We start from the raw sequence: 223,825 nt of genomic DNA on the forward strand, positions 1-223,825 counted from the left end.
CTAACCTAACCTAACCTAACCTAACCTAACCTAACCTAACCTAACCTAACCTAACCTAACCTAACCTAACCTAACCTAACCTAACCTAACCTAACCTAACCTAACCTAACCTAACCTAACCTAACCTAACCTAACCTAACCTAACCTAAGACTGCACGACGTCTGAGACGTCCCCCCCTCGTCTGTGGTGAAAACAAGGTGTCTCTGACGATGGCCAGATGTCTGAGACGTTGCGTTTCGTCTAGGACGCAGGCAGGACGTCTGTGACGGCTGCGCAATGTCTGAGACGACTGCACGACATCTGAGACGTCGCGTCTCGTCTAGGACGCAGGCAGGACGTCTGTGACGACTGCATGATGTCTGAGACGTCGCGTCTCGTCTAGGACGCAGGCAGGACGTCTGTGACGACTGCACGACGTCTGAGACGTCCCCCCCTCGTCTGTGGTGAAAACAAGGTGTCTCTGACGACGGCCAGATGTCTGAGACGTTGCGTTTCATCTAGAATGCAGGCAGGACGTCTGTGACGACTGCCTGACGTCTAAGACGTCGCATCTCGTCTCAGACGACTGCTGAGACGTTGCGTCTCGTCTAGGACGCAGGCAGGACGTCTGTGACGACTGCCTGACGTCTCAGATGACCGCTGAGACGTTGCGTCTCGTCTAGGACGCAGGCAGGACGTCTGTGACGACTGCCTGACGTCTGAGACGTCGCGTCTCGTCTTAGACAACTGCTGAGACGTTGCGTCTCGTCTAGGACGCAGGCAGGACGTCTGTGACGACTGCCTGACGTCTCAGATGACCGCTGAGACGTTGCGTCTCGTCTAGGACGCAGGCAGGACGTCTGTGACGACTGCATGATGTCTGAGACGTCGCGTCTCGTCTAGGACGCAGGCAGGACGTCTGTGACGACTGCACGACGTCTGAGACGTCCCCCCCTCGTCTGTGGTGAAAACAAGGTGTCTCTGACGACGGCCAGATGTCTGAGACGTTGCGTTTCATCTAGGATGCAGGCAGGACGTCTGTGACGACTGCCTGACGTCTAAGACGTCGCATCTCGTCTCAGACGACTGCTGAGACGTTGCGTCTCGTCTAGGACGCAGGCAGGACGTCTGTGACGACTGCCTGACGTCTGAGACGTCGCGTCTCGTCTTAGACAACTGCTGAGACGTTGCGTCTCGTCTAGGACGCAGGCAGGACGTCTGTGACGACTGCCTGACGTCTCAGATGACCGCTGAGACGTTGCGTCTCGTCTAGGACGCAGGCAGGACGTCTGTGACGACTGCCTGACGTCTCAGACGTCGCGTCTCGTCTTAGACAACTGCTGAGACGTCGCGTCTCGTCTAGGACACAGGCAGGACGTCTGTGACGACTGCTGAGACGTCGCGTCTCGTCTAGGACACAGGCAGGACGTCTGTGACGACTGCACGACATCTGAGACGTCGCGTCTCGTCTAGGACGCAGGCAGGACGTCTGTGACGACTGCACGACGTCTGAGATGTCGCGTCTCGTCTAGGATGCAGGCAGGACGTCTGTGACAACTGCACAACATCTGAGACGTTGCGTCTCGTCTAGGACGCAGGCAGGACGTCTGTGACGACTGCACGACGTCTGAGACGTCGCATCTTGTCTCAGACGACTGCTGAGACATTGCGTCTCGTCTGGGATGCAGGCAAGATATCTGTGACGACTACACAACATCTGAGACATTGTGTCTCGTCTCAGACAACTGCTAGTTGTCAGGGACATCCTCATGTCACCAGCACTGGCTGTACTCTCTCACCTAGCCTCTCACCTGACTCCTCACCTGCCTCCTCACCTGCCTCCTTACCTGCCTCCTCACCTTCCTCCTCACCTGCCTTCTCACATGTCTCCTCACCTGACTCCTCACCTGGCCCCTCACCTAGCCTCTCACCTGCCTCCTCACCTGGCCTCTCACCTGGCCTTTCACCTTGCCTCTCACCTGGCTCCTCACCTGCCCAACATCTTGGATTTTTTTCATCTCACCTACCATCTGCCTACCACCTCTTATAACCTAACCTTCTAGCTTTTCAGGTTAGAATGTTGAGTGCTTTAGATATGAGGATGTCGTCGGATGACGTGGAAGGGGAGAACGACGAGAATGACGAGAAAGAAAGGGAGAGGAGGGTGGAGGGGGAGATACGGACGCGATAGGTAGGAGACTTATCAAGGACAAGTTTGCGTTGTTTATCCATATCGGACATATCGATGGGATGGCGAAGGGGAGGATGGCGGCGGGGCGTTGGTTGGTTGCTCTTTCAAACAACTGACTCGGCTGTCTGTGGGAGCCTGCCTACTTTTACACTCCGCGGCCCCATAGTGCCGGCATCCAGCCGCCGATGGGCAGGCTTGGCACCGCCATTATCATCCCCCTACTCCCATTCCACCATGGTAGAGTCTGTGCTCGACAATTTCGCGGTGCTCGACGAAGTCGTGCAGCTCGTCTATCGGGGAAGCTCCAGGTTCATTGTCCTATCGCACGTCAAGGACGACGCTTGGCTCTTGCACGTGGGACTCACCCAGGAGGGCCGGTGGTGGCAAGGGAGATGGCTTGAAAACGACGTGCTCCACTTCGTGGTACGCCGCTCACTATCGCGCGACACGACTACGCGCGCTCAATTCGTCACATCTCCAGGGTGAGAAGGCGGCGCCCGAGCTTCTTGAAAGGTTTTCGGATCGATTGCTATCAGCCTTCACCAAGAAGGAGCTCAGCATCGATAACTGGGACCCGCTCTCCGAACACTCCCAGGACCTGAAGGTCAGCCAGCGCTAGCGTCCTTCCATTTCGTCGCCCATTTTTTTTTTCTCCCCCGCTAGCTGATCCTAGGCCCTGGCGCGAAAAGGCCTGTTCACATCACCCTGACGGAGATGACCCCACGCGAGGCAGCCACGTTTGCCGCAGGAGAGTTCGCCTCCGTGAGTCCCACCCCGACCCGAAAATACTGACAAATCCTCAAGCCTCGCCAGATCGCACTGCAAGCTCAATCGCACCAGTGCCGTCTTTATCCCCCCGCATGTCCTCAAACCCGTACGTTCTCTCGCCATCGGCAGATTTACTGATCGATTGATTTCTGTTTCGAATCTTTCAGCCGAAACCCACGACTATCTAAAGCGCTTGCCTACTCGCAGCCCCCGGCGCGGATCGTCACCAGCCCCCTTCAAAGTTCCCGAAAGACCGAAAGACCGATCCCGCGAAGCCACGCCTCTTTCATCTTTACCGCGCGCGCAGAAGAAGCGCCGGCACTCTTCTTCAAGCCCTCCGCCGCCAATCCGTCAACCCAAGCCCTCAACCTCAACTTCGACTTCGCCTTCACAGGCCACAAGATCAGCGCAAGACCAAGACGCCGGGAAAGGGAAACGCAAGGCAAAGCCACTCGCGAGTGAACCGATCCAATTTGAGCTGCTCGCGCGTGAAGAGATCCGGGTTCTACGTCAAGAGCTCTCCAAGGCGCGCGGCATGAACATCACAAGCCAGGGCGGCAGCTTCGGCCTCGGCGGGAGCACGAGCGCTCTGCAAAGCCGTAAGCACCCGTTGCTCTTCCTGTCCCTTTGCTTCCTTCCATCGATCGATCGATTGATCGCTGAGCGTGGTGGTGTCTAGGCTCGGTCATGCCCGCGCAGACGGCTAGGAGGGGCGCATCCCTTGCGAACCCGAACAAGAAAGCAAGACGGTACCAGGCTGTCGAGTTTGCGAGCGACAGCGGAGAAGAATAGGCCTTTCTCCTAAGCTCCAGCGCGTGGAGGATTTGTATCTCTTGAGCCGGCCGTAAGTTGGCGGTTCTGTGCTTTGTTGGAATCCGACCGATCGCAAGGTTGGTGATAGTGTATTGCCGTCGTTGTAGCCGTAGCACTTGTGTGCGTACTGAGTTTAGTTTTAGCTATGCATGGCGAGCAGGTGTGTGCTCTGCTTTTTTCTGTAGCCCAATGGAAGAGTTTGCGGAATGTATAACGTATGCATGGAGGGAGATACGAGTATATCTCCTCGGCGGGAGGCATATGTAATGTCGTATCAACAATTGCTGCTCAAGGTCGGTCCGTACCTCGCTTTGCAGCACGCTGACCTGGACATTGTTGGCAAATTCATGATCAGATGGTCAGCCAGTCAGTCGTTGATATGGAACATGCCATCTTCTAGCTCGCCGATGTCGCATGATAGGCGGCATTCAATATACAACTTCAACATTGGGCTATGAATTGCCCATTCAAATTGTATTCCGTATGCGCCACGTTCTCCGAGGGTCAGTCAATACCCACAGTCATCAAGACACGCACCGCAGGATGCATGAGGCGAGAAACAACCCCGACCATTCCTCGAGCGACATACACCATCTTCGGAGCACGCACGACATTCTCGCGAAGAGCCCGATCGAAAGCTCCCGCGCGGCTGCACACGCGATTCGAGAGGGGGAGCTGGAGCATGCGATAGAGCTGCTGGAGCATGGCCGGTCCGTCGTTTGGCAGCAGACGCTACGGCTTCGGCCGTCGATGGACAAGTTGTACCAGGTTTCGCCTGCCCTCGCGGGTCGACTGTCCAAGACGATAGGTGAACTCGACGGCATCATGCGCACACAATCTATGACCTACACGTTTGCCACAATCGACAGCATCGGGGATCCTGGTCGCACGGAGCGGCACCACCGCGAGCTCGCGGAGAGGTACGAGGACTTGCTTGCTGAAGTGAGAAGGCTGGACGGGCTCGGCGAGTTCATGCGATTGATGAGATTTGCGGACCTGGAGGGGATCGCGCGCGATGGGCCGGCCGTGGTCGTGAACCTATGCGAAAACCGCTGCGACGCGCTCGTGCTGACAGCCGCTTATGACATCCACCACGTCCCTCTGTCCGACGCAGACTTTCGGCAGCTCAAATGCGCGCAAGAAGAGTTGGCGTTCGCTGCGGGGTCTCTGGAGGAAGAACCCGCTGCGGACACCATGCGCACCATGGACTCTGTGCTTTTGAATACCTTGCGACTTCTCTGGAAGACGATCGCCAAGCCCGTAATCGAAGAGCTACGTGCGCTCGATCCCATCGCGGAGTGTCTGTTCTGGTGCATGGCTGGGGCGGCAGACATGCCCATACACGCGGCGGGAGCATACGAAGACGGGTGCTTGAATTTGCCCGACATCGTCGTGTCGTCGTACACGCCTACACTCGCGGCCCTCCTCCGCGCGAGGAAGTTCGCAGGAGCTGAGTCTGCCAGGATCCTAGCCGTGGCCCAGAGCGAAACGGCCGGGTTTTGTGATCTGCCTTGCGCAAAGACAGAGATCGAGGTTCTGCAAGAATATGCGTCTCTTCCTGTGACCGCGCTCGTCGACGGTGCGGTCTCGTCAGCCGCTGTGCTAGGCGACCTGCGGGCGCACAGCTGGGTGCACCTCTGCTGCCACGGGACCATCGACGCTCAACAGCCGTTGCTGAGCACGTTTCACCTGGGCCACGTCGGGCATCTGTACATCGAGGCCCTGATGCAGGCGCAGCTGCCGCAGGTGGACTTTGCATACCTGAGCGCGTGCCACACGGTGGTGGGATCTGTCGCGCGGAGCGAGTCGATGAGCCTGGCGGCGGCGCTGCAGGTGACGGGGTTCAGGTCGATCATGGCGATGATGTATTCTATCGGGAGCGATGACGGGCCTGTTGTGGCGAGGGAGGTGTACAAGTACATGTTCCGAGACGGCACCCGGGCTGCACGGTCGTCTGACGCGGCCGTTGGGGTGCACCGGGCGGCGCGCACGCTGCAGCGGTCGGGGGCGCAGCTGTTCCGCTGGGTAAGCGATCCGCGATGTTGGGTGGGAAAGTGACTGACATTTGAGCGCAGGTTCCGTTCGTTCATATCGGGCTGTAACGTATGTACCGGGCTGGAATGAATCATTTTGCGATGCCGACTGGAGGAGCGTGGAGGTGAACGCGCGTGAAACAAGCGTGGTAAGAAAGAGGAATGCGTACATACACACACGTTTTCGGACGGCGGGTCAATGACGGTGTCTTATTTATCGGAGACAGATGGCTGTGTGGGAGTATGAGCGTGCGATGACGAACGGGGGCGTGTGAAGGACGGGTGGCGGGGGAGAGAGGGCGCCACTTGCGTGCGTGGGCTGCGCGTGTGGACGATTGCGATTGCGAGGCGGCAAGTGGGTAACCTAGCTTAACCTAAGAGAGATGACAGCGCACCTTCATGACGCTCGTCCTGCTCAGCGAGTGTGCATGCGTCGCGGACGGACGTCCCCATCGTCCATGCCCACCCCTCTTCCTAGCCCACCTCTCCGCCGCTGCCGCTGTTTCCTCTTTCTCTTGCTCTGCCGCCAGCCAGTTAGACTAGGTCGAGGGCGGGACGGTTGACGAAAGAGAGGTCGAGCGTGCGCGGGGTGGAGTGTGAGGTCTTGGCAACGAGGCAGGACGATGGAGGAATGAATGAGGGTCGACGAGAGGAGGGGCCGAGAGGTCGTGTATGCGGGGCTGGAAGAGACGTGTGGGCGCAGATGTTGGTCGCAGGCGAGGATAAATGCGTGGGCCCAAGTGGTCGAGGGGGTTAAAGGCACTCGGCGGCGGGCGGGCATGTGTTAGAGGAGACGGGTGTGGGATCGATAGGACGCGTGCGGGCGGATGTGGGTCGCAGGCGAAGGCGGGTGCGTGGCGTTGAGGGGTCGCATGTGCACGCATCAGAGGCGGGATTGACTATCGAAGAGGTCGAGTGAGCGAGCGGGCATGGCATCAAGGAGGCCGCAGAGGTTGCGAGCAAAGGGCGGGCCAAAAGGACGAGAGCGGGTTGTACGGACCTTGATAATGCCCTGCCTTCGTCTTCCTAGCTCATCTCTCTGCTGCCTCACCCTCCTCGTCGACGCACTGAAGCGTGCGTGGCATTCTCTTCGCGATAATTTGTGTGCGGGCGCTGAGCACAAGTGCGACGAGAGCGGGGCAGCGTGGAGGGTCCAGGCGACGCACGAGCATGGGCTGGAGGTGATAAGCAGGAGGGTACTGAGTGGCGCAGGTATAACGTGGAGAGGAAGACACGCGTGCGCACATGGACTCGAAGGCAGGAGCGTGAATGTCAACATCAACGGTGTAGAGATTCGAGGGTACTAAGTAGGCGGCGGGCGTGGGCTCGAGGAGATGGGCGTGGGCTCGAGGGGACGAGGGAACGTACGCACGCGGCTTCGGATCGCAGGCGCAGGCGGGTGCGTGCACTGAGGGGGGACAAGGGCGGGGAGGGGCGAGGCATGGAGAGGCTCATGGTGGAACGATAGGGCGGGCAAGAGTGGCGTCGAGCATGCACAGGGTCTTGGCGGTGACACGGTCTGGTACGTCTAGACGAGCGACTCAGGCGAGGAAAACTTCGACTTCAACATGGAGATGGTGCTTTACGCGGCAGCCTATCGGGCGTGGAGCTTGCGCGAGGGCTCGAGCAGAGATTCGAGCCAGGAGGCAATACCATTAATACGCTCCTCAGACATGGAAAGCGTTAAAGGCTGAACTGCTTAGAGTTGAACAGCCTGGAATTCTGACGCGTGTATACATCGTTAATCTCCTCACTAATTCTCATGTCTGCTTAGCAACGCAAAGAGAACTAAGCCACAGTCTGAGTGCTCAGCAAATTTAGTGGAACATCAGGCGAGTTTGCTAGTGCAGTTGCACGGGATCCACATGCGCACGCAGCCGCTCATCCAGAGCGTGACGTCGGCGTCGCGCTCAAGCATCCAGCTTGTCACTAGGCACTGAGCAGTCGGTTATGCGACTGGAAAAGGGCGGAGGACGGCGACGGGGGCATGATCACAGGCAGAGACAACTCGCCGTATCACTGCGAGGACGCGGACGTGCTGAGCAGCCGAAAGAACTTAGCGCTGGAGCAGTCGTTCGACAGCGGCACTGGACTTGTGAGGTGTGCAGTCGGCGGTAGGCCGACAGCGAGCGTGGCTTCCAGATGGACGACGAGAAGACAGATGGAGAGATGAGCATGGGCATAGAGATGGGGATAGGGATGGGAATGGCTTCCGAACTCGACGTCGAAAATGCCGCCACGCGGAGTCAACCCTGTCCGAGGTTGTCGCGCATGGCCTGGACCTCGCTGAGCTTGTTCGCGTGGTTGCTGAGCTCGCGCAGGATGTCGTTCCCCTGCTGCGCCGACGCGGGCGGAAGGTTGTCGTGGCAGACGGCGACGATGCTGGACACGATCGTGATAGTCTGCGTGAGGTTCTCGTTGACAGTCGGCGAGGGCATCGGTGAGGGCGTCGGCGAGCGGACACCGGACAGCACGCTCTGGATGGTGTAGACGATTGATTCAGTCTGCGCTTCGAGAGAGGGCTGTGAAAAAGCGTGAGTGCGGGGTAAATGAACCATCAGAAGACAAGTATTATCTTAAGCTCTGTGCAGGCATCCTCGGAGCCCTCCGCAACCGCCGAGTCGTTGCTGAGCATGCCCGCTGTGCTCCCCGTGGGCACCTAACCAAAGATTGGCGGCGGCAAGCAGCCCGCGGAGCTTAAGCACTCTGACGACGCTTTGCGGAAGCGGCTGTCGCCCGACGAGCGCCCTGACAATGGCAGACGCCTCGACGGCGACTCGGCCGAGTAGGGCGGCTGCTGGCGGAGCAGATTGGGCTGCAGCGGGTAGTGGTCCTCTGGGTGGTCCACGCGCCTGTTCGAGGCCGACGATGAGCTCGCGCGCTGCACAGGCGCCGCCGGCTTTGCCTCCTCGACCGAGTACAGGGTGGGCGAGAACTCGTTCGATGCTGATGCTGGGGCGGGCGTGTACTGCCCTAGCTCCTGTTTGATCGCCCTGCGGATGGACACCGTGCGCCCGATCTCCGTGATCACAGCCGAGACGTGGCTCACGGCGTGCGCCCCCAATCAACTAACTACCCTCCAAAAATGAACCACACAATCCATGTCGTCGCACGAGCACTTATCACGAGCACAAAGAGCTGTGAACGTACCTTCAAGAGGAACCGCCACCCTGCACATCGTGCACATCTGCTCCCGCACCTCTCAACAGTTTGTGTAGACCAACCAACATAGGCGGAACCCATATGCCCACATCGGCTCTCACGCGGGCGCGCCGACCACGACTTCGGAATGTGCGATGACGGCCCTCAGGACGGAGAATATCAAGAGATCGAGAGCGTGCTCGTGGAGGCTGTATAAGCGGCGAGGAGGGTGTCCGTGTTGGCAGTGCTAGGGTAGGCAGTCAAAGATTTGGTGATAATGTTGATAAGGTAGAGGCGGCGGGATCCTACTTAGACAGAAAGACGCCGCGCGACTGGGGAGTGACGGTGGATACGTTGAAGCAGTGTTTGAGGGAGGAATATAAGAATCGCCTGCACTGATACATGTTCTCGTCTGGCGGGTCTGCGACATCGCGCGCCCATAGTGTCTTCAGCGTGCGGTTCTGCGAGACGTCGCATCCAAAGCCCACACTCGCAATAACCTGACCGAAGCGCGTCGCCGGGGGGAGTGAGACAAGGCGGGTGTCGAAGAGTAAGAGTGCAAGGTAGACCGCGAAAAAGAACGCGAGGAGAGGAGGAATAGGACGTGGCTGACATGACGAGCCTCACTGCGGCTGGAGAGGCTCATCATGTCAGCCACGTATTGGCAGGGCTGAGTCCTGATACGCGGCTGACATGACGAGCCTCTCCAGCCATAGTGAGGCTCGTCATGTCAGGCGCGTATCAGGACTCAGCCCCGTCAATACGCGGCTGACATGACAAGCCTCTCCAGCCGCAGTGAGGCTCGTCATGTCAGGCGTGTATCGGGACTCAGCCCTGTCAATACGCGGCTGACATGACGAGCCTCTCCAGTGGCAGTGAGGCTCGTCATGTCAGCCACGTATCAGGACTTAGCCCTGCCAATACGCGGCTGACATGACGAGCCTCTCCAGCCACGGACAGGCTCGTCATGTCAGCCGTGTATTGGCATGGATGCCTTCTTCACCTCTTAATGGCCTTTTTAGCCCTGCCATACCCCTGTCCTACCCTGAACCTTCTAGCTTTTCAGGTTAGAATACTACTAGCCGCGGACAGGCTCGTCATGTCAGTGGTGTATCAAGACTCAGCCAAGCTGATACGCGGCTGACATGACGAGCCTCTCCAGCCGCAGCGAGGCTCGTCATGTCAGCCGCGTATTGGGACTCATCCCTGTCAATACGCGGCTGACATGACGAGCCTCTCCAGCCGCGGACAGGCTCGTCATGTCAGTGGTGTATCAAGACTCAGCCAAGCTGATACGCGGCTGACATGACGAGCCTCTCCAGCCGCAGCGAGGCTCGTCATGTCAGCCGCGTATCGGGACTCATCCCTGTCAATACGCAGCTGACATGACGAGCCTCTCCAGCCGCAGCGAGGCTCGTCATGTCAGCCACGTATCGGGACTCAGCCCTGTCAACACGCGGCTGACATGACGAGCCTCTCCAGCCGCGGACAGGCTCATCATGTCAGCCGTGTATTGGCATGGGTAGCTTCTTCACCTCTTAATGGCCTCTTTAGCCCTGCCATACCCCTGTCCTACCCTGAACCTTCTAGCTTTTCAGGTTAGAATGCGTGCATGGGCTTGACGAGACGCACGAGTGCGGATGTAGGTCGCAGGCGAAGACGGGTGCGTGGGCCCAAGGGGTTGATGCAGTCGAAGGCACTCGGTGGCGAGCGAGCGTGGACTAGAGGAGACAGGTGTGGGATCAAGGGGACGCGCGGGCGGTTGTGGGTCGCAGGCGAAGGCAGGTTCCTGTCGTCGAGGGGTCGCACGTGCATGCATCAGGGTGGGATTGTCTAACGAGGAGGTCAAGTGAGCGAGCAGCCATAACGACAAGGAGGCTGCAGAGGTTGCGGGGCACATGTTGAGCAAAGGGCGGGTGGAAAGGGCGAGAGCGAGAGGTACGAACCTTGGTAACGCTCAGCCTTCCTCTGCCTAGCTCATTTCTCCGCCACCAGCTGCTCCGAACCTTCCTAGTCCACACGCTCAACCCCGAGTCCCCTGACCTTCGCAATTCTCCGTGCCCGAGCATGCAGTCTAAGTCCAACGCAATCTTCCCTTCATCGAACGACAACGACGACGGAGGGACGTCGGAATCTTAGTGGTGTTCGCTTTGCGTCGAGAACACGCGTGCGCTCGAAGGAGAATTTCATCCTCGACCTCCTTGACGACACAGCGTGGTCGTGGTCCAGACCCTCGACGGAGCGAGCAACCAACCATCCGTGCGTCCTTGCCATTGAGCCGCTTGATGGACCTCGACACTCGGACCTACGTACCGGACGAGTCTGGCCTGAGGAAACGAACCCTGAGTGTCGGGGGGGTTGTGGCTATGGTCGTCAACGAGAACAAGGGCGTACTGTCCGAGCCCATCGAGCAGCCTGCCTGCCGTCCCGGAGAACGGGTCAGCGGGCATGGCACATTCACAACACGAGCGCGGCGGATACCCATCTCCGGGAGAGGGCGAAACTCCCCTGAGAGACGACACAGCCAGGAAGAGATCGACCTTCAAACCACGACGTACCGGCTTGCTCAATGAGTTCCCATCCATCGTGCATGTCCTCGTTGTCCGTTTCAACCCTCTTCCCACCTCGTATCTTCCTTCCAGCCATTCCTTGTCCTCGACGAGGCGCCGCGTCCGATCTGCAGGCAGTCGACAGTTGGGGGTTCGAGGGACTGAACGTCGAGGCGTTTGAGAAGACGAGTAGGCGGCCGTGAGTGGTGTCGAGGAGACGAGCGTGGGGGCGGATATCAGTCCCAGGCGAAAGCGCCCGCGTGGACCTGAGGGGACGATCCCGGATCCCGGATCACCACTTGACCGAGCCGAGCACACGAGTGCCCATGACCTCGAGCACGCAGTCCGGCCGTGTTGAGTGGCGTCCGGGCAATGCAGACGATGTGCGGAGGGGACGTAGAGGACACGAGCAAGTGGCCGTGGTGCCGAGTGGGTCGAGCACGAGAGCGAGCGAGCGGGTTGAGAGCGTCGGGCAAGCAGGTCGACAGGGTCGAGCAGGAGTGGATGAGAGGAAGACCGGACGAGGGTACAACGGGAGTAAGAGATGACGATGTACCACCAGCTGGGTCTCATCCTCCTCGTCCACACTCGAACGGCCGCGATCCTTTGCGTGTCGTCAGGCAGCGTGCGCTCCGGGGGTGCAGACGGCAGTGAATGTGGGCGTAGGTGTGGACGAGGACAGGGGTCGCCGTCAGTGGAGGGACAGTGCGTGGCGGCGGTGCGTGAGGTCGAAGGACGGGACGTCGGCCTTGAGACAGTGAAGCAGCGCGGTCCAAGGTGCGTAGGCTTCAAGGCTGTTGAGAGGAGAGAGGACGCATGTGCATGAGTTCGAGGGGATGCGTGCGTGCGGCGGAAATGTTAAGGGAGGGGCAAGAAGAAACACGAGAGGAGGCACATACCCTCGTAACAATCAGCCCTCCCTTTCCCGTCTTGTCTCTCCGCCGCCAGCTTGCCCTTGTCCTCCTTGTTGACACATTCGAACGCATGTAGCGCGTCTGAGCAGAGCGCAGGGTGCATCTTGAGTCGTCGCGCTCGGGGTCACCTAGCGACGGTAGCGGCGAGTCGGTGGAGGAGGGGTCGTGCGAGGGTGAGGAGCCGCTCTCCTGCATGGACGCCGAGTCGGGGTGCAGGGGCAGGATGAACTTGCTGAGCGCGTGCGCAAAGGCAAGGCATGTCGCCGCTCAAGAACGCGCGCGCGGAAGGCCTCGGCGACGCGGGCGAGGAGTGCAGGGTAGACGATGGGGGCGCGTCAGCCGCCGCGTCTCCTCCTTGCCGATCTTCTGCGTCGCACGTCGTGCGAGAAGCTTCCCCGTCCTATACCGCTCATACAGCAGCCAAGGGTGGAGGGGGGCGTGACGCCGGGGGAAGGCAAGGCCGGCCAGTGCGCGAGGATGCGGATGCGGATGCGGATGCGGCAGCGGCGGCCTGGTCGAGGAGGGCGGCATGTATGTGACCGGTGCTCGCCGCGGACATCGACTTGGAGCAGTCCTGCGAGGTCCGGTCGCGGTCGCGGCGGTTGGCGCTGGGCATGGTGCGCAAGGACTCGGAGGAGCGGCGTGAGGAGGTGGAGGAGGAGGTGGTGGTGGTGGTGGTGATGTGGGTGGTGGTGGTGGTGACGGCGGACGAGGCGTCGGAGGCAGAGGTGTTGACGAAGGTGGAGGAGGAGGAGGATATGCTAGGATGGTGGGTGGTGTCGAGCTGTAGCGAGCAGGCGAGCGCGACGTCGAGTGGGAGATGCGGGTGAGTCGAGCGTGGGTCCGGGTAACGCATGCGATGCGCGAGGCGATACGGACGATGCGGGCGAGCCGGCCGGTGGGCCAGTGGGCATGAGATCGTGCGAGGAGAGCGGGGAGGGCAGTACAGCGAGCGATGGGGTCGAGAGGGCCGGACGGGAGAGAGGGTCGGACGGGAGAGCGGGTCGAACGGGAGAGCGGGTCGGACGGGAGAGCGGGTCGGACGTGAGAGAGGTTGAGCGGACGAGAGGAGGGGGCGGGTAGAGTCGAGGGGTAGATTGTTGAAGGCGACATGGAGAGTTAGGTAGAAGGCGGGAGGTGTACGCGTACGGGAGAGGAACTGGGGCGAGTGGCGACGTACCTTTGTAGATGTCCTCGTCGACCGTAACCTTCCCTCTTCTACTCCTCCTCGTCCTCCTCTTCGTTGTCGTGGTTGTCCGCGTCGTCGAGCCGCGCAAGTACGCAGGCGCTGGTGGAGCGGGACGCCACCGCTGTGGAAACCGTGGAACACACCGAACGAGACAGTCATTGGCGCAGGCGTGGGGTCGAAGGGATTCGTGTGCACGACGCCGAGGGAACGAGTGAGGGGTTGAGGCGGACGAGAGTCACGAGCTTAATTAAGTGGTCGCGTGCGCGCGACGCGTAGTTGAGTCCTTCGCACCCGTCTCTAACTCAACTCTGTCCGCACGCAAGCCTCAACCTTCGTCCCCTCGCCCTCGCCTCGACACCATGCACACCCACCACCCACTTCTTTCGCCTTCGTCCTCTCATCCTCTCGGCCCCATGCACACGCGTCCACTCGGCCACAACAACCCCTTCGACCGCTCCCTCACGAGCCCCTGCCGCCGCCGCACCCGCGCTTCGCCCTTGCGCACAGCGTGTCGCAATCGTCACGCTACCCGTGCTTCAGCGCATCGACGGCGAGGGTGAGGAGCGTTGTTAATGAGAAGAGGAGGTGCGAAGAGGAATGCCATTAAAAAGGTCCGTATCACTTACTTTTGCTAGCCCTCCCCCAGCCCTAATCCTGCCCCTCCCTGCTCAGCCCTGCCTGTCCCGCGCACCTGCGCACACCCGGAAGCGGCTCCTCACGCCGCATCTCTTCCCCTGCTCCCTCCTAGGAGGCGAGGGCACGACCACGCTCCCCGGTGCCCTACCGCCCGACGCCTTGTTCTCCAAACACGCCCACTCGACGCTGCGCACCGCCGCACACGCATCGCACGAGCGAACCCCATCCTCCCCCTCCGGCTACGCGCACCACCATGCGGCTGGCGCTGTCGAGAGCACCACCTCGCCCGCGAAGCAGCGCTACGTCGCGGACGCGCACGGCCTCGAGATCGTCAAGAAGATCCGGCAGGGCGAGGTCGAGCTGCGCGATCGCACCATCGTCCTGTGCGACATCAAAGCCAACGTCGATCCAGCTCGCTTTGCGAAGCGGAGGGCCATCACGGACGCGAAGAAGCCAGGCAAAGCCCCCACCGCGATCCCCGCTGTCTCAGGTTCGCCCCGCTTCCCACCACTTCGTCTGCCTCCTTCACTGACACGCCTTGCATGACACGCTCCAGACGCAAATTGCTCGTGCGCAGAAAAAGCAAGTGTCGCTTTCCCCGCGCAGTCTTTGCCATATAGAAACGGCCCCGACGCTGACCTCGTGCACACAGAAACCTACTACCCCATCATCATGATATCTTCCTCCCCGACCATCCTCATCACCATGCACAAGGTCAAGTGCTTTCTCGAAGACGCCCTGTATGCCCGCCCTCCCTCTTCCTTCATACGCGTGCGCACGCAGCCGCCGAGGGCAACACGCGCCCAGAGGACCTGATTCCTGTGTATCGCCGGCGGACGACGATCGACCCTCGGGGCGGGAGACGACGACCAGAGTTACTACGTCGTGGACAGCGTCGACGCGCTGAACAAGTTCGGCGCGGATGCGTGGGACCGTGTCGTGTGCGTGATGACGACAGGCTAGGCATGGCAGTTCCGGTGGTACATGTGGAAGGAGCCGCTGAGCCTGTTCCATCATGGTGAGTCTCGCGCTTAGCACGATGGCTTGGCTTGGTTTATTTTTATTCTTGTTTGCACAGTGCTATTGCATTGAAGGGCGTGTACATGTCGTGGACGAACGATCCGTCTAACCCCGGGGTCGAAGACTGGAATGTTACCGAGATCAAGGTACTGCGCTTGCTTGCGGGTCCGTCTCTCCGACTCGTGCTCATAGCTCTGACGTAGATTGACCCCAATCGGGGACGCATCGACAAGTCGACCGTGGCGCACTCCTGGAAGATGCCCGACATGTGGACAACGCAGAACAAGCCGTCGCTGATGATGGCCTGAGCGCTTCGCTCACCCGGCGGCTGGGCATGCTACGCTGCTGCCGATGACGCCCTGTGCACCATGTGTACAGGTCTTGTCAGATTGCAAGGACGCTGTGTTCCTATTCTATCGAGTTGCGGTTATGCGATGTGTGCTTGTGTGTTGGCTCCAGTGTAGCCCACCCTCTCGTTTCTTGTGCTCTCGTCTGTGCGGGTGTGGGTCTGGCTACTACAGACGTCTCTGTCCTCTCTGCGTCGTCGTAACCCGGTGACGACCCCCTGCTGCTCGCCGCCAGATGTGCAGGCACGAGCCCTTTCGCAACGTGTGCGTGCCGCTGGTGCAGATGCTGTATAGGTACAAAATGAAGCTGTGCACGAACCTCCTCGGCGAACCCGCCAAGCACGTCCGCCCGCTTTCCGGAGCACGGTGCACATCTTTCCTTTCCCTTTCGCTCTGTTCGTCTTCCTTCGATCCTCAGGCCCTTTCTCGAGACAACGCCCGCTCAACCTGCTCGATGCTACGCCTGCTCTCTGCCTCGCACACTCCCCACTCACCTGTTCGACCAGCTCGACCAGCTCGACGCTACGCCTTCTCTCCCGCTCTCCCGTCAAACTGCGCTCGAACTCGTGCATGTCTCACCGGCGCCACGCACCCACATTTGGCAGGATCTACACGCACGCGCACCCTGGCCTGTAGCCAACGCTCGCCCGTTGTGCGTCCCACCGGCACCACGCACCCGCCTTTGCGTGGATCTACATGTGTGCTCGTCTTCGCCTGTAGCTCACGCCCGCCCGTGCACATCCCTTCGACATCACGCCCGTCCCCTTGGCCCATCAAACGCATCCACTCGGCCTCCATGACCCCTTCGACCGATTCTGCCTCGGTGCCGTTCCTTCACGCGCCCCCGCCCCGCCACACTTGCGCTCTGCGCCTGCGCTTGAACGCGTCGAGAAGGAGCGAGGAGCAGCTGCTGGCGGGGAGGTGAGCTAGGAAGGACGCGGCTGAGTGGTGCGAAGGTACATACCTTCCGCCCTCGTCCTGTCCGCCCTCGCCACCACTCCCACTCTCCTGCTTCCCCCTCCCAACCCATTCGACACCACTCCCACTCTGCCTGTTCGGCCATCTTAACTTCCTCGACTCTCGACCATAGACTTCGTATGTTACCGCCGTCAATGCAACACATGCCTGCCCTCTGTCTCAACCTGGTTGGCGCCACGCCTGCTCTCCCGCTCGACTCGCTCTCCGCCATTCCCGCTTTCCTGTTCGACCCACGCAGATATCTCGACTGTGGCATCCCGATGATCACATACTCAGCCCTCGATGTTTCCGCCCTCGATGCTAAGCCTGGTCACCCCTCGTTGTTTTTCTTCTTTAGCACACACCACTCAGACGATGCAGATGATGCGGATGATTCATGCACAGCACTCTAGACATGCCAGATGTACCGATGAGTCCGACCTGGGCACTGAGGGAAGATGGCTGTCGAACTGCATACACATATTGTCTGTATTATCTGTGTTGTTTAAGTATTGTCTATCCAACTAGATTGCTTGCCCGTTGTCCACATTGCCTGCTAATCATCTATATCCTCATGTGTGGTTTCTGTTACCGGTATGTTTCCCTGGTCCCTCTTAGTATCTATTGTCTAGGACATCTGCTGTTGCCTGAGATGGCTGTATGCTGTCGGAGATACCTCGTATTGTCAATGCCGACTGTATGTAACCTCACCTCACCTCACCTAATCTGACCTGACTTTGTCTGAGGGACCTGCTGTTATCTAGAAGGCTGCACGACGTCTGAGATGTCGCATCTTGTCTAGGACACAGGCAGGATGTCTGTGATGACTGCACGACATCTGAGATGTCGCATCTCGTCTAGGACGCAGGCAGGACGTCTGTGACGACTGCCTGATGTCTGAGACGTCGCGTCTCGTCTTAGACGACTGCTAGTCGTCAGGGACGTCCTCATGTCACCAGCACTGGCTGCACGACGTCTGAGATGTCGCGTCTCGTCTAGGACGCAGGCAGGACGTCTGTGACGGCTGCGCAATGTCTGAGACGACTGCACGACATCTGAGACGTCGCGTCTCGTCTAGGACGCAGGCAGGACGTCTGTGACGACTGCACAATGTCTGAGACGTCGCGTCTCGTCTAGGACGCAGGCAGGACGTCTGTGACGACTGCCTGACGTCTGAGACGTTGCGTCTCGTCTCAGACGACTGCTAGTCGTCAGGGACGTCCTCATGTCACTAGCACTGGCTGCACAACGTCTGAGACGTCGCGTCTCGTCTAGGACGCAGGCAGGACGTCTGTGACGACTGCCTGACGTCTCAGACGTCGCGTCTCGTCTCAGACGACTGCTGAGACATCTCGTCTCGTCTAGGATGCAGGCAGGACATCTGTGACGGCTGCGCAATGTCTGAGACGACTGCACGACATCTGAGACGTCGCGTCTCGTCTAGGACGCCGGCAGGACATCTGTGACGACTGCATGATGTCTGAGACGTCGCGTCTCGTCTAGGACGCAGGCAGGACGTCTGTGACGACTGCCTGACGTCTCAGACGTCGCGTCTCGTCTCAGACGACTGCTGAGACGTTGCGTCTCGTCTAGGACGCAGGCAGGACGTCTGTGACGACTGCCTGACGTCTCAGACGTCGCGTCTCGTCTCAGACGACTGCTGAGACATCTCGTCTCGTCTAGGATGCAGGCAGGACGTCTGTGACGACTGCACGACGTCTGAGACGTCCCCCCCTCGTCTGTGGTGAAAACAAGGTGTCTCTGATGATGGCCAGATGTCTGAGACGTTGCGTTTCGTCTAGGACGCAGGCAGGACGTCTGTGACGGCTGCGCAATGTCTGAGACGACTGCACGACATCTGAGACGTCGCGTCTCGTCTAGGACGCAGGCAGGACGTCTATGACGACTGCATGATGTCTGAGACGTCGCGTCTCGTCTAGGACGCAGGCAGGACGTCTGTGACGACTGCACGACGTCTGAGACGTCCCCCCCTCGTCTGTGGTGAAAACAAGGTGTCTCTGACGACGGCCAGATGTCTGAGACGTTGCGTTTCGTCTAGGATGCAGGCAGGACGTCTGTGACGACTGCCTGACGTCTAAGACGTCGCATCTCGTCTCAGACGACTGCTGAGACGTTGCGTCTCGTCTAGGACGCAGGCAGGACGTCCGTGACGACTGCTTGACGTCTCAGACGTCGCGTCTCGTCTTAGACAACTGCTGAGACGTTGCGTCTCGTCTAGGACGCAGGCAGGACGTCCGTGACGACTGCCTGACGTCTCAGACGTCGCGTCTCGTCTTAGACAACTGCTGAGACGTTGCGTCTCGTCTAGGACACAGGCAGGACGTCTGTGACGACTGCTGAGACGTCGCGTCTCGTCTAGGACACAGGCAGGACGTCTGTGACGACTGCACGACATCTGAGACGTCGCGTCTCGTCTAGGACGCAGGCAGGACGTCTGTGACGACTGCACGACGTCTGAGATGTCGCGTCTCGTCTAGGACACAGGCAGGACGTCTGTGACAACTGCACGACGTCTGAGACGTCGCGTCTTGTCTCAGACAACTGCTGAGACATTGCGTCTCGTCTGGGATGCAGGCAAGATATCTGTGACGACTACACAACATCTGAGACATTGTGTCTCGTCTCAGACAACTGCTAGTTGTCAGGGACATCCTCATGTCACCAGCACTGGCTGTACTCTCTCACCTAGCCTCTCACCTGACTCCTCACCTGCCTCCTCACCTGCCTCCTCACCTGCCTCCTCACCTGCCTCCTCACCTGCCTTCTCACATGTCTCCTCACCTGACTCCTCACCTGGCCCCTCACCTAGCCTCTCACCTGCCTCCTCACCTGGCCTCTCACCTGGCCTTTCACCTAGCCTCTCACCTGGCTCCTCACCTGCCCAACATCTTGGATTTTTTTCGTCTCGCCTACCATCCGCCTACCACCTCTTATAACTGCTTCTCCGACATGGTCAGCTTGACGAGGGTATCCTCAAGTGTCCGCTTATCATTCGCCCACGACTCCCACTCCTTGTCAAACGTGCGCTTCGTCTCCGCCATCGCCTCCCGAGACGCCGTCAGCTCCTGCTGGACGATGTGCAAGTTCTCCGACAGAGCAATATAGTCAGACTACAACCCAAGTCAGCCATCAACGCAAATGTCCAGCATCCAACGAAACATACCTTGTGCTTCACAAGCTGCGACTCCGTGGATGACTTGTAGTTATCATAAGTCGCATTCAAGCTCGCTAGCACTACTTCATTCGCCTGGCTGATATCTTGGAACTGCTGCACATGGCCTCGTGCATTCGCCAGGTCGAGTTCGGCAACCTTCAACGCAGCGCTGCGTTCATGAGTCAGTTAGCACCATAAGCCTCGCATTGGATATTAAAGGGCACAAAACACACCGAAGTTCTGCCACCTCAGCCTCGAGGTGCTGCTCCTTGCTCAGATGATCAGTGCCAGAGACCTCTGGCTGCGCGTCATTGTTCGCCAGAGCGCTGGCAGGCCTTCGCCGCTCGTACATGGCCAGCTTCTCCTCGTTGCCCTGGAGCTGGCGTGAAAGTTCTGCGACGCATTCCTCAAGATGCGGTTCGCTCATTTGAGTGCCGATCAACGACTCGTGGGTATGCGATAATTCCTACGCCTATAATTTGGTGCGCACCGATGAGTGAGGACACAGGGAAACGGGATGGGAACCAAGTGATAGCGACATGCACCTGCTAATCAACGCGCGGCTGCAGTTCTTTGACCTCAATCTCTTTCTTCAGTGTCAGATGCCTAACACTATCGCGTTCCTGGCTAAGTTGGCTCCTAAGATCCTGGCTGAAGCAACGAAATCAGATGGTAGTCGGCGCAGTCGAGATCTGGACCAGCATCTGCGCTGGTTTTGCAACCGATCGTCCCGTAGAAGAAGAGGATGTGGCTGATGGCCTGTCGAGAAGTCTCTGGCTTGCAGGCTAGCAGAGGATGTCGACATTGGCACGGACAGGGTGTGGACGAGGGATTGCGGAGACGGAAGAGGTACTGAGAGACGAGCATAGACCGAAGAGTTGGATTGAGAGCTGTTCATTACGATCGAGGTAGAGTGGTGCTCCTTCCACTTCGGGCGAAAAATTTCGCCCACAAATCGTGTGGGTGAACGGGCCTGAGTTCAAAATATAAATCTAAATACAACAAGAAAAATAATACAGGCTGTAGCTACAGAGGAGCACCTAAGAAAGTAGCTTCGAGGGAGGTGTATATGCACGCAAAGTACATGGAACGAGTCGCGCGGACTACATGCATATGCTATTGGCCGACAAATAGAAGATACAAGGGGAGAATGAGGCTGCAAGCCTGGGCATGTTGCGCGACTGTACTCTTGAGACTGCTGGAACAGTAAGAGCGCGTGTTCTGCTGCCATCGTACACTCGACTAGCTCGCTTGAGGCCCTCTAGCGTCATGTGTCCGACAACGTTCTGCCGAGAAGGCTGTTCGTGATGTCAAATGTCAGCATCAAGAGCACGAGAGAGGAGGAGAGGGAGAGGAGGAAAGAAGGAAATGAGGCCGGCGAAGGCGGCGGCCGCGTGCTGTCTGCGGCAGCCAGGCTCCCCACCAAGCCCAAATTCACCTTCGGCGAATTTGGGCTGTGGGGAGCCTGGCTGCCGCAGACAGCACGCGGCCGTTTCTGCAACATGACTTGTCCACCGGCACTTTTACGCCGCGTGGAGCGACTGGGCGCCCTGGACAGCGCGCCGCCAATTCTCGTCCTGCTTTGTCCTGCAACCAAGTGTCGACATTGAGCTGATCCGGCATTGTTTCAAGCGAGTCGTGGGTGGATGGAGAAGTGGGATGGTCCACAGGGCTAAGCGTGGTGGAGGACTGGGAAGGCGAAGGGTATAAGCGCGGAGGTGTGGGAGCGCGCGAGAGGCGAATTTGGGCCTCTTGTCGTGGTGCAACAGGTGGCGGTTGAGCGCACTGGGTGGCGGGAGTGCGTGGCATCGAGGGCGGGAGTGCGAACAGTCGAGGGTACGCAAGTCGAGGGAGGGGCGGGCGGATGGGAGGAGTAGTTGGTCCACACATGCGAGGAGGAGCCAGGGGGCTGAGAAGACGAATGCGTGGGGGTTCGAGGCGTGGATGTCGAGGGAGGGGCAGGCGGAAAGGACGATAACAGGAGGTACGTACCGTCGTACCGCTCTGCCTGCTCGATGAGCGTGTGTCCGTCACCATCGTCCCGTCGCTCCACCCTCGTCTCTCGACAGCCGCTGTCCCTCCTCTGCCTCTATCACCATCTGCTCCTTGTTCTTCTCTTCAACGTGCTCAACCTCGCATGATAAGATAGTCGCTTTGCTCCATGCGCCGTGAGACAGGATGGGCGCAGAGCAGTCGTTTAAAGAGAATGGCACTGACACGGATGTCGTGGATGTTGATGAGAAAAGAGAAAGCCGTGGAGATGGAAGAGGGTGTGGAAAGAGCGTGGAGTGGGTGCCCGGAGTATTGCAGCTGCAAACTGTAAGAAAAAACGCTATCAGCAGTGCGCACTTTCTCTGAGCATCTGTTGTCTGCTGGCGTCGTCGAGAGCATGCAGAGGAAGGGTTCAGAAGAAGAAAAAGCTCACTAATGAAATCCAAAATGTCCTGAGAGAGCAAAGAGACCTCGGCCGAGGAAGCATGTTGTGCTCGATGTTCAAATGTGCCGGGAGGATCGACGCGACGCGACGTGGCGGCGTGCTTGATCACGAGACGTTGGAGGGCACTGTGTGCCGACACAGTCGGAGGGAAAACTCCGACTGTGTTCCGACACAGTCGGACTGTGTGCCGACACAGTCGGACTGTGTGCCGACACAGTCGGACTGTGTGGCGCGACAATCAACGGACTGTGTGCGGCACGGCCGGACTGTGTGGCACAGATTCACCGCCAAATCTCGGACTGTCACCGAGAATCCGGACTGTGTGGCGCTGAACCAGCGCCAAAATCCGGACTGTGTGCGGTCTCGGCCGGACTGTGTGGCGCAACAGAGAGACTGTGCACAGTGTGACAACAGTGTGACGACTGTGCGCCCGCAATCTCCCGACTGTGTGCCGCCCTTTCCCGATGCTGACTAAACTGTGTCTCCCGGTTGCAGAATACCCTCAACATCACAAACAATTACATATCTCTCGATCCCCTCATCCAAATAATAAAATTAGGGTATAATCTGAAAGGTAGTGTATGTAGGAGCATTTTATTAGTTTTGTAATGGAAATAAAAGGAAAATCGTGGACTGGAGACTCGGTTTTTTGAGGTTTTCCCTCAATTCTGTATTCTGCCTATAACATCTTCAGTACTCCATGTCTACTAATGAAAATATTAGGGTACCATGACAAATACATTTTAAGCCTATTGAATCAGACAGAACTGTGTGCAACTTCAGATTTGGTTCCCAAAACCCAGACTGTGCTTCACACAGTCTGGTTTTAGGGGGTAGACTGTTTAAATCCATATCTATTGAACCCCTGATTCAATCTCACTGCTTCTGGGCCTCAAAGTTGGAGCAGGGTATGAAAATTACAGAAAGGATTTTTTGATATTTATACTTACATTTAATTGGCAACACAGTAGTTTCGGATATCGGTGGACTCAAAAGTGTCGGTAATACTACTAGCCACAGCGAGGCTCGTCATGTCAGCCGCGTATCAAGACTCAGCCAAGCTGATACGCGCCTGACATGACGAGCCTCTCCAGCCACAGCGAGGCTCGTCATGTCAGCCGCGTATCAAGACTCAGCCAAGCTAATACGCGGCTGACATGACAAGCCTCTCCAGCCGCAGCAAGGCTCATCATGTCAGCCGCGTATCGGGACTCATCCCTGTCAATACGCGGCTGACATGACGAGCCTCTCCAGCCGCAGTGAGGCTCGTCATGTCAGCCACATATCAGGACTCAGCCCTGCCAATACACGGCTGACATGACGAGCCTCTCCAGCCGCGGACAGGCTCGTCATGTCAGCCATGTATATTGGCATGGGTGGCTTCTTCACCTCTTAATGGCCTCTTTAGCCCTGCCATACCCCTGTCCTACCCTGAACCTTCTAGCTTTTCAGGTTAGAATAGCAGGTGCGTCGTCTTCTCCTTCCAAATCAACCGCGCGGTTTCCTCTCCCTGTCGTACCCAGGCGTCTTTTCGAGTTTCCTCGAACTGGGCGAACGCCTCTACGTGGCGACCAACAGTTAGCACTAGCGTGCCCTGGCTTTCCGCAGTTAGAACAGGAGGTGGTTTGCTTGCCGTCAAATTTTCTCTTTTGACTTTCGGCGTTACGCTTCCTGGTAGTATCAATGTCCATGTCAACCACCTGGTTGTTCATTCTGCGAGGGGCAGTTGTGGAGTTATAACGGACGGCTGGTTGGGTGTGGAAACGATTCAGGTAATCGCTGCGAAAGGAGGTGGAGTTGGCAAGGATGGCTTTTTGAGCGGATCTGGCTCTGAGTCGTCCGTCTATTTCGCAGGCTGTGTTAATCCAATCTTGGATGGTGTCCTTTGGTTGAACTTCTTTGTCATATATTTTGTCCATGACACGCGGGTCTAACCCGCGTTGGAAGTAAGGGACTTGTTCCTTGTCGGAGATGTCGGCATCGGTGGCGATGAGAATGAATTGGTTGGAGTATTCGTCAACCGTCATTCGTCCTTGGGAGAAGGCCATGAGGGCGCTTCGCGCTTTGTCTGTCTTGCCCGTTTCCCTAAATTGGAGCTTGAACTTTGTTAAAAAGTCCCTCCAGGTTCCTAGATCAGTGGGAGGGTCCGCTCCTACTGATTTGAGGAGGAAGTTCTCGGCCCAAGCTCCTGCCGTGCCATATCTCATGCATGAGAGTACCAAGGATATCTTGTCTTGATCGGTCTTGTACCGATCGGATTCTGCTGCGAAAAGAAGGAGGCATTGGAGCATGAATTTCTGGGATTCAATGCGGTTGCCTGTATAGTTGTCTAGGAGTTTGACCTTCCCTCTTCCGGGTTGTACTGTCGCGGAAGGGGGGTCTGTAGAAGTCGAAGCTTGTCCCGACATGTTGGCGAGCGGTTCGTTTCGGGTGTTGATCGGTGTTTGGTCTGGTGAGTCGGAGTCTGATTCCGAGGTTGTTTCCTCTTGCTCCGAGTCTTCGGGGATTACCGGCGCCGGTTCCCTGTATTGTGGGGCTAGTTCCCACTGAGCTTCTGTTTCGTTCCAAATATCCTCTTCTTCTGTTCCGTCTTCAAGGGTGAAGTAATAACGCCCGTTTCGGTATGAGCAGTTATCGTAATTCGGAGGGGCAGTTCCGTTATTGTCTTCGTAGACCCAGAAGTCCCCTTCGCGCCGGATAGGGCGATTGTTGTGACGGAGTTGGTTATTGATAAGTCTAGTGCCGGGTGGGTATTCCTGGCCTAGGTCTTGCTCCAGAGTGTATGCGGTAACGCTTTCTCGATGGGGGTCTATGTCCCCACTGAGCAAGGTTATGAGAGAGAGTGTGGCAGCAAGCTAGTGCGAGCAAGGTAGGGGCAGAAGAGTCTATTCTAGTGTTACGACTGCTCGTCGGTAACCCCAAGAGTAGGAGGTTCTTCCCTAGGTCACTCGTGGAGGATGTGTGGAACGGTGGTCTCGACTGTACGTGTAGCACAGGAGCCAGAAGTGTATTGCGATATAGCAATGAAGACTGTAGTAGGAAGACTACAGTGGATGAGGGTGCTGCGGTAGGAAGACCGCAGTGAACGAAGGGTACTGTAGGAAGACAGTACTGAACGAAGAGAATAGACTGAAGATCGTCAGCCTATTCTATGGGCCTTTTATACTACTTTGGGAAGTAGGGCGTGAGAATATCGAATATGTATCTGTAGGTATTCTCTAAGTCGTCTCTCTCAATAACGACTACTCTTGTGCTTCTCCGTTGGTCTCCTTCCGGCCAGGAGAGACTAGGAGGTTCATGCCCTGCGTGTGAGTAATTTATAAGGCGGCGTTCCATGCCTGCTAATACAAGGCCCGTGATACTCGACCAATGAGGGATGATCCATTGGGAGTGGATGACCAGGGTTAACATCTGTACCTTGGTGTACGCCTCAACCTGTGAGGCCGCGTGATATTTGTGATGATCGTATCGGAATAGACCGCCGTGTAGGCCCGATAGAATGTGATCATAACAGCGCCCATGGACAAGTAGGTTGATCGCTTTACGAAGGCTTAGGCCTACTTCTCCAGGCTACCAGTCATGACGCCCCAAGCAGTATCGCTCCCATACGGTGAGCTCATCTCCGGTGAGGTTGCAGCCAAATCCCAAGCAGTATTGTCCCCATACGGTGGACTCATCTCCGGTGAGGCAGTTTACGGCGTCCAGAGTTTGTTTTTCACAAATGTGGGCCTATGGTGGGGAATACCACGTGTAGTGTTGGGTTCGAGGCAAGGATGTGAAGAGAATTAGACTTGAAGGGTGCAGCGAGGAATAAGGAAGAGTCTGACTCCTTTCCCAAGTCTGTCCGTTCGCTTACACGAGTAGACATCAAGACCACAGCTGATATATTAGTCGGGTTGCGAGATATATCCACGACTGGCAGTTTTAAACGTCATGCGGGACGGTCCGTAGTTTATCGTCGTTTCGGACGATCCGTAGTTTAACGTCTTTGCGGACGTCAGTAGTTTTACATCGTTTCGGATGCGCTTCATCATCAACATGGAGTATCTGTGGGGAAAGATGTTTCTGCACGCCGGAATTTCCATCGGTTGTGTGCATAGGGCCATAGACCAGACTTTACCCGCTCCAGATTCCACTGAGGCATGATGGACGGTTTATACTATATCAAACCGGATAACTTGTAACGCCTCAAGGTTATGAGACCGCTCAGTTTAACACCGTGAGGTAGGCGGACCTGCAGTTTAACGCCGTGCATTAGGCGGGCTATCGTCTGACTATGTCCCTCGAGTCACGATAGGCTTTTCCTCCGAGGATGAGGGTAGTTTAATGTCATTTCGGACATTGTCGACATATTCTCGTCAAGAATGATGTCGACCGATGATCCCTATACTAAAAGGGACGAGTAGTTTAACGTCATCTCGGACGGTTGATGACCATGGTCTTGGTCAACAACCACAACTCCTATTCGGTAAGGAGCACGTAGTTTAATGTCATTGCGGACCGATTGACACCATGGCGGTCAATCCACAACTCCTATGCGGTAAGGAGCAAATAGTTTTGTGTCATTGCGGACGATTCAGCACCAGAGTGATGAATCACAACTCCCATGCGATCGGGAGCAAGTAGTTTAACGTCATTGCGGACGCATTGGTGTCCAGGGGATTGGACGTCAATGACAACCCCTAGGTTCAGGGGCACTAGTTTAACGTCGTTTCGGACGCGCGGTATCTTGTCAAGATCGCCACGCACAATCCCTAGAACGAAGGGACGGTAGTTTTACATCGTTGCGGATGCCCGTAGTTTACCGTCATTGCGGACGTCGATGCCATTGGCCTCGAACAATCCCTATGTGGAAAGGGACAATAGTTTAGCGTCATCGCGGACGCTGTTTCGCCACAAATATTGTGGAAAAACAATGCTTAGTTTAACGTCATCCCGGACGCATCGTAGTTTACCGTCGTTGCGGACGAGTGACGGCGGAATAGACTTCGGATGAGTGGCCCGCTCTTGTCGTTCTTCCGCTATGTGGGCCAGATGAGAGTCGCGTGATCTAGTCCCTTCCTACTAGATTTTCGACTCGAGGCACGTGTCCTAGTTGCCTCCTGACTAGGTCTTGGAGCGGAATTTCTTGTACTTCGACTCCAGGACTAGACTGAGCGCTCCATGAAGAGATGCTTGCTCTTCCATGTCCCCAGACCCCTCGCTTGGATTTGAACCAAGACGACCCGATATTCTTTTACCGAAAAGCGAGTGAATATCGGAAGCGCTTCGACCTTTTATAGGCAGGGTTCTGTGACGCGAGTCCTTCCGCGCTTCGCCAGAATGCAACCACGCTCCTTTGGTCAATGGTAGTTTAACGTCATCTCGGACGGGGATAGTTTTCCGTCATTTCGGACGAGGGTAGTTTTCCGTCATTTCGGACGAAGACTAGTTTAACGTCATTGCGGACCCTAGTAGTTTATAGTCATTGCGGACCAAGCCTTTGGTAGTTTTACATCGTTCCGGATGTGATTTGTGGCCTCGCATCATTAGGAAGACTTGTGAGGTAGAGGCGGCCCGCTCTCTACATCATCTCATGCGCCAGCTGTAGGATCCCCTAATGCGGAAACGATCCTGTAAAACGGGAGATCCAAAGTGGGACGTCCCAAAACACCAGTCAGACCTTGACTGTGAGGGTTCACGATACGAGTTATGCATCATAATTTCTTGACTCGGACTTGCAACCGGTTATGTATGGGCACTTCGCTGTACCAAGGCGAAGGGCCTGCTTGTCGACACCTACGAGTAGAGTATATGTCATGTAGAGGGTTCCCTAATGCGGAAAAAACCCTGTAAAACTGAGGATCCAAATGGGACGCTCGATGCATCTGTCAGATTAACTCCTTGACAGCGAGGATGTGAAAGGTTCCGCCGTAGGTCGTACGTGGAATTATGCCCGCTGTTGTCCTTGATTCGTACCATCATTTGAACCTAGGACTAATGGTCAGGTACTTCCCCTGCCTTCTTATCTTTTCACAGTTTTAAGACATGCAGGTCCGATAGTTTAGACGTCATTCCGGACGCGCGGTAGTTTAACGTCTCTTTCGGACGAGGTCGTACAGTTTAACGTCTTGAGGGACGATCTTAGTTTTACGTCGTTGCGGACGATTGTAGTTTTACATCGTTTCGGATGTGACGTCGTGTCGGGGGAAGGAGTTCCTCAACTTCCTTACCCCCTTTCTTCTTCCTATGCCCTGTTATTAGTCCGTTTAATAATCAAAAGGTCCTTGATAATCCCCGCCCCCTTCGTCAGGTCGGTAGTAGGGGTCCGCCTCGTCGTAATTTCCCGGATCGTCTAGAGCATCCCATGCATCGAGCTCGGATCTAGTCCAAGAGCTATTTCTTCAAGCCTCCGAATCAATGCGGCGAGTTCTGCGGCTACTTCGGTTATCCTCTCTTTCGTTCGTATGAAATCGAGCACTAGGAGGAGGCGATCTAGGCCGGTGTCGAACACTCCGGCCAGCAGTTGTTCCGCGTTCGAGGGTTGCCTGGCTTCCCCGACTCCGCCTTCCCTCATTTCTTCGATAGACGGGCGGTTCCTCCTCGTCGGTATTTCCTTGGGATAGGGGAAAACCTCGTATCCGGTGAGAGGGGGGAGTCGCGGTATGGCTATGCGCTGTAGGAACCTCTCGTTGTCTCGGTGGAGGGCGCTCCACGATCGTACGCGGAATCCTCCTTGGATTTGGTACAGGCGTGGGATGTTCTCCGGGACGTGGTACGTTCCAAGTGACAACTCGGAAAGGGTCGGTTCTGCTTGGCTGGACGTTTCCCAGTTCTCCTCCGAAGAGGAGAGCTGGAAGGAGCTCTCGGTTGACGTATTGGGAGAACTCGTCAGGGTGGATGAGGAGGGCTCGGGGTCGCCCGTTATTGTGGGTGTACCAGGAGGCTGTGTCCGGGTCGGTTTGGAGGGCGAGCGTTCTAATCTGGAGACTGGCACTAGCCAGTCGTCGAGGTACGTCGCTATGTTCATTCCCGGGTTGTCCTGCCGAGAAGTTAGCGAGTCTTTGGAGGGCCATGGCTGTGGCCATTTGTATTACCGTGGAGATGGTGTTCCGCTGGAGGAGCGCGTCCGCGTGTCGCTCCAGTTCTCCGGCGTGAGGATCTGTACGAGGGGTAGGTCCTCCCATGGAGCTGGGAATCGGTCCACTAGTTGGTACTGGCGGAAGTGCAGTTTCTGATAGAACTGGTATTGGTTCAGCTTCTCCATGGCTTGGGAGTTGAGCTGTCGTTCTTGCTCGAAATCCCGAGGGACCTGCAACTCCACTATTTGGCGTGCCTTCACTAGGAGGTGGAACTCCCACTGGTAATTGGCCAAGGCTCGACTGGTTTCGGTCATCAGGGTTCTCATGCCGTGGTGCATCTCGTGAGGCCCTCTCCGGTGAGGGTCTTCGGGTTCTTTCCCTTTCTTTGAACTTGGCATAGTCTTCGGCGTCGTCGTCGGAGAAGTTGTTGAGATGAGGGGTGAGGAGGACGCCGGTAGATCCTGGTTGTTGAGGACTTGTTCCTCTATCAATTCGTCCAGCATCTGGTCGGTGAGGACTTGTTCCTCTTTCCACTCGTTCGACATCTGGATTGGCGACCATAAGGACGACATCGGGGGAGGAGTTTCTGGATGGAGACGAAGCATCGTGGTCGTCGTGGAGGAGCATTCGAAATGGGGGATGTGTTTGAGAGGGAAGAAGGTGAGAAGATGTTCTTGTTGGAGTCCTCTTGTCACTCCTTTTATAATCTTTCGTCCCTCCTCTCAGGCTGTTCCCGGACGGGGTTTGTCTGGGTATTGGTCATGGAAATCTTTCATGGCTTCTTCCGCTGTTCCCTTTAGGAGAGTGTAGGGCTCCCAGGTGTTGTCTGCTTCGGGATATCCCATCCATTTGACCAAGTATTTGGTTCCCCGTCCTTGCCGTTTTGAATCCACGATCATTTCTACTTCGTAATGTTCTTCATCGTTCAATACCTCCGGTATTGGTCGCGCGAAGTTTTCTCCGTGGGCTTCGGTTTCTCTATATTTGGTGAGCACGGCGGCGTGGAACACCGGGTGGATTTTCCACTGCGGAGGAATTTGGAGCTTGTACGCCAGGGTTCCTACTTTTCCCAGTATCTTGAAGGGGCCATATCGCCTAGGGGCGAGCTTGAACTTAGGATGGGTTGTCCGAATATGGGTTCCTTCTAACCATACTTGGTCTCCTTCCTCCCATTGGGGAAGTTTCCTGTGAAGATCCCGGTCTTTGGCGTAATTGCTGGCTATTTGTAAGCTAGCAGCGGCTTCTTCCTGAACTTCTGTGATCGTCCTAATGCGTTCAGCTACCGCAGGTACTTTTGTCTCCAGCGCCGTGTCAGCTGAATAGGGGGGGTTGAAACCGTATAGCACTTCGAAAGGGGATTTCCCGGTGGCCGAGTGTTTCCGTGTGTTGTGTGAGAATTCGGCGAACGGCAAAAGGTCTACCCAATTGTCCTGATGGTAGTTGCAGAACGTTCTCAGGAATTGCTCGATCTCCTAGTTTACCCGTTCCGTCTCTCCATCTGTTTGGGGATGATACGCCGTGCTGAGAGCGGCGGTGATTCCTAGCCGTTTCCAGAGTTCTCGGGTGAATTTGGCCGCAAATTGAGGGCCCCGATCGGACACTATTTTGGTCGGCAGTCCATGTCGATTGAAAACGTTGTTTTGGAAAAGCACGGTTGTTTCTTCTGCCGTGATCGTTTTCTTGCATGGGGTGATGACTATGCCTTTTGACAGACCTTGATCCACTACCACGTTAATTGAGTCGAAACCTTTGCTTTCGGGTAGGTCCGTGACGAAATCTGTCGAGATGAATCGCCAAGGAACGTTGGTGGTTTCCAGAGGGTGGATAGGTGGGTGTGTCTTGTGTGTCAAATTCTTCGTAGACTGGCATATGGCACATCCATCCACATATTCGTGGACGAATTTAGTCATGTTTTGCCACCAGTAGTGTCGTTGCACCATTTCCAATGTTTTTGCTCTACCCGGGTGTCCTACCGCGGGTGCGTCGTGATGTGTTTTGACGATGAGTCTTCGGATGACGTTGTCTTTGGGGACGCATATGTGGCCGTTGCGTCTGGTGATTCCGTCTTCATATGTCCAATGTCCCAGTAATCCTCTCATCCCTTGTGGTCCTACTCATAAGAGCTTTGCGAGGGCTACTCTCGTTAAGGCATCATGTTCCGATTTCGAGTGTCGGATGAGGGAAATGAGGTTTGAGGAGGCGATTTCCGTGGACTTTATATGTCGTGTCGGGGGTGGTTTTACCAATGTTTCGTCGGATTTGTTGAAAAGCTTGGCCGGGAGTAAAATTTGAGATTTGTTGTCAGATTCTACCCCCTCACTTAGATCTGGACGCCTGGACAGAGCATCGGAGTGATTTGTTGATCCTGCTTTATAGCTGAGTGTAAAGTCGAATCTGCTCAAATAAAGGCTCCAACGGGCGTGTCGTCGTGATAGGTCTCGCGCCGTTTGGAAATGTTCCAGGTTTTTATGATCTGTCCAAATCTCGAAGGGGTGTCGCGCGCCTTCGAGGTAGTGATTCCAGTGTTCCAATGCTTTTATTATAGCCAAGAGTTCCCGGTCGTGAACATCGTAATTCCGCTCTGCTGGTGAAAACGATCCAGAGAGGAAAGCGACTGGGTGCCAGTCGCCATCTTTTCCTTCTTGTAGGAGGGTGGCTCCATAGGCGATTAGTGATGCGTCCGTTACTAATCGATATGGGTGCATGGGATCTGGATAGTTCAAGACGGGTTTACTGATAAAAGCTTTCTTTAACCGTTCGAAAGCCTCTTGGCATTTTGCAGTCCAGTTCCATTTCTCGTCCTTTTTGGTAAGGTCATGTAGGGGGCGCGCGATGAGTGAGAACTTGTCAATGAAACGCCTGTAAAAATTTCCTAGGCCCAGGAAGGAGCGAATGTCGCGGACTGTGCGTGGGGTTGGCCAATCTTTTATTGCGTCCACCTTTGAGTCCTCCATGGCGACATGGTCTTTTGAAATTGTATATCCCAGATATTGGAGCTTTTCCTTGTAAAACTCACATTTTTCGGGTTTCAAGTATAGATCGTTGTCGCGTAGGATTTGGAAAACTTGGTTTAGGATTTTAACGTGTTCCGCCATGTTTTTGGAGAAAACGAGGATGTCGTCCATATATACGGTTATCTTCCGGGCTGTGATGAGCTCCCTGAAGATCATGTTCATCATAGCTTGGAAGGTGGCTGGTGAGTTGGTTAGGCCGAAGAACATCACCGTAGGTTCGTAAGAACCTAACGGAGTGATGAAGCTCGCCTTCCACTCATCTCCCTCTTTGATGCGTATATTGTTGTATCCCCATCGCACATCCAATTTGCTAAAAATGATGGCCCCTTTTATCACGTCCAGTAGTTCTTGGATTAGTGGAAGGGGGCACACATTCGGGATGGTGTGCGAATTCAAGTGGCGATAGTCCTGTACCGGGCGTAGTTTTCCATCCTTTTTTCCTATAAAGAAAAATGGGGCTGCTGTTTGCGAGGTGGATCGATGGATAGTTCCTCTTTCCAGATGTTCCTTGATGAATTTTCCTAATTCGTCGTGTTTTTCTGGGCTCAGGGCGTAGATTTTGGGCATTTGAGGTTTGAAGGTTGGTTTCAAGTCAATGGCATGATCCCAGTAAGTGTGTTCTGGGAGTCGCTGTGACTTTCGTTCGCTAAAGATGTCCAAAAATTCGTGATGCGCCTTGGGAACTCTTTCCTTTAGATTGGTGATGATGATTTCGTCTTCCAGGTCTTGGTCGAAGCTGGCAAATCCTGACGGTTCGGGGGCCAGTTTCCGAATAACTGGGTCCCGGGTGGCCTGTTTTCCTGAGGGTTTGTCTGGGAGATCAGGTTCTCCCTCGTTTGGTGAAAGAGATGGCTTGTCTTGAGCCTTTCGTTTCTCTTCTGCGTATTTCCTTATGTCCTTTAGGAGCCATTTCCTTTTGAGGTATGCTCGTAGTCGGTCACCAAACGTTCCGCTGTGATCGCGGAGTCCTACATCCTCCGATAACCTTCGGAGGTGTTCTAGGCGCTGTTTTTCGCGCTCGTTAATGCGTGGTTTGTGCCGTGGTTCCACGTCTGATAACCGCCTGCTATATGGCGGTTCTTCCCTTGCCCTAGTGAACCCATGTGGTTGCTGGCATTTCTGGGGGCACCGATCAAAGTGCACTTCACGTCGCCTCCACTCGATGGAGGGATCATGGTATTTCAGCCAATCTGTTCCTAGGATAAGGTCGTCTTTCCCTAGATTGGAGATAAACATCTGGACGCGCTCAGTATGCGTTCGTCCGTTAATGTCCCAAATGGTGAGGTTCACATCCAAGGCGGATCGGATGAGACCTGCTTTATTGATGGTGTCATCGACATTCCGGACGCGAATGGGGTTGTTGAGTGTGTAGGTGGGGAAACGATGTCTTTTGACCCAAGTTTCGTTTACTATAACCCCTTCGCATGCCGAGTCGATGGTTGCCTTTGCTCCAGCGTTTTGACTCCTGTTTGATACTTTCACATTCAGGCGTATGGGGGTGATGATACGGTCGTTCATTGCTCCGATACGAATACAAGTGCGGGCATCAAACTCGGGTCGTCCTTGACCTCTCTCCTTTGCTGGTGAGGGAGAGGTCAGGAAAAATGCTCCGCGTGTCCCAAGATCACTTCTCTTGCTTCATCTTCCCCTAGTTCTCCGAGCACTGCTCCGATTCGAGCAGAATGACTGACGCTTCCGTCTCTCTGTCGTCCGTTAGGTAACATAGCGCGTTGCCCATGGTTCGTTTGGGGTCGTCCGGATGAGGTAGAGTGAGGACGTTCCATCGAAGGACCAGGTTGTGGTACCCGCTGGTCGTTGCGAGGGACATCCTCTGTCTCCATTCCTCGATATATTCCCGCTTGGTTTCCCATAGCGGGTGCGTCGTCTTCTCCTTCCAAATCAACCGCGCGGCTTCTTCTCCCTGTCGTACCCATACGTCTCTTCGAGTTTCCTCGAGTCGGTTGAACGCCTCTGCATCGTGACGGGCAGTCAGTATTCCAGTGTCCTGTTTTTCCGCAATGGTAACAGGTGCTTGGAGGCTTGCCGTCATATTTCCGTTTTTGGCTATGGGCATTGCGCTTGCGTGTCGCGTCAATGTCCATGTCAACGACTTGGTTGTTCATTCTACGAGGGGCGTTTGTGGAATTGTAGCGGGGAGAGATTTGGTTATGAAAACGATTTAGATAATCGCTTCGAAAGGAGGTGGAGTTGGCGAGGATGGCTTTTTGAGCTGTTCTGGCTCGCAGCCGTCCATCTATTTCGCAGGCTGTATTGATCCAGTCCTGAATGGTATCCTTTGGCTGGACTTCCTTGTCGTATATTTTGTCCATGACGCGCGGGTCTAACCTGCGTTGGAAGTAAGGGACTTGCTCTTTATCGGAGATGTCGGCATCGGCGGCGATGAGAATGAATTGGTTGGAGTATTCATCAACCGTCATTCGTCCTTGGGAGAAGGCCATAAGTGCGCTTCGCGCCTTGTCGGTCTTGCCCGTCTCCCTGAACTGTAATTTGAACTTGGCTAAAAAGTCCTTCCAGGTGCCTAGATCGGTAGGTGGATCTGCTCCTACTGATTTGAGGAGGAAGTTCTCCGCCCAAGCTCCCGCCGTGCCGTATCTCATGCATGAGAGTACAAGGGATATTTTGTCTTGATCGGTCTTGTACCGATCGGATTCTGCTGCGAAAAGAAGGAGGCATTGGAGCATGAATTTCTGGGATTCAATGCGGTCGCCTGTGTAATTGTCTGGGAGTTTGACTTTTCCTCTTCCGGGTTGTACTGTCGCGGAAGGGGTATTTGTAGAAGTCGAAGCTTGTCCCGACATTTCGGCGAGTGGTTTGTTTCGGGTGTTGATCGGTGTTTGGTCTGGTGAGTCGGAGTCTGATTCCGAGGTTGTTTCCTCTTGCTCCGAGTCTTCGGGGATTACCGGCGCCGGTTCCCTGTATTGTGGGGCTAGTTCCCACTGAGCTTCTGTTTCGTTCCAAATATCCTCTTCTTCTGTTCCGTCTTCAAGGGTGAAGTAATAACGCCCGTTTCGGTATGAGCAGTTATCGTAATTCGGAGGGGCAGTTCCGTTATTGTCTTCGTAGACCCAGAAGTCCCCTTCGCGCCGGATAGGGCGATTGTTGTGACGGAGTTGGTTATTGATAAGTCTAGTGCCGGGTGGGTATTCCTGGCCTAGGTCTTGCTCCAGAGTGTATGCGGTAACGCTTTCTTGATGGGGGTCTATTATCCTCACCGAGGAAGGTTATGAGAGAGAGTGTGGCAGCAAGCTAGTGCGAGCAAGGTAGGGGCAGAAGAGTCTATTCTAGTGTTACGACTGCTCGTCGGTAACCCCAAGAGTAGGAGGTTCTTCCCTAGGTCACTCGTGGAGGATGTGTGGAACGGTGGTCTCGACTGTACGTGTAGCACAGGAGCCAGAAGTGTATTGCGATATAGCAATGAAGACTGTAGTAGGAAGACTACAGTGGATGAGGGTGCTGTGGTAGGAGGACCACAGTGAACGAAGGAGTACTGTAGGAAGACAGTACTGAACGAAGAGAATAGACTGAAGATCGTCAGCCTATTCTATGGGCCTTTTATACTACTTTGGGAAGTAGGGCATGAGAATACCGAATATGTATCTGTAGGTATTCTCTAAGTCGTCTCTCTCAATAACGACTACTCTTGTGCTTCTCCATTGGTCTCCTTCCGGCCAGGAGAGACTAGGAGGTTCATGCCCTGCGTGTGAGTAATTTATAAGGCGGCGTTCCATGCCCGCTAATACAAGGCCCGTGATACTCGACCAATGATGGATGATCCATTGGGAGTGGATGACCAGGGTTAACATCTGTACCTTGGTGTACGCCTCAACCTGTGAGGCCGCGTGATATTTGTGATGATCGTATCGGAATAGACCGCCGTGTAGGCCCGATAGAATGTGATCATAACAGCATCGGGGAGTAATCTGATGGAACCGACTGTGAGGCCGGTTTCGGTGCCGAAGCCCCGGCGGGTACCTTCGCGTGTCGTGAATTCTCCGCAACGGAGCAGGGCGGAGTAGGCGAGGCAGCAGGCGGCGCGGAGGTGGAGTTGCTGAGGGGAATCTGGCATGTGGTTGAGGATGTCGCGAAGGATGGGGAGGGTGATTGGTTGCTTGGGTTTGCGGCCGGCCTCGCCGTGGTATCTCTTGATGCCCCGAATAAGGCGTTGGACGACCGGCGCTTCGATTGCCGAGAAAGGAAGGTCCGTGTCGACATGGAGGGATCGGAGATGCGTGAGGTAAGCTTTGATGGTTTTGGGCTGGACTCGGCCGCCGAGCCAGGCCACCCATGCCATGACAGCATTTTGATTGGCCGGGAGGAGGGCTCCATCCGGGTTGAAGTGCCCGCTAATAGTGGCGAAATTGATGAAGGATTTCTGGCCGACGCTGTAAGTGGCGCGCGTACTAGACGCGATCCCGTGCCATAGGTAAAAAGCGACTTGGGGTGCGACGTGTCGGAAGCGTTGATACCACCAAAACGGAGGCGCCGGTAGGAGGGCTGTCGATCGAGATTGGGGGCGAGATCAAATAGTTGAGTATAATTAAAACGAGAAGCAGCGTCAGCGAGCGCGTTCTGATTGGAAGAGAGCCAAACCGCGGAAAAGGTTAGGTCGAGGCGGCATGTTAAATTAAGGAAGCGGCGCAGAAGCTCCGCGACTGGAGTGGAGCGATTTGACAGCGTGAGAAGCGCTTGGACGACAGCTTGGTTGTCAACATGAAAGATGACATGCCGGCCGGTGAGGTCTGGGCCCCAGCAAAGGAGGGCATGAAGGACAGCGTATAGTTCTTTGTACTGAATGTCCCGGCCCCGGAGCTGGCGGGGAAGACGAGAAGAGAACCATTGTGAGCCTGTGGTTCCGCCGATTCCTTTTGCACCGCTGGCATCTGTGTAGATGTGGACCTCGGCGCGGCTTGGCGTCAGAAGCCGGATCCCGTTCCATGTGGTAGCGACATCCTGCCACCAATCGAGATCACAACGGAGTGCGCGAGGCACGCGCCGATGCGAGCGATCGGTGCGGAATGATGCCATGAATCGGAAAACATGGTGTAAGAATGCCCGTGAAAGGGGGACTACCTGTGATACAAATTGTAGGTAGCCTGCAAGTTCCTGTAGTTGCAGGAGTGTACAGGAGGACCGCGCAGACCATTCTGCGAGGAGATCGCGCAGGATGTCAAGCTTCAGAGCAGGGAGCCTAGCTTCCATTGCGACAGAGTCAAGTTCTAGACCCAGGTACTCCAGGCACGTCACTGGACCTAGAGTTTTTTCAGGCTGAAAGCGGAGACCGAGGGTATGGCCAAGTTCCATAATCCAGTCCTTCGCAGCAAGGACGTCTGGAGGCACCATGTTGGGGGAAAAGATTGCAAGGAAGTCGTCGAGATAGTGTCGAAGTCGGCTGGGGATGTGACGCGAGATGATCCAGTGAAGTGCTTCGGCAAATAGGTTAAAAATATATGGGGCGGAGCGCAGGCCGAATCCGAAGACGATGTCATAATAAAATTGATCCATCCAGGTGAAACCGAGCAGGTGCCAATCTGCCGGTCGGACGGGGATTTGCCGGAAGGCTTGTTCGAGATCGAGTTTGATCATGTGCGATCCGGCGCCGGAAGCGATCAGATCTTCAACGGCTCGATGGAATGTGTCATATGTGATGGCGGCTTCGTCATCAGGGATGCCGTCATTTACCGAGGTCCCATCAGGCCATGAGAGGTGATGGATGCGACAGACTTTTGTAGCCCGTTTACGCGTGACAGCTCCGAGCGGAGAGCTTCGAAAGTGTACGAGGGGTGGCGCGTCGAAAGGGCCGCACGTACAGCCTTTTGCAACTTGGGCTGCGATGTCGGCGGTAATGGCATCGGGGTGCAGTAGTGCGGATTTTAAGTTTTCGCTGGACTGCGCGCGCGCGTGATCGTGATGGTAGCCTACATTGGCACCGTGTTTAATAATATCCATGACTGTATCTACGAACAAGGGGTCTGGGTACTCAGAAAGAAATTGGGCCCAAGCGGGGGCGTGAAGGCGCGAGGCAACGAGCGGACGGTGCGGGGGTTGGAGGGCGGGATGATTGGCGCGCGGAGCTGAGTTGGGGCGAGGCGGGGGGATGTGGATGGGAGGGAACGAGTTGAGGAGCGAGGGGCCGGTGGACTTGGGGGCGAGAAAACGAGCAGGGCCTGGGCGGAGCGCGTAAGCGTCTGCCGGCCCGAGTCCCTACTTGTGCTCGGTTACCGGGTGCCCTTGGCCGCATGTGGAGCATGTGTGTGGGCGACCCCAGGGGCAAGGGCTCGTCGTGCAGTGTCCGGTATTGTACTTGATGCAATAGCCGGTGCCGCCTGCCTTTCTCGTCTTTGTGCCACTGGGCGCGGGAGCATTGGGGCGCGCCGCTTTGTTGTGGCCGAACAAGCGGCGGGTCTGGATGTCCAGATCTATGCGGCCCCATTTGCTGTAGTCGCCCGTCTGCATCTCTCGTCGCCGAGCTGTAAAGAAGTCGGCGTGGTAGGCGTGCACCGCGGCCCAGTTGTATTCCGAGGCGAATTGCATCAGCGATGCTGTGTAAGCCCAGAAGCCCGAGATGACCAATCCTATGGATGGGGTCATGGGGGCAATTGCCGATCCGAAGATGGAAAAATAAGTGGAAAGGGGGATGATAACTGAGTTTAGGGACCGGTACTCCTTGGCGGAGGAGTCACCGGTCTGGAGCTCCAGCGTGTCGCCGTTGAGGGCTAGGATGCGCCGGTCGGCCTTGTCTCGGTACTGGGGGTCCAGCTTGTAGAGATCCGAGGACCGAAATTCATGGGTCACAATGGCCGTGATGACTGCCGCCTCGACCAAGGGGAATTGGGAGAGAAGGGAAGGGGACGCACCAGCGGCAGGATTGGTGGATGCGGGTGGCACGAAGCCGGGGACGTGCGATGAAAGCACGTCGGCAGCTGTGGGCGCCACGGCGGATGGTGCCGGTGCCGGAGCCGGGGCGGCTGCCGCTTCGGGAGGAAGGTTGGCGGCCGCCTGGAGGGCTGTTTGTAGCAGGAGCTGCAGGTTGGCCATCCCTGTTGTCAGGCTCGAGACCTCGGTTGCGAGACCATGGAATTGAGCTTGGGTGACGGTGTCGGACACTGGAGTCTCGGGGTTTGGGTTGGTTGAGGTGGACATGTCGAGAGGTGGGGAAGCGGGGCGGTTACGTGGCAGGAATCGTCCGTTAGCGTCTCGGCGCGGGGGCATGCAATGCCTGGCGAAAAACTAGATGTACGTAGCGCGTGCTGCGAGTGCGCGGCAGTGAGTTCAGAATGAGGAACTGCCTTCGCGCTCGCGAGGTATATATATTGAGAGAGGATAAAGCGAACACAGGCGGCGGACAAGGCAAGGTGGCGGACAACGCTAGCGCTAGCGAGGGACCCTGATCAAGGCGTGGCGCTTTGTGAGAAAAGGTCCCATTGACCCCGAGCAACTCACCCCTTCCATCTGCTCGATCCAACAGTCGGACTGTGTGGCGCGACAATCATCGGACTGTGTGCGGCACGGCCGGACTGTGTGGCGCAGATTCACCGCCAAATCTCGGAATGTCACCGAGAATCCGGACTGTGTGGCGCTGAACCAGCGCCAAAATCCGGACTGTGTGCGGTCTCGGCCGGACTGTGTGGCGCAACAGAGAGACTGTGCGTGGTGTGACAACAGTGTGACGACTGTGCGCCCGCAATCTCCCGACTGTGTGCCGCCCTTTCCCGATGCTGACTAAACTGTGTCTCCGGGTTGCAGAATACCCTCAACATCACAAACAATTACATATCTCTCGATCCCCTAATCCAAATAATATAATTATGGCATAGTTTGAAAGGAAATGTATGTAGGAGCATTTTATTAGTTTTGCAATGGAAATCCAAGGACAATTGTGGACTGGAGACTCGGTTTTTTGAGCTTTTCCCTCAATTCTGTATTTTGCCTGTAACATCTTCAGTACTCCATGTCTACTAATGAAAATATTAGGGTACCATGAAAAATACATTTTAAGCCTATTGAATCAGACAGAATTGCGTGCAACTTCGGATTTGGTTCCCAAAACCCAGACTGTGCTTCACACAGTCTGGTTTTAGGGGGTAGACTGTTTAAATCCATATCTATTGAGCCCCTGATTCAATTTCACTGCTTCTGGGCCTCAAAGTTGAAGCAGGGTATGAAGATTCCAGGAAGGATTTTTTCATATTTATATTTACATTTAATTGGCAACACAGTAGTTTCGGATATCGGTGGACTCAAAAGTGTCGGTAATACTACTAGTGTGGGCGCGGGATTGTTGTCGGAGCAGATGCCGCTGCCGCGGGGACCATGGATGGTCATGGGTATGGGTGTGGGTGTGGGTGTGGGTGTGGGTGTGGGTGTGGTACAGGCGGGAAGAGAACGGGCAGTCGTGGTGTTGAGGGCAGAAGAGGTCCATCCAATTGATCGCCGGTGATGTGGGACCGCAGAAAACATCGCATGTTATGAGAGAAAGACTATGCATACAGAACGAGTACATGCACTGGAAGCACCGAAAGCGTTGAAAGCACTGAAACCAAAACAGATGCGGAACAGATATAGGAAACAAAACAAAGTCTACACTGCCCTATTGGATGGGCCAGCATAGCCCTGCGCCGCCAGTTGCTGTCGGAGGAAGGCATTCTCATCCTCCACCCTCCTCCTCGCCGCGTCGGCCTGTACCCTCGCCGCGTCGGCCTGTACCCTCGCCGCTGCCTCCTTCCTCGCCGTTGCCTCCGCCGCGTGTACTGCCGCGTTTGCTGCCGCAATAGCCTGTACCCTCGCCGCTGCCTCCTCCCTCGCCCTCGCATCGGCCTGTACCCTCGCCGCTGCCTCCTCCCTCGCCCTCGCGTCGGCCTGTACCCTCGCCGCTGCCTCCTTCCTCGCCGTTGCCTCCGCCGCGTTTACTGCCGCGTTTGCTGCCGCAATAGCCTGTACCCTCGCCGCTGCCTCCTCCCTCGCCGTTGCCTCCGCCGCGTTTACTGCCGCGTTTGCTGCCGCAACAGCCTGTGCCCTCTCCGCTGCCTCCTTCCTCGCCCTTGCTTCCGCTGCCTGTAACCTCGCATTATTTGGATTAGTCCTCACCTTTTCCACAACTCTCGTGAAATGGTGATTGTAACCTGGCAGAATGTGGTCCAGCGGTGGGTCTTTGGGCTGGATGGTGAAAATTGTGAGGAAGCGCCCGGCACGGAGAGGGCCATGGAGTGCATGATCAACTGATCTGCCACCGTGGCGGACGCAGAAGACGTCGTAGATGACGGCCGCATACCAGTAACATTGTCGTGAGACAACGTTGTAAATAGGCGAGTGCTCATGCACCGCAACCAGCAGGGCGGCAAGGTTATGATCCGTCACACGCGAGGTGAACGTGAGCTCGCGGCAGACCTGGTACGGGCTGCCTGCTCCTTCGTCAATGCTGTCGATAGACGCGCCATTTTGCGGGACGTGGATGTAGTCGAGCGCGTGCGCCCCCATAGGGGGTATCGAGGAGGATCCGATGTTGGCGTAGGTAGAAGAGGTCATGGACGAGTCGACCGAGGTGTAGGACGAGCTGTGGAACCAGGCGGGCTCGGACCTGACATTCATTTGGCCAGTCTGAGCGGAAAGGTCGACCCCTGGCCGGATCATCTCATGGGGGATCTGGCCGGTCTCGATCGTACGCTCAACGATGACGGGAACGATGCGGGTGGCACTGGCTGAAATGGGGTAGATAAACTCGATGATAAGGAACTCATGCCAGACTCCGCCCTCCCGCTTGCAGTGCTTAATTTTGGCAATGTACGGGCGGTAGTAGGGAATGGTATCTGCACAGACGTGCTGCGCCCAGTCGAGCACGTGACGCTTGATGCCTTGTGGGCAATCAGGGAAGTAGGTAGGGTCGACGGGGAAAGACATGTTTGAACGCCAGAGGAAGCGGAAGGGGAATGCACTGGAGAAGAGGTTGTGCAGAGAATATAATAAATGCATGGTGACATAGGGCAAAGAACGGCTGAACGTGATGCGAGGGCTATGGGCAAGGCCGTGGGACCGGCAAGGACACATATACATACAGACGATTGCGGCATCCTCTGTCCGGCTAGTACATACTTCCTCCGCGTGGCCTCCAGCATCCTGCCTAACTCACCGTGTATCAACTAGCATCCCCGTCTCTGTGCTCGGATCGATCCTATCTCTATGCCTACATGCGAACCGCTCGTCACACCGTCGAGCCCAATCCCGCACTCGTCTAGATGTGGTGCACCATGTGTCTCCTTGTACCGCATGGTCCAGTCGTCGACGTGGGTGGCCTCGGCGAACAGCAAAGTGAGCGCCCGCAGATGGAGTGTCGACGAGTCATGGATAGGACAGGAACTGGGCGTCAGTTGGGCTGCTTCGGAAGACATGGTCCGTGTTCTGATCAAGGTGAATGCTCCACATGCTCTCCAAACCACCGTTTATGCCTTCTACCTAGCCGATAACTCCTCCGCCATGGAGGACGATGAGCGTATGAGAAACAAAGGCGGCAAAGACAGCGCAAAGACTCGCGTCGACCAAGTGACATCACGTGACTCCCCTCACGCACGGCACTCTCGCTGATAATTTCCACCTCTTGCAGCCTCACAAGTTCCACCGGTTTCTCATTATCTTGAGCGGTACGATAAGAAGTGCCATAGCTACACAATGACTGCGCTTCCTGTACAGCTTGATCGTGTCTCTAGCCAACGATGGGCGCTCATCAATCGTTAATATTTTCCTCCCAACACCCTACGACCAGTCGCTCCTCAGTGACCGAGGGGACATTCCACATCGAGTGGGATAGTAAACTCATAAACTAACCAGCTTGGCGGCTACAAGACTATGGACGACGAGCCCGACGGCAATGGACGCAGTTTCCGCGCACAGGTATGCACAACCTTTTACCGATAGCTGACTTTCGATTCACTTTAGATGCCATAGGTAATTCTACAGATGCTCTTTGCAGTAACGCAAAATCAGCAGCGCCGCGAGGAAGAGGAGCTGCGCACAATGGGAGCAGACATTATCGAGAGATCTGACAATGAGAGAGGTAAGTCGGTAGCTCATAGGAAGGGAGTCATGTGGCCACCAGAGCATAACGCACTGTTCACAGTGGATCAGATCACGCCGAATGACCACAGCGGACAAGACAAGGACATCAAAATGGCACCCCCAGTGAGTATGTTTTGAATATACTGCCTATTCTTTTGACAACCTCATGATGCATAGAATCGATCTATCGGTCCTTGCGACGCTGTAATCCAACTCAAACAGAAGCTCGTATCGAATTTGGAGAGCACGGATATATTTTCATGGGTGTCTAGCGATCGCAACGATGCTTTGACGGACTTGAGAGTGCACAGCAAATGTCATAGAGAGATCTGGCGCACATTGGAAGTGCTGGAGGAGCAAAGAGACCAAGACAGCGGCCTTGGCAAGTCGATGTCAGCTATCGCGAAGAGCAGACAAGAAATATTCACAGCGCTCACGCGCGAGAACTTCTACTGTTCACCAGCCCTCTCACTCAACCACCGCCTCGCCGCGGCGAAGCTTTTGGGCTTCCTTTGCGCCTCTCCTCCTTCACTCAGCATCTTGGAGAAGGTCTCCGTCTATCGTGATGTTCTTCACACACGACATTACGTTCGCGAGGGAGAAGACCTTGCTGACCTCCTTCGTGCCCTCGAGGCCCTGTGTCAGTGTTCGGACCTTTGGTATCTCACGTTGGCATTGGAGGAGCGTGCATCTTTGATGCGACAGGCGCTCGTACTTTCCCATGCCGACAAACACCTTATCACCTCCCTTGCGAATGTTCTATTGATGATGTATGGCCGCAGCTCGCAGAGGAAATGAGGCAGCGCGAGGCAGGGTTGGACTGTGCGGTGCTGAGCACGATGGAGACCCATCTGAATGAGACCGGCTCCTCCTTGCCCGACATCGACACGTGGCTAAAGCTACATTGCAGGATCACCACTCTTGCCCCAACCACGCACGTGGACTGCCCTGAACGACTGATGACGCTCGAGACCGCGATGAGGGAGCGGGGTTCATCTGCGAGGGACCGTATCGAGGCGCTCAAGGAGGCTGAGAGGCTGACGAGCTTAGGTTTCGGAGTGAGTAGCCGATTGAAGGTCCTGAACGAGCTTGTACGCCAATGTAGAACGATCGGGACGGAGGATGCCTCACAAGAAGCGTCACGGCTCACTGAAGCCGCATGGGGCCTCATCAGGGGCTCCTGGCATACTATGCGGAAGCTTACCGAGCTCACGCGTAAAAAACAACCACACCCATTTGACCACCCTCATGATAAGTCCCACACCTCTAGTCTCTACTCCGCATCCCTCGCCTTCGATGCTACCGCCCAGCCGATGCGATACGCCCTCCCACAGCTTCTCTGGGTAAACCCTTCCCGTGCCGAGCATCGTATGCTCAGTAACCCCGCCCATAAGATGGAAGACTACGCGCACGCATTCAGACGCGGGGCGCTCGCGCTTGGAGACATCGCTACAATGGAGCATGGAAGCCAAGAGAGGGCGCACGCGTGCGTTGCACATGCATTAGCGCTAGTCGCGACGAATAGAGTGGATGTACTGGACCAAGCGGTTGGGCTTTGTTGAGAGGCGCTCCGCGGGTTCGGATACGGACCTGAACTATCTGCACCTGTCTCGGAACCGCTGAGAAGGGCGCTTTCAGCGTTTAGTCACGCTGCGTATATGCGCTACACACACTTTGGCGCTTTGTCGGACCTCGAACAGTCGGTGAGCGCGCTTAAGATATGTCTTGCAGGTGTCACGGGCCCCGAGCGATTTGCCTTTTACAATCCGCTGAGCATGTCGCTGGAGGCCCGCTTCCGGCGTCTAGGACAGCAGTAGGACGTATGGCTATCCATCGGGGCCTGTCGCACGTTTCTGGCACAGAGCGGAATCCATGACCCGATGATCCAGATGATCGTCTTTTGGCGGCTCTCCAAGGCGCTCGTCGCATATCATGACGCTACCGGGGACGGCGAGGTGCTGGACAAGGCGGCGGGCGTCGGTCGTGACGCTCTGAGGCTCTGTGGTGCGGACCATCCGCTGCTGGCTGTGATCCTGGCACTGCAGGGCACGATTCTCCGACAGCGCTTCGTCGTACATGGGAACGAGGAGGATTTGAAAGCTGCTTGGACACTTGCATGTGCTGCTGTGGCGACCCACGAGGCCTCCAAAGGCGAAGATCAGAACATGATGCACTCCGTGGCAGCCAAAGGAATGTGCGCCTTGGTGATGTGGGAGGACGGAGGCAAGCTGGAGGACCTGAATGCGGCAATTGCGCCCTTTAGAGGCGTGGCGGAAGAACGGCGTGAGACGCACCCGGACAGAGCGGAGGCGCTCTTCAGACTTGGAGATGCGTTGAAGAGACGGTACCAGCTTCAGGAGGCCAAGGGGGATCTCGTCGAAGCCATCTGCCTTTGTCGAGACGCGTTGGGAGCAGAGACGGACACACGCCACCCACGATACCCCTTCTGGGCTGCAGGTCTTGCTGCGTGTCTGCTAGAGGTCGCGAAAAAAGAAGCCAACGCGGACGCGCTCGACGAGGCGGCGGTGTGGGCCGAGCTCGCAGTTTCGCTGACCCCGGAGATGCACCCGGGGTTGGCGGGCGTGATGGTGGCCTGGGGCGATGTCGTATACGCGAGGTATGAATCGCGAGGAGACGTGAATGACTTGGATGAGTGCCTGCACATGTACGCCCAGACAGCGACCTCGACTGCTCTGAGCGGACACTGTCTGCGGTACACTAGGATATGGGAGGCCGTCGCCACGAAACACCGTCGTGCCTCGGATGTCGGTGTTCGACGCGCGCCTGCAGCAACAGCTTCGCACGGTAAATATAGGGCGGTCCGTGCAGGCGCGACACGACATTCTCGCGAAGAGCCCGAGCGAAAGCTCCCGCGCGGCTGCACACGCGATTCGAGAGGGGGAGCTGGAGCATGCGATAGAGCTGCTGGAGCATGACCGGTCCGTCATTTGGCAGCAGACGCTACGGCTTCGGCCGTCGATGGACAAGTTGCACCAGGTTTCGCCTGCCCTCGCGGGTCGACTGTCCGAGACGATAGGTGAACTCGACGGCATCATGCGCACACAATATATGACCTACACGTTTGCCACAATCGACAGCATCAGGGATCCTGATCGCACGGAGCGGTGCCACCGCGAGGTCGCGGAGAGATACGAGGACTTGCTCGCTGAAGTGAGAAAGCTGGACGGGTTCGACGAGTTCATGCGATTGACGAGATTTGCGGACCTGGAGGGAATCGCGCGCGATGGGCCGGTCGTGGTTGTGAACCTGTGCAAAGACCGCTGCGACGCGCTCGTGTTGACGGCTGCATATGGCATCCGCCACGTCCCTCTGCCCAACGCAGACTTTTGACAGCTCGAATGCGCGCAGGAAGAGTTGGCGTTCGCTGCAGGGTCTTTGGAGGAAAAACCCGCTGCGGACACCATGCGCACCATGGACTCTGGGCTTTTGAAGACCTTGCGACTTCTCTGGAAGACGATCGCCAAGCCCGTAATCGAAGAGCTACGCGCGTTCGGTCCCATCGCGGAGCGTCTGTTCTGGTGCATGGCTGGGGCAGCAGACATGCCCATACACGCGGCGGGAGCATACGAAGACGGGTGCTTGAATTTGCCCGACATCGTCGTGTCGTCGTACACGCCTACGCTCGCGGCCCTCCTCCGCGCGAGGAAGTCCGCAGGAGCTAAGTCTGCCAGGATCCTGGCCGTGGCCAAGAGTGAAACGGCCGGGTTTTGTGATCTGCCTTGTGCAAAGATGGAGATCGAGGTTCTGCAAGAATATGCGTCTCTTCCTGTGACCGCGCTCGTCGACGGTGCAGTCTCGTCAGCCGCTGTGCTAGATAACCTGCGGACGCACAGCTGGGTGCACCTCTGCTGCCACGGGACCGTCGACGCTCAACAGCCGTTGTTGAGCACGCTTCACCTGGGCCACGTCGGGCATCTGAACATCGAGGCCCTGATGCAGGCGCGGCTGCCGCAGGCGGACTTTGCATACCTGAGCGCGTGCCACACGGCGGTGGGGTCTGTCGCGCGGAACGAGTCGATGAGCCTGGCGGCGGCGCTCCAGGTAACGGGGTTCAGGTCGATCGTGGCGACGATGTATTCTATCGGGGACAACGACGGACCTGTTGTGGCGATGGAGGTGTACAAGTACATGTTCCGAGACGGCGCCCGGGCTGCACGGTCGTCTGACGCGGCCGTTGGGGTGCACCGGGCGGCGCGCGCGCTGCAGCGGTCGGGGGCGCAGCTGTTCCGCTGGGTAAGCGATCCGCAATGTTGGGTGGGAAAGTGACTGACATTTGAGTGCAGGTTCCGTTCATTCATATCGGGCTGTGACGGTTGTACCGGGCTGGAATGAATCATTTTGCGATGCCGACTGGAGGAGCGTGGAGGCGAACGCGCGTGAAACAAGTGTGGTAAAGAGGAATGTGTACATACACACACGTTTTCGGACGGCGGGTCAATGACGGTGTCTTACTTATCGGAGACAGATGGCTGTGTGGGAGGACAGACCTGGACGTGATGCGAGTCATGCTGCGTGTACGTGCCCCGGGGCAGGAAGTGCTAAATATAAGCGTGCGATGACGAACGGGGGCGTGGGAAGGACGGGTGGCGGGGGGGAGAGGGTGCCACCTGCATGCGTGGGCTGCGCGTGTGGCTGATGGCGATGGCGAGACGGCAAGTGGGCCGTGAGTGACCGTCGCCTAGTGGGGACGCGAGAGAGAACACGAAAGAAAGTGCGAGGAGAAGAGAAATAGGGCGCAAGGCGGACTAGGACGCCAGCTCGTAGTTGTAGACAAGGGCCCCTGTAAATTGCAGATCGTCGGGTGGGATGGATGGCGTACGAACGCGAAGACTTACGGAGGTCAGGCGGCGCAGCGTTCTTGATGGGCCGGTCAGAGTCCGTTCGGCAATTGGGAAGGCTCATTGAACACGTCGCCACTGTCGATCCCGGCCCTGTCCGGCGCAAGGTCAGGACACGCTCGACGAACGGGCAATTCACACTCACTCGACCAGGTTCCTCTTGTCGTTGTCGACGAATTCACGGAGAATGGCAACGCGAACGTCAAAGGGGATCGCAAATGGGATGTTGTAGAGGATCCGCAGGCGCGGGGAAAGGTAGAGGGCTCGTTGATTACTCAGAGGCTACAGCGTGAACGCAATGTCCAACCATTGCCTCGAGAACGGGGCGTAGACTCCGGCCTAACGTCTGCGGATGAGTAGAATCCGTCGTCGCCCACCTTCACAAGAGATCGTGTGTACAAATGGATAACCAACACCAAGGGAAGCCATGACGACGGATGGATGGGATCTGGAAGAAGCGTGAGCAGTGACAACAGGCAGAAGAAACACCAGCTCGCGCGTGAATGCGCGCAGGCCGCGTGTGAAATCACCAGCCAATGAGATTTGTATCATTCCACACCACTGTGCGCCCCCAATCAACTGACTACCCTTCAAAAATGAACCACACTTTGCATGTCGTCACGTCAGCACCTATAACCAGCACAAGGGGCTGCGAATGCACCTTCAAGAGGAGCCGCTGCCCCGCACATCGCGCGCATCTGCTCCCGCACCTCTCAACAGTTCGTATAGACCCACCAACACAGGCGAAACCCAGATGCCCACATTGGCTCTCATGCGGGCGCGCCAACCGCGACTGTGCGATGACGACCCTCGGGTCTAGGAAGGAGAAGATCGAGAGTTCGAGAGTGTGACCGTGGAGGCTGTATAATCGACCTTCTCTTCAACGTGCTCAACCTCGCGTGATAAGATAATCGCTTTGCTCCATGCGCCGTGAGACAGGATGGGCGCAGAGCAGTCGTTTAAAGAGAATGGCGCTGACACGGATGTCGTGGATGTTGATGAGAAAAGAGAAAGCCGTGGAGATGGAAGAGGGTGTGGAGAGAGCATGGAGTGGGTGCCCGGAGTATTGCAGCTGCAAACTGTAAGAAAAAATGATATCAGCAGTGCGCACTTTCTCTGAGCATCTGTTGTCTGCTGGCGTCATCGAGAGCACGCAGAGAAAGGGTTCAGAAGAAGAAAAAGCTCACTAATGAAGTCTAAAATGTCCTGAAAGAGCAAGGAGACCTCGGCTGAGGAAGCATGTTGCGCTCGATGTTCAAAGGTGCGGGGAGGGTCGACGCGACGCGACGTGGCGGTGTGCTTGATCACGAGACGTTGGAGGGCACTGTGTGCCGACACAGTCGGAGGGAAAACTCCGACTGTGTTCCGACACAGTCGGACTGTGTCCCGACACAGTCGGACTGTGTGGCGCGACAATCAACGGACTGTGTGCGGCACGGCCGGACTGTGTGGCGCAGATTCACCGCCAAATCTCGGACTGTCACCGAGAATCCGGACTGTGTGGCGCTGAACCAGCGCCAAAATCCGGACTGTGTGCGGTCTCGGCCGGACTGTGTGGCGCAACAGAGAGACTGTGCGTGGTGTGACAACAGTGTGACAACTGTACACCCGCAATCTCCCGATTGTGTGCCGCCCTTTCCCGATGCTGACTAAACTGTGTCTCTGGGTTGCAGAATACCCTCAACATCACAAACAATTACATATCTCTCGATCCCCTAATCCAAATAATATAATTATGGCATAGTTTGAAAGGAAATGTATGTAGGAGCATTTTATTAGTTTTGCAATGGAAATCCAAGGACAATTGTGGACTGGAGACTCGGTTTTTTGAGCTTTTCCCTCAATTCTGTATTTTGCCTGTAACATCTTCAGTACTCCATGTCTACTAATGAAAATATTAGGGTACCATGAAAAATACATTTTAAGCCTATTGAATCAGACAGAATTGTGTGCAACTTCGGATTTGGTTCCCAAAACCCAGACTGTGCTTTACACAGTCTGGTTTTAGGGGCTAGACTGTTTAAATCCATATCTATTGAGCCCCTGATTCAATCTCACTGCTTCTGGGCCTCAAAGCTGAAACAGGGTATGAAGATTACAGAAAGGATTTTTTCATATTTATATTTACATTTAATTGGCAACACAGTAGTTTCGGATATTGGTGGACTCAAAAGTGTCGGTAATACTACTAGGCTCAGATAGCTAGAGCATTTGAGAAAGGAGTTGTGGAGTTGGGTGTCTTAGTCTAACCTTCCCTTGCAGCGGAACCAGAAAAGCTACCATGATGCAAGTTGGACATCATTCAAGCTCCTATATTCTGTAATAAATACACCCCAACTGGACTAGGTTCAGGCACTACCCATAAAATCTCAAAAGTCATTCATATGCCTCCAGAATTCAGCCAACTAACAATACTTTACTCATGTGTCATGTGTCAGCTACTGCTAACAAAAACAGTGCTAGGATGACAAGAATGGCACTGTATGCCCTCTTTTCTGCCCCCACCACCTCCTCTGGGCAAGGGGGTGAGTTTGACAATCATTTGGAAACAGAGATTCAACTAAATAACAACAAATTCGAGATATATTGCTATTTTGGGAAGTTAGTTATTAACCTTAAAAACCAAGGGGTCCGATACATGCCTGTTAATAACGTGTTATTAATGCATTATTAACACCTGTTATTAACCCGGTTAAAAATTAGGAATTCTACACAGCGCCCTATTCCTCGGTGTTCATTGCTCTGACACTGCACGATGTATCTCCGTGGCCTCTGATTAGTTGTGATATTTTACGAGCTTTGTTCACACAGGTTACTGAGACCCTCTCCCTAGATGCAGACCCCTGCTGGACCCTAGCTATGTTTCATGATGCAGTTGGACATGCTCAGAGTTTGAAACACACCTCCCTCTCCGAATCTACTCTACCACTGTTTTGCACAGCTATGAAGACAAATATAGACTCCACAGCTACCGAGCAGACGCCAGCCAACTCATACAGTGAATGTATCCCTTTCCCCAGTCTTGAGGTTATACAGTTGCATCGCTTCCATTCCTTACCCATACCCACTCTATATCTCTTCACCCACGTGCTCAAACAACGCAGTGCATTGCGGTCTCCAACTCAGGAGGTCGATATCATCGAATGGGACCCACCAGAGCAATGGGTTGGCGAGCTAAGGCACATCATGCCAATTGTCAATTAGGGTGGAGAGTAGAGACATCGGCCATGGTGATATATCTAACTTCGCCTCCAGACCGTAATTGCTTCCACATACAAATTTACGAGGGTGTATTTCATGTTTCAGACGACAGAAATTGTGATGCAATCTGATTAAATTTCGTGCCGTACAGCTCCCATAAAAGGAAAAGTTGCATTTGGATTCTCAACCTTCAAACACTCTCCACTGTGTTGATCAAAGTTGAATCTGCATTTTGTGTCTCTTTCCTTGCTTTCCCCTATTGAGACTCTTTGGTTTTCAAAATTACTGACATGGCGGCCACCGTGGAGGACCATACTGGCCCTAGCCGAACTAACGAATCTGATCAGTCTCCACTTGCCTCCGTATCTGTGCGTAACAGAATATCCATCGACGCGTCTTACGCGCCTGAAATGGTCAAGTTCTGGGCAAAGAAGTATCAAGATGCGAAGAAAGAGCTTGATCTGCTCAAGGTTCGCATATGCATCACATTCTTCTCTTCTGAAGCTTCATGCCGGGATTCTGACAAGGCAGTGACTGTGTGTCTGAAACAGCGACACCTCTTTACGCAGCCTGATAGGAACGAGCTCCAGCAGGAGCAGAAGAGCCTGAAGACGCTCGTATCTCAATTGAAGTCAGAAAGTCGCGTCCGGGCTGCCTACGAAAAAGAGTTGAACAAGACAGTCGTGAAGGCGCAGCAACAAAAGGACAAGTGGCAGGAAGAAGTTGTGCGTTTCGAGAAGGAAAGGACAGAGACGGTCGGAAAGGTCGCCGATCTGGAGGCGGAGAACGAGGCGCTCAAACAGTAGGTGTGATACTCTGCATCTATGCCTGAGTGGTGTTCATCAGAGACGCGTCTCTAGATCGAGGACTTCTATGGTCAATGTAATGCTCTGGCTGCGGAGGCTGATCAAAGTAGGAGGGCCAAGGTCGAGGCAATTCACGCCTGTTTCATTCATTGATCCTGTGTTTCTTGAGGGCATCAAGCCTGTCCAGCTTCCGGAGACACTGTTGGACGCGCTTGGTCCGAAGGTGTCGCTCATGGTGCGTATTGAGGAGTTTAGTTGTAGCTTTCTCTTCAGTCCACGTATTTCAACTCATATGCATCGAATTGTCATGTAAAGCTCAGCGGCGATAGACCGTCAATGCAGAGGTGTGTATCTCTTCATGTGCATCGAAGGTGAAGATGAACGTGCATGAGCTCAGCGATATCCACTTCATTCGTCGTCCGCCGATCTGCATGCCCCTTTGCGTAGAAGAATGTGGGATGCATGGACACTGGTTTTATCCAACAGCACAAGTACGGGAAAACACGCCGGTTGACCTGGTGATCGAGAGTACACCAAACATGGTGAGCGCACTTCAAAATATGTAGCCCTACTATAAAATTTCAATGATGATTTGTAGTGGATGTACTTAGGGAAATACCTATGCGCGTTTATGCCGGTAAGCGAGATGCAGTTGTCAGAGTGGATGAATTTAAACGAGATAGTCTGTTCGACTCAGCCCTTGCTTGATGCTGATACCTATTTTTCTAACAGACAAAAGTGATACACTGTCGGCAAGTAGTGAGTGCCGGCCTGCCTCCAGATCAAAGCGTGTTGTTACCTGCTCAAATGACTATGAAACGGCGCTACGAGACGGGCGAGTGGAGCGTCCCGTGCTTCAGTCTACGGTGTGTGGGCTTTGACGTCGATCTGTACAACAGTCTCCATCTCGCGGTAGAGGAGCTTATGAGGCCCACGGCTGCGCTGGAAAAGAGGCCGGTGAGATCAGATGCTGAGAACGACGCAGTGAACAAGAGGATCAGGATCACACAAAGCCCTGGCCGGCCTTCGGGGAATGGCACAGACGTCAGCCCAGCACAGAGTTCTTCGCTGACGTATGATCCTCATCCTGAGCTGAATCCAGAAAACATCCTTGCGAGTCCTCATTCCAGCTAATCTGCTTATGGAGTCGCTTGTATCGTGCAGCCCCTTGAGTGGAGATGGTGCCTACAGTGATTGCTAGATTTTTTGCTGTTAGTAGAATATAGAGAGAACGAGCGCGATGCTGAAGAGAGGTCTCTAGTACATTCCCAGAGGAAGTGTGGAGTGCGAAGACTATGCGAAGTCGGAAGCGGAAGCAAATCGCTGAAGAGGCACATAAGATAACCACGTGTGACACCAGGAGCCGACGTTTGAACAGTTCTCCCGTTTGATAACTCAAGCCGTGACTCTACCACTTTGACCGTGAAGCTACTCTATCCCGCCTCCAATGACCTAGCTTCGCTCCCCGAAGTGTCTACATCGACGAAAATTTCGCGCTACGTCTCGTGCGAGGTTTGCGAGGGTTCTTCCTCGGGGCTCCGGCCTCCGTACGGGTCTGATGTGGTTCGCGACGACCTACCGAAACAGCCGGAGAATTCCTTGTCCAACCTTGTAGAGTATGATTCGGACGACGAGGATGGTCCCACGGAATACCTCCATCAGTGTTCTTGCGGGCATGACACGAAAGAGCATGGTGCGGACCCGGACAAACTGGGCAGAGAAGAGTTCGGGCGTCGGGCGGAGATTGCAGTGCGTCTCGAGCAACGATTGGAGGTGCGTGATCCGTGGCTTGATTGGCCTGCTTCTGGAGCAATTTAAGGCGGATTTTCGCAAACCTTCGCGTCCGTGCATCAGGTGCTGAGTTTGAACAACTTTTGTGCAATGTCTTGCGAGCATTCATCGTCCCTGTAATCCATCTGTACACAGGCCAGCGGGAATCTGCTGGATTTTGACTACATAGACACAGAAACGGAAACTCTCCGATCACAATTCAAACTGCCCGAGCCCGCCACGAGTCCCCTGACGGAAGCAGTGGCGTCACCCGGTAAGTTCCCCGCAATCAAGGCACATACTCTCAGCAACTGTGGCTGCGTTCCGTTGCTCGATGCGCATCTAACTCGGCGGAGCATGTATCACTTTACAGCCCCTTCTTCCACAGACAAACTACCACCTTCATCGGTCTCTTCGCAGCTTGACGAGGAACTCTTACAGCCACCCGCAAAGAGACGACGTATTTCCTCATCTTCATTGAGCGACGCAGAAGACGACGAAGACGAGAACAGGCCTTTTGCATCCCGAATGGTGGGGACACACGTTTCCAGCAACGGCACTCGTCCGCATGGAAGACGCAGCGGCAAGAAGGCGTCGAGTATGAAGTCAAAAGCACAGACTGCTCCGGCGTCAATACCGCCACCCACAGGTGAGCAACAAGCAGAGATGAACGGGGAGTTTTTGCAGCTGAACGGACATGAGCCACCGGTCAAAATGGAAGACCAATTAGACGAAGGGCAGCTGGATCTGTTAGCAACAGGCGTAACCGTCGACACAGCCAGTGCAGCTACGATCTCTGTGAGCTTCTTCATGGACCATCCTCCTTCACCCTGACGTTCTCTTATAGCCCCCCCTGAAACCAGAGAAAATTTCGGCAAAGGAGCTGCGGAAGGGTGTGATCAAGATCCTACCTATCGAGAATGATGGGCAGCCGCGATCGTTCGTCATCCTGACGAACCTGAAGACGCTGTTCCAGAAACAGCTACCTGCGATGCCCCGCGAATACATCGCTCGCCTGGTTTACGACTCCAACTCGAAATGTCTCGCCATCTGCAAAAGAGGATATAAAGTCGTGGGCGGAATTTGCTACCGGCCGTTCCCCCATCGTGGCTTCGCCGAAATCGTTTTTTTCGCGACGGCATCGGCAGATCAAGTCAAGGTACGTCGATCGATCTTACTTCCATCTGAGTAAAAGCTGAAGACATATCTCACAGGGCTACGGTGCCCTGCTGATGGATCATTTCAAAGCTCATATCCGACGGACCTACCCCCGACACGATGCATTTTCTGACATACGCAGATAACTTCGCAGTTGGGTATTTCAAGAAGCAAGGTTTTTCGAAGAACATCACGCTTGATCGGGCCATATAGGCAGGTTATATTAAGGACTACGAGGGCGGAACAATCATGCAGTGCACGATGCTGCGAAAGGTCGGTTACCTCGTCACGAAGGAGATCGTGGCACAGCAGAGGGAAGCGATCTTGGCAAAGATCAGACAGATGTCGAAGAGTCGTATTGTGTACGAGGGACTGCCACAGTTTCAGGATGGGAAGGGGGAAGGGCTCGTCATCGATCCCAAGGACGTGCCAGGTTTGAGTCAGTATACTGACTTCTTTTTTTGTTGTGGGGCAACTGACGAGCAACAGGGGAGAGCGGGTGGATGCCCAATATTAATGTTCCGTGCGTGTATTCTTGTTTCGGATGTGTTCTGTTAGTCACTCACGCCATTTCAGTGCACGCCCCTCAACTAAGAATTTTGAGCGCAGCGCAATGGAATCTATCCTGTCAGACTTGCAGGCTCACCCTCAGGCCTGGGCCTTCAAGGAACCTGTCAACGCTCAGGAGGTGCCGGATTACTACGATGTAATTCAAAATCCGATGGGTCAGTCCTATTCCTTTTCCTGCGCCATTCTGGTCGACCAATCCCGCTCACGTCAACTGTTTCGCGTAGATTTCTCAACTATGGTGCACAAACTCGAAACGGGGCAATATCAAGATCTCGACGCGTTCATTGCAGACGCTCAGCTTGTGTTCGACAACGCTAAGGTGTACAATCCCGAAGATACCATCTATTATAAAGGCGCGGTTAAGATGGAACGAGTGCTGATGGATCATGTCAGTCGCGTGCGCAAAATCAGCTGAACGGGTTGTTCTATGGACTTGTTCGTAATGCCAGTATTTTTATAGAGCTGGGTTGGGCATTGTGCTTCATTTGTCTGCGGCTGCGTATGCGCAAAATCTTCACAGGATTGCCGTGCAGCTCTTCCATACCGCGCAATTCTTCCAAGCCGTGCAACCGATGACAACGATTTTCTCATCCGATTTCCTCTGACAGCAGTCGGCATAAACATCTGATAAGTACAATGCTAGACGCTGCTGCGAATTTGATCTGCATTCCCTTGAGCCGCCATGACTCTCCAATTCTTTGAAACATCCATTTATCATAACAAGTGATTACAACGTCTGCCTGCCACTCGGAATTCCCGAGGCAACCTGATGCCGGCCCTGCTTGGTGGTTCGAAACGTCGAACGCGTTGCTGGTAGAGTACGGTGCATGGTCCAGGATAGAGGTGCCCGATGGCTGTTGGTGAACGGGACAAGATTGACATTAGAAATCTCAGGGAAGGACATATTTAGTGAAACATGAGATGTTAGACATATAATCACATATACATGGAGGAGGGATCGAAAAGCATAGAGCATAAGTTGTGATGGAAAAATAGCATGTCAAGTTACTAAGCGTACTAGTCTTCCCCATTGGATTCGGCCATAAAGGGGAGGGACGCTGACGTCGCATTAGCCATACCCGCAGAGCCACTGCCGCGCTTTATGTTAGCCCTCAACAACGAGCTACGCCGTGCCGCAAATATCAGGCCTCGTGCTTCGGTAAAGAATTGATCACAGCCACGCAGCTCATCGCTGACATCATTCTCCGTCCATCCGTCCATCTCAAGGTGCTCCTCGATGATCTCTATGAATCGATCCGAAGTCTTGAGGACTTCGAGGGCAGCGTCCCGAGATTGCTCCATGGTAGGCACCAGCTGTAACATGTCAGGGAGACTATAGAGTGGAACGAATAATCTTCGAAGCGTCTCGATGAGGCTGGCAAGCGGGGTGTTCAGGAATATTTTGAGGCCTGGTTGAGAGAAGGCACTAGGCCCGGTGACTTGAAAAAACTCGTATTTTCCATGTCCTCCGGATGTTCGCCCCTGCACGGTGTCAGATCTGCTGTCGAAATGCTCGATAAAGGCTTTCTTGAGCAATTTACATTGTGCCACAGGAAGGTGGCTGGCTCTATAGCGGACACTGGTGTACAGCAAGACGTGAAGACCAGATTCCAATTCATCACGAAGTTCATGGCGCGTGCTGTTAGGATCCATCAGTCGGGCCGCCGAAATGAATTGCCAAGTTCCCTAGAGACAAGAGTTCAGTTGTGAGGCAAATTACATGGCTGCCTCTTAGCGCACCGTTTGCCATTTCGTCGTCGATCCCTGAGTGTCAACCCCCTGATCATCGACATCTGGCAATACCATAGCTAGATCCCAATCAATCAAGATTCCTTTGCCTGAATCAGATATCAAAATATTGCCGGCACTGAGATCGCCATGTCGTACGTGTGCCAATCTAAATGCCAGATCGTGCGCTGCACAGAAAGACGTTGGTAAGCGTGCAAGGTGTCAAAGACATTGTCGAGTTACCTTTCATCCCATCGTGCATAGCGCTGACGAGCTCTTTTGACGATCTAAATTGGCTCAAGGGCCGTCCGATGTCCCCCAGAACTAACCGATGGAGCCTGTGTCGCCTCGGAGGATTCGTCGTCTTGCAGAACCACTCTTTTGAACTGTATTCGTGCGTCCGCGTGTCTTGACCCAGAATGTCTTGAGAACAGATCAACGTCGAGATCCCGGTTACACCTGATCGTTCGAGGTGTCGATAGGTGGCTCCTTCCTTCTCGATCCCATCCTCCAAGTACCGCCAGCTGTTCTTCAGATACACAAGTTTCTGTCTGGTGATGTCATATGCAATGTACCCGTCTGTGGCTCTCCCAAACGGGCTGCCGCTCTGCCAATGAGGTTTGGATGCGATGAAATAGTATTTCCGGTGTGTGTCATCGTCCGTGACACAAAACTGGTGGAAGGTGGCATCGGACGAGTAGAGGCATTGAGCCGTCTCTTCGTCCTCGCCTAGGAGCCTAGCCAGAAACCTGGCTCGTTCGTCAAATGCTTTCTTCGCCCTCTTGATGTCTCTCGCCATGGGCTTTGTGAGCGACGTATCTCGTCCACGTTGCACGTCATTGAAACTGTTGAACCTCCAAAGGAACATGATCAGATGAGTAGGATCTCTCCTCCAGTTGACTCGTTCAGTCACAATAGCTCCCGCGCGATCCCATCGAATGAAGCGAACATAGTCACCAAGCAAGACCACAGTGAATAGAAAGAACCGGTTCTGCGCCGAGAGCTGCAAGCCTGCATATGAACAGATTTGGCCTCGATTCTTGGTCGCCGCCTGCGAGCGGCTCAAGACTGTGTGTGTATCGCCAGAGGTCGCACTGGGAGCGAGATATTTGAATGGGTCCTTAGTCTCTGGCTTGCGCTCGATGCACAGTTCCATCGGCTCAAAGTCAGTTACATCACCGCCTTGCAGAGATCTCTTGTAAGCAACCATGTCTGGCTTGCGTTTGAAGTCTGCATCCTGATTGTCAGTCGTGTTGACAAATCTCAGCTTCTGGCAAATTCCAGATGCCTCGACAGCATCTTTCTGTGAATGCGATATAATCAACATCGGTCTCTAATAACAAAGGAGAACATATACGCACAAAGTGATCCTCAAATTTTCCGATCCTAGGTATGTTCTTGAAGATTTGGGTGGCACGCTTGGGAGGTTTCTTGTCATCCTGCGTCTTCATGAAAGCGTCAAAGAATTCTGTGATAGGCATAGGTCCGTGAAAGTCGTTCTCAGTCTCTTCAGCAAGTAGAGCGTATTCGGCTGATGCATCAGATATTTTCATCGCACTGAAACGTTGAGCGCTGGCTATTTTGTGTGAAGACATGTCAGGAGCAGTAGAGCAGGTGTGGAATTCAACTTACAGAGATAGAGAAAGTGCTTAAGTACTGGAGACTAATGCCACAAACTGTGGCCCCGAGTTTCGAACAAGCTTGTGATGGTGACCTCTGCTGGTGAACGTTTGAACCAATGCTGCAAGCCACGAAGCCACAGAACTCCGCGACCTAGACACGTGATCGCTTTGTGGCCGAGTTACAAGGCCGCTTGCAAGAACCTTTGTGGTGGCAGACGAGCCGTCATTGCGATCACTGAGCTACACAATACTTCATTCTATGAGCAGAGCGCTACACACATCAAATTAGTGATCGCTCCGCAGCCCAGCCTCTAAATACCATGGCCACGACCGGCAACGACCATGCTTGTCACGGCGCAAATGTGATTGGAGTGTGTTTGAGTGGCCTGCGACAATGGAACGATCCGTCACAAGTTAAGTACAGACGACGCGCCACCGTCAGATACGGATATCCGGAGACCACGTCGGAGATTGAAGGAGAATCGTCAACGTTGCTGCCTTCGGGAGACTAGCGCCACCACGCACCCGCGCTACTCTCGATGGACGGAGATCGGCACCAATCTTGGCGATAGATGTATAGCGTGCACGACTCCATCAGCAAGCGTACCTCGTCAAGAGCGTGTCAAAGAAGGCACTCTGAGTTGTCGTTTGCTCAAGTTAGACAACTTGTGCTTGATGAGTATCGACACCGAAATCGTGGAGGACAGCTGAGCCTGTGCTCTGACAGCGGATGGCGAAGTGTATCTCCTGGCGTGCGCCTCCTGGCTATCCGATTTGTTTTAATCTGCGGCCTTCCTTTATCAGAAATGGGCCTCGCTCAAAGCGACTCGTGGCCTTACAGAATAAAGGTAGCGTATAGGAGTGAGATGGCAAAGTAATCGCCATCCTTCTTCACGAACCCGTTTAATATGAGCCAGCCGTAACGAACGTTAATTCGCAGACACGATGTCCGCCCATATCTAGCACACCGACTGCAGGATCTGTCGCGGCACACGGTGACGACGCGAGCGAGGCGCATAATGCACGCTTGGCATCTGGCCGGTGGGCCTGCTGAACTAAGCTCGTCAGGATCACATTGTTTTGTCAAACAACGTGACGGACATACGGCGAGCGCTGCGCGTGCTCGTGTTTTCTGGCATGCCACAGCTTTTGCTATATATTTTCAGGCCACATGTCGAATGCTCTCTATTCCCCTGTTTCCTCCCATTTGTGAGATTTTGAAGTTGGGTTCCCAAAAGAATGGGATTTGAAACTTGAAAATAGTCAAAGCCAGGAGCAAATGCTCGTCCAGACACTTTAGGTGGACATGCAAGGGAAATGTTTGACGGTGTAAGTGAGCTTGCTCCGAGATATGTGTCAGAATTAGCGGGCGGTGACGCTCGGTGCGTGGTAGCTGTTGCAGTCGAAGAACATTTGTGCATTTGTTACCCTCGTATTGATTTTGTATAGATAGAATAACCAGCGTAGAGTGGAGGGAAGACGGCATCATGGAGTTGAACGGAGGCTTGTAAGAGAAGACTACTCACAGCGTCGCTGGCAGCAATTTCTTTTTGGTTCTCCCTAACCTATTGCGTCCCATCGCTTCATCAGTCCCACCCCTCTACCCCTCCTTCTGGTCCGCAACTCCTGCATCCCGCGGTTTTTCATGACCGTTCAGAACCTTCACGTCTGGATGCAGGAGCGAGGGCGCGGTATCATGGAGCAGCTCGCAGACGATGTTGAGTTCAAAGGCGGCCATGGCGACGTGTACAATAGCAACAAGGCGCATGTGAATTTCTCAGAGAGGAGAGCCTGAGCTACTGGGAGTAAGAAGGTGTGTGGTTGCGTCGCGCTGCAAACATTGTCATGGAAACTAAGGGGGTGTGGAAATAGGACAAGATGCGACGACGTACGACATAAAAACCTAGAAGAAGCTTTGAGCGTTACATGTCTTCGGTGTAACTTGAGTCGTGGAGGCTATCTCAAGTCATATTCCCTAGCTAGAGAGCACAGCGTCTTATGTGTTCCAGGTCTAGCCAGCAGCAGATTTAAATATGGGTCGGCGGTACCTAATGACGAAGAAAATAGTGCATAAACTTGTGTGCATCAATGAGGCGATCCTGGCTGGGACTGGCCTATGAATATTTTCTGCGCATAGGGTCAGCAACAGAGACTACTCGGGACTGGCCTTGCCTGGTCGGGTTCTGTCAGCGACTCAGCGCAGGAAAATCTAGCGAATGTAGTCTAGGGACGATGCTGACGCTTGCCGACAATCAGTGCGAATAGAAAAGGTTGAAATACCTGATTGCGGCCAATTTGAGCACGGACAAAAAATTGAAAAGCCTGCGGAATCCGGACAAACATTGAAGCTGGTGAAGAGCGTGCCTCCTCGCATCGTCAGAATCTCTCTTTATAACTCTCCATCTACAATTCTTCTACCGCCATGGGCACCCCTGTGGTCAATGAATATCCCAGCTTATTCTGTTCGTATCTCCATGTATCAAACCGTCTCTAAGTGACTGAAGTAGCACACACATCAGTCTCTGAGACTATGAGCTTGGTGCGACTATTCGTACCAACAGAAGTTGCTCATGACACGGTCGCTAAGCTTGGGGAACTCGGAAACATGCAGTTCAAGGATGTGAGATTAGGACTGTCGAATTCACGTTATATGAAGCTAACGATGAGCTGCACAGCCGAACCTCATCAATAGGACAGTGGGCAAGGAGAGCATCATCTGCTCTGACCCCTCCGCCTCGAACAGACTTGGCATATTAACTGGCGCATCGATGGTCAGGTGTCTCGGTTCGATGCTACTTATGCGACCCTATCTGTTTTCATGCGTTGCAGTAGCCACCCGCTGACTCATATTCGCAGGGACTCGGCCACATTCATTCACATTTGAGGGTGTTCTCATTGGGCGTAAATACTTACAAACCTGCCTTAATGACGTCCTGACGATGGAGCGCTAGTGTTGCCCGTTCGCACCTTCTTCAACTGAGGCGGAGGAGTGGGTGGAGAGCCGGGCACAGTACCGGTGTACGTCTCTGGATGTTGCGACCTCCCCTTCGGAGACGTCGAATCCCAGACCGGTGCTTGGTCCGAGCCCTGTCGGTTCCCTCAGTTATCCTTTAGCGGAGTCGCAGGCAGTCTCTGCTGCCCCGCATGCGGCGATTGTCTCTTTAAGCTCTCGTCAAGTTGGCGAACCCGGAGTTGAATGAATTCGAGGTCGTCCTTCCTTCGCTGAATCTCCTTATCTGTCTTGTTCTCCATGCGCGCAACCTCGTCAGCATCCAAATTTGAATGCAAGTTAGACTTCGACTGTATCTTCCCGAGCTCGTCCTCGAGGGACGTGAGAACGCGGTCATGTAGGCTTCCCGCCACATAGTCATTGTAGGTCATGTATCCAAAGCGAAGGGTCTTCCACCATCTGGAGATAAGAGGCTTCAAAGAATCAAAGTACGGGTGTATGCACTTGAGGATGATTTCGTCGAGGTCGTCAGGGTTGTTGAAGAGCAGCCGTTTGTTGTTCCATAGAGTGTGATCGTCCTCGGAGTCGAATAGACAGTAAACAGCGGCATATATCGGCTTGGTCTCTTCGGTCAAAGGTTCATTGATGGAGAGCTCAATTCGACGTCCTCCGCCAGGACCATCACGCGTGAGGCAGAGATAAAGAAGTACCCAGAAGAAAGACTCGAGATCGTGAATGACGCTGTGGACAACCCGGCCCGTCGACCTCAGCGCCTCGGTACCTTCGTAACGCACATTTGAAAGATATATAATCTCGGCGCTCATGAAAGCCCTGGTGCCCTGGAGCACAATATCTGGTGTCAGACGAAAGTCGAGAGATAGACGAAGGTGTTTGCTCACTGTCTTATGTCTTATATGCAGAAGATGCCCATCCCAAGCTGGAGGGCGATCCTGATGGACAGCAGTGAGTAGAGACGCCGGTCGGATTTTCAGCATAAAAGCTCACGAAAGGTGTTTCCAAAAAGAGATCTTCTGCTGTCAGCTAAGTCATAGGGTCAGTGTCTGGAGTATGATCGAATAAACGACATCAATCACCTTTTTGTTAGCAGTTCTGAGGTCCGGATTCATGCTGAGAGCTACGTTTATATATATCAAGAAATCTGATGGGTAACGAGCGATGAGGATGCCAGCGGCCTCGTCGGTTACGGACACCTGCCAGCGGAGTTGAAGGAATCCAGCCGTGTCCTTGTCGGGAGGCCCTGGTGCTGGGTATTCTACGCGTGTGTCCGATGTTTTCGAACAATCAAGGTCGATGAGTTTACCACAAGTATCTTCGACGTTGACATCAGACCTGGGACAGATAAGCACGTTGCCGGTGCTGACGTCTTGATGAAGCATAAGACTAAACCAGTAATCGCGGTGTCCTGGAGAAAGGCGGTCAATACGGTGCCAGCAGAATGCTCATAAGATTCGGACAGCTTGAAAGGATGCTCACCTTTCACAGCATCGATTAGGGTATTGACAAGCTCGGGAACGTCTTTGAAGAACTTGATGGGCCACCCGTACGTCCGCATCAAAGTGCGCGTCAAGACGCGATTTGTCGCCGATCGTCCGTCGGCAATGACAGAGAATTCCAAGACCTCGGAAGAAGTCGATGTAACGTAAAGAAAGCTTTCATGGGGCTGGGACTCATCGAGCTCCGGCTTCTTGCGCTTGGTCGAGCGTAATTCGGACACTCCGGGATCTTTAGGCAACTTATTTCTCTTGAGTGAAGAGGCTCGGACCTCCACGCCGCGACGAATGTGATTGGCCGTGTCGTCGACCACCATGCCTCCCTGCTCGTCATCCATGACTCTGATGTCGACTGAGTTGACTATATCGCAGATGTGAAAAGAGGGCGGCTTGGACAGGGATTTATGGAACGTTGCTTTAGTCTGCGACATCTCCGGACGCCACGACTGTTTGAGCACAAACCGCTAGCATGTCAGGTCAGTACATATGATCAGTCAATTATATGTACCCCGAGAGACCTCACCTCCATGGTTCTCTCATTCACAACAAGCCACACAATCGTCGCTCGACCTTCCATCACCTGCGCTCGCACGGTACTGAGAGCTTTGACTGTCAAGTACCTGTCTTCGCCCTCGTTTCCGTCAGATCTCGGACCTTGTATAGCCCAAGTTGTCTCATGCGGGCTCGCACCATAGTAGTCGACGGTCACGTCCTTGTCTGTGGAGAAGTGATATGTAGCCGTCTCCATGCGATAGATACGCATCGTCGTGTCCCAACCGAGCCTAGAGGGATTAAGACGAGACAGAGATATGATGACCTTGATGAACTTCTTAGGCTCCTGTGCAAAAAGGAAAAAATGAATAGATGTCCCGTTAGAGCGGGTAAGAACGAATAAGAACACAAACGTACGGCGTGGATATCGATCGCGGTGCGTGTTCCGACCAAACCAGAGCGGTCGCACATCCATACTGTGAGCTTCGACTTGCACAACAGAAGTCCTATAGCAAAGCGCCGGTCCAGTTGCTCGGCGAGCACCATCCGCATGTAGCTGCAGAGCTGGAGTATCCCTTCCAACATCTCCTCTTCACTGTCCTTCGGTTTCATCTCAACGGGAACGTGAACACGCAACCACCATAACTCGCATTTCTTCAGCAACTCCTTTCGCTGAGACAAAGCGATGAGACCGAATTAACTGTATTTAAATCGAAGAACGGACGCACCTGAAGCTTCAACTCCTCCTTTTCAGCTTCTTCCTCCGGTCCAGAGCCCAGTTGATGCTCAAGATCTTGAATTTGTGTGTCGAGTCTCTTAAACTCATCTGGGGCGTCCTTTAGTCCGACAACGGCAAGCAAGTCAGGGCGAATCTGCGGCGACCACCGGTCAAGAGACTTCGGGATTTTATTAGGACTCGCTTGCCAGGAGATGTCAAGCGCGAGTTCAACTATGGGATTAGTGGCGCTGCAGGCAGCGACGATTGCGTTGGCAGTATCTGCAAACGAAGAGTAGAGCTCCTTCTCTGGCTTCGGAACCTTCGGTAGGGAAAGCCACTGGGCTGAAGACAAGTTCAGCGTGTGGAGGACATTGCGGACGTCGTTGTCAGCGGTCTTCCAGCCAAGGACGTGGTCTAGAAAGGTGTTGGTCTCGATAGTCCAGAAGCTGTCTTGGACATCGTCTTTGGCCATCTTCTTAAAGTCAGGGCCTGGGGTTTGATGCAAGGCGGATGTCACTGCAAGAGAAAATTTAATCTCAGTATCAGCTTGTGCTCGTTGAATGCAATTGTGCTGTAGTCTCCGTGGCCGACCTTTACACAGAAGACAGTCGTTCTGTGTATAAGGTCTGCACACAAATTTGATGATTTGGCAGGAGGTCCAGCCTCGGCTGTTTCTAAATGATTCATGTCATTAGGCGACTCAGGCTGAGCAATGCCGGCGATGCCGCTACATGCCGTTCACGTGCCATAGTTAATAAAATGATAAGCTACGGATAACTACAAAGAATATACAGAGCCTTTTCCTTCAAGATGCAAACAACTTGGAGGGTTCCTTGCACTCCTACAAGACAATATGGCACACCACAGACACCAGGCAGCCAGAATACAACTCATACAAAGGCCCCAATTGCTGATTGGCGGTCCCCCAAAAGAAAAATGCAAGATATCCTCAATGCCATAAAATCTACTGGGTGGTCACTGGGTGAATTTCTCTGCCGCCTATTCTGCAATGACAAGGGACAAAATATTTATGTTGATATTTCTACCTCACAGTGCCAGTACCTCAAGAAATTTCTCTCTGGAAGCACCAAACACAAGCCTCTCAATATTGTTTGAGGAATATACAATCATCATCATAGCATCCCACCACCCTACCATAGCAATGAAAGTCTCTATTTCTCAGTGGATGCGGAGTTGAACACGATATCACATGCACAGCCTGCAATATTGACATGGGCACTCAAGCTTGTTGGAAATGAGATTGCATACGAGGCCACTGACCTTGTGTCGCCATTGTCAGGCCTCCATGTACATGCCTCTGGAAAGGATGTTCAAACCGAAGCCAAAAAAGCAGAGGAGTTGACCCACGTACCCCACGGAGATAGCGCAGCAACAGAGCCCGACAATTTGGTGGACCTTGTAGGATCATCTTCAGATGATGGCATCCTCGATGTTGATGTGACAAGCAGCTCTGTAACACAGCCAGCACACGAGAACCTCCTTGAAAGGGAAAGACAGGAATCAGATCATGCAGAAACAGTTCCGAAAAAAAAGAAAGCCAAATCCCGATCACTAGATCCACTCATATCCTGGGATACCATTCAGCATTTCTCCATGGAGAAGCTGGTGAGCCAATACAAAGCAGTAGCTCCAGTGACCTGGAGGATTTTAAGTCAGTTTATTAGAAAACTTCCAGAGTTGGACCCAAATAAAGGTTAGTACTTGTCAGCCAAGGACTCAGAAACATCAAATCAGGAGGTGGTGAATGAGGAGACAGTCTAAGAGAAACAGGATGATATTGAGTCGGAGGAGTACTGCCCAAGCTGTCATATAAGTGCATGGATTCTTAAACGGCTAGTAGAAGATAGCGCTGATGCTCGAGGATTAGGTTCTGACAAATGTAATCAGTGCATTAGTACTCAAGAAGAATCAATGGGCAAACCTTTTCCCATTGTTATGAGGGATTGTTCTACTTGCACAGAGGGGCCATCAGTCGACGTATAGAGTGGGCAGTCGCTTGGCAGCTTGCACACCATATTTAACAGTGACACATGCACTCAAGATGATGGCTTGGAAGGCGCATGAGGTGTTGCGCAATGTCGGCACTGACGGTCAACCAACCATTGTGGTGCTCGACAACATACAAGCTTACAAGAGACTTTGGAATCCATCTCTTGGCAGAGAAGCTCAGATGATTGTGGGAACTGGGGCAACAGCGGCCCAGATGGAGGACTGCCCACCAGGAGCATTTGAGCTAGCCCCCCTGCTAGAAAACTGCAAGCAAAATAAATGGTTCACTCTCATGATCAAAGCACTAGAGAAGCATATCAACTGGGTGCACATACATGCTGTCAAGAGGTTTCATTGGGTTGATGCCTTGATCTTCTATGTGCCGGCCCTTGCCATGCACCGCGATGCTTTTGGACACATGTTCAATGATCAGACATGCAAACACCAAATCAATCCAAAACGACATACTGTGGTTTAGCTACTCGGGACAAATGATGCCAATGAGGTATCTATGCAAGGCATGACGGCAGCATTGAGCAATTTTTTGGGTCAGCTAGGAATCACTGAAGAGACTTACGGGAGGAAGTTATTGTTTTTCACAGGCGATGGCAAAACTTTCGAAGGCATCAACAAGGTGAAAAAGTTGTTATCTGCGCAAGAGGGTGATTTCAGGTCATTCCAATTTGTGCATGCAGTGCTTGAGATATGGCATACAAAATGGACCAACCTCATCCGGATCTTCCAGTGTCACTGGGGTACTAGCCACGAGGTGTCCGACCCATCTACCTTGGGCTACCTAGCGCAAGCAACATTAAGTCCTATTCCGTTGAATTTGAGCTAGGTTGATTTCTATCCAAGTATGCAGCTGCTGAATATTGCTATGCTTGGTCACATTCTTGACTGCTGGGGGTAATTACTGCCTTTGTTTCAACTTAGTCTCGATCGCTTTTGATTCACTGACTATTAGGGATTACCTGGGGACCAACAATCTGAGTGCCTTCTTTGAATCCCTGGCTGTCGCAAACCGCCTGCCATGCCTGACGGCACTTCTCGATGATGCCAACATCTTGGTGAAACAATACTGTACTACAGATGCATATATGTGTGCACCGCACCCTGAGCTAGTGGGTGGCGCATGGTACTCTAATGCACCCATAAGACCAACCTGGGGAATACATGGCATGAATTCCAGTACAACGGGAAGAGACATACAACTGAACCTTGACAAATCTGTGAGATTGCTTGGTGATCTTAACAATCACGGCGGCGCATTGCAATCAGAGAGTTTGGATACCGGCTCTCTGCTTGAGGAATCAAAGCATGAGTCACCCAATTCCCGAAGTGATTGGGCATTGGTAAACAACATTCTTCTGATGCGAGATGGCATCTGGTTTTTGGAGGTCTGTCATGCGGTCACCTTAGGTGATATCGGACGAGTCTGGGAAGTTCTAAAGGTTAGTATCGTGCTTAGTGGCTTCCTGCCAATGTCTGACCATAGGATGCTCACCCTAGATATGAATCTTCACCTTCTTGTGATCTGGCCACTCCAAATACACCACCTACCTCGTGAAACTCTTCTGCAACATTACCTATAAGTATCTAAAGACCACTCGGATTGCTTTCTTCAACAATTGGCTGGTCAATCTGTAGGGAAAAGCGGGCAAATTTCATGAGCTGGATTTGACGCAAGAACATTTCAATAAGTACCTGGAAGAATTTGCTCAGCATAAAGGGAAGGAATTTGGGGACAAATGGTATCGTGATGTGCTGTCGATCTACATCCACAACTTCATGTGCCTCTCCGATAAGATGGAAAAAGCAGTCAATCTCGCAGACCGGAGCTTGCACCATACCAATAAGTGCATTGACAACAAGCTAAGGCTCGTCATCTAGATATGTCAGGAACATAAGCTGCATTGCAGACAAGAAGGTCGAGATTTAGGATTTCATACTCAGGATAACCTGGTGGATGGGTACCGCAACTTGGGAGAAGGCGGGAAGTTGTATTCCTACGTCACAAAAGGTCTGGAGGGTATTGTCAAGGAGGAGCAGGCAGTATTGCCTAATGACATTGAAGATGGCACTAACTATTTACACACACCCATTTCATACCTCGATGGCCATGTGGTGATCGGCAACAGCCCATGGGTATGAATACATGGTGCCACATCAGGTCACAACCCTTCAGTCAACTCAGAATACGTCAACACTTAATCGGACTTGCGGAGATGCCAGGGAGGGAACACTTCTGAGGCCCTGATTGCGAAGGATGGCCGATTAGTGAAGAGGGCGGCGGCTGGTTTTCAACGTCTGCTTGGTCTTGCTGACAACAGAGTGGATTAAAAATGGATGGTACAATGGGCAGACGAGCCGCGTTCACGAGCACCTTCTCGAGAACGGCGCTTGCCTGCCATGAGGGTCTGTTAGATCACATAAACTTGTTAATAAAGTGCTGCCTACCCTCACATATTGCGTGATCATACCGTGGTTTCACAGCTAAGGGGGTTGTATATGCAATTGCAAGCGGAGCGTCAACGATGCCAGATGCACACAGTGACAGAGATGAGCCGGCCATTGCGAGCAGATGGTCAATGATTCCAGATGCACACGCTAAAGACGAACTGCCCATGACTGCAAGCTGGGCATCGACAATGTCAGATGCGCACGCTGAGGTAGATATGCCCACAATTGTGAGGGGAGCAATGACAACACTGAATATGCATGCATGCGCAGAGGGCGTATTGGAGGACATGAAGTGGTCTGTAGACTGCTGAATACCCAGGCACATTGCAAGAATGTACCGTGCTTTTACAGCTGACCAGGTCGTAGCAAGATTGATCCTGTTTGCGAGTGGATCCTCTTCGACTGTGGGTGCGTGCGCTGAATGAACAAGCCAGCAAATGTTAATGATCAGTGACATTCCACTGCAAAGCCATGTGGACACTCGCCTGCTAGCACACCCATCTTTCTAGCCGCTTTTTCTTGCAACGTCTAGGCTCTTCTAGCAAGGGCCTGTCTCTTCCACACAACATGCATGCAGTCGTATTGTTCGTTAAGGTCCTGGATACCCTCCCACAGCATCCTCCTATCGCTTTCCCAGAATTCCCATCCCTCCAAGTATTGTTGCAAGTCCTTGATGTCACGAATTAGATGGAAATTGTCAAAAATGGCTTGATGCTGTGCATTAGGCATGTAGCACCAGTAGGGCACTAGCATGTACCGAGGGCCATCCTTCTTCATCCATCTAGTAAGATATAATCTATCCAAAACTCTCACTGTATGGATGCGCAACTTAGAGATGAGCTTCGGGCAGATGGCGCTGATGAGCATGCACCCGCGCTAGGGTCCGAGGAAGGGATTCGGGAAGCTTTGGGGAGATACCGAACAGTGCTAGACAAGTACCGAAGACGCCGACTTTTACCGAACACGGTCGGTCCCTACCCGACCGACGACAAGCCACCGAAGGACGATTCGGCAGCACTTGGGTCAGTTCGCCCACACTTCACGTACTTATCATGACCGCACAGGAGGGTTACGATAGGTGTGTACGAGATCGGAGCCAGTATTCCATATCGGCCGATGTCCTCCGTGAGTCGGTCGGTCCTTATCACTTATCGTCCCGACTTCCGCATGGTCGGTCAAACGCAATCTTACACCATTGCTTGGCCACCCTGGTCGTACGATACCTCTTCTTTATTTTTCATTGGTTCTCCAACGCCTGTTCCTGCTACCTACACTCGGGCGACGGATCCCGAACGTTCGGGATTTCGACATCACTGATTACCTTTTACCTTATCACCTTCGGAACCCATATGGACATCTCACCTACCTCCTTATCTTCTCTGATCGCTAAGGCTTGGCGCCCATTCGACATCTACTCTCATTTCTTGTTTAATATTTTACTTAGGGGCTCAGTTTACTATAAAAACCTACATACAACTCTGGAATAAACCAGCTTTCGCACCCCACAGTTCAGAGCTCATTCGCACTCGTCTCAACCATCGAAATTGTCTTCATCGACTCCCGAAAACTTGTCATCCTCGTCGTTCGGCCTCATTCGCGTTCGTACTCGTCTCTTCGCTCGTACCCCCATCCTCCCTCGTCTATTGTCAGAGTCCCGTGTGGCTCTTGAAGCACGTAGTTGTCGGTCGCGACACTACCTTCTCGTTACCGACCGAATCCCCGACACGACCGACCGAACGTTCGGTCGGTGTTCGGCGCAGTCCCGAAACCGTTCGGGCGCTATAATCTCATACTCCCCGTTGCTCCTCAGTACGCCATCGATTTCTAAAGTCATCACTAACAATTCCTTGTGTATTAGATACTAGCTCCAGCACCCCCTTGCATTAGAGGTTGTTTTGGTGTTGTGCTCGGCACTTAGAGCCACCTCTAGCATATCAGCGCTGTCTGTCGAGGATGTGGTATGCTGTCTTGAGGTTGTAGGCAGATATATTGAGGCAGCTTGATCTGAAGCAGTGATCGGGAAGTCCCTTGTTGGAGCGGGTTTGTCAAAAGCAGGGGGGTATGTCGAGAGAGATGTGTTGTCAGAGGCTACCGGTATCACCTGTGAAATGATCTCGTCCGTTGCTGGGGCTGCTGCTTCCTGACTTGTAGCCATGGGGTTTGAATGCGGCATGCTGGGTGAGGTTGAGGAGGAGGCTTGCCCCAGCTTTGTAATCTGGGTACGAGGCACGAGTTGTCGGATGCAAGTCGAGCAAGGTAGACAATGTTGAGCCTTGACACAGGCCTCATGGCAAGCAGGCTGCGTACTGCCAAACACGTGGTTGATCTCGGCCACCAAACAGCCATTTATAGCATGAGCCTTGACAAGCTTCAGCATTTCTGCATCGTGAGCTTTCCTATTCCTTGTTCTCGTGTTAACCACCATATCCGTATCATCTGAACACCTGTTTGTTCCCATGCTCACGCACGTCTTCACAGCATAACCTACTTCCAGATCCGATAAGTGCCCATTTGTTGTCAACTTGCCTGCACGCCTCTGACCACCAGATGTCGCGGTCTCCAGCACAGATGCCTCAACATAGGTGTAGCCTGTCGCATCCCTCGAAGGGTCTCGTCCTGTGCAACAGATTTGCTGCATCATGGCAGCGACCGATGCTGGCATGCCGAGATTGATGACAACATCAACTTGTTGTAAGTCCACACCCATCGCAATTTTCACAGTTAAGACCACGATACAGGTGTCCGGATCCTCACAAAAAGCCCACAGGCATTCAGCATTGTCCTTTGGCCAGATCAATGAATTATAGGTGCAAATTTTGCGCTATTGAGTAGGCCCCAGTGGATCAAAGCAATGCAAGTAGGTTGTGACGTGATAGCCGAGATCAATGGTATTGCAAAAAATGATTGTTTTTTTTTGTGCTTTTGGCAGTCCAGGCAATATCAGGGAAGTCCTTCCCGCCAAGTCCATGCATGAGTGTACTAAATATTATACGTAGGTTGGGTTGTTCACAGGATCTTTGGATTGTCTGATATGTCCCATCATAAAATCCCAGAAACTTGGTGAGAGATGTCTTGGCCTCTGAGCCTAGTGTTCTGCTCATTGCCAGGACAAGAATGCCGACAGGGATGCGCGCAATGACGTGGTTGATCTGACCATAGGCTTCACAGAAGTCTGCGGCCCATGCAAGGACAACGTGAGCCTCGTTGATGACATACAAAGCAAGAAGCTTCCTAAACCATTCATTTTGTACAATTCTCTCGAATTCCGGTGAGTTCAGCCGTTCTGGAGACATGATGATAACCGACCACTTCCCTTGTTTAACCTTCTTTAGCAGGTTTTTGCCTTTTTGGTGTGCTTCCCTCACTGTCTCCTTGTCTAGCGAGACTGCTCTAACTCCCATCCTTGACATTTCTTCCACCTCCTCACCTGTCAGATCCATGTTCTATGCTGATGCATTTAAGACTCACTTGACACAGTCCGACATCAATCAGGGATGTGATCATCAAGACCACAGCAGTTGACTGAATGCTTCTCACAAAGAGCAGCAAGGATCTCGGAGGCTTCTTTGACAAATGGGAGATTAAGATTAGATGTAAGTATGCAACTGCTGTCTTCCCTTCGCCGTAAGCAGCAATAACCAACTGATTATTTCTTTCCAGTATATTGGCAGTACTGTTAACTTGCCAGTTGTGGGGACCATTTGGCCAAGGTAAAAGAGTGCATAGAGTTTCTTTAATGTAGAGAATCCCTTCGGGGGATGTCCAGCCATTCATGTTCAAGGAGGAATAGATTATGGAGAAAACAGTGTATTTTTTGGCCCCTAAGTCTCCTAACAAATTCGAGAAAAATCACGTGAGCCCCTTTAAGTTAGAGACAGAATTCTATCTGTTCTTGCCCTGCCGTCTCCTGCCAACCTTCCTAATAAGGCAGGTCGCTGGACCCCCCGCCAAAGCATCTAATTTGTATGCAGACTAATTGTGCTGTAAGTATATGGGCCCATCAGCGAGTGGCGGCATTCTGCAAACAAGAGCAAGTGGTGGGCGATTGCAAAGGGTATACATACCAATTGAAAATGCTTGATTGTCTTTAGATCGGATTCAAGCTTGATCAGATAGCGATGGTATCTGTTTTGCACACACTGAGGCTTGAGGGAGATAGGCAGTGGGAATTGAGTGTTTTTGATTACAGGCACTCTCGCAGGCCCCAGGAAGCGCTACTAGATGTTTCCCCGTCGAAACCCTCAAAACCTGGCCAAAAAAATAGTAACCTTTACCGATTTTCACCCCAGAAAAAGAGTAATTCCAACAGGGATGATCATACGTGTCATATTTTGTCATGATTTATCACACAATGTCACACTAATTCTCTAGCTCTTGTTTCTGCAGGTTTCCGCTCGTTTCTGCCCATTTCTTACTTGTTGCGGGCACTTGCAGGTGTTCAAGGACTCCTTGCAGCCGCATCCAATATATCCATTGCATATAGTTGGCATGAGTTTTATCTTTGAGATGGTTTGGGCGGAAAGGAGATCGTGAACCGGTATGTCATCAGATTTGGACAGTGATATGGCGATTGACCACAACGTGCAGCATCGAGGAATTATCAAAGAAACATGGCATCAGCATGGCCCAAATTTTGCTCGCCTGGGTCCTTAGTAAAGACAGTGGGTTGCTTTCTTGGCCCGTCACAAGGGATTGACTGATTTGGGCTCGCCTCTGCATAGCTGTCTCAGCACCCATCGTTGGGATGATGTTTCTGGAAAAGGTGAAAGATCTAATCAGTGTGTTTGGGGCTTTTTGATCCTGATATGGGTGCTCGCCGCTCGCTTTGCTTAGGTGCACTCAATGTAAAGCTCTCTGATGAAGACATCAAGTACTTAGAGGATGCCTATAAGACTGTCCCTGTAATTGGACAGTCTTGATTTATTGTATCCCCGTCTGGAATCGGAATGACATGTTTTGATAAGGATATGATAGTGCATCTCACATTCACTACTGGGATGCCAAAATTGTCATGAGGATTGGAAGGAAGCAAGTCAGTATATTTGATCGTGGAATGTTAAATCATGGAGGGCCGTGCATTAGAAAATCATAGCGTTTAGATGGTGGAAGTAAAGACAATCGATAGACAGAGATTATGCTTATTATCTATGGATTTAGACCAGTGCTCATTGTTACAACAATGAATGTCAGAGTGAAGTTTGTGCCACTCTGCTCGCAACCAATGAAAAAATAAAACATGGTCATTGCTCCCTCCGACTGTTCAATACAGACATGTTGTTCTCCATGTCAACTATTTTTGAAGACAGATACAAACAATTGTCAAACACCAGCAATTCACCAACCGACAAGTTTCTTACTCAAATCCTTTTTGGCATACCTTGACCATCTCTGCTAATACTTTCTTGCTCACATCCGTCCACTCCTTCCTTTCCATTGCCTTTTCATGATCTTGCTCCAGAACGATATCGAACCAATGCCCAGCCCATACTCCATGGCAATAGTCCCAGTCATACTCTGATCCCTGCTCAGTCTCTGACCAGAATGAGCGCAAGCCGAGCACCTCGCCAAACCCGAACAACATTATATTACTCACAGCCCATTTATCCTCGTGTCCATGATTGCGATCCCTGAGCTCCTAGAGTGCCTTGCCATGCACATACTTGTGCCGAGAAAGGTTTCGCAGGACAGCCCATTGTTCTGCACGCTCAGCTTGAGGCCACCTCAAGTGCACCTCAAGGCCACCTCAAGTGCACCTCGTAGTACACCTGGCGCAGACCGACCGCCTCGGGTCCGAGTGTCCGCGATTGTACGCCATGCCTCGTGTGCACGTACTCTGGGTATAAGAGACTCACAAGCAAGTCCCAGTCGTTGCGGCTATTTGAATAGTAGCCAATCGATCTCCCATTCACCATCACATACAAGTCAGTATTGACTTGTTCCGTGAAGCGTCTTCTCGCAACTTCATACAAGCTAATTCGCGTTGTCTTCGCATTGTCTTCGCGGCTCCCGCCATCTTCGTGGATCTCTCCGTCTTTATCATAGTCGTCATCATCATCGTCGCTCTCGTCAATTAGTTCATCGGCAGATGTATAGCCCGTTTCCAACTCTTTTTCCTCGGCAGCTGTGAGTAGCCCAGGCGGAAGGTCCCCGGTGCAGCTCCCGAGGCAGATGAGTCGATCGCCTGCCCAGTTACACAACTCTTTGATGCGGGACCTGATGTGGTGGCGTCCAATTTGCCAATGTTGGTGGAATGTCAGGGCAAATAAGGTGACTTTGACGTGATCAGGAAGATGGGTACAAATCCAATCAACAAGCTCGTCTGGTAGGAGGGATATGGCAACCGTGAGTGATCTGCTATGAAAACGTAAGCAGAAGATTACATTTTGCATACAGGACCCCTGGAATGGTTCTCAGATACTCAATTATATATATCATCGTCTAGTATCCGATACTCGAGGGCAGACTTGACGAGAGACAATCCAGGGGATGCGCCCCTGCACACACTCTCTCTTCAATCCTCCGCAACATGCGCAAAATGTTCCCCATCCTGCTCAGCCTCGTCTACATGCACGTCGCCCCGCACGACCTCTCCGCCCTCATCCGTGTCAGGCGCCGCTGCCGCACCGCCGCCCACAGCGTGCTCTACCTCTCTGCGTGCCCGGACCATATGGTCGACCAGTGCATCACTGTGCTCGCGTCTGCGCGCGACATCGCCGAGCTCGTGTACGAGTCTACATGTCTACCGGGTGTTGATCATATCTTTGAGCTCATCCTCGACCAATGTATTAGCTTATTGGTTTGAAATTGAGGATCAATAAACAAATATCTAATCTATAATTTGATGCTTGCTGCCCCTGGATTGTCTCTCGTCAAGTCTGCCCTCGAGTATCGGATACTAGACGATGATATATATAATTGAGTATCTGAGAACCGTTCCAGGGGTCCTGTATGCAAAATGTAATCTTCTGCTTACGTTTTCATAGCAGATCACTCACGGTTGCCATAGAGGGATAGGTACGGCGTGCTGAGAGGCGCCGTGGTTGAGTAGGACAAGAGCGCGAGTTTAGCAGCAATGCTGGTTTGCTTTGCACGCTTCGATGGATGGGATCCTCCGTCATCGCGGTCTGGAAGAGAGCCATCGGATGACTTACGCTTGTTCTGGGATGTGCCGGAAGGCGATTCGGTGGCACAGACAGTGGCACTCGGGGCCTGTCCGCCACTTTCATGAAGGTTAGAGGCAAGTCGAAAGTCAGGACATATGCTCACTCACAGTTCAGGAAGTTGCACATCTTCAAGGTCAGCGAGGTAGACCGGGCGGTAACAAAGAAAGTTGTCGAGAAACACGAGAGCTGCACCGAAGAATTCTTCGTGTCTGCCCAAGCTGGCCTTCTGGTGCTTGTCAAGGTTGGCGAGTATCCAGAGTTGACCTATTGACGCCGTCCATAAGTGGAATGATGGGGAGTCCGTGAGGTGATGTGCAGTGAAGCAGGCTATATAGCACTCGGCTACTGCCACAATGTGGCTCTGGGAGGCATCGAAAGATATTGGCAAATGTCGCGTTTCCTGGCTGCGTAGCATGCTTGCCGAAGAACGTAAGATGCTGGCGACGGTTGGCTATCCATTGTGCATCGTCTCGTGTGCTTATGCACTGGCCGCTGACAGGCCTATGATATGTACCCGTGCAATGGCCAAATACAGCTTTTTCGACTAGAAGTGTTGTTCTGAGGCGTGGCTCCATGGCCCAGCTGCCATTGTTGGCGAGCGCTCTTTGACCTGTCACTTGCTGGCCAATGCTCGAAAATGTGAACACGCACCGTATGAGAGTTCGTCATCCAAGCTCGCCGATCCATATGCCCCTGCGCCAGCGGTTCCTCGTGCTTCCATGATCCTTCCTTTCACTTCGCCTGGTACTCCGCCTACCGCACATGAATCGACGCCACGTATGCGATTGCCGTGCAGGGCTATGGCTTACCTTGAACCTTATGTTTTCCATGCAGCTTTCATTCTCACCAAATGGCTCGAGGCGAGGATTTGCCATCGGACATCGCGACGATGCGCGACCCTTGCGTGCGTCGAGGAGATGCACGGTATTACAATAGAAGGAAATACATCCGAGACGTCCCACTCAGCTTTTTCCGTCGTAGCCGGCGTGCCATACAGCCACCCTATACGCCCACCCCGTCGCACACCGACGTCGTGCCGGGCGCGTCAGCCTTGCGCTGGGCTGGGCTCGCGGTACTTCACGCGCGTGTTCCAGAACGGATACCGACCGGGGCTCGAAAAGTCCCTGGCCATCTTCTCCGTCCTTCGCGGGGCCACATACACTGTCGTCGCGCCCGCGCGCACGGAGCGCGCGGCATACTCCGCGAGCTGGTCCCGGTCCCCGAGCGCGAGCGCGGCGTTTGAGCGTCAGCAGGTGCAACTGCGTGTTTAGCACGCCCTCTGCCTCGATGAGCGCGAGCACGGCCAGTAGAGGCGCGGTCAGGTGGTCGTCGGGCAGCGTGGCGCCGCCACCACGGCCGCTGTCGTCGTCGTCGAGTAGGTGCTCCCATTGCAGGATCTGCGCGCGCCGCGCGTCCGCCGCCGCAGGGTCCGCGCATGCGAAGCCATAGCTAGTGCGCAGAAACTGCTGGCGCCGCGCGCTCGGGAGTAGGTGGGGTGATGGATGAAGCGCACTTGTTGTTGATCCTTGACATGAGCTTGCCGATGGTGGTGACGGGGCGCCGTGCATCGGCCGCCATCTCCGGGTCAGCCGCGTGCAGATGTTGGGTCATATCAAAGTTATTCGTCTGCCAAATCGCAAAGAGCTGCGGCACGGCCGCATCGTACGCGTTGGACAGCGTGATGTATGCCGCGCGGCCGTCTTGCGACATGCGCGCAAGCGCCTCAGCGATCGTGTCATTGCGCTGGAGCTGGGAGTGGTAGGCGCCCGAGGCGACGAGGAGCGGGCGCTCGGAGACAATGAGCTCCCCCGCTGCGATCGCGCGGGTCGCATACATGCCGATGCCTGCGCCTGGCACGGGCCCGAGGCGGTGGGCGGGGGACGTCGGCGCTGGGGTGGGCTGCGGAAAGCCGGGTTGGGAGAGGATGCACTGTGTCGTGCCGCCTTTGAGAGAGGGCGTGGCGTGTGACCCGCCTGCAGATGAGCTTGTGTACACTCCAATGCCTTTTTAAACAGTCTTGGCTCTGGTCGTCAGCGCGGGGATAGCGAGCATGCATGAAGCTTAACGAAGCGCCTGAAAACGACAACGTGCGCAATACATCTTGAGGGGGGGCGCATGCCGATTGGCGGCCTGGGATTGATATCGCGGGTCAATGAGCGCCGATAGGAGGAAGCATTACAATGCAATGCCGCGACTTGGAACTCAGCCCGGCGCCGACGCTTCTCGGGGCGATGTCAGCTCCAGCTTTCAAAATGGCCATTGGCCACGGGCGCCTGATTTATTTCTGCAGGAAAAGCGGGGACATGAACTGGGGGCGTGTGCGACTAATACGTACTGGCCGAGAAGAATGTGCGCCTCGTATCTGTCTCGACTGCCGCGTCCTGGAGACAGCCGAGTCAACTGGAAGGCGAGCGATGCTCTCTGTAGGTTCGCGCGCGTTTGCTCGTTAAAACACACAGTACGGATAGCGCCTGGGCGTGTCTGCGACGTGAAAAGTCGGCAAGAACCGGACGCACAAAGGCGCTCACTCGCTCGCTCGCTCGCACGTCACCATCGGCGGGAAAAGAAAATATCATGCATTGGGGAGGGCGACGGCGCCGGCTGCGCGCGCGACGTCGTCGACGCGGGTGCGAAAGGCAGTCCAGCGGGTGCTGCCGGCGAGGAGGAGGGTGCCGTGGTCGGCGGCGGCGTCGGGGGCGAGGTTGAGTCTGAGGAAGGGGTTCGCGGCAGAGCGGTAGTACGCGAGGTGGAGGGCCTTGAAGATCTGCAGCGGGGGGAGGATGAAGAAGAGAAAGCGCTTCAGGATCGCGTGGGTGGAAGGCTCAGCGCGGGAGACGGGCGCACGGTGATGATGTCTGCGTCGCGGACGACGGCGTCGGTAAGGGCAAGGGCGAGAATGATCTTGACCTTTGGCGGGGTGATGTAGGCGTACACGGCGACGTCCTCCATGGAGTAGAGGAAGCCGAGGTAGCACTCTACCGACTTTGGCGCGGCGGCGACTGGATCGTGCGCGTCACATCAGCGCTTCAGCAGCCAAAAAAAAAAAGAGGGGCGCGCACTGCGCTCATCGACGACGTCGAGGCTCGTGTGTGCGATGTAGTGGTACTTGAGGAGGTCGTCGTGCGTTTGGGAGAAGGAGCGGACGAGGATGGGGTGGTTCTGCGGGGAGACGAAGGCGACGGCTGCGAGGCCGAGGTGGGGAGCCATGCTGTCACGGCGTGGTCACGGAGGGCTGGCAAGGGGGTGACGGGTGTGACGGCGGGGCGTGTGACGTAAATTGCAGAGGGGCGGCGGCGGAGAGAGCGTGCATGCGAACCTGGCCCTGTCCTGCGAGACCCAGCACACAGGACGTCGCACTCCAGCTGCAGCCGCTGCGTAGGTGCGAAGGTTGCGGCCCTCGCCTTTCTCGTGTCGTTCTGAATGTCCGTCCTCCAGAACGAGCCATTTGTACTGTACTCGAGCACCCGAGCACAGCTCCTGAGCACAACGTACGTGCGTTCATGCGCGACACCGCGGCCGTCTCCAGCTCCAACACTGGCGCAGCCTTCTGCCTTCCAGTGCTCCCCGCGATGTCGTTCCCGCAGGACATCCCCAACGCCTCGTCCTCGCCGCGCTCCCTGATCGCAGATCGCGACGGCTCGCCCACGCGCTGCCGCAACGCCTCCGTCGACGGCGACCGCGCCTCCCACGTCCGCTACTCCCCGACCCTCACCCGCGGCTACAACCCCCTCGACCCCGACGTCCGCGAGCGCCAGCGCACACTTGACGTTGACATGGCTCTCTACCTCTCCCTCGCCCGCCGTGAGTCCATCTCCGCCTCCCCCGTTGCCACGGCCCTCTCCCCCCGCGACCGCGGCCACGACGAGCCCCGCCCCCAAGCCCCCGACACATCCGCCGTCTTCCCCGGCCTCTCCCTCCACGAGGAGCCGGGAAAGGGCAGGTGAGTGGGGCAGGTGAGAGTGGGGCAGGTGAGAGAGGGCAGATGAGAAGAGAGCGCGCGGCCAATTAGCGTCCCATTTGTCACGGAATACATGAGTGCGAGCATCAGCGAAAGGGGCATACGTTGAGTGTGGCACGCGTGCATGCTGCCTTCCACAGTCTGCAGCACCTGTTCCCGTGCTACGTGTCGAACATGGTGTCATCCTGCCCTCCATCTGCACCGCTGCTGTCCGCCACTTCGTCGTTGTTGGTGTCAGTGTCTCGCGACTCCATTGCTGTGGTGCCAGTCAGCAAGGCAGGGACAGCGGGAAAAAGAAGGAGAGGGGAAGGGAGAAGGAGAAAGGAGTGGAAGAGGAAGAGAGAGCTGCGCACCAATGTCTGCCCAAGCGTCTGTGAAAGGTTGCGGCGGCAGGCCTTGGCATCAATATGGGCTGCGCGCTCTGCGTCAACCTTTGCCTCGAGGCCAAGGTTGGCCTTGAGAGCAGGTTTTGAGAGTGAGGAGACCAGGGGAACGGTGGTGGGGAGGTAAGACTCGCAGACTCGCTGTCAGCCGTTGTGCTGATGCTGCCAGAGGAGCCATTGCTGCTGGAGGTACTCACTGCGTAGTCCTGGAGCCACTCCATACGCCTGGCATACAAGCACGCGCTCAAACGCGCCCCAGATGGCGAACACGTACTCCGTCGCGAGCTCCGGAGGCAATAGTTTTCAGCAGTTCCACTGCAACCTACATGCATCCTGCCGCTGCTTGCGAAGCAGCACGCAGGATAGATCAGCATTGTGTTAAGAACAAAGAGAGAGAAAAAGAGGAAGCAAGCAATGCACCGGGTAAATAGCACACACGCATATGCCGCCCCACCCCATGCTGCGCCGACGGCAGGACACTGACTGACACCACCTCATCGCGATGTATGCTGGCACCTGCCGCTGCCCAGCAAGGTCCTGCGCTGACACGCGGGCCCGCGCGCATGGACTAGACCCCTCGCGCGTGACGGTCCATGCTCCGGGGCCTGCTGCCAGCGCTCGCGGGCTGCGGGCCGCGGCTGTGTGCGGAGGGCGGGCAGGGTCAGGGAGAGGGAGGCGAGGAAGGCAAAGGGGATGCAGAGGTATTGTTGATGATATCGACTGAGACGGTGCTGGAGCAGGCAAATGTGATCCTGTGTATGTATGCGCGTGCGTGAGTGTGTGCGCGTGTGCGTGTGCGACCAGGTCAAAGGAGTGAACGGAGGAAGATCGGCAGCAGGCGTACCTTGCACAGGATGCTGATCCGCGCTTGGAAGCTCTGGAGAGCGAGGCCGCGAATGGCGCCGAGGGTAGTGATGGGTGCATATGGTTAGGTGGCAGGGTGGGTGTGCGGCGGATGGGTGCACGCTTTTGCGGCCGCACAGGCCGGGGAGTGAGTAGTCGGGAGAGCGCGCGCGATAGAAGGGTGCGCGACCGCATCTCGTCGAGTAAGATGAGCGGGAGCGCTGCAATGCCGCTTGGCACAAGGTCGTCTGCGGCGTCGTTGCACGGGCGGACACGAGCAGGGTGGGGGTTCGGCAGAGAGGGGAGCCGCATGATACATTGATCATCAGAAATACTGTTTGAAGAACGCATACCGTGAGTACGATGCATTCAAACAAGGTTGTTGGTGAGAAAACCAATGATAAAATAGATCTGGCAGGTGTCCCATCACATGATGGGACTCAATGTGAGCCTAGTCCCTATTCAAATCTGCCTTAGATCCTAAGCATACGAGTTGCACGACACCGGCACACAGTATGTAGTGAGATGTCGTATGTGACGTGAGCGAGCAACGCATTCATTCCGAGAGTTGTCAGGCGTTCTCTACGTGAGATATATCATTTGCGCACCAAAATACAGCCCATCAATGTCATAAAAGAGTGGCATCCACATCTGCATATGATGTCGAGCCTCAAACCTCGACCGTTTTCGGGAACTGTACCGTCATCGCTGTACAGCTATGTGCCAGTAGCGAGCTGCTACTGTGTCAAGAGGTGCTTAGGCTCACTAGCAGGTCCCGGTAACATCTGATTTGGGAAGTAGGCTGATAAATACAAAGTTGCAGGACAAAATGTACGGCGATCCATGAACCCTGGAGGAAACAGTGTTTGACTTCAACTAACCTTTTCTTAAGGCCAGTGAACGCACCATGTGTCTAATGAGCATCGAGGAGACCAATAGGGAGACGGTCAAACATATTGGTTTGATCCTCTGTAGCGATATCGTCAGTATGATGCAACTTCGAAGATGAGCATTCAAACCCTTTGTGACTTTCCACCGATCTACCGACAGTGTCCTCCCTCTGTAAAGATACTCCCGCTTCCGCTGCAGCAAATCTGGACAGAGTAATCACTTCATCTTGTTTGCTGTTGAGCTCTTGTCGAACGAAGTCTCGAGAATTCAAGCTAAAGGACGGGTCAGAGGATAATCAAACAGAAAAAGATAGACGAACGAAGACATGAACGAGCAGAAATAGACTAGAATAATTATCAATTAGATTGCATGACAAGTGACTAAAGCAATATGAAAATACGCACGTCGGACCAAGATGAAGAAGAACGCGGTGAAGACGAGGGACTGATGTAATGTCAAGAACTTAACAAGGTTAGTCAGTGCTGCTCAGAGCACAGGATATCGGCCCCCTATCTTACCGTGATCAGTGTAGTGATAGCGAATACCCTGCACAAATAATCAACATGAAGCCAGATCGTGTGTGAGAGAGAGAACGCTACTACGTTGTTAGCAATGCTTCAATGTAAATGGATTTCAACCAGTGTTATCTCGGAAATGCAGAGGACGCTCACACGTATTCAGAGTGTAGGTAATTAGTAGATTGATGGCCCGATTCGTTCTGATGAACAATGAGTCGACGAGCATGGGTTGCAAGGGTGAGACAAGGAGAGACACCTTTCGAATTGCGTACGGCACTTGCGAAGGTGGAAGATCATGAACCCCGTAATGAGGACGTCACAAGAAATTTCTACTGCAGTTGAAATGATGGTCCACAGCTAGTATACCAAGTCAGTAGAGTTTCAAAGATGATGTACTGGGTAACGAGACCAGAATCTCGGAGCGCTCAGAAAAAAATGTTGGAGCACGGAAACTGTAAACGACGAATCGCAGTGGTGAGGGCGAGCGATGAAAGGAGCCCAGACGGAAATATCACACCCAATGACCGTGGAGCCTGCAAAGGTCGAAAACGACGGATGATAAGGACACGAAGATCGTATTGACGTAAGACCTCACCGAGCGCGCCAGCTGTCGTGATGTTGACTTCATCAGCCTTGGGTCGTCTCAATAAATCTAAAGTTCCGAACATAGATGTCCGAGGCTCAGAATGCACTGTAAGCATTGCGCAGGCGATTAATGACAGCGCAGATACCAAGTCAACAGACACATACTATAGAGGCAGGTGGTATTAGTGTGCGTCTCCCGCTTACTTTAAGAATGTCAGTCTTCGTTCCAAATGTTTGAAGTAGATAGAAAGAGACGCACGGCAATATATCCGATACGCAAAGAAGCTAAAGGGACGAGTTCAGCGAACACAGAGCCGTCGATATCTCAGACTGACAAAGAACACTCACATCTGAACCAAGACACTCAACAGATCCTGTCGGCGTTAAACATTGATCGAAGGTTACATGGAAGGCTGAATACAGATCGTACCCCTATCACAAACTCAATCTACAAAAGTCAGTTAGTTAAGAGTGATAGCCGAGTCGTTGGCTTAATCCACGCACCAAGAAGCTCCTGCAGCAAAGATAGTCAATGCGAAGACCAAGCGTGCAAAGTACGAACCATATTTACCACAAAGGGACGAGGGCCCTATAGTCCCCGAAATTGGCGACGGTATAGATATACATAAAGTGCGCTAAAAGCACGACGTGAAAAGTGTCGAGGAGCCTGGAAAGAAAGGAGAGTGTGATGTTTGTTGAGACCCACGGAGCGGACGTGATGGACCTACGTCAAAATGGCAACCTGAGAAGGATGTTAGTTTCGAAAAATGAGCAAACGGTCATGAACAGAACTGACGAAAGCTTTCAGGAATCGGCCATCGTTGCTACAATGTTGTGTATAATATAAATATACTTGTAGGCAGGTCACCCCGTATATTCTGGACAGAGGCAAAGCGGTTTCGTCATGCTGAAGTAGAATAGTGAATTCGTCGAAGAGCCAACTCACCCAGTAGACACGATCACTCCGATATAAGTAGCGCCAAGCGAATCGTCTAGCGGAATGAGAGAAGGCATGGTTGTGAGCGATCTGGTGGATCGAGGTAATAACAGTGCTTCAATGAATACCGCTGTGGACAGGGCTCAGGCGGGCTTTATAGGTTAGACGCACGCATTACGGAGGTATATGATTCGATGAATCTGAATAAATAGAAACATACATATCATATTCTGGGTCGTTAACGAGAAACACCGGTTGTCGGCTAGCCCTGACAAAGGGTTACAATCTACAAATCAAATGAGTGAAGTATCTGCCGGTAAGAGCTTTAAAGGGTTGAGGGCGTAGAACATCACAGTATGAATTGTAGGATTGTAGTGATGTGGTTTAAATCTGGTCGAAGTCAGAGGTTGTGATACAATGGCTCAAGGGAAATGTGAACAAAAGAGGAGCCATTTCCCAGTCCGAATTTTTCGTGCCAGGACTCGGAAGAGGCACATTGTACAAGCGATTTTTAGGGCGTCTCGGGGACCATAAAGTGTGGCAGGCGCACGCCATCGGAGAATCTGCTGTGTGACTCTTCTATTACTCAACAGTCGTCAATTGTACCAGCGAAAAGAACTACTTACCCAAGACACTTCCCGCCGCCGATATCACGCGCGCCCAGAGTCAGGGCTGGCGGCGTAATGTTAGGAGTGTAACAATGGAAGAATTCGCATGCAATTGGACCACATATACTTTACTGCAAACCCATGTCGATGTAAAGCTGTCCATTTTTCATGCCAAGGCAGCATCACGGATATTTAGAGCCAGGCCAATAGAGTCGCAAGGAATTCGCTTTGGCAGACAGAAGACAAGAGATATTGGAGAATGTGGGCGTCCTGCTGCCTTCGCGTTGTCAATTGAATTTAGAAGTCCACTGCCGTTTGTGCAAGTACGTACAGATCCGCGACAGCGCCAGAAATGAACGGTCAAATCATCTCCATGGCATACTGAATACACCCGCCCTAGTTTATATAGACCCACCAATACAAGCGGAACCCAGATGCCCACATCAGCTCTCACGCGGGCGCGCCGACCGCGACTTCGGACTGTGTGATGATGGCCCTCGGGTTCAGGACAAGAAAGATTGAGAGATCGAGAGTGTGACCGTGGAGGCTATATAAGTGACGAGGAGGGTGTCCGCGTTGGTAGTGCTGGGGTAGACAGTCAGGGACTTGGTAATAATGTTGATAAGGTAGAGGCGGCAGGATCATACTTGGACAGAAAGACACCGTGTGACTGGGGAGAGATGATAGATGCGCTGAAGCGGTGTTTGAGGGAAGAATAGAGGAATCGCCTGCGCTCATACATGTTCTCGTCTGGTGGATCCGCGGCATCGCGCGCCCATAGTGTCTTCAGCGTGCGGTTCTGCGAGACATCGCGCCCAAATCCCGCACTCACAACGACCTGGCCAAAGTGTGTTGGTGCGGGGAGTGAGACAAGGTGGGTGTCGAAGAGTAAGAGTGCAAGATAGACCGCGAAAAGGAGTGCGAGGAGAGGAGGAATAGGGAACTAGGTTGATTGGGACGCCGGCTCGTAGTCGTCGACAAGGGCTCCTGTGGTTTGTAGATCGTCAAGTGGGATGGATGGCGGACGAGGACAAAGACAAAGACTTACCGGTGGCGGGAACGTCGACAAGGTCCTCTACGCCGCCCGTGTGACCTCGGTCTCATCCATGTCGCTCGCGTCAGTCTCGCTTCACCCTCGTGTTGTCTACCCGACCTCGTATGTGTCGTCTGCGTCACTTCAATCACCTGTCTGCTGTGTCAGATCTGTCAGACAATGACCTGCCATGAAGGCCTTTGGTGAAGTCGAAGGGCAGCGTGATGGGCAGGAAAGAAAAGACGAAGGAGAGTGAGCGCGTCGCCGGTGAAGCCGGCGGCGGTGCGCCGTCTAGGGCTGCCTGTCGCGCAACACAGACCCAATTTGTGCCGCGGCACAGATAGAGAATGACCTGACTTTAGCTGGACTCTGTGCAGGCAATGAGGAGGGCCTCCTAGGTGGAGTCGTCGTAGTGGCCAAAGCAAAATGCGGTGCCTTGGTCGATCTAGTGTGAGCTGAAGAGCTCGTAGACCTGTCGGTGTGGGTGTGAGGGTGCACATTCGCATCCGCGTGGTGAAGAATCCTTAGAGAGGTCTTAGGATCGTGTCCAATTGAAAGATACCTGTGTTGGAACTAACCGATGTGTCGGCAGGGCGCACTGGAGACGGAAAGAATACTTGAGGACTAGTGCAGATAGAAGAGTAGCTGTCGAAGGCTGTCGATCAGCGCTTTTGACCACCCCGTCTTCAATGACAAGGATCAGCTTGTGGCTGTTCGGGTAGCCCGTCGTCACGAGTGAGTCATGCGTTGTGAATAGGTCCTTGACGGAAGCGGAGTACGCCATGATGAGGCAGATCATGTGCGCGAGCGGGTGGTCAAATGGCTCGAAGTCAGGCGCGGGCTGGGGCACGACATTGCGTGGGGAGAACGGACAGGGTTGTCCATGAAGCCGTGCGGGTCATTGAGCAAAGTTGAGCTCCGCGACGTGCAATGTCGCTTCCTTCCCTGTTAATTGCATTCGTCTCTTGTCTATGAAAACGGCATTCTCCTTTCAGCTTCCGCTTCGTTCTCCGTGCTGTCATTGCAACCCGCCTCATACTCCTTGCGGTGCTTCTGTAGTAGCGAATAAGGCCAGTCGTCTGCACACGATAGTTGTCGGCTCACAGCAGACAAGGAGCTCTGACAGTGAATGCAGTGCTGCAAAAATGATGACACACCGAGCTGTCGTGGCCCTTGACGTCTGCAGGTTTCTCCGGCTGTGCTAAAATGATCTTCGCGAGCACCTTGCCGAGCTCGATGCCCATCTTGCACATATGCACCCACCCATCGAAGGAAGCACATACTAAACGAGTTGATGCCCCAGATGATGCCCTGTGTGCAGATCTTGGACTCGTAGAGAACGATGAGCTAGCGTCGCGGGCCTGAGTAGCGGGAAGAAGATGCTGTTGCTCGGTCGGTTGCCCTCGACAACCTTACTCTTCATAAGCGCCTCGTTCGCTCCCGAGCCTACCTCCTAAGACAGTCAGCGTTCGTCAGCACCGCCGAAAAAACACATGCAAATCCTCAGAAAGTAGACAGAGGGCGAGGCGTACCCGGCAGACCTGCTCCTCGGTCTTGCCGAACACCAGCGCCTTGGACTGCACGAAGTAGTTACTGAGCAGGATGCGGCGGTGCAGGGAGCCACGGAGTGGATTGTGCGACATCCCAGGGGCTAGAAAGTCTGCCGGGACAATATTTGTACCCTGGTGCAGCAGCTGGTAGAATGAGTGCTGCCCATTCGTGCTGGCCACGCTCCAAATAACCAGCTGCAGCACACGTAGCACAATCAGTCTTAACAGGGGATAGTGTATAAAGAGAACAGAGACGCACGATGGTCTGATAGTCAACACGCTTGCTGCCCTTGGTGATGACCTTACCGCTAGACTTCATGTCGCAAGAATGTAAGTAGTCTGCACATTTGTGCGTGTGCTGGTCGTACGGAGCCGCGCGTACGTCTGTGCGCCTGCAAGCACACACACGGTTCAACCACAAGAAAAGTAAGGGAATGCCGGAGCGCGCGCTGTAAAAGTACAAATTGTTGTACCAGAGCCCAATGACAGCGAGGAGCACGGGCAGGTTCTTTTCGAGTGGTGCGGTGAGGAAGTGAGCGTCTATGTCGTGCGCGCCGCAAAGGCGAGCCTCATAGTGTTCATACCCGATCACAAGCGTGATCGAGAGGCCGATCGCGCTCCAGAAGCTATAGCAGCCGCCAACCCAGTCCCAGAAGCCGAACATGTTCTCCTTTGCAATATCGAACACATTGACCACCTTCTCCTTCGTTCTGAGAGGGCAACAAAGTGCTTTGCGACGTGGGGGAGGCGCTAAGGCCATCGACAGCGTCTAGGAATTAGGCGCGTATGGTCTCCTGGGTGTCTTCGCTAGTGTTGAGGTGTTCACCGATGAACACCTTGCCGTGGACCTGCTCGACACTGGCTTTGCGAATGAGGTTGAAGAGAGTTACGAAAATAGGCTGGGTGATTCGGCTCTTGGAGTAATCGAGAAGGAAGTTGTTGGTAGGGTCGGAGGCAGCGGTGTATTCCTTGGAGAAGCGGGAGAAGTGGGAGAGATCAGCTGCGAAGAGGTCGTTCAGGATGAGCTGATCCTTCTCTGTGTCATACAGCTGCTAGAGATTCTTCTCTTCCAGGCAGGGTAGTCCGAAGGTTATCAGTCAACACCGTGCGCGAGATCGGGGAGGATCGCACCAGACGTGAGCTTTGCAGACATGGTGGTAGGGTGAGGGGTGCAGATGGAGTGAACTGACGAGAATAGAATATAAAAAGTGGTGGCACAGGGTGACAGAGATGTGGGAAGTCGTCGTGTCCGTGTGGCGCATGCCATGTACATTGCGAGTGTTGCCCGCGTCGCCCAATAATACCCGCATGTTGTCTGCATCCTGCTCCGCTCGTGTGTGTCGCGTGAATTGATCGCGCGTCGCTCGCGGGTGGCTGATGGTCATCTATCGCCTGCTGTTGCGCAGGTCTATCGTCGCTCGCGTGCTTCAGTCGCGTATTGTCGGCATTGTCCTCACGTCTCTCAGGTTTCCCTTGTCACCCTCTGGTCCTCGCATTGTTCAACATGAACCATCCTTCTAGCATGACATTACTCAACACGATGCGACTAGGGGTCGCGATCTGAGCGTCAAGGAAGTTGGGAGCATGGTAACAGAGAAGTATGCTTACCATCGTGCGTATCAGGCTCAAAGTGAGCTCCGGTATTCACTGCTGATGATCGTGCCGATGAGAATTGCGGCACAGTGGGTACTTATCTACGAATAAGCAAAATTGAGAGGATGGGTGAGGGATGAGAAGGCGGAAGCCGTACCTTTTGATACACTTGCATGCATAGTGCTGCCGACAGAGGACACTGCAGTATATGAAATTTTGTCGTGTGGTACAGTATTTGCAGTGCACTTGATGTTGCTAAGAGAGAACGAAAGGCAAGCGGGTGCGCTGGTGAGTGTCGCCTCGAAATTTGTTGCGCAGAAACCAACCGGTGTTGCACTCATCCGCCAGCGAACCTATGCCCTTGCAAAGGCCGTGAACCGACAGCACTGTGTGTAGATAACCTCTGCCCTTGCCGCTCTTCCATCTTGCGCCACGCGCTCGTGATGCCGATCCTGCAGGCATCCCCATCATAGACACTATCCTTGCACATGTCGCGAACACCACCAACGTCGTGCACTTCCCCTCTGACTCACAAATGCCCATGCAGTACGACCTGTACATGCGTGGAAGTGAGCAGTCGTGTCTTTCTGCCGTGTGTATGAGAGTGTGTGGGGACAATGCAGTGGTGTCCGCCATCTGTACGATACGAGAATACAAGACTTACGAGAGCGGCACTGAGAGCGACCTTTGCACAGCTCGAGTTGAAGCGCTTGGGCTGCAGAGTCGAGGTCGATGTTGTCTTCTTGAAGAGTTGAGCATGTCTATAGACGAGATGGATTCGTCGGCACTGGTGGTCGTGGCAACAAATGCAACGTCATCAAATTTTGCATGAGGGTGGGTGTCGCTCAAGGGACATCATCCAGAGATATACCTGCGAGGGTGGCTAATTGAACGGTGCTGGTCATCGTGGAAAACATGTGTAACTATTACTGGTCGAGAGAGAAGGATGGTGTGCACGAAGAGATAGGTGCGTGCTTGAATAAGTCGTGAAGGGGTGCCAAGGGAACAAACCGAGCGAATGGATCAGTTGGAGACGGGAGTAACGCGACTTAAGGGCTGTGTGCTAGGAGAGTGAGAAGCGGGCGCAGGAAAGAAATTTGGGATGATCTCACTACCAGGTAGGTTGGAGGCGTTGGGGAGGGCAGTGTTCTCACGCTCGATGATGCCGAGGGTAGTGACTATGAACATGGGGTGATCGCGGACGGGTGATTGTTGTGTAGGAGATACATAAAAAGGTCACAGCCCAAGGACCAGGTAAATGAAGCCACGGTGCAGTATCGAACATCGAAAAGTACATACATAACCCCGCATCCACAGCTCGCACTGGCATTCATAGCCCCCCTGTGAACCGATTTTCGACCGGCGCCTGCCCAGGCGACGACGCCGCACCGCGACGGCTTTGACTTGGCTCCACCTTGCCCTCTTCCGTCGCTGCCGGGCCCGCACCATCGTCCAGCGCCCCCGCGTGCGGTGCACGCCCCTCCGGCGCCTTCTCCTGTTGCTGTTGGCTCGGCCTGCGCTAAAGCCCGCTGCCTTCGTGCGCGGTGTGGATGCGAATACGAGGGCGGCTCCGTCTCTGCGTCTTCACCAGCACCTACCTTGCCTCATAATCTCTCATAATACATTTCTTCTTCGCCCTCGCCATCATCCTGCTCCTCCTTGACGCTGCTTCCTTCGTCGTCGTCACCCTCCTCCTCACTGAGGTATCCGGCAGCACGCATGGCGGCGGCGACTGGCCCGCTGCGCTCAATGTGCTCGCTGGCAACGAGATAACACTCGCAGAGCATGTGCACGTCGTTCCACCACTCCATCATGTCCTCGTGGCTGCGTGCACAGAAGCTCCACGCGTGCTGGCCGCTGCATATCCGCAGCGAGCCTGTCTTGGTCGTACCAGAACCGTCGTGCCTGCCCTCGATGTGGAACTTGTGCGACTTCTCGGTAGGTGCGGAGACGTGGCTGAGCGTGCACATAGGAAGAAAGAGGCTAAAGAGCGGAGAAGTGGACTGTGTTGGGTCGGAGGACGAGTACTCGAGCAAAAAGCCGGTGGGGGTGAGGACATAGTAAGACTCGCGGTACATGCGCGTGGAGCGCTTCTTGCGCTCGAGGTAGCCTTTGTGCGCGGCGATCACCGAAGGGTCTTTTTTGGAGGAATAGTTGATGGCTTCGGGGTTGCGCGGCGGCGTCTCAGGGTCGAGGAGGTGATCGGAGCGGGCGGAGAACGATATCCACTCCTGGCCAAGTGCGAGGGACACTATGTGCTGGCCGAGTGTGCGCCATGTGTCTTGGACTGAAGGTGGCACGCACGACTGCTACTCGTAGAAGGTCTGCCAAGCGGACTGGATGGCGCGCACGATGCCCTCCTCGAAATGCACAGAGAGGCCTGAAGCTTCAAGCGAGCGTTCTCTTGCTTGCTCAGCTGTATTTCGACGATTTCTTTCTACCTCCGCAAGTACGCGATCACCCAGCGCAGATAGGAAAGCTTCTCGTCCACGTCGCCGGTGGGCTCGGCCTCCGCAGGCGGCGCAGAGCTTGCATCCTAACCTTGCCGGATGCGGGCAGCCTGCGAACTGATCGAGTCCGAGTGTTCATGGAGCATCTTGTTCTGCTCCGCCAACTTCTTCGACCTAGAATCAGAAATTTAGAACCCTATCGCGTGCAGGACCTATGAGTTTCTTCTTGTCGGGGTAATAAAGGCTTATGGGTGCTGGCCCCTGACACAAGGTGCTGGTACTGATCATATCCTCGTATTGAGTCCTGTATTCGGGCTTAACGTCTTCCACACGGAGGGATTCTCTGGGCTGGTAACCTTTTAAGTGGTGGCACACAGATTGAGGTGTGTGCACTGACATGGTAAAGGTCGATGTCCGTGGGGTCAAAACGTATCAACAAGGTTGTATGAACTTTCTCTTGTATCTCGAAGATGAGTGTCTCGATGATCAAGCCTTCTCTGCTAGGGGGATACACGACAGCCTCAGTGGTATGCACGGTCCAGATTCGACATTTCTCGTTGTGTGAGCCAACCACAAGGAAGTTGATGCGCATTGAGTTTCGCAGTTCAGGTGGCATGTGGGTTGGAATAGAAAAACGCGGGTCCGTTGTACCTAAAGACTATGACGATGATGCTTTATCAGCCATGGGCACATGGGATTTCATAATGAGCTCTCAGGTAGGCCCTCGACAAGGGGACCGCTGATTTGACTGCTAGGCAAGTCATTCCTATTGGTCATGTACATTTCCTAGTGAAGTTGGGTCGTGTGATACCAACAATCGAACCGGAGGACGAAGCTCAGCTAGTATCCGAACCACTTCCCGAGAAGCCTTCGAAACAGTGGTATTGGGACCGTAAGTTTGACTGATCATGTGGTTTCCATACTGCTGAGAAGTGCCATCAGGTTTAAACCAAATCCGATTCTTCCTGCCGAAGTGGGGACCTCCTTCATCCCTTGCCAAGGCGGGAGCTTATAGCAAATATCAACAAGGGCCAGTTAGAATCCACGATGGGCGATGGAGCTTAGCAGGGATGGACAACAAAGCCCCTCCGATCGAGCTGTATAATCCAGTCTTTGCGCTGTTACGCAGGGAAATTTATAACGAGGACACACCCACCACGAGAGATGACATCCGATTGACGATGGATCTAATGTCGAGCTTGTCTCAAGTGGAGAGTGCCGAGGGGGTGCGCTCTGACACTTCGAATGATCTTGTGGCGAAGCTGATTGGCAAGGACTTGGTCTCACTGGTCAACAACAATCATACCTCTGCTGACCACTGCGTTTCCGTGTCGTTGTCCTCGACAACGTCAGAGGGCACCGTAGCACCTCTAATCATTGAGGAAAAGGCGGAGTTGGGAAAGACAGCCATGGATCCTGCGGTACAGGTTAAGCTCTCTTACCTGCATTATTGGATGGACTCATCGGTAAGTGTGGGCATGAACACTAATCGCGCATATGTTTGGTAACCCACCGATGTGCAGCGCCGTAAACTTGTTGAGGCGAGTTGTTGCCCGAGCATCCTGGTTGCGATCGCGGGTCCTCACATGTGCATCATGGGGGCCATGTTGCTTGACAAGGTAGTCGTGCAACATTTCACAGGCTGGATGCACATCGCCGAGGATAGTGCGGGCGGTGAGGATGATCACAACAATCTAGGCCACCTCTGTGTAGAGAGGTTGGCCCAGGTGTTTGTCTCCCTGCGCCATGCCGTTGAGGCACTCACCAATTGGTACCAGACGAACGTCAGTCTAGGAATCCCATCCTTTACTCGATTTTTCCCTTGGATCAACTGTTTTGAACATGAGGGCAAGGTGACCCAGTTTGTGTACCTCAGGGGACTTCAAGCCCATGCGGGATGCAAGACGTTCCTTGTGCAGAAAACAGATGTAGGGCAGCTAAGCGAGTTGCTTGTGGTGAAGTTCGTGCCTGCCTATGGCGACGAAGTGCATCGGTTCATGGCATCGCGCGGGCTGGCACCTAACCTGCATCATTGTGCTCCGCTGGCGGACATGTTTCCGGGCCACCATTTCAAGGGGATGGTGATAGTAGCAATGGATGCAGTCAGTGGGAAGAACCTTGAAGACGAGTATGGGGGCTCTGTAGTGCCCAAGGAAGTTGCCGACAAGATTGTGGCCGTCTTGAGGACATTGTGGGATGCAGGATGGGTGCACGGTGACATCCGGGCACCAAACTTGATAATCGACGACAGCGGGTCGGTGAAGCTGATCGACTATGATTGGGCTGGTGCGGAAGGAAAGGTTAAATACCCGCGTCGGATTTCCATCGACCTATTCACGGATGTGGTTGGCGTGGTCGGTGAAGCCAAGATTATTAGGAAACATGACGAGGAAATGGTTGGCAAACTCTTCGAATTCTCAGCTCCAGACTCACAGTAGATAGTTGTACATCAATAAGTGGAAACATGGCTGTCTTGTCTATACCATCAGGCGAGACCTAAGCTAAGAGGTGTCCACTTGGGTCGTACACGCGACTGGTAACGTGGATCATTTGCATAACACCGATGTGTGAGCGCATCTGAATAATAAGCGAAGTGGGACGATGAATATCCTAACGGCACGAGCGATGGGTTAAGGGAAGAAGCTTCGTGTTCGTTTCATAGCGATAAGCTGTAGTATATCCGTAACGAGGTGAAGTCGATGAGGGAGGATGCAGGATGGAATGACAGGGAAGCGGAAGATTTTGGAGGATATGTGCATTAGAGTAGAGTAGAGTGATAAGTCGTTCCACACAGCTGATATCAGAAGCCCCTACTTATGTGCTTCTCCGCCGCCTAGTAACGGACTTTCTTCATTACTCCCTCCGTCATCTGCAAGGACAGCCCTTCCATCTACTCCGGTGACGGTTTGACCTGCGTTGGAAATAGTAGACTCGTGTGGGTCAGACACGTACGAGACCGAGGGTTGGCCGAAATCGTCTATACCCAAGCGAGATTGTCGATACTTCCAAGCGATGCACATGGTCAGGAGAATGGCTTGCATTATGGCCGCCACAAGGAATTGGATCCAACCTGAAAGGAGAGCAGTGAGATATTTGGGATTCATGATGAAAAGACTGATCTACTTGTCCAATTAGTACCCGGTCTGACGATAGACAAAGATCAGCAATCGATGGCCTGACATAGAATGAACACAAACCGCAGCGCGATGCTGAGCACCATGATGAAGCCTCCCGGGGTTTGGATCATCATCATCGGAATGCTGAGGGCACCTACCAGCTTCGTGTGATACGTGTGCACGAGCTGAGGACCATATTGTAGGGCAGCGAGAAATCCGGAACTCAGGCCAAGGAAGGTCGCCCACAAAGAGAGTTGCGGAGAGCGAACAGTACCTGAGGGATCGGAAGGCGAGGCAGATATGAAATGAAATGAGACGATGGCGATGAAGATACTGCATGCAAGTCAGTCGCTCGAGAAGTTACACCATATTACACAAAAACATACAGGTGGATCAATACAGCCCAGCACAGGATGACAGAAAGTGACCAGTGATTAGCCTTCTTCAATTCCGTAGTCAGTGGTGCAGTGGTTCGTGGTCTTCCGTATTTCAGATGTTGGGGGTAGTATATCATGTACAGCACCATGCTAGAGAGACACGCGTGAGGCGAGCAATAGAGCATGCAAACAAGGCTTACATCATCGTGAACAGAAACCATTGTACGATGACCTGCACCACACCTGCGATCGTTTCGAGGCAGTTTCCAAAACTCTGACAGAAGCCGCTGAGATGATGCGGATGCGGAAGCATTCGGAGGACTCACAAAGACCTTGCAGCACTTCAAAACTCCCCATTGCATGATGATCCTCCACCGGAGTTAGGCGAAGTATCGAGATAGAGCAGCGACGGGCGTACATATTGAGCATCCCAGACGCTGCGGAGGTACTCCCGAGTAGGAGAAACCAGGGGTTGATCCCCTCAGAGGATCCTAATCTGATAATTCGAGCGTGCTGAAGATACGCTTGGCGTCAAAGAGGTTAAGAGCATTGGAGTGCATCGCCTACCTGGGGCGCATATGAGATGCAAAGGCCAAGGATGAGGCCCCCAGTGAGCAGGTCAGAGAATAGATCATGGGACTTGAAATATCAGGGGACATAAGCTCCATCGGCGTATCTCAGAGGAGCGGAAGACATACCGGTTGGCATGTCCCTGCCATTGATGTGAGTCGGTCGGAAGAGGCACGTCGCGGGTTGAGAGGCCCGGGTCTCTGATAGGCCAGCCGGCCAACCGGCCGTACACGTGATTTGCACTCGAATTCATCCGTTCTGATTTGCCGTTGCGTTCTTCCAGTTCTCTTCAATGTTGCGAATAGCCCGTCCGTCGAGGGCCCCGTCCCGCTTTTTGACGCGCAGCTTTCGCGCTTCAACCCATGTTCGAAACGAACCATTCGATCCGAACTCGTTTGAGCGTGCCACGGACGACGTAGATGTATGCATTGTCGGCGGGGGCCCTGCTGGGCTCAGTGCTGCTATTCGTCTGAAGCAGCTCGAGCAAGAGAAGGGAAGGGAAATCCGAGTGGTAGTGCTTGAAAAGGGTGGTGAAATCGGTAAGTCTAGTCGTCTCCATCATATCCTCCCACTGTGAGTGTAGCGTCACTAGTTTGAGGTCGTTCACCATCGATTCGCCCTTCGTTTCGACATTAACAAATTGAACAACACCTCTCCCACAGGCTCGCATATACTATCAGGTGCTGTCGTTGAGCCTCGCGCACTCAATGAGCTCCTCCCGGACTGGTCTTCCCGACCCGAGCACCCTTTCAAACAGCCTGCCACCTCATCTAGCATGCGCTGGTTGACAGGAAGCGCGTCTTTCCCCATCCCACACCCTCCTCAGATGTCTAACAAGGGCAACTATATTGTATCTCTCTCACAAGTCACCGCCTGGCTCGGCGGCATCGCTGAAGAGCTTGGTGTCGAAATCTACCCTGGCTTTGCTGGTGCGTCGCTTGTATATACGCAGGACGGACAAGGCATCGCTGGTGTGCGGACGAATGACGTCGGCCTTGACCGCCGTGGGCGCCCGAAAGATTCTTTTGAACCTGGCATGGAGTTCCGTGCCAAGGTGACGCTGCTTGCCGAGGGCGCGCGAGGATCGTTGACGAAGCAAGCTGTGCGACGCTTCGATTTGCAGCAGGATTCCGATCCTCAAACGTATGGGATGGGCGTGAAGGAAGTTTGGCGTGTCGACCCGAGTCAGTACCGCCCAGGCGAAGTCGTCCATACTATGGGGTGGCCTTTAGATTGGCGGACATACGGCGGTGGCTGGGTTTATCACATGGCGGATGGCCTCGTCAGTCTGGGGTTGGTTATCGGGCTGGATTATGCAAACCCGTATATCAGCCCCTATAAGGAGTTACAGGTAAGTGCATGTGATTTGCCGTGATATATACTTAACCGACGAGTTTGCAGCGTATGAAACATCATCCCTACTTCGCCAAGCTGTTGTCTGGAGACTCTTCGCGAGTGGCTTACGGAGGACGTGTCATCAACGAAGGCGGACTGCAGTCTATCCCTCAACTCCACTTTCCAGGCGGTGCTCTCATTGGATGCTCGGCCGGATTCGTCAACGTTGCTAAAATCAAAGGGACTCATAATGCCATGAAGACAGGTATGCTCGCAGCAGAGGCAGCGTTCGAGGCCGTAGAAGCGTCCTCGAGTGATGAGATGCCGACAGATCTGAGCGCATATCAGACCGCGTTCGAACGGAGCTGGGTCTACCAAGACCTGTACGAAGTCCGCAATCTGCGCCCGTCGTTTACCACTCGTCTAGGCATCTTTGGCGGGGTCGCTTACTCTGGATTGGATTCTTTGTTGCTCAAAGGCCGTACGCCATGGACGTTCCGGAATTCTAAGCGGACAACAGATGCTGCACACACTCGCCCTGCTGCGGAGTACTCGCCGATCAACTATCCTCCTCCACAACCACCGCTTTCGACTGATCTCTTGACCGCACTCGCGTTGACGGGCACAAATCATGCTGAGGATCAGCCAGCGCATCTTCGTGTCCGAGCTGAGGGTGGCTCCGAGAGCTCAGAGGTAAGGGGTGAACATGTCAAAGTCAACGTCGGGCAGTACGCGGGCCTCTTGGGTCGCGCATGTCCGGCTCAGGTCTACGAGTATGTAGAGGATGAAGCTGGCGCCGCTGGTAGCGAAGGATGGGGCGGTCATAAGCTCGTTATCAATGCGCAGGTGTGTGCTGCGTCGGAAGTGAACTCTCAATACTGAAGCTTTCACGCAGAACTGCATCCATTGCAAACTATGCGACATCAAGGTTCCGAGCCAAGACATTCAGTGGACTGTGCCAGAGGGTGGAGGTGGCCCCAAGTACAGTATGTTTCTTCACGTATCTGAGATCATTCCGACGCTCACAGGGCATCTTCCACAGCGGTGACGTGAAGTTTTTGGAAAAATGTGAATATTCCGGATTCTCATCGACCTCCTGAGCGGTTCATTTCCTACGAACCTACATCGTGGAAAGCGAACAGGGGCACCTCTTTGTCCCACGTTTATTATCCTGGGTGATCTAGTGGCTACATCATCGTCGCGACGAGTACACGTAGATAGAGTGGCGCTGATTGTCAATTCAAAGGGCCTCCGTACCTCTCGAGGGACGTTTCCTGCAGGAGTGGACACGAGAGATTTGAAGTTGACGCGGCGGCTGCAGTGATCATTGGCCCTTGTGTGTTTATCTCGTGGGCAAGGTTAGGCAAGGTCTTGCTCTGGCGGTGCAACGCAGTCCAGCGCAGTCCACGAAATTTGAATTGTTAGCAACTCTGGATTTGGCCGCTGGAGAGGTGAAACGCCGGTAGAATGCCGGTTTGCCGCCCTGGACTAAAAGTAGCCAAAAGCAAGTCACCGGAAATCCAGGGTGCCAACCTGCCTTCTGATCGTCGTTGAAAGCACTCATCCTACGGGAATCCTCAAGTGTCAATAGCTTGCGCTTTTGCAAGGAAGGTCAGTCGATTTGATAATTCTGGATTGGATGAGTCACAGGCTGAGAGAGTTCTACGAAGTCGAACAGGCGGTCTCGGCTCCTACGAATGTACGGCATGCCCGGTGACCCCTTTTGGTGGACCCACAGCCCGACCGAAACGGTGTCTTGTGGAACCAAATGGCAGACATGTTCGTGGATGGCTTGATGCGGGTGTTGAGCGGGCGGGATGTCTCTGGATCTGGAGACTGGAGAACGACAAAATGACAGGAAACTGACAGTGATTCGCAGCGATGGCGAGGCAAGTTGCGGTGACGGTGGGAACGGATGCACAACAGGAACACCCGGCGAACCAGCCGGCGGCTGGACCCTCGACACGACCGCCCACAGCCGTCCACGCAGCCCAACGGTGTTCAATTTGACGAGGCTAATTAATGGATAATGTGCTCAACACACGCCCTGTTCTCGATCGACGACCACGACTGCCCGCGGAGAAAGTGCATTCGACTGGACAGGCCCGAGCCGAGCTGTCTGCCATCACTCCGTCCAACGGGGCCTCAACGCTTCCTTTTTCACTCTGATGAATCCCGTTTTATATAACCCTCTCTTCCTCCCTCTCTCTCCTCCACGACCTTCCCCTCCGTCGCTCAAGCCCGTGTTCAACCCTCTCCGGCGATGTCCCGTCCAGCCCCCATGCCATCCGCTCCTCCCGAGTCTCCCGTAGATCATCAGACCGTGGCTGGCTCGGTCGTCGACCACGAGAAGGGCGATCGCGACAATGTCGGCGTTCAACCCACCTCCGACCCTCCCAGCCCGTCCGAGATCGTCCCTCCAGACGGTGGCTTTGATGCCTGGATCACCATCGCCGGAGCGTGAGCATTCTTTTTCTCGCTTTCCTCTGTTGACCGTTCGGCTTATGCCCATCAGCTGGCTGTTCCAGTTCTGCACGTTTGGGTAGCCAGTCACATTGGATCTGCCCCGCTGAAGCTCACACTTATCCCGCAGCTACATCAATGCCTTCGGTGTCTATCAAGGTCAGCTAAACGTCACTCACAACTCTCACCCGCTGATGCCGCCGTGCAGACTACTACACGAGGACCTTCCTTACCAAGTACACGGCCTCCGACATCAGGTAGGCGCCCCTTATGTCCGGCATCCTTCTATCTTTGGATCTTATGAACCTTGTAGCTGGATTGGAAGCTTTCAATTGGCCATGCAATACTTCCCGGGAGTTCTCGTCGGAAGGGTATTCGATGCTGGATACTTGTGCGTCCCACCTGACTCTCATTTGCATGATGGATCTGACTTACTCGACAGTCATCATCTGTGCATCTCGGGCTCTATTCTCTACGTCTTCTCAATGTTCATGCTATCGCTCGTCAAAGAAAACCAATATTATCAGGCGAGCCCTTTGCGATTCTGACATCCCTTGATCTGACTCTAGACTCTAGGTGTTTCTTTCACAAGGAGTTGGTATGGGCGTTGCCCAAGGCATGCTATTCCTTCCCTCGCTCACCATCGTTCCGCATCACTTTCGCCGTCGTCGAGCCTTGGCGACCGGCATTGTCGTCACTGGATCCTCCGCGGGTGGGATCGTCATCCCTATCATGCTCAATAGACTCTTCCGGTCGCACCTGGGATTCGCCAACGGTGTCAGGATAGGGGCGGCTATGGTCGCCGTCTTGCTGATCCTTGCGAATCTCATGGTGCGCACGCGCTTGCCTCCAAAATCGGCCAGATCTTCGTTCTCTCGCGACGATCTGAAACGCATCTTGACTGACTGGCCGTACATGACCGCCATGGCTGGGTGAGTCATCCGCCGCCTCCCGTTAGATCGATCTCAAGTATTCATGTCGCCACCAGGGCATTTTGCACCAATCTCGGATTATTCTTCCCATGTAGGATTCTCACTATTGTGGCGACATTGCTTTTAATTACTCTTTTCGTGCAGATTTCTACATGCAACTCTGGACCATTGAGCATGGTATTGATCAAACACTGGCATTCTACACTGTACGTCGATGTTTCACGGTCTTTCACATTGTTGCTGACTACACCCCAGTTGGCCATCGTGAATGCCGGCAGTGTGGGCGGCCGCCTCCTCCCTACCTTTCTAGCAGATATCGTGGGGGTGTACAACATGCTCTTGCCTTGCATGGCATCTTCCGCGATACTGCTTTGGGCAATATTCGGTGCGAAAACATCGGCTGGAGTCATCGTCGTATCGCTTCTATTCGGATTCAGCTCTGGTGCTTGTATGAAATTATTTCCTCTGTCTACCTTTCGACCCTTTCGGCTCACTTCTTTCTCTAGACGTTTCTCTGATCCCGAACCTCCTCGCATGCCTCGCACGGAACATCTCTGAGATAGGGCGAGTTGTTCAAATTGCGCTCGTTGGTTTTCAACTAACAATGTTTGCTGCGCAGGGTTAGAATGGGCGTTGCCTTCTCTGTTGTCGGTATCGCTATGCTTGTCGGGACGCCGATCGATGGAGCGCTTCTTGGGCAGAAATATCAATGGTGGAAGGTCATCGTATTCTGCGGTGTGCGTACCATTTCTCACATTCGTGACTTGAAACTCAAACTCGATCTTTAGATTGTGGTATCGACTGGGTTCTCGTTGATGTTTATTTCACGCCTACAGTATATCCGCACGAGAGGGAAGGGTCAACTAGTCTGATATTAATGAGCATCAAGCCACTGTCAAATCATGCTGCCGTGTGCCACGGTAGTCATTCATGTCGCATCGCACCGTTACGAACTCCTCTATGGTGCCGTTCACTTAGTCATCGCATGTTTCGAACACCGAGTCTAGGGCCACGAATTGAGGCCCAATTGACTATCTGCCTTGCCAATTGACGTCTTTTCACGAGGAGAAGAGATCCCCAAGATAGATGTTCGATATCTTCAAAAATGGGCGAGCTCCAAAACGGGAAATGACTCGATTTGGTGAATTAATTATATAATACAGCAAGATTACCCAGAAATAATACAATCAATCAACAGCTACTGCCACACCCTCCAAAATTTAGTTCGTGTCGAGTTGAAAATTCGAATTGGTCTCAACTTGCCTCATAACACTACCTTTCAACACTACTCGTCACGTTTGAATGGAACCAAAATTGGATTTTTTTTCGAAATTTTATAACCTCATTTTTCAAGACATGCTCAGGATTTTTTTTCTCAATAAATTGTATTTTGGGCCTGGAACCACCAAATGTGGCGGTTGTTTATCATTGGTGGTGACCAAGTGAACGATACCATATATTTAACATGAGACATATGTACCTCGGATTACAAACTCCCGACCTTGGTGGCGTTGTAAGTAGAGTCGTGTGTCCGCGGCCTCGTGCTGCGTACGAATGAGTTACTGAGATTGGAGTGAGATTTAACAGGCGAAATCTGATCTGAGGTGGCGTACTGGTGGCGTGGGGTGGCGTTGAGTTGCCGCTAGTTGCCGTCAAGTGACCGAGCAAACGCCGCCCGGAACCCCCCGGAATTCGCCTGGAGCGCCACCGTTGCCGCTCCCACCTCGACGATGCCGCACAGCCACCACTCGCACTCTGGCCAATTCTGCAAACATGCCGTCGGTGCTTTGCAGGATGTCGTTCGAGAGGCTATCAACCAGGGCTTTGAAACATATGGCTTGACAGAGCATGTACCCCGTTACAGGCCCCAGGACCTTTACCCAGAGGAGGTGCGCGGTCTGCAGCAATTAAATTTATCCAACAGAATAATTTTTTTCTCAGTCTGAGCTGTCCATCGAGAGCCTCTCGGATCAGTTTGATGCGTATCTTGCAGAAGCACACCGTTTAAAGTCGCTGTATTCGTCTCAAATCACCCTCCTTGTTGGTCTTGAGACGGAATACATAACTCCCGTCGACCTTGATCAGCTATTAAAGCTCATAGACCGCAACCAAGGTCAAGTAGAATATCTCATCGGCTCCGTACACCATGTCAACGGCATTCCCATCGATTTTGACCTCGAAACATATCAGCGCTGCATCGCGACCATCCCTCTTTCTCTCGATAGCGAGGGTGTTGATGAAACCAATCTCGAGCATAAGCGCCAATGTGCATTCCTGGAAATGTACTTCGACGCCCAACACGAACTCATGCAGCGGGTTCACCCTGAAATCATCGGCCACATCGATCTCTGCCGACTTTACTCCCCCGCACTCCGCCTTCACGACTATACACGCGCTTGGGCAAGATTAGAGCGAAACGTCAAATATGCTGTGAGCTATGGAGCATTGTTCGAGGCCAATGCCGCGGCTTTCAGGAAGGGATGGGATGGGGCATATCCCGGCGAAGACGTAGTTGAGGTGCGCTCTCTTTGCCTTGTTCACGCTGCACCATCTGGACCATCGTCTTCATCGAATTATCTTGGCATCTAGCTCATTCGACGATGTGGAGGTCGCTTTTCCCTTTCGGACGACAGCCATGGTCCACATGCTGTCGGACTGAACTATGGACGATTGCGAAACTACTTGCGTCGTGTCGGTGTCCACGAGTTATGGGTGCTGGAAAGAACGGGGGTGCCCAACGCGGCGGGCAGGCCTGTGAAAGCTGTGAGAGTAGAAGGTCGCTGGTGGGAACACGTCTTCTGGGAGGGCAAGGACTCAGGTGACGAGGGGCAAGTCTACAGATGAACTGAAGTGAGGATCGTACTTCTCGGATATCGTTCTGCCATACTCCTCCCCATTCGTCGTGGACATGCAGCGTGTTTGCTCACGGGATGCTCTCCAGGACAGCTATTTAGGGACTAGGTCTGTTTTTCTCTCTCCCAAAGCACCCCTCATTCGGAAATTGGCGACCTGGCGTGAAATTGTGGTAGATGGTGCACACGCGTGAGAAGCAAAGCGCGTCATACATCGCCGCAGAAGGCAAGTCTTTGCACGCGTGACGGTTCTCGGCGCTCTGTATAACCTGGCTACTTGCGGAACCTCGGGATCAGATACACCTCTACTGTTCGCTCAGTGCCTAGGCGTCCGACATACAGGTGGCTGGCTTCCCCGCGTTCTTCCTCGAACATCTCGATCTTATCGATGCATCCGTAGGCAGTAGAAGCGTCGTATCCCCACCGAATCTGAATCGTTAAGGACATAATGACAGCCTCCTTGCGTCGGTGCTCAGCATAAACCTCATGCCATGACATCAATGCGACAATTCATATCGCCTCATGGACGTCTACCTCAGCAGCCAAGCATTGAATGAGATGCGACTGCGAACTCGGCAATGGACGGACATTCTATGTAAGATGGTCAGGCAGTGCTTACTTCGCATTTCATCTTGCGTAGTGTTCTATGTGCGCCTCGTCGATCGCCAGGATTCTTTATCACTCAATCATCGGAGTTCTCTGTGCACTCATAGCTTCCTTTCCTTGACTGAGTTGTTGCGTGACGGGACTTCCCTCACAGGTCTCGACGCAGTTTTCACGAGGCATACTTCGATCTTCCAGCAATATGGGGTAGAGAACCATGTCCATCTGCCGATGAGCCCTCATGACTCTTCAGGTGTTCTTGAATTTGGTAGCTTCAGTCGCTTGGTGTATATTCTGCAGTCTGACACGTTGCTGATGTGTTTTGACTGCCAGAGCTCATATTCAAGTTTGGGAACATCGTGAGTCGACAAAGATTTGAATTTTCAATGCTCTGTCACATGAAACGTTGATGTTTATTCTGATATCAAAATGGCACTCAGGCATGCTTACTAATTGCATCATATTTACTATGAAGGACGGGTCGGCACCAAAAATCTTCTTGTATCATTGTGCGTGAGTGACTGACTGGCTGCGTACGTGGGTCGCTCTTGATCAATGTCTTCACGTTGGGTGAGTTCCGCCCTCGCGATCTCCTCGTGTACGATCATCTTTGGTCTATCATTCCAGAATGATTCTTTGTGCGACTGTCTCAATCCATGTGCGCTGCGGACGTTCGGGCCAATTCGAACCTGCAGCCTACTGACAGATGTACCCGGGGAATCACGGCATATTCAAACGAGATAATCTCATACGTTACAAGCCATTTGAAATCTAGGTTCACCTTGTTTGTGCCATTCTCTTTGCCTCTCACAAGGGGGCGAAACGCTATGCCTTGGCAACGACTTGTCAAGGATTGACCGTCCCCGTGGTATTATTTTTGCTACGCTCGCCTGTGTACCTTGCGCTTGCATCTGGATCTTAGTCATCAGACTGCTTACTGTGCTATATTCGTCCAATTCATTCTTCTGAGCATGGATTCAACCGCCGTCTTGAACTTTGTTTCTCTCAAGATCGGTGCTGTACCAAAGGAGGTAGGCGGATGTGACGAAGGTATGTTTCTCTTCGCTATGCATTATGTTCGGCTTGTTGATCGGACAGACCATTGGCGCATATGTCTGACTTGGTCAGTTTGCAATTGTCCGAGCTAAGGTGCCATCGATGGTTATAGAGTCAAGTCAAATCGACTTTAGGCTTCTCTAACCCATTCGGCGGTTCCACTGGAATGTACTGTGGCACTTCGTGGCATCACATCAATAACTCGCATTTCAAAGGATCAAACTCTCCTCGAGCCCTCTGAGCGGTATGCAAAATGATACATCTGCTGGAAACCCAGCCTTATTTTTTCAAGGCCCCTCCACCTTTCAAAACGGAATTTTCACATCGCCCAAGGCGCTGCTGAATCAGTATCTCTTGCCAGTTCGCCAATCAGTTCGCATCGAATTTTTATGGGAGGGTGCACTCATCTAAAACAATATTGACGTTTCAACCCTTCCTGCCATTCGCAATCTCCTGGTGTGTCTACTTGGTGTGGTGTTGGTAAGCCCTTCGAGGTCATCCAATGCATTATGTGTTCATGTTCCTGAGTCCTGCTCGTGTCTTGAGACGAAGCCTTGGCCCCGGCAGGTGCCTACCGAAGGCCAACACGCTCTCTCAACTCTGTTCTTCTAATACAGCCATCTAATAATACAGCTATTCCAGATGTGTTTGTGGGTGTATGTTTCGGAGACGTTTTGAACACTATTGTCCTGACTGACTGATCTTATCAGCTATCAAAGATTATCCCAGACCGCGTGTTTCCCCACTTCCTTTTTGGTATATGTTTCCTGGCTCTGGTGACCTGCCTCGGAGCCTGCGATCGCACCATGGTTCGATGACATCTACAATGCTTAACTCTGTTGTGAAGCACGTTCCCCACAATTTGATAACGTGTCCCCTCGTGTTGGCCGTACGTCCTGACTACAATCATCATCTTCGAACTCACCAGCTACACGGTGCATTTGCAAGCGCTGTGGTAGCGGGGCCTCAAGAACGTCCTTGTATGGATATGTTTGGTGACCATTCCGGCTCTTTCACAACCGTCAGGTCGATCTACGGATCGATGAGGGCGGGGTCAAAGGTGTGGTCTTCTCGTCAGCATGATCCGTGCGTCCACCGTCACAGCGCCGTTGTGCGACAGCTGGCAGGTCACTGTACCCGAAGATGACATTCGTTTCAACCCATGCATGGACTCGTGAAGGCGGATGGTTAAAAAGACTCTGCGGTCCTCTCATTGAAGTTAGCAACCCGACCCTGCTACCCTGTTCACTGTCTAGCTCTCCGCCCATTGCCTCCGTTATCGAATCTCTTTCTCCCATCGTCGACGATGTGCTACAGAGAGGTCGGCGCGGTGCGATTTGCTTGCGGCCATGAGGAACCACAGACATTCTCTCAGGTTAGCCCTACTTGTCCATCCCTGATTCGTCGCGACTGACAGGATGAATTCTCTGCAGAGGGACTGTGGTCGAACGAACTGCAGGTACAGTGCTAGCCACGTCGTACCCTGCAACAATTGTTCCAGCACCTGTGCACAGTGGTATGTACCATTCAGCGCTGGTGATGGTCTCGTTACATATTGACTCGAGCGGTCAGGATGGCCCCTGCACAGACGACTATCACGGGAACGAGCAACGGCCAGTGCAGCATGTGCTCCAGGCGCTGAAGCGCCGAAAGCTAGATGCCGTCCTGGGGCAATTTGTCTACATCACGACTGTCTTTTTGTCTCGCCTTCATTTCTCGTTCATAATCTCTAGCGCTGGATGTACGAATTTAGTAAGGGGGTCTGACATGCATGTAACTTATGACAAGCCGTTGACGACTTGACGAATTGCTTGGGTTGTATCAACTGTGCGGCGTTATCGCTTCGAGCGAAGGCGACAAGTAGTGAATGCGGCCCTTTATAAGGCACATCCAACAATGCGGAAACTCCAGAGGATCTAAGAATTCGCGATAGCGGAGCGGAGATTCCATTATCACACTTATCTCCATTCGGGCTCCTTGCTCGTTCCTCACCACCATGAACATCGCCAACGCGGGTCTTTCGCTCGAACAGAAGATCGCCTACCTGCGCACGCTCCCTGCAATACGAGAAAGATGCGGCCGAGTCTACGAGCTAGCTAAACAGGGCAAGCTGCAGTACTTCGACTACAACTCGGATAGAGAGGACGTGGCGGCAGACTATTGTATCAAGATCATCGAGGTCACTCCATTTCCACTGCAGACGGACGCTCATCTGACCCTTTGCAGCGAGACTTTGGCAAAGACTACGCCTCGGTAAGTCATTGCCCGTCTCCAACTGCCCTCGATCTGCGCTCATGCAAACAGATACCCCCGCATGGACGATGGCGGCACCTTGACGCTGGTCTGCCTCGCGTCCAACCCTTGATCGAGAAATGGAACGCGTCTGCCTCGCCCCCAGATATCAAAGAAGTCACCAAACGCCTACTGGATCTCTTCCTCGTCTCCGTACTCCTCGACGCAGGCGCCGGCAATGCCTGGGCCTATTACGAGGCGGTGTCAGAACAGAAATTCACGCGCTCAGAGGGGCTTGGAGTCGCTAGTATGCACATGTTCCAAGAGGGGTTCTTCTCAGGTGACCGTGCGCAGCCGTACAGGGTGGATGGTATGTCCAGATTTTGTCGCGTTCTAGAGCCGGTCTCACGAGGCTGCCACACAGCGGCTGGACTGGCACAGATTACCGTGGAAAGGACTGCGCAAGCTATGCAAGTTGACGCCTCCAATCCTATGGTCGGACTCGAGGGCCGGGCATCTCTTTTGAAAAACCTTAGCCGAGCGCTCAAGCAGAACCCGGTTTTCTTTGGGGACGGGGGCCGCCCAGGAAATATATTGGGTGCGTTCGTTCAACGTAGGGCGCTTCCAAGTCACACACCTTACCCCATGTCTTTTATGAGACTACCTCGAGACCGAGTCTATTCTTGATGGCAAGACCCGTCGCGTACCCCTTGCAGCCCTCTGGCACGTTCTCATCACAGGGCTCGCACCCATATGGCCATCGGATCGCACATCCCTGGGTGGCGTGCCTTTGGGCGATGTATGGCCGTGCGACGCGTTGAAGGCCGCAGCGGTTGAGGAAGGCGACGAGTTTGTACCGTTCCACAAGTTGACTGGATGGACGACCTACAGTCTTGTCGAGCCTATCGAAAAAGTATTGGGATGGAAATTTGAAGGTCTCGAGGACATGACCGGCCTTCCCGAGTATCGCAATGGTATGTCGTCTCGTTAAGCGATTCTCTCCGCCACGAAGCAATTGACCATTTCTTCGATGTGTCTTCATAGGAGGACTGTTGGTTGACCTGGGCATCCTGTCACTGAAGAAATCAGTCATTTCTGCTACATTTTACCCCTCGCCCTCATCGACCATTCCTCGTCTCCCACCCTCCCACCCTGCGATCATCGAATGGCGGGCGATGACCGTCATAGAGCTGTTCGTCGTCCCCACCCCAACCTATCGTCTTGCACCTGCTGATATGACTTTCTTAGGGATCGCCTCGCGGATCTGATCCGTCGGAAATTGACGTTGACTGTCGACCAACTCACCTTGGCTCAAGTCCTCGAGAGCGCGACATGGAAAGGTGGACGTGAGATTGCAAAGGAGAAGAGGCCAGAGACCAGCGGGCCACCCATTGACATACAGAGCGACGGAACAGTATTTTAGACATCGTCTCCAATTGAATGCAAGTGGTGCTAGGTCACGGGTTGCTCGATCTTCGGCATGCAGGGAAGTAGAACGATACATTAAAAAAATCCTCTTCTCACGACAGTGGATGTGGGACAGCGGCCTGTAATTAGTAGCCCATCTAACGTCTTCGCATTTCTGTCGCAAGCCGCCAACAAATGACAAACGCGATCGCAGAAGACAAGCCTCCCAACCTAGTCAACGCATCAGAAGACCCATGCCGAGACGGAATGATGAGACTGAACGCACCGAAATATGATAGCGACCGAGTTCGGACCGTCCAGAGCAGGTGCTCCTTCTCGAGTGCCGTCCGCGACCTGCCGCTCCAACAGGCCGCGCACGACGGCACCCACATCCGCACCAGTTCCATTCGTCGCAGGGCTCGGACCAACCGGGGAGGGGTGCCCCGCATGGAGGACGGATTTTTCCGGCTCGAGGAGCGCAAAAATGAGGGAGGAAAGGCCAGTCACGAGGAACTGGGGCACGACGACGAAGACGTTGTGGATGCCCTGTGGTCAAGTCATGCGGCCCCTCTAGATCGACACGCAGGTGACGAATTCGGAGACACGTACAAGGATGATGCCGGCTTTTGCACTCAGACCTGGCTCGCGAGCGCCGGCGGCTACGCCATTCTCACCTGGCCCATCGATGGAAGTGACGTCGACCCAGCTGCGCCTCGCGCCAAAGTTCCCCATCATTGACTCCTGGGGTCGTGCGGCAGCCTCGCTCCACGGCCGGTCCTCGCCTTCTATCGATGGCGTCCGTTCCCGATCCACGTCTGAATGTCCATCGCCATCGTCGGATCCCACTAGAAACTGTTCGCGCTCCCCACCGTTCTCTCGTGCGCGAGCTGTCCCTGTTCGTGTGTCTGCGAGAAGGATTGACTGGGCGTCGTCGATGTCCGGATCCGTGGAAGACGTGGGGGTGGTCAAGATGGCTTCCGCAAGCTACGGACCGTGATATGAGAGCTATGAGCGGACGGAAAGGCCCATAGCGAACATACCAGTGAAAACGGAGCCCATTGAGCGATTGCCCAAGGAAAGCCCGTCAATGTCATCAACACGGTCGCGCCGGCGACGCTGTCCGTGAGGCTGTCTCGGAACGTCAGCGAGGTCGGTGCCGTCAGATGGCGTTCAAAACCCACAATGTGCCCATCATGCAAAACGCAAAGATGATATGCGACAGGGCCCAGAGCGTTGCCAGATGAATTTTACCCTCCCACCATCTTTTCGCATGCTCTCCCGCGTCCAGCCAGCCCGACCTGGGCTTTCTCCGCCTCGCCTCGCTGACCACGAGCGGGGCCAAGAAATTTGTGGCAAGCGCCAGGAGGGACGAGAACAGCTGAGCGCGCGCGCCGAGACGCGTCGCCTCTGCGTCGACCTTGTCGTCCAGTATAGTAGAAGGAGGGAGGGAGCGCCGATACAAGTCCCCGATATACGTCGTCGTGTAGAAAAGGATAGGGAACCAGGCGATCCACGAGCTGCAGCGCAGCCACCGTCAAGGCGAGGACAGAAAGTCAAAAGGCGATCACTGACAAGAATTGTATCAAGCACTGCGAGAGGTGTGGGGTCAAACATAGAGTCCATTCTGAGCATGATACGAACCCACTATTTGGCGAATAACGTAGGGGAGTGTACGAGCATTGATCCAGAGATCTGTAATTTCCTTCCGGAAGCTCTTCTTGGGCTGACTGGGGGGGAAAGCCGTGAGCCTCATCGCTCTGGTCATGACCGCTCCGCCACGCGATGTGGAAGCCGCGGGACGTACCCAGACGTGAGTAGAATGCGTTCTTTGACCGAAGACGCCGTGAGTAGGTGCGTTGCAATAAGTAAGAATGATGAGAAGACCGAAAGCACTTGTAGCTCAGTTTTTCCAAAGATAGGAAACGAGGCCGGCATGTCCACGTTGCCGCTAAAAACAAAGAACAGCCGTCAATGTGATGCGCATCGAACGTCGGGTACCATGAACCCACAGGAAGAACCCAACCACGCCCCCGATTCCAAGCATGCGTGCAGCCCAGGCGTTACCACTGGCCTGCTCGGCGGGGGGCACCGTATCCACAAGAAGCGCGCGGTCTACCGCCTGAACTAGACATCGCGACGGGAGTCAGCATTGTATCATTTGCTCTGCATAGCGAGGCTGACCGGCGTTGATGCTAAAGTCGATGCAATAAATAGCCCACACCGCCAAAAAGACGGTCAACGAATCGTTCTGAGCGAGGGTGTTAGAGACGCGCGGAGCAACGCAGTGGGGAGGCTGACGGCAGAAGACCCCAGGCTGGTGAACACGCCGGCGAACTGACGCGTGAACCCCAGGAGAACGAGGGCGGACGCGCAGACCGCGACGCCAGCGAGCATGTAGGGGCGCCGCCGGCCGAAACGGGACTTTGAGTTGTCTGCGAGCACACCTGTATCCCACGCGAGGTCTTAGCGCGCTGCCGATGGCAGGGAAACGGGGCATACCGATGAGGGGCTGTACGACGAGCCCCGATATGGGGCCGGCAAGGAAGACGATGGCGGTGAGGGACTTGGACATGCCAAGGGAGATGAGATACGGGGTTGCTGCACGCACCGTTGAGGGACCGAAATTCAGCGATTCGCGAGCGAGGAGTGCTCACCGTAAGACATCTCTACGGACCACATCACCTGGACACCGAGGAGTCCGACGGTGAGGGCAGGGAGCTGTGCCCAGCGTGGACCGAGTATTTTAGCGACGCCGGCCCATTGGGAGGTGTCTGAGGTATCCTCCTCGGAGACGGGGAGGGCGGCGAAGCCCGTCATCGTCGTCGGTTGTTTTGAGGGGATATGTAGCAGTGAGCGAGTGGAGACGGTTGGACGAGGTGGCTGCGCGCCTTGACGAGGGCGCGATGACGAGACTGCCACGTGATCTACCTCGCCTTCCTCGGGGGCCTGCTTCGCAGAAAATCCCAAGGGAAATTCAACGCACCCGTCTCGGCGTCGACACGAAAGTGTAAATAAGCAGCGTCTTTATTTGAAGTCTCAATTTGAGACGGGGGCAGGCGAGACGTTCAGCACCTGCTATGTACATTTTGCGTATTATGCTATTGGACTCGCCGAGCGAAACTCTGGCTCGAGGCGCAAGAAGCGTCGGCCCCTCGGGATCGCTTTTCGTGCGTGCCCAGACAGACACGCGGGGAGAGGCAGAGGGATGGATGAGACTTGAAAGAGACCGGTCGGAGGACGAGGCGGGTGAGACGGTGGCGGGACGGGAGCTGTGGCGTGCATGGCCAGCTTGATAGCGATCCTCGACCTCAAGGGCAAACCACTCATTCAGCGCTCCTACCGCGACGATGTCCCCGCCTCCTACATCGACCGCTTCCTCCCGCTCATCCTCGACATCGAGGAGGAGGGCCAGCAGGTGACGCCCTGCTTCTCCAATCAGGGCATAAACTACATGCACATCCGCCACTCCAACCTCTACCGTGCGTGCCTCTCTCTCTCTCTCTCTTCCTCTGACCTCGCTCGTCGAACCGCGCGTGCGCAGTCCTTGCCCTGTCCCGCCGAAACTCCAATGCGGCCGAGATCATCCTCTTCCTGCACCGCCTGTCCCAGGTCCTCGTCGAGTACTTCAAGGAGCTCGAGGAGGAGTCCATCCGCGACAACTTTGTCATCATCTACGAGCTCATGGACGAGATGATGGACTTTGGCTATCCCCAGACGACGGAGAGCAAGATCCTCCAAGAGTGCGTCTGTCCCTCCCCGTCTCCGCTCGCGCTGCCCCCCCCCCCCCCCCCTCATCTGCCCTCTGCCCAGATACATCACGCAAGAGTCGCACAAGCTCGAGATCCAGGTCCGCCCGCCCATGGCCGTCACCAACGCCGTCTCCTGGCGCTCGGAGGGCATCCGCTACCGCAAGAACGAGGTCTTCCTCGACGTCATCGAGAGCGTCAATCTGCTCGTCTGTGTGCCCCCCTCGTCCTGCTGCCGATCGCCGCTCACCCGTGCACCCCCCTTAGGTCAACGCGAACGGCAACGTCGTGCGCTCCGAGATTCTCGGCGCGGTCAAGATGAAGTGCTACCTGTCTGGCATGCCCGAGCTCCGGCTAGGCCTGAACGACAAGGTCATGTTCGAGACCACCGGCCGAAGTGCGTCCCCGCGCGCGCGCGCAGCGCTCTCATTCACTCGTGTACTCACTCGCTCGCAGCCTCGCGCGGCAAGTCGATCGAGCTCGAGGACGTCAAGTTTCACCAGTGCGTGCGGCTGTCGCGGTTCGAAAACGACCGGACGATCTCGTTTATCCCGCCGGACGGCGAATTCGAGCTCATGTCGTACCGGCTCTCGCAGGCGGTCAAGCCGCTGGTGTGGGTCGAGGCGGCGGTCGAGAACCACAAGGGCAGCCGCGTGGAGTACATGGTCAAGGTCAAGGCGCAGTTCAAGCGGCGGAGCACGGCGAACAACGTCGAGATTTACGTGCCCGTGCCCGACGACGCGGACAGCCCCAAGTTTAGGGTGAGTGCGCAAGATCATGACACGCGCTGCTGATGCACGCTGACGGTTAAAACAGGCGTCGACGGGCTCTGTGCAGTACGCGCCGGACAAGTCGGCGTTCGTGTGGAAGATCAAGCAGCTGGGAGGCGGGCGCGAGTTTCTGATGCGCGCGCACTTTGGGCTGCCGAGCGTGAAATCAGGTGCGCCCCCCCCCTCCACGTTCGCTCATCGTCGCGCGTCCCACCGGCTGACCACCGCGGCGCGCAGAACAAGACGTGGAGAAGCGGGCGCCGCTGACGGTCAAGTTTGAGATCCCGTACTTTACGGTGTCCGGGATCCAGGTGCGGTATCTCAAGATTGTCGAGAAGAGCGGGTACCAGGCGCTGCCCTGGGTGCGGTACATCACGCAGAACGGCGACGACTATAGGTGCGTCACGTTCCGCCTCCGCGCACACGCGAGCCGGACACTGACGGGCGCGCGGGCGCGGGCGCGGGTGCAGCTTGCGGACGGCTTTGGAAAAGGGCAGCGCGCCTATTGTGCCCATGTAGGTATCATTGGAACCATAGATTCGGGTATGTATATATATATCGTGAACAAGAAAGGAGCGTGTGTGAGGCATCTGCCTGCAGGCAGCGTCTAAGTGAGGATCGGAGGATAAAAACAGCAAGAAGATGACGTGGCGCGCGCTACGGGGCCCTGACGCGTGGGACGCGAAGGGCGAGGAGGAGCTTGTTCCAGGCGCGGCGCAGGGAGCGTGGGCGCGGGCGCTTGCCGGGTGCGACGGCAGCGGGGGTGATCGCGGTCGTCGCGTCCCCCTCCTCTTGGTCGTCTGGGGACGGGGACCAGTGTACGCGCGGGGAGCGCGAGCTGGAGCCGGTGGAGGCGGGGGGGCTGGTGTCGAGGCTGGTGTCGCTCGGGCGGCGGGCGAGGGAGAGGGCGGAGCGGGAGTCTGCGGAGTCTGCGGAGCGGACGCTGATGGGGGAGGAGGGGCGCTCGGGGCGATCGCGGCGGGAGGAGATGGAGGCGGCGTAGGCCTTTGCGGAGACGGGGAGGACGACGCCGTCTGCGGCGAGGCCGAGACGGGAGAATTTGGGTGCGGCGGTGGCGGAGAGCCAGTTCTCTGCGGGGTCGCGGGAGGTGGAGGGGGCGGCGGCGGCGGCGGCGATGGAGCAGCGGCGGCGGCGGGAGGGGAGGTCGGGGACGGGAGGGGGTGGAGACGACGACGACGACGACGACGACGACGAGGCCGATGTGGAGGGGGAGTACGAGGCACGGCGGGAAAACCGGAGAGAGAGAGAGCTGCGCTTGGAGGGGGGCGTGGAGGGGGCGGGGGAGGTAGAGGGACGAGGGACGTGCTCGCTGCGTGCGGTGACGGTGGCGCGGCGGGGCGGGAGGGTCGAGAGGGTGTTGAGGTTGGGGGAGGAGGACACGCGCGGGGGGTCTGCGAGGGCGCCGCTGGGGGAGAGGGCGGGCCCGGCGAGGGGCGAGGAGCGGTAGGGACGGGAGAGGCGGCGAGCAGGGACGGCGGTGGAGTGGCGGCGGACGGGCTGAGGACGCGGCGCGAGGAGGGGATCCATAACCTGCACGGCCTCTAACCTTTGGCTTTATCAACTCGGCGCCCTTTGCTTTATCAACTCGGCGCACAGACTCTCGCCTCGGCGGCAGCCACGGCGGGCTGTCGCCGCCTGCGCTATCGCCCTCGACCGTCGCACCCGACTCCGGCATGGCAGCTCCCCTGTATATTGCGCACGATTCGGGAGTACATCCGGTAGTAAATGTCCTCGCCGTGATAAGCCACCGCGAGCAGATAACACGCCGCACACACGCCGCCGCGCCCCGCCGCACACCGCCGCTCCAGCCGCGCCCCTCCGCTCCAGCGCCTCCGAGTCAGTGATGCGTCGGCTTTTTCCCTGATCGAATCCGTCAACACACACGTGCGCCCCGCCGCGACCCCCGCCACAGCACTCACCGTCCACAAACATGTTCCGCGTCGCAGCAGGCAGCGTCGCAGTCACCCCGTCCAGCGCCGCGCTCAGCCGCACCTGGCACCCCAGCCGGCTCGTGTCCGTCAGCCCAAACGCCATGTCCAGCATATCGTTCTCGTCGTCCTCTGGCTCGGGCAGCAGATCGTAGTGTTCCGGCGACAGGATCACGTGACACGTCGAACACGCCACTGAGCCCTCGCACGCCCCTGCAAGCAGCAGCAGCAGCAGCAGTCGTCGGAGCCGTGCGGATGAGAGAGCGGGGGGAAACCGTGCGCACCTTCCAGGTCGATGTCATACTCGTGCGCGACCGCCAAGATGTCGTCGCCCTCGTTCGCCTCGACCGTCTTGATCAGCCCTCCCTTGGCGTCCTTGAAGTGCACCTTGATCCTGCTCCGCCGTCAGCCTCGACGAACGACGAACGACGCATGACAAACACGCCAACCCACCCGGTGCCGGGCTCTGGCCGCACGATCCCTTCGTGTCGCGCGACTGGTGCAGAGAGAGAGAACGTCAGCACACAGACGCACACAGACGCACACGGGGAGCGCACCGCTGCTGGTGTGGAACCGCGACGAAGACTGCGCCGGTGGGCGAGACCGGGCGCTGGGGCGAAGGTGGGGGCCCCGGGCGAGGCCTTGAAGAGGGCGGAGGAGAGCGCGTGCTGGGGATGGCATGGCGGCTGGCGAGAGGACGGACGTGGTCGGCGCAAGAGGCTCGGAGCGGAAGACGCTCCCGACGCCATGTGCGTTTCCCACGCCCCCCCACTGGCACTGGCATTGGCACTCGCACTCGCACTCGGCCTCCTCCCCTCGAGGGTTGATACTCGGCCTCCTCCCCTCGAAGATTGATATATACTGCCCCCCGCCTCCTCCCTCGAGGCTGCAAGGTCACAGGCCCCGCAGCGCAACTCCGATCGCTCGCGATTGCGCATCCTCGAACCTCCTCAAACTCCGAGTCCAATCCGTCCAGCTCGGCGCTCTCCCCCGACAACCCAGGACGTTACGCGCCCACTCTTTTGCTCTCGCTGCGTGTGCATCCCATTCGACCCTTGCGTAGCTGCTCGAATAATATGCATTCGTCGGCCCCTAGCCACTCTGCACGCCTTGGTCAGGGCACCGCCGCGCGTTTGCGTGCGACTGCAGTCTCGCGTCGCGAATGCAGCACAAGAATGCCATTTACATAACTGCCTCGCATCTGATTAAATCCCTTCCTTCCGTGTGCACGCCTTATAACCAGGTCCATCGCCGTGCCTTCCTTCCCCAATCCCCACCCGCAATGTCCAACGTCGTCTTCTCCTCCCAGCACTCCTCCTTTCGCTCCGCAAAGTTCTCCAAAGACGGCGCGCCCATCACCCCCGAGTTCGACTTCGTCGTCGTAGGCGGCGGACCCTCGGGCTGCGCCCTCGCCGCCCGTCTCGCCCAGGACGGAAAGTTCAGCGTCCTGCTGCTCGAGGAGGGCGTCACGTCCGTGCCCCCGCCCGCCCTTCCCCCGTGTGTCCCCGCGCGCTGATCCCCGTGTGCAGCGTCGACCAGAATCCGGAACTGCGCAACTGCGTCAACGCCCCGCTCCAGACCCGCTCCCTCCACTTTTCCCAGTTCGACGCCCAGTACCGCTCTGCCCCCGAGGAACCCTTCACCGGCCGCGAGATCGACATCAACAGCGGTCCGTCTCCTTCCTCTCTCGCCTCGCCCCCGGTTCCCGCTGATGCTTCTGGCAGGGAGAGTCCTCGGCGGGTCCTCCTGCATCAACTGGGCCATCTGGACCCGCGGTCCTAAAGGTGCGCACACGAGCGTCCCGCGTCCTGCGCTCTCCCCCTGACACGCGCGCTCCAAAGACGACTATGACCTCCTTGCGGACCTCGTCGACAACCCAGACTTTTCCTGGGAGAAGATCGTCCCCGTCTACGAGCAGGTGCGCCCGCCCGATCCGCCCCCGGTCCGGCCACGATGACGCGTCTCCCCCACAGATCGAGAAGCGCTCGAAAGACTCCCAGAACCCCATCTCCATCCGCGCCATCTCCCAGACCCCGCGCACCCAGCGCTGGTCCTCCGTCGCAGAGCAGTCGTACAAGCAGGCCGGCTTTGCCAAGTACGACGACGTCAACGGCGGCCCCATGCTCGGCTACACCGAGCTCGTCGAGAACGTCGACGACAAGGGCACCCGCTCCTCCGCCAACGGCTACTTTGGAGCCACCGTCGATCCCGCAAAGACGCGTCTCGAGATATGGACCGGGCTCCGCGTGAGCAAGATCCTCTTCAGCGAGGAGCAGCCGCCCAGGGCGATTGGCGTCCAGACGAGCGCCGGCGCGGTGCACGCCAAGCGAGAAGTGGTGCGGATCGCGACCCTCGACCCTTGCCGCACCCTCGCACTGACCGACCTCGCAGATCCTCACCGCCGGCGCGATCCAGAGCGCCTACCTCTTGCTCCTGTACGTCGTCGCCCACGCCCTTCTCGCACGCTGAAGCGACGCCTCCCCCAGCTCCGGCATCGGCCCCGCCGCCCATCTCGCCGAACACGGCGTCTCCCTCGTCGTCGACTCGCCCACCATCGGGCAACAGATGTGGGAGCACCCCTTCATGGACCTCTCGTGAGCCCTCTCCGCCGCTCGTCCGTGCACGCGCCGCTGACCAGAACCAGCTTCCGACTGAAGGACGAGTACCGCGCCGACACCGTCGAAGACCTCTCCAGCGTGAAGACCGCAGGGAGGCACCTGCACACCTGGGCCCGGGAGGGAAAGGGCATGATGAGCGGTACGCGCGCCCTCCCTCGCTCTTCGCCACCCTACGCTGACGCGCCCCCTCGAGGCTTGCCGTACGAGTGGATCGCTTTCACCAACGCGCAGCGCGAGATCGAGGCGCTGCTCAAAGATGGCGAGTCGCTCTCGATCCCCCGCGCGCGGTCCGTCCGCTCACAGCTCCCCGCCTAGATCCATCCGCGTCGCCCATCGAGCGCGCCACGCTCTTGCGCGCCGTGACCCCGCACTTTGAGAACTTCCTCACCTACGGCCACGGTCTCACCACCGCCCCCGACCCTCTGGAATCCTCCTACATGTCCATCACGACCGTCCTCCTGCGCCCCAAGTCTCGCGGCTCGGTGTCGCTCGCGCCCGCCACCGCCAAGTCCGGCGCCGCGCCCGCCGTCAAGATCGTGCTGAACCAGCTCAAGGACAAGGTCGACCAGGAGCTCATGCTCCAGGCCCTCGAGCGTGCCTTTGACATCCTCCAGGCCGACGCCTGGACGGAGCACCTCGAGCCGAGGCCGAGGCCCGATCGCGACGGTCTCCTGGAGCTCATCAAGAAGGACCTGCGCACCAGTGAGTCGCATCCCTCGCGCGCGCGTCCGCCGCGCTGACCGCCGTGCAGTGTGGCACTTTGGCGGCACCGTCCCCATGTCGACCAAGTTCGGCGCAGGCGCTCTGGACAACCGATTCCGCGTGCTGGGCGTGACCGGCTTGCGCGTCGCCGGTGAGTCCCTGCCCGTGCTTGCTCTTTGCGCGTTTCCCGAGTCGGCGTCGCGCAGACACGGGCGCCGTGCCCTTCCCGGTCGCCTGCCACACCCAGGCCATCGCCTACGCCCTCGGAGAACAGGTGCGTTCATTTCCGCGCGATGAATCGGCCCCGCTTAATGAGATGCGCGTTGTCCAGGCGGCTCGGTTCATCGGACAGGACCACGCGAGCGCCGTCGTGTGATTGGAGCAGCTAGACGTCAACAGCAAATACAATCCATGTACACATACTGATAGAATAAGATTACACGGTGGAACACGTCTCGTTCGGGCTAGGCTGCGTGCTTTAGAGTCCCGCACCTCTCCCTCGCGTCGTCGGTATGACGCTACAGTTTGTTCGGGATGGGCTGCATCTTGCTCAACAGGGCCGAGGCGACCATCCGCCCCGAGGCCTTGTCCGTGACCTTGCACAAAACCGGTCAGATGTGCGACGCCGCACCTGAAAAGAGCGCGCACGGACCTCGCATCGCGCGGTCATCACCCGCTTCCCCAGCGTCACGGACGTGCTGACGATCCGCAGACACGTTCCCCTGCGAACAGATGCGGGTGAATGAACGCGGTTGAAATTCGCGCGGCGTTCTGGACCTACAGCGGCGCCGGCGCGTGGTACGTGACGTTCAGCCCCTGCGTGACGCCGACGCCGTTTACGTTCTCCATGAGGCCCAGCACGAGGAGGGGCGTGCTGGCACAGCTGTCATCGAGAGCCAATATGTAGAGGTCAGGCGCGGCGATCACGCACGCAAGAGACGCGCGCACTTGTCAATGAGGTAGGCTATGCACCCCCCGTGCATCATGCCCGCGCCGTTCAGCATGTCTGGCAAGCGCGTCGGTCGGCGGGCGGGCGGGCGGGCGGGCGTGAGCAGTAGAGGCCGAACGAAACGAGACGCGACGCACCCTTGCCGACGACGACCTCGCAGACGGTCGTGGCCTCCAGCCTGCCGCCTCTCCCCTCCTTTCTGTCCACCTTGACCTCGACAAACTTGACCGCCCTGCCCACCGTGTACGCAAAGCTGCCCTCGTCGCCGACCCCATACGACGCGAACGTGTTGTTCGTCAGCCGCTTGACGACGTCGGGCGCGTTGCCCGCGACCTCTGAGATGTCGCCATAGTCTGGCATGGTGTGGGGATCGACCCATGGCTTGGGAGCCTTGGACGGCGGGCTGACGCTCGGCGTCGCAAGTTTAGATCGCGATAAGCCGGACATGGTGCGTGCGACTGAGAAAGCCCAAAGGTGGTGGAGGAGGATCGTGTGATGGATATATAGCAATGCGTCGAGTCCGTGCTCGGCTTTAATGGAACGGCCTCGCACTTTGGGAATCTGATTTGAGGGAAGAACATTGCGCCACGACGAGGCCGTTGCGGGATGTGTCCCATGATTTGTGTGCACGGCCGCGGGTGGAAGCGCGACGGCCCGGAATACACAAGAGAAGCGGCCGGCGCTCCCCCGCAGAGCGACGAGGGGTTCGTCTGCGCTCATCGTTGTCCAGGTCATTGTTCGCCTCACACACACACACACTTACATATACACACACACATACACATGTCGAACTGGCATCGAAGGTCGTCTATGAGTCATGATCGAGTTTATCCAAAGATAAGATCGCGAAAGTGTGGGCGCAAGGGGCTGGAATGAATGAGTAGACCTGTGTATCGATATAACAAACAAGATGATTGGACGTAGCGAGAAAACATGGCAGACAGATAGACGGTCGCGGCGCACAGCTCCCCCTTCACCTGAGCGACAGGATCCCTGATCCAGTGAGGCCTCCACGCCCCTCCTTGCCGTCCTTCTTCTTCTTGATGACCGGTGCATCCCAAATGCGCCAGAACTTGAGGTTCTCGTCGCCGGCGCCCGTGCAGACCATGTCGCCCGCAGGGCTGATGGCGCTGAACAGCACGCGCGAATCGTGCGCATCGCGAATCTCCGCCACGCGTTCGAGCGAAGGGTACGCGTGCACCATGATCGAGTTGGTCGGGTACCCGTGCGTCGTCAGAAACTCTTTTTTGTGCGGCGACCACTGCGCCGACGTCACCTGGGACGGTGTCTTGAGCGAGTGCAAGCGCGCGCCGGTGGTGCTGTTCCAGATGTTGACGGTGGCGTCGTTGGTGCCGCCGCCACTGGCGAGAAGAGAAGGCTGCCAGGGACACCACGCGATGGCCTGTCACGCACGTCGTCAGCCACGAAGCGAGGCGCCGTGGACGGGAACGGGGACCAACCTTGACCGCGGCCGTGTGGTTCCTCTTCGTCCACTTGGCGACGCCGCGCGAGCCCTCGACGACGTCTCCCAACCTGCCGTCCCAAATATTCACGACGTTGTCGTTTCCCCCGCTCGCGAGCAGCTCGCCGTCCGCCCTCCACTTGAGCCCGCACACCTCGCCCACGTGGCCCACGAGTTCCATGACCTTGTGCCGCGCGATCCGGACGTCATGGTGCCAGATGCTGCCGTCGCCGCACCCGGAGCTGAGGACGTGGCCGTTCCAGCTGAGGGTCGCGACCTGGTTCTGGTGCCCGCCCATCGTGCGCAGCTTCTGCCCCGCCTCGATGTCCCAGAGATCGACCTCGCCCGTGCCGTTCCCGACGCCGAGGAAGGTGCCGTCCTTTGAGAAATCGACGGAAGAGACGTAAGTGCCCTCGATGGCCTCGCCGATGTGCACGACCGCGCCCGTGTCTGCCTTCCACATGTACACGTTTTCCCCGAGCGCGACGGCGACGGTGTTGAGCGAGGACCAGCTGAGCAGGTTGAGGTAAAAGTCGTCTACCATGCCCGGCGCGTCGAGCACGCGCTCCGGCTGCGTGGCGATCTTTCGCGACTTGTTCGTGACGGCGCCCTTGGACGAGGGCAGGGACCCGGGCCGGGCGTAGAGCGGGCGAGCAAACTCGCGTTGCTGGGCGAGGGTGGTGTCCGTCGCGGTGGGCGGGGCTTCGTGGTAGGCGAGGACCCTTCGGTTGAGCGGCACGCCCGTGGCCGCGGCGAGCCTCGCTGTGTGTCTGGGAGAGGCGGAAGTCGGGTTGAGAGACATGGCGTCCAGCGTCGCCGCCACGTCCGTCTCCTCCCGAGTAGTAATGAACCGGTCTCGCGAGTCACGCTGCGCGTCTGGACATCAGAGGGCTCGAGACGAACGGAACGTGATCGAGTACCTTTACGCTCGCGGGCTGAGACTGAGATCGCTTGGACTCTTGCTTCGGCGGGACGTAATCTCTGGAGACGACGTCCATCTTCGCCTCGACCCCGCCCTTTCTGATCACGCCGATGCTCGCCTGACGCTTCAACGTCGCAGAGACGGGGATGCCGCCCGACGTCGATCTCTTCACCGGCGAGGACGGCCGCGAGAGAAAGGGATTTGGGGTTCCCGAGCCGCCTGACTGTTTGGAAGAGCTTTTCGTGGGCGAGGCGATGAATACGTTGCTGAGGCCGGCGATGAGAGACGGCGTGAGGGGCGTTTTGGAGGAGGTGGCGTCGGATCTGGAGCGATAGTGCATAGGTGTCTTTGGATTGTAGACCATGGCGCAGCGTATTCAAGAAAATGGAGCGAGGAGGAGAAATCGATGGAGGAGGAGGAGGAGGATATCTGACGCGAGGCAAACGCGTGAAAGTCAACATCACGTGGATTCTCGACACGCGTTGGAATCAGATGACCGAAACCCTTGGAATTTATCGATTCGAATACAAAAAAAATGATACATAGTGGTAGTGTCCAAGCCGTCGCCGCCGCCGCCGCCGTAGCCTTTAAATCCTAGAGCTCACGCTGATCACCTCCACGCTCCGCGTCCTGGAGCGTCTGCTCGTGCTCGCGCTCACGGGCCGCGTGTCCGGATAGAGCGACTCGAGGTCCCAAAAGCCCTCCTCCCCGACGACCGTCAGCGCCGCGCTCGGCGCACGGCTCGGAGCCGCACTCACCGCGATCGAGACCGGCGCGCTGCGCATCCGGCGGTGGCCACCACGCACGGCGACCTCGGACGCGGCCGTGGTGTTGCGCGACAGCGACGGGCTGGTGCTCTCGGTCGTGTCGGACGCAAAGGAAGCCCGGAATGGCTCCAGAGTCAGCTGTTGCGTCACGGGAGTGTGCAAGAGCGCCGTGGACAGAGGGGAGACGTGGGGGGCAGGCACGGCAGGGAGGGGGAAAGACGGCACTGCGCTGGGCGGGGGACTCGGGAAGGCGGTGAGGAGGTCCAAGGACGTGAGGGGCGGGGTGAGGGTGCCCGAACCGATGCTGGAGAGGGACCCGGCGGGGGAGGTGAGGCCGCTCTTGCCTGCGACAAAGCTCATGGAGCCGTCGGAGCTCACGAAGCCCGCGCCCGCGGCGGAACCCTTGGGGACGGACTCCTCGCCAGGCCAGCGGGCGCCAAACTGTGCGTAGCGGCGGCCATGTTTCCTGAGAGCGTTGCTGGTGAGCTTTGCGATGGCGACGCAGGCGATGAGGCCGACGATGATGCTGAGGACGGCGGCGACGACGGCGACCTTGACCTTGTCGTGGGGCGTGAGCGGGGGTTCGAAGAACGAGCCCTTTGAGCCAGGGGCCATGAGAGTGTCCGTGGGTGCGGGTGCGCCGTAGCTGGGGAGAGAGTCTGTCGGCTGAGAAGAGCTAGAGAGCGCACCAGGGGCGGAGTCGAGGTGGGTCGGCGCAGGGTGGTGGGCAGCGGTCGATGTCGCGGAGAGATGCTCGCTTGGGGACAGCGAGACAGTGACTGGACCCAGGTGTCCCGGGTGAGAAGGAACAGGAAACGCGAGCGCAGAGGGAGCGATGTTGACGAGCTGGACAGTGTGGGGGAAGACGGGGTCGGCCTGGCGCTTGAGACCGATGCCCGCCACGTGCTTAGGGGAGCTGGGGTCGTTGCCATGAGTGAGAGGAGCGAGCAGGTCCCTGCGGCGAGCGGGCAGGATGCCGACATAGGGCGGACGGCCGGGAGACAGAGAGTAGGGTGCGGCACCCACGGCGAGGGCAGCGGCGAGAACGATCAAGGCGAGACGTTGTGAGGCGGGCATTGCTGGCGGCGTAGAGATGTGGTGTGGACGAAAGGACGGTGGTGCCGAGCGGGCGTGTCTACGCTAGTGTGCTGGAGAGCAGCGGACGTGCAGCTGGCCGCGAGCTGCCACTGTCCGCTCCTCCACCCCGACTCTAGGCCAAACACGCCCCAAACAACACGCTCGCGCCGGCATCCCCTCGACACGTGACGACCCCCGCCTCACATTCCTCCGTGAAGCAACCATCAGCTGCCACGAGCCGCTCAGAGGACATCCCCGGGGTGCCCGTACGCCCGACAGAGCAGCGGGCGTGCCTGGCAGCGCCCACCCCCATGACGAGCTCAGGCTTGTGCGTGCTTATATTTAGATAGCCTTTGTCGTCACCGCGGCATAGGTAACAGCATCGTCCCTTCGTCACCTCCGTCGGGGCTCCAGAGCGATGCGCAGACGGTCACGCCCCCATGCTTGGCGTCCCAACGCGTCGCGCCAGCCTCCGCAAAATATCCGCGGGTCCTCCAGCGCGCTGGACGCTCGCCATTGGCCTTCTCGAGGGCTACAAGAGCGCGCGCGCTGAACACCCCTCGAATCACAACGCGACGATGCAGCTCTTGTCTCTGATCGTGCTCGCTGGCGCCGTGGCCGGTTCGTGACATGATTTCGGACACCGAGCGTTGTTGCATGGCTGACCGTGTTCTGTCTGCAGCCACCCCTGTTCGTCGGTCGCTCTATAGCGGCCTGTACAACGTTCGTGTGATGCATGGCATCTGATTTACGTCCGTTCACGACATGTTTAGACAACGTGCGTCACCGCCGGCGAAGTCGCCAAAGGTGCGCCCGCCTCGCGAGCGTTTCGCGCACCCTGTTGACATGCTGATCTCGCAGACGCCAACTGGCTCCCGAACGCTGTGAGCGCGCTATGGCAGCGAGCCTGCTCTAGCTACTGACATGCCCCCCCCCCCCCCCCCCCCCCCCCCCCACGCAGCCCGTCACGGCACAGATCACGGGCGGACAAGCGTGAGCGCACTCCCTGATCAGGATCCGCCCTGCGCTGACGCGGTTGCAATTGCCAGCGGGGTGTCGCTGATCCTGGACATCGGACTGATGGACACGACGACGTGCGAAGCGCTGCCGAACACGCTCGTCGAGGTGTGGGCCCGTGCGTAGCAACGCTGCGATGCGATGCGACGACGACGACTGACACGGATCTCGCAGCCAACGCGGTGGGGACGTACGGGGCGGGGTTCTTGCGGGGGGCGACGCTGACGGGCTCGAACGGGATCGCGGAGTTCGAGATGATCTTCCCCGGATTCACGTCGGCGGGGGCGAACCACATCAACGTGATCGTGCACCGGCCGGGGGTGACGAGTCCGGCGAACGCGACGACGGTCGCGCACGTCGGGCAGGTGTTCTTCACGGACCAGTGGACGAACGTGATCGGGATGTCGGCGCCGTACTCGGGAGACACGCAGGCGCGGGTGCTGAACGCGGGCGACGGGCTGTTCGCGCAGGCGAGCGCGGACGGGTTCTCGCCCATCGTGGAGTGAGTGGTGGCCTGATTTTGGTGTGTGACGGCTTGGGTGGGGTGGCTGACGCGGGTGCGGACAGCATCGAAGAGATCCATGACGACTGGCCCGAGGGCATCTCTGGATACATCAGTGAGTGCGGCTGGGCGGGTTGGGTGCGATGTCGCTGACGGACGGAATTCAGCGATCGGGGTGGACCCGGAGGCGGAATACGCAAACGCGTGAGCAGCAGAAGGACAGAAGCGCAAGGCCGTGCAGGGCGTGTATTGATACAGAAGGCTCGTGACTGCGTGTATGGAGGAAGTGTATGAAAACGGTCAGAGAAGATGGATGGGGTCCGAGGGAGAAGAGCACATATGAGAGAAAGAGAGTAAGTGAGCAAGTGGAAATGAAGGGATGCCGGGAAGAGCCGGTGCGGGGCCGAGGTGATCAGCAGCCGCAGCAGCAGCAGCAGGGAACGGGGATGATCCAGCAGAAACTGCCATCCTGTGATGCACCGAGGTGAGGTGAGTGGCGGAGTTGGAGCGGGGACGGCTAGAAGACTGACTGGGCAGGGGACACATCCGCCGCGGAGGCGCATGGGGTCTGACGCCTGGCTGGGCAGCATGGGCTGAGCAGGCTGGGGCTGTGCGGTGACCGCGCGAGGGCTGTCGGGTGCGGGTGCGTCGGGGGAGGGCTGGGACTGCATGTGAGGGTGGGGGAGAGGGCGGCCAAGGGCGGCGAATCGCGCTATGCAAGCAAGGCGTGACGTCATGGCGCTGGCCATCGGGGATGCCCCCGCCCGGTCCGGTGATTGGACGGGCTAGCGCAGGCCAATGGGGGCACGTCGGGGATGGGCCAGCGGCCGTCGGCGCCGAGGCCATGCACGGCTCCTGTGTCTGCGCCCGCGCCCGTGGCCCGCTGCCGAGTCCCCCGCGACGGCGCATCCTCCAGTGCCGATCTCGCACCCGGTGCACACAGATCTGTCTCTGCCCACACCCGTGCCTTGCTCGTAAGCCCATCCCACTTATGTCTCCTCCCGGTCTGCCCCCCTCTGCTACTTATAGCCCCGCACCCCATCGCGCCCTCGTTACACTTTCCCTCCTTTCCCGCCCACGAGCCCCCCATGCCCTTCGTCGACATCTCCTCCACCGCGGGCGCTGCCCACATGTACTACACCATCGCAACACCCACAAATCCCTCCGCGCAGCACATCGACAGAGACCTGCCCACCGTCATCTTTCTCCACCCCGTATACATCGCATCCCAGATCTTCCATCGTGCGCGCCTTTTTTTTTTTTTTTTACCCCTCCGTCGCCACCGCCGCTCTGCTAACCCGTCCCCCTCCAGCACAGTTCCTCGACCCTTCCCTCCGCAGATTTAACCTCATCGCGTGCGACTCCCGCTGCCACGGCGAGAGCATCGGCCATGTCCCCAAAAACTTCACCAGGCTCGAGGCCAGTGAGGATATCTTTCAGCTCATGGTCCGCTCATCCCGTCTCATCCCACACCGGCCCCCTCGCTCACCTGCTTGATAGAAATCCCTCGACCTGCCCCCATGTCACGTCGTCGGTCTCTCCATGGGCGCCTGCATCGGCCTCTCCCTCGCGATAAACCATCCGGACAGGGTCCTCTCTGTCACCATGCTCTCCCCTCTCCCCCTCGAAGAGGTACGTCCGTCCGTCCGTCCGTCCGCCCGCCCCCGCTCACTCCTTCCCTCAGCCCCAGGACGTCGCAGAGGGCCGCCAGGAGATCTACGACTGCTGGGCCGAGGGCTTCCACGATCCGGACTCCGTCGACGAGTACGCCATCACAGACTCCGTCTACGGCTCCCTCCAGCTCGGCTTCAACAACGCCACCTCCGGCGTCATTCACGCGTCAGTTTCCTTCCGCTCGACCCCCTCGTGCCTTTCCTGACATCCCCTCAGCCTCATCAAGTCCGCCGTCCCACAGGCCAAGAAAAACTGGGACAACCACAACCTCGACGCCTACTACGAAGTCTCCGTCGGCTTCTTCATCCACCGCAAACCCCACCCCCGCGACACCCTCGCCAAGGTCCGCTGCCCCCTCCTCCTCGTCCACTGCGGCGGCGACATCGCCTACCCCTTCCACTACGCCACCGAGCTCGCAGACGCCCTCAAGGGCGCCGGCATCGACGTCACCGTCCGCGCCATCCCCGACGCCTGCCATTTCGGCAGCGTCACCCACCCCAAGCAGTCCGTCTCCCCTTCTTTCCTCTGTCCGTCCGTCCGTCTCGCTCACCCCCACCCCCCACTCTCCCCCTCCTTCTCTCCAGGATAAACCGCATCCTGCACGACTGGCTCGTCGCAAAATCGACCGGCGAACACAAGCCGGGCCCCGTTCCCGCCACCGCCGTCGCCTCCCCCTTTACTGGCGTCCTCGGCAGCTGCAGCTCCGACTCGTCAGACTCGGATGACACCGACTACTATGGTTCTTGACCCTCCCGCCTCTCGTTCCGTTCCTCGCATCCATCAACATAAACCCCGTTTCGTTCGTCCCCCCACACTCCCCCCCCATCGCATCCGAATCCCACACCCAATAGAACACCGTTCGCCCCGAACGCTGCCTGCATGCACGCCTCTATCTGTTTATGAACGTAGTGTACGATGTATGTATCTATCTATCCCTGCTGCCTCGCGCCCGTCCGCCCGTATACCCCGGCAGCGACCCCGCAGTCGCGCGCCCCTTCTGCATCCCTAGTAGTAGCCCACGAATAAACCTGCGTATGACCCAATCACGAACCCGTCCGCTCGGGGGAGCCAATCCCCAAGCCCCGCCAGCATCAGAAATCCGACGCGGCGGCACCTCGCCAGGGCATGGCATGGGGGCTGCGGCGGCCTTGCGGTCCCGCGCGCCTCTTGCAGCCTTCCCCGCCGTCGGTGCCGCTAGCGCCGGCGCACCCCCCGATCTCGCTTCGTGCACCCCCAGCGAGATCAGGAAATTAAGGGCAGGCATGGCGCGCGACGCTGCGCTCAGGTACGCATCCCGTGGCGCCGGCAGTGCGCCGGCGTGCGGGGAACGACGCAGATGGGTGTGCGTGGAATAGATAGATATCGTGGCGAGGACAGGTGTGATTGCGGACGTTGTATCACATAGGTGCCAATTTCCTTGGAGAGAAGGCTGGGATGTTGTCTTGGCGACTCACGATGTCTATCTAATATACATGAAACCGAAACAGGGTCACTTGGCCTCGAGGGGTGTATCTACGCGTTGTCCGTCATTCTGGCAAACCACTCGTCGCCGGTTTCCATACGACCCCCTTCGTGTACACGCAAGCCTTCGTCTCTCCATATCATGCGATGGAGGGGATCGACCAAGCCCTTTTCCTCTGCCTCGCTCCACGTTTGCGTGCAAATCCCCAAGCCTTTCAGTTTGGCTACCCTACCGCACCGCCTCCGAGACTCGACGACTTTTACCAGCTGCCTACAATAGTACCTACATTTGTCGGCGTCTTCCCACTGTGGAAGGACGCACAGGTATGACAAATTCGTATTCTGTCCTCGAGTCAGTTCGCCTGTGGGGGAGAAGACTAGAGCCAGGTGCTTGAGAACGAGGCTGGCATGATACGTGTTCGTCAGGGTCAGGCTCTGTATATTGTTGGCACTGGCCAGGACGGCTTGAAGATGGGCGGGTGGCATACGGACAGAGCGCAAACAAATCTTCGAAATCGTGTCAGTGCAATAGGAGAGGAGCGAAAGCAAACTCGGTCCTATTCGCTTGGATTTTTTTAGTAGTGGTGCAGCGGACAGCTCCAAACATTTCAATCGAGGAAGTTCGAGAGCGTCGATGAAGACGGCGATCGCATCGCAGTCCTCTATGCTGATGTTGAGGCTTTCGAGTCGGGGCAGTATGCACCGGGTCCCTATGTCCGTGTTCTTGACAGCCAGTTCCCGAAAAGAGAGCCGCAGAGCGACCAGGTGGCTGCCGCGGGCGTTGTCCGCAAATCGACCCATGTCCCAGCTTGGGCTGCGATGCCAGCAATGAGCGGAGAAGACCTCGAGAATCCGGGATGAAAAGAGGCTTTGGAACTCTTCATGCCACGAGTCTGGACGGACGGCGAGGTGACGAAGACGCTTTGCGGATAGGATGGCAGGAACGAAGGACTCGATGCCACGATCCCCGTAGGTCGTCAAGGCAAGCCTTTCGAGAAGAGGGGGCGCGTCGTCAAGTGGAGGCATCACAGGCAGTTGCAAGACCATGTCCTTCCAGCGATGAGAATGCGCGCCGATGATGGCCAGGAGACGGTCGACATAGGGCTGGGCCGGCGCTATGACAGAGATGGTGAGTGGCCTGCGATTGGACAGCGACAGCCAGGTCTCCAGCGCGCGACAGAGAGAATCGTGGTTGTACGAGTCCACACGGGGGATCTGCAGCAACGTCCATAAGGACGGGGTCGATTGCAGTGCGATCGCCCGCCATGACCTGCACACTCTGGTGAGAACGAGAGGGGCTTTGGAGGGGTGGAGCAAGTCGTCGGCGTCGTTGCGTGCGCAATACAAGAAGATCTCGGACTGGATTTCAGGGAAGAGCCCCCCGTCCATGATGTAGAGGGGAGAAGATGAGGTGGCATGGACGGCGAAGAAAGACGGTACTTAAATACGCAGGTTCACGATCGAGCCACGAAATGCATGTGTTGTTGGTCGTGAATCTGTTATCTACGCGGCTTTGACTGCAACCACCATGTCCTTCTCCCTTCGCATCCAGCACGGTAAGAACACACGTCCTCCTCAATCCTCTCTCGCTCACCGACCCATCAGGCATCACTGGCGGCTTTGCGCCCCCGCGTCCATCTGCCGTTCACGAGTTGTCCCTCGACCCGTCCATTGCACCCACCTCGATCCTCCTCGCATCCTCGCTCCGCCCAGACGGCACTCCCCACCTCCAGTCGCACCCACCCAAGTCTGTCCCCCTCTCCGCCACCACAACCGCCCTCCTCGACGAGCTCCGCTCTATCCTCCACCGTCTCCCCACAGAGAACCCCCCTTCCTCAGACATCTATCACAGGGACATCGGCATCATGTGGCAGAGCGACGATCTCACCTGGTTCAACTCCGCGCCCCAGGGCTGCGCCAGGTTCGACAGCGACGTCGCCCCGACAGAGGACGATAAGAAGGCATTTGATCGTGCCGTCGAGATTGTCGACGCCCTCGTCAAGAGCGGCGTTGCACAGGAAGTCTAGGTCCGCCTCCGAGAAGTGGCTTTGGACGAATAGAGCGCATACCTTATCGATCAAAGTCGTTGTTGTACCAGCCTGTTTGTAAACTACCCCGTGGAATCATTGTCTCTCATCGCGGCCGTGCTCCGTCTTCAAGCTACACTGATCGTACATGTTCTTTCCTCCCTATAGCACCCATCATTCGCTAACCTTCAACGCTCCCTGTCCGGTCCGATCCCTAACCCCCTTCAAGAATGGCACCAACTCCGTCCCGCCCGTACCCTTTACCCCCTCGCTCACCTCCGCTCCGATCGCTTTCCTGGCCTGGCTCACTATATACAGCGTTGCGATCCTGACATGCACCGTCCTAAACTCCTTCAGCGCCAGTACCGCCTCGTTGTACGCCTCCCTTGCCACCTCGCTCTTTTCCGCGTGCTCCCTCAAACCTTGTGCTTTGTCCCCCAACGCTTTGATGAACTTGCGGTGCGCCAGCGGCAGGTAGGCCCGCATCTTTGTCAGGAAATTACCTCTTTCGCCACTGCCACCGTATCCTCCACGATCAATCGCGGTGTTCGTGCCCAATCCCCCACGCTCATGCGTCAACCCCTCGATCCCAAGGAACACGTCCACCGCCTGTACGATCGCGCTTTGTGCAGCTGTGCTCCCTGCCATCGCCCGCGCTACCCAAGCACCTTCCTTTCCACGTTGCACCCACCGATTTCCTTCCAGCCGCTTCTCCACCTCGTCGGCCACAGGGCCCACATCAAATACCCACTTTCCATCCCCTTCCTCTTTGGACCCGACGTACCAGGGCCGGATGTCGTTGTAGAACACGCTCGGCGCGCACCCGTCTCGCACAGCGTCCAGGATCCTCCCCATCTCACTGATGCTGGCCGCCAAACTCCGCAGAAGACCCGCTAGCCGCTCTTCCTCATTTTTGTCCATCAAAGCTGGGTCGGACAAGGCAGAAACGATCTCCAACATGACGGCCATCGCCTTTTGTCCCTCCTGTTCAATCTCAACCGTCGTCACGTAGAAGTGCGCCTCGTCCGAGGATCCCGTGAACAGGTCCAGCGCCCGAATCCCGTTCTCTTCGTGTAGCTCGTAATTGTAATACGTGGTGTCCGCATACGTCAACGCCGGTGGCATATCTAGAGCATAGGAGACTTCCAGAACGGGAATCGCGAGCGCCTTGGGTATCCTGATGCCTTCCGACCCGCTTGATGGCGGAAGGGAGTGCACGTAGAAGTGCAAGAGGAACAGCAACACCTGCCGTGCACGGACGAGGTCGGGTAAGCTCGCTAACAGCGCGTCGATTGATATCACAGGCATCTGTTGCACCAATCGAGGTTTAGGGATACGACTCGGCGAGATCGCGAATGAATGAGCAGAATGCTTACCTCGCGTACACTCTGGCACCATGCCTCGGCGGCGCTGGAAACGTCCCCCAGCCTCAACGGCAAGCTCTTCGCGCGTCGAAGCGCGTCCTGCCACGGCGCATATTCTGCAGGAAGTTTGATGGGAGGCGGGGCACCATTCGAATCCACGCCGAGGAAAGCATATTTGAAGATGTGCGAGGTATCACTTGCTGCGGCGATCGGCCCCGTGCTCAAGTGCACGACGTCGGGGGTTGATATGAACAAATCGTGCGGCATGGGTCGAAAGGGTCTGAGCAAGAGGTGCGAAAGGGCAAGCCTGCTAGGTGCTACAAGATCCGTTTCATTTATGCGCGCGTTTACCCAGATCTACGTTTTCGGCCTGATTATTTCCCCCCGTCGTGACCTGACGTCTCCGCCATTTGGATGTTAAAGCCGAAGGCGCCGACGTATGTCAATCACCCCTTGGCTCCAGCGTGTCACAAATAATGGGGATCGGATTGGATGGAGTGGTTCAAAAGCCATTCGAGGCACATACCTGTTGCCTACTGTGCCCACGTCGTTGACATCATCGTTTACGGGGACTGTCCTAGTTGCCTTTCCTCACCCAATCCGAAAATTTCATCCGTCGGATCGCACCATTTAGATCCGGCCGGATTTTGATACAAGTCGTCATTTTACCAGAGGCCGCTTGTCAGCGTTGTCAACCCACGCGGAGACACTGAGGGTGTTTCGAAGCCTACAACTCTTATCATCGCTGCTTGGAGCTGTACGCAATTGAGACCCTTGTGTCTACGCCGCTCGTCGACCTTGCGTGACACAATTCACGAAAAAAATGGGTCCTACGGGTCCTTCGCCTCCCCCAGAGGACCAGCGCTCCACCACCGTCGGGCCACTTGCGAATTCGTATAAGCGTTTGCTGTTCTCAATATGCCAGGCCCTTGCTTCAGCTTCATTCCAAAACACTTACTACGCGCTATGTGACTCGTGCATCACTGTCCAAGGCGCTCCAACTCCAAACGAGGTTTCTAAATTCGACTATATGAAACTTGAAAAACAAACCAAGTGTATCTCCTCGTGCGAACTAAGTGTGCGTGCATCCGTTTTCGATTATAACGCCTTGTGCGTTGTTTCCGATTTCTTTGAAAGCATCTTGACGTCCTTCCAGAGAGCGGTTACATCAGGCGTAGTGCGCTTAGTCGACAGGTCTCTGGCAATGATGACTGCACATGAACTGCCTTTCACGTTGAGCTGCAATGTGTCCAAAAGCATGACAATTAAACGTCTCTTTGCAATGCCGTTCTCAAAAAGGGGCCCAACTGGGGTTCGAACCCAGGATCCCTTGCAAATTTATGCCACCAGGCAACCCAAAGCAAGTATCTTACCACTAGACCATTGGGCCGGTTCAAATTAATGACAGTGAAAGTTACTCGTTCCAATAAACCAAGCTTCTGCGCTGGACCACCCGAACTAACATATAACACAGTCCTCTCTGAGGTTTAAATTGTACATTGTCTTATCTACGACCTTCTCGATCTTCTTCCAGTCACTTCTACGCTGGATAAACTCATAAATATCCTGTTCGTTGGTCAATATCGGAATTTGTGCATGTGTGTGCTCACGTACCTCTGGTCGGTAAGAACCACCGTACCGCGTCACATCCCGGACTATCTGTGCAAGATCTTTCGCATCCTCAACAACGTAGACATGTCCCAGCATCTTGAGGTTGGCAAAGTCTTGGGTAAGGGTCGGTATCTGATGACGCCCAGACTTTAGAGTCGGGCGGATCACACAAAGTAGATACACACCTTCAAAGATGAGATAAATGTATGGTATGCGTTCAAGTCTGCGATCACTTGGAAACCTCCGTTCAAAGATATGATCTGCCGTTTTATATGTTTTTCAAGAATCCTAACTCAGATGCGTCAGGGAAAGGGAAGGCGACCAGTGAAGCAGCGCTCACCCGATCAGTCGCACTCCAACTTCGCCTTCGAAGACCTCCAAAACTTCGCGGTTCACATTTCCTTTGAGCAGCCGAAGATGCTCCTTGAGGCACTTGATAGCCTGAGAACATCCTCTGGTAGGCCCAAGCAGCATCGGGGCATCGTCAGGGGGATAATATGTTCGCGGTGGGGTCAGTGTGAGGATGATATGGTCGACCTGTGACAGTCAGACGCCGTGAGATACGGTGTTCATACTGCAGCTGACGATGCTCACTTGGTTCATCAAAACTTCGATCCCAGCGTTAAGACCTTTTGCTACAGAGTCGTCGAGGACGTTTTCGAACCGCTTTTTTTCACGGACAACACTGTTCAAAAAATCTGTCACATCTATGTTGGGAGCCTGTCAAGATAGTCGTGAGACAATCAAAGTCAAGTCTGGGCGATACGTGTCACATACCAGCTCTTTATCGAAGTAAACTTGAATGATACTCTGAATCATATCGCCAATATGCACGAGCTCGAAGAATTGCACCAGAGGAGCGACCGACGTAGAGCCTGTGGGCTCAACTTCCGAGTCGTCTATTGACGCTGCCGGCGGCTCATACATGCGCATCTGACTGATAGCTCTGCATCCCAATCAATACCTGAAGGAAAATCTCTCGATGATGGAAACTCACTGTTCAAAGCCATTTCGGATGTGTCGATCGCTAAGCACACTCAGCATCTCCACCGCGACCTCCTCGATAGTTTCCCTCACACGATGGCCATAAGTCCCTGGATAGCCAACGAACGTTTCCACACGCTTGAGAGATTCCCGTGCTGAGTGGATGATTTCAAGCGTCACATCAAGTGAGAGAAGAAGTTGGAGGTTATCGTAGGTTCGAGAACGTGCCGATCCTGACATTGAAGTTGCATTGGTTGAGGTTGTGGCAACTGAGGTCGTGCTCTTGATGGAGTTCGCGGTGATGGATGCCGTGTCAAAGCCGTCTGCATCGACCTCGGCTTCAAGTTCCTTCTCGTCTTCGTCTTCCCCACCGTCCCACAGAACGCCTGCCTGACCACCACGTCGATATCCATCCGCACCGGTGCCCTGAGCACCCCAGCGCCGAGGATCCAGCATAGAGATTCCTTGAACGGCAGCACCAGAGACTGAACCACCGACGGCTACTACGGTGCGCGGGACAATGGTGACGGGGAGGAGTAAGATGTCGGTGAAAGAAGATAGAACGGAACGCTTCAGATGGGCAGGTGAGGATGCAGAGAGGAACGAAGGCTGATTGGTGCTGAGAGCTGCTGCTGCCGCCGTCTGTATAGATATGTCATTGAAAATCCTATGTTGAAAATGACGGGACGCTGACTTTCTTCTCCCACTCACGACATATGAGCTCAAACGACTGTTTGAGCGAGTCAACCTCTTCGTCGAGATACTCGTCCATGTTGGGTTCGAACATCCGATAACTAGGATGCAAGATGAGGCATGATAGATGAGAGTCTAGTAGGCTTACATGACATCTTCAGCCTCGTTGCGCTGCACTGTGAGTTCGCCGCGTTCACGAGCGACTTCCATGATGGAATCGACCATACGCCAGGCCTCGCGAAACGTTGCTGCATTGGCCTTGAGGAAGACAGACGTGCTGTCGAGGGATCGCGCACGAGTGAGAAGGGGGGCAATATACTCGCCTACCTAAGATGCCATGATGTGTGCGCATGTCAGATATTTGTGAGAGAGCGTGTACCTACTACTTCATTGGCGATGCGGTCGGAGAAAGAGATCAGGACATTTGCCGCTGGAGGGAAGACGCGCACAGCGCGGGCGCCATGCTCTTTCACAGTATCAAGGATGAATGACATGAAGGAATCCATCGCCTCGAAGTCGAGCCCACCGGAGGGACTGATAAACACTCAGCGGTCTGTGTCGGCCATCGACACAGATACACTCACGTGAAGTTATCAAGAGGCTTATGTGCACCTCCCATGTAAAAGATCTCGCGCTTTTCTGCCCAAACGCGGCCCATCTCCCACTCACTGTTACCTGACGACCGGGGGTCCCAGATTTCCCAGCTAGCTTCGGCAGCTTCGCGCATCGCGGATTCATCTGCGCGACTATCAGCATTGTCAAACGCAGCCAAAAGGTTCGACTCGAAACGGTCAGCAGCAGCGCGCAATGCTGCTGCCAATGTGTCCGTAGCACGGAGAGGTCGAACATCGGGAGATAGGAACCGAGCGAGGAGGTGAAGGAGCTTGGACTGCTTATGGAGTGAAGGAGCAGGCACAGGGAAGAGAGTGTTGAGTATGAGATGTGGAGGAGACGAGAGAGCCGCGACCAGCGGACGGAGAAGGGTGTGGACGCGAACATATTGTGCACGATAGGAAGACGTTACAACGGTGGAGACGAGCGTCGGCGTGCGAGGGCTGAAGGTTGCAGAGCCGCTGAAGCTGAGTGAGCCCATGAAATCGCCCATCTCGTCTGCGGCTGTCGTCTGTGCGAAGAGATCCTGTCTGCGGTCAATAGTTGCAGACGCAAAGTCACCAAAGTCGTCGTCTGCGACATCGAGGGTGGGGGGAATGTCCGGCGCTGCTTTGCGCGCACGAGCATCGAGGTCGTCAAGAGTGGCCTGAAAGTCATTGTCTTCTACAGCAAGGGCTTTCCACCTGTGCTCCCAGAGTGATTCGGAGACGGCAATGCGCGCGAGCGCACGAGATGCGCGAGCATACTGTGGGATATCGGGTACAGGGAGGTTTTGAAGGACGAGAAGGTGAAGGTCAGACGGAAGTCGACCGATGAACTGTTGCTGTGGTGGATGGTTGGAGGAGGGATAGAGTTTGACCGGTTCCAATGCTTTGAACTTGTCCATCGTTCGCGTTCGACCTCGCACACTTGGCACGAATTACTGGGAATTGCTCCGCAGCGAAATGAACCTCATGAACGAGCACTGCAATGTCTACTGGACAGCTTCAGTGTTGGCCCAATGGTCTAGTGGTAAGATACTTGCTTTGGGTAGCCCTTCGGCATACAATTTGCAAGGGATCCTGGGTTCGAACCCCAGTTGGGCCCTTTTTTTATCCCCATCTTTGATCTGGTTTTTTTGCTACACTGGAAAGGGACGTGAGTTTGTTTGCGAGAAGCAGTGCCGAAGGGTTTGGCTGTCGCAACCACGTCCTGGAAGCAACAGGGTAGAGTACATGATGACGACAGGGTTTCTTACTACGCTAATCGGTTCACTACAGGGATAGCCTCTGAATCTCTAAGTGATTTCCTTGTTTACGCCGATCTTAGTTACAGTAACGTAGACAGATCACGAACTGTCTACCGGAGAATGTCATGGTCCGCGCTCGTCTCCTTACTCACATCATCGTCCCAGAATGATGGCGGCGACAGCGCAGCAGAATGTTCAGGGTCCGACAAGGCGCTCGGAGTCGCAGAATAGTCAACAGATAGGGTCTCGCGAAGTGGTGATGGCCGCACAGTGCCTCCGCGTCCTTCCGTCGTGTGCGATGATGTCGGTATGCGAGACATACGGCGGCAATCCACCAAAGTCATCTCCGGCATCGCTGAAAACGAGGAGCCGAACTGCAGAGAAGCTCGGTATAAAGACACAAAGGACGTGTTCGACTGATCGCCCGAGGCGCTATGGACTGAAGAACAGGGAACCGGGTCGTGTTCAAGGCCGATCCTGAGAGAGCATCGAGAAAATCTGCTCGAAGTGGACCCTAGACCGGGAACATGTACCGGTGGTGGCGGAAAGAGTGGAAACATAAGACTGGGCGAAGGCAGAGTCGGTGTCGGAACTAGCCTGAGAGAAGGTGTTGACGAACAATGAAACGGCAGAGAAGAAGAACCCTGGAGAGAATCAGACTCTGCATAGCACTCACGACAAGGGAACGTAGGGGATATGGGCGTCTCAAAATAGTCTGTGGAACGCCTAGTCCCAGACGCTGACTGGGTGACGTCAGGATATTGCAGGGGTAGGCGCAACGTAGAGGAAGAGGACATGCTCAAAGTTACAGACGAGGAAGATTGATAAAAGGCCGTCTGAGAATGCAGAGAATGACGTAGATCTCCCATGGAGACACGATTCCACAGACGCGGTCGTGCGGCCCAAGAATCGTCGTAGTACCAACCTGAATCGTCTCGAGTTTTCTGGGGAAGTATAGAAACCCGCCGGGAGACCGGGGGCGGATCCAGCTTTTCTATGTTCACGCGAGTTTCCCAGTCTGGATCTCCCAAGCAGCCAACGAGCAGGCCTTTACAACGAGTGTGGGTCCAGGAAGTGGCAGATTTAGAAATTGAACCACATCTCCGCGATTTTGATGGAATGGCAGGCAAAGGTTGACCCTCGAAGGCATGAGCTGTCTGTTTACGGCGGCGGTTCATGTACACATGCTTGAGGAAACAGGAGATCAAGAATACAAGGGGGATAGCGAGGAGGACCAATACGAGCAGCAAATCGTGTTCTTGATTTGGACTGGTAGAAGAACGGTGGCGGACATGGTCAGGGTCAGGAGCTATAGGCTGAGCGGACGAGTGTCGAATGAACACGAGAAGACTGGTGACCATGAATTGACGCATGATAAAGGCAGACGACAAGATGCCAGTACTTAGTACAAAGCATGGTTCGACATATGGAGCGAGGGTCACGTGATGACAGACAGGTGCTAGTTGGGATATTTGAAGCTCAAAGGCTTCCGGTCTCAAAAAGTGCTCTATGAGCCTCTTCTGTCCGGCGTGCCATACTAAACATAACGTTTCGGATCTGTGTCGAACCGTCATGGAACATTTACACTGTGCGTCGAGTCTCACCCAGGAAAAACCATATATCTCATCGAGCCTGGAGCGGCTTTGAACGCGGGTCATCGTCTAGGGACGGGCGCATCAAAAAGAAAAAAATCTGGTTAGATGTCCAGACAGGTCCAGACACCGATGTGGCCTGTGTAGACGCTCATTCAGGGTGAATAGGCCGCGAATGAGCAAGCCAGTCGTGTCATGGACTATCGATGGCCTTTTCTAAACCCATCCAAAGGCCTTGTTTAGCAGGACACACGGCATTGAAGGTGCGTGGTATGCGGAAAGTTAGGATGGCATGAGCGCCTCGAACAGCATTCACATACGTGGGTTAACTTCCTGAAGAGTGATCAGAGGCGTGGAGCAGAAGATCCAATACAAGAAACCTGAGCGCGCTGTGTGCAACGTCTGCTGACGGCATGCCGATCCATCAGTCAGTTTGTACAAAATTACTGGAAGAGGGTTCTGGCGCAGCGCTGATGACGATCCCAGACAAAGACAACGGAGAGGGCGAGAGTCATCATATAGGGATCGAGAGCGAGGAAATACTTTGTCGCCGATGTCGGATCCATCACCGTGCGTGATACGGTGATGGGGGCGGTGTGCCTGCAGGCTATGCTTGATTCTCGAGCATCTACATGAGGTCTTTCTATAAGTAACGGGCGGCGGGAGTGGGCAGAGTGGGCGCCCAAGGGGATCAATGAATTGACCGAGGGTGGTGTCTGTTCGCCGGACGGGCGTCAGAAGCACGCCATTGAATTGGGACGAGGTCGGGCCTGGTCGGGCCGGGACTGGGAGCGATGTGACAGGGCGTGGGTCTGTGTGGGTCTGCGTGAGTGTTTGGGCAGAGACGCCATTTATGCTCCAGGCAGCGATGGCAGCCCGGACTCGGCACAAGGGCGCTCGGAAGCCTTGTTTGGCGATGTGTTATCTGGTATGTGCTGGCGCGAACGGAAGGGGGAAAGTCCCGGCGCGCGTTTCGAGACGAGGGGGACAGGGGCCTGCCATTTGCAGTGGACGATTGTGCGTGCGGATCTCTTATCGATCTAGGATGTAGACGCGGGACGTGTGCATGGATGACGACGCACGCGATGGGCGTCTCGCACACAGGTGGGTAAGGTTGCGCACTCCGAGGAAGAGAATGATGGATCGAGGCAAGGGACGGTCATGGGGGCGGGAGTGTATAAATGTGGCAGGAAGGGGATGGACGCGGACGGGGGGGAGGGGGTCACACGGGGCGAAGATCGGGGGACGGTCGGGGCACGCTGCGACCACGTTGGCGGCGTCGGTTGGAAGGACGCAAATCCTGCGACACATCTGTGCCGGATTTGCGGCTTCTTTCTCAAGGGGGGGGAGAGATCTGGCGTGCAGACTGCGAGTCAGCCCCCGCACAGGGTCGGATCTGGGTGGGGGCAAAGGGGCGCGCAGGGAATGGAAGGCGCGGTACACGTGAAGCCGCGCGCAGGCGCTGTGAGCGCGGCAAACAAGCAAGAAACCGGATGCTCGACTGCCAGATCGGGCGAGGTTATGGAGCCGAAGGACGCTTTCCGCTGGTGTGTGTGCGCGCGCGGGGGGCGATGGGATCGTCTCTGCGAGGAACCCGTGGCCCAGCTCTGACGTCTCAACCTACCGAACGCGCCTCTTCGCACCGCAACAGCGCCCTCTATATAGCCCCCCGTCCTCTCCCCCCTCTCCTCAATGCCTCTCCATCCCCCCAGCTCCCCCGTCTCGCTTCCCAGCATCCATGAGCTCTACCCCGGTAAATCTCCGTGCCCACCCTTGCTCTGCGGTGCCCCCCACTGACCCCGATCAAAAGAACATCTCCTGCAGCACGACCACCCCCCAAAGCACCGTCTGCCCCCCGCATCTCTTCATGATCTCCACCATCTCGTCCGTATGAGTCTCCTCCCTCTCCCCTGATCCCCTTCATCTAACTGACAACCCGCCCGTATGCAGGATCCCATCGAGGCGGCGGATCGTCGCCCACCCGTGCCTTCAGAACATCGTCTCGATGGTCCTCTGATCCCCCGACCACCCCATCAGATCGTCCACCATTTCGAAGCTGGCCCTCTCGAGACACCGTATACTTATCCGCCTCTAAGCTATGCTTCGCACGTCCCGCGCGCCGCCCGCACATATGTCCCAACTCTCAGACCGTCGTACTCCTTCGACGTTCTCCGTCCCGATCCCTCTCGTTCTTCTCTGGAATGCGTTGCAACCAGCACAACGATGGGAAGAAACCTTCCCCATCGTCCTCATGCCCACTCCTCTGCCCCAGCCTTTCGTGTTCCTTCGCCCCAGGCAGAGTCTGACCCCATCCATGCCCACATGCCTGTCTCCCGCGACGTCCGCGACACCCGGAGACATCATCCACACGGCCATTACTGTGCGCCGGAAGACGCTTCGAATGTACTAGCCAACTCCTCCACGGCCGGCCGTCGCTCGCCGTCTCTGGGCGCGACCAGTGACCACAGCGCATCTGCGGACAAAGCTGCCGATGGCGGAAAGCGCCACACTTGCCCCCATTGCTCCAAGCGCTTCAACCGACCGAGCAGTCTGGGCATCCATGTGAACACCCACACCGGAGCAAAACGTAAGGCTCGACCTATTACGCGCCTGGGTCCTCTCACTCACTTCGTCCGTTTTGCAGCGTTCGTCTGCCCACACCCTGGATGCGGCCGCGCATTCAACGTGAACTCCAACATGCGCCGTCACCACCGCAACCATTCGTCATCCGTCTCGAGCAGCATCTCTGCCACCACCTCTCCGACGTCGATGGCGTCACCCTTGCCCTCGGCGTCCGCCCTTCACATCATTCGCTATCCATCTCCCGACTCGCACCCTTACAGCAATGATCCGGACAGGTACAGAGACCCAGGGTGGGACGGGCGGAAGCGGGCTCTATCCTGGGAGTCATACATGCCTGGTCAGCATTCTAGTGGCCACGGCAGACCCGGCTACCCTTACCCATATCAGTGATGATCCTCTGACCTCGCGTTTGTTCTCCCCTACCGCACTCGTTCGCTTTCTTGCAGCCTGGTTTCCAAAGCTTTGTGCGATCGCTTATGCATGCTGTTTTGTTCACCGCTTATCCTCACTACCGAACGTATCATCCAATCATATCGCTTTCGCTCATCTGTCCTCGCATAGGCAATATGCCAAAGATGCTTCGCACGAGTTCGCCTCACATGCCCGAAGACACCGACTCTGCCTGGCAACCCATCCTGGGATGCTGTCGGCCGCTATCATATACGGTACAATGGACTGGGTGTTCGGTTTTGCGCGCAGTAGTCCTGTACCGTCAGTGAACTCGTGAAGCCCCGCGTCGCGGCCTGTCGCGGCGAAATTATGCTTCAGATTATCGACTTTTGATTTTCTCGTCGCGGAGTGTTCATTTGAACACCAGTCTCGAGTCCGACTCAGCGCATCAATACATCACAACAGCAAGTTGGTGCGATGGACTGTGTCGGTCCCTTTCACATACGCACTAATTGTCGCGTACGCTGACAGGAGCATGGAAAGTCACCCTCCTCTTCTTCCACAAGTGCGCGCTTGATAAGCGACCAATTCAGACTCTGAGATGGGTACCCCCTTCGTTTGGTGTCAGAAGAACGATGATTTCCTTGCCCACAACAGTGATATTGGTCTCCACTTAGCCGGCCATGATTGCTGCAGCTGATACGGACCCAAGGGACAAAGGGTTACTACCTCGATATTTGGTCGGTGACAAGCGAGCGATACGCTTGACAATCGCCTTGGTATTCGAACAGCTCAAATTTGCACTCTGCTAAGAGCACCCCGAAACTCGTGGACCTCGCGACGGGGACCGATGATTGATCGTCCATCATTAGATCCCTCTTGAGAGCTGGGGCATCATGGAGTCCCGCGTTTCACCTATTAAAAATTCACGGTGAGGGTGCACAATTCCACTGCCGAGGCGGGGTTATTCGCGGCATAGAGCTGGAGAAATGCGCACAGCATGATGTCACGGGATTGTCCGGAGTGTCGGCAGAGCCGCGAGGGTCTATAGATCCGTACATTTATTGAAGCCATCTGGGTGAACGCTTAACGAGAGCACGCGACGGGAGCTGACGGGAGCGACGATGTTTCGGATCCATGCGGACTCCATGCGGTCGAAGGACGAAGAGGATTGGCGAGGATTTGCACTTGAGATTCAGGCCCAGACATAGTCCCGCCAGAGTTCCCCCAACCGGGCACAGACCTCAAGCGATGTGAGCTCGCCGCGCGCGGGTGTGGGCGTAGCTGAGCGCAAGGACCGGCTACGCAAAGTTCCGAAGCGCGCTGCAGGTCGCCAACGAGAGCGCCAATCTGCACGCCATGGCTGGCGCCGCAGACGACATGCCACATCCGGCCAGTGGCAAGGGTCGTGGCGTGAACGCGAACGCGAACGTTGAAGAGGATGGAAGAGAGAGCGGGAGAGTATGTAGGCTTATTACCACGGGATAAATGATTTATGTGAAAGGGTTACATAAATGAGGCTTCTTCCAGGGCTGTCGCGAGGGCTCCCGCTCGCGCAGCTTTTAGACTTCATCCTCGCCGTCGACGTTGATGAGCACGCATCGCTCAGCCCGACGGTCCTGACCACCCCACCCATCCCCGTCGTCGCTGTTGCCTCAGGTCGATACTCTACGCCGCTGGACGGAGGACCACTAGCACAGACTTTGTCGACCGGCACCCACGCTCTTTCCCCCTCGACGCTCGACCCGACCTCGCGCTGCCCCGACCTGTCGAGCACGATGTTGTTCTCCACCGCTGCCCCCGGTAAATCAAAGGCATCCGTCCCTTTCCTCCTCGAATCCTTCCCCGCCCCGCCCTCCCACATCCCCACGAGCCCCCTCCCCACCTCGAACCCGCCCCCGTCTCTGCCGCCGTCCACGCCGTTGCCTCCGCTTCCCGGCCCTTCTCCCATCGACGAGCGCGAGACACGCATGCTCATCTCCGCCTCTCGTTCCCGTCGTGCGTCGAAGATATCTCTCTCCTCTGCTTCCTCTTCAACTTCTCTTTCGGAGCCCTTGGCTCTAATGACTGCGACGATCAACGCCTTTCCCCTTGCCGTGCCCGCTTCTCCTACTCCCAGCACGCACACCTTTGGACCTATCCACTCCCGCACACACTCCATTGCTTCCCTCTCTACCAAATCCGTTCGCTCGGTTTCTTCTTTTGGCGCCCCATCGCGACCTATTCCCGCCCACACTTCTCTCTCCGTTCGTAGCCAGTCCTCTGTTGACCGGGAACGGATACACATCCCTACCGCGACGACTAGCGCGGCTGACGGAGACGACCTTGCCTCAATCGCTCGTATGTCTCTGGATGATATCCCTCGAGCGACGCCTTCCCCCATGCCCCACTCTGACGCAGAATTCGATGATGCCGCTTTCACTGCCCCGACCGCCGGTCTCGAAGAATCCATCTCATCTATAGACATGCGTGACCTCCCTGCGCTTCAAGACGACGACCTCGACCTCGACTCGACAGCCCAAGCGCTTCACCTCGAGATGCGCGCCGCTCGCTCCAAGAGCCGTCTCCACAAGTCTCGCATCGAGCAGACGGCGGCTAGGATGCGCAATCACAGCATTCCAAACGCGAGGTCCCTGTCGTCCGAAACAGTCTCCTCTTCTCCCATCTCCACTCCGCGCAGGCGCCATGCATCCCAGCCGGGAGGAGATAGTCGGGCATCGAGTCCGGACATTTCGACCATTCTCGCCTCGACTCCACGGCCACGTCACCGTTCCTCATCTTTGGCACCGTCCCTCTCTAGGTCGCGTTCGCAGAGGCCTACAAAGACAGCTGGGTCTGCATCTCTGCCTGCATCGCGACGCACAAGCGCGGCCACTACTTCGACGCCCAAGCGACAGAGCCATGGTTCCGCCATTCGTTTGCCATCTAGCGAGCTCGCTTACCTGAACAGTGAGACGGCGAGCGAAGACTGGAATGAGGACTCGTTCGCGGAAGATTACGGCGTGGTCATTCGTGGCGGGGACGGGCTTGGGAAAATTGACCTGCCAGAGAGCGACGGGCATGATTCGGATTCGAGCCTTGATCTCCATACGCCGTTGCCGTGAGTCTTGACATTAACATCCTTCTAGCCGCACTCTTTGATATGCGAGCGTAGGAATCTCATGTTGCGCGATGGCATGCTCTCGCCGCATTCCAAGATTCTTCCTCAAAACTCCCGCACATCCTCGCCGATGCCTCCCATGCTAGACGGGAGGCCTGGAAGTACTCTTAGTGTGGCTTCTGGTGAGTGTGATGTCGCTCAAGGACGATACCTGTCTTGACTGTTAACCTTAGCAACCGGTTCGATCATGACCAAGTCCGGTATCTTTAAAGACGAGCGTGATACTATACAGCGGAGGACAAGGCACAAGGACGGGCGGCTCTTGCGAGGAGGTATCGGCCTCACGACAGGTCTCGGTTGGAGCGATAGGTGAGTGCGACCGCTTCGTATTTTTGGCTCTGAGACTGATAACATCATCAGCGAGGACGAGGACGCACCTTCGCCCTTGACCAAACGTTTATCGTCTCTTGGGCTCTCTCGGCAGTCCTCACTGTCTTCTCTTCGCGCATCGCACCCTCTGTCCCGCTCATATAGCGGTGAAGACGCGCCGTACAAGGGTCGCCTCAAAGGTTATTCGTCACTACCACCGACATCCTGGCAAGCTCGTCCCAACGGCCAGCGCGCGAGCTCGAGTACCTCATCCCTCGACATTTCAGGATCGTCCTCTCCGCTACGTCCATCTGGTATGCGGTTTTCAGAGCCGAATCCGGGTATCCTCACCATCGCCCTTGACGGTTCCAAGGACAAGGACTCTGACATGTGGACGCCGTCCACCGCTTCCACCTTGAGCCTTTCTGTCCCAGCTACCCCTGAAGGCGCTGACACGCCACATAGACTGTGGGATCGTGATAAAATCCTCCCTCCTTTGCCTCGGAGAATGGGCTCAATGGCTAGCCTTCGATACTCATCCCGCCCAGATCTTAGGCTGAAAGCAGAGAGCACAAGTGTGTTACAGTCTAACCGTGCGACACGTCCAGAGTCGCCGGCATCATCTTCTTCGTCTGCCGGTGCATCGATGGGCCATATCGCTCCGGTCACACCACAAGCTTCATCTCGGGTCTTGCTCGCCCGTCGTCCTTCGATGACTCCTCGTCCACTCCGTCTCACCGCGTCATTATCCACTGGCATGCAGCCCAGTGAGCCCACCCCAAAGGCTGGGATACCCTCTGTTAACAGCCGAAGCCTCCACGCTCAACAGCGTTCGAGAGCGGTATCAGGGCCACCATCACCTGCTTCTCGGCATGGGCGTGCTTGGTCTCCACAAAGTGCCCCTCCGGTTCCCGTAGTTGATACAAGATACAGCCTATCGACGCCTTCTCACACACCACCTACATCGCCGCCGGGGACGGCGCCACTGGCCGATGGGCCAAGAAAGCCACGGACGGGAACTGGGATGGTGTATCGCAAGAGTTCGACGACAGCCCTGTCTCAGACCCGAATGCGAGTGCCCTCAACAGTCGGATACCATGGATGAAGATGCGACGGCGATTCTCATCTTCTCTTTTTCTTCTGTCGTGTATCTTGATATGAGCCACGTTACAATATTGATCTGTCCGCTCGTTGTATTCTCTTGTTAGTGTGTCGGTTGATCCCTTGGCGGCTACTCCTCCACTTTCTAAATATCTTTACACCATCCACAATGACATGCATGTCCATAGGAACTTGCCCTTCTCGATACCTCTTAGCGTAGCCACGTACATCTGGATTACATGTTTGTCTGATACCCGCTCGTTTTTGTTTCTATGTACGCACGAGAGAGTGTTCGTGACGGGACAAGGCACACCGGAGCTTCGCTCCATTGATTTTGGTTCAACATCGTGTGCTGCTCACAATGTATAGGGTTTAAACAGATATTTGCACGATTGACCCGCTACGAGCTGGCGTGTCAACCTAAAGCGTGGCTGTCGAGCGCGGATGGAGCTGCACAAAAATACCAGGCAACGTGAGAGCCTGTGAGAGCGCATACTAGCTCCCAGGCAAATCGAGAGTGCAACTTTGTTGAAGGACAAAACACACCGGAGCTTTGCTGCGGCGTTTTGAACCACACGTTATGGAGGAATTTGGAATGATCATTGCTCAAACTAAGATCTCAGTGTAAGTTGTGTCTTCGGTACTTTGCTCTGGCATTATGAACAGATGATGATTAGTGCTTGGCATCGGTAGTTTCACAGCCGTCTGGTGCACTGGACACACTGATTCGCTGGGTTCTAGACTTCCAGCGTGTCCAGCATTTCCAGCGTGCCAGTGTGACTCTGGCCGGAGTTGACTAAGCATGTCAAAATAAAGAATGCCATTCTCACTTGAAAAGCTAGAAGGTTCAGGGTAGGACAGGGCTATGGCAGGGCTAAAGAGGCCATTAAGAGGTGAAGAAGCCATCCATGCCAATATACAGCTGACATGACGAGCCTGTTCAGGGCTTGTCATGTCAGCCATGTATTGGCAGGGCTGAGTCCTAATACATGGCTGACATGACAAACCTGTCTGCAGCTAGGCTACTTCCAAATCACACACCCTTGCAGGTAGTAGGCATTTCGGCCTGAATTTGATATCTTTTCAAACCCAGCTCACCCACATGCAAAGCAGCACATGTGCAGGTCAAGAGAAAGCTCAAAATATTATTTACAGGCAGCCTTGATGCTCAGAAAGAGGTTTAATTGACATAGAAAGGTAGAAAGAGCATAGAATAATAGTGATGAAAAAAAATTGAACACAATGGATGGTGTTTTGAACAGGACTCAAACCAGCGACCAAAGCAAAATATAATTATTCATTCCAACTTGCCTATTGCATCAAATAAAATGTTACTCAGTAAGCACTATTTATGTAGCTGGTAAGCATTTTCCCCTTATGTGTCAGGTTAGGTAACACATTCCTCGCAAAGTTCATCATTTTAGAGTGGCAAATGCTGAAATTGGTACTACCTGCAAGGCCCCAGTATTTGGAAGCAGACCTTAACACAGAACGACTGCAATCTTCTGTGTTAGTCAGCAATGGAGACCAGAGATACATCCAAAATTGGCCCTCAGACTACCAGAAAATTTCAGAGCTGTGGCGCTACATGCCACCTCACTACTGTGGGAGAAACATACATTTGGCTGAATTGTCAAGGGTCCTGTTATCAAGGGTTATAGCTAGATTCATAACAATAGGCCCAAGCTTTGGAAAAAAGGACCCAGTCAGAGCATTAAATTTAAGATCTAGACAGCGTATGACTAGGGAAAGGGATGAGGACAACAAGCAGAGAAATTGGCATCTACAGGACACAGCCAAAATATTTCAGTACCAACACAATTTGCTAAGCATGTTCTTTTTTTGTCAAGGCCCACCATTATGAATCTGGCTGTATTATATGACGGCCCATTTGTATGATGGCCCAGTTTCACAAAAAATTAATTCGCACAAAACTTTATGTTAGAGCATGCAACATTAGGTTGGAGTGTGCAACTTTGTCTTATGCGCACAACATTGGCTGGGTCAATTATATATTTAGAATTTCGGACCGGCTTGGGCCAAGGCTTTGGTTCAATCAGCTTCCATATCTGGTAAGTCTATGCTTACAAATATAACAGCCGAAAGAGGGAGTTATCGCTTGTACATGCTCCCACCCATCCAAAGATGAGAGGGAATGGGTGACTATGAATGATACATGCCAAGTAGATTATAGTCACATATAAAATATTTCCCAATAAGGAATTTTTAAACTTCAACCCACTAACCTCTCACTAATAGCTGGCATAAAACATTGGTAAACAAATACCACCTGTGGTGCCAGCCACCCAAATTTATAGCCCAACACTATTTTATCAAAAATATATTTTATTCTTTTGTTTATCAAGAGCAAATAGAATGTTGTGGTATTGTGTGTTGTGTCATATTGCAGTAGTCTTACCTTCTATCAAAATGGGTTTACATCCATATTTAGATGCTATTCTACAAACTCTTGAATCATATCAGTTCAATCTCTCAGAATTACTACTATCCCTTCTACAAAGCCTTCTCCATTCCAACTATTCTGCCCATCAGCATCTTAGCCAAGATATCAGCAAAAAACTTTCTAGTTTCTTTCTGCACCTTCACTATCATGAACAAATTAGGCTCTGGGTGTGTAAAATTTTTGCTGAAGTCTATGCAAAGAAAATTGGAGAACTCTTGGGAAAAAGGAATAGATGGTACTTTAGTGCCATCTATGTATCACTTGCACAGATCCAAGAGTTCCATATTCATGACCTAGCAAAAGATAATTGTGCTCAGGCTCCGGAGATATGGGATCTTTGAGGTGCTATGCTCACTACCAATGCCACACAACACAGTGATTTGAAGTGCTCATCAGTGGGTGGTGACATTCCTCACAATAATGCCAAAGATGACAATATGATCTATTAGAATAAACTGTCAGACACAACATAACACACTATTTCATATTTCTTGTTGATAAACAAAAGAATAAAATGTATTGTTGTTGAACTAGTATTGGGCTTCAAAAATCTATAGCTGGCACTATAAGTAGCATTTGTTTACCAATGTTTTATGTCAGCCATTGGTGAGGGATAAACAGGTTGAAGTTTAAAAGTTCCTTATTGGGAAATATTTTATATGTGACTATAATCTACTTAGCATATGTTATTTATAGTCACCCACTCTCTCTTACCTTTAGATGGGTAGGAGCCTGTTACTTGTACTATGTGGGACAGCTATTGTTTATTATCACCAATGACAATGACAATGCCTGCCACTCTTGTCCCACACTATGACAGCCCTGCCCACTGGAAGACCTCTGGCATTTCTATTCCCTTTAGTAATATTATCCCTTCTCTAATCCCTCCAAATGGCCATGTTTAATTGTGAAGCAAGCCTGGGACCTCTACCTCTGCCTTGTCCACATTACCTGCTTTTCTATGAGTCACATGCTGTGCCTAGCTACCAGGACCCCCAAAAATATATTAGAAGGAATCTGGTAAATTTTTGAGATTTTTGAGCCCTAGGCCTAATCTAGTCCAAGAAAAAGCCTTTTATAGTGCTGAGGTCTGACTTATATATCCTGCAAAAAGTCACATGTGGACACTGAGTTAGCATGGGCCCTTGGGTTTGAATCTTGTAGAGTATTTTTTTTGATCTAAATTCAACTTGTTCAAGCTATATGAGCTGTTAGCACAGACTAACAATTTTCAAGCAATTGTCAGCAATCACAATGCCAAACATCCCTTCTAATTTATTCTCACCTAATAAAATATACCATGGCCATTGTCATAGCTATAAAATGACTACGAGGGCTACATCAGCATAGCATGGGGGGCAAGAAGAGTAGTGGTGCACTGGTGGCACAGAAAAGGATGGCAATAGCTCTATGATTGTTTGGAGTCAGTTTTCTTATCTGCAGTGTTCTGTGTATTATATTGTGCTGTCTACTAGTGTCTAGTATACATTCTAACCATTGTAAGGCTTGAAAAAAGCCTAAACTTAGCAATCCAGCATTTTGGGGGCACTTGGAAGGCCTAATCTGGCAAGTCTAGAGATATTTTTGACTTTTTGAGGCCTGATCTAGTGATCCGAGCAATTTTTGCAAATCTTACATATGCCTGAACTTATCTAGCAGGGTTTGGCTGATTTTGGGGGTTTTGCATCTAAGCAATTTTGCCAACTTTTGACAAATTTCCACTCAGCCTCCCAATATATTTTTAGGGGTCCTGGTAGCTGGGCATATCATGTGACTCATAGAAAGGGCAGGTAATATGGACAAGGTAGAGGTAGAGGTCCCAGGCTTGCTTCACAATTAAACATGGCCATTTTGAGGGATTAGAGAAGGGATAATATTACTAAAGGGAATAGAAATGCCAGAGGTCTTCTAGTGGGCAGGGCTATCATAGTGCGGGACAGGGGTGGCAGGCATTGTCATCGTCATCAGTGACAATGGCTAGCCCATATAGTATGAGCAATGTACACTACTTCCAAATTACACACCCTTACAGGTAATAGGCATTTTGGCCTGAATTTGATATCTTTTCAAACCCAGCTCACCCACATGCAAAGCAGCACATGTGCAGGTCAAGAGAAAGCTCAAAATATTATTTACAGGCAGCTTTGATGCTCAGAAAGAGATTTAAGTGATATAGAAAGGTAGAAAGAGCATAGAATAATAGTGATGAAAAAAAATTGAACACAATAGATGGTGTTTTGAGTGGGACTTGAACCAACAACCAAAGCAAAATATAATTATTCATTCCAACTTGCCTATTGCATCAAATAAAATGTTACTCAGTAAGCACTATTTATGTAGCTGATAAGCATTTCCCCCTTATGTGTCAGGTTAGGTAACACATTCCTCACAAAGTTCATCATTTTAGAGCAGCAAATGCCGAAATTGGTACTACCTGCAAGGCCCTAGTATTTGGAAGCAGACCTTAATACAGAACGACTGCAATCTTCTGTGTTAGTCAGCAACAGAGACTAGTCTGCAGCTGGATAGGCTCGTCATGTCAGCCATGTATCGGCAAGGCTGAGTCTCAGTAAAAACAGAAATTCATGTGATAGTTGTGCTACCATCATGTCTTAGTCAAACTTGACTATATTTTGACAAAAAGCCTAGTTTTGTGACTAAGATTTGACTGGCCAAGTTATGCAAAAGTCCAGTAAGAGATCCATCAGTCATTGGTGTTCTTGGCAACTCCTTGGCACTATGTTTCAGTCTAGTCAAAGAGCTGGCCATGAGTAAGCAGGCAAAAATCATACTGGCACTGCCCAGATTCAAACCTAAGAGTAACAAGTATATAGCTGACTGGCAGCACTAATCCTGAGACTCTTGACCACTCTACTATACAGTCCAGTATATGAACAAAAATCAACTGCAATATATCCAACTACTCTTGAATTTGAAGGATTTTTTGACAAGTCAGTCTTTTGGACATCTATGTAACACTATATCATAGTCTCTTTATGTGAGGCAAACTTTATACTCACAGGATCTCAGATCTTATCTGCATAAGATGTGCCCCAAAAACACAAAGGTTTTCTAGAGCCTGTCTGACTTGTCAAAAAATCCTTCAAAGTCAAAAGTAGTTGGATATATTGCAGTTATCTTTTGTTCATGTACTAGACTGCATAGTAGAGCGGCCAAGAGTCTCAGGATTAGTGCTGCCAGTCAGCTGTATGCTTGTTACTCTTAGGTTTGAATCTGGGCAGTGCCAGTATGATTTTTGCCTGCTTACTCATGGCCAGCTCTTTGACTAGACTGAAACATAGTGCCAAGGAGTTGCCAAGAACACCAATGACTGATGGATCTCTTACTGGACTTTTGCATGACTTGGCCAGTCAAATCTTAGTCACAAAACTAGGCTTTTTGTCAAAATATAGTTAAGTTTGACTAAGATGTGATAGTAGCATAACCATCATATGAATTCCATTTTTACTAAAGCTGAGTCCTGATACATAGCTAACATGACAAGCCTGTCTATGGCTAAATAGGTTCATCATATTAGGAAAAACCTAGAATGTTAATTGGAGCTAACTATCTGACATTTTATTTCTTATAGTCCAATAGGGTCTAAGGTTATATATTTTTTGTCTAAGATTTGGTCTAATGTAGGCTGCTATTTTTAATGCTAATTTTTTGTTTTCAGATTCTAATTTAAGTATAAATAAGGTATATTTTTGTTTGTGGGTCTAGTATAATACAAAAGTCATAGAGTCATAAAAACATCATATGTTAATAAACTCTGATATAAGTATGCCTATCTGTAAATGGATTTAAATAAAATGTTCAACATTTTTCTAAGACATTGCTATTTGACCACTCATAGTTAGCAACTGGTTCAAACTTAGGAATACACTTCACTGAATCTTAGAAACTGGAATAATACTAGTGTACTGCCAATTACCTCAATATTCTCTTGTGACCTTGTACATAAGATGATTTTTTTCTGCAGTAGAAGAAAATGCCTTGAACCACTCAACATAAGCTAAATGATATGGATATGAATGCCCTAGTTGGAAACACCTTTGACAAGGATTATTGAGGAATATGGAAGACTGCCTGTGTTACGAACTGCTCGTTCGGTAACCCCAAGAGTAGGAGGTTCTTCCCTAGGTCGCTCGTGGAGGATGTGGGGAACGATGGTCTCGACTGTACGTGTAGCACAGGAGCCAAAGGTGTATTGCAATGTAGCAATGAAGAGTACTGTAGGAAGACAGTACTGAACGAAGTAGACAGTGTGAAGACTACCTAAGAACGAAGGTTCCTGTATGTGAAGATACAGGAGAACGAAGAGAATAGACTGAAGAACCTCAGCCTACTCTATGGGCCTTTTATACTACTTTAGGAAGTAGGGCGTGAGAATACCACATATGTATCCGTAGGTATTCTGTAAGTCGTCTTTCTCAATAATGACTACTCTTGTGCTTCTCCGTTAGTCCCCTTCTGGCCAGGAAAGACTAGGAGCTCAATGCCCGATGTGTGAGTAGTTTGTAAGGCGGCGTTCCATGCCCGCTATGCAATAGGCCCGTGATACTCGACCAACGATAAGGTGATCCGTTGGGAGTGGATGACCAAGGTTACTATCTGTACCTTGTTGTACGCCTCTCCTTGTGAGGCCGCTTGATATTTGTGATGATTGTGTCGGAATAGACCGCCGTTAAGGCCCGACAGAATGTGATCATAACAATACCCCCCTTTCTACGTCCTATTTGCCTAGTAGGACAGCGCTGTGCGCTTCATCGCCACTCCATATACGATTTGCTTTCTTGATCCAAAAATTGGTCTCCGGATGCGACTTCCGGGACATGACTTCATTTTCTGGGAGGAAGACCGACTTACGTGGTTTGATCCTCTAGGAGTTTTCCATCTCCATTGAGCTGTTTGTTTGTCAAGTCGTGAGGGTACCAAACCTCCGCTCTGTAGGATGTTCTTCCTTCACCCCTCGGTTGTTGTGATCTTTCCTGGGTTCTCAAGCCAGGATGTCAGTCCGGTCGGTCTCCGGACAGGTGTCAAGAAAGGCGTATGGATGCGAGTGGTGTATAGATGAATAGAAATCTAGCATGTGGGTTCCGATTCGTGTCATCAGGTTCTTCTTCTTCCTTCTCCGAGGGCCAAACCTCAGTGTTTCCAGGATAGTCGTTATCCTCATGATTTTTGTTGTTCTTCTTGGCGTTCAGAGGATGGCGTCCACGGGCAAGTAGGTTGATCGCTTTACAAAGGCTTAGGCCTACTTCCCCAGACTACCATCTTAACATCCCAAGCAGTATCGCTCCCATACGGTGAGCTCATCTCCGGTGAGGTTGCAGCCATAAATCCCAAGCAGTATCGCCCCCATACGGTGGGCTCATCTCCGGTGAGTTAGTTCGACGTCCAGAGTTTGTTTGATTTACTATGCGTATTGGGTTTGAGGCAAGGATGTGAAGAGAATTAAACTTGAAGGGTGCCGTGAGGAGCAAGGAGGAGTCTGACTCCTTCTCCGGATCGGCCCGTTCACTTGCACGAATGGACATTAAGACCACTGCTGATATATTTGTTGGGTCGCGAGATATATCCACGATGGCAGTTTAAACGTCTTGCCGGACGTTCCGTAGTTTATCGTCGTTGCGGACGATAGTAGTTTTACATCGTTTCGGATGACATTAAGGCGCCCTGCGCTGCCTTGTAGTTTACTCCTAGGTCATTTGCGGACCTTCTTCATCATCAACATGGAATATCTGTGGAAAAAGATGTTTCTGCACGCCGGAATTTCCATCGGTTGTGTGCATAGGGCCCTAGACCAGACTTTATCCCGCAGGTTTCCACTGAGGCATGATGGGAACGGTTTATGCTGTATCAAACCGGATAACTTATAACGTCTCAATATTAGGAGACCGCTCAGTTTAACGCCGTGAGGTAGGCGACTTGCAGTTTAACGCCGTGCTTTAGGCGAGCTATCGTCTGACTATGTCCCCCGAGTCACGATAGGCTTTTCCTTCCGAGGATGAAGGTAGTTTACCGTCATTTCGGACGTTATCAGCGTCGTTCTCGTCAAGGACAACGTTGATGATGATCCCTATACTAAAAGGGATGAGTAGTTTAACGTCTTCTCGGACGGTTGGTGACCACGGTCTTGGTCAACAACCACAACTCCTATTCGGTAAGGAGCACGTAGTTTAATGTCATTGCGGACGATTGACAGCATGGCAGTCAATCCACAACTCCTATACGGTAAGGAGCAAATAGTTTTCCGTCATTGCGGACGCATTGGTGTCCAGGGGATTGGACATCAATGACAACCCCTAGGTCCAGGGGCACTAGTTTAATGTCGTCGTGGATGCGCGGTATCTTGTCGAGATCGCCATGCACGATCCCTATACTTGAAGGGACAAGTAGTTTAGCGTCGTTCCGGACGCGTGGGGATAACCTTGATTTCCACCACGCACGATCCCTAGAACGAAGGGACGATAGTTTTACATCATTTCGGATGCCCGTAGTTTACCGTCGTTGCGGACGTCGACGCCATTTCTATTGCAAAAATGGCCTCGAACAATCCCTATGTGGAAAGGGACAATAGTTTATTGTCATTGCGGACGCTCGTAGTTTTTCGTCGTTGCGGACGAAATGGACATCTGGTCGAGATATCTATTATGATCCTCATTCTTGAGAGGACAATAGTTTAACGTCATTACGGACGTTGTTTCGCCACAAATATTATGGAAAAACAATGCTTAGTTTAACGTCATCCCGGACGCGTCGTAGTTTATCGTCGTTGCGGACGATTGAGCGGAATAGACTTCTCCGTATGAGTGGCCTGCTCTTGTCGTTCTTCCGCTATATGGGCCAGACGAGAGTCGCTTGACCTAGTCCCTTCCTACTAGATTTTCGACTCGAGGCACGTGTCCTAGTTGCCTCCTGACTAGGTCTTGGAGCGGAATTTCTTGTACTTCGACTCCAGGACTAGACTGAGCGCGCCATGAAGAGATGCTTGCTCTTCCATGTCCCCAGACCCCTCGCTTGGATTTGAACCAAGACAACCCGATATTCTTTTACCGAAAAGCGAGTGAATATCGGAAGCGCTTCGACCTCTTATAGGCAGGGTTCTGCGACGCGGATCCTCCTGAAAATCCGCGCTTCACCAGAATACAACCACGCTCCTTGGGTCAGTGGTAGTTTTACGTCATCTCGGACGAGGATAGTTTTCCGTTGTTTCGGATGAAGACTAGTTTAACGTCATTGCGGACCCTAGTAGTTTATAGTCATTGCGGACCAAGCCTTTGGTAGTTTTACATCGTTCCGGATGTATTTTATGGCCTCGCATCATTATAGGAAGACTTGTGAAGTAGAGGTGGCCTGTTCTCTACATCATCTCATGCGCCAGCTGTAGGATCCCCTAATGCGGAAACGATCCTGTAAAACGGGAGATCCAAAGTGGGACGTCCCAAAACACCAGTCAGACCTTGACTGTGAGGGTTCACTTAATGAGTTGTGCATCATAATTTCTTGGCTTGGACTTGCAACCGGTTATGTATGGGCACTTCGCTGTACCAAGGCGAAGAGCCGGCTTGTCGACACCTACGAGTAGAGTATATGTCATGTAGAGGGTTCCCTAATGCGGAAAAAACCCTGTAAAACTGAGGATCCAAATGGGACGCTTGATGCATCTGTCAGATTAACTCCTTGACAGCGAGGATGTGAAAAGGTTCCGCCGTAGGTCGTACATGGAATTATGCCCGCTGTTGTCCTTGATTCGTACCATCATTTGAACCTAGGACTAATGGTCAGGTACTTCCCCTGCCTTCTTATCTTTTCACAGTTTTAAGACATGCAGGTTCGATAGTTTAGACGTCATTCCGGACGCAGGGTAGTTTAACGTCTCTTTCGGATGAGGTCGTACAGTTTAACGTCTTGAGGGACGATCCTAGTTTTACGTCGTTGCGGACGATCGGTAGTTTAAGGTCATTTCGGACCTTCTAGTAGGGGTAGGAGTTCCTCAACTTCCTTACCCCCTTTTTCTTGCTCCGCGACTGCCCTTCCCTAGTAGTCATAGGGTCCTTGGTACCCATCGCCTCCTTCGTCAGGCTGATAATACGGATCGGCGTCGTCGTAATTTCCGGGGTCATCTAAAGCGTCCCATGCATCGAGCTCGGATCGAGTCCAAGAGCAATTTCTTCTAGCCTCCGAATCAGCGCGGCGAGTTCTGCGGCTACTTCGGTTATTCTGTCCCTCATCTGTACAAAATCGAGCACTAGGAGGAGGCGTTCCAGGCCGGTGTCGAACACTCCCGCCAGTAGTTGTTCCGCAGCGGAGGGTTGCCTGGGTTCCTCAACTCCTCCTTCCCTCGTTTCTTCGATAGACAGGTGGTTCCTCCTTGTCGGTACCCCCATGGGATAAGGGAAAATTTCGTACCCGGTGAGAGGAGGACGTCGTGGGATTGCTATGTGCTGGGCGACTTTCCCGTGGCCTCGGTGAAGGGCGTTCCATGACCGTGTGCAGAGTCCTTCTTGGATTTGGTACAGCTGTGGGATGTTCTCCGGGACGTGGTACATTCCAGACAACAATGCGGAAAGGGTCGGTTCTACTTGGTTGGACGGCGCCCAGTTCTCCGGTGAAGAGGAGAGCTGGAAGGAGCTCTCTGTTAACATACTGGGAGAATTCGTCGGGATGGATGAGGAGAGCTCGTGGTCGTCCGTCGTTATGTTCATACCAAGAGGCGGTGTCAGGGTCTGTTTAGAGGGCGAGTCCTCTGATCTGGAGACTGGCACTAGCCAGTTGTCGAGGTATGTCGCTATGCTCATTCCCGGGTTGCCCTGCAGCGAAGTTAGCGAGTCGTTGTAGGGCCATAGCTGTGGCCATTTGTATTACCGCGGAGATAGTGCTTCGTTGGAGGAGCGCGTCCGCATGTCGCTCCAATTCTCCGGCGTGAGGATCTGTACCAAGGGTAGTTCTTCCCATGGAGCGGGGAATCTGTCCACCAGTTGGTACTGGCGGAGGTGTAGCTCCCTGTATAACTGGTATCGATTCAGTTTCTCCATGGCTTGGGAGTTGAGCTGCTGTTCTTGCTCGTAGTCTTGAGGGACCTGCAGCTCCAACGTTCGCCGCGATTGTAGCAGGAGGTGGAACTCCCACTGGTACTTCGTCAGAGCCCGGTAGGTTTCTGTCATCAGGGTTTTCATTCCGTGATGCATCTCGTGGGGCCCCCTGGGATGACGGTCGGCGAGTTCTTTCTCTTTCTTTGAACTTGGCGTAGTCCTCGGCGTCGTCATCTGAGAAGTTGTTGAGGTGTGGAGTGAGGGTGACAACGGCGGGTTCTGGACGATGAGGGCTGGTTCCTCTATCAACTCGTCCAGCATTGCTTGGGTGAGGACTGGTTCCTCTATCCACTCGTCCGATGTCTGGATTGGACACCATAAGGACGACATCGGGGGAGGAGTTTCTAGATGGTGATGAAGCATCATGGTCTTCGTGAAGGAGCATTTGAGTGAAGGAGAAGGAACTTGAGAGGAAAGTGGGGGAAGATGATCCGTTAGGGCTCTCTGGTCGCTCTTTTATGGACTTTTCCTCTGCTTTTCAGGGTGCTCCCGGACGAGGTTTGTCAGGGTATTGGTCATGAAACTCTTTCATAGCTTCTTCCGCTGTCCCTTTTAGGAGAGTGTAGGGTTCCCAGGTGTTGTCTGCCTCGGGATATCCCATCCACTTGACCAAATATTTGGTTCCCCGTCCTTGTTTCTTTGAGTCCACGATCATTTCTACTTCATAATGTTCTTCATCATTTAATACCTCCGGCAATGGTCTTGCGAAGTTTTCTCCGTGTGCCTCGGTTTCCCTATACTTGGTTAGCGTTGTGGCGTGGAACACCGGGTGGATCCTCCAGTGTTGGGGAATTTGAAGTCTGTATGCCAGGGTTCCTACTTTCGTCAATATTTTGAAGGGTCCATACCTCCTAGGAGCGAGCTTGAACTTTGGATGGGTCGTCCGGATATGGGTTCCTTCTAGCCATACTTGGTCTCCTTCTTTCCACTGAGGGAGTTTCCTGTGGAGATCCCGGTCTTTGGCGTAATTGCTGGCTATTTGTAGGCTGGCTGCGGCTTCTTCCTGGACTTCTGTGATCACCTTAATGCGTTCAGCTACCGTGGGTACCTTTGTTTCCAGTGCAGTGTCAGCTGAATAAGGGGGATTGAACCCGTATAGCACTTCGAAAGGAGATTTTCCGGTGGCTGAATATTTCCGCGTGTTGTGCGAGAATTCGGCAAACGGCAAAAGGTCCACCCAGTTATCTTGGTGGTAATTGCAGAACGTTCTCAGGAACTGTTCAATCTCCTGGTTTACTCGTTCTGTTTCTCTGTCCGTCTGGGGATGATAGGCCGTACTGAGAGCAGCGGTGATTCCTAGCCATTTCCAGAGTTCTCGGGTGAACTTGGCCGCAAATTGAGGGCCGCGATCGGATACTATTTTGGTCGGCAACCCATGTCGATTGAAAACGTTATTCTGGAAAAGCACGGTTGTTTCTTCTGCCGTGATCGTTTTCTTGCATGGGGTGATGACTATGCCTTTGGACAGACCTTGATCCACTACCACATTAATCGAGTCAAAACCCTTGCTTTCGGGTAAGTCCGTGACGAAGTCTGTCGAGATAAATCGCCAAGGGACGTTGGTAGTTTCCAAAGGGTGGATAGGAGGGTGCGTTTTGTCATGTTTTGCCACCAATAGTGTCGTTGTACCATCTCCAGTGTTTTGGTTCTCCCTGGGTGTCCTACTGCGGGTGCATCGTGATGCGTTTTGACAATAAGTCTTCGTATGGCATCGTCTTTTGGGACGCATATATGGCCGTTTCGTCTGGTGATTCCGTCTTCGTGTGTCCAATGTCCCAGTAATCCTATCATTCCTTGTGGCCCTACTCGCAAAAGTTTGGTGAGGGCTACCCTTGTCAGGGCATCATGTTCCAATTTTGAGCATCGGATGAGGGAGATGAGGTCCGAGGATGCAATTTCTGTGGACTTGATATGCCGTGTCGGGGACGGTTCTACCAGTGTTTCGTCGGATTTGTTAAAAAGGTTGGCCGGGAGCAAAATTTGAGCTTTGTTGTCAGATTCCACCCCCTCACTTAGATCTGGATGCCTGGACAGAGCATCGGAATGATTTGTTGATCCCGCTTTATAGCTGAGCGTGAAGTCGAATCTGCTCAAATAAAGGCTCCAACGGGCATGTCGTCGTGAGAGATCTCGCGCCGTTTGGAAGTGTTCCAGGTTCTTGTGATCTGTCCAGATCTCGAATGGGTGTCGTGCACCTTCGAGGTAGTGATTCCAGTGTTCCAACGCTTTTATGATGGCCAGGAGTTCGCGATCGTGGACGTCGTAGTTCCGTTCTGCTGGTGAAAATGACCCGGAAAGGAATGCGACTGGGTGCCAGTCGCCATCTTTTCCTTCTTGCAGGAGGGTGGCTCCGTAAGCGATTAGTGAGGCATCCGTTACTAGTCAATATAGATGCATGGGGTCCGGGTAATTCAGAACGGGTTTACTGAAAAATGCCCTTTTTAATCGTTTGAAAGCTTCCTGGCACTTCGAAGTCCAGTTCCATTTTGCATACTTTTTGGTGAGGTCGTGCAGAGGTCGTGCGATAAGGGAGAACTTATCGATGAAACGCCTGTAGAAGTTTCCTAGACCTAAAAAGGAGCGAATGTCTTGGACGGTGCGTGAGACTGGCCAATCTTGTATAGCATCCACCTTCAAGTCTTCCATTGCGACATGGTCTTTTGAAATTGTGTATCCCAGATATTGGAGTTTTTCTTTATAAAACTCGCACTTTTCTGGCTTCAGATAGAGGTCGTTGTCGCGCAAGATCTGGAAAACTTGGTTCAGGACCTGGATGTGTTCCGCCATGTTTTTGGAAAAGATGAGAATGTCATCCATATATACAGTTATTTTCCGGGCCGTGATGAGTTCTCTGAAGATCATGTTCATCATGGCCTGGAAGGTGGCTGGTAAGTTGGTAAGGCCGAAGAACATCACCGTGGGTTCGTAAGAGCCCAGTGGAGTGATGAAAGCTGCCTTCCACTCGTTGCCCTTCTTGATTCGTATATTGTTGTATCCCCACCGTACATCCAACTTGCTGAAAATGGTGGCCCCTTTGATCACGTCCAACAGTTCTTGGATTAGTGGAAGGGGGCACACATTTGGGATAGTGTACGAGTTCAAATGGCGGTAGTCCTGTACCAGGCGCAGTTTTCCATCTTTCTTTCCTATAAAGAAAAATGGGGCTGCCGTTTGTGAGGTGGATCGACGGATGGTCCCCCAAGTGAGGTGTTCCTTGATGAATTTCCCTAGTTCATCATGTTTCTCTGGGCTCAAGGCGTAGATTTTTGGTACTTGGGGTTTGAAAGTCGGTTTCAGATCTATGGCGTGGTCCCAATAAGTGTGTTCTGGGAGTCGCTGCGACTTTCGTTCGCTGAAAATGTCCAAAAATTCGTGATGCGCCTTGGGGACTCTTTCCTTTAGATTGGTGACAACAATTTCGTCCTCCAAATCCTGGTCGAAGCTGGCAAATCCTGACGGTTCGGGAGCCAGTTTCCAAATAACTGGTTCCTCTGTGGCCTGTTTTCCTGAGTTTTTATGTGGGAGGTCAGGTTCTCCCCCGTTTGGTGAAAGAGATGGTTTGGCTTGAGCCTTTCGTTTCTCTTCTGCGTATTTCCTTATGTCCTGTAGGAGCCATTTCCTTTTGAGGTATGCTCGTAGTTGGACAACAAATGTTCCGCTATGATCGCGGAGTCCTACATCTTCCGATAATCTTCGGAGATGTTCTAGGCGCTGTTTTTCGCGCTCATTAATGCGTGGTTTGTGCCGTGGCTCCACGTTTGATAACCGCCTATTGGTTTGCGGTTCTTCCCTTGCCCTAGTGAACCCATGTGGTTGCTGGCATTTCTGGGGGCACCGATCAAAGTGCACTTCACGTCGCCTCCACTCGATGGAGGGATCGTGGTATTTCAACCAATCTGTTCCTAAGATAAGGTCGTCCTTCCCTAGATTGGAGATAAACATCTGGACGCGCTCAGTATGCATTCGTCCACTGATGTCCCGAATGGTGAGGTTCACATCCAAGGCGGATCGGATGAGACCTGCTTTATTAATGGTATCATCGACGTTCCAGACGCGAATGGGGTTGTTGAGTGTATAGGTGGGGAAACAATGTTTCTTGACCCAAGTTTCGTTTACTATAACCCCCTCGCATGCCGAGTCGATGGTTGCCTTTGCTCCAGCGTATTGATCCCTGTTTGATACCTTCACGTTCAGGCGTATGGGAGTGATGATACGGTCGTTCATTGCTCCAATACGAATACAAGTGCGGGCATCAAACTCGGGTCGTCCTTGACCTCTCTCCTTCGCTGGTGAGGGAGAGGTCAGGAAAAACGCTCCGCGTGTCCCAAGATCACTTCTCTTGCTTCATCTTCTCCTAATTCTCCGAGCACTGCTCCGATTCGAGCAGAATGACTGACACCTCTGTTTCCCCGTCGTCTGTTAGGTAACATAACGCGTTGCCCATGGTTTGTTTGGGGTCGTCCGGATGGGGCAGAGTGAGGACATTCCATCGAAGGACCAGGTTGTGATACCCGCTGGTCGTTGCGAGGAACATCCTCTGTCTCCACTCCTCGATATATTCCCGCTTGGTCTCCCATAGCGGGTGCGTAGTCTTCTCCTTCCAAATCAACCGTGCGGTTTCCTCTCCCTGTCGTACCCAGGCGTCTCTTCAAGTTTCCTCGAACTGGTGGAACACCTCTACAGGCCGACCAGCAGTTAGTGCTAGAGTGCCCTAATCTTCCACAATTTGAGCAACGGGGGGTTTGCTTGCCGTCAAATTTTCTCTTTTGACTTTCGGCGTTACGCTTCCTGGTAGCGTCAATGTCCATGTCAACCACCTGGTTGTTCATTCTGCGAGGAGCGGTGGTGGAGTTGTAGCGGACGGCTGGTTGAGTGTGGAAATGATTCAAATAATTGCTGCGAAAGGAGGTGGAGTTGGCGAGGATGGCTTTTTGAGCAGATCTAGCTCTGAGTCGTCCGTCTATTTCGCAGGCTGTGTTAATCCAATCTTGAATGGTGTCCTTTGGCTGTACTTCTTTGTCATATATTTTGTCCATGACGCGCGGGTCTAACCTGCGTTGGAAGTAAGGGACTTGTTCCTTGTCAGAGATGTCGGCATCGGCGGCGATGAGAATGAATTGGTTGGAGTATTCATCAACCGACATTCATCCTTGGGAGAAGGCCATGAGTGCACTTCGCGCTTTGTCGGTCTTGCCGGTCTCCCTAAATTGGAGCTTGAACTTTGTTAAAAAGTCCCTCCAGGTGCCTAGATCAGTGGGAGGGTCCGCTCCTACTGATTTGAGGAGGAAGTTCTCGGCCCAAGCTCCTGCCATGCCATATCTCATGCATGAGAGCACCAGGGATATCTTGTCTTGATCGGTTTTGTACCGATCGGATTCTGCTGCGAAAAGAAGGAGGTATTGGAGCATGAATTTCTGGGATTCAATGCGGTTGCCTGTATAGTTGTCTGGGAGTTTGACTTTTCCTCTTCCGGGTTGTACTGTCGCGGAAGGGGGGTCTGTAGAAGTCGAAGCTTGTCCCGACATTTCGGCGAGCGGTTCGTTTTGGGTGTTGATCGGTGTTTGGTCTAGTGAGTCGGAGTCTGATTCTGAGGTTGTTTCCTCTTGCTCCGAGTCTTCGGGGATTACCGGCGCCGGTTCCCTGTATTGTGGGGCTAGTTCCCACTGTGCTTCTGTTTCGTTCCAAATATCCTCTTCTTCTGTTCCGTCTTCAAGGGTGAAGTAATAATGCCCGTTTTGGTATGAGCAGTTATCGTAATTCGGAGGGGCGAATCTGTTATTGTCTTCATAGAGCCAGAAGTCCCCTTCGCGCCGGATAGGGCGATTGTTGTGACGGAGTTGGTTATTGATACGTCTAGTGCCGGGTGGATATTCCTGGCCTAAGTCTTGCTCCAGAGTGTGTGTAGCAATGCTCTCTTAATGGGGGTCTATTATCCCCACTAAGGAAGGTTATGAGAGAGAGTGTGGCAGCAAGCTAGTGTGAGCAAGGTAGGGGCAGAAGAGTCTATTCTAGTGTTACGAACTGCTCGTTCGGTAACCCCAAGAGTAGGAGGTTCTTCCCTAGGTCGCTTGTGGAGGATGTGGGGAACGATGGTCTCGACTGTACGTGTAGCACAGGAGCCAAAGGTGTATTGCAATGTAGCAATGAAGAGTACTGTAGGAAGACAGTACTGAACGAAGTAGACAGTGTGAAGACTACCTAAGAACGAAGGTTCCTGTATGTGAAGATACAGGAGAATGAAGAGAATAGACTGAAGAACCTCAGCCTACTCTATGGGCCTTTTATACTACTTTAGGAAGTAGGGCGTGAGAATACCACATATGTATCCGTAGGTATTCTGTAAGTCATCTCTCTCAATAACGACTACTCTTGTGCTTCTCCGTTAGTCCCCTTCTGGCCAGGAAAGACTAGGAGCTCAATGCCCGATGTGTGAGTAGTTTGTAAGGCGGCGTTCCATGCCCGCTATGCAATAGGCCCGTGATACTCGACCAACGATAAGGTGATCCGTTGGGAGTGGATGACCAAGGTTACTATCTGTATCTTGTTGTACGCCTCTCCTTGTGAGGCTGCTTGATATTTGTGATGATCATGTCGGAATAGACCGCCGTTAAGGCCCGACAGAACGTGATCATAACAGCCTGCACTTGAGCAATATGGCAACCTAGCAATATAAATTAGCTTAATTGACTATACTAGTGAATTTTTAAAAATTTAACTTGCTATTTACCCTAATATCATGATTATCATCAATATTGATAAGTACAGTATCAAACCTGGCAGGAAGCAGTTTATTATGTGCACTGATCCTAAATAGACAAATGTGAATAGTATCAAGAGTATCAGACATATTACTAAGTCCCTATGAATCTTTACCCCAAAATTTCATCTTGAAAAAGATAAGAAATGTACTAAAAGAAAGATGTTGAACACTTGCTTTTTGATAAATAGCTGCAGGTGATAAGCTTGGATATAAGTGGGCAGTAATAAACTAAGTGAGGGCAGTATGGAAGTTGATAGCACCATATTCTGAAGCAGGGGAATGAAATAAAACACAGACTTGATTTGGATGTTTAGACATTTTGAAATGCATATAATATGGCAAAGCTAGTTGTTGGAGGCCTTGGATTTTTGGATGGCCTGCTAGACACCACACAATAAAAGGAATATAGCCCATGGCTTTTTCCTTCCACAAAAGTCACTGTGTCATTTGTGGATATTCATTCTTCTTGTTGTTTGCATGATAGGCATCCTTGGTAAAGTTAATATGAAGCTGTTCAGAATATGCTATATCATAATTGTCAGGTGTGCCAAAAAGCTTGATATAAGAAGTGTAATAGTGCAGTGAGTGAATTTTTGGGATGTTAAAATGCTATTGGATTCTGAGCTAAATAAAGATATCATGATTTTAGTAAAACACTTTTAGTGCCTTGTTTATATATTGGAGTGTTTGAGTGGTATGTAAAGGAAATTGTGCCATGTAAATGAAGTCAAGCAAGGCATGGATACTCTGGACCAGATGAGCAAGTGAATATCCATTATGTAGGGGTAGATCAATAATAAGACCAAGAAGAGTGTGGCAGATATGCTTGTGTTTAGTGCCTGTAACACAACTAAGAGTGGAGATGCCATTTGAGAAGAGCTAAAGGTTATAATTTGGAGGCATTTAATGGCAATAAGCATCAAGCTCATTTGCACCAAATGCTATTGTTATCCACAAGATCATGTGCTTGATAACACCCTAGTAAAGCTGGTGCAAGTTATCAGAGGTTATGGATTAGAAGATATTGACATATGGAAGATCTTTTCAAGATAGATGAAAGATTGGTTTAATACCTGCAGCTTTGCAAGCTCAATTATAATCAGCTGTAGGCCTATCTGCTAGACCAAGAGTATCTAATATAGAGCCAAGATCACGAAGGGGATAATCAACTTCATCTCCAAGCTCATCATGTGGATGTTATAAACAGCTATTTGGGACGAGGGGATTCTAGGCCACAAATGACAATACAAATAGATGAAACAATATGATTGATGATAGTGAAGGGTTGGGGCTAATCAGACTAGTGCCTTTGAATTAGAGAAAACTAGTAGACAGCAGTTCTTAGATTGGACAAAAGTGGATGGCATAAAGCTCCCCTACTGTGCTGCAATAGCTATAAATATGTACAGGCAGGAGCATGGGCCAAGTAATAGTAGAATAGGAGTATGAGGTATAAATGAGAGAAGGATCCTACATATCTCTTTGTGGATTATGGTAAAAGCAGTAAGAGTACAATAAACAGTTTGTAACATTACCCCCCCCCTCTCTAGGCTATCAGTGCCAAAGATGGTAAGTAAAAGTTCAAGAAAAACATAAGCATTGTGCTGAAATTAGTTACAAGCCATAGAGGAATAATACATAGGGCACCAATCTCATTGCCCATTGCTGAGTTATGACATGATAGCCCTTAAGTACAGACATCATGATACCTTACCTTGTTAGAACCATGTGGAGACTGCATCCTAGAACTAAGCCTCTCTTCTCACCATGGCAGCGAGTACTAGCCCAATGGATTCAAACTGTTATCTGCCCTGGTAGTTTAATATTATGCCAGATGATTGTTTACCTCTTCAGAGGGCTTGGCAATAGTTGACAAGAGGTCATGCATTGGAGTCACTTGAGTCATACTTAATAACAGGGAGTCTAGTATGAGAGGGTGGGTAGCACAGGCCAAAAGTTATGGGGATGATATGTAAGTGAGGGGATGTGCATGTGAACCTATAGACTCCTCCTTTGGGTCTCATGGTATAAGTCCCTAGCATTGGGCAAAGTGGAGCTCCATTTGAGACTGAAGACAAGGGATAAGATACCAAAGCCATGGATAGCATGTAGTACTCATTGATGGGGGTAGGGTTGCTAGTAGGATGAAATGTGTTATGGGGGGGATTAGCGTGGTCAAGCCCCATTAATTTCCTCTCACCTATATTAATGCAGGCTATGAGTGTCCCTTTCTGTATCTATAAAGACCTCTGCACATGCCTCACAAAAGCCCTTTCTTCTTGTAGTATCTCTGGTGCCCTAGTTATCTCCAGTCAGGTGGGTTTAGACATGAATTTAGTGCTCAACGTGCCTTTTATAAGTCTCATGAGGTATGCCATGGAGGCTGTGAGGTATGATTCTTGGTAGGAAAAATGATCTCTTCTGCCCTTTTATAGATGAGAGGTGGGGGTAAATGTGAGCATGGGGGTGCTTGCTTAGCTTGTCTAAGCAGCTCCCTCTTGTTGGCTTCAATGTGCTGCCTATCCTGGTTATCCTACTCTAGCATCCTAAACACTTTCTCATTATGTTGCTTAATCTTACCAAGTCACTTTATGTATTCTTTTTTACCTTTTTCTGCTTCACGCATGGCCTACTCTTCATCAGAGTCCCAAGATATAGATCATTCTTCTGCCATAGATGACTCAGGAGTGGGAGTCGTCTATGTTGACTTATCAACTAGGGTATGATCAGACAAGTTGACAGCAGTAAGGATAGGGGTTGCAGTTGAAGCCATTTTAAAATATAGAAAGAAGATCATTGTTATAAGTTTATAAGGCTTGGAGTGATGATGGGACAGAGAGGACTGAGTTGAAGATTTTATACAGTATAGGTTTTGTTTATCTGATGTTTGTTAGGGTTGTTTGTAAAGAGAGATTTGTTGGGTGTCGAATATCATATGCTTCTACAAGTTCTCTGGCATTCTTGAGATTTGTCCTTATGATCCATTTATTCAACGAGTCTATGTATCCTTTCTAGCATACTAGGCACTAGTATTTACATCTGCATTTCCTTCTATCTAGAATTTCCTTGACTTTGTATTCTTCTTGTCTTTTGATGAGGTCAGAGAGTGGTTATCTGTAATTAGGGCCATGAGCAGCCATTTCTTGATATGGCATGATTAAGGAGGCATAGAACATGGGGTGTATTTTCCATGTGGGTGGAAGCTTTAGTTTGTATATTACTGGTCCCAGTTTTTCTCCTATTACGAATAGTCCATGTAGTTAAGGGGTAAGTTTATCCTTGGGGTGCGTAGTGGTTATATTTTTTCCTGAGAGCCAAACTTTCTGTCCTGCTTTCAGTTTGACTTCATTCTTGGCAGTTTTTCTCTATATTAGTTCTGCTATAACCTTTAGTCTGGCTTTTATTTCTTTTTGTAATTGTTCTAGTCTTTCGAGTCTCTGTTCAATGCCAGGGATGTCTAATCTTGGTGTTATCTGGGGTATGAAGGATAGGTTGTAGCCATACATGAGTTTGAACAATAACTGATGTGTGGCTAAGTATTCTCTAATATTGTGTGCAAATTCTGCGTATGGTAGGAGTTTGGGCCAGTTTGTTTGTTTGTGGTTGCAGAATGGGTAGAGGTACTGTTCTAGCTCTTGATTGACCTGTTCTGTTTTCTTATCTATTTCTAGGTGATAAGCTGTAGATAGGGCTATTTTTACTCCTAGTTTCTTTCAAAGTTCCTTTGTGAATCTAGTAGTGAATTATGGTTCCTAATTTGAGATGATCTTTTTTGGAAGTCCGTATTGTCTCTAGATGTTCTTCATATAGAGGTTGGCTATTTTCTTGGCATCTATGGTTTTTGTGCATGGGGTGTATATGACTCTTTTTGTGCTTCTGTCCACTGTTATGTATATTGTGTCATATGGTCTAACTTATGGAAGGTCTGTAATAAAATCCATTATAACTATCTGCCAGGGTCCTTTCAGTATTTTATTTGGGATTAGTGGAGTGTATATAGGGTATGTGATATTCTTTATGTTCAAGCATGTCACACATCCTATTATGTATTCCTTTATAAATACTAACATTCTGGGCCACCAGAAGTTGTCTGATACTAGGACATAGGTCTTCCATTATCCCAGGTGTTTTGTCATAGGTGAGTTGTGATATATTTTTATTATTTTTCTTTTGAGTTTGTCATCTAGTAGAACATATATTTTGCTTTAATGCCAAATGAGGTTGTCTTGGAAGTTCCATCCCTGTAGTTCTTTCAAGAGCACTCTGGGTCCCAAAGCTTTGATGACTTCCAATGCTTTGGTCACTTCTTTGTCTCTTGTTGTGACTTTCTTCAGTTTTTGTCTAAGTTGTCTATCTAACATCTTGACTGTGCCTCTTTCTGTGGTGCTTTTAACGAATAGTTGGGGTTTTAGTAGTACCTGGTTTTTGTTGTCTGATTTTACCCATTTTTTTAGGTCTAGACATTGGAATAGAGCATCTGGACAGTGGGATGAGCCTGGTTTGTATACCAATGTGAAGTCAAAGCATGATAGAAAGAGGACCTAGTGTGCTTGCCTATAGAAAAGGGTTCTAGCTATTGAGAAGTATAGGAGATTCTTGTGGTCTGACCATATTTCAAATGAATATCATGTGCCTTCAAGGTAAATGTGCCAGTGGTCCAGGGAATGTGTTATAGCTAGTAGCTCTTTATCAAAGATATCATAGTTCCATTCCACAGCATTGAATAACTTTGATAAGTAGGCTACTAGGTGCCAGCCATTACCCAGGACTTTTTGTGACAGAATGGCACCTAATGTGAAGTCTAAGGCATCAGTTTTATGTCAGAAGGGGCAGCTGCTATTGGGGTAGATAAGTACCAGTACTAATGTGAAATAGTATTTGAGGGTTTCAAATGCCTCATTATGCTCATTGGTCTATGTGAATTGAGTGTCTTTTTTTGTTAGGTCATTTAAGAGTCATGCTATCATGGCAAAGTCTTTAATGAATCTTTGGTGGGAGGTTTCCAAAGCTTAAAAAGGATTGTACTTCTTTTAGGTTAGTTAGAGTTGGCCATTTGGAAATTCCTTCAATCTTGACCAGGTCCATGGCTATCTTGTCTATAGAGATGATGAAGCTGAGGTATTTGACTGTGTTTACTTTAAATGTGCATTTAGAGGGTTTGAGGAATAGGTCATTGTCCAGAAGTATCTGCATTACTTTGATCATTACTTGTTGGTGTTCTTCTACTATTTTTGTGAAGATTATGATGTTGTCCATGTAGACTGCTATAACTTATGCAATGATAAGGTTATGGAAGATTATGTTTATCATAGTTTGGAATATTGCTAGCAAGTTGCAAAGACTGAAGAACATGACCAGGCATTTGAATAGGCCAAACTTAGTTAGGAAGGCTGTTTTCCATTCATCATCTTCTATAATACAGATATTGTTGTATCCCTATTTGACATTGGATTTTGAGAAGACTTTTGCCCCTAACTTTGCAATGGTTCAGATTACATTGTTGATTAGGGGTAGAGGGTATTTATTCTTTATTATTCATTTGTTTAGTTTTCTATAATCTTGGACTGGTCTAAGGTCTTCTTCCTTCTTTTTTATGAAGAAGAATGAGAATACTTGTGGGGATTTCAATATTCTGATGGTTCCTCATTTTAAGTGTTCTTATAGCATTTTGTATAGCTTGTCTTCTTCTTTTGTTAGAAGGTATAATTTGCATCTGCTTGGTTCCTATCTTAGTTTCATATCAATTTTGTGGTCCCATTGCAAATGTTTGGGAAGTCTTTGGGAGGCTTCTTGACTGAAGACTTTGGCAATACATTTAAGAATGTAAGCAAGGACTATTTCTTCTACTGTGTATTCATTTTTTTTTTGTTTGCTGCTTCTGCTAGTTCTTGTGATTTACTATGGGTTGATTTAATATAGATTGCTTCGATTGGGTGCATTTCAAAAAGGTCTTTATTGTACCATTCTTTGTAGAATTCAGAGAAGAAGTCTTCTTCTTCTCCTTTAGATTTATTCTTTATCTTTGAATATCCAATTGTCTTTATGCTTCTTCATTATAGAAGGAATTGTGCCTGTATTATGAACTTGGGTCAGCTGACAATGCATGTTGCTGTACATGAGGAGAATATAAGGCAGTTTTTTACCCAATCAATTTGTGGGTTATGCTTATGTAGCCAATCTGTTCCCAAAATAATATCTTCTCCTCCTAGATTGGTAGTGAGTAGTTCACACTGTTTATTATGATAGTCCCCTTCTTTGTTTATTATTCTCATTGGTAGGCATGCTTTGTCCATGATTTTCCTCCTTTATTGGCTATGCCATCTACAATGAACACTGGGATGAATTTGTTGATTTTTTTGAGTGGTATGTTTTTGCTTTAGTGGTTCTTCTCTTGTGTTTCAGTTGCATGTTTATATGCATTGACAATTTTTGATTTGATTTTGCAAGTTATATAGCTGTTTTTACAAGGGAGTTCTGGGTGGGCCTATCATACACCAAGGATATAGGCCAGTTTAAAAATCCATTTCCAATTCCTTTTGCTTGCTTCCCTCACTCAGCTTTTGTAGGAGTGCTTTTTGTTTGTCTTATCACATCTTCCCTATAAGCCTTTGGACCTTTTCTCAGCTAACCTTAGGCTCCTTCTAACATACAAGTGCATTTCTTCCAGATGCATAGGCTTGGTGTGCTATGAGTCTAGCCTAGAATGAGTTAGTTATTGCTACACTTTTACCTTCTCTTGGAGTCACTCCTTTACCACTGCTTTGAGCTCTTGCTAAGAAAGCTCTACTATAGCTTCCTCTTTTGCCAGCCAATGCTCTGCCAGCTTAAGCTGGGTGGTTCCCCACTTTTTTACTATCTGGTTGAGCATATCCAGCTGTCCCTTCATATAGCCTAGATGAAGCCCTGGTAGGGCATTGGTTTGCTATATACCTTTTTTGATAGCAGTAAAAACACCTACCCTCTGCACATAGTCTAGCATATTCATTGTCCATGAGAGGAGTGCAGATAGCATCTATCACCATTGGTATGATGGAGTTGTTCATGGAAGAGGGGGCATTAGATAAGTTGTATCAGAAAGGGTTGTTTTGATGAGGGGTAGCAGTAAGAATTGAGCTTTTTATGCTTTGGAGTTCTTTCTATTGGTTATCAAACCTTTGGGTATACTTTACCCATTTGTCCATAGTTGTCGGCTCAGGCAGTCTGTAGATTTGTTTGAGTATTTCTGGGTGTATGGCTTAGCAGACATAATCAATGGTAGATTCTAGGTTGAATCCACTTTCTCTGGTGGTGATAAGGTAATCTGTGACAAAGTTATTTGCTGATTGCTTTCCCATTCTTATAGTGAATAACTTTTGTCATGCTTTTTGTTCAGTTCCTTCATTTTTAAATGTTTTAGTGAGTTCTTTTAGGAATTCCTTGAATGTTCCCTATTTTAATTTTGTCTCTGTTGGCTTATATTCTCAGAGCTCTCTGTCAAAATAGTACTTCTAGGTAAATAAGGAGGTGGTTCCTTCTCACATGTAGGACAATACCATTAGGATTTTGGCTAGGTCCATGTCATACTTGGTTAGATTTGCCATGATGTACATATGGCATTTGTAGATCCATTCTTGGTATTTTGACCTAGTCCCATCAAAGCCCTTGGGCTTGTTTTCTTTGTTCATCATTTTGTCTTTTGCATTGGTTGTTTCTACACTAGGTATTGGATCTGGGTTTGGGTCCAGTTGTTTTGGGTTGCTTGGTTCTAGTATAAGTTCAGGGTCTTCTTTGGCAATAGGAGATACTCCTCTTACTGGGATAATTCCTTTGTCAATATCTTCCTTTCAGATGTCAGCTAGTATGTCTTCTTTTGGGATATTGATCAGTGTTAAGACTGGTTTGGTTTGAGTTGGGGTAATTACTGTTCTAAGTGGTGCTTTCTTGTCTTTCCAGGCAACTAGTAGAGTATCAATAGGTTTTCTGCTGTCTTGTTTACCTATATAAACCCAGATTCCTTTTGAGTTTCTTTTGATAGTTCATTTGAGGTAAATGAACACATCTGCAAAAACACCCCCTTGTATTAGCTCTGGATTATATCTAATAGTGTCTAAAAGTATCTAAAAGTGTCAATAGTATCTAAAAGTGTCTAATTTCCTAATTGGGGGCAACATATTGTGAGCATTATATTGGTTTCTAATTTCATGATATTAGCACTAATTCTATACTAAGAAGTCTTTAATTATTAGTAGGAAATAGTAAGCACTACTGTTCTATCAGTGAGAAGGTAAAGATGTGGCACATTCTATACTATTTCAGCATATTACTCTCTTTCATATATGCCTATACTATTATCTTGTAGCTCTTTTGCTGACTTTCCAGCTGCTTTTATAAGGGATATCAAAAGAGAGAAATATGCATTGATGCCCCCAGCCACTTTGTTGGCAGCTTGGCAGCTGCCACAAGAGGCTATGAAGACCTAGGTACCTTGGCCTTGCACACAAGATCATTAAAGTTGTCATTGTTAACCAATGCCTGCTACTGGTCATTATAGGACACAACATGTGGGTTGGACTTAGGGATATGCTATATGCAGCCTTGTAGACCTTGTCTATTGGTATAGTGATTAATACTGTCTTGTGCAGCACACAATTATCATCACTATTGATATTACAATTTTTAGCACTATTTATATTGTTTATTGCCTTGTTATACAGAAGATGCTCAAACTGGGTGTTTTCCTCTAGCTATTAGGCTGTGGAAAAGACAGTCATATTGGTATGTGGTGCTAGAATGATATATTTGCCTGCCATATAGGAAATATATGCATTAAGCATATTAAGATCACCTCCAACAATCTTGTGCTTATTTATATATAGGCATGCCATACATATACTCTTGTCCCCACCCTCTACCTCACTAGTGGCTATTTGGAAAACCCCTCTCTCTTATTGGATCTTGATTATTCATAATCATGTTTTTGATCAAATTTGCAAATTCAGGTAGCATTGTCCATACTAGTAGAGTCCCATTGGATATTACACTCAATCATAGTTTTACACATTCTTAGTCCAAATTGTATAAGTGCCATAATTTATTTTTATCCTATATAAAGTGTATTATTGATTTTCCATTGGTTTATTATCTTCTTAGCTGGTGTTTAAACTAAATCCTGAAAGACCTGACTTTTTAGGTATTTATTGACCTGATTATTTATTAGATAAAGAAAAGATAAATATTGAGTAAATCAGAGATGTTGAGGTTGCCTATATTATGTCTACTGATTTTGATTACCAAGTCTATATATTAGACCTTGTGGCTTAGTGGCTAGAGCATCTATTCTGGGTGCTTGCATACATGAGGTTGTTGGTTCAATTCTGGCAGAAGGCAAGTTTGTTATAAGGTATATTCTGTGTTTAGGTATTGAACTAGTGCTTTAATAGACATGACTCTATAAGGCTATGAGAACTGTGATGCTTAATTTATTATGAATTTTCCGAAATTTCAAGTTATAATCAATCCTAATAATTCCTAATTTAGGAAAATTATATCTAATTAGAACAGGTTTAGAGGGGGGGTAAGCTAAAAATGTCTAATCCTAATTGTTCTTAATTATGCATAAATAGAACTAATTAGAGCTTAATATAAAGGGGTGGTTTTCTAGATGATATCTTTCTTTTTTGTTTCTTATCGTTCTGTGTAGCTTAAATACCTGTGGTCCGAGGGCGATTCTTTCCTCAGACTCTTACCCTCTGGACCACAGGTGCGCTCCCCTCTGTTCTTTGTATCTATTTAGACTCTCACCCTCTGGATCACAGTCCTGTCATTATAGAGCTTCTTTTTGGCACTCTCTCTGTGCCAGTCGCTTCGTTGTCACTGCGCTCAACAGGTTATGGGCCCTACGCTCTAGCGACTTTGCTCTACATCGTTTTATCCACACTTTCTGGTCTCCCATCTGCTGTGCCACTCCTTTCTGGCCACACCCCATTGCTGCCACATCTTTCCCATTGCTTTCCCTGCCTTTCCCATCGTCCCACATCGCTTCCAACACCTTTCCTTGCTTATGCCACTCGTGCCACACCATGTCTGACCCCTCATTCGCTCTCCCTTCTGTCTCCCCTCTCAATAATCGCAACTATCCTTCCTGGTCCAAGGAGATCAAGGCCTGGCTTCGTCTCAAAGGCCTGTGGATTCTGGTCTCTGGTGATGAGACAGCCCCTGTTGGCACGAAGGAGAAGCCTGCTGACCCAAGGGAGGTGGCAGAGTGGAAGAGGAATGCTCAGAAGGCTGCTGGTGCGCTCTTACTTTCGGTTGAGGACCAGTTCAGAGGCGTCTTGGATGGCATTGAGGACGACCCCATTGCTATTTGGACTAAACTGGAGGAGCAGTTCAACAAGAAGTCTGCTGGATCATGTTTCAATGCGATGGAGGACCTCTTCTCAATCAAGAAGCGCAACAATGAGTCCCTCCAGTCCCTCATTCATCATGTCAATGAGTCTATGCGCGTCTTGAAGAACCTCCGCGACTCTGGCTTCGATCTCAAGAAGCAGGACGAGGAGCTCACTTGCATGGCCCTCTTGTGGTCTCTCCTCTCTGAGTTTGACACCTTCTGCTCCTCCCTCAGTCTTATGGACGTCTTGTCTCACTCCAAGCTCAAGGATGTGTTCAGGCGCGAGGATTTGAACCGTGCGCGTCGTTCTGATCCCACAGACTCTGCACAGGCCCTTGTGGCATCCTTTGCTTCATCCCCCTCCTCTTCCTCCACCTCCTACAGACGTTCCAGGCCACCCAGGAAGCAGTACAAGTGCGACTTCTGTGGTGCCACTGGCCACACTGATGACAGGTGCTTCAAGAGGATCAATGAGGAGCTGAAGAAGTCCAAGCCACAGCAGGCCCACCCGGTTCAGGCTCCTGAAGCCTCTGGTCCCATGCAGTTTGCAGGCAATGCAAGTTTTCGTTCCCCTGCTCTATCCCCTTCGTCCACAGCCCCCTCACTCGTCACTGACCTCGATTAGAATGTGGACACAGGTGCAACCTCTCATATGACACCCCATCATCACTGGCTTCGCAACTATCGTCCCTTCGTCGTCCCCATTCGTCTTGCAGACTCGTCTGTCATTTATTCTGCTGGTATTGGGACTGTGGTGTTCAATCCAGTTGTTGGAGGCAAGAGGGCGCAGTCTGTGGAGTTCTCAAACGTCCTGCATGTCCCTGATCTTGGCTGTAATCTCCTATTTGTGCTGTATTTGACTCAGCACAAGCACTTCTCTATGCTAATAGAAGGATCTTCAATGCATTTCTCCTGGGACGGTGCAGTGTGGTTCATGGCAGTCATTCCTGATGGTTCCAACAATGCATATCTTCAAGGGACCACCTCCACCGTTGTTTTGCAGTCTGCTGGTGCCGCTTCTACTCTCCCTCTTGACTTGTCCCTGTGGCATCGTCGTCTCTGCCACCACCACCATGCTGGAGTGCAGAGGATGGTCAAGGAATGTCTCGTTACTAGTCTACAGCTCGATTCGGACATGCAGCCTGACCCTATGTGTGAGCCCTGTCTCTCTGGCAAGATGCACGCTCACCCCTTCCCCTCCACTGGCTTTGTGACCTCCAAACTGCTTGAACTTGTCCACTCTGATCTCCATGGTCCTCTCCCTATTGCCACTCACTCTGGAATGTGCTACTGGATCACCTTCATTGATGAGTTCACCAAGCTCAAGGTGGTCTATGTCCTGCGCTTAAAGAGCGACGCGCTTGAGGCTTTCAAGCGCTACAAGGCCTATGTGGGGAACCTGACTGGAGAGCGCATTTTGGCTTTGCAGGATGACAAGGGAGGAGAGTACATGTCTAATGCCTGGGACTCATTTTGTTTGGAGCATGGGATCGCTAGGAGGCACACAGCGTGCAATCGGCCACAGCAGAACGGCGTGGCAGAGCGTGCCAATTGCACTATCATGGAGGCCCTCACTGCTATGCTCTCTAAATCATATTTGCCGCTTGTTTTCTGGGGCGAGGCTCTGGCCGCTTATGTGCACGTCTGGAATCGACTCTGGACGTCTACCCTAAAGGGCAAGACGCTATTTGAGATGGTCCATGGGAAGAAGCCAGACGTTTCGCACTTGCAGGTCTGGGGCTGCTTGGCTTATGTACATGTGCAGAGACTAAACAGTGCTAGATGAGTACCAAAGACACTGACTATTACTGAACACAGTCAGTTTTCACCCAACCAACCGCAACCTACCAAAGGATGTTTGGCAGCACTTGGGTCAGTTCACCCACACTTCACATACTTACCATGATCACACAAGAGTATTATGATAGGTATTTACAAGATTAGAGCTAGTATTCCATATTGGCTAATGTGCTCAATAAGTTGGTCGGTCCTTATTGCTTATTTTCCCAACTTCTGCATGGTTGGTCAAATACAATCTTGCACCATTACTTAGCTACCTTAGTTGTATATTATATCTTTTTTATTTTTATTAGTTCTCCAATGCCTGTTCTAGTTACCAATGCTCAGATGATAGATCCCAAATGTTCAGGATTTTGCCATTGCTAATTAACTTTTACCTTATTACTTTCAGAGCCTATATGGACATCTCATCTACCTTCTTATTCTCTTTGTTCGCTAGGGCTTGGCACCTATTTAATATCTACTCTCATTTTTTATTCAATATTTTACTTAGGGCTCTGTTTACTATAAAAACTTACATATAACTCTAGAATAAACCAGCTTTTGTGTCCCACAGTTCAGAGCTCATTTACACTTATCTTAACTATCAAAATTGCCTTTGCTGACTTTTGAAAACTTATCATCCTCGTCATTTGACCTTGTTTATGTTCATACTCATCTCTTCACTCATACCCCTTATCCTCCCTTGTATATTGTCAGAGTCCCATATGACTCTTGAAGCATGTAGTTGTTGGTCACAATACTACCTTCTTATTACCAACCGAATCCCCAACATAACCAACCAAATGTTTAGTTGGTGTTTGGCATAGTCCTGAAACTAGTTAGGCACTATAATATTACCCTCCCTATTGCTTCTCAGTGCATCTTCAATTTCTTAAAGTCATAACTAATAATTCCTTGTGTATTAGATACTAGCTTTAGCACCCCTTTGCTCTAGAGGTTGTTTAGGTGTTATGCTTGGCACTTAGAGCTATCTCTAGTGTATCATTGCTGTTTCTCAATAGTCACTATCACTATCTCTCCTTGTGCCCCTGCTTCCACCATACTCATGCTCTATGTCCATGCACAGAGCATTATAGATATCACTGAGCATTGATTAAAAGGCCAAGGAATTACTGACAGTGAAGAGATGAGTTAGAAAAAAAGTGGCTTAGAAGTGGCTAAGCATTTCCAAGGTCTATACCCTCTGCCCTTATTCTTACTATTCATCCCTTGCCTATTACCAAGTGCCCTCACACTTGCTTACATGTGACTCTGCCAGCTTACACACACACATCCAACTTCTCAGTAACCCCTCTGCCCATTTGTACCCTTGTCCTGCATCATTGCTGACACTGTACACACACTCAACCCCACAATCTCATATCCTGACCTCTCTTTATCTTCTTAATGATGCAACACTTCAACCTCTATGCTCAACCTAATCTAACTGACTAGTAGCTAAGGAAGTGAAAGAAGACTGGAGACAAAGGAAAGATAGGCTGGGAGCAAGGTAAGCATAGACAATAAAGACATCATGGTAGGTGCGCACTTACTAAACATGATAAGCCTTATGAATATGTGTTATTGTCACTCCTTGCATCAGCCCTTTCCTGCATATGTGTACATCCCAGTCTCAACTTTCTGCCTGCCCTCTTTTTGACCTATATCCCTTTGATTTCCTTAATGGTGATATTCTACTCTTGATATTATATTATGTCATTCCCTTAGCCCATATAGCCCTGCTATGCAGTATCCTCACACTTATTCCCGTGTGTGCACACATGTTCCCTCAGTGCTATGCACCTGTTCTTATTTATCTGAGTCCATGCACATGTGTTCTGCTGTGAACCACATCCACTTCTATACATGTGTTCTGCTGTGAAACACATCCACTTCTATGCATCTTCTAAAGACCATGCTCAAGCTTTTATCTTTATAGCTCAGACCTGCTGTGGTGAATACATTTGTATTTGTTATATTCTCAACATATACTTTTTTGTGCTTGTAACAATGCAAGCAAATGATAGGCCTCCACCAAGGCCCTGATAATGCAAGTATTATCAAGAGTACATCTTTCTATTGCCTTTTGCACCTTATAGTCTCTTCTTCCTACTTCTCTTGCATGACTGCAGCTCAAGCTATTGTGGCAATTAGTCAAGCTGTTATTGACGGTCCTTTATTGATATCTATACCACTCAGGCACATGGTCAGACAATATGTACATTTTGCACATGTCCACCTTAGTAAGATGTTCTTTATAATAGGCTCTTTCTGCTATCATGTATTTAATATTTATGCTATTGACTAGTCTCAGCACCCTCTTTCTCAATTAGTCCTATATCTTTTGCTTAGCTTAGGGCAGGGCTTTTGCTGCTTTTATTGCATCCAAAGTCATGTCCAGCTTTCTACTTTTTAGGAAGGTTCTAGTCAGTCTAAGCACATAGATAGCATGCAATAGCAGCAACATGTGTGCCTAAGAAAGAGCAGCCTCTCTTCTGACATGTCCCCTACTTGCCTATAAGGAGAGCTGTGGAAGTTTTAAGAGACTTAGGTGGAGCTCCATTCCTTTTTGAACAATGTACCAAATATGCAAATACTGCGTAGCATCTCACTTGCCCTTTTCATTCTAACTCATCTGACAGCTACACCTAGCCACATGCCAGCTCATTATTTCCCTATACCTGCAGTCTATTCCTACTGCCTAAATGATCAAGCTACTCTTGACCAAACCTCCAACAAGGGTCCAATGATATTCTCAACAGTTATTAGGCTATAGTCTAGTACAAAAACTGCTGCAAGTCTCCCTCAACTTCTTTATCAACAAGATCTATGCCATGGAGCTTGTATATTAGCTTTTGACCTCTGACATGTCCAATGAGTGCCTTATTATACTTACCTCTCTGCTTAAGTCTATGGCTATTGCACATGCTCTAGGCCTAGCATTCTGCTGCATAGAGCACTGCCCCCATGGCCACTTAAGTTACTCATACAGGCATCACAGACCAATGTCTAGTTATATGCTACCAAGGCTAGCTAAGAGCATACCTCAATGACCTTGCTCTATGCCAAAGGATGAAGGATGTTGAGGGCAATTGAAGTGGCATCTAAAAGAGTGGGCTAAGGAGTGAGTTCATGTCCAAATGGAATATATGTAAGCCACTGATGAGGGATTTAATAGTGTGGTTGGGAAAGTGGCCAATAGGATCTCAATGCTTCAGAATTACCAGCTAAAGTCAAATAGAGGCATGTGCAATGGTGCCAGGCTTGTTATGTTCCCCTAGTTTGCCTACTAAATCAGATAAGTCTTATTGACAAAACCTATTAGTAATCTTCTAGGGCTGTTCATGTGCACTCTTGGCCAAGTCTAACAAGAGTGATAGTGGGTGGATGCACTCATTGTTGTATGATGAGATGCTTTGAAGTTGGAGGGTAAAAAATAGTCTAATTAATATGCCAACCAATTCCAAAGAATTGTTGCCTAGACTGACTCAAGTTTTCCTTCTCTTCTAGAGCAGCCTAGTTGTTCGTTGTTGAGGGTAATTTCTCTATTTATATAGTGGTACCAGTTTATTTTACTATGCAAAGCTGTGTGCCTATGTCAGAAGATGTATGGATCCTAAAGGAGTGGTTACTAGCATGCTATTAAGTATGTTGTTCCTATCAAGGTGCTGTGCATTAGGATTGGTAGAGAAGCTTGAGAATTACTTTCCTGAATTCAGACTCTTTCTGTTTGAAAGAATCCAGAGGATAAGTATGATGAAGAGACAAGACCAGGATATCAGACTAATAGGTGTTAAACTTGGTGTTTTTAGAGCTTCTTTACTGATACAGGTTCAGACATTTTCTAACCAGATCAGACTCAAAACTAACTCATTGTCCCATTTAGACTAACACAACTTTAGACTTATCAGAAAATACTTGGTGCTGACTTCAGAGACTTCAGTGATTAGTGAAGACTATCTTACAAAGTAAAGATCACTTTACAGGGCAAGAGCAACTTCAATAATATAGGCAACAAACTGTTTATAGTTTAGGGCACATGCACTCTTCTTTTATGTGTTTTTGGAGAGGCTATGTATGAGACCTGGATTTGGGTATTTACAGATGTATCTAGATGCTAAAGATTGTTGAATAAAGTGTCTGGTTTAAACTAGAATAGAGTAGGCTTTCCTAGATTCCTCCAGAGCATGGCCTGGAATTATTCCAGATTCTCTATTAGTTATCTGAGCAGCTCTAGGTTCTCTAGCCTCTCGATTCCTCATCCACTTACTAAGCCATTACAAAGCCTCTCAGTGCATTCAAAAGCACGCGGGGTCCATGCAATTCTATAAGAGTCTGGATCAGTTTGGCTCTACTCTGGTTTTTTCTAGGCTTCATCTGGTCTGTTAAAATAGCACCAAGGCAGCTTTGTTAATAAATATAGATCAAAATGTCCATCCACATCCTAAGCATGAAACTGGAGCCAAGTGAGAGTGTAATACTTATAATATAAAGGCTGTATAAATTTTAGGGAAAGAAATAAACCAGAAACACTGGACTAAAAGAATAAGAACTTAATGAATTATGAATAGGTAAAGCATTTATGGCCTAGCAAATTGATAAAAGATCATGCCTCCCACTTTTGCTAATGCTTGCCTCAATCTCCAAGACATTGCCATCAGATATGGGAACATGTTCATAGTCAGAGCTAAAAAGAGCTCAAATGTACTTACCAAACACGTAATACATCACATAGCCAAGTAGAGGAGGGGAGTTGACATAGAATATAGATGTCACCACTATAAACTGCTGCTTGTTGCCTGCCCTACCAAAAATAGCAATATGATTGTCTCGCCAGACTATTTTGGAAAGAATGATAGTTATAAACTCATAGCCACCATTTAGCTTTCTTTTAATCACATCCATTAAAACCCTATCTTCTAACCAAATCCCCTCTTTTCTAGAAAGAACACAGACTTTCATTGATATTCCTCTGGCCAAGACTGATGGCAGTTGAATTCCATCTTCAGCAGAAGGGATTAACATCATTGGTGGCTCATTCAAAGGTGAGAGAGCTAAAAGAGTATTGAAGGTGACATTGATATGGTATGTGGATTTGTAGGAAATGGTTATAAAAAAGTGAGGTGATAGGAAGACAAAGGATATATTAAGCAAGTTAGGTTGTAGACCTAATGGGACAATTAGTGGATAGAAGTCCAGTAGTGGCTATTAAAGCTCTGTGTGGTGATGAAGATAGAACAATGATCGAGGGAATGTGCCCCAGAGTGATGAGCATATAGAAATATTGTTAGACATGATGTGAGGGAGTGATTCACAGATGTGATTACTAGCAGTTCTTGAATCATCTTGCTCTTCAATTTCCTATTCTTCTCTAATGTTTCTTGTATCAGCCTATACTTGTATAGTTATTTCTTCCTATAGAACATTCTTGGAAATTATCCTGCCAAGACACAAACTTGTTTGTGTTATGACATCATATGAGGGTGCAATGCTCCTTGATGACAAGTGTCAATTAGTGTCTAAGTCATGCACATATGTACCCATGACCCTGGATACAGAATGACACAGACTGAAACCTATACCACATGAGCAATGATGCATAGGCCTTATAACCTCATACCCTAGAGTCTTTATCCTGGATGGCATATATACAATCCACAACAACCATAACAACAGAAGATAATACATGCATGCCTCATCGGCCATTACTACTGATCAAAATGGTACACATTTAGTAAAGGTGATTTTTGCTTTCTATGTCTTCATGTGTTTGCTTATAGCACTATGTTTTTTACTGCTGCACTAGCTGATCTTTTGCTATGTGCATCCCATTCACCTTCTTTTTGTCCATATATTTTCTGTATTTGTTAGTGAATAGTTTTATCTGCATATTTGATGCCTACTGCTCTTCTGATATCTCTTGCCTCTTTTCATTGCATGTTATTTCTTCTCCCTTGTCAATCCCATGCACATTCTTCTTATATTCCTATGCAACATCATCACTTTGTTGTGCTCTTGTCCACTGCCCCTCATCCTAAGTTGCTGCTAAGACCTCGCCATCCCTGCACAGTCACTGTTCTTCCACATGCCCCCACTCCTGCCCCATGTGCACTCAGAGCTCACAGACAAAGTAATGCAAATATCATGCCATATGTGTTTCAGTGCATCAATGAGGAAGAGCTAGCAGTAGAGACATAAGCTAGGAAGATGGAGATTGAGTGTTACCAAGATCTATACCTCTATTTCTCAACCTTCCCATCCACTCCTTGTTTAACCTGTATTGGCATGACCCCCTCAATCCCTTCAACTCCCAGCCTGCTGCTTATTCAACCTCTTTGACAGTCAATCCTATTTTTGTGCTCATACATGCATGGATGATTCCTTTATTCCATCTGGAAAACCACCCATTTGTATTAAGCTCTAATTAGTTCTATTTATGCATAATTAAGAACAATTAGGATTAGACATTTTTAGCTTACCCCCCCTCTAAACCTGTTTTAATTAGATATAATTTTCCTAAATTAGGAATTATTAGGATTGATTATAACTTGAGATTTCGGAAAAATTATAATAAATCAAGCATCACAGTTCTCATAGCCTTCTTATAGAGTCATGTCTATTTAAACACTAGTTCAATACCTAAACACAGAATATACCTTATAACAAACTTGCCTTCTGCCAGAGTTGAACCAACAACCTCATGTATGCAAGCACTCGGGACAGATGCTCTAAGCCACTAAGCCACAAGGTCTAATATATAAACTTGGTAATCTAAATAAGTAGACATAATATAGGCAACCTCAACATCTCTAATTTTATTTAATATCTATCTTTCCTCTATCTTATAAATAAATAAGTCAATAAATACCTAAAAAGTCAGGTCTTTCAGGATTTAGTTTAAACACCAGCTAAGAAAATAATAAACCAATGGAAAATCAATAATACACTTTATATAGGATAAAAATAAATTATGGCACTTATACAATTTGGACTAAGAATGTGTAAAACTATGATTGAGTGTAATATCCAATGGGACTCTACTAGTATGGACAATGCTACCTGAATTTGCAAATTTGATCAAAAACATGATTATGAATAATCAAGATCCAATAAGAGAGAGGGGTTTTCCAAATAGCCACTAGTGAGGTAGAGGGTGGGGACAAGAGTATATTTATGGCATGCCTATATATAAATAAGCACAAGATTGTTGGAGGTGATCTTAATATGCTTAATGCATATATTTCCTATATGGCAGGCAAATATATCATGCACAAGACAGTATTAGCCACTATACTAATAGACAAGGTCTACAAGGCTGCATATAGCATATCCCTAAGTCCAACCCACATGTTGTGTCCTATAATGACTAGTAGCAGGCATTGGCTAACAATGACAACTTTAATGATCTTGTGTGCAAGGCCAAGGTACCTAGGTCTTCATAGCCTCTTATGGCAGCTGCCAAGCTGCCAACAAAGTGGCTAGGGGCATCAATGCACATTTCTCTCTTTTTATATCCCTTATAAAAGCAGCTGGAAAGTCAGCAAAAGAGCTACAAGATAATAGTATAGGCATATATGAAGGAGAGTAATATGCTGAAATAGTATAGAATGTGCCACATCTTTATCTTCTCACTGAAGAGCAGTAGTGCTTACTATTTCCTACTAATAATTAAAGACTTCTTAGTATAGAATTAGTGCCAATATCATGAAATTAGAAACCAATCCAATGCTCACAATATGTTGCTCCTAATTAGGAAATTAGACACTTTGACTATTAACACTTTTAGATACTTTTAGACACTATTAGATATAATCCGGAGCTAATACAAGGGGGTGTTTTTCCAGATGTCCACACAACCTCTATCACCTAAAAGCTATATCTGTCCATATATGTCCTTTGGAGCCTATACTTGTCCCTTCTAGCCCACATTTACTTACTACCGAGTGCCTTCAGTTCCTTTCCTTGGACCTATGCACCCATCTTTTCCTGTAACCCATGTCCAAGCCCACATATCTTCCCCAGCCTATACATGCATGCTCAACCTCTTAACCCTTTATCACATTTGTCAACCCCTCCTGTACTCTCACTTTGTCCTGCATCATTGCTGAGACTACCGACAAGTTAGTGGATGAAGGCAAGGTTGGCTGGAAGCTGACCAACTTCAATAGCATGTGCCTGTGGCTAAACATAAGCATCAATCTTCAAATTGAGATTACTAAGCCAGCTATCATCATGTAAAAACATCAGTCAACAACTTATTATATTATAGCTCAACAAATGGCTGAAACAGAAATGGAAGGTATTATTCAATTTATAGGGTAGTTCTTTATACTTGCCCCCAACATTTGGAAAACCACCCCCTTGTATTAGCTCTGGATTATATCTAATAGTGTCTAAAGGTATCTAAAAGTGTTAATAGCATCTAAAAGTGTCTAATTTCCTCATTGAGAGCAATATATTATAAGCATTGGATTGGATTCTATTTTATAATATTAGCACTAATTCCATACCAAGAAGTCTTCAATTAGCAGTAGGAAATAGTAAGTAGTACTGCTCTATTAGTGAGAAGGTAAATATGTGGCACATTCTATATTATTTTGGCATATTACTCTTCTTCATATATGCTTGCACCATTATTTTGTAGCTCTTTTGCTAAACAATAGCTGTCTTTACAAGGGATATAGAAAGAGAGAAATATATATTGATGCCCCAGCCACTTTGTTGACAGCTTAGCAGCTGCCACAAGAGACTATGAAGACCTTAGTACCTTGGCCTTGCATACAAGATCATTGAAGTTATCATTGTCAGCCAATGCCTGCTACTGGTCATTACAGGACACAATGTGCAGGTTGGGCTTAGGGATGTGCTTACATGCAGCCTTGCAGACCTTGTTTATTAGTGCAGTGGTTAATACTGTCCTGTGCAGCACATAATCATAACCACTATTGATATTACAATTATCAGTGCCATCCACACTGTCTATTGCCTTGTTATACAGAAGATGCTCAAACTTGGGCCATGGAAAAGACAGTCATGTTGGTATATAGTGCCTGAATAATATATTTGCCTGCTATGCACTAAGCATATCAAGATCATCTCTAACAATCTTGTGCTTATTTATACATAGGCATGCTATATATATACCCTTGTCCTCATCCTCCATCTCACTAGTGGCTATTTGGAAAACCCCTCTCTCTTATTAGATCTTAATGATTGATAATTATTAATGATACTAATTTGAGCTAATTATAGCTAATTATTCATAATTATGTTTTTGATCAAATTTGCAAATTAAGGCAGCATTATTAATACTAGTAGAGTCCCATTGAATATTATACTTAATCATAGTTTTACATATTCTAAATCCAAATTATGTCAGTGCCACAATTTGTTTTTACCATATATAAAGTGTATTATTTATTTCCTATTGGTTTATTATTTTCTTAGCTGGTGTTTAAACTAAATCCTGAAAGACCTGACTTTTTAGGTATTTATTGACCTATTTATTTATTAGATAAAGAAAAGATAAATGTTGAGTAAATTAGAGATGTTGAGGTTGCCTATATTATGTTCACTTATCTAGATTACCAAGCTCATATATTAGACCTTGTGGCTTAGTGGCTTAGAGCATCTGTCCCAGGTGCTTGTATACATGAGGTTGTTGGTTCAACTCTGGCAAAAGGCAAGTTTGTTATAAGGTATATTCTGTGTTTAGGTATTTAAATAGTGCTCTAATAGACATGACTCTATAAAAAGGCTATGAGAATTGTGATGCTTGATTTATTATTATTATTCCGAAATTTCAAGTTATAATCAATCCTAATAATTCCTAATTTAGGAAAATTATGTCTAATTAAAACAGGTTTAGAGGGGGGGTAAGCTAAAAATGTCTAATCCTAATTGTTCTTAATTATGCATAAATAGAACTAATTAGAGCTTAATACAAATGGGTGGTTTTCCAGATAAAGAATGAACATTAGCATAGTTCACCTTTCCCTACCTACTACTCCACTCATTGTTACCTCCTCACCTAAGTCATCTATAATATCCAGGCTCTGTAAACCCTGAGTGACTGCAGAACAGTATAAGCTTATAATTTGATTTAGCACCAAGTTATTTAAGACATCCTTACCTTGTAAAAACCCAAGTTGTCTGAGATGTGCTTATACTATAAGCCTGACCCAAGTTGTTTATAATGTCCATGCTCTGTAGACCTTGTAAGCCTGATCCAAGATGTCTGTGACGTCTGTGCTCTATAATCCCTGGGTGACTGCAGAAGACTATCAGCTCACTTTTTAATTCAGCACCAAGTTATCTGAGATGTCCTTACCTTATAAACCTAACTTGAGTCATCTGTAATGTCCACATTCCATAAATACTAGGTGACTAAAGAAGAGTGTGAGCTCACTCTTTGATTCAAAACTGAGTTGTCTGAGACATCCCTACCCTGTGGGCCTAAACCAAGTTGTCTGGGACATCCTTACCTGGTAAGCTAGACCCAAGTCGTCTGTGATGTCCTGACCTGAGTTGTCTGTGACATCCTAACCTAAGTTATCTGCAACATCAGCTCTCTATAAACCCTGCGTGATGGCAGAACAAGTGAGCAAGAATTTTGTTCAGCAACAAGTTGTCTGTGATGTCCTTACCCGGTAAGCCAGACCCAAGTTATCTGTAACGTTTTGACCCAAGGCGTCTGTGATGTCCTAATCCGAGGCGTCTATGACATCCTAATCTAAGGCATCTGCGACGTCCTGACCTGACTTGTCTGTGACATCCTGACCTAAGTCATCTGCAACGTCAGCTCTCTGTGAACCCTGCGTGATAGCAGAACAGGTAAGCAAGAATTTCATTTAGCAACAAGTCATCTGTGATGTCTTTACCTAGTAAGCCAAACCTGAGTTGTCTGCGACATCCTGACCCGCGTTGTCTGCGATATTTTGACCCAAGTTGTCTGTGATGTCCTGATCTGAGTTGTTTGTGACATCACCTCTCTGCAAACCCTGCATAATGGCAGAACAGGTGAGCAAAACTTTAGTTCAGCAATAAGTCGTCTGTGACGTCCTTACCCTGTAAGTCTAACCTGAGTCGCCCATGTCATTCTTGTAGTGCTGAATACAACAACTTGTAATCAAGCAATAATTTATTCTAACCTCTCTTCCTAATCTTATGTTCGTCTTTTCATTATAGAGCAAATTTGTGAGGACCCACTATCAAAGTCAAATTAGTTCAACATGCACAGCTCTCGAAGATACAACTGTACCACCACTATACTGGGATGGCACTGTTACGATACTGCAACCATATTGTCACACTACAGCATTTGTTAAGTCACTGCGACAATTAAGTAATAGTCTTAGGTTACTATAAGCCTGACCCAGGTCTTTTGCAAGGTTAGTGCTCTGTCAATTATTTTGTGAGATAAGACACATAATTTCTGACAAGACCCTACCCAGACCTGTTACTTGTAGTAGAGCAGAGGCAGAGGGTGAGCCAGTCATCACCCAAGCTCACTCACAGTGTCTTGTAGAGCATCACAATAGGACCGGTGATGTGTGTGTGCCAATGAGTTCATGTGTCGATGCCATACCCTCAATATCTGAAAAACGGAGGGGAGAGTTCATGCCCAAGGGGTAGAAATAGCTAGTGGCGACTATAAGCAGGATAAGAGTGAAACTGAGGGAAGAGATATTCAGCACAAGCAGAAAATAAATCAACAATGAAAGTATCTACCTTGAGGCAGTTCCAAGAATCATAGCAAAAGTCTGAGGTTGGTGGATGAGGTGTGGATGGAGCAAGGATGGATTAGCACTTGTCAACTTGGCAAGATTGTAGCAGATTGTGGTGTTGCATCTCATTTGGTGTGATTGCGTCGCAGGACACAACGTGACTGTGTCATGGCAATGTTTTGCCTACCTCCTTGTCCTGCCTCAGTTCTACCCATCTTCTTTATGTCCTGTCCCATATCGCTCTTCATTACCCCATGCTCTTTCTGATGGTCTCTCATTGCTTCAACTTCTAGCTATTGCAGCTAGGATCTTTCCCACCAGTAAGCAAACTCAAATAGCTCTCCTTGGAAGCTCAGTCTCATATTCACTTAGCAGCAGACAACCTACCCACGCACACAAATCCCTCCCTCTCCCTCTCGTTCTCTTAGAAATTTCCGCCTTTTAAGCATAAAAACCCATCTCTGTTCTTTAGATGTAAGCTGCCTTTGATGAATGACTGGCTCACCGACCATGCACCTGGTGGAAGACCAGGACAAGGATGATGGACTCTAGTGGGACCATGCACCTGGCAGAAGACTAGGACAAGGACAATGGACTCTAGCAGCAGATAGGGGGAACAGACCCAGAATCTTTCTGAGGATGCAGGTATGTCGTTATTCATACCAATTCTTCCTGAGATACGCACATTCATAAATCTCATCCTTGCCCGAATAGCTGAAGAGGCACATCCTCCCTTCCACCAGTGACCCTTGAGCTTATGTGGAAACTATCTGCATGCCATGGACATTGCAGCTGACGTGGACATCACATATGGCACAAACGACACATGCATAGCATGTCAAATGCTCCAATGAGTCCAACTTGGGCACTGAGGGCAGATGGCTATACATCATGGTCAGTCTTGTTTATCTGTGTCTCTGCACAATCTATGAGTTGCTCCGATTATTTAGTGCATTGTCCACACCTCCCACCCTTCTGCAATGAACCCCTATGTCATGGGAGAAGCTCAATATCGGTGAGTTTAGTTATTTTTTACTGCTCAAAATTGAGCTGATATGACAATATGATATAGCCATAGGCCTGTGTTTCAGGGGGATAAATGGGCATCATCAATGTGAGTGTGATGGCCATTACCTAATCTCACCAGGTGCGACACATGGCCAGCCACGCTGAGCACCAACCTGCAGGCAGGCGCGATGGCAAGCAGGGATTATGAGTATAATGCATCCACATTGCCTCTGAAGTCCTTGAGGCATGTCTGTGTGGAGTGGGTTTCACCTCAAGTATGGTGTGAGGTGAGAATTTGTATGTAAGCACCTTGTATCGCCCTTTCACAGAGTCTAACCTTATCTTTATAAATGAATGAAAACACAAAAAACTTGTGGCTTGAGCGATAGAACATACTTTGCATGGAGCAGCCGTTTGACCCTGATGACTCGATGCATCAATAGATTGGCAATGTGAAGGTTTAGAGAGCCTTTACTGAATTCCAGAGTGGTGTCAAGTTTGGCAAGGAAGACACCCTACAGGTGGGGCAAGGGCTATATAATCGCCATCACACCAGCCAGCACTTTTCTAGCTAACAGTTGATCTATCCCCCCTCCACCATTTTTACTGTCTGCCCTACCCCCACTTACCATATTGCCTCTTTGTTGTCCTTCCTACCCGTCTTGCCCCACCTCTGCTAAGCATGGCATCATTACCAAAGCATTACCAGATTGCCCCGCAACACTTAATATATGGTCACAACCTAAAAATGGAATTCTCGGACTGGCTGTGGAAAAGGTTTTTCTACTGGGCAAGGCTCAGACAGGTTAGGCTCATCTTGTGTACTAAAGTGTGTGCATCATTTTCTTCCTCATGTGCAATTCTGACCAGCCCCCATCAGTCCAATTCGAACCCTCATATTTTGTTCTTTGAGGCCCCAAATGGCATTTTTATCACCAACATCCAAAAAGAGGTAAAGGAGGTCTTGGATGTGTCGGTGATATGCTAAAGGTGGCTCTAAGTGCTAAGCACAACACCAAAACAACCTCTAATGCAGGGGTGCTGGAGCTAGTATCTAATACACAAGGAATCATTAGTGAGGACTTTAGAAATTGATGGTGCACTGTGAAGCAGCAAGAAGTGTGAGATTATAGCGCCCGAACGGTTTCAGGACTGCACCAAACACTGACTGAACGTTCGGTTAGTTGTGTCAGCAATTTGGTCGGTAACGAGAAGGTAGTATCGCGACCGACAACTACGTGCTTCAAGAGCCACACGGGACTCTGACAATACACAAGGAAGAACAAGGAGTACAAGCGAAGAGACGAGTACAAATGCAAACAAGGCCAAACGATGAGAATGACAAGTTTTTGGGAGTCAATGAAGACGATTTTGATGGTTGAGATGAGTGTGAATGAGCTCTAAACTATGGGGTGTGAAAGCTGGTTTTCCAGAGTTTGTATATAGGGTTTTTATAGTAAACAGTGCCCCTAAGTAAAATATCAAACACGAAATAAGAGTAGATGTCAAATGAGTGCCAAGCCCTAGCGATCAGAAAAGATAAGAAGGTAGGTAAGATGTCCATATGGGTTTCAAAGGTGATAAGGTAAAAGGTAATCAGTGATGTCAAAATCCTGAACATTTGGGATCTATTGCCCAAGTGTAGGTAGCAGGAACAGGTATTAGTGAGCCAAGGATAATAAAGAAGAAGTAACATACAACTAGGATGGCCAAGTAATGGTGCAAAATCACCTTTGACCAACCATGTGGAAGTCAGGAAGATAAGCGATAAGGACTGACTAACTCATGGAGAACATTGGCCGACACGGAATACTGGCTCTAATCCCGTAAACACCTATTGTAACACTCCTGTGTGGTCATGGTAAGTATGTGAAATGTGGGCGAACTGACCTAAGTGCTGCTGAACATCCCTCAGAGGGTTGTGGTTGGTCGGGTAGGGACTGACCATGTTTGGTGCAAGTTAGCATCTTTAGTACTCGTCTATGCTATTTGGTATCTCCCCAAAGCTTCCCAAATACCTCCCTCGGACCCTAGCGCGGATGAATGCTCATCACCGGAATATGCGCAAGACGTCTATTCGACCTAATGGCTTCTGGAGGAGTCCGGTTGGGATGTAAGCTTAGATCTGGATGTGTTGCTACATTTGGCAGCAACTAAGCACACTATGGTAGGGCAGCTGGAGAGAGTGATGGGCTGTAAGGGATTAGGCCAGGCTATCTGCTAGACAGAGATGCTAGTGAACGCCCCCACAGGAATTACTGATTAGGGTTGGGCTATTCTTGATTTAGAGGCATCATTGAATACCCCCTTGGTAAACAAGGTTAAGAATGGGAATGCCGTGGTAGATAGAGATGTCCCTATTGACAACACTCACACATTTGACAGCAACAACAATGCATTAGACACAGAGGCAGAAACCTTTGCTCTCAAGCAGAGGGGCGAGCATGTCCAAGACTCTGAAGGCCTATTCCCTGTTATAGGCCCTAGCAACTAACAGTGCCACATCAAATGGCTCATGGTGCCCTCTCATGTGCAGGCTACCATATTGGCACCTGTTCAAAATCAAGAGGGTGGTCGAAGCCATGCAGGTCATCAAAGAGTTGAAGGCTTAGTAGAAGTAATTGACTTGACCTACCTCTCCGACTAAACTATAACACATAACTTTTAAGCTGCTTTAATTACTTTTTTCATGTCCTCTTTTAGATATGTAGGCGAGAGATCTGCCTAGGGAAGCAATACTCTGGCTTTCACTTGCACTAAGTCGACACCTCAAGAGTCTGATGGCTAATTAAGAACAACTGCTCCCATATGTTGTCCAAGACAACTCTATGCACAATGATTCCATCAAGCAGTTAGGTTAGCAGCTGATGTCCAAGATGACTGCTTATAGCTAAGGAATTAGTACAAACCGGCAACCTACACGTTTCCAACACTCACAAGTTCAACAAATCCAATTACACATAGGCTCTGCCAGACTTGAAGCGGGTGTTTTCAAAGGCATCATTCATTTATATACAGCAACAACAAATTTACTCGAGCCCATAACAGATACTGTGTCAGAATGAAATGAATCTTGGACAGTAAATGACCTCACCACACGCACAGTAAATGACCTCACCACACGCATGTTTAGTCTATGCTAAGAGATAAGCTGCAAGGACAATGGGGCAGGGTTTGTTAGGACAGGTGTAGAGAAAGAACAGATAAGAAAGACAAAGTAACTCACAGGTGAGAGATCTTGAGCTTCTTAAAGGTAGTTGTCTTCTAACCCCTCCTCAGGTTCAAACCATGCTGGGCCTCAATGAGGATTCATAAATATGTTCGGGGTGCTATTGTTGCTTGTCCTAGGCTTCAGCCCCTTGGGTACTCACTAACCTGCTTTCCAGGGATGATAGTCCTACACGCAAAAGGGAGACACTTTCGGGATCTAGGCCAGCCCCACCTATTTCTTCTATAACGCTTTTTTAACCTGGTTTTGATCGATGTTGTTGTCCATCTTGTTCTTAATCAAGTCCCACCAGGAGTTGTAGTACTGGCAGAATCGCCACTCTATTGCACTCAGAGGAATGACATATCTAGGCATGGGGAAAAAGTACCCAAACTAGTGCCTTTACTCATCAGTAGCTGCCTGCCTCCAGAATGCTGCATGGAACATGGTTGCAAGATTGTCATTAAGTATCCAGTCAAGGTCTATATTTTTATACTTATCTGCAGTCAGTTGGAGGTAGGTTGGGAGGTTGCTGTTTTTTGGGACTGCTGCTTTCTGATACCAGTTAGACCAACATTAGTACCAGATTTTAGTGAGCAACTAGTTGATCGTCATGGGTAGGTGATCGAAATGAAGCTTATTGTTATCATCGCCATTGTCCTATATGCAAACTTCGTGAAGGTTGTTTAATTTGGGAAACAATGTGGTTCCAGCCTCCATAGTGCATCAACCAGGGATCTCCTTCCAAGAGGTGGCGTGCTTGGTCACAACAGTCGGCACAGGCGGGACACAGCATGTAGAGTTGTATCTCCTCTGGAGTGAATCAAAGTCCATCTTGAATACCAGCTTGTAGGTCGTAAATGCAAGGGTTTGGCCACTATACAAGCGAGGACAAGGAGAGTCGTCTGGGATGCTGAGAATGTGGAGGAAGAACGTGCCGTGTGACTAGGCCAGCTTCCCTTAATCCTCCACAGCCATAACAATGACATCACCATCATCATCCTCGATCTCATGCTCATTTTGTGCATTGCCATCGAATCCAAGCATGAGCATGGCATTGTCGGTGGACATGGTTATGTCCTTTCCAGCCTTGGTATTGTCTGGACGGCTGTAGAGGCTGTTCATCAACTAGACAAGGTCTGCCATCAGAGTTCGCATATGGTGTGAGGCAGTGCTCTACCATTACTGTGATCTGATAGCTCAGCAGGGTCAAGATAGCCTGGAGACGAAGTATGTGCCATGCCCTGTTGTAAGCAGATTAGTATCAGGCTAGAACTATCGTGGTTAATAGATTGTCTTACCACCACCAAGCTCTGGGAAGCTTCAGCAAAGATCTGACTATGACAGCCTGGCTCAAAGAGGTTATGGTGGTCAAGGCGAATTGGATGGGAATATAGACCTCAACTTAAGCATTGTATGGGATGTTTTCCTATGCGTTCTGATAGATGCTTATCAAACCAATGCAGTGTTGCAGAATGCAAGTGGACTTGTCTGCATTCATTGTTATAAGGGCAGTGATGAATTTACCATGTTGACCTTGTTTTGGGTAATAGATGATGGACTTGTCTATTGTGTACATCTGGAAGTATGCACACTCGAACTCACTAATACTGCTGTTGTAGAAATCAATGTGGCACCCACTAATGGCAGGAAGGTGCACATCATGTGTAACCATGCCTGCCTGGATTAGTTTGGATCGCAGCAGTCACCTTCAACACATTGAGGACAGATTGCAGGAGGTACGCATGAGCATTAGTTTTCCAAAGAAAGGCCTGTCCTAGGTGCAAGATTTCTATCCCAATATCGGTCTATCGCTGTCCTGTGTGTGTTACCAAACTCTCGGTGAAGTCCTCAAATGCAGCTTGTGCCAAGCTTGGTACCACGCACTTGCCACATAAATTTAGTGTATTGCCCCCAAGGTATCTCATTCAGATGATGCCATATTGAATCAAAAAAGTCGTTGATATGAAATACAGCAACAATCTAAACAAAGTTGTGATCAGAACATGATGAAAAAACTGGCAGGAGAAAATTACCCTGGTTCACCAAGAAAACCCGTCTTCCTATTTGCAAAGTCGAAAGTGCTCGGCCCTAAGCCTGGCTAGCCAATCCAAGGTTGGCTGTGGCATAACAGTACATGCAGATGGGTATATGACATCGTGTTGTTTGTGGCTGTTCTAGTTGGTGTAGCATCCATGCCACATGCGTGCCACCTTTGGGACTCATTGATTACTCGCCTCTACAGCTGGGAGCGGCCCTACAGCCGTTCCCAGAGCAGGTATATTGCTTTCTTTCTCCATTTGGACTGTTTCACTTTGTTTTCACCTTGTCTTATCTTGTTTCAGTTGTTTCACCGGGTTAGCCGGCTGAGGCGGTCCTGTGTCATGTCATTGACACTCCGGACCGACCTCCAGGTGGAGCTTTTGACCGCTTTGTAAGATGTTTCACATGTAATGACCTGTTGATGTCATACCTTCCTATTTCGTTTCTTATTGTTCTGTGTAGCTTAAATACCCGTGGTCCGAGGGCGATTCTTTCCTCAGACTCTTACCCTCTGGACCACAGGTGCGCTCCCCTCTGTTCTTTGTGTCTATTTAGACTCTCACCCTCTGGATCACAGTCCTGTCATTATAGAGCTTCTTTTTGGCACTCTCTCTGTGCCAGTCGCTTCGTTGTCACTGCACTCAACAGGTTATGGGCCCTGCGCTCTAGCGACTTTGCTCTACATCGTTTTATCCACACTTTCTGGTCTCCCATCTGCTGTGCCACTCCTTTCTGGCCACACCCCATTGCTGCCACATCTTCCCCATTGCTTTCCCTGCCTTTCCCATCGTCCCACATCGCTTCCAACACCTTTCCTTGCTTATGCCACTCGTGCCACACCATGTCTGACCCCTCATTCGCTCTCCCTTCCATCTCCCCTCTCAATAATCGCAACTATCCTTCCTGGTCTAAGGAGATCAAGGCCTGGCTTCGTCTCAAAGGCCTGTGGATTCTGGTCTCTGGTGATGAGACAGCCCCTGTTGGCACAAAGGAGAAGCCTGCTGAGGCAAGGGAGGTGGCAGAGTGGAAGAGGAATGCTCAGAAGGCTACTAGTGCGCTCTTACTTTCAGTTAAGGAGCAGTTCAGAGGCATCTTGGAGGGCATTGAGGACGACCCCATTGCTATTTGGACCAAACTGGAGGAGCAGTTCAATAAGAAGTCTGCTGGATCGCGTTTCAATGCGATGGAGGACCTCTTTTCGATCAAGAAGCGCAACGATGAGTCCCTCCAATCCCTCATTCATCGTGTGGACGAGTCTATGCGCGTCCTGAAGAACCTCCGCGACTCTGGCTTCGATCTCAAGAAGCAGGACGAGGAGCTCACTTGCATGGCCCTCTTGTGGTCTCTCCCCTCCGAGTTTGACACTTTCTGCTCCTCCCTCAGTCTCATGGACGTCTTGTCTCGTTCCAAGCTCGAGGACGCGTTCAGGCGCGAGGATTTGAACCGTGCCCGTCGTTCTGATCCCACAGACTCTGCACAGGCCCTTGTGGCATCCTTTGCTTCATCCCCCTCCTCTTCCTCCACCTCCTACAGACGTTCTAGGCCACCCAGGAAGCAGTACAAGTGCGACTTCTGCGGTGCCACTGGCCACACTGATGACAGGTGCTTCAAGAGGATCAATGAGGAGCTGAAGAAGTCCAAGCCACAGCAGGCCCACTCGGTTCAGGCCCCTGAAGCCTCTGGTCCCATGCAGTTTGCAGGCAATGCAAGTTTTCGTTCCCCTGCTCCATCCCCTTCATCCACAGCCCCCTCACTCGTCACTGACCTCGATTGGAATGCGGACACAGGTGCGACCTCTCATATGACGCCCCATCGCCACTGGCTTCGCAACTATCGTCCCTTCGTCATCCCCATTCGTCTTGCAGACTCGTCTGTCATTTATTCTGCTGGTGTTGGGACTGTGGTGTTCAATCCAGTTGTTGGAGGCAAGAGGGCGCAGTCTGTGGAGTTCTCAAACGTCCTGCATGTCCCTGATCTTGGCTGTAATCTCCTATTTGTGCTGTATTTGACTCAGCACAAGCACTTCTCTATGCTAATAGAAGGATCTTCAATGCATTTCTCCTGGGACGGTGCAGTGTGGTTCATGGCAGTCATTCCTGATGGTTCCAACAATGCATATCTTCAAGGGACCACCTCCACCGTTGTTTTGCAGTCTGCTGGTGCCGCTTCTACTCTCCCTCTTGACTTGTCCCTGTGGCATCGTCGTCTCTGCCACCACCACCATGCTGGAGTGCAGAGGATGGTCAAGGAATGTCTCGTTACTGGTCTACAGCTCGATTCGGACGTGCAGCCTGACCCTGTGTGCGAGCCCTGTCTCTCTGGCAAGATGCACGCTCACCCCTTCCCCTCCACTGGCTCTGTGACCTCCAAACCGCTTGAACTCGTCCACTCTGATCTCCACGGTCCTCTCCCTGTTGCCACTCACTCTGGAATGCGCTACTGGATCACCTTCATTGATGAGTTCACCAAGCTCAAGGTGGTCTATGTCCTGCGCTTGAAGAGCGACGCGTTTGAGGCTTTCAAGCACTACAAGGCCTATGTGGAGAACCTGACTAGACAGTGCATTTTGGCTTTGCAGGATGACAAGGGAGGAGAGTACATGTCTAATGCCTGGGACTCATTTTGTTTGGAGCATGGGATTGCTAGGAGGCACACGGCGTGCAATCGGCCACAGCAGAACGGCGTGGCAGAGCGTGCCAATCGCACCATCATGGAGGCCCTCACTGCCATGCTCTCTGAATCGCATTTGCCGCTTGCTTTCTGGGGCGAGGCTCTGGCTGCTTATGTGCACGTCTGGAATCGACTCTGGACATCTACCCTAAAGGGCAAGACGCCATTTGAGATGGTCCATGGGAAGAAGCGGGACATTTCGCACTTGCGGGTCTGGGTGTTAGCATCAAAGTGGCGAGTCCCAGGAAAGAATCGCTCATCAAAGTCTGCCCTTTCCGAAATGATGACCTTCTGAGTCGCAGGATTGTAGAACTTCCACGCCTTGTAGCCATCAAGGTACCCAATAAACACGCACTTCTCCATATGCGATCCAAATCCATCCCTTTTGTCCCTCTGCACATGCACATAAGCCAAGCAGCCCCAGTCTGCCACCCCTCCTCCTTCGTCTCTGTTCAGTCTTTGGGATGCTGATGTGGATCCGGTGCCAGTCCTGGGGGGGGGAAGCAGATGCTCCTCCTCATGCTGGTCACCTCGAGGACGCTCCCATCGATCAGGATCATCCTGTGGCAGACCCAGCACCTCCTCCACCTCTTGCTCCTGTCGTTGTCCCTCCTGATGCTCCCCCTCCTGTCATTCCAGCGCCACCTCCTGCTCTTAGAACGCGCTCCAGGAATCGCTCTGCTACCCCTGAACCAGGCCCATCTGTTACTCGACGCTCTACTCGCACTCGTCGCGCTCCTGGGGAATGGTGGAAGGTTAGGACACTGTCTGCAGACAATGATGCTTATTCGGACACTGCTGAGGACGCCCCTGACGCTTCTGGAGAGGCAGAGATGGAACCTATTGTTGAGGACACATTTCTGGCTGAAGTCGAGCGTGCCCTGTTCACCTCTGGTGCTGAAAAGGCTGAGCCCTCGACATATCGTCAGGCAATGAAGCGCCCTGATGCAGATCAGTGGCAGAAGGCGGCAGAGGAAGAGATGGAGGCTCATGCTCGGAATCGGACCTGGGACATTGTTCCACTCCCTGAGGGCTGTAAGGCAATTGGTTCTCGTTGGGTTTTCAAGGTGAAGCACAACACGGATGGCTCTGTCGAGCGCTACAAGGCTCGTCTCGTCGCCAAGGGCTTCAGTCAGCGCCCTGGGTTTGATTACTTCGAGACATTCACCCCCACAGCCAAGTTTGCAGCCATTCGCGCCATCCTTGCTCTTTCTGCCCTCGAGGACTTTCACCTGCGCTCTGTCGACATCTCCCATGCGTTCATCAATGGCGATCTGGACACTGTGGTGTACATGGAGCAGCCTGAAGGATTTGAGCAGGGAGGACCTGAGATGGTGTGTCGCTTGATGAAGGGCTTGTATGGGCTGAAGCAGGCGAGTCGGCTGTGGTACTGTTGAGCGCAGTGACAACAAAGTGACTGGCACAGAGAGAGTGCCAAAAAGAAGCTCTATAATGACAAGACTGTGGTCCAGAGGGTAAGAGTCTAAGTAGATACAAAGAACAGAGGGGAGCGCACCTGTGGTCCAGAGAGTAAGAGTCTGAGGAAAGAATCGCCCTTGGACCACAGGTATTTAAGCTACACAGAACAATAAGAAACGAAATAGGAAGGTATGACATCAACAGGTCATTACAGGTGGTCCACCTTACAAAGCGGACAAAAGCTCCACCTGGAGGTCAGTCCGGAGTGTTAATGAGATCACACAGGACCGCCTCAGCCGGCTAACCCGGTGAAACAACTGAAACAAGGTGAGACAAGGTGAAAACAAAGTGAGACAGTCTAAATGGAGAAAGAAAGCAATATATCCGCTCTGGGAACCGCTGTAGGGCCGCTCCCAGCTATAGAGGCGAGTAATCAATGAGTCCCAAAGGTGGCACCCATGTGGCATGGATGCCACATCAACCAGAATGGCCACAAACAACATGACAAAGGCTGTTCCACCTAGGAAGGTGAAGATTTGCTGCAGCCTGATGGGACTAGAGGATCTGCCGCATTAGGAGGGTGTTTTGGACGCTGTAGAGGCGTGCAATCAGGAGTGTGTGGCCATTCTGGTTGATGTGGCATCCATGCCACATGCGTGCCACCTTTAGGACTCATTGATTACTCGCCTTTATAGCTAGGAGCGGCCCTACAGCCACTCCTAGAGCGGGTATATTGCTTTCTTTCTCCTTTTGGATTGTCTCACCTTGTTTTCACCTTGTCTTACCTTGTTTCAGTTGTTTTACTAGGTTAGCCGGCTAAGGCGGTCCTATATGATGTCATTGACACTCCAGACCAACCTCCAGGTGGAGCTTTTGACCGCTTTGTAAGGTGGACCACCTATAATGACCCGTTGATGTCATACCTTCCTTTTCGTTTCTTATTGTTCTGTGTAGCTTAAATACCCGTGGTCCGAGGGCAATTCTTTCCTCAGACTCTTACCCTCTGGACCACAGGTGTGCTCCCTTCTGTTCTTTGTTTCTACTTAGACTCTTACCCTCTGGACCACAGTCCTGTCGTTATAGAGCTTTTTTTTGGCACTCTCTCTGTGCCAGTCGCTTCGTTGTAACTGCGCTCAATATCTTTGCCATGGGAATTTGTAATTTCCCTAGCTAATACACCACTTAATATTTATTTCTGGGATTCCAAAATCAGCAATCTTAACAGTGTCTTCAGCCAAGGTGCATTTTTTAGCTGCCAAACATACACACCCACTGACTACTATACAGATATCCTCTGTAGTGGTGAGTGGTTCTCAGTTATTGTCTTAAGGGTGCCCTATAGCTCAAGTACAAGGAGTAAGATTTCTCAAGTCTCTTGCATCTGACTTAGGCTACTAATGGCAACCTTTTCTGCCATTAGACTCTAGTAACTGCCCAGGCTACCAGATGCTCACTGAGCATGTGCACATGAAGTATAGTCACAATGCTAATGACAAGAACCTCCCATAGACACCGAAATTTGGCATAATCTATGGTGTAAGGAGAGCAGTACCTTCTAAAGTGTTCATGAGGTGTTTATCCAGTTAGTGCAAAAGTCACAGCTCCTCCCCCTGAATGTATCCTTGGCCTTAGACCTTTCTGCTTTTTGCTCATTTTGTTTAGGCTTTTATGTGTAATAAGATGTTTTATATTATAGTATTTGAATAAACAGCCAAGAGGATTTGTATAAACTCTTTTGAGGGTGTCTGTAATGTTCAAGTGGTATTCCTACTAATCTAGTCTAACCTGTGACTGACCCAAATGCCACCTGTATATCGTCTATGCCATATAGTTACATAGATTAAGCTTTTTGCAAAAATTATTTTTTCTTTTTAATATACATATGTTTGTTCATACAACACTGATAAAAGCTAGACTGATTTCTATCTGCTTGACTTCAGCCACTCAACTACCCAGCTACTCCTTGTCTTCACAGCTCTTATTTGATTGTCAACTATGCTGCCTGCCTCATGTCCCCTTTATCCATACAATATCATTAAGTTCATCAAGGGATACCTGGACCTCATACTGGGCAACAATCCTGATGAGGACGATGAGGATGAGGCTGCCAACTGTGCCAGATATGACGTGCATGCTTTATCCTTTGCACTAACTGGCCAGCATTTAGAATATTATCATCGGGTGGTGATTACAGCCTCTTAACCATCAGCTCTTACCCAACATACCTTACACCATCCAAAGGGATTATGATTCCCTGCTAGGCTTTACAGATCAGAGCATCTGGATCAACCTCCCCATTAATGTGTTCATGGCTCCTTGGGAAGAAGAAACGTTGAAGTCAAACATTCATGTTGAGGTTTCCTTCCAAAAGGGACCAGATTTGGTGAGTGGAGTTTTCTAATTATCCTGGTCACATGTGAACCTAATGACTGCTCCCATTCTGCTCCATCACATAGCTATCTCCATACTTGTTGCCGAACCTGTTGTTTGTGGCTGTTCGAGTTGATGTGGGATGGGTGCCACATGCATGCCACCTTTGGGACTCATTGATTACTCGCCTCTACAGCTAGGAGCAGCCCTACAGCCACTCCTAGAGCGAGTATATTGCTTTCCTTCTTTATTTGGACTGTCTCACTTTGTTTTTATTGTTTTACTGGGTTGGCTGACTCAGGTGGTCCTGTGTGATGTTATTGACACTCCAGACCAAGCTACAGGTGGAGCTTTTGACCACTTTGTAAGGTAGACCACCTATAATGACCTGTTGATGTCATACCTTCCTTTTTCGTTTTCTTATTGTTCTCTGTAGCTTAAATACCCATGGTCCGAGGGCGATTTTTTCCTCAGACTCTTACCCTCTGGACCACAGGTGCGCTCCCTTCTGTTCTTTGTTTCTACTTAGACTCTTACCCTTTGGACCACAGTCCTGTTGTTATAGAGCTTCTTTTTGGCACTCTCTCTATGCCAGTCGCTATGCCAGTCACTTTGTTGTCACTGCGCTCAACAAGCAGGTGCACTGCCTAACTACCATAAGGGTTTGTTAGAGAGATTGCATGGGTAAGACTGTTTACATTAAACCACATACTAGAAAATATATAAAAGTCTGAGTCATAGTTTGAGCTATACAGAGAATACTCATAGAGAGCCATCTTGACAGAAGGTAGATGGAGTAGGCACATAAGAGGAAACATAGGCAATTGGCCACACATGAAGCAGAAATGGCAGCAGTAATACAATACCACCTTTTTCTCAAGCTTGGCAAACATATCATTTTGCACTTTTCACATATTCTGTTGAGGAAGAGAGGGTTTTGATGCAGCCAAGCTTTCATTGCAAAGAACATGCATTCAATTGCAGCTCGATGCACATGCCAGTTAAGGAATATGAGCCAGTCCTACGCATTATGCTCTAGCTGATCCCAAATCTTGTACTTATTGTTCTAGATGCACATGATTGTATACTGATGAGGGCAAGATGGGTCGCTCTATTCTAGGTCATAAAGGTGTGGCACTGCATCCTGGTCCAATACTAGAAATTCTAGGTGAAACATGGTCACTGAGATTTCCCAAGTAAGCTCTACCTACAAATTCTCATCTTTATAGGCCTGATCAAAGTTCATAATTCTATTCTACCATGTCAGAAGTGGCTAGGCATTAGGGCAATAAGGGCTGAATGTGCTATACACCCCAAACCAGACATTGATGTTACTTCATGAGCCACCTGACAAGATGCTACTCTATATTGTTTAGCTTAACATTGCTGTCTCCTCCGGTATTAGAATGAGTGTGCTTTCCTATGGTTGACTGAGCTTCAAGAAGGTGTCAGATATCTTGTCATGATAATTGTGGGATTGCTGACATTTTAGGCATGATTTGTTATATACTATTACTAAGTAAAGTAAGATGATGATAACTAGTTGAGAAAATGAGGTGCAATAACAGATCTCCTTGTCTGAGAATAGAGAATAATTTTTTTGAACACTTTTCAGTATTTATGCAAGGTATTTATATAAGGATAATTATGCAATAGTTCATGATATGCTTATTGTGATAATTGCATGATCAGTAATATTTTAAGCAGAATTTACCATATAATGTTACCAAGTGAAGTGAAGTGATGATAGTTAGTTGAGAGAATAAAGAGGCAAAAGATTAGATCTCCTTGTCCAAGAATAAAGAATGATTTTGTTGGACACTTTTCAGTATTTATGCAAAGGTAGTTATATGAGGACAATTGATTATATGAGGACAATCACACAACAGTCTGCAATATTCTTGTCATAATAATTGAGTAATTGATAATGTTTTAGGTGTAATTTACTATACTATAGAATATAATATAATACTGCAAAATAAACACTATAGTGACTACTCTTATTATAATAACATATATAATATCCAAAAAGAGTGACTATATAGCTAGTATATAACAGTGTATTATGCCTAAATATGAGACACTAGTAACCTAGTATGACCTTATAGAAATATGCTCATTAAGGCTTGCTTTTATAAAAAAAAGGACAAAAGAGATCTATTTATAACTTTTACACCTAAAAGTAAAGGTCTAGTAAGCACAAACTATTCTATAGTATAATATCTAACACATTCTTGGTTATATATCTTATAGATACTAGACCTCCTTCTATCTAGATCAACTCTAGCATTAATGCTGACCTAAGTCTGCTAGTGCCACAAGATCTATATTCTAAGATTCTCCAAGAACTTTTTCTTTAATACCAATAAAATTAACCTAATTTGTCTATACTAACTAGTATACATATTCCACTAACATAGCAAGGGTCTAGATATCTCATAGGCCATCTATATATTATGGATATAAGTAAGGTCTTATCTTTCACCTAATACATAGCTGGCAATCCTAGTAAATATATGGCTTTGTAACAAAATTAAGAATAAAGATATGTATCTTTATTTCTGCCTAGAAGAATAGACTTTGTGGGCTAGCTAGCATAGTAAGTCTTTATAATTAATGCTCTCCTACTATTTAAGTTTTAACTAGTCTAGCAAGTAAGTCTATATATATAAGATATTTATAATACCTAGCCATAATATCTTACTTTTATAAATTATACTAATAGATGGCCAAAAGAGCTATGTACTCTTGGATGGGTAACTGGTGCAATAGCAATAGCTTATACATAGTTGATGGAAGTACAGTGACAATAATAGTAAGTCTTAATAAGCTAGGAAAACTGAATCCCACAAAGAGTGCCATATAGACTATCTAGATATACTATATTCTTATTCCTCATATCTTTCTATAAAATTTATTATATAGGAATAGCCAAGTATAAGGCAATGCTTTATAGCATGAAAATATCTTGATTGTAGCTGAGGTAATAATAACACATTATCTAATATATAATATCTCAAATATTAAGACTATCTATATAGCCATCTTTAATTACAAAGGCAATATATATCAGAGAAAAGCTCTATATTAAATTATCCATAATTAAGCATAAATTTAGCTAGATTTTTGCCAATTACCATTTAGGATTTTTAAATTAACCCCTCTCTAATTCTAAAATTATAAAGTTTAATTAGAGCTAATTAGAGCTAATTTATTATAAGAATTTTTAGAAAAATAGCAACCAACCAAGCTTTATAATTTCTCTACTATTACTATATCTTTAATTATAGAGTATCTATAAAGCTTACTAATTAAACTTAAGCTATACCTTATAATAAACTTATCTATTATTAGAGCTAAACTAATAATCTCATAATTATATATATTAGGCCAGTGCTCTAAACTACTAAGCTATAAGGTCTAAAGGTCTAAAGGTCTAAGTTATTTACCTAATAACCTAAATACATTAATATCAATAAGACAATCTTAATATTTACAATTTTTTTATACATTCATCTTTTATTTATTTTATAGTGAACTAATAATAATAATAAAATAATAAGATTGTAATACTTACATAATTTGGATTTGGAATATGTAAAATTACAATTAGGTTGTAGATTCTAATAGGGTTATAGTAGTATTGATAATACTACCTTTATTTATAGATTTGATTATAAAGTTGATTATGAATAATATATTCTACTTAGCTCAGATTAGTATTTTGAATGATTAAATCTAATTAAAAGAGAAAGTTTTTCTAAATATAACAATGAATATAACACTTAAAATATCTATTTATTATTCATTCCATAATAATTATTCTAATAATATTATAAGGCCTAATAAGGCCTCCATACTTAATGATTATGCTAGCAGACCTAAATACCTAGTCCATACTTAGAGTAAGACTCCAAACTACAAGGTTATCTATAACATAGCTAAGAAGATATCTTAGAGATATCTTCCTATATATATTAAATATGTATGATTCAGTAAGGCTCAGCTTCTATAAGCATCAACCCTAGGGAGATTCTAGTACATACTCTATACTATAATATGTATCACTCTACTAAATTGCATATTTAAAGCAGTGGGCTGTAAAAACTGCCATAGGCTCTTTTTATTATGGCAACAGGGACTGGACTGCTCATTTTGCAATCCAATGCCATGCTTTGACGTAAGTGGCATGGCCTTTGACCCCAGAAACCCATTGTCTGAGTACCTATGATTAAAATATCAGCTTTAGTACCAGTAATTGTACCAGCTATGTCTGAAAGTATGCTAGCGAGATATGTAATTATACTGGTGAGATATGAAATACGGACATCAGGGTGAGCAATCCGTGATCAAACTGCAATGTTGTCATCCGTTCTCACACTCGTCTGCATCTTCAACATTGTCAACAGCGACATCTGTCAATTGTTTCCTTGGGCATCCTCTGGGCTTCAAGATGCCCAACCAGTATAAACCTCTATGTGCGTGAAGTCAGCATTTCATGTTTGGATATCTGACAAGTGAGTTATATCTTGCTTCAGCTCCAGAGGACGAATTGGAGCCTTGGATCAAGCTATACTATCATCTTGGCTTGACAGATATACAAATCGCTGAGCTAACATTGGAGAATTTTGATCGAGAAGTATTTGGACTAGGGAGTATTTGGACTAGGGTGAGTAATTTTCCACTCATTGTTATCCCGCAAGCAGTTGCATTATTAATATTGTCTTGAAGAACAAAAATGGTTCAGCGCTTGCAAAAAAAAATGGGGCCTTAAAAGTACTCAGCAGCAAGCTCACACTATCGAAACAATTGCTGTCCATGTTGCTGAGATCAAGCGCTGTTTTCCCAATCGTGGGCTGACTCCATTACCAAGGCCCTCCGAATTGAGAACAACATCTGCGTTCCTTGGTAAGAAATTCAGTTTACCAGATATCTGTGAAGTCTCAACATCTTTCTGGCATAGAGCTTTAGTTGCTAAGTATCTCACTCTTACCGAGCCAGAGGCCGTCAAGAAGCATCGGCATCAGAAATTCAAGCGTCACATGTTCTGGGCTGCTGGTCTCAACTCAATTTGGGCCATGGATCAGCATAACAAGTAGAAGTGATTTGGTTTGTTCCTGCACTGCTGTGTTGATCCCTATCATAGGTTCATCCACTGGATGAAGATCTGGTGGACAAACCAGAATCCGAGGCTGATTGCAAGCTTCTACATCGAAACGGCATGCTGTGAAAAGGGTGTGTTTCTTGCTTGTTTGAAGATATGCACAGGGTTGATTCCTTACTTGTAGGTATCCCTCTCATCATGCAAAGCGACCCTGGGTCCGAGAATTTCGGTGTTGCCAATGCCCATACTTTGGTATGTCACCGTCTAGACCCATCGCTTGCTGACACATTGCAGCATCAGTGGATGCGGAAATATCAAAATATCAAGCCAGAGTCTCACTGGTCAATCCTGTGAGCAGACTGGGCCCCCGGATTTGAGAACCTGCTTGATATCGGTATACAGAATAGTTGGTACGACATTGGTAATCCATTGGAGGCATACGTCATTCTCTTTTCGATAATGTATCTATCTCATGTTTTTTCAATAAATTTTAGGCTCCTGTTTCGTTGGCTAGCAATTCCATGGCTCCAGTGCAAGCTTGATGCTTGGGTGTACCAGCGCAATATGACTGCTCATCATGCAAACAGGCATAAGATTCTGCCCCATGGGATTCCGGAACTGATCTGCCAGCAGCCTCATCACTACGATTCTATCGATTTCAAGGTGCATTGCGCTGTTCCTTTTCTGTATGTATCCATTGACAAATGTTCTATATAGGTTGTGATTTCAGATGCCCTCATAAATGAGCTGGAACAGAGATGGGCTCTGCCAGCTCACGATGTCTTCAAACTTGTTCTTGACAAGTTTGTCGATCGTATTCAGCCGCTATATCTCAATCTCAGTGAACCTCAAGTCTCATTTGACTTATTCTGGAACATCTTCTGTCATCTTATCTAACTTCTCCGAGACGAGCCGCAAGATTTTGCATTTCAAGACATACTAGACCAGCATTCTAGTGTTAGTCAGCATGAACTGGAGGAAGTCCCGCTCATGTCGGGACTGTAGGACTTCCACCTTAGCAGCCATGATGCTGAGACAAGCACAGAGGAAAACCGAGGCTCTTATGATAGTCGGCAACAGGAGTCGGAAGTTCTATATGCTGACTTCTCGGATGCAGGCTCAGATGTGGGGTCATCTGATGGCGCTATAGACATTTTTTAGTTTCATTACCTACTGTTTGGCATTGTAATAAAGGTCTGGTTTGCTCGTAGCCTAACACTATGGTCTGGACAAGTATGTGAATCAAAGTTATTGATGTATGTCCTATCGGAATAATCCGAGCGATACTGGACAAAAGTGCTTGTTTTTTTTAGACCTTTAATCATCCATGCAATATCCACCTCCCAGTATTTGATACACACCGCGCTACCTTTCCCTTATTTGAATCCATCTATCTCTATAATCCTCTAATATAATTCCACATCCGTTTCTAAACTCATGCTTGTTTCAATCATTCAACTTCTTATGAATGACTCTGATCTCGCAGCATCTTTTACACCCAAGATCCCACAACAGAAGTGTCATGGAAGAGAGACATGTGGTTGTACATTGTCAACTGATACAATACGGGTTATACAAGATAAGACGAGCGACAAAGATCGAGAACTGTGTTCTGAGTGTTTTGCGTATTACCAATGCAAATTGTTGACTGTCTCTTGAAGCTCCAGTGAGTTGTTCTTTTTGAATGCTTATAGAAAAGTCCATATTTCTTGCTGTTGCTGCTATGAAGATCAAGCTTCCTTAAGTTCAGTGACTCCAATAGTCCAACCAAGGTTGCCAAATTATGCACGGATTCAGAAACACATTGCGGCTGCGCAATGCAGAGGTATGTAGCTGTTTTTCTGCTCATTGTGAATTGACTAGATTCTCCATTATAGAAGTTCCAGTTCAACACATAGGTGCAGGAGTAGTGCAAGTAGCCTCTTGCAAGAGAATGCCGCCTCCACCAATCATACCACCAAAGCGTGCGTTGAAGATTCCTTGAGTGCATGTTCCTGGTGGCCCACCTCGTACCACATCTGGAAGTACAAGCACGACTGTGCCAATTTTCCCTCTGCCGCTTAATATCACAACCCAAGTGAATCTGGGCTACCAAGCTGCCCATGCACTGTTCAATGTCATGCAGCAGCGCTTGAGAGAGTATGCTCGTACTGGAGCAAAGGGTGAGGTTGTCACTGTGATGGCAACCATGATGACTAGGGTCTCGGGTCGTCGACGTGGCATACCAGTCGGGATGTGTTCTCTATAGTGTTCAAAGTTCGTTTACTTACAAGGATTGCAGCATGTTTTTAGCTCGATAGGAGAGGTACCAGCTCGGATTGGAGGGCAGGACTTGAAAAACATCATGTACAATACACTATATCCAGAGTTTATCACTTGGTCGAAGGACTACCATGTCCCTGTTGAGTCCTTCATTCTCCAAAATATGGACTGGGTCGAGCTTGGGGTTCTTGATCCAGAGTCAGATGCCATATCTTCAGAATTCTACAAACCTAATGGACGCAAGAAAGGCAATCCTATCGAGTTTAAGGCTTTGACAATCAGTTTTATGCTTGAACTTCCCCCCGCCATACATTCAACAATCACTACTCATATTGACGACACCCTCAAACAAGAAGGACTTGCAAAAAAGGAAGAAAAAACAGTAAGCGAAGCCATTTGACTCATAGGAGGGTAGTTGATCTTACATCTTTTGTAGTCATGACAACAGTTGACCGTTCAGGCGTTGTTCACAGTGCTGGTCAATGCAGACAAGAGGAAAGGAAAGGAGCGAGCACAAGTACGTTAATTATCTACCAACATTCCATGCACGGCATGAAAACAGCCATGTACTAGAAGGTAATTGTGCACTCTGTGTACTTACAAATTACTTTGACAGCTCAGTACACCTTCCACAGCGGCATTAGCATCTGATAGTGACGAGCAGCACCCTTCGATACAGATCAAGCTCGACAAGCCTCGAAAACTATTGTTTCTTCCATCTCAAGTCAACAAAGTGGACTCATCAATGTCTGGCAATGCAACATATGAGGACAATGTCCGGCATGCATTTCGAGGGCAACAGGCCCCTAAAGAGTGGTCAGTACAAGCCTTGCATAAGTTATTTTCTTATAATCTTGATACCCATTGGTTGCCGGGGCTTATGTATGACTTCAGGCGATGTTTCTCCCATCAGTGTGGCCATCTATGTCTGCCAAAATAAGTCCTTCCAATGCCTAGTTGAGCAAATCCAAGATCACCAAGCTTCAGACTCCGGATTCTTGGCTTGGATGCAAGAAGTCATCCCATCTCAGGCAACCCTCTTCTATTCTCCCACATCGTCATCATATCGCGGGTCATTCAAAATCATGCACAAATGTCCAATCAATCCCCTACTGTTCAAGCAATTTGGAAAGCTGCAAACGCGCATTGCCATTAAGCAGGCCTACTATCGTAATCCAGATACTAATTCTATACATCTACGTAGCATCAACAGCCAGATCCATTATCTTATCCTTGACATCCTCTGCATTCAGTGGGCCAGTGCACTTCTCTCGATCGTATATCAATTTATCGACAGTGAGCTCGAGAAGCATGAGAACCCATGCCCCCTTGATATTCTGCCATTCCAGTTTGTTAGGGCCGCGCTTGCCATCTCAAGCTCGGAGTCAGGCCAACACCAGTATGCCTATCTTCTTGAAGAACTAATCAAAGATTCTATGGACGAACCATGGCAAAAGTATATCAACAATAATTCAGCGGCCCCAATCCTGCATGATAATGAAGATGATCAGCTGCATAGTGCCTTCTTGGCATTTTGCCAACACGTACAGTACTGGAAGACCTCAAAAGCGGCGTTTGTGACAGATTTTCAAGGTGTGTGACTACCGATAAATACTCACTTATAATCTGCTCATATTAGTTTCTACTCTGCTCCATGTAAGAGGCAAAGGCCTATTATTGGACCCTCAGATAATTACTCACCCGTTGGTCCTGTTTTCTAGTTATAGCCTAGTTTTCTCCAAAGCTGATATCTCCTTTTATCAAAGGGATTTGGGCCAGGTCTTCAGTAATGGCAATCTCAAGGATACCCATACCAATTTTGAGAGGGACCACATATGCAACGCCTTCTGTGTGTTTTTCGGAGTGCCGACAACTTACAATGATAATACAGAGAGGCAGTCAAATTTGGTGAGTAATCAACTATTTTCTATTATGTATTATGCATTATTAACAATATAACTCAGCGTTAAAGTGTTGAAGAGTCTGGATCTCAGCCTATAGCCCCCACCTCCGTTGTGGGTCTCATATAATCATGATAACTGCACGATAATGTCCCATATACGATACCCCGTATATACTATGCCCTTTACTGATTTGTTTAGCTACCATGAATGTTTATTTTTTTGTGTAAACATGAGTGATCATATAAGATGGTTCAATATTACTTGGACAGATTGCTTACCCCAATGTCCATATTTCATATCTCACCAGTATAATTCCATATCTCGCTAGCATACTTTCAGATATAGCCAGTACAATTACTGGTACTAAAGCTGATATTTTAATCATAGGTACTCAGACGATGGGGTCAAAGGCCATGCCGCTTACATCAAAGCACGGCATTGGACTGCAAAATAAGCAGTCCAGTCCCTGTTGCCATATTTTATTATATAGGACTCTACTATTAAATCACCTAACTAGGCACAAGAATAACATAAAATACTTAGCAGGTAGATTATAAAAAAATTATAATGAATACCAAGTAAAATTTATTTTATAGTTTTATTATAAGGTTTCTAATTATTATTTATAAAATTCTAAATTCTTTTATCGATTACATTATAAAAATAAATACTTAAACATAATTTTTTTTTATGGATGAAAATTTTAAATATAATAGAGGCTTATAATTTTATATTAACATATTTGTCTTTTTAAGAACTTTACAAAGTTTATGCTGTTTAAGATATAAAAACTTTTTTACTATTATTTTGGCCAACTAGATTAGGTGCTGGGCTTTTTGAGCCTAATATTAAGGCACTAGCTATGGTACAGATAGTTAATAATCAATACTAATACTAATAGCACTTATTATGCTTGTTTATGCCTAGAATAAAGTTTTCTACAACTTTGATAAGACCTAAGCACCTACCTTATATCCTATTTATATATGTATTTGGAATACTTAAAGCCTTTTGCCTAGCCACTAATTACTAAAGATTTTTCATAGAGAAAGTATACTACTTATGTAATGGTGGCATAAAATAGACATATTTCTACCACATATTTATAAATAGCAAGAAAAGGTCTATATATCTCTCCTTTATTCCCCACTATATGGCTTATAATATAGCATCTATTATGCTCCTTTAACTATTCTCTTCAATGCTTAAGGTCTTATAGAAAAGTAAGGACTACTAAGTAGTTCATGTGATAGTCTAAAACCCTAGTTTATAGGAATCTGTAAACATATCTATAGAGTTTGTGTGATTGTATAAGGACTTACCATGGCTTAATAAAGGTTTGGGATCATATTCTTTAAAGCATTTGTAATTTAGAATATTCTCACCTTTAAGCAGCATTAGCACACATTCATCAAGCACTTGCTTTAGACAAGTTATGTATTGTGACTATACTGGTGTTTATAAGCTATATAGCTCATTGGAACAAACTATAATCTGGCAAGATGAGTATCTACTGCCCTTGTGTTTGTCTCTTTGTTTACTAGTATACCCACTTTGGCAGATATATACTAGTATAAATAGCATTACTAATATTAGACTAGTACATTAAATTACACTTTTATATACTATAATAGGTAATAATATCTATAGATCCTGATATAACAAGTATGGAACTTCCTATTAATATTTATACCTAGTCCTCACTGAAAGAATTTATTAGGTTAAAGGGTAAATTAGGAATATATAAAAACCTATTGAATATTCTAGATTTGCCACTATCTGAAATCCCTTAGTTTATCTCATATATGTACTAAATTTATATACCTAATATTGTACTTATAAGCAAGCAATATTCTGTCTAAAATTTAACATAGTTGGTAGAAGACAAAAGATAAGGGTTATGTGCCTAACTATTACAAAGTAAGGCCCCACTATATCTTATTCAATATTTTAAGATGTTAAATTAGAACCTACTTATATATGAAGGGTATATTGCATATTTTTATTATAATGCCATGAGTCTATGCATTTTAGTAGGGATATACAATAGTGCCAAGATCTGGATAGTCTATGTTTTGGTCAAAGGATCTATAATCTGCATAAAATTTCTAAGATAGCAGAAAAAGGTCCAGTTATTGGGATATAATGACTTCAACTACCTTTGACATACTCACAGATTCAATATCTTGCTTATAAAGTGATACTACTTGTATGTACCTTTCTAACCTATCTAAGATATATATATTAGCTTAAAAATTCCTTAACATTATGCCTCTAGGGATCTGGCACTTAGTTTATATACTACTTGATACCATGACCATTGAAGGGCATTTTCCAATATTTAAATACATGGCACTTACAGAGGTTGTATAATACCACAATGTCTTTAACAATGGATTGGCTACCAACACCAGTCATGATAAAATCAAACAAACATTAGCAAGGCTCACTCTTACTCTGCCTAATAAGAAATATAATAAGTTTCATATTATTAATAAAACTCCATGACTCATTCAATGACACCAATCTCATAGAAGGTCCTATACAAGTTGTTCTTAGCTTTGGCAGGAATAATTCTGAATCCAATCAAGTATTATCCCTAACTTATAGTGTTTATGAAACACACTAACTAACTATATCAAAGAAGAGTGCCTAATAAGGCCACAAACATGGAAGAAGACACACATAGTACTAATAAGTGTAAAAAAGAGTAAGAGTTTATAGAAGCCCAGCTTCTTTTCCTAGATCTTCTTAAGTAGATAGTTTGCCTATATTATACTAGAGGATTGAGAAAATGCTTAAAACTATAATCCTTAGCAGTTACATAGTGGACTAAGAGTAGGTGAATGTCTTTTGTAATAGACTAAATTAAATATAGTAAATTAATACCCTTATATTAGTTAGAAAAATAAAGTATCAGATAGAAATATCTGTTTTAGTATAAATCTAGTGCTTTTTACCCTAAATAGTATAAGGTCATGCTTTGATTACTAAGCAGGGCAGAGGAATACATAATAGGATATATATTATTTCTAGATGAATTTAGATTTGTTGGTATATAGTAGTTTTACTTCATTCTAGAAGTCCCTTATTTTAACATTGTTATGGATAAGGTGACTTTTGCTATTACTATATAATTCACATCAAGGTTATCTTGGACCTGCTTCATCGTTAACATAGAGTACCTGTAAAGAAGAATGTTTTTGCATGCTAGAACATTCATTAGTAATGTGCATAGGGCCCTAGACCAGACCTTGCTTTGTAAGGTTCCACTGAGGTATAATAGTAATAGTTTATGGTTTATCAAACTAGATAACTTATTGTCTCAAGTTAGATACCTCTCAATTTAACATCATGAGATAGATAACTGCTATTGTCTGACTGCTTCCCTTGAGTCATGATAAATGTGGCCCTCCAAGGATAAGGGTAGTTTACTGTCATTTCAGACTTAATCAATTCATTATTCTCGATAATGACATCAATTGAGTAATCCCTATATCAAGAGGGATAAGTAGTTTAAAGTCATTGCAGGCCTAAATAGTCCAGCATTATCTCAGATGTGTTGTTGTCTAGATCAAGACAACAATACATGATCCTTATACATGAAAGGGCAGTAGTTTATAGTCATTGTGGACTTGTTCTACTACAAATATTATAGCAAAACAATGGCTAGTTTAGTGTTATTCTAGATATTGGCTTTGCTCCTTTAGAGAACTACAAAGGGGCAAAACAATGTCCAGTTTATTATCATGGTAGATGATGGGTAGAATGGATGTTTGGTGTGGATGGCCAGTTCCTATCACTCTTCTACTATGTGAGCCATGGGAGTCTTGTGATCTAGCTGCTTTGATTAGATGCTTGACTTGAGGCACATATCCTAGTTGCCTCCTAACTAGGTTTTGAAGTGGAATTTCTTGTCTTCAACTTCAAGACTAGACTAGGCACTTCATGAGAAAAAGCTAGTTCCTCTATATTCTCAGACCCCTTACCTGGAATTGAACCTGGTTGACTCTAATATTTTTTTATAGAAAGGCAGTAGAATATGAAAGCACCTTGACCACTTATAGGCAGGGTTCTGCAATACAGACAGCTAATATTTGTGCTTTGCCAGAATACAGCCACATTCCATGGGTTTGTGGTAGTCTAATGTTATTCCAGATAAAGATAGTTTAATGTCATTTTAGATAGAGACTAGTTTTTCATCGTTGTGGATGCCTAGATAGTTTACAATCATTTTGGACCAAGCCTTTGGTATTTTTATATTATTCTGGATATATTTAACCCCACATTGCCATTAGGGCATTATATCATTCAGCTAGCAGAGTGTGGCTCTTGTTATCTTATGTGTCAGCAATTAGGGCCTCCTAATGCAGAAACGACCCTGTAAAACTAGAGGTCTAAAGTGGAGGAGTCAGGTAATAAGTAGGAAATTGTTGATGAACCTCCTATAAAAGTTGCCTAGACCTAAGAATGATCAGATATTGTGAACCATGTATGGGATGGGCCAGTTTTTCATAGTGCTGATTTTAGAGTCCTCCATTGCAATATGATCTTTAGAAATGGTATATCTGATGTAGTTTAACTTTTTCTTGTAAAATTTGCATTTCTTGGGTTTGAGATAAAGATTGTTGTCACATAGAAACTGGAAAACTTGGTTGAGGATCAGGATGTGTTCCACTGTGGACTGAATGAAGATGAGAATGTTGTTCATATACACTGTTATCTTCCTTGCTATAATAAGTTCTTGGAAGATCATGTTCATCATGGCTTGGAAAGTCAAAGGAGAGTTAGTAAGGCCAAAGAACATCACCATGGGTTCATAAAGGCCTAGGGGTGTTACAAAGGCCACCTTCTACTTATCCTCTTCTTTGATGTGTATATTGTTATATCCTTATTGCATATCCAGTTTACTAAATATTATGGCTCCTTTTATTACATCTAATAGTTCCTAGATTAAGGGAAGGGGGCACACATTTGGGACAGTGTGCTTGTTGATATGGCAATAATCCTGTACTAGGCACAATTTCCTGTCTTTTTTTCCAATAAAGAAAAATAGGGTAGCACTATGCAAAGTGGAGCTACAAATAGTTCCCCTAGAGAGATGTTCCTTGATAAAATTTCATAATTTGTCATGCTTCTTAGGGCTTAGAGCATATATTTGGGTATTTGAGGTTTAAACATAGGTTTGAGTCCAATAGTATGGTCCCAAAAGGTATGCTCCAGAAGACATTGTGATTTTCATTCACTAAAGATGTTGAAGTATTTATAGTGTGCCTGGGGGACCCCTTTTTTTAGGTTGGTGACAATAATTTCTTCTTCTAGGTCTTGGTCAAAACTAGCAAACCCTAAAGGTTTTGGGGCTAGTTTTTGAATGCTGGTTTCCTCTTTAATAATATGCTTGAGGAATTGGTTCTAGAGGACACCCTTAGGATGTTTAATAAAGAAGGTGGTTTGATGTCTTTTTGAGTGCAATATTCTTCTTTCTTTCTGGCTATTTGCTTGTCAAGCCATCATATTGCCAACTTTCTTTTAATATAGGCAATGAGATAGATGCTGAAACTTACACAGGAGTTGTAGAGACTGATTTCCTCTAATATTTTCTAAAGAGTTTTATTAGTGTGAGATGCAAGTTGTAGTTTGTTCTGCAGTTTGATATGCTCGCTATTTGATAACCAGCCTGTTCTGGGTAGTTCTTCCCTTGCCTTGGTGAACCCATATGATTGCTAGCAGTTTTGGGGACACTGATCAAAGTGTACTTTACAATGCCTCTACCTAATAGAGGGGTCATGGTATTTTAGCTAATCTGTTTCTAGGATGATGTTATCTTTTCCTCGATTGGAGATGAACATTTGAATGTGGTCCATATGCATTTGTCCATGGATGTCCTAGATTGTGAAGTTTACATCTAATGCTAGTCAAATGAGGCCTGCTTTGTTAATGGTGTCATTGACATTTTAGATGAAAATAGAATGATTGAGTGGATATGTAGGGAATTTATGTTTTCTAACCCACACTTCATTTACTATCATTCCTTTGCTTGCTGAGTTAATAGTTGCTCTGGCTCCAGCATAATAAGCTTGGTTTGAAATTCACATGTTAAGGTAGATAGAAGTAATGATGTAGCTATTCATAGCTCTGATATGCATATATAACAGTGTTTCAAATTCAGGCTTTACTTGACCTTTCTCTTTTGCTGGTAAAAAAGAGGTCACATAAAATCCTGAGCCAGTTCCACCACTAGATCCTTTCTTTTCTTTTTCTCTGATTCACCAAGGACTGCTCTTCTAGCAGTATAACTGAAGCCTTTATTCTCTTGTCATCTGTCAGCTAGTATGAAGCATTGCTGATGGTCCTGTGAAGGTAGTTGGAATGAGGAAGGGTTCGGATATTCTATCGGATGACCAGATTGTGGTATCTACTAGTCATTGCAATTAGTATTCCTTATCTCTATTCCTTGATACATTCCTGCTTGGTTTTCCAGAGTGGGTCCTGAGTTATCTTGACCTTTAAGATCAACTGCACAGTTTCTTCTCCCTGTCTTTCCCATAAATCTTTTTGGGCCTCCTCGAGTTGGTTAAAAGCCTCTGTGGGGTGATAGACAGCCAGAATTCTAATGCCCTAATTTTCCATAGTTATAATATAGAGTGGTTAGCATGCCATCATGCTTTTGCTTTTGGCTGGCAGCATTGCACTTTCTCATAGCATCAATATCCATGCCAATAACTTGGTTGTTCATTCTTTGAGGGGCATTTGTGGAGTTATAGTGGAGTGTGGGTTGGAGACAAAAATAATTTAGAAAGTTGCTTTGAAAGGAAGTAGAGTTGGCAAGGATGGCCTTTTGAGCACTTTGCACTCTTAGTCATTTATCTATTTTGCAAGCAGTATTGATCCAACTTTGGATATCATCTATAAGTTGGGCTTCCTTGTCATAGATTTTGTCTATTATATGTCTAGTCCTTACTAGAAATAAGGCACTTGTTTTTTTTTAGAGATGTCAGCATTGGTGGCAATTAAAATGAATTGGTGGGAGTACTCATCCACAGTTATCTTTCCTTATGAAAAGGCCATGAGGGTGTTCTGTGCCTTATCAGTTTTGCTGGTTTCTCTAAATTAAAGCTTAAATTTGGCCAGAAAATCTGTCCAAGTTCCTAAATCTTTGAAAGGGGTCACCCCTACAGTTTTAGTAGGGAAGTTTTCTACCCAAGCTCTTGCCATGCCATATCTTATACATGAAAGCACAAGAAAAATATTGTCCTAATTAGACTTGTATCTGTTAGATTCTACTACAAAAAGGAGACACTAGAGCATGAATTTTTGGGATTCGATGTGATTGCCTATATAATTGTCTGGGAGTTTAACCTTTTCTCTTCTAGGTTATATGGCCATGGAAAGAGTGGTTCCTAACATTTGTCCTAATATATTGGCAATAAGTGGTAGGTTTTAAGTATTGATCAGTATTTGATTATGTAATGAGTTAGAGTTTGAATAAGAAGTGGATTCTTCTTGCTCCAATTTATTGGGGATTATCAGTGCCAGATCTCTGTACTAGGGTAATATGTCCCAATGGTTCTCTGCTTTGTTTCAAAGGAATTCTTCCTCTGTTCTATCATCAAAGGTAAAATAGTAATGCCCATCTTTGTATGAGCAATTGTTATAATTAGGTGGAGTGTTTGTATTGGTGTTTATGTAGAACGAAAGGCTCCCTTCTTGTTAGATAGGGCAATTGTTATAATGGAACTAATTGTTGGTTCATGTAGTGCCAGGAGGATAATTCCAGCCTAAGTCTTGCTCTAGAGTGTAAGCAGTAATGCTTTATTAATGAGAGTCTATATCCCCACTAAGTAAGGTTATGAGAGAGAGTATGGCAGCAAGCTAGAGCTTGAGCAAGATAAGAGCAAGAGAAGTCTATTCTAGTGTTATAAACTGCTTATTCAATAACCCCAAGAGTAGGAGGTTCTTCCCTAGGTCACTCAATGAGAAAGAGTGGGACAAAGGTCTTGACTGTACATGTAGCATGGAAGTGGATAGTATTGCAGATGTGGACAGTAGTTTGGGAACTACTGTAGAACAAAGAGATAGTATGAAGACTATCCTAGTACAAAGAGAATAGACTAAAGAACCTTAGCCTACTCTATAGGCCTCTTATACTACTTTGGGAAGGGTATAAGAATGCCACATGTATCTTCTAGGCATTATCTAAGTTGCTGCTTTCTCTCAGCTGTTACTTTTCCACTTGTCTCTTTCTGACAAGGAAGATAAGGAGCTCTATTCCTTATAAGCTTATATGTATAAGCCTATGTTGGCCATTTATGATATAGCCTGCATTACTTAACCAGCAATAGTAGTATCCACTAGATGTAGATGACCAAGGATATTACCCTATACCATAATGTACACCTCATGCTGTAAGGCTGCCTAGTAGTTATGAAGATTGTTATTGGAATAGACTATTACAAGGGCCCAATAAGCATGATCATAATATAATCTAGGCAGTCTAGCAAAAAATTGGACTTTTTAAGGCCTAAGAATATAATCTGAGAAATTTTGGAAAATATTAAAAATACTTGAATTTATCTAGCAAAAATTGGATAATTTAGGAGTTTTGTATTTGAGCATTTTTGCCAACTTTTGACAAACTTCTACTAGGCCTCCTAATCTATTTTTGAGGGTTTTCTACAAGACCCCTATATTTAGAAGCAGACCCAATACTTATATAGTACTTGTTGGAACCTTTTCACAAATACTCTAGAAGATGTAATTTTGCTTAGATTTGCTTCAGATTTTTTTGAAATAGTAAACACAATAAAAAGAATTTGATTGATATTGAGATCTCAAAATTTGCCTATTTCGAAAATATATTCCCACATATTTCATTTTTTCAAGCTTTGGACTCAGCAGCTATCTAGACTATGTCTGTCATGATGCTAATAAGCATATACTTGCTCTAAGGTCTACGAAAGGTATTTGAGAAGCTTTGGAAAGACACCAACTTATACAAAAGATAGTTGACCCCTATCCAAATAACTACAAGCCACCAAAGAATATTTAGCAGCACTTGAGTCAGTTCACATACATAGCATAAACTTACCATAACTATGCAGGAGGCACCAAAGGAGTATTATAATAAACTCTTACAAAATCAGGAGCAGACAGTCTATTTGGCCAATATTATCCATACCCAGTCAGTTCTTATCTCTTATCTTCCCAGCTTCCATATATTTGGTTAAAGGCAATTATGTACTACTACTTGGCTATTTAAGTCATACATTTACTATTTCTTTCCTTTTATTGGCTCTCTAGTATTTGTTCCTGCTATCTATGCTTGAATGACAGATACTGAACATTTGGAATTTTGTCATCACTAATAGACTGTTACCTTATTACCTTCAAAAGCCATATGGACATTTTACCTATCTTCTTATCTTCACTGTTTATTAGGTCTTGCTACCTATTCAGTATTTACTCTTATTTTCTATTTCATATTTTACTTAGAGGCTTTGTTTACTATAAAAACCTACATACAACTCTAGAATAAACTAGCTTTCATATCCCATAGTTCAAAGCTTATTCACACTTGTCTCAATCATTGAAATTATCTTTGTCAACTCTCAAAAACTTGTTATTCTTATTGTTTGGTCTCATTCATATTTATACTTATCTCTTCAATTGTACCTCTTGTCCTTCATTATATATTGTCAGAGTCCTATATGGCTCTTAAAGCATGTAGTTGTCAATTGTGGCACTACCTTTCTTATTACCCAACAGAAACACCAAACCTACTAACTAAACACTTGGTCAGTATTTGGTATAGTTCCAAAACTGTTTAGGCACTATAATCTCACATTCCCTATTGCTCCTCAGTATGCCCTTACTTTCTAAAGTTGTTACTAACAATTCCTTATGTATCAGATACTAGCTTTAGCACCTCCTACTTTAGAGGTTGGTTTGGTATTATGCTTGGCACTTAAAGACATCTCTAGCATATCAATGTGTTATATAAAGGATTATTCCCAGTTGGAGCTAGTATACTCAACCATAGCTATTAGAGATAGAGCCAGCTATCTTCTAATAAATAAGTGGCCCTTTACTAAATTATTTTACTTTGTTATTTTATTAGCATATATTATGGTGTAGTGTCATTATGCCTATTTTAATATCACTGATAGTGTTATTCCTTGCTAGAACACTTGTATTCTCATACCTTGAATTTAGCTATTATCCTATTACAAGCTAGTACCATTTGTTATTATAATCAGAGTTCCTATTGCTAGCTAGCATATAACACACTGATTATACTATTCTGTATCTTATTCCGCTTGTACAGTATATTATGATCTATCCTAGTATAGCAAATTCTACTTATAATTCCCACTACCCCACTTTGAAACAAACCATGATCAAATACCAAAAATCCTTCTTGGCATAGGATACCAAGTGCCTTTAGAACTTTGTCTTGCTTTTTATGAAAACCCCTGATAAGTCAATCACATCAAAAAGCAGATCAGATAAGCATAATATATACCATAGCTTTTGCTTTAAACATATAGATCTATGTTATTAAAAGAAGCTGTTACCATACCATCCTTGTGCTAACAAATATTGTAGTATATGTACCTTCTTGTCCTACTTAGACAACATCTTCCAATAGGTATCAAAACCTTCTTTAGCGCTGTCTGAATTTTTCTGCCTCCATAGATATCCACAAATGTTTTTGTATCTCAAACTCTTTAGCATCATGGCATAGACACACTCTAGGACAGAAGTGACATATGCCTGGCAGTTACTATGATATGCTAATGATGCCTCTAAGTGTAAAACACACCCAAGAAATACCCCTACAAGTATAGGTAGGCAGGAGCTATTTCTAGTGCACAAAGAACTATTAGCTGTGCAATAACCAACAAGAGAGTATACTAAAAGTATTTGGAGCATAGCTGCAATTAAAGTGACATAAACACAATTGACAGGGAGTAGACACTAGTTGAATGTGATGTGGACTGAACAAACAACTCCAAAATTGAAATCTTTAGCTAGGTGATGTTTAATTAGGATTTCATTGGAATGCAAAGGAGAAGGAATGGGTACAAGGCCACACTGGACACTGGCAAAGGATAACAAAATAGATAAGAGTAAAAGAGAGCAAGGTGATAAGGGCTCTAACAAAGGATTGTGATCAAATACAATAACACAAACAAAGGGGCAAAATGTAAATGAGGATCAGAAGGTCAAGACTTCAAAGTCTTATAGATTCAAGCGCACAAATGGAATCTGAATAAGAGGGAGCCAAAGCTGATCTTATTGCAAAGGCCATAGGTGCCCTTTTATAGTAGGTCCAAACAAGTACAATAGGGAGATTGGCAGAGGTGTAGAGTGATTAAAATGTATGCCAAGAGCTGTCAAAGGTAAGAAAGATAAGAGAGTGATGGTAAGAACAATGTAGGATAAGAAGCAATAGCTCTGAAGTCTAAATAAGTGGAGAGATTGCCAAAGTGAGTGTATATAGACCTGGAAATAAAAACTATATGCTACATAGGTGAACCAATTAGAAACTTGAGAGCTTCAAAGATAAAGAAGGAAAAGATCAATAGAAGGCATAAAGACAATAAGAAATAGAAAGACAGATCCATCTCAAGTCAACAAAGTGTTCAGTGGCCTCCAATTTGATATACTGATGCTAATTTGGCATGCTGAAGATATAGAGTGTACCAAACCAATTAGTGATTAGCTGTGACAGTCTGTAAGCAGCCCTAAATGCTAGAAATGCTAATATATCTATAAAATGACTGTAAACTGCTCCAAATATCTGTGTAGAGGTCTAAACACAAAATTGGCACCTGATAAATGACTAAGAGCTCTAAAATGATTAAGGTTAGTTAGACCTAAGTATACCAAACAGTCAAAGAATACTGAAAAGCTTCCAAAAGTGGGGTATTAAATCTGGGAAATGCCTCTCTTTTATTAAGCTCTAATTATTGATAATTTTATGAAGTTTTACTAGAATAGCATTAGTAATTTTTTGCTTACCCCCTCTTTATTTTAGAGCTAATTAAAGCTAATTAGTTAGATAGATTTTTAGAAAAATAGAATCTATTATAGTATTGTCATTTCTTGCTATTACTACAATTTATAACCTATAGATATCTATAGAGGTCACTACTTGAATATCTAAACCTAAAGTCTTATCTTATGAAAAACTTGTCCTTGGCCAGAGTTAAACTTACAATCTTATAATTGTATATACTCCAAATAAATGCTCTAAGCTACTGAGCCATAAGGTCTAAACTGATATCTTGGTAATTCAAATATGTTGACATAATTTAGGCAATCTCAATATTTCTGATCTTATTACTCACTTATTTTTAATCTATTTTTGATCAATAAATATTCAAAAAATCAGGGCTTTTATGATCTTAATTCAAGTACCAAATAAGAATACAATATACTAAATAAAAATAAATAATACACTCTATATAGGATAAAAAAATATTTTGGCACTCACATAATTTGGATTTAGAGTCTGTATTATTGTACTTGAGTTAGAGATTTTGAGTAAACTCTAGAATTGTAATCAATAAGGTGTTTATTACAGATTTGATAAATGATTATAGATAATTATTCATAATACATTCTAATTATCTTAGATAAGTATTATCAATAATTAGGTATAATTTGGGTCTAATACAAGAGAGGAGGGGTTTCTAAATGTTAGTGCCTAGAGTAGACCCATGCTCATAAATAATGCATAGTAGCCATAAAGATTAACTAGCATTTCTTACACTAATACGATTATATCTCACTTTATCTAAGCTTATACTGGTAGAAGTTGTTCCTAGATTGGGGGTCATAATAGTCATAGCTACAAGTTGTTTCATATACTCTTTGGGATTGTGTATAGTACTAGTTATTACTACTAGCCACCCTTTAGTAAAGTGCCTACCATTGTTATAGCTAGCAGTCTCAATGGGATTCCTAGATATCCTAACCACACTACTATTGTCAATATTGGCACTTGTCTTAGTAGCCATATTGGTAATTGTCTTAGTAGCCATATTGGTAATTGTCTTAGTAATTGTCTCAGTGGCTGCATTAGTAATTGTATTAACACTGGTCTTGGTAGTTATATTGGCACTAGTATTGGTAGTTATGTTGGCACTAGTCTCTAGTGCCATATTAAATGGCCTATCAATAATGTTTTTAGGAATGTTCTTTATGAAAGCAACTATGCTCCCATAGGCACCCTGCCTCTAAATAAGTTAATCTGTCTCTTATTATAATTAAACACACCTTACAAAGAGTGTCAAGTTATGTATACCACTCATGTTCATAGCTGACTACACAATTGGCATTATTGGCATGCTTATAAGAACATCTATATTACAGATAGCTATTATGTTTGCCAGTGCATTCCTATTGTCTATAGTTAACACTTTATTGTTAACATGACCATGTGGTATCTATGATAATAACAATGCTGAGATGATATTATCCCTAGTATATAGAAAAGACTATGAGATAAAAGCTATCGACAATAAGAGTATTAAGACCTAGTCTTTGTATATAATATGCCAGAAGGCTCCTGAGTCACTGAGGGAATATGCCAAATCCAAGTGTGTCTGATATAGATGCTAGTGGCTACTTTAATGCATAGCATGGGGCAGATAAGAGATTCATAATAATATCATGGTTCCAAGTAGTCACAAAGATTGTTTTACAAGTATAGAGGTACAATCTAGTAAGGGTCCAGATAATAGTAGATATGCTAC

The 223,825-nt window shown here is 50.5% G+C and overlaps 94 protein-coding genes across 94 annotated transcripts; 39 read left to right on the forward strand and 55 right to left on the reverse strand.

Annotated features, from left to right (window-relative positions):
* Positions 1–2,336: 2,336 nt before the first annotated feature.
* HETIRDRAFT_388552 (uncharacterized protein) lies at positions 2,337–3,942 on the forward strand. The gene is made up of 6 exons (XM_009552237.1): positions 2,337–2,594; positions 2,653–2,775; positions 2,835–2,933; positions 2,985–3,045; positions 3,107–3,538; positions 3,619–3,942. The coding sequence occupies exons 1-6, from the start codon at positions 2,406–2,408 to the stop codon at positions 3,729–3,731; spliced, it is 1,017 nt and encodes a 338-aa protein (XP_009550532.1). The 5' UTR covers positions 2,337–2,405; the 3' UTR covers positions 3,732–3,942.
* A 353-nt stretch (positions 3,943–4,295) lies between these two features.
* Positions 4,296–5,810, forward strand: HETIRDRAFT_429407 (uncharacterized protein; the record flags this gene model as incomplete). The annotated part of the gene is made up of 1 exon (XM_009552238.1): positions 4,296–5,810. One exon carries the CDS (start codon positions 4,296–4,298, stop codon positions 5,808–5,810), a length of 1,515 nt encoding a protein of 504 aa, XP_009550533.1.
* A 514-nt stretch (positions 5,811–6,324) lies between these two features.
* Positions 6,325–7,240, reverse strand: HETIRDRAFT_105780 (uncharacterized protein; the record flags this gene model as incomplete). The annotated part of the gene is made up of 4 exons (XM_009552239.1): positions 6,325–6,684; positions 6,854–6,960; positions 7,031–7,088; positions 7,154–7,240. The coding sequence occupies 4 exons, from the start codon at positions 7,238–7,240 to the stop codon at positions 6,325–6,327; spliced, it is 612 nt and encodes a 203-aa protein (XP_009550534.1).
* Positions 7,241–8,031: 791 nt separating this feature from the next.
* On the reverse strand, positions 8,032–8,420 carry HETIRDRAFT_454415 (uncharacterized protein; the record flags this gene model as incomplete). The annotated part of the gene is made up of 2 exons (XM_009552240.1): positions 8,032–8,307; positions 8,400–8,420. The coding sequence occupies 2 exons, from the start codon at positions 8,418–8,420 to the stop codon at positions 8,032–8,034; spliced, it is 297 nt and encodes a 98-aa protein (XP_009550535.1).
* Positions 8,421–8,539: 119 nt separating this feature from the next.
* Positions 8,540–8,773, forward strand: HETIRDRAFT_421198 (uncharacterized protein; the record flags this gene model as incomplete). The annotated part of the gene is made up of 1 exon (XM_009552241.1): positions 8,540–8,773. The coding sequence occupies one exon, from the start codon at positions 8,540–8,542 to the stop codon at positions 8,771–8,773; it is 234 nt and encodes a 77-aa protein (XP_009550536.1).
* Positions 8,774–9,235: 462 nt separating this feature from the next.
* On the reverse strand, positions 9,236–9,541 carry HETIRDRAFT_326652 (uncharacterized protein; the record flags this gene model as incomplete). Its single annotated transcript, XM_009552242.1, has 1 exon — positions 9,236–9,541. One exon carries the CDS (start codon positions 9,539–9,541, stop codon positions 9,236–9,238), a length of 306 nt encoding a protein of 101 aa, XP_009550537.1.
* Positions 9,542–10,520: 979 nt separating this feature from the next.
* On the reverse strand, positions 10,521–10,745 carry HETIRDRAFT_421199 (uncharacterized protein; the record flags this gene model as incomplete). The annotated part of the gene is made up of 1 exon (XM_009552243.1): positions 10,521–10,745. One exon carries the CDS (start codon positions 10,743–10,745, stop codon positions 10,521–10,523), a length of 225 nt encoding a protein of 74 aa, XP_009550538.1.
* A 638-nt stretch (positions 10,746–11,383) lies between these two features.
* HETIRDRAFT_436109 (uncharacterized protein) lies at positions 11,384–12,833 on the reverse strand (the record flags this gene model as incomplete). Its single annotated transcript, XM_009552244.1, has 4 exons — positions 12,375–12,833; positions 11,856–12,269; positions 11,485–11,741; positions 11,384–11,434 (listed from the first exon to the last, which is right to left on the reverse strand). The coding sequence occupies exons 1-4, from the start codon at positions 12,490–12,492 to the stop codon at positions 11,384–11,386; spliced, it is 840 nt and encodes a 279-aa protein (XP_009550539.1). The 5' UTR covers positions 12,493–12,833.
* On the reverse strand, positions 12,177–13,502 carry HETIRDRAFT_388557 (uncharacterized protein; the record flags this gene model as incomplete). The annotated part of the gene is made up of 1 exon (XM_009552245.1): positions 12,177–13,502. One exon carries the CDS (start codon positions 13,500–13,502, stop codon positions 12,657–12,659), a length of 846 nt encoding a protein of 281 aa, XP_009550540.1. The 3' UTR covers positions 12,177–12,656.
* Positions 13,503–13,577: 75 nt separating this feature from the next.
* Positions 13,578–15,542, forward strand: HETIRDRAFT_454417 (uncharacterized protein; the record flags this gene model as incomplete). The annotated part of the gene is made up of 8 exons (XM_009552246.1): positions 13,578–13,680; positions 13,746–13,789; positions 13,855–14,134; positions 14,225–14,704; positions 14,771–14,985; positions 15,088–15,155; positions 15,293–15,380; positions 15,438–15,542. 8 exons carry the CDS (start codon positions 13,578–13,580, stop codon positions 15,540–15,542), a joined length of 1,383 nt encoding a protein of 460 aa, XP_009550541.1.
* Positions 15,543–15,882: 340 nt separating this feature from the next.
* HETIRDRAFT_454418 (uncharacterized protein) lies at positions 15,883–16,649 on the forward strand (the record flags this gene model as incomplete). Its single annotated transcript, XM_009552247.1, has 4 exons — positions 15,883–15,947; positions 16,000–16,233; positions 16,302–16,502; positions 16,538–16,649. The coding sequence occupies 4 exons, from the start codon at positions 15,883–15,885 to the stop codon at positions 16,647–16,649; spliced, it is 612 nt and encodes a 203-aa protein (XP_009550542.1).
* Positions 16,650–19,489: 2,840 nt separating this feature from the next.
* HETIRDRAFT_327347 (uncharacterized protein) lies at positions 19,490–19,881 on the reverse strand (the record flags this gene model as incomplete). Its single annotated transcript, XM_009552248.1, has 2 exons — positions 19,490–19,669; positions 19,723–19,881. Coding segments are annotated over 2 exons (339 nt in total), but the record flags the coding sequence as incomplete, so codon positions are not given.
* A 1,226-nt stretch (positions 19,882–21,107) lies between these two features.
* On the reverse strand, positions 21,108–22,196 carry HETIRDRAFT_388559 (uncharacterized protein; the record flags this gene model as incomplete). Its single annotated transcript, XM_009552249.1, has 3 exons — positions 22,139–22,196; positions 21,215–22,030; positions 21,108–21,127 (listed from the first exon to the last, which is right to left on the reverse strand). Coding segments are annotated over exons 2-3 (555 nt in total), but the record flags the coding sequence as incomplete, so codon positions are not given.
* HETIRDRAFT_421207 (uncharacterized protein) lies at positions 21,911–22,192 on the reverse strand (the record flags this gene model as incomplete). Its single annotated transcript, XM_009552250.1, has 2 exons — positions 21,911–22,030; positions 22,139–22,192. 2 exons carry the CDS (start codon positions 22,190–22,192, stop codon positions 21,911–21,913), a joined length of 174 nt encoding a protein of 57 aa, XP_009550545.1.
* A 1,402-nt stretch (positions 22,197–23,598) lies between the features above and the next one.
* HETIRDRAFT_327345 (uncharacterized protein) lies at positions 23,599–24,558 on the reverse strand (the record flags this gene model as incomplete). The annotated part of the gene is made up of 1 exon (XM_009552251.1): positions 23,599–24,558. One exon carries the CDS (start codon positions 24,556–24,558, stop codon positions 23,599–23,601), a length of 960 nt encoding a protein of 319 aa, XP_009550546.1.
* Positions 24,559–28,533: 3,975 nt separating this feature from the next.
* HETIRDRAFT_174343 (uncharacterized protein) lies at positions 28,534–29,838 on the reverse strand (the record flags this gene model as incomplete). The annotated part of the gene is made up of 1 exon (XM_009552252.1): positions 28,534–29,838. The coding sequence occupies one exon, from the start codon at positions 29,836–29,838 to the stop codon at positions 28,534–28,536; it is 1,305 nt and encodes a 434-aa protein (XP_009550547.1).
* Positions 29,839–33,377: 3,539 nt separating this feature from the next.
* On the reverse strand, positions 33,378–33,743 carry HETIRDRAFT_52310 (uncharacterized protein; the record flags this gene model as incomplete). The annotated part of the gene is made up of 1 exon (XM_009552198.1): positions 33,378–33,743. A coding segment is annotated over one exon (366 nt), but the record flags the coding sequence as incomplete, so codon positions are not given.
* A 77-nt stretch (positions 33,744–33,820) lies between these two features.
* Positions 33,821–35,044, reverse strand: HETIRDRAFT_326894 (uncharacterized protein; the record flags this gene model as incomplete). The annotated part of the gene is made up of 1 exon (XM_009552253.1): positions 33,821–35,044. One exon carries the CDS (start codon positions 35,042–35,044, stop codon positions 33,821–33,823), a length of 1,224 nt encoding a protein of 407 aa, XP_009550548.1.
* Positions 35,045–38,447: 3,403 nt separating this feature from the next.
* On the reverse strand, positions 38,448–39,386 carry HETIRDRAFT_326573 (uncharacterized protein; the record flags this gene model as incomplete). The annotated part of the gene is made up of 1 exon (XM_009552254.1): positions 38,448–39,386. The coding sequence occupies one exon, from the start codon at positions 39,384–39,386 to the stop codon at positions 38,448–38,450; it is 939 nt and encodes a 312-aa protein (XP_009550549.1).
* Positions 39,387–40,688: 1,302 nt separating this feature from the next.
* Positions 40,689–42,145, reverse strand: HETIRDRAFT_411437 (uncharacterized protein). Its single transcript, XM_009552255.1, has 3 exons — positions 41,253–42,145; positions 41,073–41,102; positions 40,689–40,934 (listed from the first exon to the last, which is right to left on the reverse strand). The coding sequence occupies exons 1-3, from the start codon at positions 42,138–42,140 to the stop codon at positions 40,824–40,826; spliced, it is 1,029 nt and encodes a 342-aa protein (XP_009550550.1). The 5' UTR covers positions 42,141–42,145; the 3' UTR covers positions 40,689–40,823.
* Positions 42,146–42,390: 245 nt separating this feature from the next.
* On the forward strand, positions 42,391–43,387 carry HETIRDRAFT_411438 (uncharacterized protein). The gene is made up of 5 exons (XM_009552256.1): positions 42,391–42,779; positions 42,841–42,920; positions 42,986–43,127; positions 43,182–43,290; positions 43,354–43,387. Exons 1-2 carry the CDS (start codon positions 42,420–42,422, stop codon positions 42,907–42,909), a joined length of 429 nt encoding a protein of 142 aa, XP_009550551.1. The 5' UTR covers positions 42,391–42,419; the 3' UTR covers positions 42,910–42,920; positions 42,986–43,127; positions 43,182–43,290; positions 43,354–43,387.
* On the forward strand, positions 43,083–44,831 carry HETIRDRAFT_388563 (uncharacterized protein; the record flags this gene model as incomplete). The annotated part of the gene is made up of 3 exons (XM_009552257.1): positions 43,083–43,127; positions 43,182–43,415; positions 43,470–44,831. 3 exons carry the CDS (start codon positions 43,083–43,085, stop codon positions 44,088–44,090), a joined length of 900 nt encoding a protein of 299 aa, XP_009550552.1. The 3' UTR covers positions 44,091–44,831.
* HETIRDRAFT_441654 (uncharacterized protein) lies at positions 43,835–44,639 on the forward strand (the record flags this gene model as incomplete). The annotated part of the gene is made up of 2 exons (XM_009552258.1): positions 43,835–44,430; positions 44,492–44,639. The coding sequence occupies exons 1-2, from the start codon at positions 44,087–44,089 to the stop codon at positions 44,637–44,639; spliced, it is 492 nt and encodes a 163-aa protein (XP_009550553.1). The 5' UTR covers positions 43,835–44,086.
* A 341-nt stretch (positions 44,832–45,172) lies between the features above and the next one.
* On the forward strand, positions 45,173–47,766 carry HETIRDRAFT_460496 (uncharacterized protein; the record flags this gene model as incomplete). Its single annotated transcript, XM_009552259.1, has 5 exons — positions 45,173–45,909; positions 45,972–46,005; positions 46,083–46,616; positions 46,662–47,546; positions 47,597–47,766. 5 exons carry the CDS (start codon positions 45,173–45,175, stop codon positions 47,621–47,623), a joined length of 2,217 nt encoding a protein of 738 aa, XP_009550554.1. The 3' UTR covers positions 47,624–47,766.
* A 357-nt stretch (positions 47,767–48,123) lies between these two features.
* On the forward strand, positions 48,124–48,511 carry HETIRDRAFT_454428 (uncharacterized protein; the record flags this gene model as incomplete). The annotated part of the gene is made up of 2 exons (XM_009552260.1): positions 48,124–48,258; positions 48,305–48,511. The coding sequence occupies 2 exons, from the start codon at positions 48,124–48,126 to the stop codon at positions 48,509–48,511; spliced, it is 342 nt and encodes a 113-aa protein (XP_009550555.1).
* A 3,131-nt stretch (positions 48,512–51,642) lies between these two features.
* Positions 51,643–53,292, forward strand: HETIRDRAFT_327583 (uncharacterized protein; the record flags this gene model as incomplete). Its single annotated transcript, XM_009552261.1, has 6 exons — positions 51,643–52,154; positions 52,213–52,393; positions 52,474–52,502; positions 52,556–52,700; positions 52,757–52,840; positions 52,891–53,292. The coding sequence occupies 6 exons, from the start codon at positions 51,643–51,645 to the stop codon at positions 53,290–53,292; spliced, it is 1,353 nt and encodes a 450-aa protein (XP_009550556.1).
* A 288-nt stretch (positions 53,293–53,580) lies between these two features.
* Positions 53,581–54,180, forward strand: HETIRDRAFT_243540 (uncharacterized protein; the record flags this gene model as incomplete). Its single annotated transcript, XM_009552262.1, has 2 exons — positions 53,581–53,931; positions 54,085–54,180. Coding segments are annotated over 2 exons (447 nt in total), but the record flags the coding sequence as incomplete, so codon positions are not given.
* Positions 54,181–54,285: 105 nt separating this feature from the next.
* On the forward strand, positions 54,286–55,232 carry HETIRDRAFT_174333 (uncharacterized protein; the record flags this gene model as incomplete). Its single annotated transcript, XM_009552263.1, has 3 exons — positions 54,286–54,726; positions 54,776–55,087; positions 55,143–55,232. 3 exons carry the CDS (start codon positions 54,286–54,288, stop codon positions 55,230–55,232), a joined length of 843 nt encoding a protein of 280 aa, XP_009550558.1.
* Positions 55,233–55,245: 13 nt separating this feature from the next.
* Positions 55,246–56,196, forward strand: HETIRDRAFT_441659 (uncharacterized protein). The gene is made up of 4 exons (XM_009552264.1): positions 55,246–55,525; positions 55,576–55,609; positions 55,663–55,811; positions 55,881–56,196. Exons 1-4 carry the CDS (start codon positions 55,336–55,338, stop codon positions 56,069–56,071), a joined length of 564 nt encoding a protein of 187 aa, XP_009550559.1. The 5' UTR covers positions 55,246–55,335; the 3' UTR covers positions 56,072–56,196.
* Positions 56,197–56,761: 565 nt separating this feature from the next.
* Positions 56,762–58,979, reverse strand: HETIRDRAFT_454430 (uncharacterized protein; the record flags this gene model as incomplete). Its single annotated transcript, XM_009552265.1, has 5 exons — positions 56,762–56,779; positions 56,854–57,342; positions 57,397–57,572; positions 57,628–58,687; positions 58,746–58,979. 5 exons carry the CDS (start codon positions 58,977–58,979, stop codon positions 56,762–56,764), a joined length of 1,977 nt encoding a protein of 658 aa, XP_009550560.1.
* A 148-nt stretch (positions 58,980–59,127) lies between these two features.
* Positions 59,128–60,126, forward strand: HETIRDRAFT_411450 (uncharacterized protein; the record flags this gene model as incomplete). The annotated part of the gene is made up of 5 exons (XM_009552266.1): positions 59,128–59,392; positions 59,532–59,659; positions 59,690–59,790; positions 59,846–60,053; positions 60,108–60,126. Coding segments are annotated over exons 1-2 (153 nt in total), but the record flags the coding sequence as incomplete, so codon positions are not given.
* HETIRDRAFT_143587 (uncharacterized protein) lies at positions 59,846–60,024 on the reverse strand (the record flags this gene model as incomplete). Its single annotated transcript, XM_009552267.1, has 1 exon — positions 59,846–60,024. A coding segment is annotated over one exon (179 nt), but the record flags the coding sequence as incomplete, so codon positions are not given.
* A 480-nt stretch (positions 60,127–60,606) lies between the features above and the next one.
* HETIRDRAFT_411451 (uncharacterized protein) lies at positions 60,607–60,774 on the reverse strand (the record flags this gene model as incomplete). The annotated part of the gene is made up of 1 exon (XM_009552268.1): positions 60,607–60,774. The coding sequence occupies one exon, from the start codon at positions 60,772–60,774 to the stop codon at positions 60,607–60,609; it is 168 nt and encodes a 55-aa protein (XP_009550563.1).
* Positions 60,775–61,613: 839 nt separating this feature from the next.
* Positions 61,614–66,122, reverse strand: HETIRDRAFT_460499 (uncharacterized protein; the record flags this gene model as incomplete). The annotated part of the gene is made up of 9 exons (XM_009552269.1): positions 61,614–62,795; positions 62,856–62,906; positions 62,962–62,997; positions 63,051–63,379; positions 63,451–63,931; positions 63,991–64,305; positions 64,377–64,631; positions 64,688–65,193; positions 66,050–66,122. 9 exons carry the CDS (start codon positions 66,120–66,122, stop codon positions 62,106–62,108), a joined length of 2,736 nt encoding a protein of 911 aa, XP_009550564.1. The 3' UTR covers positions 61,614–62,105.
* A 617-nt stretch (positions 66,123–66,739) lies between these two features.
* Positions 66,740–68,580, forward strand: HETIRDRAFT_421218 (uncharacterized protein; the record flags this gene model as incomplete). Its single annotated transcript, XM_009552270.1, has 4 exons — positions 66,740–67,159; positions 67,193–67,512; positions 67,655–68,141; positions 68,338–68,580. The coding sequence occupies 4 exons, from the start codon at positions 66,740–66,742 to the stop codon at positions 68,578–68,580; spliced, it is 1,470 nt and encodes a 489-aa protein (XP_009550565.1).
* A 1,962-nt stretch (positions 68,581–70,542) lies between these two features.
* HETIRDRAFT_326463 (uncharacterized protein) lies at positions 70,543–70,935 on the forward strand (the record flags this gene model as incomplete). Its single annotated transcript, XM_009552271.1, has 1 exon — positions 70,543–70,935. A coding segment is annotated over one exon (393 nt), but the record flags the coding sequence as incomplete, so codon positions are not given.
* A 1,145-nt stretch (positions 70,936–72,080) lies between these two features.
* On the reverse strand, positions 72,081–72,768 carry HETIRDRAFT_246942 (uncharacterized protein; the record flags this gene model as incomplete). Its single annotated transcript, XM_009552272.1, has 2 exons — positions 72,081–72,569; positions 72,619–72,768. Coding segments are annotated over 2 exons (639 nt in total), but the record flags the coding sequence as incomplete, so codon positions are not given.
* Positions 72,769–74,295: 1,527 nt separating this feature from the next.
* Positions 74,296–78,149, reverse strand: HETIRDRAFT_446209 (uncharacterized protein; the record flags this gene model as incomplete). The annotated part of the gene is made up of 13 exons (XM_009552273.1): positions 77,827–78,149; positions 77,344–77,762; positions 76,965–77,066; positions 76,735–76,916; positions 76,421–76,674; positions 76,146–76,369; positions 76,082–76,094; positions 75,677–75,881; positions 75,542–75,567; positions 75,070–75,504; positions 75,003–75,024; positions 74,528–74,785; positions 74,296–74,406 (listed from the first exon to the last, which is right to left on the reverse strand). The coding sequence occupies exons 8-13, from the start codon at positions 75,815–75,817 to the stop codon at positions 74,296–74,298; spliced, it is 993 nt and encodes a 330-aa protein (XP_009550568.1). The 5' UTR covers positions 75,818–75,881; positions 76,082–76,094; positions 76,146–76,369; positions 76,421–76,674; positions 76,735–76,916; positions 76,965–77,066; positions 77,344–77,762; positions 77,827–78,149.
* On the reverse strand, positions 75,938–77,534 carry HETIRDRAFT_479667 (uncharacterized protein). The gene is made up of 6 exons (XM_009552274.1): positions 77,123–77,534; positions 76,965–77,066; positions 76,735–76,916; positions 76,421–76,674; positions 76,146–76,369; positions 75,938–76,094 (listed from the first exon to the last, which is right to left on the reverse strand). Exons 4-6 carry the CDS (start codon positions 76,437–76,439, stop codon positions 76,020–76,022), a joined length of 318 nt encoding a protein of 105 aa, XP_009550569.1. The 5' UTR covers positions 76,440–76,674; positions 76,735–76,916; positions 76,965–77,066; positions 77,123–77,534; the 3' UTR covers positions 75,938–76,019.
* On the reverse strand, positions 75,938–77,762 carry HETIRDRAFT_460500 (uncharacterized protein; the record flags this gene model as incomplete). Its single annotated transcript, XM_009552275.1, has 6 exons — positions 75,938–76,094; positions 76,146–76,369; positions 76,421–76,674; positions 76,735–76,916; positions 76,965–77,066; positions 77,123–77,762. A coding segment is annotated over one exon (487 nt), but the record flags the coding sequence as incomplete, so codon positions are not given.
* A 736-nt stretch (positions 78,150–78,885) lies between the features above and the next one.
* Positions 78,886–79,520, reverse strand: HETIRDRAFT_52336 (uncharacterized protein; the record flags this gene model as incomplete). Its single annotated transcript, XM_009552201.1, has 3 exons — positions 78,886–79,077; positions 79,158–79,312; positions 79,373–79,520. The coding sequence occupies 3 exons, from the start codon at positions 79,518–79,520 to the stop codon at positions 78,886–78,888; spliced, it is 495 nt and encodes a 164-aa protein (XP_009550496.1).
* A 293-nt stretch (positions 79,521–79,813) lies between these two features.
* On the forward strand, positions 79,814–80,257 carry HETIRDRAFT_454434 (uncharacterized protein; the record flags this gene model as incomplete). The annotated part of the gene is made up of 1 exon (XM_009552276.1): positions 79,814–80,257. The coding sequence occupies one exon, from the start codon at positions 79,814–79,816 to the stop codon at positions 80,255–80,257; it is 444 nt and encodes a 147-aa protein (XP_009550571.1).
* Positions 80,258–80,432: 175 nt separating this feature from the next.
* HETIRDRAFT_105757 (uncharacterized protein) lies at positions 80,433–81,809 on the reverse strand (the record flags this gene model as incomplete). The annotated part of the gene is made up of 3 exons (XM_009552277.1): positions 80,433–80,795; positions 80,852–80,879; positions 81,139–81,809. 3 exons carry the CDS (start codon positions 81,807–81,809, stop codon positions 80,433–80,435), a joined length of 1,062 nt encoding a protein of 353 aa, XP_009550572.1.
* A 601-nt stretch (positions 81,810–82,410) lies between these two features.
* On the reverse strand, positions 82,411–84,505 carry HETIRDRAFT_326628 (uncharacterized protein; the record flags this gene model as incomplete). Its single annotated transcript, XM_009552278.1, has 17 exons — positions 82,411–82,660; positions 82,708–82,732; positions 82,793–82,873; positions 83,060–83,106; positions 83,163–83,263; positions 83,316–83,358; positions 83,424–83,439; positions 83,490–83,586; positions 83,657–83,694; positions 83,751–83,776; positions 83,840–83,865; positions 83,922–83,939; positions 83,996–84,002; positions 84,063–84,158; positions 84,220–84,233; positions 84,288–84,369; positions 84,438–84,505. 17 exons carry the CDS (start codon positions 84,503–84,505, stop codon positions 82,411–82,413), a joined length of 1,035 nt encoding a protein of 344 aa, XP_009550573.1.
* Positions 84,506–84,812: 307 nt separating this feature from the next.
* Positions 84,813–84,983, reverse strand: HETIRDRAFT_174323 (uncharacterized protein; the record flags this gene model as incomplete). Its single annotated transcript, XM_009552279.1, has 1 exon — positions 84,813–84,983. One exon carries the CDS (start codon positions 84,981–84,983, stop codon positions 84,813–84,815), a length of 171 nt encoding a protein of 56 aa, XP_009550574.1.
* Positions 84,984–85,776: 793 nt separating this feature from the next.
* Positions 85,777–86,597, forward strand: HETIRDRAFT_429423 (uncharacterized protein; the record flags this gene model as incomplete). Its single annotated transcript, XM_009552280.1, has 5 exons — positions 85,777–85,910; positions 86,037–86,192; positions 86,266–86,351; positions 86,447–86,519; positions 86,540–86,597. 5 exons carry the CDS (start codon positions 85,777–85,779, stop codon positions 86,595–86,597), a joined length of 507 nt encoding a protein of 168 aa, XP_009550575.1.
* On the reverse strand, positions 86,559–87,292 carry HETIRDRAFT_156648 (glycosyltransferase family 2 protein). Its single transcript, XM_009552282.1, has one exon. It carries the CDS (start codon positions 86,866–86,868, stop codon positions 86,605–86,607), a length of 264 nt encoding a protein of 87 aa, XP_009550577.1. The 5' UTR covers positions 86,869–87,292; the 3' UTR covers positions 86,559–86,604.
* On the reverse strand, positions 86,559–88,772 carry HETIRDRAFT_446210 (uncharacterized protein; the record flags this gene model as incomplete). The annotated part of the gene is made up of 8 exons (XM_009552281.1): positions 86,559–87,188; positions 87,227–87,351; positions 87,411–87,522; positions 87,602–87,814; positions 87,879–88,003; positions 88,028–88,388; positions 88,456–88,619; positions 88,724–88,772. 8 exons carry the CDS (start codon positions 88,770–88,772, stop codon positions 87,039–87,041), a joined length of 1,299 nt encoding a protein of 432 aa, XP_009550576.1. The 3' UTR covers positions 86,559–87,038.
* A 1,770-nt stretch (positions 88,773–90,542) lies between these two features.
* HETIRDRAFT_454437 (uncharacterized protein) lies at positions 90,543–91,808 on the reverse strand (the record flags this gene model as incomplete). Its single annotated transcript, XM_009552283.1, has 3 exons — positions 90,543–90,726; positions 90,836–91,499; positions 91,754–91,808. 3 exons carry the CDS (start codon positions 91,806–91,808, stop codon positions 90,543–90,545), a joined length of 903 nt encoding a protein of 300 aa, XP_009550578.1.
* Positions 91,809–92,957: 1,149 nt separating this feature from the next.
* Positions 92,958–94,146, forward strand: HETIRDRAFT_436122 (uncharacterized protein). The gene is made up of 2 exons (XM_009552284.1): positions 92,958–93,128; positions 93,186–94,146. The coding sequence occupies exons 1-2, from the start codon at positions 93,072–93,074 to the stop codon at positions 94,098–94,100; spliced, it is 972 nt and encodes a 323-aa protein (XP_009550579.1). The 5' UTR covers positions 92,958–93,071; the 3' UTR covers positions 94,101–94,146.
* Positions 94,147–94,622: 476 nt separating this feature from the next.
* HETIRDRAFT_241237 (uncharacterized protein) lies at positions 94,623–95,791 on the reverse strand (the record flags this gene model as incomplete). The annotated part of the gene is made up of 8 exons (XM_009552285.1): positions 94,623–94,732; positions 94,786–94,805; positions 94,860–95,111; positions 95,165–95,305; positions 95,356–95,429; positions 95,482–95,524; positions 95,574–95,668; positions 95,723–95,791. Coding segments are annotated over 8 exons (804 nt in total), but the record flags the coding sequence as incomplete, so codon positions are not given.
* A 226-nt stretch (positions 95,792–96,017) lies between these two features.
* HETIRDRAFT_479677 (uncharacterized protein) lies at positions 96,018–98,366 on the forward strand (the record flags this gene model as incomplete). Its single annotated transcript, XM_009552286.1, has 5 exons — positions 96,018–96,264; positions 96,388–97,076; positions 97,127–97,906; positions 97,956–98,046; positions 98,103–98,366. 5 exons carry the CDS (start codon positions 96,018–96,020, stop codon positions 98,111–98,113), a joined length of 1,818 nt encoding a protein of 605 aa, XP_009550581.1. The 3' UTR covers positions 98,114–98,366.
* Positions 98,367–99,341: 975 nt separating this feature from the next.
* On the forward strand, positions 99,342–101,013 carry HETIRDRAFT_65718 (MFS monocarboxylate transporter; the record flags this gene model as incomplete). The annotated part of the gene is made up of 10 exons (XM_009552236.1): positions 99,342–99,520; positions 99,576–99,602; positions 99,654–99,682; positions 99,732–99,780; positions 99,837–99,914; positions 99,966–100,050; positions 100,100–100,455; positions 100,512–100,546; positions 100,600–100,661; positions 100,711–101,013. The coding sequence occupies 10 exons, from the start codon at positions 99,342–99,344 to the stop codon at positions 101,011–101,013; spliced, it is 1,203 nt and encodes a 400-aa protein (XP_009550531.1).
* Positions 101,014–102,185: 1,172 nt separating this feature from the next.
* Positions 102,186–103,299, forward strand: HETIRDRAFT_327332 (uncharacterized protein; the record flags this gene model as incomplete). The annotated part of the gene is made up of 3 exons (XM_009552287.1): positions 102,186–102,344; positions 102,397–102,972; positions 103,045–103,299. 3 exons carry the CDS (start codon positions 102,186–102,188, stop codon positions 103,297–103,299), a joined length of 990 nt encoding a protein of 329 aa, XP_009550582.1.
* Positions 103,300–103,405: 106 nt separating this feature from the next.
* On the reverse strand, positions 103,406–103,754 carry HETIRDRAFT_454442 (uncharacterized protein; the record flags this gene model as incomplete). The annotated part of the gene is made up of 2 exons (XM_009552288.1): positions 103,406–103,580; positions 103,648–103,754. 2 exons carry the CDS (start codon positions 103,752–103,754, stop codon positions 103,406–103,408), a joined length of 282 nt encoding a protein of 93 aa, XP_009550583.1.
* A 2,518-nt stretch (positions 103,755–106,272) lies between these two features.
* HETIRDRAFT_326458 (uncharacterized protein) lies at positions 106,273–106,525 on the forward strand (the record flags this gene model as incomplete). Its single annotated transcript, XM_009552289.1, has 2 exons — positions 106,273–106,341; positions 106,400–106,525. The coding sequence occupies 2 exons, from the start codon at positions 106,273–106,275 to the stop codon at positions 106,523–106,525; spliced, it is 195 nt and encodes a 64-aa protein (XP_009550584.1).
* A 437-nt stretch (positions 106,526–106,962) lies between these two features.
* On the forward strand, positions 106,963–108,671 carry HETIRDRAFT_446215 (uncharacterized protein; the record flags this gene model as incomplete). The annotated part of the gene is made up of 7 exons (XM_009552290.1): positions 106,963–107,145; positions 107,193–107,219; positions 107,271–107,568; positions 107,623–107,796; positions 107,858–108,172; positions 108,243–108,390; positions 108,447–108,671. The coding sequence occupies 7 exons, from the start codon at positions 106,963–106,965 to the stop codon at positions 108,619–108,621; spliced, it is 1,320 nt and encodes a 439-aa protein (XP_009550585.1). The 3' UTR covers positions 108,622–108,671.
* HETIRDRAFT_37451 (glycoside-pentoside-Hexuronide sucrose symporter) lies at positions 108,597–111,438 on the reverse strand. Its single transcript, XM_009552185.1, has 13 exons — positions 111,260–111,438; positions 111,105–111,203; positions 110,904–111,049; positions 110,787–110,853; positions 110,615–110,729; positions 110,410–110,553; positions 110,251–110,332; positions 110,178–110,194; positions 109,787–110,122; positions 109,646–109,733; positions 109,215–109,589; positions 108,892–109,151; positions 108,597–108,836 (listed from the first exon to the last, which is right to left on the reverse strand). The coding sequence occupies exons 1-13, from the start codon at positions 111,420–111,422 to the stop codon at positions 108,764–108,766; spliced, it is 1,965 nt and encodes a 654-aa protein (XP_009550480.1). The 5' UTR covers positions 111,423–111,438; the 3' UTR covers positions 108,597–108,763.
* Positions 111,439–111,885: 447 nt separating this feature from the next.
* HETIRDRAFT_388600 (uncharacterized protein) lies at positions 111,886–114,241 on the forward strand (the record flags this gene model as incomplete). The annotated part of the gene is made up of 8 exons (XM_009552291.1): positions 111,886–112,084; positions 112,147–112,345; positions 112,416–112,560; positions 112,619–112,748; positions 112,808–113,112; positions 113,168–113,291; positions 113,359–113,518; positions 113,592–114,241. 8 exons carry the CDS (start codon positions 111,886–111,888, stop codon positions 113,638–113,640), a joined length of 1,311 nt encoding a protein of 436 aa, XP_009550586.1. The 3' UTR covers positions 113,641–114,241.
* On the reverse strand, positions 113,637–114,827 carry HETIRDRAFT_460507 (uncharacterized protein). The gene is made up of 2 exons (XM_009552292.1): positions 114,741–114,827; positions 113,637–114,688 (listed from the first exon to the last, which is right to left on the reverse strand). The coding sequence occupies exons 1-2, from the start codon at positions 114,815–114,817 to the stop codon at positions 113,779–113,781; spliced, it is 987 nt and encodes a 328-aa protein (XP_009550587.1). The 5' UTR covers positions 114,818–114,827; the 3' UTR covers positions 113,637–113,778.
* Positions 114,828–115,059: 232 nt separating this feature from the next.
* Positions 115,060–115,561, reverse strand: HETIRDRAFT_243954 (uncharacterized protein; the record flags this gene model as incomplete). Its single annotated transcript, XM_009552293.1, has 3 exons — positions 115,060–115,283; positions 115,355–115,464; positions 115,524–115,561. Coding segments are annotated over 3 exons (372 nt in total), but the record flags the coding sequence as incomplete, so codon positions are not given.
* A 671-nt stretch (positions 115,562–116,232) lies between these two features.
* chd1 (choline dehydrogenase1) lies at positions 116,233–118,816 on the forward strand (the record flags this gene model as incomplete). The annotated part of the gene is made up of 11 exons (XM_009552294.1): positions 116,233–116,540; positions 116,600–116,739; positions 116,795–116,854; positions 116,912–116,988; positions 117,044–117,406; positions 117,462–117,505; positions 117,557–117,664; positions 117,715–117,827; positions 117,920–118,390; positions 118,440–118,664; positions 118,722–118,816. The coding sequence occupies 11 exons, from the start codon at positions 116,233–116,235 to the stop codon at positions 118,814–118,816; spliced, it is 2,004 nt and encodes a 667-aa protein (XP_009550589.1).
* Positions 118,817–118,908: 92 nt separating this feature from the next.
* On the reverse strand, positions 118,909–119,786 carry HETIRDRAFT_326442 (uncharacterized protein; the record flags this gene model as incomplete). The annotated part of the gene is made up of 5 exons (XM_009552295.1): positions 118,909–118,986; positions 119,043–119,112; positions 119,172–119,264; positions 119,339–119,396; positions 119,477–119,786. 5 exons carry the CDS (start codon positions 119,784–119,786, stop codon positions 118,909–118,911), a joined length of 609 nt encoding a protein of 202 aa, XP_009550590.1.
* A 526-nt stretch (positions 119,787–120,312) lies between these two features.
* On the reverse strand, positions 120,313–121,603 carry HETIRDRAFT_421241 (uncharacterized protein; the record flags this gene model as incomplete). The annotated part of the gene is made up of 2 exons (XM_009552296.1): positions 120,313–120,741; positions 120,800–121,603. 2 exons carry the CDS (start codon positions 121,601–121,603, stop codon positions 120,313–120,315), a joined length of 1,233 nt encoding a protein of 410 aa, XP_009550591.1.
* Positions 121,604–122,310: 707 nt separating this feature from the next.
* Positions 122,311–123,567, reverse strand: HETIRDRAFT_454450 (uncharacterized protein; the record flags this gene model as incomplete). Its single annotated transcript, XM_009552297.1, has 1 exon — positions 122,311–123,567. One exon carries the CDS (start codon positions 123,565–123,567, stop codon positions 122,311–122,313), a length of 1,257 nt encoding a protein of 418 aa, XP_009550592.1.
* A 440-nt stretch (positions 123,568–124,007) lies between these two features.
* Positions 124,008–125,294, forward strand: HETIRDRAFT_454451 (uncharacterized protein; the record flags this gene model as incomplete). The annotated part of the gene is made up of 9 exons (XM_009552298.1): positions 124,008–124,188; positions 124,250–124,290; positions 124,341–124,374; positions 124,429–124,451; positions 124,529–124,560; positions 124,617–124,702; positions 124,759–125,086; positions 125,152–125,201; positions 125,254–125,294. 9 exons carry the CDS (start codon positions 124,008–124,010, stop codon positions 125,292–125,294), a joined length of 816 nt encoding a protein of 271 aa, XP_009550593.1.
* A 92-nt stretch (positions 125,295–125,386) lies between these two features.
* On the reverse strand, positions 125,387–125,932 carry HETIRDRAFT_109354 (uncharacterized protein; the record flags this gene model as incomplete). Its single annotated transcript, XM_009552299.1, has 1 exon — positions 125,387–125,932. One exon carries the CDS (start codon positions 125,930–125,932, stop codon positions 125,387–125,389), a length of 546 nt encoding a protein of 181 aa, XP_009550594.1.
* Positions 125,933–126,174: 242 nt separating this feature from the next.
* Positions 126,175–127,507, forward strand: HETIRDRAFT_327539 (Alpha/beta hydrolase; the record flags this gene model as incomplete). Its single annotated transcript, XM_009552300.1, has 6 exons — positions 126,175–126,328; positions 126,399–126,532; positions 126,587–126,718; positions 126,771–126,925; positions 126,977–127,264; positions 127,345–127,507. 6 exons carry the CDS (start codon positions 126,175–126,177, stop codon positions 127,505–127,507), a joined length of 1,026 nt encoding a protein of 341 aa, XP_009550595.1.
* Positions 127,508–128,272: 765 nt separating this feature from the next.
* HETIRDRAFT_454454 (uncharacterized protein) lies at positions 128,273–129,610 on the reverse strand (the record flags this gene model as incomplete). The annotated part of the gene is made up of 1 exon (XM_009552301.1): positions 128,273–129,610. One exon carries the CDS (start codon positions 129,608–129,610, stop codon positions 128,273–128,275), a length of 1,338 nt encoding a protein of 445 aa, XP_009550596.1.
* A 139-nt stretch (positions 129,611–129,749) lies between these two features.
* HETIRDRAFT_454455 (uncharacterized protein) lies at positions 129,750–130,248 on the forward strand (the record flags this gene model as incomplete). The annotated part of the gene is made up of 2 exons (XM_009552302.1): positions 129,750–129,777; positions 129,827–130,248. 2 exons carry the CDS (start codon positions 129,750–129,752, stop codon positions 130,246–130,248), a joined length of 450 nt encoding a protein of 149 aa, XP_009550597.1.
* A 174-nt stretch (positions 130,249–130,422) lies between these two features.
* HETIRDRAFT_326738 (uncharacterized protein) lies at positions 130,423–131,879 on the reverse strand (the record flags this gene model as incomplete). Its single annotated transcript, XM_009552303.1, has 3 exons — positions 130,423–130,956; positions 130,987–131,556; positions 131,625–131,879. 3 exons carry the CDS (start codon positions 131,877–131,879, stop codon positions 130,423–130,425), a joined length of 1,359 nt encoding a protein of 452 aa, XP_009550598.1.
* A 1,191-nt stretch (positions 131,880–133,070) lies between these two features.
* Positions 133,071–136,407, reverse strand: HETIRDRAFT_479709 (uncharacterized protein; the record flags this gene model as incomplete). Its single annotated transcript, XM_009552304.1, has 11 exons — positions 135,485–136,407; positions 135,284–135,434; positions 135,049–135,227; positions 134,896–135,001; positions 134,221–134,849; positions 134,001–134,169; positions 133,818–133,943; positions 133,564–133,760; positions 133,409–133,511; positions 133,227–133,355; positions 133,071–133,178 (listed from the first exon to the last, which is right to left on the reverse strand). The coding sequence occupies exons 1-11, from the start codon at positions 136,396–136,398 to the stop codon at positions 133,071–133,073; spliced, it is 2,811 nt and encodes a 936-aa protein (XP_009550599.1). The 5' UTR covers positions 136,399–136,407.
* A 443-nt stretch (positions 136,408–136,850) lies between these two features.
* HETIRDRAFT_105735 (uncharacterized protein) lies at positions 136,851–138,113 on the reverse strand (the record flags this gene model as incomplete). Its single annotated transcript, XM_009552305.1, has 3 exons — positions 136,851–137,179; positions 137,274–137,384; positions 137,417–138,113. The coding sequence occupies 3 exons, from the start codon at positions 138,111–138,113 to the stop codon at positions 136,851–136,853; spliced, it is 1,137 nt and encodes a 378-aa protein (XP_009550600.1).
* A 2,709-nt stretch (positions 138,114–140,822) lies between these two features.
* On the forward strand, positions 140,823–141,059 carry HETIRDRAFT_18791 (uncharacterized protein; the record flags this gene model as incomplete). The annotated part of the gene is made up of 2 exons (XM_009552163.1): positions 140,823–140,919; positions 140,977–141,059. Coding segments are annotated over 2 exons (180 nt in total), but the record flags the coding sequence as incomplete, so codon positions are not given.
* A 3,890-nt stretch (positions 141,060–144,949) lies between these two features.
* Positions 144,950–146,255, reverse strand: HETIRDRAFT_441679 (uncharacterized protein). The gene has a single exon (XM_009552306.1). It carries the CDS (start codon positions 145,531–145,533, stop codon positions 144,976–144,978), a length of 558 nt encoding a protein of 185 aa, XP_009550601.1. The 5' UTR covers positions 145,534–146,255; the 3' UTR covers positions 144,950–144,975.
* A 10,130-nt stretch (positions 146,256–156,385) lies between these two features.
* Positions 156,386–157,825, reverse strand: HETIRDRAFT_421250 (uncharacterized protein; the record flags this gene model as incomplete). Its single annotated transcript, XM_009552307.1, has 3 exons — positions 156,386–156,664; positions 156,707–157,074; positions 157,108–157,825. 3 exons carry the CDS (start codon positions 157,823–157,825, stop codon positions 156,386–156,388), a joined length of 1,365 nt encoding a protein of 454 aa, XP_009550602.1.
* A 183-nt stretch (positions 157,826–158,008) lies between these two features.
* Positions 158,009–158,338, reverse strand: HETIRDRAFT_247617 (uncharacterized protein; the record flags this gene model as incomplete). Its single annotated transcript, XM_009552308.1, has 1 exon — positions 158,009–158,338. A coding segment is annotated over one exon (330 nt), but the record flags the coding sequence as incomplete, so codon positions are not given.
* A 2,960-nt stretch (positions 158,339–161,298) lies between these two features.
* HETIRDRAFT_52697 (uncharacterized protein) lies at positions 161,299–161,664 on the reverse strand (the record flags this gene model as incomplete). The annotated part of the gene is made up of 1 exon (XM_009552213.1): positions 161,299–161,664. A coding segment is annotated over one exon (366 nt), but the record flags the coding sequence as incomplete, so codon positions are not given.
* A 130-nt stretch (positions 161,665–161,794) lies between these two features.
* HETIRDRAFT_454461 (uncharacterized protein) lies at positions 161,795–162,476 on the reverse strand (the record flags this gene model as incomplete). The annotated part of the gene is made up of 2 exons (XM_009552309.1): positions 161,795–162,067; positions 162,255–162,476. 2 exons carry the CDS (start codon positions 162,474–162,476, stop codon positions 161,795–161,797), a joined length of 495 nt encoding a protein of 164 aa, XP_009550604.1.
* A 108-nt stretch (positions 162,477–162,584) lies between these two features.
* On the reverse strand, positions 162,585–164,518 carry HETIRDRAFT_105729 (uncharacterized protein; the record flags this gene model as incomplete). Its single annotated transcript, XM_009552310.1, has 2 exons — positions 162,585–163,328; positions 164,498–164,518. 2 exons carry the CDS (start codon positions 164,516–164,518, stop codon positions 162,585–162,587), a joined length of 765 nt encoding a protein of 254 aa, XP_009550605.1.
* A 123-nt stretch (positions 164,519–164,641) lies between these two features.
* Positions 164,642–165,076, reverse strand: HETIRDRAFT_240613 (uncharacterized protein; the record flags this gene model as incomplete). Its single annotated transcript, XM_009552311.1, has 2 exons — positions 164,642–164,809; positions 164,858–165,076. Coding segments are annotated over 2 exons (387 nt in total), but the record flags the coding sequence as incomplete, so codon positions are not given.
* A 5,213-nt stretch (positions 165,077–170,289) lies between these two features.
* HETIRDRAFT_52094 (uncharacterized protein) lies at positions 170,290–170,472 on the reverse strand (the record flags this gene model as incomplete). Its single annotated transcript, XM_009552193.1, has 1 exon — positions 170,290–170,472. One exon carries the CDS (start codon positions 170,470–170,472, stop codon positions 170,290–170,292), a length of 183 nt encoding a protein of 60 aa, XP_009550488.1.
* Positions 170,473–174,002: 3,530 nt separating this feature from the next.
* HETIRDRAFT_327021 (uncharacterized protein) lies at positions 174,003–174,215 on the reverse strand (the record flags this gene model as incomplete). The annotated part of the gene is made up of 1 exon (XM_009552312.1): positions 174,003–174,215. One exon carries the CDS (start codon positions 174,213–174,215, stop codon positions 174,003–174,005), a length of 213 nt encoding a protein of 70 aa, XP_009550607.1.
* Positions 174,216–174,258: 43 nt separating this feature from the next.
* On the forward strand, positions 174,259–175,191 carry HETIRDRAFT_454463 (uncharacterized protein; the record flags this gene model as incomplete). Its single annotated transcript, XM_009552313.1, has 1 exon — positions 174,259–175,191. The coding sequence occupies one exon, from the start codon at positions 174,259–174,261 to the stop codon at positions 175,189–175,191; it is 933 nt and encodes a 310-aa protein (XP_009550608.1).
* Positions 175,192–175,413: 222 nt separating this feature from the next.
* On the forward strand, positions 175,414–175,890 carry HETIRDRAFT_17006 (uncharacterized protein; the record flags this gene model as incomplete). The annotated part of the gene is made up of 1 exon (XM_009552160.1): positions 175,414–175,890. A coding segment is annotated over one exon (477 nt), but the record flags the coding sequence as incomplete, so codon positions are not given.
* Positions 175,891–187,879: 11,989 nt separating this feature from the next.
* On the reverse strand, positions 187,880–188,203 carry HETIRDRAFT_421251 (uncharacterized protein; the record flags this gene model as incomplete). The annotated part of the gene is made up of 2 exons (XM_009552314.1): positions 187,880–188,021; positions 188,079–188,203. 2 exons carry the CDS (start codon positions 188,201–188,203, stop codon positions 187,880–187,882), a joined length of 267 nt encoding a protein of 88 aa, XP_009550609.1.
* Positions 188,204–188,713: 510 nt separating this feature from the next.
* On the forward strand, positions 188,714–189,432 carry HETIRDRAFT_118627 (uncharacterized protein; the record flags this gene model as incomplete). The annotated part of the gene is made up of 6 exons (XM_009552315.1): positions 188,714–188,719; positions 188,909–188,968; positions 189,025–189,089; positions 189,147–189,188; positions 189,222–189,369; positions 189,412–189,432. 6 exons carry the CDS (start codon positions 188,714–188,716, stop codon positions 189,430–189,432), a joined length of 342 nt encoding a protein of 113 aa, XP_009550610.1.
* A 5,322-nt stretch (positions 189,433–194,754) lies between these two features.
* Positions 194,755–196,908, forward strand: HETIRDRAFT_216527 (uncharacterized protein; the record flags this gene model as incomplete). The annotated part of the gene is made up of 2 exons (XM_009552316.1): positions 194,755–194,855; positions 194,982–196,908. Coding segments are annotated over 2 exons (2,028 nt in total), but the record flags the coding sequence as incomplete, so codon positions are not given.
* A 305-nt stretch (positions 196,909–197,213) lies between these two features.
* On the reverse strand, positions 197,214–197,426 carry HETIRDRAFT_247763 (uncharacterized protein; the record flags this gene model as incomplete). Its single annotated transcript, XM_009552317.1, has 1 exon — positions 197,214–197,426. A coding segment is annotated over one exon (213 nt), but the record flags the coding sequence as incomplete, so codon positions are not given.
* Positions 197,427–197,559: 133 nt separating this feature from the next.
* HETIRDRAFT_327793 (uncharacterized protein) lies at positions 197,560–198,889 on the reverse strand (the record flags this gene model as incomplete). The annotated part of the gene is made up of 5 exons (XM_009552318.1): positions 197,560–197,615; positions 198,236–198,242; positions 198,395–198,464; positions 198,520–198,579; positions 198,651–198,889. The coding sequence occupies 5 exons, from the start codon at positions 198,887–198,889 to the stop codon at positions 197,560–197,562; spliced, it is 432 nt and encodes a 143-aa protein (XP_009550613.1).
* Positions 198,890–199,256: 367 nt separating this feature from the next.
* On the forward strand, positions 199,257–199,549 carry HETIRDRAFT_327122 (uncharacterized protein; the record flags this gene model as incomplete). Its single annotated transcript, XM_009552319.1, has 3 exons — positions 199,257–199,306; positions 199,377–199,436; positions 199,492–199,549. The coding sequence occupies 3 exons, from the start codon at positions 199,257–199,259 to the stop codon at positions 199,547–199,549; spliced, it is 168 nt and encodes a 55-aa protein (XP_009550614.1).
* A 1,181-nt stretch (positions 199,550–200,730) lies between these two features.
* On the forward strand, positions 200,731–201,165 carry HETIRDRAFT_327358 (uncharacterized protein; the record flags this gene model as incomplete). The annotated part of the gene is made up of 4 exons (XM_009552320.1): positions 200,731–200,805; positions 200,879–200,938; positions 200,989–201,021; positions 201,094–201,165. The coding sequence occupies 4 exons, from the start codon at positions 200,731–200,733 to the stop codon at positions 201,163–201,165; spliced, it is 240 nt and encodes a 79-aa protein (XP_009550615.1).
* Positions 201,166–205,245: 4,080 nt separating this feature from the next.
* HETIRDRAFT_326449 (uncharacterized protein) lies at positions 205,246–206,793 on the forward strand (the record flags this gene model as incomplete). The annotated part of the gene is made up of 8 exons (XM_009552321.1): positions 205,246–205,270; positions 205,331–205,465; positions 205,524–205,887; positions 205,939–206,027; positions 206,081–206,148; positions 206,197–206,246; positions 206,391–206,559; positions 206,614–206,793. 8 exons carry the CDS (start codon positions 205,246–205,248, stop codon positions 206,791–206,793), a joined length of 1,080 nt encoding a protein of 359 aa, XP_009550616.1.
* A 576-nt stretch (positions 206,794–207,369) lies between these two features.
* Positions 207,370–210,057, forward strand: HETIRDRAFT_216132 (uncharacterized protein; the record flags this gene model as incomplete). The annotated part of the gene is made up of 10 exons (XM_009552322.1): positions 207,370–207,539; positions 207,591–207,721; positions 207,774–207,864; positions 207,922–208,112; positions 208,170–208,540; positions 208,607–208,679; positions 208,794–208,971; positions 208,997–209,755; positions 209,820–209,861; positions 209,925–210,057. Coding segments are annotated over 10 exons (2,139 nt in total), but the record flags the coding sequence as incomplete, so codon positions are not given.
* Between the last annotated feature and the right edge of the window lie 13,768 nt (positions 210,058–223,825).

The sequence above is a fragment of the Heterobasidion irregulare genome (genome assembly GCF_000320585.1).
Source record: "Heterobasidion irregulare TC 32-1 unplaced genomic scaffold scaffold_10, whole genome shotgun sequence".
Classification (NCBI taxonomy): Eukaryota; Fungi; Basidiomycota; class Agaricomycetes; order Russulales; family Bondarzewiaceae; genus Heterobasidion; species Heterobasidion irregulare.

What these genes read in the sequence shown, in the direction of transcription:
- HETIRDRAFT_388552 (XM_009552237.1), top strand. Translation starts at nt 2,406, where the DNA reads ATGGTAGAGTCTGTGCTCGACAATTTCGCGGTGCTCGACGAAGTCGTG. An exon ending in CCGCAGGAGAGTTCGCCTCC is followed by an intron (nt 2,934 to 2,984) that starts GTGAGTCCCACC and finishes AAGCCTCGCCAG; the next exon opens with ATCGCACTGCAAGCTCAATC. An exon ending in CACGAGCGCTCTGCAAAGCC is followed by an intron (nt 3,539 to 3,618) that starts GTAAGCACCCGT and finishes GGTGGTGTCTAG; the next exon opens with GCTCGGTCATGCCCGCGCAG.
- HETIRDRAFT_411437 (XM_009552255.1), bottom strand. Translation starts at nt 42,140, where the DNA reads ATGTCTTTCCCCGTCGACCCTACCTACTTCCCTGATTGCCCACAAGGC. An exon ending in AGGCAGCGGAGAGGGCACAG is followed by an intron (nt 41,103 to 41,252) that starts GCTGTTGCGGCA and finishes GCGAGGGTACAG; the next exon opens with GCCGACGCGAGGGCGAGGGA. An exon ending in GGGCGAGGGAGGAGGCAGCG is followed by an intron (nt 40,935 to 41,072) that starts GCGAGGGTACAG and finishes CAGGCCGACGCG; the next exon opens with GCGAGGGTACAGGCCGACGC.
- HETIRDRAFT_411438 (XM_009552256.1), top strand. Translation starts at nt 42,420, where the DNA reads ATGCCTACATGCGAACCGCTCGTCACACCGTCGAGCCCAATCCCGCAC. An exon ending in CAAAGACTCGCGTCGACCAA is followed by an intron (nt 42,780 to 42,840) that starts GTGACATCACGT and finishes CACCTCTTGCAG; the next exon opens with CCTCACAAGTTCCACCGGTT.
- HETIRDRAFT_441659 (XM_009552264.1), top strand. Translation starts at nt 55,336, where the DNA reads ATGCAGTGCACGATGCTGCGAAAGGTCGGTTACCTCGTCACGAAGGAG. An exon ending in CAAGGACGTGCCAGGTTTGA is followed by an intron (nt 55,526 to 55,575) that starts GTCAGTATACTG and finishes GACGAGCAACAG; the next exon opens with GGGAGAGCGGGTGGATGCCC. An exon ending in TGTAATTCAAAATCCGATGG is followed by an intron (nt 55,812 to 55,880) that starts GTCAGTCCTATT and finishes TGTTTCGCGTAG; the next exon opens with ATTTCTCAACTATGGTGCAC.
- HETIRDRAFT_479667 (XM_009552274.1), bottom strand. An exon ending in CCTATCCCTCTATGGCAACC is followed by an intron (nt 76,095 to 76,145) that starts GTGAGTGATCTG and finishes TTTTGCATACAG; the next exon opens with GACCCCTGGAACGGTTCTCA.
- HETIRDRAFT_156648 (XM_009552282.1), bottom strand. Translation starts at nt 86,868, where the DNA reads ATGATCTGCCTCATCATGGCGTACTCCGCTTCCGTCAAGGACCTATTC.
- HETIRDRAFT_436122 (XM_009552284.1), top strand. Translation starts at nt 93,072, where the DNA reads ATGGATCCTGCGGTACAGGTTAAGCTCTCTTACCTGCATTATTGGATG. An exon ending in ATTATTGGATGGACTCATCG is followed by an intron (nt 93,129 to 93,185) that starts GTAAGTGTGGGC and finishes ACCGATGTGCAG; the next exon opens with CGCCGTAAACTTGTTGAGGC.
- HETIRDRAFT_37451 (XM_009552185.1), bottom strand. Translation starts at nt 111,422, where the DNA reads ATGACGGGCTTCGCCGCCCTCCCCGTCTCCGAGGAGGATACCTCAGAC. An exon ending in GGCGTGGTTGGGTTCTTCCT is followed by an intron (nt 110,554 to 110,614) that starts GTGGGTTCATGG and finishes CTTTGTTTTTAG; the next exon opens with CGGCAACGTGGACATGCCGG. An exon ending in AATGGGCTCCGTTTTCACTG is followed by an intron (nt 109,590 to 109,645) that starts GTATGTTCGCTA and finishes CACGGTCCGTAG; the next exon opens with CTTGCGGAAGCCATCTTGAC.
- HETIRDRAFT_460507 (XM_009552292.1), bottom strand. Translation starts at nt 114,817, where the DNA reads ATGCCGGAGTCGGGTGCGACGGTCGAGGGCGATAGCGCAGGCGGCGAC. An exon ending in TGGCTGCCGCCGAGGCGAGA is followed by an intron (nt 114,689 to 114,740) that starts GTCTGTGCGCCG and finishes ATAAAGCCAAAG; the next exon opens with GTTAGAGGCCGTGCAGGTTA.
- HETIRDRAFT_441679 (XM_009552306.1), bottom strand. Translation starts at nt 145,533, where the DNA reads ATGCCAGTGGATAATGACGCGGTGAGACGGAGTGGACGAGGAGTCATC.